Source organism: Lepisma saccharinum, chromosome 2, assembly GCF_977018435.1.
Source record: "Lepisma saccharinum chromosome 2, izLepSacc3.1, whole genome shotgun sequence".
NCBI lineage: Eukaryota > Metazoa > Arthropoda > Insecta > Zygentoma > Lepismatidae > Lepisma > Lepisma saccharinum.
The window spans coordinates 122,433,137-122,721,494 of NC_139230.1; the positions used below are offsets into that span (position 1 = coordinate 122,433,137).

Genomic DNA, 288,358 nt, shown 5'->3' on the forward strand with positions numbered 1-288,358 from the left:
ATTTTGCCTTTCGCGACATGTTCGACTAATCGTGACAATACGTTTCAACTTTTCTGCATAAATGTTGATCATCGTTTATCTTGTCCGCATCGATTAATCTTCTTATGTTTTTTTTTTTTGTTTTTTCGTCGCGTCCATCTCTTCTGTTATCACAATCGAGACTTCTAGATTATTATTTTTTCTGCCTGCAATTTTAGAAATGTAATTTTTCATGATCATCCAGCGAACGCCTGAGACATTTTGCTGAAATGTCTCAGGCGTTCGCTGGATGATCATGAAAAATTACATTTGTGATAACAGAAGAGATGGACGCGACGAAAAAACAAAAAAAAAAAACATAAGAAGATTAATCGATGCGGACAAGATAAACGATGATCAACATTTATGCAGAAAAGTTGAAACGTATTGTCACGATTAGTCGAACATGTCGCGAAAGGCAAAATAAAAAAAATAACTCCCAAGTATGATTACAAAGCGACAACGCCATCGGCAAGACATAATTACCAGAAAATAACTGCAACCGACACAGTGAGAGGGGTCTTCATATTGTAAGGCCAGTTCATCTGCTTGCTATTAAAAAAAAAAAAATGCCGAACCTTGCAGGACACCCGGGAAGCCTTGAACTGTTCTTGTTGAAACTAAGTGACACTGCTGTGAAGTAAGTCGCTCGATAGTTTTTAGTATTCAGTCACCAAGCCCGTGGTAGCCATTCTAGGTAGTTGAGTCGATATTTCACTGGAAATAATGTGTTTTCCATTGTTGAAAAAAAAAAAAACAAGCTTCCAGTTTGAATGAATAAGCTATTTCGTCCACTCCTGTTGGGTCACCTAGCAAAAAGTTGAAAACAATTTCTTGAAGAGAAAAAAAAATACTGTTTCTTGTCACCAAGCGTACGTACATGAAGAATATGCATGAGTTGATTTATTTATTTCTTCTTCTCTCTTTCCGAAGGCATACGCGCTTCTTATTCAAGAACCGGAATATTTGTGCCTTTCGAATCGAATTTAAGAAGAGAGTTCCATGACAAACATCTACTGAAGTTTTTAAGATGAGCCCGCAGAGTTTTTTGCATGTCCTCTCCCAAGTTAGTGTCTCGTACTTGTATTTTCAGTTTCCAGTATGGACAGGTTAGAAACGAGTATAGTAAATAAGAATCCCTCAGGCCTAATCCTTAATATATATAATATTGTCATTATTATCCTGCTGAAAATAATGTTATGATAGCCGTCGCCATTTCAGAGTGGCAAATGTTTAACTCTATTAATTCTTGAATTTTATTTTAGGTTAGGCATATTCAACAAATTCTTTTTTTATTACAATGCAACAATATTTTACATTTCAACGTTTTCGTAGTCGTCTAAACATTTGAGAAAACCTTTTTTTGGTTACCGAGATGATAGAAGAAGAAGAGAGAGAGTGATTGAATAATTTTGAGAACTTCTTAATATTGGACAGTGTAACCACTATGTTGTCGATGGAAACGAGGCAAGAACAACATTACCACTATGCTATCGGGGCGAACGGCATTTTTCCATTATCATTTGTGTCCACACACAAAACTTCGTGTCTGTCTGCATCCATACCTAGATCGAGAAATTCGAACCATGCCTCAGCCCCTTGTGACTTATTTAATTCTTTACACTCATCAAAATATGTGCTTAATAAAATGCCTCAATCGAACGAGCTATGGCATCCTCTGTAAGCATCCAAGCAACCACATGTATAAATTATAGTCTCCCACACATAATGCTCTTTCATGTCCAAATAGATTCGCTTCCTCCACCATCAGGGCAGTGGGAGCTCGTGTACCATGAGGGGTTGAATAAACCTAAAAAAATCGGTTGGGATGGAAAAAAAGTGGATAGAGATCTTTCTCAGATCAGGATAGGCTTGTATTTGCTGTCCTCGGGTTTAAGAAGCCTAGTTAGTTAGTTGGTTGTTTCCCCCCTGCACCATTTCAATTTTTGAATAATCACTTGTTAGTTATGAACGCACCGTTGACATCTTGTCTGATTATTTATGTGTTTGGGTTGAGGCTCCGTATTTGCTCGCAACATTTATTTTCTTCTTTTTCTTGTTATATGATTTTTACATTAGAAACGACAGATTTCCATTAACAGTATTTCATGTTATGGAAACATTTAAGTCTATACGCCATCGGGGGGTGGGATTGCAACCTACGTCATCCGACAAAAATCAGGATCGGTATTGTAACATTTAATTGCTCAGGTCATTTTTAAATATGTACAGCTATAGGTAAACATTGTAACTTGAGCCCTCAGAGTCGTAGACCGGCAAAAATACACCTCTGTTAATCGCCTCGTGTGGGGAAGAGGGACAATTGTAGTTGTTGGTGTAATGCACTTCGAAGCAGACGTGCCCCACTTTTTCAATTTCATCAAAAACAACCATTATTCATCCTCATCGTTGCCATTAGCCAAAATAGCCTCGCGTTACAATTTTCGTAGTGATCTCCGTTCGCCCCCCTTGGCTTTTCGTAGATTAACAAAAATTAACAAAAATTATAGTTGATCTGAACCCCCTTGTCCAAATAAAAAATAAGCTCCGGTCCCATCTGGAGACTGCAAAACTGATATGTATGTCTATTCAGAAAAACCCAAAAGTTTTAACATCCATGCACATTACCGTACTGTGGCTGTTGCGCCCCACACCCATGTGTAATATTTTATTTCTCTTGTTGGCTGAACGCGAAGATGCTCGAGACTGCTTTCAAAAATTATTTTCGGCCTCGCTTCACGATACAGCCGTATGCATGTAAAACTAGTATATCACACACAGGCAGAGGAGCAAAAAATAACATTTCTCTCTTTCCCTCGCTTTTGCCCATCTTCCAGTGTTCGTCTAGATAGCGTAACTAGCAAAAATATTGAAATCGGAATAAGAATTATCCATTATGGTCTCCCTCCCTTCTTTGCATGCATGTTGCGCTGACATGTAAATAAGCGCTATGCTTTAATAAAAAAACAACCATTGTACAACTGTATAGGTCCTCGTCCATCTCATGCCAGGGACTGGGTATATCTTGTGTACAGTTTATAGTGGCATCATATTCCTTCACCAGATATCAAACTCGAGAGACTTGCAAGACAGCTCAGGTTATAACTTACTACGAGGTCTGTTTTTTAAAAAATAATAATCGTCAGTCCATATGACAATGCTTGCTGTTTAACTAACAGTATTCGAATCTCTGAGGGGCCGGGGCATTCCACATTTACCTTTGCTAGAAAGCGCAGTGCAATAAATATTCTTTTTAAGTTATGCAATAATTTTGACATTATATTCATGTCCATTCCCCAAGACTAGATTTATGTACACAACCAACTCGCTCTTGCAATATATTATCTGATGCGACATTGTGAAAGGTTCTCGTATGTTCGCGAAACAGGAAATACACGTCATAGCTTCCGTGAATCGAAAGCAAGGTTACTGGGGGCACGCAAAATACCGTAAGAAGAATTATATATTCCAAATGCAGGCATCATCATTTTTCTCTTGCACAAATAGAATAATCGGGCTGAATTTCCAGTCTAAAACCACCATGTTCTGGCAGCAAGTATCAAAAACCTGTGGTAATTTTATTATATGATAGGAGGTGAGTGAAATGGTTGTTGCAAGTTATCTTTTAAACCCAGTACGTGTGTAGGAAAAACTGCGTATAAGCTGTATCACACTCTCTCTGTCTGTGTGTCAGGTGGTCGTGTCGTTCGCTAGTTGTATGTCACAGCTTAACCCGTACTAGGTAATATTTTTACATGAGGTAAGTTGGCATACTCTGGTAGGGTATATGTTTCAAGCCTCTAGCTGTAGAGCCTATTTGCAAAAAAATAAGTTTGGTAACACTACTCGTCGAAAGCAGCTCAAACAGTGTTGCTAGCTGTAGGTTAATTTTCCCCGTTATACAATTGCAAGAGGTGAGTTGCTTATAGCCTATCTGGAAGGCTTGGTGTGTGTGTGTCCATGGCTTATGTCGTAGGTTAATAAAATTTGCAATAGATCTTGTGTGTGTTGGCAACCGTCAGCCCTTACATGTGATATAGTAGCCTTACTTATTGTAAGACATAGTGTGTATGTATGAGTGGGGGAGGTTAGTTTAGTTCACGATAGATCGACCTGTCACGCTATGACCAATTTCTGCTTTTGAGTCACCTGTAAGGCTATATGTGGGTGGGTGAGGGAGCTTAGTTTAATTCACGATAGATCACATTTTAAATTTGCTCACTCTCTCTGTGTCTGTGTGTCATCAGGTGGTCGTGTCGATCGCTAGTTGTATGTCACAGATTAACCTAGGTAATATTAACTGTACTTCAAAAAATAAAATTGTGTGTATCTCATGTCGAACTAGAAACAAAAAAATCAAACATTAAGCATGCATGCAGATTAATTAAGCTGTAAATTTAAAATTTGGCCTCCCCCAAATCGCATTTCATACATACATACATGTGGAGGACCCGTGGCCCACCTCCCAAGAAGTTTGGTTAGCATGCAATAGATCAGTATGCTAGAAAATACAGAAAAAAAAGAAGAAGAAGAAGAGGAAGCATTAACACTGCACCGCCGGTTAGCATCATTAATTCTTTCTTCTTCATTTTACTGCATACTTATCATCTTAGAAGGCTACGCTGTCAACTCCTATTTGTAGGTTAGCCTCGCCTCTGAAATATCATATGGCAATTTTTTAAAAACAAAAAATTTGTAAAGCAACTAGTCAGTATTGCCAACTCCTATTTGTAGGTTAGCTTTGCCTGTAAAATATCGTATGGTGAAATTTTCTTGGGGTGGGTTGGCAACACTGAGACTCACTTAAAATTGCAGAACCCGTTGATTACCACTATTGGTAGCAAAACCTAATTTCAACTACAGAAGAATTTATAATGAGAATCTGGCACTCTTCAACAAGAAAAAAAACTAAGATCAAGTTTGATAAGCCTATTTATGTAGAGGCTGTAATATTAGAATTAGCCAAATTACATATGCTGGTGCTTTAATTACGATGTCCTTAAGCCTTTTTATGGTGATCGTGTAAAACTAATGTACATAGACATGGATAGTTTTATTCTTGATATTCAGACAGATGATGTTTATAAAAATATAGCACAGCCTGCATTGCTTGAATATTTCGATACCAGCGAATTGCCTGGCATCTGAATATTCAACCACATGGCAAAATCTGACATGAAAGCAGATAATACGCTTAAGTCTTATTTATATATATAATTTTCACGGGCGTACATTATTGTCAACAGTATCATATTTGAGCAGGTCGCTTGTCACCTAAACACTACAGCTCACAGGTCGGGAAAATCTGACATGAAAGCAGATAATACGCTTAAGTTTTATTTATATGTAATTTTCATAGACGTACAATATTGTCAACAGTATCATATTTGAGCAGGTCGCTTGTCACCTAAACACTACAGCTCACAGGTTGGCAAAATTTCACATGAAAGCAGATAATACGCTTATGTCTTATTTATATGTAATTTTCACGGGGCGTACAATATTGTTAAGAGCGTCAGTTTCCGTAGAGCTCTTTTTTCCATCTTCCCTCTATACAGTAAAGCTGTAGAAAACACAATTAGCTAACCTAGCATACAACATACTTTCCTAATTAATATGGATATTGTCACACATTCCTCTTATTGTAAATAGAAAAATTATGTACGGTAAATGTTTTGTACATTATAGGGAAAAAATGCAAAATATCCCCCAACTTTAATTCGATCCACCTCTGAATCGAATTTTTACATATTCTCACGCCGGCACATATGTTCTATTTTGCTTCTTTTACTTGCCCTTGCTTAATTAACTCTCGCTAATTAGCATTTTTTTGGAAGAAGTCAACTAGAACAACATATGGCGGTATGAGAAATATGCAAATCAAAAAATATTTTAGTAATATAAGAGCCCTAGCAATTAGTTTTGTCGACTAAGAGTACTCTTTTAAACATCTTTAGCTATCGTATTACTATGTGAAGACGTTTAAAATGTTTGGGTGTTGAAAAAGTTTGACCCTACTTTTTATTTCTATTGTTTGCTAATAGATAGCGCTAATAGTACCTCCACTCTCTCTCTCCCCTCTTCTCCTCTCCCCCCTCTTTCCCCTCCTCCTGTGGGTAGGCAACACCAACAAGCATCAAATAATAATTTCGAGCCTCAAATAATAATTCGAGCCTCGTCAGTGTTGCCAATTCCTATTTGTAAACCTTTACTTTTTTTGGTTGGGCACCACGCACTCCTGGCGGGGTTATAGAGAACAGAAATCCTAAAAACAACAATTATTATTATTTTGTTTGTTTGTGTTATAATATAAGTGTGTTTGTGCGCGCACGCGCGTGCGTGTGCCACATCGTTTCCCCGAGAGAGGTTTACAAAAATCACAATATACGAAGTTGGAAAATTACAATATAGCACAGTCGCTTATTACTGTTGCCGGCCATAAATCTCTCTCTCTCTCTTCATCTTACAGCAACGTTAACATCTCTATTTTTTTAGTTGGAAGTAAATTGCCAACACACTCTAGTTAATAATGCTACATATTATACACACACACGCACACACGCACGCGCGCGCGCGCGCGCTTGTGTTGCCATCCACCCACCCACCTCTCTCTTTTACGGCAGTACCAACTCTCCTTGTTTAGTATATGTAGGTTGGCAAAAATTGCTTTATGTACTGTAAGCCAAGCCTCAAGCAAGTTGCCAGCTCCTTGTTTTAGGTTAGGTTAGACCAAGAAAAGCTGTAGGTAAACTATCGGTTGTTTAACTCTTCCCTCTCTTTCTCTCTCTCTCCTCTCTCTTTTTTTGTAAAAAGCTATGGCAAAAACAGTAGGTTGGCAACCTTGCTTTATGCCCTGTAACACAAACCTCAAGCAAAATTGCCAGCTCCTTGCTTCAGGCTACGTTAGACCGAAAAAAAACCTTGGTGATTTTTTTCGAGTAAAATATTAGCAACACTGCAAGAAAATAAAACTTATGCCTTACGAGTAAAATCCATTAAAGCGAGCCTCAAGCAAGATTGCCAGCTCCTTGCTTGAGGCTATGTTTACCCCCAAAAAAAAACCTTGGTGATTTTTTCGAGTGAGGAGTTGGCAACACTAACAGAAAATAAGGCTCGGTGCCTTACGAGACAAGTCCATTAAGGCGAGCCTCACCGAGCCTCACTTTCGGGCGCAGTACCGGCACACTTGCACTACTTAGCCCATTCCTTGTATTCAACAGAGAATCTAGCCCATTGGTTAGTTTTGCTAGCCCATTCATTTGGGGGCCAACTTGACGCCTTGCGCCCAATTTTGAAACCTTGTAGCTCGTAAACGGTGTTAGCCCAATCAAAAATGATTGTTGTGCTATTGCGTCCATTCCATAGAGAATCCAGCCCAATAGTTTATTTTTTAAGTCCGTTCATTTTGAGGCCCTGCCGTTGAGTTGGCCCCCATTTTTTGAAACCGAATTACTCTAAAACCGTGTTAGCCCAATCAAAAATTTTTGTTAGCCCATTCCTTGTATTCAACAGAGAATCTAGCCCATTAATTAATTTTGCTAGCCCATTCATTTGGGGGGCCAACTTGATGCCACGCCCCCTTTTTTGAAGCCGAATATCTGGTGAACGGTGTTAGCCTAGTCAGAACTAATTGTTGGACCATTGCGTCTATTCCATAGAGAATCCAGCCCAATAGTTAATTTTTTAAGTCCGTTCATTTTGGGGCGCTGGCGTGAAGTTGGCCGCCATTTTTTGAAACCGGATATCTCGGAAACCGTGTTAGCCCAATCATAATTTCTTGTTAGCCCATTCCTTGTATTCAACAGAGAATCTAGCCCATTGGTTAGTTTTGCTAGCCCATTCATTTGGGGGGCTGGCGTCAAGTTGGCCCCCCATTTTTTGAATCCGAATATCTCGTAAGCGGAGTTAGCCCAATCAGAAATAATTGTTAGCCCATTTAGCCCATTAAGTGTAGATTCTGGCCCAATATTGTTTTCATCTAGCCCATTCACTTGGGGGGCCAACTTGACATACGCAGAGAAATACGAGATGAAGATTGTCTGACTTAATGCCTGGTGTTCTCGACATGGAATAATACTCGGTTCACGGTAGGTTCCTTTATTTAATGTTGTTTGGGAACGAACCTGACGGACTGGGTTGATATTTTCACTCCTTGCATTACAGTAAATTCTATATTTTACAATTAGATTAACGCTTTGAACGAGAATAAGGCTCAAGTTCCTTTCGTTTTATTGCGATCTCATCATGCTACGAATGCAATTTATACATAGGTCGATTTCGATTTACTTCTGTTATCAAACACATACTGCGGAGTTTTAGCGATAACTTACTGGGTGTTTTGTTGACACAGGTTTTCCACTTCCATATACTCCTATGTTATCCTACCGTTGACAAAAACCATTTGTTTACTATCGTCTTTTGGACGAACTTCCGCTTCTCTGTGGGTCACATCCGTGAGGTACGAAGGGGTTCTCGGCATCGGTTCACTGATTCTAGTCGTTTACATGCAGTGTTTGAATGTGTACTTTCGTCTGGCAGGGAAAATGTTCGGAGATACATGAAACCCCTACAGGCTTCACGAAACGTTTTCAAACAACTCTACAGCTTTTCAGTGGTGTGTCGACAATGGTTTCCTGCACAAATGTCGTTCTTGTCCACACCACAAAACACCAAAGGAAAAATCCAGGTGTGGGCTACAGATGTTTTTCCAGGGCCAAGAGAACATGGCTCGAAAATATGAGTTAACAACTGTGTTTAGTCTGATGTATAGTTTCGCGAACGATGAGTGCTACGAAACTGCTATTTGGGAAGCCCGAATAGGGAATATGGAATCTATAGAAAAAGGCGGGGCCGCGGTAGCAGTAGGGAAAGATAGGTTAATTACCCCAGGGGCGGAGCCCGGAATCGTTGGGCAATTTGGGTCAATATTTATGATTTTTTTGGTTTAGCCCTGAAAAAACGACTGATATATATCCATCGGTACGGGTGGGGGTGGCTGCTGAGAAATTTTCAACGTTTCCCGTCTCGAAAATTTCCTGGCTTTGTCGGGAAATTGCGAATTTTTCCCGTTCCGAATGACGTTGACAGTCTCAATTTCTTCCTTCCTGATGTTTGTTCGAACTTGGAATGGAAAACATCATCAGTTAGAAGCACCATTGTGGTGACGATGCTCTGTCAGCAGGTGTCTATTTTATTCTGTCACCCTAGTGTGTGTGTGTGTGTGTATATATATATATTTACTTTAATTTCAGGCATGAGATTGTGTGTGTGTGTGTATATACTGGGTGAGTCTTTTAAAAGAAGCCCCGTGGAAAGTGCACTCCTTGCATGTAGGCAACCTTGGTACACCGAAGAGAAGAGCGGGTTAGAGAACAGTCCAGGATATCGGTGCTAAGCATATTCGACAACATGACATGACAGGACATATCCTGGGTTGTTCTCTGCCCCGCTCTTCTCTTCGGTGAACCAGGGTTGCCTAGAAGCAAGGATCGCATTTTCCACGGGGCCTCTTTTAAAAAACTCACCCAGTATATACATATATATATATATATATATATATATATATATATATATATATTTACTTTAATTTCTGGCATGAGATTATTTCATTTTAAGATATTTGACTGGTTATTTAATTGCATGGAGAAGGTATGGCAGTTTATAATTTAAACGACTTGTTGCTCAAACCCATGGTGAGTAATTTTTTTTACTGTTAAGAGCAGGTAAAATTTCACAAATTTATAGGTTAGAGGGTTTATATATTCTTCTTTTTGATTACTTTTTAGACCATGCGATCAGCAACACGCTCCAACTGCCTTTAACCTCATGTACCCAATTTTATTGAGACTATTTATGTAGAAGAGACTGCTTGAACATTTCGATCTCAGATAATCCACAACTATTTGACAGAGTATTTTAAAGTATATTTTAGACTTATTATGTGCCAGAAGAATATTCTTTTCATTTTTTTATTGAAAGTGTATGATGGACAGCCATTTATACACTAATTGGGAGATTTAATTCTATTCACTACTTTACTATATCAGAAAATGTCTCATTTTGTTATAAATATAATATTTTATTTAACTTTTGACATTTTGTTATAACGGCAGTGTAAATTTCGTATTTGCCTATTTTATTTTCTGTCAGGTTATTCTAAAATAATAATAATAATAATTATTATTATTATTATTAAGTTCTCTATGATACCTATTTGTACTGCTATTTTATCAAACTGTGTAAGAGCATACTCATATACACACGTACATATATCTACTTTTAATTCTAGGCACGAGATTATTTTATTTTTATACATTTGACTGGTTATTTACTAGCATGGAGAAGGTAAGGCAGATTATAATTTCAATGACTTGTTGCTCAAACCCATTGCACTGTAACCAACAGCTTTCCAAATTAATTAGTGAACTTACTTAAGCTATACACTTTACTTCTCACGAGTAGTTTTTATTTTTATGTTATTTGTAATTGATTTTTCTGTACAATATTACATTTTAATTATTTTTTTGAAGGTGTCAATGTTATCAACAGAGGAATAGTGTTCTATTAGATTATTTAAAGGTCTTTAGTTTGCAGTTATTAAGACATGTTTATGATATAGATAGATTGACATAATCAATATGATTTCATTTCATTTTTGAATCTTATCAGAAGATCGTTTCGAATGTATGTGTAATACATTTTTATATATTGCACAAGGGTATGATGATATGTTTAGGGGATGGAGGATACCGCTCCCCGAATTTTCACTTTGGAGGTTATGGAATCAGTACAATGCTTCGGCCTCTTTTACTTTTTAAGGTTGTCACCACAGGTACCAAATTATTTTATGTTAGGTGAACTCTAGAGCCGCTTTATGCATAAACATGTGTGATAATTTTTCGACCTTAGATCGATCTCTCAGCAGGGTAACGAACTGTGATTTTCCACGAACGAGTCAGATGACCTACCACCAAGGCTCCTATGTGTAAAGTCAGTGGTGGAAAAATAAATTAGGATAGAGGAACAACTAAGTGGATGTTCGAGGTGATTTATTTTATTATTATTTTCACTTTGTGTCTCATTATGACGATGAGGATAAACGGAGAGAACAAGAAGAAATTGAGATCAATTGCGTAGCCACTTAGACACACGTCACAACTCAACAGAACATTATACTGTAGATTCACATCCAAAGGAATTGTCAGTTTGCACAATGTAGTCCAGAATTACTGCGAAGAAAAGAGTGCTAATATTTGCCTGCCTTTACATGTTACACTATATTCATTTAGCGCAAATAAATGAATCACTTATTGCACTAAATATCATCTGGAGCAACTTTATTGGTCATTTTATAAGGAGTTTCGGATTTCTTTGTATTGTCCATAGAGGCAATCAATTAATTGATTGAAGAGTTATTTAATTATTGTTCTTGGTCTTTTCTCTCAGTGCTGTTAATAAGGTAACTATTAGTTTATTATCAATTCAAATCTAAATTATTTAGCTGTAGATGGGAAAATTCATAAGTCCATATGTTTTCATTTGGTGATTACATTTGATTCATTGATTTTGTTTCTTTCACTTCGCTTTTCTCCCACTTTTGGCTAATCGCGAAGATGACAATGCGTGATAATATGATGACTTTTATGAAGACACACTATCAAACTCACAAACAACATTTATGCCATAGCTACGATTCAAACCAGGGGCTTGTCACGTTGTAGTGTATTGTACTAACCACTTCGCCACTGAGGTCGGCAAGGTGAACACGAAAGACCACAAAATAACGATCGCGATTCATTCAGAATTCCTTAGTTGCTTCAATACCTCTTTGTTATACCCTCCCACTGTTACCCAATGGGTTCCGAACGAAAATCACCTGGGCCAAATAAAGGTCTTTATATGGTTCATCTACATTGTTTGCGTTCAAAACGCAACGCCCACCTGTCGGCTTACATAAAGTTGTAAAGTAGTAAGTTAAAAGTTGAAGAAACACACTTCGTGTGTCGAAAAGATAATAAAAAGACTATCTTGAATAGATTAATTTGTGTTATTTGAGTAAGTTCTATAAAGTTGAAAAGTAATAAATTAAAAGTTGAAAAACCCAATTAGTGTGTCGAAAAGGCAATAAAAATCTTTCCTGAACAGAATAAATTGTGTTATTTGAGTAAACAATTTACATAAAGCTGTAAAGTAATAAGTTAAAAGTTGAAGAAACACACATCTTGTATCGAAAAGATAATAAAAATACTTTCTTGAACAGATTAAATTGTGTCATTTGAGTAAGAAAGTTCCATAAAGTTCTAAAGTAATAAGATAAAAGTTGAAGAAACACACTTCGTGTGTCCAAATTGCAATAAAGAAATATTTCTTGAACAGAATAAATTGTATTATTTGAGTAAAAATGTACATACACTTGTAAAGTATTAAGTTAAAAGTTGAAGTAACACAATTCGTGTGTCGAAAAGTTAATAAAAATTATTTCCTGAAGAGATTAAATTGTGTTATTTGAGTGAAAATGTACATAAAGTTGTAAAGTAATAAGTTAAATGTTGCAGAGACACACTTCCTGAGTCCAAAGTGAAATGAAAAGAAAATCTTTCCTGAACAGAATAAATTGTGTTGAGTAAAAAAGTTACATAAACTTGTAAAGGAATAAAATAAAAATTGAGAAACACACTTCGTGTGCCCAAAGTGTAATTAAGAATCTTTCCTGAACAGAATAGAATGTATAATTCAAGTAAAAAGTTACACTAAGTTCTAAAGTAATAAGTTAAAAATTGAAGAATCACACTTCGTGAGTCCAAAGTGAAATACAAAATCTTTCCTGAACAGAATGAAAACTATAATTTGAGTAAAAAAGTTACATTAACTTGTAAAGTAATCAAATAAAAGTTGAAAGACCACACTTCGTGTGTTGAAAATTTAATAAAACGTATTTCTTGAACATATTTAAATATGTTCCTTGAGTAAAAAGTTACATAAACTTGTAAAGTAATCAATTAAAAGTTGAAAAACCGCACTTTGTGACTTGAAAATGTAATAAAAAAGCATTTTCTGAGTAAAAAAAATTCTCAAACTTGTAAACTAATAAGTTAAAAGTTGTAAAACGCTCTTCGTGTGTGCAAAGTGAATTCAGACATCCTTCCTAAACCAAATATATTGTGTATTTGAGTAAAATTTTACATAAAATTGAAGAACACAATTCGTGTGTCCAAAGTGAAATAAAAAATCTTTCCTGAACAGAATGAAATATATAATTTGGGTAAAAAGTTACATAAACTTGTAAAATAATAAGATAAAGTTGAAAACACACTTCGTGTCTCCAAAATATAATAATAATAATAATAATAATAATGTGTTTTGACATTAAAGTGTTACAGTAACGTTAGGATTGCACTATTTGTGCATTAATATAAAACATTTTATATAAAAGCGTTAAAATAACGCTACATTTGTACTGTTTGTGTATATATGTAATAACAATAATGTCTCTTGACAAAGGCGTTAGAATAACGCTGAGTCTGTATTCTCTGTAAAAATAAACTTGTACATAATTAAAAAAAAATATTGGTTTTAATTATGAAAAATATAGTTTACTAGTTTAAATTTCCCTCATAGTGTTGAGTTCTTGATTCACATCAAGTGATGGCAAATAGTATGTCAGTTAACATCAAATGTATAGTTTATAGTGTATAGCACAAGTAATTTAACACAAATTGGTTTGGCGTAGCCCTTGACTTTCAAAAAACTAAGCAGTGTTGAATATAAAAATAACTGTGGTAGATTACAGGTTCGAATCCTAGTCTGAGAATAGGTGTATAACATTATTCATCATCTTTGTCGCGATTTGCCAAAAGTGTTGAAAAGTAATAAAGCAAAGAATCAACTTAGATCCTTTCGAGGAAATATAGAAGTTATACTTCTGGTCACATAATAGTGACGGTTTTGGTCGAAGAGTCACCGTGTTACAGAATTTAAAACAATTCCCACATTTAAACATTTGCAAGTACTTACAAGGTTCAGCATAGCCTCCATTTTCAGTTTAAGTCAATCTGGAAGGGCAGTCCAAAGATATCTGGACTCTAGTCTCATAAATAATTTTAACTTCTTTTACCCATTTCTTACTACAGTTCCTTTATAAGTTCGAAAAAAAATTAAATGCTGAGTCTTTCGTCTTCTTTCCCTACACACTATTCTTCCCCTGCTGTAAATATCCTCTCTTTCCTATTCTATACGCACAAAACACACTTTCAAGGTCATTTACCTTCCCTTGTGCACCACCGTCCCTCAGCCTTTTGTTCATTACTCTCGAGTCTCACCGCGCTCTGTATAACTGCTCCGTCCTATTGTGTCCACACAAAAACAATTTCAAGATCGTTTTACCTTCCCTCTCAACCAACAAATCTTTAATCGTCTCTTTTCGGTTACGCGTTACAACAACGCAAACTATTCAAACAGTAACAATACAGCGGCTTCCCTTCCGCAATTAAAAAACATTTTCATTAAATCTTTCTTTTGTACAGTTGAAAAACATCTTCGATATTCTTTTTCTATTATCGTTCACATTGGCGAGCTATTCACTCGGTAAGAATTACGCGCCTTACCTTTTGCGTTACAAAAACCTTTTCATTTCTTCTTCTTTTCTATTGGGTTCCCTTTCGCTTTGCAAAATTTTCTCATTAAAATTCCTTTTCTTTCGGGTTGTCTTACGCTTTGCAAAACCTTTTCATTAGATTTTCTTTTGTATCAACCAGCATTTCGATTTACAAAATCTGAACTTATTCACTCAGTAACAATACCTCGTCATCCTTCTCACATTGTAAAAATCTTTTCACTAAATTTTTTTTTGTACATTTGAAAAACAGCTGTGTCTTTTCGAGTATACCGTTTCATCTTCCAAACACCTGCCCGATCAGAGTTGCACTATTGTGAAAAAACGCCGCCGCCATTCATCATTCGGTTTCCTTTTATATAAATATACAAAAACATTACTTTAATTTACTATTAACCTTCATCCCTTTTGTTTATAACAAAAGAACATAATTTATTCACATTCCACTTCTATTCACTACATGTCAAACATGTAAAACTTGTTTACAACTTATGTGAACACCTGTGCACATACATGCACTTGTTTACAACAATAGAGGAGGGGGAGGGGAGAATACTTAGTGTAAATTTATTGTTAAGTGGGTTTAACTGAAAACTCTACTACTAGTGAACAGGCAAAATGTTCGTATATGCGGTTTTGAAAATCTCGGTCCCACACTGCCATATGAGAGACACTCATCAAAGGTAAATGTGTTTTGTGCCTTATCGCACAGAAAGATTTACGGACAATTTTTTTTGCGGATGGCACTGTAAGTTGGATTTCGTATCTCGACATGTTGGAACACTGGCGTGCTCCTCAACTAAATGAAGTTTCCCAAAACTTAATTTTTCAACAAGATGGGGCTCTGCCCCATTGGCACCGTGCTGTTTAAGGATTTCTGAATGAAGCCCTTCCTCACCGCTGGATAGGACGCATAGGAAATGAAGACCTGGCTCTTCTGCCGTGGCCCTGAGATCTCCTGATCTCACACCATGTGACTTTTTCCTGTGGGGGTATGTCAAACAAGCCGTGTACGTACCACCTCTACCACAAACTCTGAGCGACCTCTAGAACCGTATCACAGCTGCAGTGAACTCAGTTACACAAGAAATGCTTCTTCGTGTGTGGGATGAGTTCGGCTACCGCTTAGATGTTTGCCGAGCAGCAGGCGGCGACCATATTGAACATCTGTAACCTCTATGTAAGTTTGTAAACTTTAGAATTACCTCTCTCTCTTGTATGTATATTATTAATATGTAATGTATATTCAAGGAAATATACATGAATGAAAGTGTATCCATCATTTTGAATAACCCAGTATTATTGTTAATGCCGTCTGTGGATGAGACGCCTGCTGAAACAAACGGAAAATTTTAATTGAAAGACCCGGCATTATGGCATGGTGGAAAAAATATTTACGAGCAATAAAACGATATCGTGAAGAGAATCGCACATTTGTGTATGTTGAGGAAATATATATAGACAGCAATATTATTTCAAAATCATTTTGCGCGGGAGTTGATTTCTCTTCTTTGGTGAGTTTTGTATTATAATTTTATTTCTCCTCGGTTGCTACTTTTTCAAGTGCACAGAATACTTTTGTATTGCTTATTTTGTACATTATTTAGCCTCATTTTCAATGGAAATAAACTGCAACGACCTGCTTCACTATTCCTGTTCTACCGAGACTTGCCTGTGTTTTTTATGCCGGATATACTCCCACACCCTGACAGGAGAGTCGCCTACCATTACGTCACTTCACTTTCGGTGGGGATCTTTCCTTGGACGGTCAGCTGTAGTCCAGTCTGTTGCTAGTATTTTATCAATTCCTCCAGCAAGAAGAATACCGTCAGTTTTGCTCTTTCTCACTGATAGTCAATACTCGACAGGTAAACTTCTACTCAGCGTATCGCCGTTTTCCTTCGCTTCGAAGATCTCAATGAACTGGTTTTGATCACTATTTTAAGATACGCTGGGTCGTCAATATTTCAGGGTAACTTTTTCTTGTGCATCCTGAACAAAATCGCTGCTAATTAAGACTATCACGTCATGCTTAGTAAGAATATATTTGTAGCTACAAAGCTATAGTCAAAGGTAACTGTAATGGCTTTCCCTACCAAACGGCAAAAGTAACAGAAAAGTAGAAAATGTTCATCCTGTTGTCAAGGTTTGCATATTTTCCCCACATGTCCTCCTTAATATTTAACTTGGGGCTCATCGCCAGAAATTCCGGGTCAAGATACGGGAAGCTCCTGGTGGGGACCACGACGTGTGCATGAGAAATTTAGGGTTGCAAGCAATTTTTTATCCAGCACGTCGTCGAGATAATCGTTCGACGTCAGGCAACCGCACTGTAAAAATGGTGGACAGTGGTGCCAGCAGGTCAACACAACATACTGATGAACATTAAACCTCAGTGGTGTTAAAACAACAAAGATAAATGCTAATGATCAGACCCATTTTAATTGTTTAATTGTTTATAGTGCTGTGAACAGTATGGCTACTTGAATACAGCAGTATTGCATGAATACATTACATACAAATGGAGATGTAAAACACAATATTCTTGTACAGACACATGGTAACATGTAAGTAAAATGTTCTAAATACTTTAAAACTACATGAATTTACAAAATACAATTAAATATAGACATTGATACATTTCAAAATAGATAGAGAAGAGTTTTTGGTTGATCACCTATACGTGTGATGTTAGAAATTGTATTAGAACAATTATTGAAAATTTAACTTGCTATATAGTATGGGTAAAATAAGATTGGAGAAGGAAATAATTATTAGAAAGCTGATTCCTTCTAAAATACGTTCTTTAGGTCCCCCTGTACTTCCCCAGAAAAATCCCAAAAAATCCTGCGTGGGGAACACCCTTAAATTTTGAATAAACGGCCGCCATCTTGGATTTTTTTAAAAAATGCGATAACTCAGTATTGGACAAACATAGGTAGATGCTGTTGGTGCCAAACGTTTCAGTTTTGGAAGAAGGAACTTATTACTGCAAACAAAAGTGTAAAATATAGAGTTGATATAAATTTATTAACATATTATTGCATAAAACAGGTTTGAAAACATACAAAAACATCATTTTTTCAGTAAAGAATTGTAGACTTTGTTTGGAAACATTTCAAAATTAAAAATGAACACGTATACATAAACAGGTAGTGCTTGATATGTCTGAAAAATGTCCGTCTTTCATTAAACTCATCTTCGTTTCACATAATCTTCTCTGGTGGAGGCGCTGGTACGTTTGATTTCAACATGATCCTCGGTATCGCAGTTGCCTTCGATATAGTCTTCATCCTCGGAATCCAGAATATTCCGATTGAAACAGGACTCTCCCGCACATTCGCTGCACATAGTGGTGCATGTCAGCCAACTTCGCTTGCACTCACAATTTCGGGAGCAGTCTCCTTTGCACCCACAACGCACGAGATGCAGCAGGTTGTCTGGCGCCAGGGGTAAAGTGGATGTGACAGGCTTATGGTGTCCCTGTTCGATGGTCCAGCCCCAATCTTTAGCTGAAAAGACGTTACCTTTCCACGCTTGGACTTGGTTATATACTCTCAGACTATGCTGGCGGGCGGCAGCTGAAGTAGGAGGAAGGCTCGCAAGATCCATAACGTAGTTTGGAGGTTTTTAACCAACGGTCTGCGTATATTTCTTGTATCTGGTTTTGTCAAGTCCCTCTGAACGTTTACCTCCGTACAAATGGACGAAGAATTGCTCTCCTGCAGCTTCAACACAATCCTGCGACGCGTTTGGGTTGTTAAATATTTCCACAACTTTCTCTAGTTCACGGTTATTTTGCAGCTGGTTGAAGCCTGAAATTGGACCTCTTCTGTACAAAGCAGAGGTGGTGTCGCATCCCATAAAAGCGTGTAGGAAAAGTAGGTGTTTCGTGTTGTTACCAAGGCCTTCGTGTAACTCTCTTCTGCAGTAAACTTTTCTAACGGTTGTAGAATTTCCCGGAACTAACATGTACACGGCACCTTGGGGTTGCGTCAAGGCAGCAATGAGTACAAGTAGATCTGAGTCCGCGCCAACTACAACAGCTGATCGTCCTGACTCGGATTCTTTTCTTGCCGTTTCAACAACCAAAACATCCGCGTCACTAGGGGCCTGGAAAACTGGGAACTTTGCTTTCTGGAATTCTGTGCTAAGGAGTTTCAAAAAACTTCTTTTATTCTCAACGTTTGACAAGAAATTCTCTTTTGCAATTGTCACGGGGTTGGATGGAGCTACATCAACCCTCGCAGCTGATTTCCCTACAGCTCGTCGCATATGCACTGCATCTTTCGTACTTGGTTCATATCCGTCAAATACTACGATGACATTTGTTCCGTAATTTCGGTAATCTAAGTAGGCATTGCACACATCACCATACGTTGCTGGACGGGGCCAATGTACTATGTGCAAAAGATCTCCACCGTCGAGAACATAGCTTGGGTTTTCCGGCAATTCATTGCTAATCGTGCACATCATACAACTTTCTGAATGACAACAATGACTGCCAGTACCTGCTGTCTTACCTTATGGAGATGCTCTTACAGTTCAGTACCGACAGTGACAAGTTATACAGTGAAAAGCGTCTGCGGGAGCTTTTATCAGCACACTACGGCAATACTGTTCTTATGTCATCCAGCAAGAAATGTTTCGGGACTGTTGTTTCTTTTAGGCCCGTTGCATCGAAGATTTTAACGGACAAGTGGTACAGCGACAGAAAAAAAGACGCTAAGAAAAGAAGATTATTATAGACGCGACTATTACCATTCTCCAAGAAGAGATAAGATATAAAGTTTATAATCGCTCGACATATCCAACCTACGAAGAAATATCGAAAGGTGGAGAAAATCAAGTAGGTGAGATGCTCACTCATCTGCTTTCTGGTCTAATGAAACCAGTAAAAGGTCCACCTTGCAACCAGAAGGTACTGAGTGTTGCGCAATCTATCATTTCTTCGGTGCGTCCACGTTCATTTGTGTCAGCTGTGCATGTTGGAATTGGAGTGTTTCTTCATAGGCGTTTCCGATCAAAACTTCTAATTAACCTTCTGCATAATTTAGGCTGCTCTGTTTCCTACAGTGAAATCTGTAAGTATGAAACTTCAACTGAAGTTCAGAAACATGGATTTGTGCAGTTTGTCTTCGATAATGCTGATCATAACACTCGAACTGTGGATGGACATGGCACCTTTCATGTAATGGTAGGAGTGCAGTGTGTGACACGTGTTTCAGCTGTTCAGACGAGTTCTCGTGTTCCACGACCGAAGATTATACCAACGGCAACTGTTGTTGGAAAGTTTGGCTTCATCCTAATCGTCACTCACGACCGGCCCAAGAACCATGGATTGAATCGCCTGGTAATAGAAGACATCCTCTCCCTGGAATTGCGGCCGATGGATGCAGAAATCGGAACCTGATATCAATGGATTTGGATGGTGGGTCCCAAGTCAGCTGAAGAACCTCATACGGGATGGAATGGTTTCATGAAGATCGCCACAGGAAAAAGATCCTACGAAAAGTCAGCAGCGATACCCTTGCCCTTCGTCAATCTTCAACCTTCTAACCAAACCCAATTAACACCTGTCTTCGTTTCGCGGTAGAAGAATGCAGGAAGCGGCAACAAAGGTGTATTGTGACATTTGATCAGCCACTTTTCATTAAAGTCGTGGATATAGTCTATCAGGCAGACGAAACTGATGAGCTGTCCAAGGTAATCGTGAGATTATGTGGATTTCGTCTGCTTATGAGTTACATGTGTGCGGTGGGCAAAATCATGGGTGGCAGTGGTATGGAAGAAATGTGGGGTGAGGTATTTTCCAAGAATGCTGTTGTCCACATGGCTAATGGGCATGCTTATGCAAGAGCATTACGAGCTCATTCGCTGTCTCAGGCAGCTATCGCTCATTTGATTTTGGAGTGTTGTGAGGAAGGCGGACTTTTGATCAGCTCTGACGTCCAAACTCTCAGGGGAATTCACAGTGAGGTGCTAAACTTGCCCTCCTCCGCAGAATCTTTCCTATTCAAAGTCAAACCTTTACTGAGTGCTGTATCCAGTGCGATGAAGACACTTGAAGAAAGAAGTCGTACTGCTAAATTATGACTGCAATATTTGAAGCAAGTTTCTATAATGCATGACTTCGTGAGAGCGGAAAGAAGAGGCGACTGGAACCTTCATCTCTTCTCCGTTCAACGCATGTTCGTTCACCTCCATGCAGCTGGCCATATTCATTACGCTCTACCTCTACCTCCAGAATATGTCTAAACTTAGACTACTTTGTCGGATCAAGAGTTTGAACGTTTTGTCAGTCAGGGTTATTTTACAGTTCGTGGCTTGACACAAGGCCGAAATATGTCTGATAGCGTTGTAGCGCATTGGATTTGCACCATGCCAGGAAGTCTCCAGATGAAGGAAGTGGAAGCTTTCGCAGGAGTGACAGGTGAATCCTCCGACCAGCACATGTCTTAATCAAGACCGTGGCAGACTCGAGATACCAGTGATTTGAGGAAATTTTTGAAAGCCTCTAACTTGGACTCGTCAACAGGTCTTCCGACCACATTTTCAGATGGCTCGCCTGGCATACTAGAACCAACGTTTGAAAATCGTGCATCACAGTTTTTATGATATTACGCTTCGGCCGCAATCAGGTCACATTAGCTATTAATGCGATTTAGAACTATTTCCCACCCACCCTTGTCGCACCTATTTGCGCACATACTCCGAATACTTGACATTTTTTGTAATTTCCACTTGGCATATTTTTGGGTGGCGATGTGGGTGCTTGTTGCAAGCTTCCTTATCAACCGTCTCCCCGCAATAAAGACAGCACGTTTTAAAGACGAAGGGATGTAGGTCACTTCTGAGGAGGGGTTTTCTTGCATTTGTTCCTACAGGAACGTAATTTCCATGTCTGGTATAACGTTTTCTCCACTGTACATGCACTCGCACATGATTAACGCCCTCAATTTTTCCCACAATCTCATCTTTTCTCTACTGAGATTCCTCAAAGTCTGTAACCCTCTTGTCACATTGATACTGTCAATGTCCACCATCCCGCCTTCACCGCAGATAATGCACTTCTCCTCCATCTTCCATTCAGCTTTCCAACAACCGCATACGATCACTAACACCTGACTAGAAGAAAAACTATTAATAATAATGGTAATGCCGTTTTTTCTGAACATTCAATTTTTTATCAAAATTCTTATTGATTTCATTAAATTTTTACCGTAAACTGGACTTGCTTTCGAAAAGACATGTTATAATCGATTATACTACACAAACCATGCATTTTAGCGCAAAACAGCACCTCCCTATGATTGTCCATTACTGAGTTATCGCATTTTTTTAAAAATCCAAAATGGCGGCCGTTTATTCACAATTTAAGGGTGTTCCCCATGCAGGATTTTTTTGGGATTTTTCTGGGGAAGTGCAGGGGGACCTAAAGAACGCATTTCAGAAGGAATTAGCTTTCTAATAATTATTTCCGTTTCGAGCCAAATTTAGGTCTAAATGTACTATACTAATACTTAAATTAAAAGCGTTGATAAGGAAAAGAAGATACTTGTTTTTTATGCTTCATGTTCAGTAATAATAGTGCGGTTTTTCTCTAAGATTGGGGGAATTCACCTTAAAAGTGCCCAGGTGTTTCAGTAAGTAATCATACTCGCATGGCCATATTTAAGGGTGGGGAGTTCAAATGGTCAACCCCAACCCGTTCAGTAAAATTAACAGATTACCTGTTCTATTCGCTATACACCGTGACATGCTCGTAAGAATATCTTCGGACTTATTTTCTTTTAAATTAGAGGTGTATGTGACGGCATATGGATAGGAACGATCTTAATTCCACACACCAGATGGCATTTCAGACAAAATGTCTGCAATTTCCTGATAGTTTCGGTATTTCTCTGGAAAACACTCACAAAACTCCGGACATTTCGCAAATTCGAAAATGCTATATGTACTTTCTGCCCGAAGTAGCTGGTTGTGAACTTCTAGCGCAAATATTAACATTCCATCATCATAATATGGTGTGCTGCCATTCAAGAATCAAGTATTCTGCAGGCTCTAAGTTTTTGACAGTTTGAAATTTCCCAACTGTTTGATAATCCCAAAAGTAGTTAAATCATTTGCCAAAGTCTAGATCGGAATGGGAAACTTCTTTCAGATATGTCCCTATTGGACATTGTAACTGCATCTGGGTTAGATTCAGCTATTAGTTAGTACCTCTACTCTCTCTGGGTTAGGTGGGTGTGGATTTAGGAAAGAAATTTTGCCTAGAATTTGGTTTTTAAAAAATGCAGTGCAAGATAGTCAGGTAAATACTTTAACGTTCTTAAGTTGTTTGACACAAGATAAACAGAAAAGTATCAATACTAAGTAGGGTGACTTGGGAAATAGTATTCACTAATACTAATACTTTACAGGTTACCAGTAGAAGAGAAACATTTCAGCAAGTTCTTCAGTTTCTTCGGTGTGTAACCTGTGTGAAATTTGAAATATCTCCACTTATTCTATCCAAATTGTTTCCATGCAGGGCAACAATATTGTGAACACCTCAAAAGGTGGACTGCTCAGTATTGTAAACATCTAAGTATTCTAATAGAGATACCCTTAGTCCGCCCCCGTAACACATATGTTACCAAAAAAGTATGTCCCTTGTAGCCTCTGTAACACATATGTTACAAACAGCTTTAGGTACAATTATCGAGGGTTTGCCACACTTATATTTGTATATTGAGTTTGAAACACTGACAGTTCGTTCGGGAACATGTTTTACAATCGTGTTTACGAAAATTCCAATAACAAAAGTTATCCGAAGTAGATTGGTCAAATAGTGTCAGTTATAACAATTTTATGAATAATATGCAAATTGGCTAAAATTCGCTAGAGTTTTACGTTTAGCCTTATTATTCAAATTGTATTGCATCCACGAACATGAATCAAGTTTCATTCTGTTGCGGAAGGTCCATTCTTTAAAAAAAAGCAAAAGTTCCGGTTTTCTCTCCAAAGTAGCTGGAGAAGAGGGGGCAAACTCCACATTTTCATGCTTTTTTTCATTGAAATTCGAGGGATGCAGCCCCCGCCCGTAACCCCCCGCGGTTGGGGCATCCAAATTTTACATGGTTGCATGCACCAATATATTACCTGCAAAACAAAAGTTATCCGAAGTAGATTGATCCCATAGTGTCAGTTATAACAATTTTATGAATAATATGCAAATTGGCTAAAATTCGCTAGAGTTTTACGTTTTGCCTTATTATTCAAATTGTATTGCACCTACGAACATGAATCAAGTTTCATTCTGTTGCGGAAGGTCCATTCTTTAAAAAAAAGCAAAAGTTCCGGTTTTCTCTCCAAAGTAGCTGGAGAAGAGGGGGCAAACTCCACACTTTCATGCTTTTTTCATTGAAATTCGAGGGATGCAGCCCCCGCCCGTAACCCCCCCGCGGTTGGGGCATCCAAATTTTACATGGTTGCATGCACCGATGTATTACCTGCAAAGCAAAAGTTATCCGAAGTAGATTGGTCCCATAGTGCCAGAGTTATTACGATTTTACTCCATTATGTATACGAATTCAAATTTCCCGCTCAAAGCCTCGGCGACACTGGGCTTACTTTCGTCAGACCGCGCGGCGTACTAAGGGTTAAAAGAAACTAAGAGTAAGTTCTGAGAACTTTAGTGAAATTTATTCCAAAGCAGAGAAACTACTTAGAGACTATGATGAAGAAATGAAGAGACCTAGAACACCCAGCCGTCAAACCGAAGGGTGCAGAGAGCATAAAATAATTTTACAAGCAAACCTCTGTTGTCCATTTTTGGACCATTTATAGTTGACATGAACTCACGTTTCTCTGAACACAGTCATCACATTGCAAAATTGAAATAACTAATTCCAAAAATTTGAAATGCCTCTTCCTTATTCATTGCGACAGTGTGTCAAAATGTTGGATGGCCTGGTTGATATTTCTTACATTTTCAAATCTGAATGAAAAATGTGGCAAACAGTAAGTGAAAAGACATGGCCATTGTCTTCAGTACAGGCAGTAGAAAATTGTGACAAGCTCTTGTACTCGAATATGCACAAATTGTTGGTGATCTTGGTTACACTACCAGTTTCAACTTTAGCACCAGAGGTTGTTCAACTTCAACATTAAAGAGGTTGAAATAATGTCCTCGCAATTCAACGGAAGATTATTGCACTGTTAAGTGTGCATACGAATATTAAAATAGCACCGATGAAGTTAATATCAAGATTGTAGCAAGGAGGAAAATACTAATTCTGATATTGATATTCTCTTTTAAAGTGAAGCTTGGAATAGCTTTTTGAAAAGCATATTTTGCTCATTTCATATAGCAAAGTTAGAAGTACGTAGATCGATAATTTAATAAATTTGTGGCATGTGGTGGCAGATTGGATTTTGATAGCCAGATCATACCTAGGGGTGGTATACGTCCCGAATTTCCAGGGACAATCGCGGAATAGTATAATTTCTCCCGGCGCCCCGAATATTTTATTCGGGATGCACAAATGTCCTGGAATCGGATGGGAAAGAAGAAATGATTAAGACTATACTTTTCTGCATTTTATTTATATTTAAATCGCTGGACGTAATTTTGAAATGCTCATTTTACAAAACAATCTAACTCTACATTGAACCACTTCATCTCCATAAACAATAGTTATCGAGTTACAAGAAGGTACTGCAAACATCTTTGACTTCACGATGGTGCCGTCGTCTGCTAGCAGTGATGGCTTTCAGTTACGATTCTCTTCCACTGCATAGTAACCTGCTTACTATAAAGAGTCAGTGCTTTGTGTCTAACTGTTCAGTCTGTAGTTTTCAAATAAAGTTCCAACACAATGTGGGATGTAATTGACAGTTATGTTGTACATACATACAACTTTATTCCCCTTTTTATACACCTTTTCTCTCTAACAAGCTTCCGGTCAGTCGTGTCCCGGATTTTCACTTATGAAATATAAGAAGCCTAATTGTACCACAAGTTGAAGCCTCCCCTCCCAACCCTTACGTGAACTATATATACACACCCATGCATACTCGTAATAGCATTTGAAAAGTTTGATTGAGCAATTGATTTGGTGTTTTAAGTCCACTTTATGCACAGTAAGGCTAATCGGGACTGGACCTACAGTTTAAAGTGCGATCCGAACAACTTGTGCCTTCACCGGGTATCGATCCCGGGACCCCTTGATTACAAGGCGACGACGCCACCACTGCGCCATCGGGGAGGCCTTAAAAAGTTTCAATATATAATGTAGAAATTGTGATAAACCTGCAATGTATCCTTTCTATTAACTGTTTCATCTTTGAACTGCAAGCGAAATACCAAATTGGAATATTATATTTCACTATAGGTCCGACAAATGTTGTAAACATTAAAATTAGAAATTGTAAATGGTTTGATCTACTCCATCTTTTTACAATAAAGGTACATTGCTTTCTTGCTTTACATATAATGCGCTTGATATAATCTTCAAATTTCGAACGTCTGTCCAAAATAATACCCAGATCCTTCATCGATTGCACACGTTTGATGATATTATTACTGAAAAAATAATTAAAAACTATGAAGTTTTGGTTCTAGAGAACGTCAGCACAGATGATTTTAATGAATTGGTAGACAATTGGTTAGCATTTACCCAATCATGAATTGAGTTAAGATCTTGCTGCAGCTTCTCATGAGATACATTACTATAAATTTAAAACATAATTTCATGTTGTCGGCTTAAGCAAGGTATTTGTCATGGTGTATGACATATTAAATATCGTTGGGAAATATATTGAATAGTAAAGGCCCTAAAGGCGACCCTTGGGGAACATCTCTTGAAACATGACCAAGGATGCAGAAACTAAATTTAAATTTTACTCTGAAAGTTCGGTGTAACAAGAAACTCTTAAATCAGGAACAGTATAAAATAGCACACCCACAGTTTGCTAATTTGGTTAACAAAATTGAATGGTTCGCCTGTCAAAAACCTTGGAGAGTTCTAATTAGATTACATCGGTTTGTTTACTATTCGCAAAAACCTGACAAGGGTCTGAGAGTAGAGTAGTATTGATAAATTGGTATTAGTAGATCTTTCAGAAATGAAATCATGCTGAGATGAATTTAAAAAATATATTTCATGTTAAAATACAAAGATTTAAAAAAATTATCTGTTCAAATTCTTGCTAAAATATTACAGATTGAGATTGGTAAAAAATGTCAAATACTCTAATAACCCTTGCCCTTTGGAATAGGTACAATATTACTCTCTTTCCACAGTTTCCGAAAAATCCTGTCTCTAGCGACTCATTATTTATATGGCTTAATAGTGGTGTAAAGATATAGCTACAATCTTTAAAAATATAATTTAGGATTTGGTGCACACGAGAATTGCCATTAGATTTAAGTTTCTTGAAAACTTTCATATCATTCTCACTAACTCTTGGAGGTAGAATTGGTAAATTATGCCATTTAAATGGTTCAACCGAAGTATTGGCAGGCTTTCGAAAATTATTACTAAAATACTGACTGAAAGCATCAGCGATTTCATTGTCTGCAAGCTTTTTACCATTGAGGCCTAGAACGTAAGGAACCTCATTTTGTTTAGAACTAATATTTTTCCAAAACACATTCCTGTCAGAGTGATAACAACAGTTTAGATAATTAAAGTAGCTTAGTACAAGTTTGAGCAAACGTTTAATATTACGAGTAATCCATGATGAATGCTGACAGGAACGTGTACTATAAGGTGCATTATTCCCCACAGATTATAGAGCAACACTATGAAGGGACTCTACAATTTCGTTTATTTCAGATGACAGAGTAATGGATTCAATAGCATCCTGTATTTAATTATAAAGTTGAAGAAAGGTACATATTTTAAAATCATATGACTCAGATAAGGCAAGATCAGAATTAGCCTCACATGTTACATGAGTAATGCTGGCATCTAAAACAAAATGTGGATGGAACACATCAACCTTACTTATAGGTACAACACCAGTGTTAAAAAGAATTTCATAAAAAAATTTAGAACTAAATCAAGAGGTTGGATGCATTGTAAGGAATATTGTATTTCAGATTGAAATGATCACACATTTCAATCACTTTGGAAGTTTTAGAACTATATCTGGTTTGACAAATTCCGTGCTTTTAAAGTAACCAATCAATTTCACCAACGTTAAAAATCTCCCAAAATAAAATTTTTATCATGACAGTTCAAAAATCCATCGAGGTAAAATTAAATTACTACTCCATTTTATCTCCTTGTAAGGTTCTTTTGATTTTCGACCTGGCATATGCAATGAAGCTGATGTCTATGATATCCGACTGTTTTCAATTCTATCGCTAATTGAGGCGTGTACCTTCTTGGACCATTGTCTGCCTCTCTTTAATATCAGTGTTTTTGTAGTACAGGAAGTCAGTTCTGCCCGTCTCACTAATTCCACCCCATTCCATCATAGAAGCGCCTCTCATTTTATCCATTTGCTACCCAGCACGTGGCAAGAAGCATTCATCAGGGCGTCTCCGCGCAGGTACACGCACATCACATCGAGTCCATCGATCTCAACTCAACTCCCCCATGCCATAGTTGCCAACTGGTGAGGTGGCTGGAAACACTCAGATCTGCTCGATAATGCGGCTCGATCTCAAGTTCAATTCCTTCAATTTTTTTCTAAGAGCTAGAATGTTGGAGATCTCTTGTCTTACACTGACGAAATATGGAGATGATCAAATATAGGGTTTGATGCAGGGTTCTAATGCATCTAACTGCCTTGGTTCGTGTACTGACCTTCCTATCTCTCTGAAGCGACTCTACGGTCGACCAACTATTCAAGAGGCAATCAAAGTTCGAATTAGAAAGATTCCACTGTAGTACGTTTTTAAAGATGTTCTTCAGACACTAAGATACAGTGAAATTGGATAATTCTAATTACTCGGTACTTCGGACAGAAGTTTATTACCCGTGAAATCATCTTTAATGATGTGATGTTTTTCTTAATTCGAATTGGATAATTCGAACATTTTTTTGAGTCCCCTTGTAGTTCGAATTTAAAAAAACTTTGCTGTATAACTGAAATATTCTTACATATGCTTACTTTTAAAAATCAGAAATGCAAAAGACGAATCTTTAAATTGAACCTATTATTTTTAATTTCGTTTGTTTCTTCATTTCAAAATTTGTAGGATGTAAATATCATAAACCATGGCATAGGGAGAAAATACCGAAAGACGCACACATGTCGGTGATTGGATGGGAGGGGGACAGCAAACCACAATCCTGCGTATTGCTAAGGAGCTGAAGTATCAGATTTCATTCTAAAGTGCTGTACTAATTGGTTGGTGCAAACTAATCGAGCTTCACTTGTATTTACTTAATAGGTTAGAGATTTTCAATCACTTTTTATTTAATGTCTCTCATAATTTTATGTCACAGTAGAGTAGAGTAGAGAGTGTAAAAATAAAAAAAAGTGTATTGGACGAGTTCCGATTCACGTAAATAATATTACTATCGATACTGTAAACAAAATAGCAATTGGTTTCGAGGATAATTATTGCGAAACCTCTGAATGTTTCCTTAAGGGTGAAATGGTATTATTAATAAAATTGTAATGTACATTATTAGCGATAAAATTCAATACAGTCTTATATCATGGACATCAGCTTCATCGCATATGCCAGGTCGAAAATCAAAAGAACCTGTCCAGGAGGCAAAATGTAGTAGCAATTTCATGAAACCCTTATTTGGAAATAAAGACTCGAGGGGAATAATTCTCATTTTGGTGAATTTACTTAAAATCAACTACTATTATTACTATTATTAGTAGTAATAAGATGTACGTACATTTCATGATTTTAATATTTTCATATGTTATCTTGTCTTTATTCATTGGATAACTTCAAATATTGTAATTCCGAATAATACCTGTTGTAATTGTAAGATAACTTTTTACTTTGAATTATCATTCTAAAAATATAAAATATACACTTATGTATTTGCAAATACCATCCTCATTCACACAGAGTTCGAATCAGCAGTTTTTGTGCTTTTATACGTTCAGTGTGTTTCAAATGAAGCAAATATAAATGTAAAAGTGGTTTGTTTATATTGTTTCGCCTTTTCGTTTCAGGAACAAGAAGTAATGCAAAACATGGAGAAGTTCCCAACTAAGATGTTCTTCAGCGAGAACCCTAAGATAAATATGTGCCTCAGACAGCTGAAGACAACAACCAAAATCCTCTTCCTGGCCTTTTTTCTGTTCTCGGCGTACGCGATGGCAAGAGATGGCTTTCCACGCAACCCAGATGAAGACTTTGTAGATGAAGCGAACATCATTTGCTGGCAAGTAGGAAATAACGACACAGACTCCTGCGATTGTAACAGCGAGCCTTTGGGTAATTCCTACGCATCTGTTATAATTGTCTTCCTACTTGAGATAATGTTGTTTTACTTGCCTATTGCAATGATGCGCTACGTTGATGATAACACAATTTCAGGTATGATTCAAAAACTGAAAAGTTCTTCCGGTGATTCATTCAACATGCCAAAACTTGTGGGGCATTTTGTCTCAAATAAGCGTGAATGTCAGTACTTTGGGAAAATGTATTTGTATCTCTACTCTCAAAACCTGCTAGTGTCTATAAGTGCCATGCTTTTCATGAAGCTGTTATTCAGAGCATCCGCTATACTAGTCCTCGGTATTAACCAACCTCAGTTCTTCGATATGACTAACGAAGACTATGCAAATGCAGTTTATCTTTTCTTTCCAAGCTATATTACTTGCGTTGTGGGCGTTTACGGTCAGAGAATGAGAGCATCGTGCCATAGTGTGATAAATGTGTTGTGGGTCGACTTCCTCTTAATCATTTTCCTTTGGTTTTATTGTCTCATTCTGATTAACTTTACTCGCGTGGCATTTGATCTGACGCTGTGCATGTCACTATATATGCGTGAGCTGAACCTCTGCTGTAAATTTCCTGATTTAAGCGAGAAAGATGCACAAAATATGGCACATTATTTGAATTACGATGAGTATATCTATGTCGGATATGTATTCCAGAATATGCATTCCGATCTTAAAGAACCATTTGTCAAAGGACTTGCTAATGCCTTGGATGGTCGTGAAAGCACTGTTGGTGTCCATTGCAATTAAATTGATCGAGAGAAAACAGTTGTGAAGGTCTAAAAAAGCTAAAGTTATGGTGAATTCTATACACATTCCTTCGTCTCTTCCTCTCCAGTCTTCAGTTTTCTTCATTCCTGTTCATGTATGATCATCATTCTCTAAACCGATATATTATCACTGGCAACTGGTGTAAAATTGTTCATATGTAGTGACCCCACTGTTATAATGACAAATAAAATACGTGAGCATTTGTAATGTCTATTAAAAAAAGTATTCTTGCTATTCATACGTAAGATTTCATCTGATTTTATATTTTTATTATGTACATGAAATCAGAATTATGGAGATTAGAGATAGCCCCTCTCGGAAGCACACACGCAAGGAGACTTTCGTGTTTTGTCGTGCCATATAATAATGCATGAATTAGGTATTTTCGTAACATGAAAGCTCTTCATTGTGGGATGATGTCAGTGATATTTCTGTCGTTTTGTTGTTGAATTTTCGTACTACCAGTTTTAAAACGACGTCCTGTAATTACAACATGTTTACAAAGGAACTGTGATATCAGCTGGTAATCGTTTAAAATATAATTTTTATGTAGTGTAAAAAGCTATTTGCTTTTATATGCTTGCTAACATGCAGAAATTTTTATTGTGGTACTTTGATAATTGTACCTAGATTCATTTCACTAGTAATTATTTATCAGCATTGTGAAATATCAAATATTCAATATTTTTTCTGTACCTGCTTTAGTTTGTTCACTTGTTCGGTTTATGTGCTTAATGCTCAGTACTAATTATTTGGTAACAGTGTGAAAATCAAATATTCAATATTTTTGCGTGTATCTACTTTAGTTTCATGTTGAATTGTTGGACTATTAACCACGGTTTCTTACTTTCTACTTTTACCAATGTTTCGGTGACTGATTCTGTCTCCTTCATCAGGGTTGTGTATTTGCATCTAACAGTTCATCTGTCCATAGTCTCCGAACACAGGATGTGTTTGGGGAAGGCGTCAATGTGCGTGGTTCTTGTGTTAGGCGTGAAATAAACAGAGTGCATTGGAGGATTATTATTATTATCGGTGGCCGATGTTCCACCTAGTCGGATGGTCTGGGTAAGACTTATTTGTGTATGTATTGTGCCTGGAAGGATTATCTTTGCAGTGGCTCAAGTCCGCCTTCTCAGATAAGTTTGGGGTTTACACTTGAAGTGAACAACTTGTAATTCTACGTTTGATAACCGATCAATCAGGAGGCTAGGCACACTGTTTATTTCACGCCTAACACTAGAATCACGCACATTGACGCCTTCCTCAAACACACCCTGTGTTCGGGGACTTCGGACAGATGAACTGTTAAATGCAAATACACAACCCTGAGGACGGAGACAGAATCAGTTTCGAAACTTAGGTACACAATAGAAAGTAAGAAACCGCGGATAAAATCCAACAATTCAACATGAATCAATCACCACTGATCAGCTACTTCAGTTTATTCTTTAATTTTGTCAATGTTCTTAACGTTCAGTAGTAGAATAGAATAGAATAGAATAGAATATATGTTTGCTTCAGTACGAGCCTTTGCGGCTGTACACACATTTCCATACATCGGTTCAGGAGTAGCTAACTATTTGGCAGCAGTGTAAAAGATCAAATATTCAATATTTTGTGTATATCTACCTTGGTTTATTCTTGATTTCTGTCAATGTTCTTAAAGTTCAGAAGTAATTGTTTGCTATCAGTGTGAAAAATCAAATATTCTGTATCTGCTTAGTTTATTTTATAGTTCTGTCAATGTTTTTGATGCATGCAAAATAGTAGAATAATAAAATAGAGAAAAGCTTAAACTGAAGTTATTTGACTTAAAATTTATATCGTATTTTTTAATAATGTAATGGTTAAAATTGTTCGTTTAAAATACTAATATTAATTACATAATGGAGACTGATAATACAGATTTGATACTAACAGTTTCCTCAAATCAATGATTCTTTCTAAAATTTCTAGAGACCGCTTAATATACAGAGGCTAATCGGAACTTGAGCTACAATAATGAAGACTTCCGCACGTTTTTCATGCTTCATGTCATTGTATGTAGAAATGAGATTCGCGAGGACTTGGTGTACTTGTTCACAGAGTTATAAACAAAATCAGTTTGTAAATGCCATTGAAAATTTATTTTCTGATTTCTTAGTTTGATCTTTGAAACTAAACTCACATGGTACGTACTCATGCTCACCTACATCAACACTTATTTAGTTAATGAATAATTCAATCTGAAACTCAGACTAAATACCTCTGGAAATACTAATTTTGTATTTTACACTTAGGAGAAAATTGCCTTTGTTATGGAATCATACAAGTATGTCCTAAAATTTGTATTTGTAATTCTTGAGGCACCAAATAATTGATAATGGTAAAAATCAAGACGCAATACACAATGCAAGACAGATTTTCATCGGAGAATTTAAGTTGTAAAAGTGTCAGTGTTTGCCAAGATGTTCCTGACAACGGCAATTTTTCTCCTGGCTATAGCTATAACCTACTTAACTCACACATAAATTTACACAATGATGCAAGAAAGCCACAGCAAACCAAAATTTCTAAATTTCATAGACTCAAATGCAAATATTTAGGCAAAGTTCACGATTTGAAAATGTATCATGAAAAACACGAAACAAATTACTTTAAGTATTTTTTGAAAATCTTCAAGATATCTAGTGTTTAGAATTTCGAGGATATAGTTTGTTAAAAGGACCTGAGCAGACTTGATGACGAAGAGAAAGACGACTGGTGACAGGAGCTGAAGGACTAGCAGTATTCAACCTCCACACTGTACTGCGAGAAACACAGGTTTGTTATACACTTCTAAGTGCCTACTTTTCAGAATTGAATCATGAAAAGCTGAAATACCTTCGTATCAAAATTATCTACTCTCCTAATTTACTTGCCAATATATTCTTCATTGTTTGAGTTCTAGCAGAGGAGAGAACTCTCTCCTTAGCCTTCTTAGACCCGAAGGTTCATGGCTGCAGCAACACAGGCCTTCCATGTTTCCCTATCTTGAGCAAGTTCTATATACTCTTTTCCATCCCTACCGATTTCCCTTAGGTCCATCTCAACGTTGTCCCTCCATCTTCGTCTTGGCCTTCCTACAGGTCTCTTACCATCAGGTTTCCCAACAAGAATCCTGTGAACTCCTCTTTCCTCTCCCATTCGTGCCACATGGCCTGCCCACCTAAGTCTTCTTGATTTAATTATTCTAATAATATCTGGACATGAATACAAATTATGTAGTTCTAAATTATGTAACCTTCTCCACTCACCTGTCTCCCCATCCCTTTTAGGTCCAAATATTTTCCTAAGGATCTTATTTTCAAACACTCTCAATTTATGTTCCTCTTTCAATGTAAGGGACCAAGTTTCACATCCATATAATACTACAGGCAAAATTACTGTTTTGTATATTTTAACTTTTAGTTTCTTAGATATTAAACGAGAAGACAAAAGTTTATGAAGAGAGAAGTAACATGCATTTCCTGAATTAAGCCTACTTTTTATTTCCTCTTTAATATAATTTTCATTTGTTAATATTACTCCTAAGTATTTGAATTTGGAAACTGGTTCAAACGAGTTGTCATCAATAATTAGATTTTGATTATTAGCTAACACTTGGTTTCGGCCTGTAAGCATATATTTACTTTTCTCTTTGTTAACTTCCAAACCTATCTCTTTAGCAGTTTTAAGAAATATTTTAGCATTATTCTTAATTATATTCACATCATCCCCCAGTAAGTCTATACATCATCTGCATATACTAACAACTGAGTCACACCATTTAATTTTAGTCCTTCTTTAGTTTCTTTTACCTTCCTAACAGTATATTCTAAGGCAAAATTAAAGAGCAATGGAGATAATGCATCTCCTTGTTTTAACACATCATGAATTGTAAATTTGTCAGACATATTAATACCCACACGAATTTTACTTTCTGTCTCACTGGTGCATATTTTTATCATACTAACAAGCTTCTTTGGTATTCCAAACTCTACTAATATATTATATAATTTATCTCTTTTGACCGAATCATATGCTTTTTTGAAATCAATGAATAGCTGATGGACATTTTGATTATATTCCCACTTTTTTCAAGTGTCTGTCTGATGTGAAAAATTTGATCTGTAGTTGATCTGTTACGTTTAAATCCACATTGATAATCACCTATAATTTCATTAGCATATGGGGTTAGTCTTGTGAAAAGAATGTTAGATAATATTTTATATGTTGTTGAGAGTAGAGAAATTCCACGGTAATTATTGCAGTTCATTTTATCACCTTTTTTAAACACAGGAACAATTATGGATTCTTTCCACTGTTGAGGGATTTCTTCTTTATTCCATATTAAACAAATTAATTTATGAATTTGACATATTAATGCATTTCCACCATATTTAATTAACTCACCTGTTATTAAATCAATGCCAGGTGCTTTGTTATTCTTTAGCCTTTTAATAGCATCTTTAACTTCAGTCAAGTTAGGTTCTGGAACTAAAGGTTCTGCTGTGTGTACTTCATTTACTTCTGATTTATCTCCTATATGGACATTTAAAAGGTAATTAAAGTAGTTCTTCCATCTATTTAGAATATCGCTTGGGTCAGCTAAAAAATCACCGTCTTTATCTTTTATCAAGTTTACTTTAGGTTGCCACCCCTTTCTAAACTCATTTACACCTTTATATAAATCTCTGATATTTTTATTTTTGCTGTTTGTTTCAATTTCGTTAATTTTGCTTTTCAAGTAATATATTTTTTTACTTCTAAACGTGCGGTTAACTTCTCGCATTATTCTATTATAATTGTTTAGATTTGTATCATGCAGAGGAGAGAAGAATATAATTTCTGATTTGGACTTACTTTGAGGTTTATTCAGTGTGAATTGGCACAGCACTGGCTACTTTATTATTATTATTATTATTATTATTATTATTATTATTATTATTAAGTCAAACTTCCTGATTGTTGTATTTAGAAGTTGTTAGTTCCAAATATGTATTATTGGGATGCTGTCATGTTTGTTTCAACATGGCGTGCGTGTTTTTGTTTTCTCATTTCAGAAATTTTCGAAAATTGGATTAACTCATGTAAGTTCTTTTCATTCAAACTTCGTTCTTTTCATCAGAGTACTGATTACAATTTATTTGGGGACAGTGTGCAACAACAAAGAAAGCCATGAAAATAAGTTTCAAACAATAGATAAGCAGAGGACGGAGTAGAACCTCCGTATGTATATTTTTTGTTCGTACAATAACAGGGCAAATATATGGTTGCTGCATTATTGCCTTCGTTCATAAAAAATAGTAATTTGATTTGCCTTGTCATTGCAAAAAGATAAGTACAGAAGCTTCAGTATTCTTACTGAAAGTTCAACACAATTTGAGGTCTTGTCTTTTCACAAAAAGAAAAATGAAAAAGAAAAACTAAACTTGAACCTATTTTGTTAAGGAAAGATGTGAGAAAAACTTGCATGATATATGAAGGTTCGATATGCGGTTTGCGATGTATAAAGTTCTCGTAACTTTCAGTTTTTCCAAAATTTTGGAACTGATATACCTGTTGGTTGATCATGTATATTTATGTATTTTGGTACAGTATAAGTACTCTTTGTGTAACATGTTTAAAAATAAATTGTAAATTTCATGAAGAAATTATATGAAGAGAGAGAAAAGCGAGAAAATATTTTTAAAACTTTCATAACTAAACTATATATTACTTCAAAATTGGCCTCTTTAGACACTAAGGATGCAAAGCTGTTATTTAATCATCAATAATAGAAATGAAAATAGAATACTGGGATAAATTAAAGTAGTCTTACATATAGTAGGTTCTTACGCATTGGTCAACTAAATTCTGTAAGTAATGGAATTGTTCTGATGGTGGTACAAATGTCTTCATCAGATTATATTCCGGCCTTGCTACAATTCTGTAAGAACCAAAACAAAAAAATACAGCTGCATTTCTAACATTATCTTCAAAGCCATGTCTTGTAATAAAGTTTTTTGAACTGTATGCACAGAAGTGAATTGGGATTTTTGGACAAGCTATTTGTCCATGTAGTTAATTTGAATGTGCACGCAACAACATATCAAACCCGAGTTAGTCAAGTTACTGAATTTAGATGTATAACATCAACAAGAAGAGAAGAAAAATGCAGAAGTACATAAATAAAAAATAATTGAAATTAATAGAAAAATCATAGTCTGGAAGAGATTTACGCTATACAAGTTAGGTTACTTCACTGAGTATAAAATCAAAACATAATTTAAATTAAATAAAGTTTTCAGCCACTATTCTTGATGGGATCGATAGTTTCGAGTGGAATTAACCCAGAACTAAAATTTGCCACCACCAAACCAATGAACTACAAATTATACTGCACAACACGAAATTTGTCTTTTAGATGAAAATGTGTGATTCTAATGTATTTGTGCATGACAAAAACGAATCTGCAATTTGTTTCCGTGTATCACGTGTAATCGAGCCAAAAACACAAAATTTGAAAGTTACATAAGAAACTTATGGTACGTAGAATAGCCGAAAGTGTGTTTCTTCTGTGTTACAAAGAATGAATGATCCAAATTATACATTGGTATAACAGGATAAGATGTATGTAGGAAGGTTACATGAAATACTTTTGCTTCCTCTGTGAGTGGGACAGTCGGGACAGAGATAATCATTATGTCCGTAAACACTTGCGGCTACTACAGGCATCAGGAACATATCACGAGATCAAATTGGGAAGCCCCAAAACTTGGGATGCGGTAACGAGGAAGAAGCTATTTTAATATAATCAATCAATGAGAATGTATTTTTCCCCATTACACATCAACATTGGTTTGATGAGCTTCGTCAAAGCACTAGGCCGAGAAGGCCAAGCTTTCAGGTACCTCTGGACAAAATTCCCACACTTAAGTGAGGTAAAGGCTAAGGAAGGTGTGTTTGTTGGCACACAGATTGGAGCCGTTTGATTCTATACATCGACCACAAGGAAAAAAACCTTGGGACGAAAGTCCCCGCGCATCATTCCCTTCTTCCCTCCACCTCGGGCCATAAGGTAGCATGGTCCACTCTCCCCCTCCCCTACTCGCGGGGGTACGGTGCACAGGAGTCGCGGGTCTGCGTAGGTTGTTTTGCTCGTGGTTCCATTATACACTTTCTGGCCCAGCAAATGCAGCATGGCACAGCAAAAACAGCAACAAGTAGAGAGTTTTCATTCTCATAGTTTACAAGTTCTGCATTTTCAGGGATTGGATATTATCTGTCATTTCAGAGCTCTTGTGGCAAATCTTTTCTCTTCAAAATTATGTAAATGATGTATTCATATGACGACTGTTTTTTATCTCCAAAATGCAGGTTGTATTGATTATAAACATTTTAACACTAGAATGGCGAAAGATCTGATACCCCCTAGAACAGCGGAAAGGGGTCATTTTGACCCTTCGTAAGAAATGCATTTTAAAATTCTAATTACTTTAGAATGGGAACATTTTTTTAATTTATATTATTGTCTGTGCTATATGTATTATAATGAAAGTGTTTAGGTGGTTTGGGATACATTTTGATTACAAAAAATATATAATAATCAACAACTGAAAAATCCAGAATACACATTTCACCACGAGGAACTGATACTTGATGCGACATGTTCGGAGACATCCTTCCCGGTCCAAGAACTCTACCTACATGACGACATGTACACTGTGACAAGTGGGAACATGCTAAAGACAGGATGACACAGTAATCGCAATTTAGTGTTGATACTGCAGTACGCATAAATGAAATTTTACATGGATCAAATTGACCCCTCCCGCTGTTCTAAAGGTATAAAATGAAATTTCACAGAAATAAATTAAACTTGGTAGATAACAATAAACCATCTTAAAAAGGACAAAGAACTATGAAAGATCACAAAAGTTTGAGAAAAAAATTAAAATTTACGGGATAGCTATTAAAGAAACGGTCATTTCGAGTCCACCCGCTGTTCTAGTGTTAAAACACTTTTAAGAAAATAAAAGGTGTCGTTCCCAGAGGGAGCTGAATTGCCATATAAGTTGTCTTATATTATCATATACTTCGAAAGCTAAATAGAAAAGAAACAGTATTTTTATATTTTAGAAAATAATGTGTGCAAAAAGAAAACATGTGAAGTAGACAAAGGTATATTTAGAATTAAACCTTGTGTACGCGATAACCCTTTAATTAAGAAAGCTAAAAGATGTTGCAGTGGAACATATTTAGTTTCAGCTATTCCGTATGGCCAACACATATGATGGCTGCCATGATTATTTATGAAAGTTTAATACCCGACCGGATCGAATATTTATACATAGGTAATTTCAGGTACATTACCAAAAAGTCGAGAAAACAAAAATTCTTCTGAGTTTAGCAGAATTGTTGTTGCTGAGTATGTTTTTAAGTATTTTTTTGTACAGAAGAGCTAATCGAGACAGGGCCTAGAGTTTAAAGTGCGATCCAAACCACCATGTGCCTCTACCGGGTACCAAACACGGAACCCTGTGAGTACAAAGTGACAGGGAGGCCAAGTTGAGCAAAGTTATAAACTAACAATTCTGACATCAGTAGTGTATTGACACGCACCCCAACACCCTCCTAACATCTCCAAACATTTCATCACATCCCCTTATATTTTCAGAAATATTTTATAATACTTGGTGTTAAATTTTGGTTCTACCACCAAATGACCCAATCTGTAAATCTGAAATAGGGCTTGCAATATCTTTAGAATTTTTTTGATTTTAAAATTTTGGGTGCGTCAGCACTTAGGCTATTTTGCACCCGTCAGATTATACGGGGTCCAGCCCCTTATCTTTACAAAGAACAACTCGAACGTTGCATAAGTAAAATTTTAAAAGCTTAAAATGTTCTGACTTTCGTTAAAAGCTGAGGCTGTAAAGGGGCACTCAGCACACACAAGGACAAAAAACAGGACAACACACACAAAATTATACTGGCCAGAGTGCCAGTCGCCAGAGCCTCGTTCGTCTGCAAAACGCAGTCCAGGGTGTACTAACGTGATGTTGACAGTTGGGTGTACTTCGTGGAAAATCACCCCTTACACCCCACAATATCTTTAGATTTGTACAAGTTTGTAGCAACAGATGTATCTTATCGTAGTTTCTTGTTGACATTAATTTTCTTATTTTAGCAAAAATGTGTTCACACTCTTTACATAGAAAGAGTGTTACGTGTTATAGTATTTATACGCATGTCCATCGAGTTGAAAATGAGTGTAGTTTTTATGGTGAATTTAGCACTGTTCATATGAATAGTAAATCTGTGATATCATTTCACTCAATAATGGCTAAGGAGAAGAACACAATATAATTATTGCATTTTTGTTTAACATAATAGATATGTGCCTAAAGGTATTTTTGTGTATGATGTAACAAATTGCATCAAATACCAGTGATTTATCTTTGGATCTGACTGTAAAATAAAATTTCACTGGTAAAATTATACCGTAGTAAAGTATACATTTTAGCATATATTAGTTATTCACCCGAGAATTTGACTGAAATTTATAGCCCCCATCCCCACTTATTTCAGGCTGGTAACCAGACCAGAGGTGTTCATTTTGATTCCACCTTCTTCACTCCCTTACCTTCCGATCTCGCCCTTGCCCCGCCCTCTATCAACCTTATCCTCCGAGTTTCTACTCGCCCTCTCCCTCCGAGCTCGCTCTCGTCCTCACCCACCATCGCCCTTACAAGTCTTACGGAGGATGAGATCTGCCCTCACGAGGGTCGCCCTCCGGAGTGTGAACACGTCTGCTTTAAACTGCAGCTTCAAATCCGATTGGCTTATCCTAACAAACTTTAATACTTCTATCAATGTTTGTGACAATTGTTCTACATTAACATGCAATGTTAATTAATTTGCGCCTATATTGCTTAACGTGCCTAAAATGCTGCATGACATATTTTTGTTGACTTTTATGTAACTTTTCCAGTTATAGGTACCGTTAAGATACAAAATGTGTAGAACTGTCCTACCTGTTGCATTTGGAGAACAGTGATTATATCTCTATTGTGTAATTTTCGTAAAACAATGTTGTTGTTTTTCTATATTTGACTTTAAAAACACTGTTTTATGTGTATTAGAACCATCTCTCCTTTTCTAGTAGAACTAAAAATATAACAATATATATACGTATATATATATAATATAATATAATAATCCGTTGCGCAACAGCCCATGAAGGGCCTAGGCATACCTACCGACTGCCGATCTCCCTCCCACGCTTTCCTTCGTCACCTCTAAGCGTGGAGATCTTCAACCAGTATTGGAATAGTCGGGGGGTCAGCCCGACGTATCCCCAGCCGTTATATTAGGTCGTCTCGACCGGATTACGCTCACTCACTCGGAGCTCCCCAATTTCCTCACGATGGTGGGTTGCCACCGGCCCTATACGCAGGCCGAATAAATTCCGACCAGAGCCGGATTCGAACCTACGCCGTCCCGCAGCGAACGATCTCAAGACGAGTGAACGCCTTAACCCGCTCGACTACGGAGGATATATATATACACAAAAAGAACATGGTGATTGGTAATTCGACCTATTCCTGGGAAGGGGAAATACTAGAGCACATTTGCAACAAATTTGACCCTATGCACCGGGGGTCGGAAATCAATGGGTTTCGAGTTATTGCAGTTTGTAGATTTTCGTGACATATTCCGACTTGCGACCAAAAAACTATTAATTGTGAAAAAACTACAACACCCTGGGCACTTAATCGACACGTTGCTAACAGCTGACGAATGAGTGACTACTGGGAAAAAAAATCATGCTCAAAATTCCCATACCCACGGAAAAAAACAGTCATTGGAGCACACGTCATGAAGAAATTTGGGAATTATCGTTTAAATCGAAGAGTATTACTAAAAAAAATGGTAACACACTTAGCGTAAACATTACGGAAAAAACTTCCTCGTTTCATAAGGAACGAGGTTGATGATAGTACTACAAGACGTCAAGTGGATTTTTTTCTGTTTCGTTATTTTATATAGGTTTGCTACCTATATATAGTTTGAATAACTGATTAATCATTTGATGAGCAGACAAACACGAAGAAGCCAGTCCCGTGGCAAATTGGTTAGCGTAATACACTGCGAAGTCTAATGTCGGATTAGAACCTCCTGGACTAGAAAATATGGATGGGTCATTTTTGTCTTTATCCCAGATAAGCCGATGAAAAAAAATGAGTTTTTGCTCAAATTTAGATGTCATTGTAACGTTTGGATGTCAATGAACACATTTTTATGAATTATGCTGCAATACATATATCATGCTACAAGTTATGCTATGTCCTATATATAGGACGTCAGGCTCAAAAGGAGGTGAATATTGCTATATCCTATGTCCTATATATAGAACGTCAGGCTCAAAGGAGGTGAATGTTTCCATAAAGTTAATCATGAAAGCAATGGTCACCAGGCACTATAGGTTGCACAATACTTATTTACTACAGTAGACATATTACAATCACTGTTTGGAATATAAATGAAAAATGTAGTAAGATATGCACATTTGTATTTATACACTATGATTGATACATTTCGTTCTACAAATTAGTAAATATACAGACATTTGTGGTTTTGAATTTAGGCTTATTGCTACATTGGGAATAAAATTTTCACTGTAGTTTGTTTCATAGGACTTATTTTGTATGGTAGAGCACAAAGCATTTCACGTGCAGTCCTATATCACATTTCATGCATCGGTAGTAGTTTTGGCATGACACTGTCTGCATCTGGTTTGCTTATCCTGTTGAACAACCCAGTGATCAAGACGGTCATACCGTGTATCTATATTTAATCTCTGTGATGGCCTTCCCTGCGATTTTGCTGTACGTTCAGTTCTTTGCAACATATAGCAGGCAATTCTTCTCCGGAAAGTGAGGTGGTCCAGTTTTCCGTTATCATGTTTATGCAATTGCTATGCATTTTGTAATGACATGTCAAGGAAATGTGAGAAAAGGGTGAAATACCATTTCTTCCCTCTTAGTGGGATTCTATAAAGAGGAATATTTTGGTCCGCGCGATCCACACCTCCCATGTACTTATTGTATGTGTGGATAAGGTGTGGTTGCTTTACAATCACACGCTTCTTTTCTTTCTGAGAATAGCGACTTACATTGTGCAGCGGATGTACAGAGGAATAATTTGAAGCCATTGTTATCACATTATTATCATTCCACCTTGCAATCAGTATTCCTTCGTCTTCATGTTTTACGAAGTCAACAGTACCTCTGGCAGTTTTCTTGAACTCCTTTGCTGATTGCAACAAGGCGTCACGTATTCGATCATTCATAAAAGTCCCTGTAGCCCTAATACCTCTTGCTTGCAGTTCTTCAAGCAACTCAATGGATGCAAAATAATTGTCGAAAAAGAGCTGAAAGGGAAAATTTTAAAATTTGTGAAGCACATCTGCATACAGCAAGACAACGCTTTTGTCTAGATTATTGTTCTTCTGACCTTCAACTCTGTACTTTGCACCTTGATAGCGACTCATCCACACAACATATCCCTTCCTTGTTGCACCGGTCCATATTTTATAGCCATATCTGATGGGCTTTCCTTTTATAAACTGTTTGCATCCATGCTTACCAAAATATGGAACCATCGCTTCATCTACACAGTGATACTCTTCATGAGGTGCGTGATCGAAGAATCGCTTGTTGAGCTCGTCAACGAGTGGTCTCACTTTTGCAAATTTATCATTCTTATGCAAATTATCATTGTCGCACACATGAAAATTTGACATTATAAACTTGAATCTGTCACGAGATAATGCATTTCCAACTAACACGTTTTGCGTATCTTTGTTCTTTTCCCAAAACATGCGAACCCGAGGAACATCGACATACCCACTAAGAAGCAGGACACCAATGAAACACTTCATTTCCTTATCTGTAATATCACCAAGAAGATTTTTCTTTGCAGCATATTGATTAGAGTATTTCACCAGAAGCTCGAAAACGTGATAATCGAAAAAGAGTTCAAAATACTCTACTGGTGAGAGTGAATTTCAAGCAGTGCTTTTTGCCATCCATTACACAGCAGGTACTTCTAAATCAGATTGCATCCATCTTGAACTGCACGTGCTCTTCTTTCGTTTCTTCTGTCCAGTGTGATGTGTAGAGTCCGACTGATCACATTGAGATGAAGCGTGCCCAATGTCTATTTCTGCTTCTGCACGCAACTGACTCCCTGGCATATTGTCAATTACAGGTGATTCTTCCTCTCCGGAGTCTTCATCTGTTACGTCATCACATGCATTATCTGGAGGAAATAGTGTAATATCAAAAGATGGTTCTTTGACAAAACTGTCCTCATCGTCATTCAGCAACTCCAGAACTTCGTTTAGGGAGAGACCCCTGAAAATATTGAACCGTACAATACTATTATGCATGACACGGGGCTTCCCTATAGGCCTGGTGACCTACATGTAGGACACTGCTGTACTAACGTGGCAACAAAGCACTGCCACATGCAATGTGTCATTTTTCATAGGTTTGTACCTTCCTCAGTACAATAACACACTTAAAAGTACAGTAGAGCGTCGATTATCCGAACGTCGGTCAACCGAACGACCGCTTAACCGAACTGTGTACTCGCTCACTTTCAGATATCTGTAATGAAAAAAGTACGTGACTTAGCTGCTCGTAAGCGTGTAGGCTTGCTTAGACAGACCAAAATAAAGGATTTTTTTAAACGTTAATTTTGTGTACTGTGTGTATTGTTCATGCAAAATGCGTATGTAATATGTACATATTTTTGTTTAATAAACTGTACCACATACTATATATTCCTACTAAAGTTGCCTTTGTACGTTACTTTGTAATACATACTTAAAGAGATGCCTGTTTTTATGAATAAATTTACTGTACAGTACTTCTTTTTGGCAAATAAACATGTACCGTTCGATTATCCGAACAAACCAGTTTTCCGAACACCCATGTCCCCTAATTACTTCGGATAATCGACGCTCTACTGTACTTAAAATATAAAAATTCATTGAAATTATTACCTTTCAAATCCAAAACTGCTGTCTTCCATCACCGCTCAACTTACACGTGACTTCAATAATGCCAGGACTCCACACAACAACAAAGAATGACGCAAATAACGTGCAAACACAAAGAAGAGACCTTCGTGAAAAGGTAACTATCATGCCATCTATCCGTAAAGGCGGAAACTGTTTCCACAGGTGGCTACGTAAGAAAAGGCACGGTGTCCTTTATATAGGACAAGAGGCTTATCTGGGACCACTTCCATCACCTATCACATCCTTTATCATCGCGATTAACCGAAAGTGGTAGACGCGAAATAAAAATAGAACCTTTGCATGGACGTCCGAAAGAGAGGCAGGGGGGGGGGGCACGACCCACTGGAAAATGAAAGTCAACCAAAAATTATATATATCACACAATTTCACTCCAGTTCCAAAAGTATATGTTAATTATTGCATGAACATCATAACTTCAAATTAAAGCAATGTTTTTTGAGGAGACAACACTGTTATGGGGGGACATGCACCTTGTTTGCCCCCTGGAAAAAACTACCTTGCTTTACCTTCCTTTTTAGTTTGAATGAGCGTATTCCTTTTCTCGGTTTTTCCTAGAGACTATGAGTAGTTATGTACCCCCGTTGAAGTCGATAAATCAATTGATTGGAAAAGATCGATCAAAGATCAATTGATGATGTAGGTGTGTGGGCAAGCAAGTGTGTGTGTTTTGAGCGTTTTGATTGGTTGTTGGGAAAAAGTGGGCGGGGCTTAATGATATGGGTTTCCTGTTGTGAATGAGGAGCTTGATAAGTGTTTCCGGGGGGCGTTTTCGGGACTTTGATAAGATTGCGGGTTTCCTGTTGTTATTGAGGACTTGATAAGGGTTTCCGGTGTTGATGAGATATATGTATATTTTTGGGGGGCGTTTCCTGTTTGAGACCGTTGATGAGTCTGAGATTCCTGGAAATGTGTGTAACGTTTTTCTGTCTGAATAGAACATGCCCGAACATGTTTTGGGCGTAGGTTTGGATGAATTTGCAATTTCTGAGAGTCACGTGACTGTGACGTCACAAAATGGAAGTCACGTGACCAGATTATATTATTAAATATTATTATATTATTATTATGAATTGTTTTAATTTCTGTGACGCCATTTTGTTTCTTGTTACGCTATTTTGGCTTGTGACGTCATATATAAATTGGAGTACGTGTTTCCGGTGTTTGAAAACAGATGGCGTTGATGAGTCTGAAATTCTCGGATTATTATTATTATTATTATTATTATGAATTGTTTTAATTTCTGTGACGCCATTTTCTTCCTCTTAGGGGGGAGGAGGGAAAGTATTCGGGGTTTTTGTGGCTATTTTTTTTTTGGGGGGGGGCGTTTCCCGTTTTGAGACCGTTGATGAGTCTGAGATTCCTGGAAACGGGTGTAACGGTTTTCTGTCTGAATAGAACATGTCTGAACATGTTTTGGGCGTAGGTTTGGATGAATTTGCAATTTCTGGGTGGTGTAACGGTTCTGTGTGAACATGCCCGAACATGTTTTGGGCGTAGCCTTGTAGTTTTAAGTTTGTTTAACGGAAATGGTGACGTAGGAGGGAAAAGGGTATAAATAGAAAGGATGGAGGATCTTAGTATCATGTGAGGATGGATGTAAGTGGTACACGTTTGTCTGATAATGGTGTGAATTTCTACGAGATCAGCTACGAAGAGTTCTGGGAACTTGTTCGGTCTTGCGGCGATCTGGACAGCGATCGAACGGCCCTGGATCGGTTGCTGAGTTATTTCCCGTTTATGTATGTAGCGATACCTGAATCTCCCTGGTGTGGATGTCACGTGGTCAACGGCTCAGGAAAAAGAATTCACCGTCGCTGCGAGACTTTGAAGGAGATAGAAGAGAGGAAAAGAAGAGGTGACGAGATAACAGGATTTCCGAGTCACGGGTGTATCTGCGAACTACGTCGCAGGAAGGAAGAGTTGGGCGAAGCTTTGAAGAAGAGAGTGAAAGAGTGGCTTTCTTTGTTGGCAGACAGAAATTCCGTGTGGTGTTCTGGCTGTGATCGTCCATTGTTACTTAACTTAGAAGGTCATCCTTGTTTCCCTGTGGTTCCTCCCGAAGGTTTCGATTTTCGCAGACGGCTGTTCCCCGACGATCCTGAGGATATTCTGGCTGAACCTTTATCGCCGATACCGAGGACCCCGTCACCTACAGTATCTGATTTTGAGAATATTCTGGCTGAACCTTCATACCCGATACCTACAGTATCATACGAGTTTTCTTTGTTCGACATATGAGAGTGTATACTTACCATACTCGTCTGATAGCAGGCGGTCCTTTTACCACCGATTATATGTCAGTGAATGCGAGATACAAGACTTACAGAAAGTGGCCAATAGGATTACGTCAGACTGCTGAAGAATTAGTCACTGCAGGTTTTTATTATTCAGGATTCAGTGATAGGGTAATATGTTTCCATTGTGGGTACGGAGTGTGTGATTGGACATCCGAAGATTGCCCGATTCTAGAACATTACCAGGCAATACCAGCCTGTAGTTACATACAGAGTGTTGCAGCGTTACACAGTGATTCGAAAAGTTGCAAATATTGCGACAGTGTGGAAACTACTGAAAAAACATCCGATAAACAGAGTGTGGATTCTGTGCTACTCTGTAAAATATGTTTTGAAAACTCTTGCAGTGTGGTAATTCTTCCGTGTCGACATTTTGTAGCCTGTGGTCTCTGTGCCTCTCAATTGGACAAGTGTGCGATATGTCGGGGCAGTATTGATGATACATTGACAGTGTTCACCTGTTGAACAAAATGGATGCCTGTTTTTTGGACATTCAAGGTTTTCGAGGAGTCGAAGGAGAATTTGTGTGTAAAGAAGTAGGAATTTTAAAATTTCCTTTCGACAGTGCATTTGACTGTTTAGTGAAACCTCCATATGGTTTACACTTGTTGAGTGAAAAGTATCGCCGAGTGAATTACTGGCTCCGTACCAACAAACATGGTCTCGATTGGAATGATGGATGGCTACCGTACGAGAAATTAGAAGATCTTCTGTATTTAGTGCTTATGAATCAGCAAGTTTATGTTAAAGGTACGGAGAAAATGGAATGGGTGAAAACATTAGTGGGGAAAAAAGGTGAGGGTAAGATGACTGTATGCAATATCGAAGAACTTGAATGTCCAAAGTTAAGCAGTGTCAAAAACAGTTCAGAAAGTTTAAAATGTAAAGAACATGGTAAAGGTGAAAAAACCTGTGCAGTTGAAAATGTCTGGAAAATGTACACTTTTTATTGTAATAAATAAAAGAAATGTTCAAAATATACAAATGTTTTATTTATAATTGATAGTATGGATATAGAATAACACAAATGTTTTATTTACAATTGATGATATAGAAGGTTTACAATACCTGAAGGGTTATATTACAATACATAAAATAACAAAGACTGAATTACAATACATAAAAATAACAATGGTTCATTTACAATATGGAATAGATTTACAATGGATACTTTACAGCATCAAATACATAACGTAAGTTATTTACAATATCAATGTGTGTCCAAGATTGTTCTGAAGATATATTTCAATCATCAGTTCGTTGTACCAAAGTACATAAAAATAGTTCAATACATCGGGTACTTCTTTTTTTTCTGAAACCATATTCTTTTTTATACAATATACAAAAGCCTCCATTTCGGGTTGTAATTTATGATAACGTTCGTTCATTAATTTTTGCAGAGGTCTGAAAAGATTACACATAAATAAATGTAGTTCAGAGGCTGTGAAAATGAAAGCATCCGGTGAATGATGTTGATACATTGAGATGCAACGTTTCCCGAAAAAATTTACACCACTAACGGTGATATTTCCAGTAACCAAATAATTGAATCGTCGACCAGTGTCGACGTAATTCAGTAAGTCAGATTTTAAAGCACACAGTTCTCTAATCTGTTTAGAATCGATGCGTACGGGTGATCTCCCCTGTTGCGAAAACTCCCACACCAAATTGAAAGGGGATTCCTTTTCGAATCCTATGGCTACGTACTTGTTTTTTTCCTTGTTCAGAAAATATGTGTTTGCAAGATAGAGATCTAAACATGCATCTACGTCATGTAGTTTAGGACACTCGATTTTGTCTGTGGAAAAACCGATTTCCCTACGTCTCTTTATGAAATCACAGTCCGTAGTCACATCCATTCCCTCGTCAGCCGTCTCGTTCTTGATAGTAACGGTTTCTAATTTAATAGGTTGCACACGTTTGCGAGGTTTACGTTTGGAAACATCATCCTTATGGGTCATACGCGTCACAAGTTTGTCGTGTTTCTCTATTATAGAAGCCGCAGTAGGTTCCATGGTGTGTTCACTAGAACGGTCTCGATGGCACTGAGAGAAAGATACGGCAGCACACATTTTAAATAGATTTTTTCATGACGCGAGCCTGGATCGTGTGGATAGAACAACACGTTTGTTCCCCTCTGGGACACTTGGAATGTGGTAAACATTTGAAGATCTGACGAAAACGGTGCAGGATATATCCATCTTTACTGATACCTTGTGGAAATGTCTGGATGAAATCCTTGGTTGTAACGTGACGTGCTTTGTAATAAGCATACACGCAACAGTAATAACCGCATGTTGTGGCCAATACTCCCTGTAAGGGAATGCTGTTGTAAGTCCAGACCGAGGAATGACTGTTCAGGAAAGTTACGAATTCTTGATAGAAAGGATGAAATCCGTATGAATCGAAATACTCCGCCACATTGTTTTTGTCGAAATAGAAGGCCACCCAGTGTGTACCCCGGGAGTCGGACTTGTCAGTGTTTGCGATGATCAAGGCTGGCTTAGGAAACGTCCGAGGTAAAAGATCTCTCGGGTAAACACCGTAAAAAATGTTTCTGGTGGAACAGTTACGAGATAGAATCTGTCTGATCTGCGATGTGTTCATGCTGCTTATGTTTTCAATAATGTATAATAATGTGTCTGTCTTTGGTCATTTCTATGCTTCCAGGGCTGTTGTCAAGTAGTTCGGGAAACACTTGTATGTTCACAGGTTTTGAAGTTGTCACTTTCGAAGAAACACTACTATGCTTAATAGTACGGGTTATCACTTTGGTGGGTTTTTCCATCACAAGCAGTATAATGTTTACGTAAGAGCTATTTCGGTAACACTGGGAGTCAGAAACACAGGCACACATATTTATGGAAAATTCGGTCTCACTGATGGAGGATGACACTTCTATCTTTAGGTATATCTACTGCAGATTCAAATTCAGCATACAAAAGGCATGTTATATTTTCCGACAGCTGAGGAGAAAACTGCATCTCGGCTCCGATGATGCCTTGTTCCTGGAGACTGGTGTGCGTGTCGTTTCCTGAAGAGTCTGGCGTTATGTCGTAAATCAGGAAAAAGAATCCGTTCTCGAACATTTTCCGTGTGATCTGGTGTCCGTAATTGGCGTGGTGAATGCCTGTACCGGAAAATAGAGTTTGATAGGCACGTGTTATCAATCCGCTGTTTCCTCCTGTGGTGATTTGTAAAGGTTCGGAAGGTACGAGTTCTCCATTTTTCACAAGATGGAAAGAAGATAGGTTAAAACTTCTAAAGTCGAACGGATTTTTCTTACTGTCTCCGAGAAAGCTGGCGGTGGATACCATAGCAAAAAGAACAACATTCGGAAAAGGACCTTGAAAAGCATTATCGATCGAAATCTGTTGCGTTCCGGCGACGTAAGAATAAGCTTTGATGACGCTTCTGGTGAACGGATAATGAGCAGGAGCGTAAGTGAGTGCTCTGTCTATGGCCAAACTGGTGGTAGGAGTAGGAATGATGTGATTTATTTCGAGAACAGCCTTTAAAATTTTTATTCTGACTGTAGGTGATGTCTGGTCTCCCCAGATGTAAAAAGTGTCACGTGATCTAGCTAGATCGATGCGTACTTCAACACCGTTGAGCAGGTATTTAGACTGGTGGAAGAAATCTATGTGAAGTTTTCCCATAAGGTCGACCACGGCTGTCACTTCCGTAGGATTTCCGGTCGTCGGAACATACTGGAAAAATTTTTTCCTTGTGGTGAAACCTGTGTTGTCGGCAGTGATTTCATCTTGATGTTCAGGTGTGTCCAAATACCATAGGGCATTCGTGAGATGCGTGTTTGCGGCATCGCTTCCGTAATTGATAGCTGCTTCGAAGATCGCTTTATATGCGTAATTGTTATCGGCGGTTGTTACAGCAATGCCGTTGAGAGTCACTGTACATTGGGAAAAGAGTGAATGGAGAAGATAATTCACGACCCCGCAGTTTTTTGTGAGGGTATTTTCTGTTTCGGAAGCACTCATGGGACTTCCATCCTGTTTAACCATTTGCGTTTGCAGACGGAGATAGGCAGATGAAAGATCGAGAAAATCAGTTCCTGCCGCCGGTATGACAAACTGAATTATATTCTGATTATCGATGGAAGCGATAGGTTTGTAGGTGGCTGTGTACGTTTTTTCCACATTTTGCTGAATAGGTTTTTTCCGGAAGAGGTCGAACTGCGAGATCATGCACATGTTATCCGCCATCATTATCCAAAAATATCTTTCCCTGAGACCTTCTGTTTGATTTTTCTTTTACGTGTTCTCCTAGATTTTGCAGATGTTTTCCTTCGTTTTTTGGATGCTCGTTTTTTACGGATCGTAGATGTTCTAATACGGGTGGCTGAACGTTTTAACATCAACTGAGCAATTTTTGTTGCAGGTTTCGTTCTTATACCGGAACCTACCAGAGAGTCGATTTTCCGTTGTGCTTTACTTTGAAGATTTTGACCTGCTTCACGTACCCGTTGACGAACAATAGTTTTCGGAGTTTGTTGGCTTGTTGCAATGTCGGTGATAATGTTAGCTCCTGTTTTTAAAGCTTCTCTTCCGATCGTCTTTGCACCGCTCCAGAGTAGGGGTTTCACCATTCTAAACAGTCCTGCGAAAAGTGACCCTAATCCTCTCCCTTTTTGATTTCTAGTTGAACGGTAGATGGGCCCAATTCCTCCACGGATTTGGTTACTGTAATATTCGGTCTGCGAATTCATGGTGATTCATTCGCTTTTCGACAAAGACTGAGAGAAATAGCGGTCTACTGTTTTTTAAAAGGACTTTGCTTTTCTACGAAAATGTAAAACAGCGATTGTGGGTACGGATCCAGTTCTCAAAGGTAAGAAATCTCCTTTTCTATTGTACAACGCAATTTCTATTGTTTCGAAAGAGGCTTTATCCAGAGGAACGTAATGAATCGGGTCGAATGTTTGATGGGCTACGGGTACTGTGCAAGACGTATTTGTGTCCGAACACTGTTTTCGGGTAAGACGCAAGAGACGTACCATTTCTCCCCCGACCAATTGTTGTTTCACCAGATCAGAGTAAATAAATATATATGGGTTTTTATCCACAACACTATTGGACATTGCGTGCGTAGAATAAATAGATTTCAATATGTCATATCGAAATTTAGCATAGTCATCAGTTTCGTCTATGGGTGTAACGCTATTTGTTGGAGCATCGTCAGGTTCAGGCTTCGGAACCCCTATCACGGATAGATGTTTGTACACGGCCTGCTTGAAGAAAAACCTGAGATGAGTAGGAACAGCTACATTAGCAGGGTCTGTTTTCAGGAAATAAACCAGATCCTCTATCGTATATGTTGCTGCAGGAAAATAAAATGGTTGTTCGTTAATATAGAGTGTGTTATCCGTACAGATAGTAGATCCAAATGTTCCCCATTGCGGTTCCGTCAAAAAATGCCAGAATTTCTCGAGAACGGATCTCCTTATTTCCAGGTCGTCGGGGAGAGATTCGATGATGGTAGAGACTAGGGTCCTCAGCACTTGCATATGTCCGAACAGGAAGAGTTAACATTCCAGAATCAGTTTCCAAAACATTGTCGTATAGAGTTGAATAATGTAGTTCTGCCAATCCGACTTCCCACAATTCCGGAGACAGATCGATCCGTTTAGCAAGTTTTACGGTGAAATGGGTGAGTGTGTTGTCTGGAAAATATTCCTCCGATGCAGATGATAGGAGGTAAACGTAGAAATTATCATCCATTCTCGCCGAACACAGAAGACTCACTGGATCGCAGTAACGTCATATTTTGATATAAATATGTTATTTTCCCGATAACTGTTTTACGGAAGATGCCTTGATCCATGAATCGAAACTAGGCGGATATCCGAGCCAACGAACCAGGTATTCCAATTTTTTTCCTTTTCCCCGGGTGTTCAAAATTTTATCAATTTTATACTCTTCGTCAGGATCAGAATAAACTTTCTGCAGTTCATGTTTGTAAAATGTACCTTTTACAGGTTCTTCATTTAAGTCGTCTAATATGTATACAGGTACAGGTGTTCGCTGAACAAGGGAATGGATTTTGAAAAGTTCTCGTGACCACGTTTGTTCGTATCCTTTCTCAAAATGTCCTTTGACGACAGAAATTCGTACAATATCACCTACATTAAGATCTGAAGACGGTTGTGAAACATGTTTGTCAGGTTTGTTGAGACGTTTCCACACAATGTAAACGTTTGTTTCGTTGACATCTCGAGGGGCCATTCCTATGGAACTGTGGATCGCTGTATTGTAACCTTCGAGAAGTTGCGGTAAAATATCTACATAACGTCTTGTCTGTTTTGAGGTGAAATATTTCCACATCCGTTCTTTTAATGTTCTGTTGAAACGTTCCACTACACTCGCTTTCACAGGATAATTTGTTGCTGTCGAGAACTGTACATGTTCATTTTTTAAAAATTTCTGGAATGTAGAATTTGTAAATTCCGTTCCTTGGTCGGTCTGTAGTGTGACAGGTTTCCGTTTGTTTTGTTCGAAAATAGTTTTGAAAGCTTCGGTTACAGAATTGCTTGTTTTATTTTTTAGCGGTAATGCAAAGGCATATTTTGAAAATACATCGATCACTGTCAGAAGATATTTGTATCCGTCGTTATGTTTTTGAATCGATGCCATGTCGTTGAGATCAGCTTCCCAAAGCATGTCTATGTTCCATACATTGTAATGATTTCGAGGAAACCTTTTTCTTGCAGGTTTGTGGAGAGTGTAGGTTTCCTGATGCATCAGCCATTTTTTCACCGTATCGCGGGATATATTTTTATCCCGTACCGCTTTCCACAGACGATCTACAGATGAGAATGAAGCATGGTGTCGGGGATCGTAATATATTTTGGTGAGAATTTTATCGTGTTTCAACTTAGGGACTCCCATGACCGATCTCTCTGTCTACGGCTTTTTCTCAGAGGAACCAGTTTGTAAGCGTCAGGCGTTCTCAGAAAAGGTGTAGTTTTCCTGGAAACACGGACGGTCACTTTCTTCTTCTTCTTCTTCTGTCGATGAGACGGTCCAGGGCTTTCCGTTGGCGACGATGAGAAGTTCAACGTTTTCGGATCCGGAAGTGTTTTTTCCTGACGTTCGTCTATCAAATGTTGTGCCGTAGATTGGTACTCATCTATGATATTCTGTAACTGATGACGTGTATTACGGGGTAACGTCTCTGCCAGGTTCTGAGGAAAATACGTCGATTCTGGTGAAATAGTAGAAGAACCGTCGTTATCTTGAACAATGGGAATCTGTAATGGTTCTTTGGATTTTCGACTCAGCCATAAATACTCGTCCAGTTCTTTTCTGTAAAGACGCCATTTTTGATCGTCTGATATATTTTTCATTTTTAGAATATCATTCATCTTCTTATCTAGAACGGATAATTTTTGAGTTACAGACAATTCGGAACCACGAATACGTGCTAACTGTTCCGGTGAAAGGACGATCATTTTTTTGTAAGAAGATGTCATTTCTCAATGAGGAATGAGAGTACCGAGAAGACCCGATAACAAGGAGCCTAGAAGTAATGGTAGAAATCCTCCTTTCTGAACAAGAAGTTTTCTGCGTTTCTCGATGTTCACTTTCGGTTTCACAAGATTGCGTATGACCGACTTGTAAGGTGTCAGACGGCGTTTTGCAGATGGTTTAATTTTCACGTTTCCTTTTAAAACGTTCAAGCAGCATTCGCTGATGAAACGTATCGTCTTTTTCGGAGCACTTTTCAATAATGATTTACGGATTTTGGTAGGTGAATTTTTCAACACGTGCAAAAAAGGTGAATGTTTCTTGAAAGAAGTCGAATGCCTATTCCTGTTAGAACGTGAGTTGGTACGTATCTTCCTCGTTTTCCTCATCTCGATGTTTTAAACATTCCTGGGGAAGATATACAGTTGAGTAATTCTGGTTAAAAACGTCTGTCTGATAACGTAAAGGATCCGGTGTTGACTGTGAAAGATCAATATACAAATAACTGAAAGGTTGCGTCGTAGCATCTATATATACTTTTTCGAGTTCCTTCATGCGGTGAGGATGAAGTTGTCGTGCAAAAACAGTAAATTGGTTCATATCTCGTGGATTTTTAAAAATAACAAAATGCTTCACGTTCAACGAAATATCCCTGCAATTTTTTCCTTGATGAAAAAGATTCTGTGTTATGAACACCACCGAAATGTTTTTGTGATGGCTACCTTTTGTGAAAAGGTCGGCGACTTTTTCTCCCTGAGCAGCCATCATAAGATCGTCCAGGATTATGAGAGTGGGGGTTTTTCCGTTCCACGACTGCCAATCGACGATACCTTTATGATATTGCACATCTCGAAGATTTTGCGGAAGACTGTTTTCCTGATCGTAACACCATATGATTTTCTTCACGGATCCCTCGACGAGATGAACGATGGAGTCGACTATGTTTGTCACAAAGGTAGTTTTTCCACTTCCTGATGCTCCGCAAACCATCATGGTGAAAGGATGGGAAAGTTTAGGAAACATGTTTTATGCTGAAGAAACGTCTTACAGGTTCTGAAGAAAAATGAAAATCTGCCAGTCTGTAAACACATTTTATATACTGACCGTCCGAAGAAGGGTTCGAACTCTGGACCACTACATACATATTTTAGTCTGTGCAGTATCCGAAAGGAAACGATAAATGTTCATGGTCGAATCGTCGTTTCAGCAATACTGGTTGAAACAGCTTTCTTTCATTTGTACTGATAACCTGGAACTGTTTTGTTCTTCTAATTCTGAAAATATTTTCCACTATAACTTCAGGTTTCTCATTATTTATCATGTCGCACATAGTATCAAAATTAACCAATTCCGATGTGGTGGTATTCAATGTAATCCCTTTCACTTTACAGATATACCGTGATTCGGAGAATGGTTTAGTTATTTTCATGCTGTAACTTTTCGGTCCCGTTGAAACAAACTGTTCACAAACTGCATCGGGGCCGAAATCGGTCAATTCATTGGTGAGTTCTCCTAATGCGTCACCTGTCTGGGGGTGATATTCCATTTCAGGGCTATCTATGTAAATGACAGAATCTGTATCACAATAACATATTCTGTCACCCAACTTTTCGAGAAGTTCATACAATTTGAGGCGAGCATGGCATGTCGTGAAGGCTGCAATAGGAACATTTACTTTCCTGTTCAGACTGACAGCCTCTTCAACATATTTCCAGTTCACTAAAACAGTATCCTGATTGATGAACACAACTCCTCCGATCATTATATTGGGGTCAGTCATTTTATCGAGAAAATCTTTCGATTCCTTGATGATGGTTGTTTGGGAAAGATTGTCCCGTTGACAGAATTTGCCCCATAAAGAATTAAGGCAGAGTTTAGCCAGAGTACGTTTTCCTGGATTAACTTCTATACTGTTTTCTTCCAATAGAATACCCTCCCTATCAAAATATTCCTGTATGTATTTCTTCTTATCCTCATCGTTCTGACACCATGAAGGCCAACCGCTCGCTTCCTGTTTTATTTTCAAGAAGGTGTTGACATATCCTGCAAAAAGTCCTCCAGTTTGTGTGACAGGGTTGTACATGGATGTTTCATATTTCCACACTTCCGACATCGACAACACTTCGTAACCTAAACTGCAGGCTTTACGTACCTCGGCAATGACCCAAGTTCCCGAAAGTGCGCGTTGTTCATCGGAATGCTGGCATGTACCTTCACATTTCAATTTGATAGCACACTCCTTACACAATACAAACATGAGTTTTCCATGCATTTTTGTAGGCAACACAGGATGTAAAAGAGTTTTTGGCGGCAGAATAGTACATTTGATGAGGCCCTCCATGTTCAGAACCTCATTTACCGACGGAATAGAATTTCCTAGAAATATGGTAGGATGTCCGACAGGATAAGCACAATATTTGTTCACATAAGGGTACAAACTTGTGAAATCATTGTACTGCAATTTCTCATTCTCTTTGATCTTGTAGTAAGTCCTGACACTTTCAACTCTTCCTCCATATAAGGCGTCTCGTGGATTTAAAGGAATGCAGCAAACAATAGGATGTGTCGATAGATATCTATCGAGTTCAGGATCTGCTTTCAATATTTTGTTGAAATCGCATTCCCACATTGTGACGACATGGTATCCTTCCGAACGTAAAGCAGCAAGTTTACGGCATGTTGTTTCGTATCTGAAGGCTGCAGTGTTCAACATGTCACTATGTTTCTGACTGCTACTATCCTGATCGGTTTCATCTTCATCGTCATTTTTCGGATACATATCCCTGTTAATTGATATGCAGCGTTGACAACCATGCCAGTAGCATCCAAGCGCCTCATACACTGTCTGCGTCTCCTCGTGATAACCGTCCACTCTGTAACGTCCTCCTATGACATATTTTTCACGAGTACGTCCACCGTGAAGAAGTATTACATGATTCTGTTCTTCAACATAGGTTAGCCATTTCAATGCAAACTTGGACATCTGATCTGCATGATGGTAACCTCCTTTAGGAATTATCCCTATAGTATTAGCTGGCATAAATTTTCCTCTGTAAATCAGGGAACAGGCAGATGCTATTGTGATGCAATCCTTGAAAATATCTATTTTGCATATATCTAGAAAATTTTGTCTTAACTTCAAACATCCTTGTCTCAACAGGATAACATCCTTGATGCAGTATTGGAGAAGTTGGTTTTTGTTGTTGAAAGGTATATTCTTATTGCATTCAATGTCATACCAAGACATAAAACGGTGTTGATCTTCAACTGTTTTCATATATTCATATCCGTATGCAGAAGGAGGAGGCATCGGCCCTATGTAATTTCTATTCTTGTAGGTGTTCCACAAATGCGGATAATATCCTTTCTGCACAGGCAAACCAAAAAGTTTGGAAAATCCTGCAAGATTTGTCTGAACGTAGTTGAGACTGTCCACAAAATGAAGATTTTGGTATGTCATAGTAATGATTTTGGTTCCATCTAAGATGACACGAGGTTTCATTTCTCTTTCCAACATTCTCCTTAATAGAAATGTGCAATCATAACCTCGTGCATTGTGTGCACAGATGGTTATGTTGGTAAACTTATGTTGCAATTCGAGATAGGACAGAAATGTGTCTACAGGATCATCCCAGAATACAAACTCTCTTGTTCCACAGACAGAACATGGAACCGTTAAATCCTCTTTTTTGTAACATGCGTGACAGGCTGTCTGCACTACAATAAGATTCGGAACATGCAGAAAAGTTTTTTCTTTCTCAGAGTAAGGAATATCTGTATAACATTCAAAATCGTAAAATATATACAGAAATTTTGAATTCAATTTAGGTTTCGGTATAGCCATGTGACAGAAATGATTGATAGGCTTCACACAATTACATACAGTACAGTACTTCATGTTACATTTATGCACTTTTTCATATGTATTGTGAGTTAGAATAATTCTGAAACATCGGGGACATTGTTGTATTTCACTACAGACTGTACCGTTTCGGAATGGTGTAGAAACGTGATTCGTGAAGCAGTTTTCATTTTTGAAAATTCTGTGACATGTCTGGCATATTCTGCGAACCCCCTGTTCAGGTACACACGGTGGAGTTGAACGGCACATAGAACACAATTGTTTACACAGATGGTTATGAGCTTTTTGAAATATGAGTTCGTTACACCCGCGACATTCTTGTTTTGCCGCAAATGCTCCAACACGGTTCACTATCACATCATAATGCTGTCTGGTATTATCATAGAGAAGGTATATAAATTTGGAAGCGTTTTCAACCAGTCCTTCAAACAAAACATCTTTAACATCACGAAGATTGTTGTATACAATAATCTTATATTCTGGGAGAACTTGCTGAAATTTTCTCAGTTCCGGAATACCACTACCGGCACACGTATTGTCTGTCAGATCTACATCTGCTTTTCGCATCAGTTCGAAAACAGGTTTAAGAAGATTTCTGTTTCTTCTATATTGAGTATAGGACGGGTTTTTATCAGCATGGGCTTTCCCTATGACCAGCGCTTCAGCTAAACAGAGTGGTTTTTTTCTATTCGGCACACCGACGATACTTCTTTTTTGAGTGCTTAACATATAATTAGGTAAACAATATGTTCGATTACCCCCACCTCCAACAGGTATATTGACATGGTCTGCTCGTAAAATTAAGCGATCTGTAGCAGTGAAGGTTTTTGCACTTTGTAGTATTTTGTACATAATGTTCCACACCATATCACTATGCAACTGATCACATCTATGCCACCCGATGTAAATATCTTTCACAGTTGGGTCAGATATGTTAGACAAAGTTAACCCTATTTTGTCTTCATCCTTGCTGTCTTTTTTAACGTAGGTGAGAAGATTTTCAACACCTTCGCGAATCCAAGTGTGAGGATCGACATTTTCTGGCGGGTGTGAGAAACTGAATTCAACAAGTCGTCCCTTGGAACGGAATTTAGGATATTCACGTTCTTGAATGTTATGTAATATTATATTCCCTATCTGTTCACGAGACACTGAAGCACGTTTTCTTTTCTTACCTTTCCCATCTGATACAGAAACATTCAGGGATGGCTGTTCTGCTGGTGGTAAGGGGTCCGGTCTCCATGACGGTCCTGGCAAAGGCTCCGGGTGTGATCCGGATGCAGCGTTCGTAGAAGTTCCTGGTGATGTAACGTAGTCGGATGCGACGGCTATCTGCTTCTCCTTGGTGACTGGTGACGCAGGATCGGGTGTTGACGACGTGCCTGGGGACTGTTCGGGAATATCTGTCCATCCTCCTCCTGAAAGATCGGGTGCGGATGTTGTCACTGTCCGTAGTAAGTGGTCATACTCCTCGACCGAAGAGATACTTTCTCCCGCGATGATTTTCTGCGCAATAATCGCCAACACTTCCCGTAATTGTGCAAATGTTGTGTAATATCCGTCACGATATAGCACTAACAGATCGTCAGCGGATAACTGTACGTCCATGATCGTACAATGATTATTTCACGAAGACTGTCTTGTGGAGAGAACGCCGTTCTTTATATATGCAAGCATGACGCAACAGTTATCTCCGATCCTAACGGTTCTACTGGCCCTATGTAATTATCCCGGAAATGGTTAACCGTCTTCACCACATGTTTTCCTCGTAGATATCGCTATGTAACGGTTTTCATGTTTATCTGTAAACACAGGACACAGGATGTAGATAAATTCTTAACGAAGGAACGTCTGAAATGTTTATCTATCGACAAAGGAAGAAGGACGTAGATAAGGAAATAGCTCCTCCCCTAATCGATGCGGTCAAGTGGTCAAGTGTGGTCAAGCGATCAAGCGTGGTCAAGTGGTCAAGCGTGGTCAAGCGGTCAAGCGGGGTCAAGCGGTCAAGCGGGGTCAAGTGGTCAAGCGGTCAAGTGGTCAAGTGGTCAAGCGGTCAAGCGGTCAAGTGGTCAAGCGTGGTCAAGCGGTCAAGTGGTCAAGCGGTCAAGCGTGGTCAAGTGGTCAAGCGTGGTCAAGTGGTCAAGCGTGGTCAAGCGGTCAAGCGTGGTCAAGTGGTCAAGCGGTCAAGCGTGGTCAAGTGGTCAAGCGTGGTCAAGCGGTCAAGCGTGGTCAAGTGGTCAAGTGGTCAAGCGGGGTCAAGTGGTCAAGCGGTCAAGCGGTCAAGTGGTCAAGTGGTCAAGCGTGGTCAAGTGGTCAAGTGGTCAAGCGTGGTCAAGTGGTCAAGCGTGGTCAAGTGGTCAAGCGTGGTCAAGTGGTCAAGCGGTCAAGCGTGGTCAAGTGGTCAAGCGTGGTCAAGCGGTCAAGCGTGGTCAAGTGGTCAAGTGGTCAAGCGGTCAAGCGTGGTCAAGTGGTCAAGCGGTCAAGCGTGGTCAAGCGGTCAAGTGGTCAAGCGGTCAAGTGGTCAAGCGGTCAAGTGATAAAGTGATAAAGGGGTAAAGTGGTCAGGTGTTGGTAAAGTACTAGGTAACCACGGGGTCTTAATACTTGCCGGGCTTACCAGATGGCTGACAGGATGGAACAATCACCAAATTTGATATGACCGGATGTAGCAACCCACTTTTTATCTTGCACGTTCATATAATATCGTAATCAAATCCTGCAGTGTTGTTGATAATAATAGTAATAATCTATTTGAAGCAGCACAAGTTTCACTTAAATCATTCTACACTTTGCATTCATAGACTCGACAACAGAATGGTTGACAGGGAGAATGTAAGTACCATACATTGATTTTATGTTGTTTAAATAATAAGTTGTTGTGTATATATATAGTAAATTTATTTACGTTATGATGAAAGAAGTTCATACAGAAAATATACATACATACTGAATTTTTGGTCACAATATTTTGGAACACATCTCATTCTCTACAATAATTAAACAGTTTCGGTTATCCAGCAGTACCCCACAATATCTACAGTCACGGACATTTTCGACTTGCAACAACTTGGTTATACAAGTGTTACAAGCCTAAAATGTCCGTGACCGGTCAGAAAACTGAACAAACAGGTGTTAATGTATTAGTGATTGTTAGTTTATTCGTTCAGTTTTCTCTTTTTTAACATCTCCACCATCCGTTCCTCTAGCTCTTTCCCTGTTCCTCCTGTTTTCTTATTTTCTGCTCTTTCATTCCTCACACTTTTAAATAGTTCCATCAACTCGAAACAGATTCTTAACGATAAATGCGAGGGTACATATTGGACTCTCTGTATGTTTTCTACAAAATCACCAAACACTGCCGCGTTTCTTTTTTTTTCAATAATGAAGCTGAATATTTTCACCAATGTGTCCACCTTCACTTCAAAATCTTTACACGTTTCTTCTAGTCGGCGCAATAAATCTTCGGCCAACCCGTTTTCTTCGCAGAAATTGACGTAGCTGACTACATGCTTTTCTACTTGGCGTGCGTGAACTTTGCTCCACAAATTTCTTCTCTCTTCTGTTGTAGTCCCCGTCTCCTCTTTTACGTCACCATACAGTAGACTGAACCCTAGTGGAAGTGTAGTCATCTGAAAATAGACAGAAAATATATTTGTTATATATATATATATATTACACAAACTGTAATCACCGTTATATATATTAATTCACACATATTTTCAGGAACGTAACATGCAGCGAGGAGAGGCTCTGCGAAATGCTTTTCTTCAATATCAAATAGGAGTAGAAGAACAAGAGCACGCATAAACCCCTTCTTCGATTATTAATACAATACATGCTGATCGGATAACCTTGACTCTCAATCTGCATGCAAGTTTCCTCCGGCACATTTCTATCGTAATATGTCACCAAAAAGGATTCCCTGTATCTTACTGGGACGTCGAATATCAACAATTTTGAATTTGCTCTCTGAAATATTTTCCTTTTGCAGACTTTCATCTTTTTTGATCCGGAAATCGTTGCAGGGTATGCGAGACACGTTGTCCTTTCGGGAAAACGTTCTGTATAGCCGTACAGAGGATTACACTCCGCTTTCCTGCCAAAACTCTGTTTCCGTTTCCTCGACGTTTCAACCCCACCGCCGATAGTGTCTTTCCTGCCACAATTCACTTCTTCATACTGATGCTGCGCAGCATTTTTTTCTTCCCACACCTTACGAAATTGTCGTTCCGTCAGGTATTTCGGAACACTTACATACGGTTTTCCTTTCACTTCTCCTTCCCTAGGCGATTCAGACACTATCGGCGGTTGTGGTGACAGTGGAGGAGACGGCAGTGGATGGGAACCCTGTACTGCCTCAACCTCCTGCGAAGACTTCATACCGAACACCCCACTTGCAAATCCTAACAGCCACGATACTACGCCCATTTCTACTTACCTTAGGGTTCTTCACCTTCGATACCTGCTCGGATTTCAGACAGATAGCAACGACTCTGATGATCTTTCGACGGTGTTCCAATATCTGCTGCTCCTGGTGAAAAGCGACTCTGCTGATTGATTCTACAATGGAGATGGTGATTCTGGTAACAACACAATCCACTAGCCCCTTATATACCTTCCTTCCGATCTACGTTATCAATACATTCAGTGCGCATTCGTTCGCGCAGAGCGTCCAACGCCCACGTGCCTCTCCTATCTTCTTCCTGTCCTGGTACACTATACACAGTCACCTCTCCCGAGAAACCTACTCTTTTTGCTCTATTTTTTTCCTTTACATCCTGATTCTCAGACTTCTTTCTTTCCTTTTGCTCTTCCTCCATCACATGCTATCCGACAAAGACTCCTATCTCCTTTTATTCAACACCACAAGGATTCTTATCATACGCCTTCCACGATTTCTTATCTCAGCATTTCCGGACCACCGCACATAGCACTCTGCCGAAAGTTTCCTAACCCTCTCCCTTAATCACCAGACTCATTAACAGCCGGAAACCCATATCTCCAGCCCGACAAACACGCCACACATATCACTCAACTGTTCCACGAATTTCATAACAACCGGAAACCCCATATCTCCACCGCAACAAACACGCCACACTCCTTCCCGTCTTTTTCAATTAACAACCAACAAAATGATAATACCAAGCAACCAACCGTCGCCGGACTTCCTCCCTTACCACAATTTCCTCAACGCCAATCACCATCCTATCTCCCTAATTAAACGCATATTCTTATCTTATTCACCCCTCCCAATTCTCAGAATTTCAAAATCATCGACGCCACACACAACGGGCTCAAACCGCAAACTTCCCGTTGCCCGCAGACTCAACGCGGAAGTTGTGGTTGGTTATCTCTGGCATGCATAATCAGCAAAGACGTTGCATCCGTTCCGCTAATGACCAAACCCTACACAGAACTGATATGCATGTGTTGTGACCATCACTGCAGATTTTTCATTCTGCCGTAACGCCTCGACTGGTACAGTGTTGCATTGGTGGAGGGAGAGAATTTTGTACGTATATTACATCTATTTATTTCGATACAATAATAACATTTACTTGTATGTACAAACGGTTTTATTACTTCAACTCCTAGTACAGTTTTAGACGCCATCTCTCATCAAACAACGGAAACACGTATCACGATTCCCAGAATTTCAAACTCATCAACGCCATCTTTCCTCAGACACCGGAAACACGTACTCCAATTATGGTCACGTGACTTCCATTTGTGACGTCACAGTCACGTGACTCCCTGAAATTGCAAATTCATCCAAACCTACGCCCAAAACATGTTCGGGCATGTTCTATTCAGACAGAAAAACGTTACACACATTTCCAGGAATATCAGACTCATCTACGGTCTCAAACGGGAAACGCCCCCCAAAAATAGACACCCATCTCATCAACAACCGGAAACCCTTATCAAGTCCTCATTAACAACAGGAAACCCGCAATCTTATCAAAGTCCCGAAAACGCCCCCCACAATCTCCTCATTCACAACAGGAAACCCATATCATTAAGCCCCGCCCACTTTTTCCCAACAACCAATCAAAACGCTCAAAACACACACACTTGCTTGCCCACACACCTACATCATCAATTGATCTTTGATCGATCTTTTCCAATCAATTGATTTATCGACTTCAACGGGGGTACATAACTACTCTATGTAAGGCACTGCGGATTCCAAGGGCGAACTCAACAAACGTACATTGTGAGGGAAATGCGTTTCAAGTTGTCAGGCACAGTTCGAGCTCCACAAAAACTTGGTAACAGTAGATTGGAATGTTTCATGCGTGATTTTCAAAGTTTTTTATGGAGTTCGCACTGTGCCTGGCAACTTGAAGAAACGCATTTCCCTCACAATGCACTTTGTTGAGTTCGCCCTTTGTATCCGCAACGCCTCATATTTTCAATTACTTTGAAGCATTTTGTACCATTTTTTAGTTTTATAAGCAACTGCATTAATTATACATATGATAGAATGATCTTAAACATGAAACTCATTGTTTCTTCCAATGATTAACTGTTTTCTTTGCCTTTCATTAAGCATGGTCACTCAGCCGCTATCTTTGTTGTGAGCCTAGATTAAGTGTGATTGGAGCTTATCCTCTATGCTTTCTTCATACAGCATGACAGTGGGCTACATGTTTGACATCTTAACACAACTTCTTTCAAACATTGCTCATGAAATTTCACCTATCGTCCTACGGGAATCAGGGGAACGTAACTACAAAAATGCGGTTTTCAGTTTTGTTTAAAAAAATTCTCTGAAGAGTATTTGGAAAAAATTGACATTTTCCACTTCTAATTCTTATCTGTAAGGAGGAGTCACGCTAAAAGAATCATATTCCTAAGAATACATTATTTCCTCTCCTATACATTTGATAAATTGGAGTTAAGTCCCTCTGGTTCTCACAGACGCTATCAGCCCCTATTTTCTAAAATTTGGCACTTTAGGTATTACGCCAGATGTGTCATTTAGGTATGATACATTCTTATTATATGCCTGTGGAGATTCGAACAGTGTTCTAGGCTTGCGAACCAGGCTATATCGGCGTTAGCGTCCAAAGTTTGGAGCGCGTACATTGCTCTAAGCAGGATGCTCTCTACTTTATGATGGGAGCAATGTATGCGCTCGAAACATTGGACGCTAACGCTGATTTAAGCTGGCTCGCAAGTCGAGAACACTTTGCCAGGAAAGCTACACTTTTTTACCCATGAAGATTATTGTCCGTGACCTGCAAGCTAGGTTCTTGCAACAAACTGCCTCGAGAAAATTATATGTGTGACTTTTCTGTTTCTCAGACCAGGTGTGACTACCTACAAATTATGTGAAACAATAACATAAACAATTTTCCGACCGATTTCCAAGGCTCGTTCCAACGTCCACCCTATCTACAAACTACCACTTCGATCACTGCATGCACGAGTGAGTAGTGGTATTCACGTGTCTTCCCTGTAATGCAAAACCACAATTTGCTCCACAGCATGCTAAGATATTCGAAAGCAATACTTGTGTGTTAATCTAAATGTTGCCCTGTTCATTCATCTATACAGTATTTACTACTTCCAAATTTGTGTGCCTGTCTTGAGCTTTCATTCTCGTGGCTGCTGCCATATTGTGTAGATGAACGAAAAACACACTCAATATACCAAAATTGCTTGTATGTAGACATCAGACGATAATTACCTACATCCTACAATTACCATCTGAATATGAGAAAGCACTTGCATTCTAGACGGGTTCGATTTCTAGTAGAGGCACAGTGGTTAGAATTCCACTTTAAACTGTAGCTCCACTCCCAATTAGCCTATCTGTGCATACAAGTGAACTTGAAACAAGACAAACTTTCATTCTAACCTCAGTCACTTGTGGGAGCTGCTTAGAAGTGGTAGTGTGGATTTCGGTTCTTGCTTTTGCTTTTAACAGATAGATACATTTTGAATAATTGTGAAATCAAAGTAATCGATTACACTAGGGAACAAATGAAATATGTTTTTTTTTTTTTTTTTGCCTCCAGAGCGAAATAAGTTGCCTCTTATGGAAACAAGTGTGCTGAATTCAAAAATAACATAAAAAGTGCTCTAACACGCAAGATTTTATTTTTACAGGTAGATTTAAGTATACATGGAAATATGCGTAACAAATGTACAGAGCCATGAATTGCACATCATGTAAGTACATGTAAATAATATAAAGTATCATTTTATAAGGAAATTAGTAATCAGCCACTAGTCAAAAGTAATTAGCTTGCTACAGACAAGGAAATTTGAACAATACAAAAGCATACGTTCATTTGAGAATAGGTAAAAAATGTCAACCTTTCAATCAACGTCTCTTATATTCAGTGCTACTTTCTCGTTTCGTATTCCAACAGTAATCCCCTAACATGGCTGGGTTCCATCATCCTTGGTAACGACGTTCCATGTCGGAAATGTCCTGATGGAACCTTTCCCCCTGTTTATCACTTACATCACCTAAATTCTGTGGAAAATGTTCAACTAGAACTAGAAATTCATAGTTCTCTTCTTTTTTGTTTCCCAGGAATCCATTCACCACAGCTTTGAAGAAACGCCACGCTGCCAGCTTTGATTAAAAAATTTTGTCTTTCAGGAGTTTTGTAATTTGTGGCCCCACAAAAATACTTTCCTTGAATTTTGCTTGTTGTCTAGTTCTAGAAAAGGTCTTGGAGGTAAAGAAATCCACAGCCATATTTATTCAAGGCTTTCACGAAGTTCTTCATCAATCCTAATTTAATATGTAGTGATTGATTGATTGATTTATTAGCATCCATTCAACTTTACAAAAGTTTGGAATTGTCACATTGTACATGTACATTTAGAATACAATATATAAAATTATAGGCATAATATAATATAAAATACAATAGATAGTGGTGGGAGAAGAATCTTCTTTGGATCAACAAGCGCCACATATTTCACATTTTTTCTCCAATTTGGTATTCATCCCTCATTCCCCAATCTTTAACTACCAAATGGCGACTTGTGTTGCGACTGTCCCACAGGCACAAAAAGCAGCAATGTTTCGTAAAACCTCCCTGTAATCCTGTGAGCAAGGCAATAACCTTGAGATCAGCATAGATTTCCCATTTATATTTATTATAATTTACAGCTGCTAACAAAGCAGACATTGTTTCGTATGTTTCCTTCGTATTTAGAGCATGGAATAAAGGAATTGATGGTAAAACATTGCCATTATGCAGCAATACAGCTTTCATACTTAATTTTGTGCAGTCTTTGAACAGTCTCCAATCGGGTACTGAATGTCGAACACCGATCTCATTCATTAAGGAAACTATATCTACACAGAAGCACATATTTTCTTTCATTGTGAAATACTTGGAAAACTGTTCGTGACGGTTTCGATAAAATTAAAATTTTTGTGTCTTTCGCAAGGAGTTTCCACTGCTGAAGTCTTGAACCAAGAATCTCTGGCTCTTTTTTTCCCAAATTCAAATCGCGTATTAGATCACTTAGCTCATCCTGCATAATGAGGTGTACACCATCTTGTTCGTCACAATTGATGTTGACGGCTCGTCTGCGTATCTTCATCTGGTGCTTGCACAACCTATGTGCGTGGGGTTTTTGGAACTGGTAGTTCCTCGATGTGGTGTACCGGTCTCTTATATATAAATTTACTTAACAACTTTTCGAATGAAGTAATTCTTTCCCTTTCTTTACCAGGTAAACATCTAGCCTTATTTTCCAATGTTCGTATACCTTATACCTTAAATTTTATTTTATTAAAAATTGATATTATGAAAAATTTTTACGTGTAGAAGAATTTTGAGGATTAGTTTCGCTTACTACACTACAAAACACATTAGAAACAGTCATTACTTTCACGGGGGCAGAAATCATGTTCCCTAGTGTTATTTTACTTTGCTACCGAATGACAAAGTTATAATGGAATTGTGTTATCTCCATTACAGAACAACTACCTAATCTCATTCAATTCCAGTGTTATATCTGGTAGATAGATATATCAGCCTTTGCAATGATATAAACTTTCAGTGCAATGGCGACAAAGGTCCAATAACTATAATGTCAAACTTTAAAGGTTTCCTGACAAAATGAAAAATGAACAGATCATTTACATTCTCAATGGACATGTTGAAAAAAGGACTAATTTTCAATTATTTTTATTTCTTTTTTAGCGTAGGTAAAAGGATGTAGCTAAAAATGAGTAAATAAAAATTATTACGTGGCAGAGTGGTTATCACAGCGCGCTACGACGCCAGGGGTCCCGGTTTCGAATCCCGACCTGCGCATGAGTGTTCTCTGTGAGTGTCCCTTCATCGGTTTCACCATTTCGTCGCTCATACTCATCATCGCTTTCTGAACCGCCAGATTACCATTTCGGATGTACAGCACGTGGCGTAGCGTTTCGTCCGAATTCCAGGAACAGGCAGTTTACGGTTACTTGACCGAGTAGCGTTTCGTCCGAGGGCTACCATCCTAATAGTGTTAAATATAAGCACACTGCTTGCTAAACACTCTTAAATGCTCCATCCAAGAAAATATTTTTTTGTTGTTTTAATATTTATTTCCCTCTGGAACTTGCAAATCTCACCTTCACAGTTGTCAGATAGTAAGAAAGCGTTGCCATCTGCCATGACTAAAATTTCTGATCCAAGTTCATGTCCTCTCGACGATTTGATTTGATTTGATTTGTTGTTTTAAGTCCACTTTATGCACAGTAAGGCTAATCGGGACTGGGCTTACGGTTTAAAGTGGGATCCGAACCACTTGTACCTAAACCGGGTATCGAACCCGGGACCCCTCTCTCGACGATTTGGCTGAGTCTGCACTCCCTGCGCTACACTCCGCTGTCTATGCAATGTAGTTTTAAAAGTTGTAAACCGAGGTATCCTAGTCACCAATTCCACCGCTGCCACCGGTTAGTCAAGGTGTGACTCATCATCAGCCAGGCTCGGACGAAACGCAACTCATTAAACCGTCGCGGACGAACTGTAGCATTTTTCAAGGAATTTCGCTTTCGGACGAACTGCAACTCGGACGAAACGCTACTGAACGGTACAGCAGTCCCAATGCCTGCTCCAAGTTGCACAGCTGCTTTCGGAGCCCTTGGTTTGGGAAGGGGGTGGGGTGAGGAAAGGGTCTTGATTTTTCATACTGAAGCTCGTTCATTTCGTTCTCCTATTTCTCTTGGTTGAATTTTCTGAGATACGGAATCTACCTCATTTCCCTTTTCATCACGTTAAATTGCGTCACCCACGGTACGCTTACATGTACTTAACATTTTCAATTTCCCTGTACCCTTTGGTTAGGTACGGTAAAAATAAATAGCTGGCGTTCGTCAAAAGTTGTATTTTTGTTTTTGTTACCCATTTTTCTCGTACTTCAGTCAGGGAGCAATGCAGCTGATGAAGTCAGGAAGTAGCATGAATTGTTCCTTCCCCGCACTGTAGTTGACCGGTAAAAAAAAACTATGTATAGCCTCGTTTCTATTACCACAAATTTTCCGCGCAACATGACGCGCGGCATGCGACGCTCCATGTGCCAAGCATTTGTTGAAATGGAAACTGTCTGCAACATGCCGCGGCGCAAGTGCCGGGGACAAAATTGCCCCAAACAATTAAGACGCACAACATGTGAAGCGGACAATGGAAACAGCCCGCAGCAAGTTCCTGGGGCACGGGCATACGCACTAGAGTAGAAACAGACGACGCGACTAAAATCTGTGGTCCAACAAGATTTAATAACAATGCAAAATCACTTGCAGTCATTCTTACAAAGTTTTCGTATCCACTTTGAAGAGTAAGTCTCTCATCAACGAGTTTTTTTTTTCGCTAGAAAACTTCTAATCCACAATCTAGGTCGTTTTCGCCTCTTTTTTTAAAAAAAGTTCATGATACGCACCTGCCATAACCACAAAACCCTCCATAGCTGTATTGTTCATCTTTACACAAGTTAAATCGCCACCAAATTATTACAGTACAAGAGAAGAAACACTAACGATTAGCCAAAAGTGGCAGTAAACCAAAGTTAAATATAACAAATCAAAATCAAACATTACTTAGCATGACAAGAATGAATAGGTTATTTTGAAGCTGCTGTTATTAAAAGCAAATTGTATGTAGCTTTCCTAGACAGAAGTTTCAAACACAGAAACTGATTGATTAGATAAGGGCTGTCGATTCCTACTCGAGCAGAAAATCTATATGTTTCCATTTATTACTTACAATAATAGCAGACTGATTTCCCGCTAAATCAATGAAAACTTGCATTCACAGTTACAAATTGACTTGTTGAATGACCTTAACTACATATTTCTCTCACTCCAATTCTGATTAATCGAACAGCACACCACAACGTGGGTTATTAAATATTTCCAACTTACTCTCGAGTTCCTCAACTAAAAATAAATTGACTGCGAGACATAAACTCCTCTGCGATAACTATATACCACGTTATATGCAAAGTATACGTAAGTTGAAATTCCATCATAATAATTTGAATTCTTCAAGTAGTAGTTACAAATATAATTTTTCATACATATTTTCTTAGCAAAATATGAAGTTTCTCACTTCACAAGGATAACATATACATAGTATACATAGTATATAGTTTTTAGTTCGAGCTAGTCGTAGGCCTAATATGAATATAAACGTCACTTCATTACTTAGTTAAAAAAAGTGCCAGGCAATCAAAATTCGAGGGTATGCCTGAAATTATTTGTTGTATCTCATGTATCAAGGGGGTTTCTTAAGTAAAATGAAGGACACATACTACATGCTTTGGTCAATTCAGAGTAGTATTATTAGAAACGTAATTATACTGCATGTTGCAACTGAAACCGTAGCCTCGAAGGTCCACTCATACACTCGGGTACCAAACATTTCAAGTTTGAGTAGACACCTCGGCATGGGTGTTTTTTTTTGTAAGCATCCCTTCATAGATTTAATATGATCATCAATCATCTTCATCGTCGCGATTATCTACAAGTGGCACAAAAGCGATATAAAACAAGAATAATAACTAAAAGTATAACAAACAAAAGAGGATAAAATGATGAACTGAGTTAATGATAGGAAGTTTTATAAAATTACTGTTTCTTGAAGAATCCTGTCCTTTGTTACGATTGTATTTCTGTCACACGTTGCTCAATGTCCACGTCGACTGTCGTTCTTGCGTTCTTGAAAATTACTTTCATGTCTGCCTATGCTCTTCTTTCAAACGTGGTAGGCGGGCGCTCTGTCTGTTTCTACACCAAAAAGTTTAATGCACCTCCTGGCCAAGAAGACAAGAATTACTGAAAGTAATTTTCAAAATTGTAAGCAGATGAGGGTCCTTGTAAATGATAAAATATACTGTCCTTTTATTCGCTAAGTTTTGAGAATCACTTTCCATACAATTCTTGACTTCTTGAGAGTCCAATGGCCCTGTCTAGCTACAGAACAGTTGCACAAACGCGGTTTCGTTTGTTTGGTACAACAATTCCATCTAACATTTCGTTTCTACGTATTTTCTACTTGCTAAAAGTGCCTTTCATATCGCTCCAGGGCGTTGTCTACTCGGATGCTTCGTGACCGAAGGTCACGTGTACAAAGTTTGAGGATTCACATTTTCCGATTTTGGGTGGTGCTGCTGTTATGAGCAAACACAAGGGAAAAAAACCTTGGACAAAAAGTCCCTGCACAGCTTTCCCTTCTACCCTTCAGCTCGGCCCATAAGGAAGCACGGTCAACTCTCCCCCTCCCCTCCACGCGGTAGTACGGTGCACAGGAGTCGCGGGTCTGCGCAGGTTTCTTTCCTTGTGGATCAGTTAGTATTACCCAGAAACAAACTTACTTAGCAAGTCCGAATTATAATTGTTATAAATAATTTGAATAATAATAATACATTTTTTGAGATAAATTAAGGTAAAGTTCCCCGAGTATAGAGCACAGTGCCATGAATGCACATATAGGGGATGTTAGGATAGGGCCTCAAACATTCTCGATCTCAGGCATTTTGGAGGTGATGCGATCAGCACCACGATCCAGCCGGCTTTACCAACCAAGAATGCCCACAGATACCCATTGATTTTAGGCTGAGCGAGCCAGAGCGCCTCTTTTCAAGGCCGGAAATATTCCGACCTTAGATTACCCACCCCGGGAATCGAACCCGGGTCTCGCGCGTGGTAGTCAGACGCCTTATTGACTTTTCTCTTTTAAAGGAATGCCCGTAAGCGGTAGTATCCCCCGTCATTCACATTTTTATCAACTTTTACCCACATCCATTTCGTATTACGGACAAACACCAACTTCTAGTGGCAATTGTCAATGTGTTCTGCTTGGTTGCATACATATTCAAGGAATCCGGTTATCGAGGACTCGTAGCCTCGAAACATATAATCAATTTATGCAAGTTGTACAGTAACTGACAGTTATGTGTTGTAACGATCTCGTTGACTTTCATTGGGATGGTTACAGCCCAGAAATGTTCGCGACTCTACGTGTATGTATTGTTTATCTCTGAAGAGTCGAGACGAGAACAAGAGAGGATTTACAACTCGGGGCGAAACCAAGAGACTGCCAAGTTTCGCCTTTTTGTCATCTCCAAGAAATACAAACAAAATGGACAAGGGAAAGTAGTTGGCAATTTTTCTTTATTCCAAGAGGGAAAGTCAAGTGACCACATTTGACCCTCTGACCCATGACCGCAGCCATTTCGCTGACTGGATTAACAAAGTCTGGATATCTATATCCATGGAAAGCATATATGATGTTGAGCCAGGTGTCACAAGGTAAGGCGATAACAGTTATCTTTCTTTAAGAAACGAAGAAGAAAAACATGTTCTCTTAACTTCACACATGGTCAACAAGGTGCAGTGTTTCTCCAGTGTTTGATCTAAATTTTCAGTTTTTGTTCCTGTGTGAGAGAAAAGCCATTTCTTCTCTAATTCTACTTTTATTGGTGTTGGTCCTCCACGAAAATGGTACCTAAGGGTCTCTTTCATAATATGTTGTGTTGTTATGGTGATGATCTGAAAGAAAACATTCCCCGTATCTTCTTTGTTCTTGGCAGAGTTAGAAAGGTTACTCCGAAAAATAACGCAGTAGCCTTACTTTCTTTGTTTGCTTGCTTAATGTCTACATTTACAATTGTATATACACACAGTGGAGAGGAACGTAAGTCCACTCCATTTTGATGCATTTATTGGTTTATTTTACTTCGCTTTTCAACCACTTTTGACTAATCGCAAAGATGAGGATGAGTGATAAAATTGATGAAGGGACACTCAAAGAACACCCATGACCAGGCCGGAATTCGAACCCAGGATCCCTGACGTCACTACGCACGGAGTATGCTCTTGAGTCTGTTTCTTCAGATTTGATTGTCAGATTATGAATAGGTAGGCTGCATCTGCTGTGCATGAACTTACGTTTTAGTGTGTTTTTTGTTTAACTTTATGTCTATTATTTTGGAGACTCGAGAAAAGACCGAGACAAGAACATAAAGTACAAGGAGAGTACTTGGACACAGTTGCATGAATGTAAACATAATTTATATGCTTCATTATCCGTTCGAAAAAATCAAATCCTAAGAAGCATTTTAAAAGGGAGATTAATAAATCGTTAAAGATGCAGCACACACACACTCACACAGTGACGGGGGGCGGGAGGGCATAGACAAAAAAGAGCGAAGTGAGGAGAGAAAGAGAACCAAGTCGGAAAGGAGAAGAGTGATATTGGGAGAGGAACAGATAGAGAGGAAGAGAGACGGAAATGTACTAAGGGGGAAATGGACAACATTAGAGGGTATTTTGTCCAGAGCAATCAAGTAGAATCATTTAGTAATCAAGTACAATAATTTTGTTTCAGAATGTTTGAATAATTAATTCGGTGTACAATTCGACGAATGTTTCCATTTGCTCAAACTATTTGTTTTTGTTTCTTTCCTTACGGACACTATAAGATATGCAATTCAGAGATAAGATTTATTTCAAAGCACTAACTTTCCACTCAATTAAGGCATGCTACATGTGAAAAGTATGCAATTATTTTGAAACTAATTTAGATAACATATCCTTGATTATTATTACCATTCACTCTAAGTTATTAATTTTATTATTTTCTTTAAGAAGCAATAAGAAACTTTCATCAATTGGAATTAAAAAATACCTAAGGTGTTTGTTATAATCCAACAGAAAGTATTTTGTCAAAGAAGGAATGTGATGGCTAGGGTTCGGAAGTTGATTAAGAATCCTATTTTTTTGCCGAGCCTTCAAAACAATGCAAAGTTTCATATCAGTCCTCCTTCAGCTAGAACCAGAGAACATTGCTTTTATTTTGCATTTTCTGGCCTTCTTTGTCTCTCAGTATCTTTTGCCAATTTTGTTGAATTTTTCTTCATTTTTAAGACTATTTCAACTCACTGACACAAATGAAATCTGGATTTGTTCTTTAGCAATCTAAAGTATTACCCCCAGGCAAGGGAATGTCTGTGGTATTACCTAAACATAGTTTGTCCTAAAGTAACCGAAAGATGCAATCCTCGCAGCAAGGAAGTAACCCTAACCAAACAAATAATTGTCATAAAAAACAAAATGAGTGAAGAATATGAAAAATTTAGGATGATGAAAAACACAAATCACCAGGAAAAAAACAAAAATCTGAAAAACTGTACAAATAATTCATTAAAGATCAGAAATCAAACACACTGAAAAATGAAATTGTAAGAACAGAAACTAAACAAAAGTAATATGGAACATAGCGAATACTCAACGCAATAATAGGAACTATGATGAACAAAACATAGAGGTCATAAAGGATGAAAATCAAATAACTAAACCAGATATGTAACTTGTTCACTTAACATTTTGTAAACTCAACAAACTCGGATGTAGATAATGGTAAACATGAACATACACACAAAACTTTCACATTTAAAATCATGTTAAATACCATGTACATATTAGAAACAAACATCAAAAAGTTGTAAGAAGCCTACAAAATAAGAAATCTCATGGACCAGACGAATGGTCATCAGAACTTGTAAAATCTAGATGTGAATACATAGTGAAACCCTTGCTCTATGCAGTTAATGCAGTATTAAATAGCGGAACATTTTCCAAAGTTCTTAAAAATAGTATAGTTAGTCCCATATACAAGAAAGGGGAAAATACCAACATAGAAAATTATAGACATCAACATTTTCAAAAATAATACAAAAAATAATATCAAATAACACCGTAAACTTCTGTAACAAATATAATATCATAAACCGATTTCATCATGAATTTCAAAAAGGTAAATCAATAAATATAGCCTTATCACAGATAATTGAATACATATCTCACACCTTAGTGATACATGAAGTGGCAAACACAGTTTACCTTGACCTTTCCAAAGCATTTGACATTTTAAATCATAATATGTTAATGAAGAAACTGAATGATATAGGAATAAGGATGACAGCTTACGATCTAATAAAAATCATACTTACAAGACAGATATCAATAAAGCCAAATACGTTTTAATATACATAGTACAGTCACTAACTATAAAACAGAAAATAGAAAATTGTCAAGGGTAGTACCCCAAGGATCAATCCTGGGGCCATTGCTTTTTATATTGTACATTAACGACATACCACAATACACAAATGCAAAGATTATCACTTATGAAGATGATACAACAGTAATACCCAGAGGTAAAGATATAAATTAACTAGAAATCATAACTTTTATCATGATCCATCAGCTAACACAATACTTTAAAATCCATGGAATAATAATATGTAGTAATAAGATTAAATTTATGGTATTTAACAAAAGCAAAAACACTGACTTCAATACACACAAAAAATGGCATTGACGGAACACACATAGAACCTGAAAGTGCAGTGAAATTGTTGGGGTTCACATTAGATAGAAGATTATCATATGATGAACAGATCAACAATTTTTATATTGTACATTAACAACATACCACAATACACAAATTCAAAGATTATCACTTATGCACACATTTAGAGAGAGAGAGAGAGAGAGAGAGAGAGAGAGAGATTACAAAATTTTTCAAATAGTTATGTGTTCCGCAAATTAACAGTGTTTTCAAATTTCCATTAATTTTCATATACCAGCGACATTGAGAAGTTATGATAATTCTATGTTTAGAAAATAATATATTTTTAAATTAAATGTTACATATTAGCAATTATTATTACAATAAGAAAGATGTCTAAATGTGAGTTAACGCAAAAAATAATAAAAGGACATTTTAAAATCACGACTGGAGTTCGAAGGAAGTTGGGACAAGGATTAAAGGTAATGAACTGTTCTGTCTTAATCAGTGAATCTGATGTCTGGTAGCCTTTCATCAGTGGTTATAAGAGTAAAACTACACAATATTGCACATTTCAGACTTCTGTTAGCCTTCGTCGATGTATTTTCATAGGTTTTTAAAGGTTCACATTTAAATATTTCATGGTTCGAAGGGGAGGCATGGCCCCCATGCCCCCTTCCCTGGGTACGGGGCTGGTTTGAGATATGCTAGCAATGGAATTTAAATTCACGAAACAACAAGGGAGGAGAAAATAAGTTTATTTATTTATTTGTCTTTATTCGGTAGACCCTTGGTGAAAGAGTATGGAAACCATTAATTTCAGAGATTGTTACATTTCTATTATTTACCAAAAATGTTACCTTGTATTCATTACATATATACATATTCACACACATTAACATTAGAACTAGGAACATTTTTAGGACTGCAGATTTATAGCATTGCAATATTTTGTGGATTCTGCTATACACAATGAAATAGGCAAGCAAATTATGAAAATGATATGGAAAAATATAAGTAATAATATGTATAGATAAAGCCATAATTGGATACATTCTGACTACAGGTTTACAGTCGCAGAATTTTGTGAAAAATTTGCAAAATTAAATAGGTGTGTTTACATAATAAACATGTATGTGTTTACATAATAAACATATATGTGTTTACATAATAAACATATATGTGTTTACATAATAAACATATATGTGTTTACATAATAAACATATATGTGTTTACATAATAAACATATATGTTTAACATAACAAAAAATGTGCAAGGAAAATAGCTATTTACAATGTTTTACTTGACAGATTCACCTAAGTAATAGGTGAATTTTCTTTGCACATTTTTTAATACTCAAGAAATATATGAAAATGCGGATTCCAATATGTAATAAAAATTGAATGATAGAGATTGAGAAATATGTTGGTAACTGTTCTGAATCTATTGCATTATTAACAGGAGTGGTGTGGAAGGTTTGGGAGTGTTTTGGACCAAGATGTTCTCTTGAGGTTGGGGGGTCGATGATAGACGACCCCAGGTTTATCCTGAAAGATGTCCCTGGTGTCAGGATCACTGTGCAGGATTTGGAAGAGGGAGTGGAGGGTATGTCTGATTTTCGTGATGTGGGGATTGTATTGGGTGATCAGAGCTGTTGGATTGGTCTTGAGTTGTTTGGTGCTGTTGTGGGAGGTGGCTCTTGTGATTTGTTTGTTGGTGAGGGTGGAGGGGTAGCCAGGGTTGGTTAGGGCTTGGTGCAGGTGTAGGTTGTAGTTTTGGGGAGATGAGGGAGGGGGATGAGTTGAGGCGTTGACCTCTGAGAGCTAGGGAAAATGGGATGGCTTTTTTGGTGTGATAGGGGGTGTGAGCTGGAGTAGTGGAGATACTGGAGGTGGTTGGTTTGTTTGATGTGTATGGAAGTTACCAAGTGGTCTCCCGCAATGTGGATGTCCACATCTAGGAAGGTCACTTGGTCTTTGGAGTGGAACCAGGTGAATTTTTGGGTAGTAAAGTTGTTCAATTGGTTTAGGAATGTAGTGAGGGAGGGTTCACCATGTGTCCAGAGGAGGAAAATGTCATCTATGAATCTTAGCCAGAGGAGTGGTGTCAGTTGTTGGGAGTCAAGGAATTCCTGTTCCAGCCTGCCCATAAACATTTTCAGTTCTGGACCCTCCCTCAAAAAGTCCTGGGTGCAGGCCTGTCTCAAACATTTAAATTTCCGTGATTTTTAAGTGAAATGTTTGGCAATGTTGTGTTGGTCAAGACATCATTTGTACCACTCATTATGACCACAGGATCCTTTGCACCCAGCACTTTTGCATCTTAAACTATTTTTTTTTTTGTTTTGTGTGTGTGTGACATCTTCATTCCTTCCACTTGGTTTCAAAATAGCACTCCAGAGCATGTTTGGTGTACTTTCATTTATTTGTTGAGCTAGATTAACCCCATGACTCTCTGCATATGTGACAATGTTCCTTATTTGGTTACTTTCTTTGTGTTTCACAGGCTTCGATAAGTTGTTACACTTTTTTACTGCGTACCTTCTTTGCGGCAGATTTGTTCATTGCTAGAAAATCTTTTTTATTGTTGGAGTTTTTTCATCTGCAATGTATTGTAACACAGAAAACTGATTTTTGTGTTCTGGTATTGCACTTGGGAAATATTGTTCACAGTAAGTTCCTTTCTGCAGACAGGGTTTTTAAATCACTTTAAACGAGATTTGACTAAATTACTCCATCTTCCTTGATGAGCACTCTTGGGTGAAGAAACCTGAGTCAAATCACGTTTGATGCAATTCAAAAACCCCGTCCGTGTAACGGAACTTACTGTGAATCATATTTCCCACTTTCAATATTAAAACACAAAAATCAGTTTGCTATTATCCAGATTTCGTGACTTCTCACTCAAATATGTCAGTTACGAATATCTTGAGTTTGAGGCAGATTTCTGCAAACAATTCATTTAGTGTAGATTTACTGTTATTCACAATAATTGTTAGCATTTTGGTATAAGTCATCAGAATGATGTATTTTTGTGTATTAACTACCTTGAAAGAATTTGAGTTCCTTTATATACCTGGGAGAGGGGAGTAATGGCAGCCACATTCACCTCCACAAAGAGTCGAGGTTGAGAACATATGTGTCTTACTTCCATGTCTCCCCCTCATATGCCTTCACAGCATGTTGCAATGAGCAGGAGTTAGCTTTATCTTCTCTTCTTTTTTATTTCGGGCTAAAATGTATCACATTTTTTTTCAAACTTGATAACTGTTATTTCAGATGGAGTTCACAACAGAAATGGCCATGGCACAGATGTCTGGCCAACCTCGGCAACAGCAGAAACCAAAACAAAGGCCAACAAGGCAGAGGGGAGCGTATTACTGAAGAGGGAACTGGGCCTATTCAGTGCAGTGAATCTTATTGTTGGAGTTATGATTGGTAAGTATATAATTCTCATTTTCTAGAACTCAAATGTTCATGTGCTAAGAATCAAATGCACGTTATCTTTCTTCACATCTACTTCATAGTTACATGTACGAGGGAAGTTCAACAATTATTGTCCCTAACATAGAAGGAATGATCCAAAACAAGTGAAATGTTTTATGTGTCGTATATAACTCTTTGAATGATTACACACAAAATTTCAGCCATGTAGGATCTATAATGTTAATGTTATGTTATGTTTTTCAGGACAAGTTGAGCCCTGACTGAGAAAATCGAAAAATCGGAACTGAGAGCCATCATAAAGTACTGCTGTTCAGAGAAAAATTTGGCCTAAAAGAAACCCGGGAAACTTTCTTGGTAGATGTGTGACTGCAGATGAAACCTGGGTACACCATTATAACTCTGAATCAAAACAACAGAGCATGCAGTGGTGGCAGCATGATTCTCTGCCCCCCCCCCCCAAGAAATTCAAGACAATGCAATCAGCTGGCAACCTTATGGTCACCATTTTTTGGGATTCCAAGGGAGTATTGTTCATTGACTACCTCCAGCACCAAAAGACGATCACAGGTGACTATTATTCGCAATTGATTACAAAAGTGAGGGATGCAATCAAGGAGAAACGCAGAGGGATGTGTTACAGGAAAGTGCTGCTGCTGCAAGACAATGTTCCAGCCCACAGAAGTCATCTAACAGCCGCCGATGTTTCTGGATTTGAACTAATTGAGCACCCTCCCTACTTTCCAGTTCTTGCCCTGAGTGACTTTCATTTGTTCCCAAGGCTGAAGCAGTATTTAATGACGGCTGTCACTTCCGATTTTTCCATTTTCTCAGTCAGGGCTCACCTTGTCCTGAAAAACATAACATTAACATTATAGACCCTACATGGCTGAAATTTTGTGTGTAATCATTCAAAGAGTTATACATGACACACAAAAAAATTCAGTTGTTTCAGATCATTCCTTCTATATTAGGGACAATAATTGTTGAACTCCCATTATATAATAAGGATGTCATACATGCGTTGCAAACAATTAACTCCACCTAAAATTTATTCCATCTAGTACTAGTTGGGTCCATTGGACCCAGGTGGGTATTTCTACACATTTTGTTAACAAAATATTTTTGACTTGGACCAAAATCAATTTCTTGCAATTATTAATCCCTTTTTAGTACACTAAAATAAAATTGAAATGATTTTTCCATTCAGACGGAAACTGCTTTGTTAAATTGTATCATGTATGTTTTGTACAAAATATAAAAGAACAATGAGTTTTTTATATTTTTGTGCAAATATATTCTTTCAGTTAAAAGTCTATTTGCTCACTTTACGAAACACTTTTTAGTACAAGAAATTAAAATTGCAATGACAATATTTTCTTTCAGAGAAGAAAGAAGTATGTTACACATTACTATGTGTGTTTTATTGCAACAAACTAAATTACAGTAACTTTCAAAATTGGAATCAGAACTTAGTTTGAGGCAGATTCCCATTTACTAAACATATCTCAGTACAGGAAACCAACATTGGAACACGTTTCAGGCTTAACCCAAGTATTTTTCACACACATCCTTTCTGTGCTCAGAACAATTATTAATTTTGCATTTGCTGCAAGCAGAGGCCATCGGGAGATGCAGCGATGACAAAGCAAAATGATAAGAATATTGCTTTTTAAATATTTTAGAGAAGAAGTAAAAAAATAAGTCAGAATATTCAACTATTAGTGTAAAATTTGTCAGGTGACACCATGAAACAGACAGAAATATGCAAGGAATGAGCTAAGTTTAGCACATCGAAATGAGAGGTAAGTTCTACCTCCCGTGGCCAACCACCCCGCTACATTTCCTGTTCAGTGCAATGGTGTCAGGCAGCACAAGTCATCCCAGAAAATGTGCGAATCCAAGGTCCTTCAACTACTGGTTTCGTCCGCTCTTGAAGGTCTGGTTGTAAGATATCTTTTTTTCGGCAGGGTTTCTGTGACGTCATCAGGATGAAACTTCTCAGTGTCTGCTATTTCCAGCAATGTAAAGCATGCAATGCTCTTGATTTTAAGATAAAACACACACACTGAAGATCGTCGCAACACAACTTACAGAGAATACATGAAAGTAATGGTGCATAGAAAAATTAACCAAGCAAAAGCATAAATTTACCCACGGTTAGTGCTGGAACGAACTAAAATAAGAGCAGCTCTGGATGCATTGTATTTCATTCATAGTATTTCTCCTTTAAATTTATTGGATCTTAAGGTTCAACTATCGATTTCGAAAAAACGTTATTGCTTTACAAAACACGTAGTACTTCCTGTTGCTGTTTTGCTGTACTGCTAATGTTTTTTACTGTTTTTAGTAGTCCAACTGTTTCTACTATTTTCAGTAGATGAACTGTACTGCTAATGGTTTCTACTGTTTTTGGTAGTCCAACTGTTTCCTCTATCTTGTTGAACTGTACCCTTAATATTTTCAGTAATATAATTGTACAACTAACATATTTTATTGTGTTCAGTATATTGCTGTCTGAAAACAGTTCTCTTGTCAGTAATGAAAATTTTCTTATCTATACAACTGAAAATGCAAGGTAAAAATCATATAAACAAATAAAATAATTGTATGGTAAAGCATGTTGAACTTGCTACTTAGGAATGTGTTCACACAACAAAGAAATCAAATAAAGTAAACACATTTTTAAGTGTGTAGCTTCATTGTGTTTAACGCACTTGTAGAAAATTGAAAAACATACTCCTTTATACATAAGTTGACATTGTTCTTCCTATATTCACACGAAAACAGCAAAAAAATAGTTTAAATGAAGACCTGACCCTCAAAGCTTGCAAATTAAAACAACCAAACACTGTTTATTACGTTGATGAAAAATTGGATCCTTTCTGCAATTGCATTACACAGATATAATAATAACCATGAAATTTCCATGCTGAAAAAAAATGATATGATTTTGTATTCGAACTGCTTGCTGCTTTAAGGTTGAGTTATTTCTTAAGAAACAATTGTAGAAACTTATTCATTAAGATATATCTGCCTTCAGTAGTATTAATTAGAAAAACAGTAGAAATTCAGTTCATGTACTGTCTTTTCCAATTCACTTCAAAATCACTGAAAATATGGTGTCAAGAATTAATTTGTCTACTCTTGGAGTCAATAAGTAATTATATAATAAATTGTAGCAAGTACTATGCATTATTATTCACATTGTTTCTTCAGTACAGTAACCCTACTGCATAGTACAGTATTCCTTCTGTAGAGTACAGTAGATCTACAATAGAATTTCAGTACATTTCACAGTACACAGTAGAAATTCAAAAACAGTAGAATTTGTCTACTGAAGACAGTAGAAATTTCCAGCAGGGTGATCAAGATTTTTTTTTAAGTGAGAGACATATTTACTCAGACAGACCCTTTTTTCTAGCACATCTTACCTTCACACTAAAATATTCAAAAATATCAGGAAAAATGTATTAGGCTAACTAAGTTTAGTCTTCCTTATTTCACGATCACATACTCTGTAGATGAAAACGGATTTGGCCATCCCTACTTCACACATCATGTGCGAGCACTGCTATCATCATTATCAATGTAGGAATTATTTGGTGTAATACCATGTAATTCGGATTTTAAATCATATTCGTAATATTATAGTAAAAATGTTAGCAACCTGAAATATAGTATAATCGATAGGATTTGGTCTCCCAAATTTTCAGAACTTCTCATCAGAGGGAAACTGAGAATATTTCATTTTCTTGAGATGGTGTGGACATGCGTTTACAGCACCCTGATACTAGAATGTGAATCCCAACATAACGCATGGCCTTGACCTTTACATTTGAGAAAAATCACCCCCCCCCCTCCCTTCCCTGCACTGTTGAAAGATTGACCCTGATGTTTGGCAAGTCTTGCAATGACTACGTAAAAATGTCATGCTTTGCCACTGGCTGCAAGTGGTTCTTGTCTTGAAATGTTTATTTGATGGGCAGATCCTGCATTGAGCTTTCTTTTTAGATTGTTCCTCCTCAGCAGGCTGTTTGCTTTCTTGCGGACTTTCTTCTTCATTGTTTGTCAGTTGTTTTCCAAGTAAAAATCAAGAAGTTCCAGCGTTGTGTTTTCTTATTCCTGTCTCCCTTTGGCAATGAGCAGCAGACAATACAGGCAATGAAGCATGTTGTGTAAAACTACCATAGAACATCTTCTTGTCATTTGTCTTGTGCTGTAACCATGGGTCATTTGGTCCATAGTATCAACGCATGACTTCGTTGTGTTGTAATAGAGATGTGTTTCACTCTCTGTTGTAGTCTCCACCTCAGGTTGATCGTGCAATCTTTGAGGAATAGCTGATTTTTGGGCACAAATCACCCCTTGATAAAAATAAAAGACAATGTACCATTACATGTAGACATGTATGAAAACTACATAAATCACTGCAAAAGTACTAATAGTCAAACTCCAATTGTAATAATATAACTACAAGTGCACAGCGCAAGTTAGTCTATGAAGTATATATTGAACTAGAGATAATGGTATTCTGCCCGAAATACATACACGGGACCAATGGACCCAGTTGGGACTCAAAGCTATATTTTTCTTTAGGTACCAAAAACTTTAAAAATATTTATACAAATATGTAATACAAATAAGCACAATATGGAAACCGTCATGAAATGACAATATTTCGTAATGAATAGTTTGGGTATGATCATCGATCAAAAATGTGTACAGGTCTGGTCTGGATTCCCAGAGTTAATTATGTTGTTTATTGCTTTTCACACAATAAGGGCTTTTGTGGAACCTTTTCTAGTCCCCTTTAGTCCAAATGTTCTAATAAATCTTTATCACTTCTCCTACACAAGGAAAGATGTATTTACCACATCTAAGAAACTTATACTGTTTGATGTCTAAATTGTGTGTGTGTGTATCAGAGGCATATATTCTTGGCTATCTAGGCTATCTGCAAAGCCCAGACTCAATGAATAAAATACAGAAAAAAATATATATCAGAAAATGTTCATAAAATTGTTCATTTCAATAAGAAGATGGGCCGATTTCTTAAAGGAGTTGGAAACATTCCCTGCTTTATTTGAATTCGCGAGACAGCAGGCAAGGCAACTCCACGGGGGTGACAGGCAGGCTTGAGGGCAAACCAATTTTTCCCAGCATGTAATTTCTCCAGGATTGGAGAATTGTAAAGCAAAACTGTTACAGGAGAGAGAACAAGGTTGCATATGGGGTGGGGGGAACCCTCTGAACTTCCTCAACAGTCTGGGTCAATGTTCCAAACCAATTTTTCCCAGCACGTAATTTTCCCAGGAATTTTGAAGCCAAATTATCGCAGGCAAAGGGAAAATGTGTCATATGGCAGGACAAGAACATCATTGAACACTTGCAGAGGAATTGAAAAAGAGGTCGTTGACCTTCAAACAACTAGAGATACAGTGGGGAGTAGAAAATTGTTGGCTGAGCCAAAATGGTTTATGAGTGCATCTAAAAATTACCAAAATGACAAGGACCAGTTCTAGTCTAGATCGCGTCGAGTGGTCTTGGTGCATGGAATTTATTTAGAGGCAACGTATGAATACAGTAGTGAGTGGATTGTATTTTCATGAATGATATGTGCTGTGTTGTGTAGTGAACTGAAATGAATGACATAATTAACAAGCTGTGTATTTGGCTTACAAATGATGATAAGCTCCAAATCGTTGTGAATTTTTCTTGTATTTCCACTTTATGAACAGATAGTCTAATGGCGATCGGACCTATAGTTAAAGTGGTATCTAAACCACCATGTATCGAACCTGGGACCCCTTAGTTTCAAGGCAATGACATTACCACTGCACCAACAAGGAGTATCCAAACTTATAATCGTGAAAATAGGTAGGTTGAAAGTTTATTTTTATACTTGTATATAGGCCTACGTAATATTTCACAATATGGGCCTCTTATTTATGCAAATAATAATGAAATTCTTGAAATTCTTTCCTTACTGACAGTGTACATTTCCATGATTTATTTATGAGGTATATATTTTTAATGAGAAAATCACTTCACTTCAACCCACCACCCCAAATGAGTTAAAAATAACAACACCCCCACCAGCAAATGTTTGTCCTATCGAACACTCTGATATGGTGTGATAGCCCAGGTTCTTAACCCAGTATATGCCATTGGTATGTATGGTCATAGTGGTGTGTTAAATGAAAGATTATATTTTCATATTTCTCCATATTTTGCAGGTTCTGGCATTTTTGTGTCTCCAACAAGTGCACTCCAGCGATCAGGATCTGTTGCACTTTGTCTCATAGTTTGGTGTGTGTGTGGAGGAATTTCACTCTTAGGTACGAGCAGAACAGACTTTGGAAAGTGACTATATTATACATAACATATAACTTGTAGGATGTATTGCATGGGTGATCTTCAAGCATTCTTTACTTGTGACCATCTAAAATTAACAATAGTCTTCATTAATTTCCTTGATAAATTTAATATGTTTCAATATGAAAATACAGGAGAAGGAAATTCAAAGCAAATGCCGTACTTGAGAAATAATGGAAAAAGAAGACATATATATCAAGATTAAAATTGTATTTCTGACTTTTTAGAAAACTACATTTTTTCATTACTTGTTTCCTGTATGTAAATGTAAGTGTGTTACTGTGAAAAATTCTCATTTCAAAAAAGTAACTGGTTACAGTCACTCAAGAAATGAATTGTTACTTGTAACTGCATTACAAGTAAATTATTTCCAAACAAGGTTTGAAAAGTATAAATTGACAAGAGTGGAGGGTCCACTGGATGATTGTCACAGATTTGTGTGAGCCACATCTTCAAATAAAACATGTATTCTGATGCTGACATTGTTATTACAGGTTCCAGTAACACTAGTCACTACGTCTACACTTTCATTTATTGTTATCATTTTACATTTTTACAGAGTATACCAGACTGATATTGAGTTGGCTGTGGCTATTTTGACCTATTCCTGATTCACACTGTGAAATCCATACAAATTACATAAATATTCTTGCTTTAACAGTTTTTAAGTAAGCCACATGCAAGGACCCAAAATTGCTAATCCCTCACTGACCTTTCCCTGCTGCGAGCTGGAGAGAAAGAGATCTGTGTATCTGTGTTCAAGAGGGGAGAAAACTTAGCTTTACACTGATGGGATTATTATTTTACTTCTTCTCTTATGAATATCAAACTTATGATGGTGTTGAAAAACACATTAATGGAACAGGGCAGGTTGAAGATTTCGTTTGTGTTAGGAAAGTAGAAATTTCCATTCGATTAGCTCTAACTTGGAGTTGAAATTGTTTGTCCACAAGGAATACATGGGAAGTCTATAAATAATTATTTGTTATATTAGCCCAAGTAACCAAAGTGGTTGAAACAATGTTGGGCCAACTGTACTGAAAATGGTTGGCAAAACAAAAGACTATACAGTTGGACAACATTAATTTTGGCTGCTTTTCTAACATTAGTTCAACGTGTGGTGTTTATGTTCATATGTTTTTTATGTTGGGCCAACGTATAGTTTTCTGTTGGAAAAACCTACTGATAACTAAATTATAGATAGGTTTGTGTTCTGATATATACTGTGAGGCCAAACTGTAACACAAATTATATGTGTAAAATAAAATAAAAGTACACAGCACTCTCTCAATCAAATGATATTGTTTTCAAGGTACCTTCAAGTGGTAGCACAAAAAACTTTCTTGAGTTTACTTAGTTTTATACTTTTCATGATATTTAGTCTGCATATAACATTGTGCAACCACCTTGACAAGGATAACTGTAACAATATTCTTGTTCTGCTACAGCGAAACAGACAATCAATAAGAAATTCCCAACACATCTTTCATCCATGGGGACTGACAAAGGACTGGTGAGTGTCTATAAGTTAAGAATAGCCTCTGCTTTCATTAAAGGAATATTATATTTTCAGTATGTACTGTGACTGAAATACTAGAAAAGAAACAATGTTACATGTCACTTATTTTACACTCTAGTTTTAGCAGCATACTCTCCAAGTAACCAAAAGTGGTTGGCCCAACATTGAGCCAACCGTACTGAAAATGGTTGACCAACTGCTGGCCCAATGCAAAAACATAACATTGGCCAATGGTAATTTTGGCAGTGGTTCCAATGTTGGGCCAACATGTGGTTTTTACATATGGCTTTACTATGTTGGCCCAATGTATGGTTTTACATTGGCCCAAAGTACTAAAAACTAAAGAGTGGATGGATTTGTTTTCTGATATATACATAATTTATGGTGAGGCCAAATGTAAACAATAGTTTAAGATATTTACGAAATTAAAAATAATACACAGCACTTTCGCAGTCACATGGTATCATTGTTTTCAAAGCACCATACTTTCAAGTGGTAGCACAAAAACCTTCTTACTTATTTTTCTATCTTTCATGGAATTTAGTCTGCACATAACATTGCTTAATCACTTCACAATAATACCTGTAAGAATGTTCTGGCTCACTACAGCAAATGAAACAAATAATAAGCAATTCCCAAGACATCTTTCATGCATGGTGGCTGACAAAGAACTGGTGAGTGACTCCCAGTCAAAAATAGCTTCTACTTTCATTAAGAATATATTATATTTCCAGTGTGTACTGTGACTGAAATATTCGAAAAGAAACACTGTTACATGTCACTTATTTTACACTCTAGAATTTTCAGCATTCTCTTGAAAGTTGTCTTAGCATTAAAAAGTTGTTTATAAAACTGATGTTGGTTCACGTTTCCATGGTTGGGCAAATGTTGGCAACCACTGTTGGCCCAACATAATATCAACGTCAATTTGCCAACCAACATAAAGCCAACCTTTCCCACGTCAAAAGTGGCGTTGGCCCAACGGTAGTGGTTACTTGGGTCATGAAAGTTGTCTTTACATGAGAAAGTAGTTTTTAAACCTGATTTTGACTCTCTTTCCATGGTTTGGCAAACATTCACAAAAATTGTTGACCCAACATAAGACAAACTTGAATTTGTATTTAAATTTAAACTTTTCTCACATAAAAATTGCATTTGGCCAAACGGTTGTGCTCACTTAGGTTCTAGCTTATTAATAAATTTTAAAAACTGCTTCCACTTGTTACATGAGGAGAAATTTATATTCTCTTGTGCTATTTTTTTCAGTAACAGTTCCCATTCCAATGATATTGAAATAAATGAATACTTATTGTGAAATTGTCACTCTTTGGAAGTATCCAATGATTTGCTAACTCCGTCTTACAGTAGATATGAATGAAAGTGAAACTGCACATTCAATAAAGAAAACTTCACAGGTACTTCTTTGTGTTCTTAGGTGCCTTAGCATTTGCCGAGCTAGGAACATTTGTGCCAAAATCAGGAGCAGAATATGCTTATTTCCAAGAATCATTTGGACATCTGCACAGATTCTGGGGGCCGCTTCCTAGTTTCATCTGTTCATGGATATATGTCATTGTGCTTAGACCAGCAGAAGTAGCAGTCATCACCCTTACATTTGCAGAATACGTCTGCCAACCATTTTTTTATTGCCATCAATCTTTAGAGCCTAGCATGGAAGTTTTGCTGAAAAGAATGATCACCATATTAGTCTTGGGTAAGTAATTCCATGCTCATAAGATAAACTTGTGTTTAAATTAAGACTGAATTGTTACTACCAGAGTCAAAATTGGAAATTTCTAGCTGGGACAATGCTTGTTCTAGTTTGGAGATAGGTGTAGAATGCTTTATGATTTCTTCTTGAACTGGGAGTGTAACATCCCCCGCCCCACTTTGAGCACTGGTTACAACTTTGATTGAATGGACAAGTGCCATATTAATCAACAGGATGACTAGCACCAGTGATGCCGAGTATGAAGATTTTCTGGACAGAGGGTGTGCAAATGAAAAGTGTGTGTTGGGGGGAGGGGGTTAGTCAACAAATGAGTTAATGTGACTTGCCTCACATACACATATTCTATTGCTTCTAGTATGCAATTTTCAAGTTGTTAATATAATATGTTGTTACACATTTACTAGGGGAATGTGACGAGTATATTAACTCCCAGTACTTTCCCATTCATTTGGAATAAGATTTTTCAGTGTTCGAAATTAGACCTATATTTAAGCATTATTTGACTGGATTTTGGAAACGAGAAAGTAACTTAGTAGCAGTTAACATGACTGAACAGTTACTCAATTCTCGATAACAAATTATTTATAATGTTTCATGCATAAATTGCAAATCGGTTGTTATTTTTCAGTGCCATCAAAAAATGTACAATAATTTTCATTAAATTGTTATTATTCACAATTTTTTAATATAAAAGATATCAATATAGTAAATTTCAAAGTAACTTAATGTGCTTGAAATTCAATACATATTACAACTTTTTTTTCCAAGTCACTAAACACAGAGTTGTGATATGGCAAATATGATGATTGTTGAAAGAGTAATATTCTAAAATAAGCATATTTAATGGAGAATGCGAAGATTTTTTTTTACATACAAATGCTTGAAGAAAAGTAATTGTAAAAGTAACAATATCATTACAAGTTTTATTTCAAAAAGTAACTTAGTTACAGTTATCTGAAAAAAATAACTGGCATTGCAAGTAACTTGTTACTTCCAAACAATGCATCAGTCACCACAAAGTGACTCAAAATATAGTATATTTGGAAAACTTGGATTTCTGCAATTTTGAGGACCATGCAACATCGAATAAAATTAATACAATCTGAATTTATTTAAAATATTCCTTTATTCTTAAATTGGAATGTATTTTCGAAGGTGCAACCTTCTGGTTAGTATGGTTCAACTTTAAATCGAAATAGAAAAGGAAATAAAGAAAAAAATCTACACTGAATGTTGTGACGTTTTTCTGCGCGGATCGTAATAAACGGTATTACGTTAAAGTACCGCGTAGAAAAGCCTCACATTTCCTCCTCAAATCGTCGGTACACCTTGCGTCTGTGTTGTTGTATGTTGGTTGAGCGACTGACCGCTAGAGGTCTCCACTGGCCTTTTTTAGTGCTGCGATTACGAGCGAGGAAGCTCGGCAGTCCTGATTCAGCTGGCAGTCCCAAACCAACGACCGTGCCTTGAAGTAGACGGGAGAGACGACGTGTGTTCAGAGAGGAACAGTGGCTCGCCGGACGAGACTTATCTATCTACCGTCAGTTACACGTTGTAGTATTGGACTCTACTTTTTCTACTCGGACTACTATGAAAACTGGCTCATTTTATTGTACCGCTTGGCAGTAAAGAGGTAGAAAAACTGCATTTTTTTGGGGAAGGAGTGAATGCAGTGAGCGGACTTCACTTTGACGTTTGGACAGCTTACTCGACGTTTTCTTCAGTGCACGATTCATTGCTAGTACCATGGAGTTACAAATGGGACTTGACGATGAAGCAAGATTGAGTGGCAGCACACGGGATTGTGTACGAGTGTGAAGACTACCAAGGGAAGACACCATATCCATATTTGACTCCATACTAAAGAAGTTCAATAGGTCAGCGAGGACGAGTTTTCCCCGACTGTTGAGGTATGTACTTTTCAACCCACCTTTTTGCATAGGTGACAGTGAAGTGTGCGAGATAGATGTACGTCTTTCTGAACCGAGTTATGAGTTTAAATATTGGAAAGAAGGAGTGACAAATGTCATACAACTCAAATGATGGACAGAATAACGATGCATTACTGGTCAAATGAGTCTTCGTTGCGATTTATCTTGTGGAAAGTAAAAGCGGCTTTCAATCTTTAATTTTTTGTAAGCAAGGCAGGTCCTAGCGGAATTTAATAAAGTATCACAGGGAATGGGGAAATACAATTAAAATAATTGTTGGTTGGCACAAGGAATGATAAAAATAATCTCTCGTATATGTTCATAAAACAAAAAAAAAGGGAGAAAAAGGAATGCGAGCACCAAAAGTAAAAAGGGGGGAAATTTGTTACAAAGGAAATGTGTAGGATTCACATACTGTTAAAGATTGACCTTGTAAATTTAAATGTTGCGAATGCATGCGTGTTCTGATGATTGTCTTCTTCTTTTTTTTTTTTGCTCCCTTGCTGTTTAATGTATAGACCTTCGTAGTAAAAATAATTGTTGAATCTTTTGAAACATTATTGTGAGAATTAAATGGGAGAAATTGTTAATATTGTTCAATGTACATGTTTGTTGATTGAAATGCTAATCGATCTACGTTGCGGGGTTAGCATAATAAACTTTGACTAAGTGTCTCAAACTAAATATTGCAGTATATGTTGACCTTTTTTTCCAAAGAAAGAAAAATTGCCTTTTTTGTATTACAAGCTGGTCGAACTGTATTGTAATAAATTGTTCGGAGACGGAGTTGTGGTTATATTCACTCGTTGATTTAGAGTTAATTTTCCCAGAAATTCTTGAATGTATTTTTGCATTGAATGTATGTTTCAATATATCCCGTTTATCCGGATTGCATACCACGTTAAATTAGGTTCTCGTTAGAGACTGAGGTCACAGTGCTAAACACTTGTCATTAACCTCATAAAACCGTGACTTTTGTAACTGATTGGTTTTTCCTTTTTTTTAGCGTACGTATAATAAATTGGTCCACGGACTATTCCCGCATCTTCCTAAATTTTGATTGTTGTCCTTACGTACGCAACCATCACGTTACAATGTACACTTGCAAATATTAATCACGTGAGAATTTTTTTAACTCCAGATTTCTTGGATGGCATGCAGTTGTGTCCATGAAATTTTAGAACATCTTATAAATAGAAAAGAGAGGTAGAACGGATAACTTTAATTGCAATTTGTTATTTAGCATAACTTTTCTATATATGTAGGTTAATAGTGACAAAATAATGAATTACGCTCATGTGAAAATGTGATTCGTGCACTCAACATATGTGGTTGCAGACACAGCCCTGCTTTTGCATCATGTCAAGAAGGCACAACGTGTGTGTGAAGGTAGCATCACATGTATTCTCAATTTCATCCATAATAGATGCATGAAGTGTGGTCAGCACCATGCACCAGGCACTTTTAATGCATATTGTTGCCCCCAGGTATCCATTGATGGAGCCTGCATATGCAGGAATATCCTTGCAAATATCAACACTTCACGATCACCCACTCCAGAATATAACATGGGTCTCATGCACTGCAGACAACACATTACAATTCATTAAGCAGATGAGCTAACAGTAAGTAATAAGAGCTGTCTACTCCACTACAGCACTACATATGATGATTAAATCGAAATAGAAAAAGAAAGAAAGTAAAAAAAAATCTACACTGAATCTACACTTGCAGTTTGGCCACACTGTTGTCCTGTGTTTTCCCTTTTGATGGATTCTTTCTCTCCATTTCAGGGAACACTTCCAATCTTGCTGCTGGATTTAAAGGGACGAGTTTTGAACTAGAGATATAGCACTTGCAATCTACAGTGGTCATTGGGCTTACGATGGATGGCAAGTTACAACATTGGATGACCTCAATTTACAAAGCAAGATAAACACACACTTTCTGATACATAATATGCATTACTGTAGTTAATTTAAAGTAACATTATAGCATTCCTTATTTTAGAAAATTGATTTTGCTTGTTCAAAAAAGAAAAGGGTAAAGGGCAGGGGGGGGGCAATTTAGAGTAAAGTAAATTCTTTATAAGAGTTTAATATATTTATATCAAATGTACTCTAAACTTTTTTATCACATTTTAGATCAACTGTTACTGTTGTCACTGAAGAAATAAAACAGCCTGAAGTGTAAGTTTTCTTTTATATCTTATTAATTTTACATAAATACGATTTATTTGAAATATTTAATAGCAGCAGAGGCAAAAGTGATAATTGATGTTATATTAGAAAAGTGCTCCCTGTGCTTTGCACCATGCCATGAAGGCATATTGGGGTGTGGAATTAGGGCCCCACACTTTCTTGATCACAGCTGAAGGTGGGGGTGATGTGATCAGCACCATGCCCCTGGCCGCCTTTACCCCCCCCCCTTTTCGGAGTTTCCTCCAGGTACCAACTTTATAAGATGCTGGGTGTGCGCCGGGGCCGCTTGAACAGGTGGAAAAAATCCCAGTTCTCCCCCGCCGGAGATCGAATCCAGGTCTCTTGCATGGTAGTCAGATGACTGAGCTACTGCGGCTCAGTATTAAGAAAAGTACATATTAGAAAATACACCAATTAAATACAGAAGAAAAAGCAGTTAAAAAAAAGAATCCTTGAGTTAAATGGCTGAAGTAAATAAATATAGATATTTAGTCTGAGCTGATACCACTTACAACCAACATTGAGTTGTATCCCCCCCTCTTCCAATTAATGTCATATCCACCACTGAGCATTCTTCTAATTACAAACTACATATTAGAAGTTTTACAAAAACAAGTTTGAGACATTTTAAGTTGATCTTTTTCCACATGGTTGATCTTTTCCCACATGTGCCATAATCTTCAAAACTGTATACTTGATAAACCAAAATATGTCATGCATCAAACAGTTCATTAAGTGATCACAATCACATTTCTTGAAGTGCTGATGCAATGAATAGGACTGCAAAGCAGACTAGTAGAGTAAATTATATAGGAAAGAAATGTACTTTTGACACTGCTACTACCACCCTTATGTCAATAATAGGCCTCACTGCAAGAGAACCTAAACCATTTCGAGGCATACTGATTCCTGGCAATACTGACATCCAGTACACTCCAGTACAGCAAGGCCAGCAGTGCTGGCCCACAGCATTACAGTTACAAAATTACTTCTTTAACTTTTAGTTGTTCATTATTTCTTCCCTGTTACATCAACAGAATCAACCTGCCGTAGGCCTGTAATGTTCGTCCTTTTCCAATATGGGACCATCCACACCCTCTCGTGGCTTGTTGACAAAACATCTGCTCGGCGACTGTGACACATCACTTTGGCCTGCTTTGTAGCCAATGCCAGCAAGAATCCCCAAGAGAACCAGGCGACCTTGAATCAGCGAATAGGAGACTGTTTTATGTGGAGGGAAACCTCGTATTCCAATCGATAAGGGATGGAAGAAAGTCAGGGTGCCATCAGTAAAGTAGACTGATGTCCTCAGTGTTGCGAACTGTACGATTAAGTGTCCACACCAGCATTGTAGCATATCAACCAAGCAAGTTACAATTTTAATATTTTTAAATAAACCATAAAGTTTCAAAGCACACGAGAAACACAAAAATATGATTGCTGACATGAGTTTGACATATTCTATGTGTATATAAACGTTTCAGAGCATTCAGTCTATTAAGACATCACGTCCATAGACACATCCGCCAAATAAGTTCATAACACTGGTCGCGGTCACGTTTTTTTCCAAGTGCCTTGCGAGGTTAAAAGTTTCTCGGGCATGCTAATTTCTATTTGTTTTGTTTGTTTTTGTGGGAAGTTAGAGTGGTTATGTCAAAACCAAAAGCTTAAAAAACTTTAGTACTGCCATTGTTTACTATTTTCTACGGAATGAACTATGGTGCCAAAATAGTTCTGTGAATATTACAATATGCGAAAATCGTAAAAAGTGATTCAATCATCTGTGTTCGTGTTTTGCATTAAATTCGTTTGACAACAGGCCAAATGAGGTTCGAACAACTGTGCCAGGACATTCACCTTTCCCTTTCAAATACTCTGTGATTGAAGACCATCTTAAAGTACCAAAGACTTGTTAAGGAAACAGAATCAGGTAGAGTGCTCATATTTCAGTATGAGATATCATGTAGAAGCAATGGATTCTTGGTTTTCTTAACCTTAACCAGCCCTCTTAGCAGAATGGTTAGCACATTGCGCTACAATGCTAGGAGTCCCAGGTTCGATTCCCTCCACGAGCATGGATGTTTGTGAGTGTCTATTCATCAATTTTATCATCTCATCACTCATCCCCATCTTCACAAATTAGCCAAAAGTGGCACAAAAAGCCAAGTAAAATAGAGCAACTAAATTAATCTTAACTTTTCAGGATCTGCTTCCCCAACAACAAAAATCACCGCACGCCACTACTGACATCAGACCTTAGATCTCACTAGATAAATCCATAATTAAGTGAAGAAGGAAACAATATAGTTTCCAGAATAATTGTGAATTTTGTTCTGTAGTTATTCCATTTTAACTACACCGGGTGGTGAATGGTATCAGGTGGCAAATTCTGGATTTGAAATCCATCAGATTTAGATCAGACTGCACATGCCTAATTTAAACCAATAATGACATATCTGCCCACTTCTACCTAGCTTTAGATAATCAGTAGGCCATGTTAAACATAAACATGTAAGTCTAATTTTTAATTTTTCATCTTTTTCAGAAACATCCTTAGAAGCATACTGATTGGAGTTCCTCTTGTGTCACTGGTATATGTTATGATGAACATGGCTTACATGGCTGTGCTCACTGTGCCAGAGATGGTACAAGCACCAGCTGTTGCTGTGTTAAGAATGGGCTATCTTTTAAATCTTCAATTTCATCTTGGAGATAATAAGTTCATAATAAACTGCTTCTTTTGTTAATATACACTGACTTTTCTTTGGTTTTTCATGCTGTAAAATTTGTTGGATTTGGTTTTTTTTACTTTCTGCTACTTTAGATTTTTTGTAAAGATGAGGATGAGTGATGGATAACATAAAATTGATGAAGGGACACTCACAAGAAATATCCATTTTCAGACTGGGATTCGAACCCTAGACAACCCTTCATCATTGTGCACTATGCTAATCACTCTGCCACAGAAGTCTGCTCATGCTGTACAGCTTGGATCTCTACTCTGTAATGTGTGCAAATAGCCTACATACTGATCCATTCATAAATTCACTGTTGGCGAAAGCAGTGAGAGATAATTTTTCCTGCAATAATATTGCCAGTATGACATAGAATACTCACACTTGAAAATACACTTTTTCAGTAAATTCTGCCAGAAATTAAGTGAGGGCTGTTGAAGGAAAGAGGAAAGCAACTAGTGTTTGTGTGTGAAGATGTGCTAATAATATAAATAATTATGTATAAGAAAAAAATTTGCATTTGTCCTTGAAGCAGAGAAAAGTTAAATTTTCTTATAATGCATTCAACATGTTGATTGATTGATTGATTTGCTGTTTTAAGTCCACTTTATGCACAGTAAGGCTAATCAGGATTGGACCTACAGTTTAAAGTGGGATCCAAACCACTATGTGCCTCCACAAGGTGAAACATGTTGAACAATTATAGGGTTTTATAATAGATATGTATGTACCACAAATGTTACAGAAAATTTTGCAGATGTTGGGAAATTCCCGAACTCCCAAGAAAATATCAGTTAGTTTGTGTACAAAAATTATATTTATTACCTATTATTTTTCAGTTGTTTGGAGACAAAATATTTGGTGCTGTGAACTTTATCATTCCTCTTGGAGTAGCATTGTCAACATTTGGTTGTGCTCTAGGAATTCAGTTCAGTGTAACCAGGTATGGTAATCGAAATACTACATAAGAAAATCTGATAGCCTTCTTTTAAAAGTTTCTGTGTTTCTGAACCAAAATAAACTTACAACTGCAATGATATGTTACTTTGTATTGATCAATTTATTTTATTTCACTTTTCTGCTAATTTTGGAGAATCACCAAGAATAGAATTAATAGTAATAGACAATAAGAAACTCACATGGACAAGTGTTCGGAAACTTACTTTCGAAAAAAAAAATGAGTTACAGTTATTTGTTTCAAAAAGTAACAGAGTTAAGTTATTCATTTAAAAAGTATTTAAAGTACAGTTAACTGTAGTTTAAAATGAACTAATTAACTTTGACAGTTACTTTCTGCTGGAATGTTCTTTTTATTCATTGCGAAAATCATCATGAGCTTCTGTTTTTGCTCTTCTGCATAAATACTTCAAAAATTATTTGTCGTGCACTAGCCTTTCCTTTTATATGTTCAACAGTGCCAAGGAAGAAAATCTGTCTTACCTCATGGTTGATCTTAGAATGTTGTGATTTGTTTCATTGTAGACACTGTACAAGGTTCAGCATCTTGTGCAGGTTAGGGAATATTCTCTTGTGTAAGTATCTACGTCAATTGTAAATGAGCACCAACCCAGGGTCCAATTTTTGATTTTATAGATGTTTGCCAACAGGTCTCCATAATATTTAGTAATTGGTGTCCATTAATTTAAACCTTGCATGCATATCTTATTTTTTACCTATGCATGTTTATAATTGAACGTTATTGTATAATAGCTAATTTTTATATAAACTGGGACAGAAATCGACACCATCTTAGGTTTCATTTCTTCAGATTGTAATCCAGCACTGTCTGTTGGAAAATCAGAAATACATAGGAATGAACAGGAACCTATCAGTTTCTCCAACATAAATGTTGATGAGCAGCAATGTATCTAAGAGAAATTGCTTAACGATATAATGCATATTGTATATGTAAGTATAGAGCACTAAACTTAACTGAACTGTGTTGAAGATAAAAGGTAAAAAAGGTAAAGTACTCCCCTGTGCATAGCACCATGCCATGAAGGCGTATAGGGGGTGTGGGAGTAACGCCCCACACTTTCTTGATCCGGTCGTGAGTGGGGGTGATGTGATCAGCATCACGCCCCTGACCGCCTTTACCCCCCAGGGTTTCCCCCAGGTACCCATGTTATTCGACGCTGGGTGGGCGCCAGGGCCGCTTCCACCGTTAGAAAAGTTCCCGGATTTGAACTGTGTTGAAGATGTAAGTATTATGACGTTTTTGGATCTTAAGAAAATGTGCAGTGAATAATGAACTTTAAAAAGATCAAAGATCAATTATTTACATGCGTGAGTACGATTTGTGGATCAAAACCACGTTTCAGAGGTCAAGACTGCCTCCTTCATCAGGTTAATGCATATTCTTAGGCACCAAACATGGTGTCATGTTAAGAAAGTGTTAGTTGAGGATACAGGTTAAAGGTTGTGGTAAAATAGCACTTATTGAAGAACCCACATTGTAGCTATAAAAACCGTCATTCTGTCCACACAAATCTAAAACCGTGCATATCACAACCTAAAACCTCATAAAAGAAACGTCCAAAGCAGCTGTTAGAAGCCACCCGGCCAGTGCTTGGGAGAAGCAAATGTGCAGCGTTTGCTCAACACGGAGAAGAAAGGAAACTTCCCATCCTTAGTTTTCCCCTCATGAGACCCATGCATCACCAGTCCAAGGAGAACTCGATTTCCGCCTCAGCGGCCCTCCTGACCTCGAACGTAACATGGAAACGAAACTTGGCGTCATTATTCACAGCTTTATCCCATTTTTTTGAAAAATGCAATCCATCCATCTTCCAAATTGCCATCATCTCTATTAAGTTTATTCCAATTATCCGTGCATATATAGGCTGTTTCATAAACATTCCTATTCAATTTGTTGTTCACTTTCCAGAAAACCTCCCTTGTTGTGATCTTTACTAAATTAGGAAAACAAAACACTAGAATCGGCTTTACCAGGCAAAACCTAGTTGACGGGAAGACTAATTTTCTAGACCTATGCATTACAGTTGGCAGGCGACTTATATCTCCAAAAGAAATCTGAACATTCTAATAGGATAAAGTCCAATGGTTACCTTAAATTTTTTCACCGAGCTGAAAGACTGTGTAATGACGAAAAAGAAAAAGAAAAAGAAAAAGAAGAAGCATGGATAAAGAGGGTGGGTATAAAAAATGGGTATACAATACTGGATATAGAAAAGGCAGCCAAGAAAGCAAGGAAAATAATAAGGAGGGAATGCCCTTATAGCGTTTAAGAGAAAGAGGGAGATGAAACTGGGGTAGGAAAGTACGGAAATGAAACCCATTTTGTCGAAATCCCCTATTGTAAAGGTGTCTCTGAAAGAATTGAAAAAAACAATGCGATGGTATGGTGTAAAATGTGGGACGAAAGCCCCTTGGAGCATTGAAAAGCATTTCATCAGATATAAAAGGGGGGGGGGGTTAATCGGCAAGATAACCCGGAAGGGCAAAAGGGAGTTTAAAGGATTGGATGCAAATGTGGAAAGGAATACGTCGGACAGACGGAAAGGAGCATGTGCATCAGGTGGGGTGAACACGACAAGGATATAAAGGAGGGGATACCCAAAACAGGACTATCAGAGCACATATTAGGTAGCGGGCTTAAGATTACAACAAGGGAAGTTATCAGGAAAGCAAACAACAAATTGGATAGGAATGTATATGAAACAGCCTATATATGCATGGATAATTGGAATAAACTTAATAGAGACAACGGCAATTTGGAAGACAGATCGATTGCATTTTTCAAAAAATGGGATAAAGCTGTGAATAATGATGCCAAGTTTTGTTTCAATGTTACATCCGAGGTCAGGAGGGCCGCTGAGGTGGAAATCGAGTTCTTCTTGGACTGGTGACGTATAGGTTTCATGATGGGGAAATTAGGAGGGGAAGTTTCCTTCCTTCTCCGTGTTGGGCATAGGATGCAAATTCACTTCTCCCAAGCACTGGCCAGGTGGCTTCTAACAGCTGCTTCAGACATTTCTTTTATGAGGATTTAGATTGTGATATGCGCGGTTTTAGATTTGTGTGTGGACAGAATGATGGTTTTATAGCTACAATGTGGGTTCTTCAATAAGTGTTTTTTTTTTTTTTTTTACCGTAAACTTTAACCTGTATCCTCATCTAACACTTTCTTAACGTGACACCATGTTTGGTGCCTAAGAATACGCATTAACCTGATGAAGGAGGCAGTCTTGACGTCTGAAACATTGTTTTGATCGACAAATCATACTAAATAGGTCATCATAGTTTTAATAGTTGCCAAAAATTACTGATTGAAATTTGTATCTTCACAAAAAAAAGTTCATGGTCACTTTATGATCAAAACAACTGATTGGGACTGTTCTTATAGTTTGAAGTGAGATTGGACACCCCCACCAGAAATCTAGTCTGGGACCTGTTGATTGATTGATGATTTAGTTTATTTTACTTCACATTTTGTGCCTCTTGGCTAATTTGCGAAGATGGGGATGAGTTATGAAATGATAAAATTGATGAATGAACATTCACAAACAACCAAGCCCGAGTGGGATTTGAACCTGGGACCCTTGGCATCACAGCGCAATGTGTTAACCACTCGGCCACAGGGTCCAGCAGGGACCTGTTGAATATAAGACTATAGGGATAGAAATTTCAATATATCTGAAGCCCATTACTGTGTACATAATTTCATAATTCATTTTTGTTTGGAAACTGATCAAGTGAATGAATTCAATATTGATACTTCAATGTTGTATACATGATTTTGTTTGCTAATGCTTTTACAAATGTATTATGCTACCAACTTGAGAATACACGCTGAAACCTAAAATTATTTTCAACAAAAAATACCACCTCTTATGATGTTACATAGGACAGTGTACATGTCACTAGTTACTTTCAAACTGGGGTGTAAGGGGTGACCTTCCACATAGTACACCCAAATGTCAACCTCACTTCCACCTTAGTACACCCTGGACTGAAGACTAATGAGGCTCTGGCGACTGGCCCCATGGTCAGTATAATTTTGTTTGTATTGTCCTGTTTTTTTTTTTTTTGTCCTTATGTATGCTGAGTGCCCCTTTACAGCCTCAGCTTTTAACGAAAGTCAGAACATTTTAATATTTTATGATTTTAGTTGCACCGATAGAGTTGTTATTTGTAATGATAAGGGGCTGGACCCCATATAATGTGACGGGTGCAAAATAGCCTTAGTGCTGACGCACCCACAATTTTAAATTCAAATTCAAATTGCTTTCAAACACTGACATGGAGAGCACACAACACAAATCCTACAGAGGATTATAGTGGCTGAGAGTCCAGCCACTAGAGCCTTGTTAGTCTGAAAAGTACAGTCCAGGGTACTACATGGAAGGGAGGTTGACACTTGAGGACTTCCTGATAAAGTCTCTATGACGGTAAACCAGGTGTTATGTCATATAGAAGATTCGAAGATGTATATTTTAGACACTGTTCAACCTACTGTGATTTAGGAAAATGTAGAATACCACAAAATTTATTAATTTCTCACATTTCGGTATTTTTCAACTTGAAATGTACAAGATAATAAGTTCATTGATGGAGGAAGGGTAAATAAATGAGATTTGTAAATGTATTTATTCGAATAGAATATTTCTATCTAAAAATGCCATGATGAATATACAGGGTGTTTCCAGGCTGATGATACAAACTTTCAGGGATGATGGAGAAGGGCACATGTATCAATTTGAGATAAGGAACCCTGGTCCGGAAACGACTTAGTTGAAAGTTATAAGCGAAAATCGGTGTATGAAGATGTAATACTTTCATTACCTGCACAAGTTTCACAAGACTGGCCATGTCTGAGACGTACACATCATGCCATCTGCAGTGCAGTAGTGAAGTGTCCTGTCCCCACCCCTCATGATTGTGTATGAGACAGTCTTGTGCATGAGGCAACTGTAGTAGACTGAAGAGGATCTACTGGCAAGAATTCTCGCTGTCTGTGACATTGTTCAAACGATCCTGGGGGTGTTCCAAGAGGGAACGCCAGAACTTTGTGCGATGATGTCATGCCTGCAGTGAAGCTGGGGGACACCACTTTGATCAACTGTTGTGAATAAAGCAGCTTGTGAAACTTGTGCAGGTAATTAAAGTATTACATCTTCATACACCAATTTTCACTTATAACTTTTGACTAAGTCATTTCCGGATCAGGGTTCCTCATCTAAAATTGATACATGTGCCCTTCTCCATCATCTCTGAAAGTTTGTATCATCAGCCTGGAAACATCCTGTATAAAGGTAAAACATGTAACATTGCACAGTACATAAAACAAATGCAATTTTTGAGGTTTGTGATGAAATTGTAAAAGTGTTGTCAAATGCTTCAGTAAACATCTGATTTAACATAAAATCAATAACATAATAACTTACATATTAATTATTCAATATTATGGATAATCCTGCTCAAATCTGTTTATTACAACTTCAAAAATGGAGTGATTTTTCAGTCACTGTGCTGACTTGTTGAGGTCAGTATGATGTATGTATACTGTGCCATTGAGAACCAATTCCTACAAAACTGAAAAAACCTACAATTTTGTCAGAATTGAGCACACCTGCTGCAAAATTACCTTCTTTCTACATGACAATGCTCATTCCCATGTGGCTGCTTTGCAGTGGTATCAATTTTGTTCCAAAACTGGTGGGGCAAGATGGTGAAAGAAGAGGGCAAGGACAGGCACTTTTCCTTGGTAGATAAGGTTTAGCATAGTGCAGGAGCAAAAGTGACAAAAAGTGGAGTGCAGCTGCCGCAATTCTTCCCATAAATGCAGCCACTGCTGCTATAGTAAGCATTTTTGTGCTGAAATGGAATCGTGAGATCCTTGATAACCAGTTTTATTCACATGACTTGTTTTGGAAGCTTTGGCACAGACAAGAGATGTCAGTCCATGCATTCTAACTGTGAAATATTACATTGCTGATGGGGACTGATGCCTGTGCCAGATAATATGTGGGCCTTCACTAGTTGCTTTTTGTTGCATACTGATCAATAATTATGACATGATCTCATATATCACTAACATTCAAACCTGTGTGACACGGATGCAGGCTCAATACAGTTAAGACCGCTTATCCAAAACCATGAATAAAGAGTTGCGAAATTACTGGTCTCATAACAAGCATACTTGAGCCATTATCCACAAACAGCCCCACATCACTGTTCATGTAATGGATGCAATTGGCAACTTAATTCATCATATGTGCATGTGCCATTACCCAGCTATTTCATTATTATTCAATTATGGTAAAGTTTTAATTTGACTTAATAAACTAACATGGAAATATTATTGCAGATTATGTTTTGTAGCTGCCAGGGAATGACACATGATCGAGGCTTTCTCTTACGTTCACGTGAGGTGGTTAACACCTGCTCCAGCTGTTATACTGCAGGTAAATATTCATTTGGATTTATGAAAAGAAATTAAAGAAAAATATATATTTGAAGTAAATTGAAATTTACATTGATACCAATAAAAACTGATATTGATAATTAACAGTGTGACAAGCACTTCATGATTAACAAAATAATTAACTCAGCTTTGTAATTAATGAATGTAAGTTTTCTCGCATTACAAATTGATCCAGAGGTATTCTCCCAAAAATTGTAATCAAGAAGAATGTAAGCTCTGATCACTGTGTGTTATCTTACATCCAGAAAGACTTGCCTATGTTTCTTGGTATAATCAACACCACCCTCAATTCCCAAATGATGTGTAAATAATTTGTGTTCATTGTCATTGTACTGCAACAACCAGACATGGTGTTTTCTCTTGTTCTGTTTCTTTGAGTGACAGTGGTGGGGGATCCGGTGCAAGACCCAAGTAGCGAGGAAAATTATATATTTGTGGCACTCAATCTGGAGAACTGACAGCCCATAAAGTGTACATTAATCTGTTCCTAACCTAATTTTTAATTTGAGAAATATAACACATGACTCAAATTCTTTGTACACATTTAAATGTTTGATAATTTCTGTATAATTTAAGTGTATTAAAAATTGTGACACCCGTTCCTTTACATGGTATCCTCTAAAATTCCTGGAAATGATGGAAGGAAGTGAAAATCTTATTGCAAGTGTTGTTACCACTCCTACAGAAATTGTATAGAAAACATAATGGGTACTAGCTCATGGTTATCAGGTTGGCCTGGGTGGGTCCAGCCCAGTTTTCAAACATGTTTTTATTTTCTTTAGACAAGTCCACCTCGATAAACCCAACAAAGATACAGTCAAAAAGTGTTGTTGTTTTGTTTTTTTTTCAGAAAATGTTGTAAATTATTGCTTTAAATACTTGTGAAGTTCTACAATTGTCAATTTTTTTTGGAAAACTCAGGATTACCAGATCGCTGTAAGGGAAATGTAGGACATGCTGTCCCAAAATGTAGGACATTAAGTCAAAATGTAGGACACAAAACATTCTCAATAAATAATACATATTTCTATAGAACACGTTAGAAAGTAGTTGAAAAATTACACTTTTCAGTTTTAAAAAATGAATTTTAATGCCTTTTTAAATGCAAAATTTCAAAACTTGCAATCATATTAATCAATGCACCTCTTACTACTTCTCAGAGGAGACATTTTTTACCAAAATTTCAGGTTTTGTCAAACTATATTTATGTTAGAGTGGACAGTCAAACTCTTTGAAATTATAGGGACCAGTACCCAACATTTTACAGACTTTACGAAAAAACGTTTTCTCTCCTGAGTCTGTTGTGCTGATAGTAATGAAAGTACTCTCTCAACATTTGAATTATGACCTGTAATGACAAACAAATATTCAGCAATTACCGTAATTTGAAATGGTTCCAGAAGTTTGATTTTGGGTAGTTTTTAGTTCAATAACAGGGTGTCTACCAAAATAATACATCCAGAAATCTTGACTTTTTCTAAACCTTTTTTTCCATTTCTCTTAACATTTATTTATTCGACCCCTACTTAGGTAAGGTTGAAAATTAGTAATTAAGAAAATAAATATTTTTTTAATAAACCCCTACCAAAGGGCCAGTTAAGATGGAAACTGAAGCTGAATTTAAGAAGAGAATTAGATTTTCTTTCTCGTATTAATGCATCCTGAACTGTGTTTGGCAGACAAGCGAGTCTGTGGCATCTGGACTCACAGCCAGTATAATCTTATGTGAGGCTTGTGTTGGTTGTCCCTATATATATGTGACTGTCCCTTCATCCATCTTGTCTTACCACCATTCATCCTCATCTTCGCGTTTAGCCAAAGAGAGAGAAAAAAGTGAAGTAAAATAAACTAAATCAACCAATCAATAGGAAAAATTATTGACCACAAGAATGATTTATTGCCTTTTTATTGACTTCTTGACCTACTTGTTGATTTCTTTACTTCTTCTTGACTTCCATGACTTTCTTGACTGACAGACACCCTGAATACCTTTGTTCTCTATACCTCTGCTTTACAATCAAATTATATTGAATATTGTTCCATCAGTATAAACCCTAAGGCAAGAAATTCTGCTCAGGCATTGAACAGCGACATTATCAGAAAGTGGTCCCAAAACGTTTTCATTAATTGCTTTCATTTTCCCGTTTGTTTAATAGCAGCAGAAACTTTTTCTCTTCTTGCGCAATGACTGAATCAAAATAAATTTTACTATTGAGTTTGAAAGCTCAGTCCATAGACTTGTAACTTGCATCATTTTTTTCTGTTACGTATTTTTCTAATTAATATTATGTGACGTTCAAAATGTAGGACGTTTATGATATTTTTCAAATTCCTCCCAGACGCCGGACATAAGGCTAAAATATAGGACATATCTGGGAAAAACCAGATGTCTGGTAACCCTAGGAAAACTTGAAAGGAAAGGCTTAGCAGAGTTTACAATACTAAAAGTAATGAATCTAGTACAAGTCACAGTGGGTTTTTCAGGCTGCTTTACTCAAATCATGCTAAATGAACTATTAAAAAAAAAAGTAATAACACTCGTCGACATGGGTTCTGATGTTTGGAAACTAATTGTGGTTTCTGAAACTTCATTTGATGCTGATTTCAGAAGTGATTTCACCCTCAGTTATTTAGAAATCTTCATTGTTGTATAAATCGTAATTTCTGCCCAGAAATTAAAAGTTAATAATATTCCCGATAGATGGCAGTGCACCTCTTATTACATTATATGATTAAAAAAATTGATGAAAACGCCTAGTAACAATGAATGATTCAATAAATTTGTTTCTAAGTTTTGATATTCGATACCAACTAATGCAAATAGTACAGTTTTTTATTGGCCGCGGTGGCTCAGTCGGTAACGCGTCTGACTACCATGCTCAAGGTCCCGGGTCCGATCCCCGGCCGGTTCAAATCCGGGAACTTTTCTAACGGTGGAAGCGGCCCCGGCGCCTACCCAGCGTCGAATAACATGGGTACCTGGGGGAAACCCTGGGGGGTAAAGGCGGTCAGGGGCGTGATGCTGATCACATCACCCCCATTCACGACCGGATCAAGAAAGTGTGGGGCGTTACCCCCACACCCCCTATACGCCTTCATGGCGTGGTGCTATGCACAGGGGAACACTTTACCTTTTTTTTTTTACAGTTTTTAATTTATTTACTGTGTATAAGGTTATGTGATCCGAAAACCTTAGTTAAGTGTATTGTAGATATTATATATGTAAATAGCAGTAGGGAATGCAAAATATTTGATAAAGTTTTCGTCATTGTCGATAGTTCGTGCTGTGTTGTGTCGAGAGACAATGTCGTCGTCGTCCAGAAAGTGTTTGAACTCACCCCATGTATTCTGTTACATTTGTGGAAGATATATAGTGAAGAGGCAAAGACAACGTATCACCACATTTGTGAGGTCTGCTTATCACGAATATTTTGGTGTTAAAGTAAGTGATCAGGACAAAAACTGGGCCCCGCATGAAGTTTGCAAAACATGTGTGGAAGCTTTGCGATTGTGGAAGTGTGGCAAGAGGAAAGCATTGCCATTTGGAATACCAATGGTATGGCGGGAACCAAAAAATCACATTGATGACTGCTATTTCTGTGCTATAGATGTTAGCGGTTTCAGTGCTAAGAACAAGAGCAATGTGAGCTATCCCAACAACATACAATCGGCCATTAGGCCCGTGCCTCATGGGCCAGATGTACCTGTACCACGTACGAGTAATGATAATTGCAGCACTTCAAGTGACACTGAAGTTGAACGTGCACACTATGATGACAGTGATGATTTCTGTCCTGGTACAAGTACAGGCACTCCGCAACCTTTCACACAACATGAACTGAATGATCTCATAAGAGACCTAAATTTACCAAAGGAGAGTGCCCAACTTCTTGGTTCCTGACTGAGTAAGAAAAACCTGTTGTCTCCAGGAACACATTTCTCATGGTACAGGCATCAGGAGACAGAGCTACTCCCATACTTTACTGAAGACGAAAACCTTGTTTATTGTAACAACATAAGGAAAGTCATAGAATTGTATGGTATTTCTTACAATGTAAGTGAATGGAAACTTTTCATTGATGCATCGCAGACTAGTCTGAAGGGTGTTCTGTTAAATAACTGTAATGTGTTCCCATCGATTCCAGTTGCATATTCTGTGTCACTTAAGGAAACTTATGAAACTTTGAGGTTCATGCTACTGAAAGTGAAATATGAAGAACATGGTTGGTCTGTCTGTGGAGATTTCAAAGTGATAGCTTTGTTGTTGGGTCTCCAGGCTGGGAACACAAAATTCCACTGCTTCTTGTGCGAATGGGACAGTCGGGACAGGGAGAATCATTGGAAAGTGAAAACATGGCGAAGTAGAGAATCTCTCTTTCCAGGGAAGAAGAATGTGACACAACGGCAATTAATTCAGTCTAAAATACTGCTTCCTCCATTGCATATTAAGTTAGGGATAATGAAACAGTTTGTGAAAGCGTTAGACAAAGACAGCGAATGCTTTAAATACATTGCAAGGAAATTTCCATCCGTCACTGAGGGTAAGCTCAAAGAGGGTATTTTTGTTGGCCCTCAGATACGGAAACTGATGTTGGATGCAGATTTTGAAGAAATAATGACTGCTACGGAAAGGGATGCCTGGGTAAGTTTCAAAATGGTGGTTGCCCATTTTCTGTGCAACGAAAAACACGTTAACTATGAACATTTTGTGAAAAATCTGCTAACGAATTTATGTAAACTTGGTTGTAAAATGAGCCTCAAATTGCATTTCCTTAACTCACATCTAGATTTCTTTCCGAGTAATCTCGGACACTTCAGCAAGGAGTACGGGGAAAGATTTCACAACGACATAGCAGAGATGGAACGGAGATACCAGGGACGATGGAATGTTTCCATGATGGCAGATTTTTGTTGGATGTTAAAAAGAGATGTTCCTACTTCGGGTGTCGGGGAAGGCAGAAAGTCAAAAAGAATGAAGTTTGATCCTGAGTCTCAGTAATTCGAAATTCACTATGTTATATCTCTTTCTAGACATGTGTAAATGAAAATGTACATGAATATAGTATATAATATAGATTTTACAATCTCAATATATGTCCCACTGATTACTATATATTTGCAAAAATTATTTATTCTATGTGTCTGTAATATGATTATATAAACCCCAAATGATCCCAATAATACCATAATAGACCCCTATATGCTATTCAGTTTTCACGATTTGTGAAAAATTGTGATGTGATGGAGCAAAACGGTTTTCAAATTTGAATTCAGCATGAAAAATCCTTTCAGAGTCACCTATTCATTTCAAAACATCGTTCAACTTTTGAAAAAATGTCGACCAGTGTAATTATATATCCAAGAAACAGAAGAGAAAATGTATCAGCGTTTTTTAGATAAAGTATTTGCATTTATTGATGCAGCATAGATGAACAAAGCTTCTAACTTTGAAATGTGGTAGCACTTTGGTTATCAGTCACTTACTTATGTGGGGAAAATAATAGTGGAACATCATTGATTCATCTGTGATGATCAATTGATACAGCCCCTGGCCAAATTATTAGACGCACCTCCAAGTTTTAGGCAAAATTTTAAGGATATGTTGTTATCTCATCTAAATTTTTTGTTATTCTCTATTTTTTTGTTTTTTATTTTATTACATGAAATATTACATTGATTGCATGTGAACCTTAACAAGAAACAACAATTACTTGATACATTAATAATTACAAATATAATGTCTTCCTGTGTTTCTTGAATATTAGCTATACAATACATATGACTGGAAGTCAATTTTAATATTTGGTTGAGCTGCCTTTGGCCTTTATCAGTGCTTGGATTCGTCTTGGCATACTATCAATGCATGCTTGTACTGTCTCTTTCATATGAGGATGGTGATTCCACACTCGAATTATTTTTTTTCAATTAGGCCAATTCTCGTCGTAATTGTTTGCTTTGCCACATCTTTTCTCAGTAGGTACTAAACATTTTCAATTGGGTTCATTTCTCTAGAGTTTCCTGGCCAGGGCAAAAGAGGGACATTTTCACTCTGTAGAAACTGTTTTATTGATTTTGCAGTATAGCATGAGGCTCCATCCTGCATGAATACGAACGGTTCTCCATTTGGGAACCATTCTCTTACTTGAGGTTGCAACTTTTTTCTAAGCACTTCCCTATACTGTTCTTCAATCATGGTTCCTTAAACCAAATACAGACGTCCTTTACCTTTGCCACTAACGACTGACCAAATCATAAATTTTATCGGATGTTTGACAGGCTGCCCAACACAATCAGGATTGTATTTTTCACCTGGACGTCTTCTCACAAACTGAGATTTATTCCCCAAGATTTCAAACGTGCACTTGCCACTAAAGCAAATAAATCTACAAAAGTTCAAATCTTTTTCTTTGTGAGTTTTTGCTCAATGAAAACATTTACGAATTTTAATTTTGGCTTCTTATCATGTCTGAGTGCCTTCAGGTTCATATCAGAGAGCCTACGCCTTACTGTTCTTTCAGATGCCCGAACACCACTCTATTTAAGTTTATCTTTAAGTTCCTTTGTACTCGCAAATATATTCATGAGGCAAATGTTCTTCAAACAGCGTAAGGATCTTGGAGCAAAAATTATTTTACGCACACATCTGTCCTTCCTTTGTGGCTCACACTGTCCACCATATTCAATTTTCTTCTTTATTTGATTCACAGATACTTCAGACACGTCAGATCTTCGAGAAATCTCTCGATTAGAGAACATTTTAGTATTTATTAGTGTCTTAATTTCAGCAATCTTTCTCGGTGTCAAGTTACTTTTTTTACCCATGACTCCCTAATGTTAATAATTAAATTAAAAAAACTATACTGGCAGTGTACAAAAAGAAAATCACTGCAAAATTTAGCACAAATACGATTCACTATTCGCAAGATGTCCTCCTCTCAACTCAGCTTGAATTGAACTGCGGCATGTTTGTTCAATAACAAAGATGTTTGGTGTTGGTGGTATTGTTTGTAATAACAGTACCTCCTCTTTTCATATTGTTCATTACAATAATCAAAGTTCAGCCACAAAGAACCCTATTGCAAAATTTTTAATTGGAAAACTAAGCGAACTGTTAAAAGTGTCCTCTGTGTCGAATTACATTACTTTGTATTATTATTACTATTAATATTGTTGTTATCAATGTTGTGCAAGATAGTGCTTTGTACATATTACTCGTATTTGCCAGGGTTCAAATAATGTTCATGAAACTTTTCAGATAACCAATGATCAATTTTGTATAATTTTCCCCTTCAAAACTCTTATTTAAAAAAAATTGTGGTGCGTCTAATAATATGGCCAGGGGCTGTATTAGGGTGCATCAAATGAAAATGGAACAGTGGATATATTGGGTTATACAGAAGGTTGTTCGCTTTATATCCGACCATTTTTGAAGGGTACTCACCTTAAGAGATACCATGCCGCCACCACCATACATGTTCTATTGGACCCCCAGCATTGTGGACTATCGCCCAGAATCGCAGTTTCCATTGCAGCAAGCTTCGGCGCAGGACAGGCATGGGAATTCTGTCCCACTCCTCCCTGCAAGCTTTCCATAGACCATCCAGGGTGCGTGGCCGGTGATGTTGAAGACATCGTTTCAACAGTCCAAATACGCAAAAATCCATTGGACTGGCATCTGTGCTTATCACAGGAATGTCTTCAAACGGAATGACACGAATTCCTAATTCCTCTGCCATTTCCTGATAAAAACGTAGTGATGTTCTGGCGGTATGACTTGAAGCCTTGTCCATATGGATCATCACCTGGTCCGCATCCATTCCATACAATTGTGGGATGTCTCTCCGATAGATAGGTTGCAGAATGGAGTCTTGGAAGTATCTGGCATTCACCTTCACGTTTTTGTCCACCTTGAGTATCATCAACTTACCCTCATATCTGAATCCCGTCACAACCATAAAGCCACAAGGGAAACTTTCCCTGCACTGACGAGCAAAGTTGCTGCGCCCCTTGCCGTCAATGTCACGGTATGTGATCGCCCGAATGTGACCACCAGCAGTGAGATGGACATATGATTCATCCATTGTGACAACTTTCTTCCATTTGGAACCCGCCATGTACTTTCATACAGTTCCCTGCAGTTCTTCTTAGGTTCAGCAATGTGACGCGGAAGAAGGTGGTGTACACCGGCCTTCCACACACACTTCAACCTGAGGTGCTTGTGAATTGTTTTGTTCACAGTTGATGGTGCGAGGTGAAATCTATGGTCCATATCACATTGAGTCAGGGGATTTTCTTGGCACACCAATCGACGGATCCCCCTTAGCACCACGGGTGACACTTTGCTTGCAGCTCTTCTCCTGGTGGTTTTCATGGGTGAATGTTTCGCAAGGAGAGCCTGTTGTGTGTAACAGGGTACAATAGCTTTCGCAGTAGTCACCCCGAGTGTTAACCCATTCTCCCGACACTGTTTCACAATGCGTACATATGAAAACTTAGCATGAAAAAGGGCCATTAGGTAACTCTCCCAATACCGGTTGATTTTCGGCGCCATTTGATAACATTCACATGAGCACATGATATGCGATATGCGTAGGCAGTCATGCAGCAGTATCGTCCAAGAAGTCGAGCATGCAGTCAGTCACTCGGTGCTTTACCTGCGGGGGTGGAATGTTTGCAGAGTAGTGGAAAAGTGATGCTGATATTATTTTTCGATCATGAAGGATTCCTTCTCCTTTAGTTCCTGGACCATGGGCAAATGGTACCCTCCATTGTTTGCGTGTAGCAATCAAGGCCAAATGGCCCTGCCTGTTGTCCTCTGGAGTGGTTTTGCTGCATGACAATGCACGGCCACATCAGGCCCGTAGCTAGAATTGATCGCCAGGAAGGGGCTCATGGGTTATCAGGAGGGGCTTTGTAAACCAATTCCATTTTTCAAAAATTTAAAAGTATCAAATGAAGGTAAATTATGTGTGGGGGGAAAGGGATAATTACATTACATAAAACTTATAAATATCACACAATTATTATATCTTTCTACATATTTTAAAATATATCTTGCAGTGTTAATTGACTGGTAATGAAATCATCCCTTACACACTCCATACTGCTTTAGATGATACAGATATTTATATCACACAAAAAATGCACAATATTCAATCACAGTACATCCCATCCTCGGTCAAAGCAATGAAACTCCCCTTCCTTCCCAAAACTCGGGAGCTGTTGACCTTTGATGCAGATGCGAAGGAAATTTCCATGATGACAGTCACAGATTTCTGTATAAATGGAGGCTGCAACAGGGGCAGTGAATGTACAGATAAATAAGCTCCCCTATAAAAGAACTTACAAAGTCTAGATAATCTTCTAAATACTTGCAGCTGCTTATACTTCAGCTCATAAACAAGATGAGCGAATACTACTGTTCATGTTCTGTTCATTTATGCTTAAAGTTGTGAGCTGTCTACATTTTCACTCTTCACTGCAAACAAATTATACAAAATAGTTTTACCTAATATCAAGAGAGGCTGATGGCAGTTGAAGGGGGGGTGCCCCCCCCCTGGCCATTGCCTGGCTGTGAGCCTGGGCCACATACGTCAACTGTTACAAAGAACATGTTAGCGACGTTTGGGTGGACAGTGTTGGAACATCCACCATATAGCCCTGATTTATCGCCATGCGACTTCCATATCTTTGGTCAATTGAAAAAGGCATTGCAGGGTCATCTCTTCCACTCAGACAATGAAGTCATGGACAATGTTCGCAACTGGTTCTATGAGCTGGGTATTCACCACTTGGTGAAACATTGGTACAAGTGCTTGTGTAACTTCGGATATTACATTTGAAATAAAGCTTGTTGGTTTCATTCTGTGGCCCCTGTTTCGTTTTCATTTCATCCACCCTCATAGAATAAATGTTTGCATGTTTAAAGCATTCCAAGGGAGAATTGAGTATACTCTATTGAATGGCATAATTAAATCAGGACACTCTTTAAATTATTTTTTTAAAATTTCTCATCATAATGGGATGCAGGATAAATCTTATTTATGTCTGGTTAGAAGCTTTTGAATTGAAATTTTTACAGTTTAAAGATAACTTTAAGGATTGGTCTCACATTGTATTTGAGAAAAATTGGTTACCACGTTTAAAGATGGTGGATGACAGACCGATTTAACATGTCTTGCAAGAGCTTTAAAATATGCTCATATTTTACTAGGTTACATTTTCATAGATTATGAAACACAAGTCTCAGCAATGTTACAGGATCACTTCACCTTTAAGTTTGTAATAATAACTCTGTAACATAGTGTGTGTTTTAGGAAGGGTGGTGGTAAGTCACAAATTTTGAGAGCACAATATATGCAGTAACTTAAGAGGTTTTTAGCTGTAATCAATCACAACTAGTCACACCTCGGGAATGATTTTGTTTTTAATTTGCATTTGTTCAAAGCATTTCAAGATTGTGGGTGAAAAATTAATTTCTCATGTGCTGAGGTAGATTCCAAGTTCTGATGACACTTTCAAATCCCTGTCTAAACTGCATTTCTTGAGATTAAGAAAAGAGACTTTTTAAGAATTTTAGGGGATCACTTAACCCTAGAAAGCTAACGTATCGTAAAACCTATGATCCAAGATGACCATATTTCGTCGAATGCCCCTTAGCGGGTGGGCAATGGATTCGACCGCTCAGTTCCGCTCACCACGTTGCCTTTTGTGTCGGTTTATGGCAGACTCAGTTGTCAACCAGCCACCTGTATAGTTGTTTTCAGAACGCACTCGTACGTTTTATAACACGTTATCTTCTCTGCCTGGATTTCTGCTGCAAACATTTTTGCAACTTTTAATTTTTCTCATTATTGTGTATCGTTTGTGAAGTTTTTAGTGGGGGTTATGTTTTGATTAAACTAAAGTTCAAATTATTTATGAGCACCAAGAATGAATCCGCAAAACCAGCCACACACAATCTGTGGAATTTGTCCATCAACAAAGAGGAGGATGACATCAACAACAAGGCCGATCTGTGGGAAGCATTGGGGAAAATGCTATGTGCACAACAGTGATGAACTATAAAACAGTTTTTTTGTAACCAAAATGTTTGTGAAGGTGTATTCTAACAAGTCATGTTCATTAAAATTCATTTTCTTAAAAACCTATTGGTTGTCATAGCTTTTTTAACCCTCTCATAAATTTTACGATACATTAGCTTTAATGAAACTTTTCATACACGTTCTAGGGTTAGGCTATATTATATATTGACAATAAATGTTTTGAAATATTGTGCATGTTCGGCAACAATTGGGGACCAATTTGGGGGTCACTAATGTCTTGACCATGGGAATTGCCATATTCATAGCAGCCAGATATTTTGGAGGATGGATAAGGTATTCCATTTGGACAAAATCAGCCAGACAATGGCAGACTTATAATTTTGCATGCTTAATACATGGAGGAAGTATTTATTCTTGAAACATCCAGAAAAATAATGAGAAGACACAAGCATGAAAAAATTGTAAACAAACTGTATTGAAACAGACTTAAACCTTGAGTTTGTACAGTATTTTTGGATATTTAATGACCTATGGCAGCTTATAAGGAAATGAAATAAATGAGATAAAAATGTGTTTGTAGCTGTAGCATAATTCATCCCAACATGGGCACAACACTGCATTCACAAAACAATTTGTTTCATAAAATGAAGTTCAGAATGGAATATTCACTAAAAATATGCTCCATCTTGAAAAGCTCAAATTTGAGTATCATTGCAGTGTGAAGAAAGTAACAAACCTGATTGGAAAACATAAAGTTTCACTGTAAAAAAGTTAGTTATTGCTTTTTTCTGTGAAGATAGGTTTCGGCCCTAGTCAAGTTGATTTGTTATGTTACTGTGTTATTTGGTAATGTGTTTACTCAAAATTGTGTTATGTTCATAAATGATGATGCATCCAAGTACAACACCTATACATGCACACATGTATTTCTCTTGTTAAAATAAAATTTTATTAGTCCTCACCTATAATAAGGTGCCAGTACGGAGTACAATTGTGTTCTGCCAAAAAAAAGCACTAGTTATAACATATTTTGTACTCCCCTCCCGTAGTCTGATTGTTGGATACACTGTATCTGCCTCCAAAGAATAGAATTCCCTTCCAACATCTCTAACATCCATCCAGTGTCATAAGCAGTTTATAAATAAACTAAAAAATCATATACTAGCAAGGCAGCTAAGCACATAATCACGAGCAACTTTTCTGTTATAAATATATAGGTATGTATCCATCGTAATAATTGGCAACTCTGTTCATGTAACTTGTTATAAATATTAACCTTCTCAATTTCATAATTTTTGTTTTGTCTTTTCAATTTATTAGTATTATTATTATTGCAATTGTTGTTTCAGTCATTGTTCCAGCTGACTTTACACATGTATATGTACTAAAGATGAAAGCAATGAACATTAGATATCTATGTCCATTAGTTTATACATATAATCCTTTTTTTCTTTCTTATTTTTATTCAATTTGTATTTTCCTATTCAATGTTCATCCATTATAATTGTAATCAGGGTATGTTCATATATTCCATTTGTACTTTACTTTTACTTTACTTTGTATTAATCATCCAGACAAGGGTTTGTTGTAAGAGCTGCCCTCGAGGATGAAACACGCCCACTCTCATAAAGACAATTTTATTAATATTATTATTATTAGCAGCAAGTACCAGTTCTATGCATGTTTTAGGGAATGAAAAGACAGTATGCTGCTTCAAAGTGCAACATATTTAATCTGTTAGATGAAGAAAAGGACACAGTTGTGGGGGGCAGATAAAGTAGAGTGCTCAGCAAAACTAAAAAAAATACTTTCAGCAATAGCAGTAGACACGCTGCTGTAATGAAATACTTCTGGGAGGGAATGCACCATTGGCTTTGGTTGGGGGGTGGGGGGTTTAGATCTATTGAATATTTTTAACAACTTTTACAATAATGTTCAAGTATATTGTTACTGGTATCAGCAGAAATTGGTAAGTGGTATCACTTTGCTCATATACAAAAATGAGTGAGTCATTGCTTCACATTTATGAAAGTAAATTTGTAGGTTAAATGTAAGCATGATGAGGCACATGGTGTGGCCAACAGAAAATAATAGCATGTTGTTATTTTTTGTAGAAATTGGTTAGCAATGATTTTTGAGCTTTTGTGGTGATAAAAATCTAATTTTTCTTTTCAGGGATTCCTAAAACTGATTCTGATATTATCAGGAAACATAGGCATGCTAATTGACTTTGCCAGTTTCCTCATATGGATCTTCTATGGAATGGCCATGGTATCCTTGATTATTATGAGAAGGACAAAGAAAGATGTCAAGAGACCATACAAAGTAAGTTCTGTGTTTACTACAAAACACTAGAAAAATACAATTTTACATGTGGGAAATTGTTTTTAATGAAATGACAACGATTTTCTGATTTTTTAGTAAATGCATGTATTTGGGACAATGAGAGCTGGTTTACACTGATAAACAAGTTTGAACACATGTCAAAATGGAGTGAAGAAATATAAAAAAGGGCTCCAGTACATGAAGACCTTTACATTCCAAGTAAAGATAATATGGTCTCTAAAAATGTGTTGTTTTCCTACTTTTCCTATTGAGTTGCCCATCAGCTTCTCTGATCAGTCCCCAGATGTAATCGCCTAGCATCTGCTCATTATACTGTCCCTGGTACCTTCTTTCAAACAATTGTAAGTCCTGATGGAACCTTCCGCCCTGTTCCTCTGAGTATGCACCCATATGGGATTTGAAGACATCTAGATGTGAGTGGAGTACATGCACCTTTAGAGACATTCTGAATCCCATTGCTTTGCAGTTATTCAGAAGACCCTGTACAACATCTCTGTAATTTTCCACCCTGTGATTACCCAGGAAACCATTCACTATGTCTCTGAAGCTATTCCAGGCATTTCTTTCAACAGGTCGAAGCTTTCTGATGAAGTCGTCAGCGTTAAGAAGTTTCTTCACTTGAGGGCCCACAAAAATTCCACCCTAGCCTCGGATAGTTTGGGAAAACAGTCTGGAGGTATTTGAAAGCTTCCACATTTGTATGTAATATTTTTTTCACAAATTGCTTGATGAGACCAACCTTAATATGCAGGGGAGGCATTAGGATATTTTCCTGCTTGAGAAGGGGTTCCCACTTCATGTTTTTCTGTCCAATCTCTAACTCCATCCTTAATGGCCACTCAACAGTCTCAAAATGTCTACCTGTATGCCTGCTATCCAAAAGGCAGAGAAAACAAGGATACTTTGTGTTTCCCCCTTGTAAGCCCATCAAAAATGCAATAATTTTAAAGTCACCGATTACCTCCCACTGATGTTCAGCATAGCTTACCACTTGCAGAAGATGTTGAACACTGGAGTAATCTTCCTTTAGATGAGTCGACTGAGCGATTGGAATTGATGGCCACTCATTTCCATTGTGAAGGAGGACAGCTTTAAGACTCCTGCAGGAGCTGTCAATGAAGAGCCGCCATTCCCTTGGGTTATATTCAAACCCTATTTCTTTGAAAAGGTCATCCACACTGTGGCAATAGCATATTGTTTCTGTGAGAGTGAAGTATTGTGAGAAAGCTATCTTGGGTAGCTTGCAGGATATCTTGCAGGTTTGATCCAGTAGGTTCCACTGCTTTAATCTCAATGTTAAAATTTCTGCATTGGATTTTGTTAGTTTTATACCCCGCGACAGGTTAAGTTTACAGCAGGTTTTATGTATTAAACCGAGCAAGAACGATGCTCAGCATCTCCCGTGCGAGTTTTGCCTCAACCCCCGAACCGTTCTTATCACAGACATTGAGAAAATCGGCAGTATTCAGCGTAACTATATTCTGCGCGCACATTTGGGTCTACATGGGTGAAAAATTGCTGCAAACTTAACTTGTCACGGGGCTTAGACCCCTGATTAAGTCATTTAACTCAGTTTGTGTGGGGAAGTGAGGTGTATCATTTGCATCCCCTGAGAGGCCTTCTTTGTGGTAGATGGCGGTATCCGATTTAATACTGGTATCTACACGTTCATCCCATACTGGGGGACGAGGAGGAACAGGAAGCTCCTCACCGTGTGGAATGGGACGAAGAGATGATGGCAGGTTAGGATATTCAAAAACACAGGTTTTCTTACCCCTCTTGTGATGGGACAAGTCTACAACACAGAAATAGCAGTTGGATAGGTGATCCGTAGGTTCTCACCAAATTCTAGGTATGCCAAATTTCATTTTCCTATTTTCTCCTCTATACCAGGCTTCGAGAGTGGATCTACAGCACCCGCACACAACATGTGGTTTTTGTCTTGGTCTCCCACAGACATACCGAAATAAGATTTGAATGCTGAGCAGAAGTTGTTGTCCTCCTTTATCCTATGCTTTAGTGCCTTTGAACTAAGGCTAAGGAAGATGCCACACACATAGCAAAAACTGTCTGTATCATGCTCACAATGACGGGAAGATGCCATCCTTACTTACTGTGACCCTGCAAAACATTAACAAAACAGATTTTAGAATACTAGGTTGCACAGTTTTATCTTATCATGAATTTTCCTATGCTTAATTCATGTTAACCAATACATTTCATATAATTGACCACCATTACCAGAAAAATAATTACATGAAGGTAGCAATACCACATATATATTAGTTTTGACCTAATTTATCATAAACAAAAAAATTCACTTAAACAAAAAAAAAAAAATTGTTACATGGTGTAATAAGCCCTATTTCACTGCTACTGTTGCAGAATGGTATTACAATTTCACTCTTCAGTTCATACAAAAGAATAAAGTGATTATAATTAATGGGATGTTATTATTTCTTGTGACAATGAAGATAATTGTCTTTAATTTTCCAAAAATTAACTTTTAAAGGCAGTTTTATTTTTAAATCTTTTGGATTCCTTTGGAAAAGAGATTATTTTTAGAACTAAATTGAAAACTACATAACATTTATAACTCTGCAAATTTCTATGAGGAAAGTCAGTAAGTGGGTTAGGAATGACTATAACCACAAATTTGAACATCTCGAAGAGAATGGACATTTCCACTTTGACATGAAAAACGTTTTAAATGCATTATGGATAATTACACAAAAATGAGTTGTGCAATCTATCTTGGTGACATTTGTTTTGGTTCTCAAGAAACATCCTTTCAAACACAGTAGAAATTCACCTCCTGCATCACTGATTTGAAAATGTCCTCTGATTGGCCTGAAGTCATCACTTAGAAATGCGTAAACTTGGAATGGTCCATGAAAGCAACAGCAACAAGTCATTAGTTGCTGTGTAAAACAAGTATCTTATAACTTCGAGTGCAGAAATGGGTGCTCCATTTCTTGGAGATGAATTATACCCCAACAGTATACAGTATTTACTTTAATTCAGCCACTCGGTAGAGGGTTTTCCCATTAGGCTGACAATGCAAAACTGGTAACAGTCAATGGTTGAACATGTGGACAGCTTTGTTCATTGCCAATACATAGATGGGCTCTGACTGGCAAGAACTTACTGTTACAAGAATGTCTTTTATGGGAATACAATTATTTTCGTCATAATATTTTCTTCGCAAATTTTAAAATAACAATACGTTTAGAACTTTCTGGTTTATACTCCAATTTCTGCAATATAAGAGGTGATATGGTATGAAAAGGTACATGGAGTTTTTAATTTCCTGCAGTAAAAGACAGTTTTCTTCAGTTAATATATATATATATATTGCAAATTTATGTATTTATCCTAATTTTATGTCGCGAAAAGCTTGGTTTAACCACAACGATGAGAACGCATGGTTAATTTAGAATATATCTTCTCTAACGTCACTTTTCTTCCCACTTTTGGCTAATCACGACAATGAAGACGAATGACTACAAGCAGTATTCGAAGTCGGGGTGCAGGAGAATCTCCCCCCCCCCCCACACACCTTGCCATCACCACCAATCTGCCCACGATAAGAGACAAAATTTTGGTCTGTCCCATTTCCTTTTATGGGATGAGATGTGAAATGTCTCATCTCGTGAGTAACACTAACGTTAACAATATATAAACATCCCCAAGCTGTCCCCAAAGTCTTGAACAAACATCCCCCAATGTCGAGAGTCAAACCTGGAACATGCAACTTCCTCAGATAAATCATGAATTGTGTGTACAATTATTACACCAGTTCATTCGTCGTAATTCTGAATCTGTGGATTGGTTTGCATATACAGGGAGTCCGGCTTAGACCTTTAACATTACAAAAGACCATAATTTTGCAGAGAAATCCAATTTTATTACCAAAATTTACATTTTGGTAGAAAAACTCATGCATTTTTTTGTCCCAGCACCAGCACTTCACACAACCTCGATATAACCCCCCTCCTGTGGCACGGCAGATGTCGAACCAATATTCGAATTACGTCCAGGTATTCACTAGCATTTGAGGGGTCACGTTGTTCATCGCCTGACGAATTCTGTTACGCGGATCTTACAAGTTCTCGACGTGCATACTGTAGACTTGATCCTTGATGAACCCTCAGAAGAAAAAGTCTAGGGGGGAAAGATCCGGCGAGCGCAGAGGCCAAGTAAGTGGTTTACAACCTCTTCCTATCCATCTTCTAGGAAAATGCTCATCGAGAAATTCTCGTACAATGATAGCAAAATGTGCTGGGGCTCCGTCTTGTTGGAGAATGGTTTCTGGAGGAATCTGAGGCACAACGTAATGCTGAAGAATATCTAAATAATTCGTTCCTCTCACTGTTTCTTCAGCAAAGAAGAACGGGTTTATTATCTTCTATTTCATTAAACAACACCACACATTAACTTTTGGCGAGTCTCTCATAATTTCACGAAACTCATGAGGATTGTCACTTCTCCAAATACGGCAATTTTGTGTGTTAACTTTGCCACACGTATGGAATGCAGCTTCATTAGAAAAGCACACCTTGTCCAGAAAAGGATTCTTGTTCTCAATTTCGGTTAAAATTTTGCCCGAAAACGTCTGTCTTTTAGGCTTATCATCAGGATCAATTCCTTGATGTAACTGGATCTTGTACGCCTGTAGACGTAACCTTTTGTGCACAATGTCATGGATTGTTGAGCTCTAAACTCACACGTGTTATTAATTTTCTTGGACTTCTTGTGAATGCAGTGTGAATCACTTCAATATTTTCTCTTACATTTTCCTCTTCGCGTACTTCACGGCCACTGACACAACATTTCCAGTTTCTCTTAGTTGTTTATCCCACTTAGCATACTCAAATAGGCAGGAACATTGTCGTGACGTTGAAGATTGAATTCACGCCGAAAAGCACGTTCAACAAGCTTCACAGATTTAGTTTCTGCCAGTGAAAGAATGCAGAACACTTTCTGCTGAACCGTCAACTCCACCATCTTGTAATTTATGAGTTACACAAACATGTGCGTCACGTCAACTCAAAGTACTGGTGATTCTCACAAATGGCCACAGTTGCCAATCCCATACAAACAATAAGTTTCATTCGAAATTGAATGTAACTAAAGTTATACTGTTTTGTAATGTTAAAGGTCTAAGCCGGACACCCTGTATAAGTAGGATAATATCCAGTTTTCGAGGGCTCGTAGTGTTGAAATGAGGAATCAAACCAAGAAAGTCATTAAGAAAAGTTTTGTTTCTTTATAATCTCCATGCACTGTGAAACAGTGGTGGCTGGCTCATGGTTTGGGTCTATGGGTGCGCGCCTTGGCCTCGCATCCAGAAGAAGTGTTTATATTCCCACTCAATTAATTATTCCTGCCCGGTTCTGCTAATCGCATTTGCAGTCCAAGTTATGACGCACCTTTCCCTGATAATGAGACTATAGCAGAGTTATATTTCATGAATTTTTTTAAAAAATAAGGTTTATTACAAAATCAAAATACCCTAGTATTTTTTTTTTAATCGATCATGAGAGAAGATGTGTTTTTTGGTCTCTTTTGTGACCTGTAGAAAATTCAGCATTCGACGACCTGACAAAATCACTCGCAACGCTATACCGATAAACTGCTATGATTTGTAAAGGATAATAATATTGCCAGAATTTTGTGTAATTGCCGTGTTTTAATAATGTATATTATATTTCTTCATTGTAAATATGTGCCATCAGAAACCCAAGTTTAATGCCATATAAACATTTCATCATACACTTAAGTTAATTACCATTTTTAATGTACTTATTCACTTTAGTCATTGTAATGAGGATCCTTGAAACCCTAATGAAGTTCAACTAGTTCTTGCCAGCACCTTTACAAAAATTATCTCAAATCAGTGACATAACAGTACAAGTTACAGATTCTCGTATGCACTGAATAAAGAATTGGATTGACTGTTCTGTGACAAAAACACAAGATTAAACTCTGATTATTTGAATTTTTTGTTGAACTTCCAAATACAAGTCAGAGCATCTAAATGCACCAATTCCTACAACCCTTAGGTCACACGGTCATGTGCCCCTCCACCAATTATGTATTTAAAAATAACAATTTACACTTGTTTGCAACGCTTGTATTTTATTCCCTTTGCTGCACGTAGTTTTCATTGGAGCGAAGATGGCTACAATGAGTTGGATGAAACTTGGCAACATAGCAAGGGTCACATTCTGTCTGTGTACTTCCTGCCTTGCTGCTTTAACATCATTGCTAAGTTCTGAGCTGCGGGAAAGGTCATAATATCGCTGAGACCCAACACTTGGGGAACTGTTTTTCGGTTTTCCACTGGATGGTGGCTGGGTTCATTTACCATATCTTACCAAACAAAAGTGATGGGAGGGAACTTTGGAAGAAGGAAGTAGAACCGTGGGACATCTGTTGTCTAGGTTCGATGTGCTTTGAAAAGTTTGTGTAAGATGTTGTGATTTAGTGAGTTCTTTACTGAAGTGTTACCGTGAGCGTGAAAATAAAGAGAAATGAATCAGGTGAGATACTTAAAAAGTAAAATTTTAAATAATCAAGACCGATTGTTGGACATAGAATTAGGCACGCCAAGACCAGAGCTTTGCCTAAATCAAGTGTTCAAAGATAAAAACAGAACACAACAGAAACTTTAATAAAAGTATGTACGAAAATTGGGTATGGATGTGGGGTTGTCCTCCAGCTAATTCCCTTTTTTGTTTTCCTTGCATTTTATTCAAAGGAGAAGACATATGGACTAAAAGTTGGGTAATAGTTGAATTGTTGTTTTAAGTCCACATTATGCACAGTAAGGCTAATCGGGACTGAACCTACAGTTTAAAGTGGGATCCGAACCACTATGGTCATCCACCGGGTGTCGAACATGGGACCCCTTGATTACAAGGTGACCTCTCTCTATCCTCTCTCTCTTTCTCTGCACACCCATCCCCTCCTTCCTCCAGCCAGAGGGAGGGGTGCAGGACCCCTTACCCCCTGCAAAGGCAGCGACGACTTTGACATTGATATGACATTCTTAAGGAAAACAGATATCAAAGTGCAACTTGATGATCATTGTAGAGTTTTAAGACATAATGAGCTTGTATACAAAAAAATATATATTTTGTCATGTACTATCGTTGCGATTAAATTTTGTGAGGAATTTGAAAGTGCTCTGTGTGGTCATGACAAAACAGAGGACTCATTAATTGCACCGGTACCCTCGATTATGTTTTGAAAGACTATTTAGAAAGTCGTTCAAGTGTCTTCAAAGGTACATGAAAGATAATTCAAAATGAACTTTTAGCTATGATTTTGTCTGTTTGCAGGAAGCATATTTTATCATATTTAGCCCATTATTTGATTGTGCCCTACCTCTTGCAAACCTCATGAACCACCACTGGTATCAACGTATTCCACTCATCTCATCTGGACTTGCATGGTTGAATATGCTCATCACTACAAACCACGTCCTTTCCCCTTCCATTAATGCCCTCCCCTCATTCGGATTTCAATGCTTTGCTCAGAACCGCATGAGGCACAGCATGAGGTAAGGGAGATCAAAATTTTCCTTGCTGAGAAAATAATCCCTTCATTCTCAATGATGCATGGGTTGTTCACGACTCCGTCACATGGTAAGGCGTGGAAAGATTTCAACAGTACATGACGAAGAGGGAGCAGCGCATGTCTGTAGCTACTATGTCACAATTCTTTGTGCGAAGCGAGTCTGAAAGCCCTTGATCCAAGCTATAAGAGCCTTTCTGCTTCCTCTACCCACCATCGAACACGGTGCCATTTCGATGTGCTGCTGTGTGCATGCCCATTCGACACAAGTTACCAGATAGAAGAGCTGACATAAGGAAGTAAATGAAAGGTAATGCAGCCTGGGAACATTTGCTGTTTGAAGAAATGGCTTTCAATGAATAAATATAATAAAAATCAATTACATTACACATTTATTTTGGTATGCACGTGCGAGTGCGTGAATAGGCAGCAGCCGCTACTGCTGCGAAAACCCTTTGTATGATAACTCTTTGTATATGTTGTTAATTCTATATTTTTCGAGACTTCAGACGAGAATGAGAATTGCCCTCCGAAACCGAGATGGAAGTTTATAAATCGAGATGAAACTGTCACGAGACAGACATTTACAACTTTCAACAAAACCAAAACCAAGATTGCCATGTCTCATCTCGATAGGATTGATAAGATTGTGAACCAATCAATTAATGTGTTTGGGGTCAAGAGATGTAGCAGCTTGTTTTCACAGTACAAAATTCAAAATGTATTGTACCATTTCAGTATGGGATATAATGTTATACACATTATTTCCTTGTAATATTTATACTTAAACTAAGTATTGATTTGCACTGTGCATCTGATGTAATCTTCTCAGTGTAGTTTCTCTTATCTGCACAAGAATATTTGATCATAATTTGTGCAACAAAAATTAAACACACACTGAAATTGCTTTATGGAATATATAAATAAAGTGATGAATGTTAAAATTCATATCTTACACTACATAAGTTATGGTAAATTTTGATAAATATAATTTTAAAATATATTTTGAAAATTTGGTCAGTAACAAATTTTACGAGCAATATTTTTCTCATGACCTGAGAACATGCATGCAACAGAACCCTTACATCTATCTTGCATGTGAGCAGTAGGGATATTTAATAGAAGTATGATCATTACAAAGCATAGCTTTCCCTTCCAGTAACGCTCTTCTTCCATTATTTAAATCTGTACAGATTTGTAAAACTGCTACACACGTTGGGTCTCTGTGGCTAAACCAGTAAACTGGATTTGAAGCAGAGGAAACACGAGCTTTCTCTAAGTAGTGACGTATAAACATGGCATGTTTACAGAGCAGCGCTAGCCTTGTAACTTTGGAAGTCTCGTTTTTGACTTAAACTTACGCGAGAACTTGCAGAAGCCATTTTTCCAGGCTGTAGCTCTTAAGATTGCAGTAAAAAAAATTGAGTGGAAATGTCCATTTATCTACCCAATTGTCTATCATATTTGTTTGCAGGAAGTCATTTTTCAAATAAAAAACACAGTTTTTATACTCAGATGGGCATGAGCAACTTATCTACAAGTTGTGTTGTACTACCATGTACTGACGCCTTTCAAAACATCTGACGTAAGCAGCCTCATAACTGTGACTTTTCCTTGTGTGTGTGTGTGTGTGGGTGTGTGTGTGGGTGTGGGTGTGTGTGTGTGTGTGTGTGTGTGTGTGTGTGTGTATGAATATGTCTGAATTTTATCCTTATTCTAGGTTCCTATAGTAATTCCAATTTTTATCATGATGGTGGCAGTATTCCTGACACTTGTTCCTATTGTCACAGATCCAAAAATAGAATATCTATTTGCGATTGCATTCATAGTTGCTGGAATTTTAGTCTACATACCTCTCATATACTATGAGAAGAAGCCAAAATGGATGGGTAAGAAAATTATAATTAGCAAATTTAATGCTATTTTAATAATAAAAATTAGTATTAGTAGATCAGCATTAATAATAATTATTATCAACTAGGTTGTGCGAATATTTTGTGTTTGTAATATGTAAGGTTACTTCTGAAAAAGACACTGAGAACTTTAAGACTGAAGTGACCAGGAACATGAAACTGCACATATCTCATTAAGCATTTTGCTCCAGTACAAAAGATTGCATTTATTCTGAAGGTTGGTGGCAAGTGTTGTTGTCAGTCACATCAGTCTGAAACCTCCCTTGGAAGCTTAAACAATTAATCATGTTTATTATCTCTAGCAGGTCACTAACTAATTAGCTATTGAAATTCACAAGTATTGGGAAAGCATTCCATACACTTTATGTACCTTAGATCTTGCAGAAAAATAATAAATTTAACTCACTCCACATCTATAAGTGTTATTATTATTGTATCATGAAGATTATTTGAGTGTCAAGAAAAACTTTAGTATCATATTTGTTCTGTATTTTAGTTACGTTGCATTCCTTTGGCAGCTGTGTTAATCATGACATGAGGGTGAATGATAACTTAATGAATCATCAACCATCATGATATGATTTGAAATTTATGTAATTTTTCATTCAAAGGCAAAATAGAAAATTTAGTCACTAGGCCCAATTTATTCACGGTTTTGTGTGGTAAAAGTTAAGGAGCATCTCACATCTTTTGTCAAAGCCAGATTTTGTGAGCTATCTGGCATGTATGTACACCTTGACAGCAATTAGCCTTGCACTTGGCTCCACCACCTTATCAAACTGATTAATTCGGCATTCTTCTACATGTTTGCCTCATATTTCCTCTAACCCCAAGATAAAATTCACTTTAGAGAAAGAAAAAAATGGCTACCTCAACTTCTGACTCAATCAAGACTAGTTCATCAATTGTGTGTCCATGAACTGGACTCGGGACCCCAGTATATACCCAAGGAAGAGTGTCACTCAACTTTTGCAGGAGATCATTATATGAGAGATGGTCTCCAAGATTGGCCTGAGTACCAGATACTCCCCTGCATCTCCACCACGTATCATTCTACAGAATGATGGGGATCAGAACCAGTCACTTCCACAATTAATCAATGGGTGATGTAACTTATTCATCCTTCATCCTCAATGATGAGAGCACTTGTCATTAACATGACAAGTTAAACGCTTGGCAGTGCGAAAGGCACAACTAAAACTAAACAGCTTAACAATTAGAAAAGACAATGGTCACTCATTGGGTTTTATGAACCTTTGAACATGAATCATGGCTGGGTTAGGATAATTACCCGTCTATCTGAAGAATGAAGATACATTCGAAGAATATAATAAACTAAGTCTTCTGTAGGCTTCGTTGCAGGTTGACCAGGACTCGCCTCACTTTCCCTCAACTCCTTTCTCTAAGCTCCTCTCTCTCCTCAATCCAAATCAAAAGTGAGTCCCTTCTCAGTCTGCCTCTCCTCTATATCACCCAGGCCATGGAGACCTTCCTCCATGCCGAATTGTGATTTTTACTACCTCTATTGCAAACAGCTGACTCCATAGGCTGATGGAACTTCCTATATCCTGAATACATCAGGAAGTTTGCAAAGCACAACACTGTGCATTATTTACATACCACAGAGGTTGAGACAACTGAGATAAACAAGTGAATGCCCTGGTCAACATGAAGCATCAGAGAGGCTTTAAATAAAATATAATCTTATGGATTGATACGATATAGAGGCTGACAGTTCCATCACCCATGATGCACACATGTGACCAAGAACCCAAACCCAAATTGACTTAATTCTTCACTTCACAACATCAGGCAGAATGTCAAAGGCACTAAAAAATATTATGTAATGCCCTAAATCCAGGTTAAATTTCAAATTAAGTCTCAAATTTTGAAATGATGTCTCAGAACGTGGAATCAAATAGCTTATTATTTCTTTTTAAACAACCAGCATTTTAAAAACTACTGAAGTAATGAAAAAGTTAATTTGAGTCAATGAGGAAAGAGTTGTAACAAAAGTGTTTAAGAACAACATATTTATGTAAGCTATTTACCATACACTTTCCATTGCATCACTTTCAGACAATTTCACACACTTCATGCAAGTGCTGATGGAAGTAGTGCCTCCAGAGAATGGTACAGACTGAAACTAGGAACATCTCTTCAATCACATAAGACTGACAAACCTTCCTCAAAACCAACGTTCACCATTATTAAGTTAAAATGCCTTTGAAGTTACAATAAGGTAACTAGAATGTAAAAAAATATTAGTATTGTTATAAAATATATTTTAATGTACATTAATGAACATGTGTTTAGCGCCCTTCTTCTTTTAAGAAATTCTCTGTGCAATATACAAGAAAGCAGATGAGCATAAACTAGTTTCCATAATTTTTACATCTTTGTAACAAAATTACATGATAAATGTATTTACTGTTGTCATGTGTTATTTCCTCTAACATAAAAGATGGAAGTGTAACGTGGATATGATCCTGAAAGCAAATAGCAAGGATGTTAAGGCTGAATTAATCTTGCCTGGGACAGGGACAGGAAAAAGGTTTGTACTGCTGTAACAATTTATTTTGTATTTGGGAATGCCAGAAAGTGAACCGGACAAGAATGCTAATTGGTAAAAAATCACAAATTTAAAAGAAAGAGACAAGCTAATCGAAGATTAATTCACCAAGCCAAAAACAACATTAAACTTTCTGCTGCACAGTGAAAGCTGTCATTTTAGTCCATGTGTGTGGTCATGTGGTGCACGCACACCATACTTAGCACTTATTTTATTTTTTGTCAGGACTGATAAAACTTGGAGAGTTCCTTCACAGAAGAAATTATAATCATTATTCTACAATTATTGATTTAGGAGATATTATCAATCTTCTGAAAATTCTGTCACTAACATATTTTATTGTCTTCAGTATATTCCTTTGTGAAAACAGTACTCTTATCATTAATGAAAAATTTCTTATCTATGTATAGGTACAACTGAAAAGAATATGGGAAAAAATAGATAAATAAATGTATGGTAAATCATGTGGAATTTGCTACTTAGGAATTCTTTCATACAACAAAAAATATCAAATATATTGAACACCTGTGTAAGTGTGTAGTTTCATTGTGGTTAACACACTTGAAGAAAAATGAAAAACATGCTGTTTTAGACATAAATTGACATACTCTTGTCCCTATATTCACACAAATAGAGCAAAAAATTAGTTCAAAACAAGACCTGGCTCTCAATGCTTGAAAATCCAACAAACAAACACTGTCGACTAAGTTGATAAAATGATTGCTCATTTCTGCAATTGCATTACATGCACATAATATTAACAATGGAAATTCCATGCTAAAAGAAACAACTTAAATGAACATGTATTCAAAGGACTACCTGCTTTAATATTGAATTATTTCTTAAGAAAGAGTTCTACTAACTTATTCATTAATGTATACCTGACTTCAGGAATATTCATTACAAAAACAGTAGAAATTCAGTTGTTTTTCAAATGCACTTTATAAATCATTGAAAATATATTGTCAACAATTATACTATCTATTCCTGGAGACAATAAAATTGTTTTATAACGTATTGTAGCAAGTATTTTGCATTATTATTCACATTGTTTTTTATCAGTACAGTATCACTACTGTTGAAGTACAGTAGCTGTACAGAAGACCTACAATTGTTTTTCAGTAGATTTCATATTACACATTAGAAAGCATTTTAAAACAGTCAAATTTGTCTACTGCAAACAGTAGAAAATATCAGCAGGGACAATTGTTTTGTATAGTTTGCTTGAATGTTTGTGTGTTCATTCACCTTTCATTCACTCTCTCTCTCCCCCTTGACAATGTAGTGAGACAGTTTACTTTAAGTTATATGTGCAGTAGTTTCAATTCCCATTAAGTTTAAGTTACTCTCTCTGTCTCTGTCTCTCTCTCTCTCTCTCTCTCTCCTCCTTGACAATGTAGTGAGACAGTTTACTTTAAGTTATGTGTGCAGTAGTTTCAATTCCCATTTAGGTTTAAGTTACTCTCTCTCTCTCTCTCTCTCTCTCTATCTATCTATCTATCTATCTATCTATCTATCTCTCTCTGTCTCTCTCTCTCTCTCCTTGACAATGTAGTGAGAAAGTTTACTTTAAATTATGTGATTATATGTGCAGTAGTTTCAATTCCCATTTAGGTTTAAGTTACACACTCTCTCACTCTCTCTCTCTCTCTCTCTCTCTCTCTCTATCTATCTATCCATCTATCTATCTATCTCTCTCTGTCTCTCTCTCTCTCTCCTTGACAATGTAGTGAGAAAGTTTACTTTAAATTATGTGATTATGTGTGCAGTAGTTTCAATTCCCATTTAGGTTTAAGTTACACACACTCTCTCACTCTCTCTCTCTCTCTCTCTCTCTCTCTCTCTCTCTCTCTCTCTCTCCCTCTCTCTCTTTATCTAAAAAAAAACAACTGTGCATAGGATTCCGCATAGTATACACAACAATACCCGAGAACAATTCGCGTTACCCCATCTGAAGTTTTAATAAACTTTCCTGCTTGAACCTAGCTCGGGCAACCCGCTTAACATTACACATTGCAACTCCGAACACAGCTCGGGTAACACACTTGTAACTCAATTTATAAAATCGAAACACCCACTTAAGGGGTTAAAGCTAATGACTCTCGAAAAATGCCATATTCTGTCATGTATTTATGCAGCCAACATGGAACACAAATTCAATTTTGCCATTAGCGCATTTCTTTTCTGTTGCATACTTAGAAAACTATCAGTGGCAACCATGAATATTTGCTGCATGGCTGCATCAGTACAGGGTAGAAAATATGTTTTGATTACCTGTAGCAATAAAATATACTGTCAATGTTAGTTGGTGCTTTACAGCAACACTCTCTGTGTGTTTGCATAAGGGAGGGGGCTAACAAGTTTTTGGTACTTGTACCTCATCTCCAGAGTCTGTGGAGCAATGCCACATATAATGGCAGAGAAGAGTGGGTGCTGATGCAAAGAGTTGTGAGCTGCAGTCATATTGTCACCTCCATGCAATCCCATTTCCCTCACACATCCATTGGTCGAGGACACTACTTGCAGAGGTGACCTGTTTTATTTTGCTTCCTCCAGAAACACCTGGAAGAGAGTATACAACTGGATACTTCTGCTTCAGTCCTATGTTTCAGACTGTTTCCAGATCGTTCATCAAGAAACTCAACCAAACTTTCTTATTAAGACTGAGCAAATGTCAATACCCTGACAGATTCCCACCAACATATGCTTGAAAATTGTAACAACTGAAAGTAGTTCAAAATATTTGTAATTTTAATATGTAAGTTTTCCATTGAAGCAATATGTCAGAGTTTTGCTTCAAAACGTTCATAGTTTCACATAAGCATTTAATCATAACAATTAATTTTTCACAACAAAAATTGTTGTGTGTCATTTTTGCAAAGTAAGTGACACACCAGAATTGTGGAAAGGAGTGGCTGGTAAAAGCATTCCAACCAACACCTTCCAAATGCCACTGTATTGGTATCGGCTCTTTGATTAAGATAAACCTTGTTCATTTTTTAATTTATCGGATCCCTGAGAAAGAATCAAGAAATAGATCCAAAATGTTGGACTGAAGCAGAAGCATCCACCTGGAAGTACATTTACATTTTTTTAAAAAAAATTACCTACACTAGTTATGCAAGCATTGAAGAAAGGGACAAGATGGAGATGATACAATAACACAAACCCACAAACCCACAAACTGGTTATGGGTGCAGGTGCCTGTAATAATTGATGTACTACCAGGAAGAGAGGTTAATTTTTGATTTACCCTTACAAGGAGAAAAGAAGAGCAGAGTTTATGGAATGTAGAACAATAGTGAACGAAAATAGTGACAGGCAATTTGTATTCATGTATCTTGGAACTTTAATGTACAAACTGTATGTGGTACTTCTGCTACCCAAGCATGAAATTTGCATCCAAAATAGTTGTAACCAACCACCATACAATTGAGGTGAGAGTCTTGGACCCAAAATGCCATTCCTCTCTTCTTCTGAAATGGTAGAAATAGTGTACTAGACAATGCAGCTGAGGGGTGTCTAGTTGGCTGATGATGCAGTCACTTCAGTAGTCAACACAAAGGCTTGAAGGGCAATCTTCACAAAGTTCCTGGTGCCTATTATGAACTCTTCTTCACAGGAATCACACTGAAGGAAAGGAAAAATATATTAAATATGCACTTGAAATTCACACATGTAGTATTAAATCTCACTCGAAACTAGCCCCGGAAATTTCCATTTCTTGTTGTTAATATTGCAAGGATTTTGTTGACATTTGTACAGAATGTGAGTTAGTCCATGAGAAAGAAAGTAGAGGAGGCAACACTAAGCTCCGTAGCCGTGAAGGAAGGAAGTTGGCAACACATGCAGAGATGGTTGGGCAATAATGCTTTCCCAGGCAAAGTGATTTCACAAGGACTATGGCCACCAAGGTCACCAGATTTGTCCCCCACCTGACTTTTCTCTCTGGGGTCATTTTAAAGAGTCTGTCTACATGAACAAACGATGCACACTGAATGAGTTATGGGAGAACATCCAGCACTAGATCCAGGCGGGGACACCACAGGTTCTGGCAGGCACCTTCAGAAACATGCAACATCGTGTTCAGTTTGGAAGCTCAGGGAGGACATTTCCAGCACCTCATGTGACAACCTCATTTCTGATACATACAGGTTAGCCATGTAATTATTTTGTTTTATTTCGTCTTGTATATTTTCATTTCAACCAACAATTTTCTGGGCTACCTTCGAGAGAGACACCTGTTATAACAAACTGTTACATTCTCTTGGAATCATGTAAAATTTCTTTATTTATACTACAAAATGCTAGAAATTAGAAATAGTCCACCATGGTTTTAATTGGTTGGTTGATTTAGTGTTTTAAGTCCACTTTATGCCCAGTAAGGCTAATCAGGACTAGACCTACAGTTTAAAGTGGAATCCGAACCACTATGTGCCTCCACCTGGTATCAAACCTGGGACCCCTACCATGGATTTAATGTGTGAAACGTTATTGCCTTGGAGAATCTGCATATTGTTTTCTATCTTCAATAATCCAGACAACATGAATTATACCCTAGGGCCATGTGCACATGGTCAATAAGACAATGAGATGGTGTGCTGGTAATAGAGGATACAGCTAACAGAGAACACTGTGTTTTTTAAAGCAGCCAGTAAGCAAGGAACTTTTATGTGATTGCTCTTCACTGTTTGTAATATAAGCAGGGATAGACATATGCAGAGTGCTTGGTCACCATGGAACCTGAATTTTCAAATCTAGTTCTATTTTTTTAAATTCAAGGTCACTTGTGGAAATCTCCACATATAAGAAAAAATATCAAGTGCGGCATAAGATATTCATGTTACTGTGTTTTCTGCCATGTGTATCACTAAATCAGAATAATAAGCCTGCAGTATCACTAAATTAGAATTATAAACCTGCAGTTGTTAGCCAAATTTTAAAATCTTCAGCAATATTATAATTGTATAGTTATTATTGCTGTTACTGATAGAGCCATCTTTAGGATCACTGCTCTTGCTCAAGAATTAATTGCTTATAATCTATTGTTAATTAATAAATGTTTTAAGATTATGTTTCAAAGTGTGCAGCTTTTGAGGGAAGGGGTGGGGAAACTGAATCATGTGAAAAAGGGGCTAGTGCCTGAATTAATTTTAGTTTTGGCTACATCTGTAAGAGTGTCATATAAATCCACATATGATTATATATATTACACAGGCCTGCGAAATTGAAGTTGTTGAAAAATACAAGATACGTGTCCGCTGAGTTTTATGTTATTGGGTGTGCTGATTTCGAAAATGACCTCCATTTTCTTCCATCACGTCAGGATTTTTTGTACAGTTGATATCGATATTTTTGCTAAAATCCTATGTGAAAAGGAATTTTCGCGAACAAGTTTGCATGCACTATCTGGCAACAGTGGTTTTGATCCATTTAATTCTATGTAAAATCGATGCTTGGTGATACAAATTGATTTATTACCAATTGATTTTATTTTTTATAGGTTTAAATGGAAGAAAACCACTGTTGCCAGAACGCACGAGCCGCCTCTGGTCGAGAGAAAAACACAAAGTTCCCTTGCGTTTACACTTTTAACATCCCATTATGGTGAAGTTTCTAGAAAAAAAGCACCAACGTATTATGTTCATTTGTGTTTATTAAGGTAACGTACATAAAATAGGCGATTGACCACGAGGAGCAATGTATGTGTACATGAACGTTTGACACAAATTGTAAACTGAACAAACAACAAAATCAAACACAAAGTTTATATTTACGTACGTAGCCTTTTGCCTTTGAAACTTCTTTTTGACGTTCTTCTTTTATGTGCAATCTCAGGCCTCTCTCGTGTTAACATCCAAAGTAGTCGGCGAGCATGTTCTTGTCCCATCGTCCTTGATATTTGCGCTCCATATCTTTAATATCTTGGTGGAACCTTTCACCCTGTTCTTCGCTGACTGCTCCTAAATTTTCGGGGCAATAGTCCACATGTGAGTGAAGGAAATGTAGTTTGACACTCATGGAGCAACCCAACGCTTGAAATTTGTCCAGCATATTCATAAAAATTGCTTTATAGTCAGGATCCTTGTAATTCCCCAGAAATTTACTGACCACATCTTTGAAGGCAACCCAAGCTTCTTTCTCCTTTGTTGTCATGCTAGTCTCAAAGTCTTTATCCTTCATGAGCTTCCGGATATCTGGACCAACAAAGATTCCCTCTGTCAACTTGGCTGCGGATAAACCTGGAAACTTTTTGCACAGGTATTTGAAACAATCGCCATCTTTTGGAATAGCCGTGACAAATTGCTTCATTGCACCTAATTTGATATGCAACGGGGGTAAACGGGGGTAACAATATGTTTTTTGGGTCAAGTAAGCTGTTCCGAATCACATTCTTGGTGCCTGGTTCAAGATTTTGTCTTTTTGCCCATTCTTTCTTGACCCAATGTTGAGTCTTTCCACGGCTGTCCCACTCACAAATGAAACATGGGAACTTTGTATATCCACCTTGTTGACCAAGAAACAAGGAGATAACTTTCAAATCACCGCAAATGGTCCAACCGTAGGAAGATATTCCACGCCGAAACAACATATTTATGGTAAATGTTCATACAAATCCACGTACAATTAATTTTTTCAAGAAAACGTGACGTGATAGACATTTTTCTTTATTTTTTTTTAACTCAGCACCACAAAATACATAAAGTTCACCTATCATTTCCCTTGTATTTTTTTCATCGCAGGCCTGTGTTACTGAAGAATGAATTTGCATAATTCTTTTGTGCATTTGAAGTTATGTAAGGGCTTATTTTTGTTGGCTTTAATAATGTTTATTTGTTTGTAGTTCATATCACCTTTGTTATTATTTGTTAATGTTCCCTGAAGATGTTGATAAAGTTGGCCTCTGCAACTTTCTAGTTCTATCATGCACTTCATTTTTTTGAACTTGGTAACTCACCCAAGTTTTTGATCAACCTTGTTATATAATCCAATATTTATAGAGTGCCAATCCTGTCCCTCATTCACCAGCATAAAAGTTCTCCATGAAGGAAGTCTCGGCAAAAATGACCCATTCCGACCCCTTCCCTCCCCCATGAAATTGTCTCAAAACACCGAGAAAATTTAAAATCACCAATTTACCTGCTTTCTAATGGTGAAAATGCCCTTTTTATATGTCCCTAACAACATAAAATAATTAAATTCAAAATTGACATAACTTCTTTAAATGTTATTATAATGCCAAACAATATTACAAATATTTAATTTTAATACCCAAAATAACAACAAATCTCTTCCAGATGTATCAATTATTTTGACTGGCACTGAATAGTGTATGTTCGGATGTTACAAAGCAAGATTAGAGAATGTGAACAGTCAGATTCAACTGGAGTGACACATGGTGTCTTTCTGTTAGGAAAAGAAAATATGAAAAATTGACACAGTACAAAACAATTGTCATCATTAACAAAACATTATTAACATGATTTTCATCAATTTTAACACTAACATTTTTAGGGTGGTGCTTTTTTTCCTGCTTTAATTCAGAAGTTTTAGTACATTCCAACATTCTTGTTATCCTCAAGATCACCATCGACACACAAGATTGATTTCCTATTTAGCAAACGTGCATCAGACATGAATGACATCTTTATAGGAAAATTCCATCTATCTGAAGTAATTAAAAGTGGTTGGCAGAATAATGGGCCAACATTACTAAAAATGGTTGGCCAGATGTAAGAACATATCAGTGGGCGATGGTAATTTTGCCCGTGGTTCCAACGTTGGCTCAACGTGTGGTTTTGATGTTGGTATAGATAGGTTTGTGTTCTAATATGTATATAATTTATTGTGATGCCAAATATATACTCTTGCAAAAATTATTTGTGTAAAATAAAAAATATACATAGCACTTTCTCATTCTTGTTTTCAAGGTACCTTCAAGTGGTAGCACAAAAAAGTTTCAAAAGTTTACTTAGTTTTCCACCTTTCATGGAATTTAATCTGTACATAACGTTTTTTTATTTTACATACAGTATGTAACATTGTTATTCGTACACATGGATTTTCAAAGAAATGCTTTAATATCTGAAACGAAATACACTCTTTTGAAATTGTTTCTTTACAATTCAATAACTAATATCATTAGGAACATACAATCGTACCCAAATTCTGTATAACCAATGACAATAATAAATTAAATGAAACTGAAAGAGAAACATGCCATTTTTTGTACTTTTCTATTCGTACACTTAATAATATAGAAGAAAAAGGTATATTCAGAGCAAATTGACTGACAGTTCTAATACTTTGATGTGTATCCTTTGGCTTTAATTACTGCTTGACATCTGTTCTTCGTAGAATTAAGCAGTTTCCGATATGTTTCAGAGCTTATTTTATTCCACTCGGCTTGCACAACAGTTTTCAACTCTTGTTTGGACTTGATGCCTGCTTTATGGACTCGCCTCTTCAAAATTGCCCATAAATGCTCAATGGGATTTAAGTCTGGACTTTGAGCTGGTGTTTGTAATAGTTTGGGCACATTCCATATTAGCCAATTCATGTTAACTCACGCCTTATGCTTACTGTCATTATCTTGTTGGAATCTGTAGATAGGCGGCATGTTCATTTTTTGGGCACTGCTTTACATTATTCTTCAATATTTCCAAATAGACATATGCATCCATGATAACATCAATAAAATGGATGGTACCAACACGTTTGGACGACATACAGCCATAAATCATTAATGACCCACCACCGTGTTTAACTGTTGGAACTGTGTTAATGTGATCATTGTCTTTATATGATTTTCTCCAGACCCTATTTATCCCATCTGACCCATATATATTAATGTTGGACTCGTCTGACCATATGAGACTACCCCAAAGTTCCTGGTCCTTGTGGATGTGCTCTTTCGTGGATGAAAGTCTATTCCTGTGATTCACCTTATACACATACGGCCTCTTTCGTGGTATTCTGCCATGATACCCATGCTTCCACAAGGCACGTCGGACAGTTTGATCGGGCATCATCCTGCCAGCAACATTTTCTACTAACGGTCATAACTGAGGAACACTTAGTCGGGGGTTTTCTCGCACTCTTTTTAAAATAAAGCGTTCATCACGTTTATTCAACCGTCTCTCTTTTGGTTTTCTCGGCACATTCTGTGTTGAACCTTCCTCTCTAAATTTGTTTACTATGTATTGAACTGTGGAGTGTGATTTATTGACTGTTTGTCCAATTTTTCTTAACAAATAACCTCTAAGGGCCAAATTTATAATAGCATCCTTCAGATGAACTACGTTCCTTCACCTTGCCCATTTCAAACACGCTGATAGATAGACGATAGGCCTACAACAATACCTATGCCAGCATTCCGCTTGACGGGAAACACGCCTGCATGTTCAAACTTGTTACGAAGTTGCAAACTGCACGAAATCGCCCGAATAGCGGTGGCGCTGTATGCCAGGAAGATTGAAACTCATGCCCGTACGAATAACAGCATGTTTTTCTCTTTTCACATGAATTTTATGCTCTGTTTATACACTTTGAACATACATTTTTATTGACATTTGTTGGTGAAACCTTCATTAATATTAATTTCCATTTACATATGAAAATGATTATATTTACTAGTAGATATGACATTTTTTCCTCGGAAATTCTATGTGTACGAATAACAATGTTACATACTGTATATGGATCATGAACCACCTTCAAAAATGCCTTTAACAATGTCCTTTTTCTGCTGCAGCTAAACAGACAAACAATAAGCAATTTGCAGCACAGAGATATCTTTCATCCATTGCAGCTAACAAAGGACTCATGAGAGACTACAAGATAAAAATAGCTTCTACTTTCATAAACAATATAATTTATTTCCAGTATGTGCTTTGACTGAAATATTTGAAAAGAAACACTGTTACGGGTGACACTTCAGCAATGGCAAACTCCAAGTTTTCAGTTTCTATTCCTTGTTAAGAGTGATCCCATTGGTTCTGTCACCTAGCACCTATTACGGACAATGTGTTAAGCTTCTTGCATCGCCATGGTTCTGTTAGAGATAGAAGCTAGATGGCAAAAACTGTTTTTGTCCATTTTACTTGTAATGTAGACGGTGTGTTTAGATCGAGGTAAGTTAAGAATGTTATATTATTTTCTTATGTAATTTACTGTTGTAGACTGTACATTTATTTTGACAATTTTAAATCACACTGGTATGTTAGTAAATTAAATACAGTGCGCATGGCGATAATGAAAATAACATGCTGCAGAAAGGGTAATGGCGAACAGATGTTCAGCATTACCCTGACCAGTTCATCTATATTTTTATCATTTTATTTTCAACAAACGCAACAAATAAATCAGAATCATAGCATCTTGCGTCTATATTAAACTTGTGAGAACTGGACCCATGAAGCTTGCATTTCATGGAAAACAAGTTCAAAAGCATATTTGTTAGTCTTACCATACCTCCGAGATTAGCCCGGACAGTCCTGTTTTTTTTAGTGGTGTCTGGGGTGATGTCCAGGATTGCAAAATGTCCGAGGTTTTGAGAATATGAACATGAAAATAGCTACCAGTATTGAATATTCACAACCAGAATTTATGACCGGCAAGGATCGATCGATTATAAGGATTGATTATACCTTTTCTTTCTTCAAGGTATTGACTTCCAAGCCTGGAACATCTGCTCCAGTTGAGAGAGTATTTTCAATTATGGGGAATATTTGGTCTCCAGAAAGAAGTAGACTTCTAGTATCCAATGTTAAACATCTGCTGAATGTTAAAATTAATTCAGAACTTTCGTGTTGTGAATTTTATGATTTTATAAAAACAAACAAGCCACTTCTGAAAAGAGTCATGTCTAGTGAAAAGTACAACTGAGTCAACTTAACAGATAATGCTACCTCGAACAGAGGGTCTTCCTAAACATTAGAAAATTATCCAATTATACATTTGCAAATTAATTGATTGATTTTTGAAAATAATGTTAATATTTTTTCTTGTACAATTTATAGTTTAATGTTCCAATAAAATGTTAAGACTTTTAAGTAATTTCAATTTATTTTTGTAAAGAATAACTGAAATTCAGCAGTAACTAGTTGATAACGAATATGTCCTGGGTTGGACCCAAAAAATATGGTAAGCCTAATATTTGTGTAACTTTTGCTCATAGAAATGACAAGTACAAACTTTGTCTAACAATTTTATGGTTTGAGACATTTTATGTGTAATGTTCCATTTGAATATGCAATATGATTATAAATTTTGATAAAAGATTCTTGAAAACAGGATCTACAATCTTCATTTTTTTATTTCATACATGTCACAGTTATTTTTCATAAGAGGTAAAGGCGAACACAGTGTTCGACATTACCCCAAAATTCAGGGCAATGACGAACATAACAGATGTGCCCTTTTCATAGTTTTTTGTGTGCAGAAAAAGTTCGGGAGCACTGTTCCTGTCTTAATTTGTAAGAAAAGGTATCAAGGTCTCTTTAGAATCCACGAAGTTCAAAATATACTTCAAAATAAGTAAGTAATTCAACCTCGAAGCTTAAGTGTTCGGCAATACCCCGTTCTCCCCTATATGTCACTTATTTTACACTCTAGAATTTACAGTATTCAAACTTGTCTTAACAGGAGAAAGTAGTTTCTAAAACTGATTTTGACTCATTTTTGCAAGGTTTGGAAATGTTGGCAACAACCATTGGCCCAAGGTAAGACCAACCAACATGAATTTGCCAACCAATATAAACCCAAACTTTCCCACATAAAAACTGCAATTGGCCCAGTCGTTGTGATTACTTGGCAAGTGGCAGGTATAAAATAGTATAACACACTTCACCACACATCAAACAATTTACTGACACACACAAGAGACTGAAATGAAAAGAAAACAGTAAATAACATATATAACACTGCATAACCTTAATGAATTCAAGTAATAAACTGAATTATTGCATTATTGTATTCCTTTTTACAAATGTATCACTGGAATCCTGTATTGTGTGATGTTTTATGCACCCATGGATATGGGTCAAAAGGAATAAATTATTTATTTATTCTTTCAAAGGCAATGTTTGTCATTGGATCACCAGTGGTGGTGATCCCAAAGTTCAGGATAGGTTCAGATCATACAATGCCTGTTATTCTACCCATTGTTAAAATTGTAATATTTTTAAGATATGAATTTTTTAAATAATGGATTTGAAAACTGTGCCACTTTTCCATTATAATGTAAAGAACTTCACTTTCATATTCTGCACACACACACATACAGACACACACACAAAATAATCCTGTGTGAAACTTAATATAAAACATTAATGGGTTCTTCTTCTCTTTGATCTCTCAGCAGCAATTGACTGAGCTTGGCCATACTTACTAATTTCTATTAGAACTATTTTCTTTTTAAATTTTTCTCTTGGCATAATATATGCATTGTCAGAAGAAGGAAGGAACATCCATATAACTGACACTGATAGTTTGGGGGCAGGTGCGAATGACAGTTTTGATTGTTCACTCACAAGATAGGGCAAAGTTACAGCATTGCATATAATTTTAAAAATTGGGGTTCAGGGGCACTTTCACATGGAATATATACCTATATGTATATATAGTGTGTGTGGGGGGATTCTTTTGGATTTGTAAATATGGGTAATAAACAGGGGGGTAAAATATATTTGTTTGGTTTTTCTTTCACTTATCATTCCTTTAATAAATCCACATAGTTTATGTATTTAGTGGTAATAATCAGGTAAAAAGGTATGTATTCTTGTCTTGTGGGAGATAAAGCATGAGAGCTTTTCTGCACAGTGCTGGAGATGTAAAAGCAAGTATCTTTATTTGTTTTATATTACTAGCAGCGATTCTCTAATTTTCTTGTTACTATAAAAAGCACTCATAGAAACTAATTCCATTTTCTTTTAAAACATCTATCACCACCTTGCTTGTTTTATGTTTACTTTTCCTTTATGCATTGAGGCTAATCGAGACATAACTTTAGAATTTTACATGGAATGGAAACCTAGAATGTAGCCTCCATTGGAGGAGTCGAACCTGCAACCTCCTTTGTTTACAGAGCGGCACTGTTGCTTGTTTTACCTTCTCTTTATGCATTAAAGCTAATCGGTACTGGGCCTACATGGCAAAACAAGAGAATCGGCATCTTATTTATACATTACATGGCTTACTGGCTAGTGTGGTATTTAAGAAATTTCCAGAGGGCGGGAAATACTACTGACTGTCTATAGACAGCATGATTGGTTGGTTGGTTGATTTAGTGTTTCAAGTCCACTTTATGCACATTAAGGCTAATTGGGACTGGACCTACAGTTTAAAGTGGGATCCGAACCACTATGTGCCTCCACCGGGTATCGAACCCGGGACCCCTTGATTACAAGACGACGATGCTACCACTGCATCCCTATAGACAGCATGAGATAATGCTTATATATATATATATATATATATATATATATATATATATATCATATACAGGGTGCTCGGAAATTCTCCTTAAACACTCCTAGGGCTAGTTGAAGGGACTGAGTAGACAATATTTGGAATAGGAATCCATGTCCAGAAATGTACCTTTTCCATGCTACAACCATGACAATGTGTTGGATGTACCTGCGTTAGTATGCAAACTAGGTAGACAGTACATGACGTCAGAAGATCACCTGATGACCTAAAGTGTAATCATTTATTACAACCATGTCAAATGAGGTGTTAAGTAAAATACAGAATTGAATGAGATGTGACTCAGTACATAATACAAACAAATGTATTTGGTAACAATGCCAAGGGGGGAAAAAACCATACTATTCATTGATCACAATAACACTTGTGTCGACAGTGGAACTTAGCAATTTGTTTCTGTCTTCTGCACTGTCTACGGCACTGCTCAACTACAACAGTGGCTGGATGTGATGACCACCAATGTCGTTGCACACCCCAGCTGGAATTTTATATTGGTTCCAATTGAAATTCCAATTGGATTGAATTGGTTTAAATCTGTTTCAATTGGAATGAATTGGATTCTATCGGATGCCTATCGGAATGTATTGGTTTCAATCAGAATCTCAATTGGTGAATTGTATCCAATTGTAAGTTTGTATATATTGCAGAATAAATATGTTATAAATTAATACATTGACCCAAAGCATAGGTAGTTGAATTCTTGACACCACAATTTCCTGTGATTTAGGAGTTCATTGGAAACACATTACATTTAAACTGAAATTCTTCTGAATTCTAATGCATACTACTGAAGTCAGATTTATCTTAATAAATACCCAAGAAGAACCAACTCAACCTTAAAGCAGCTAGTAGTTGGAAATTGGAATATAAATGTTCATAGTAGTTCCTATTTTTTTGCAATATGGAATTTCCATGGTTATTCTTGTATGTATGTAATGCAATTGGAAAAATGAGCAATCTTTTGATCAGCTAAGGCCATCTCCACAGTGTTTTGTTTGTTTATCACTTCTTCAAGTGTTGTGGGTCAGATTCTTTGTTTAACCTAATTTGTTGCTGTTTTCGCAAGTATAAAGGAAGAACAAGATGTCAATGTATGACTGAAGCAGCATGTTTTTGGATTTTCTATAAATATGTTAAACACAATTAAGCTACAAAGTTAAAAATGTGTTCATATACTTGAAAAATTTTTGTATGTGAAAGTTTTCCAAGTTAGAAATTCCACATGCTTTACCACAGATTTACTTTAGTTGTTTTATATGATTTCTCCATTGCATTTACAGATGTATAGATAAGAATTTTTCATTAACAATATATTGAAAACAATAAAATACTTTCCAAAATAAAAAACAATTCATTACAATTGACCAATCGGTTAAGATGACTCCGAACGCCATGTGTAAAATGAGGAGGTGCGCCATCGTCGTGAAACCACAGTTTCTGACGGACGTTCAATGGCACAGCATCCAAAAACAGGGATGACGTAACGTGCCATCAGGTGATCCTCTGACGTCATGTACTGCCTACCCGGTTGCATACGAACACAGGCACATCCAACATATTGTCATGGTTTTAGCACCGAAATGTTACGTTTCCAGACATGGGTTCCTATTCAAAATATTGTCTACTCAGTCCCCTCTACTAGCCCTAGGAGTTTGTAAGGGGAATTTCCGAGCACCATATATATACAGGGTGTTTCGTAAGTTCGTTTACAACGCTTGGGAGGTGATTGTACGAGTGAAAATAAGGTGGAAAGTTCATGTAACGTAATTCCGGAAACGGCTTTGTTGCTGAGTTATTGACGTTTGAAAACGTGAGAAAATGATTTTCCGAATTGAATAATGGCAAAACGGGTGGAGAGAATCGTCGGTTTTGGGCGGTCCACTAATAAATTGGCTACGGTCTTGTCAAAAAAATCACGCGGCAATGTTGTGCAATGTCGGTGCAAGGGATTCCCCACAGGACGCGAACGAAGATGTTGACGAGAGTGGGGTGGGTGTGCGTTCTGCGTAAGCTGGTATCGACGAAAATTGGCATGTGTTGAATGGCACCAAAAAACAAACAAAGAAAATTTCCTGACCGAAGGGCACCATGACGTAAGAACGAAAAAAATGAACTGTCAAAGGTTGCATACCCTGAAGGGCAGATGGGTGTCCGTGTGATCTGACGTTAAGTACCACATTTCCCGCTAGGGGCGCCAACAGTGTAGGTTTCCTCATGAAGGGGCGCACGTGTCTGTGCCATTCGTACTTCAGGTGCTGTGCCTGGAGCAGGTTGTTAAAAATTCACGGTTGAATGGAAAGACGTGAGGTTCTTGGACAGTAGTGTTGGGCAAACATCTGACCTAGCAGTGTTACGTGTTAATTCTTAGCCACAGCCCATCGTGTTCTGTGAAGTGTACTAGTGTTAACGGCCATAAACACTTGTAGCCCGGTGTAAGGGATGGCTGCATACACGTCCCAAGAGCTGGCGGACATGCATCTGATTTATGGGGAGGCTGGAGGTAATAGCCGTGCTGCAAGGCGTCTGTATGGGGCACGTTTTCCAAATAGGATGTTACCATCGCACACCTTATTTCAAACTGTAGATACTCGATTTCGGGAAACAGGATCAGTGTTGCCACCTCGTCGAGAAGTTGGACGACTGCGAAGTGTGCGAACACGACGGTTTGTGGAAGATGTGCTAACTGCAGTGATGGATCATCCAGGCACCAGTACGCGTGCACTAGCGAACGAAACACCTCCCATGTGAATGTGTGGCGAGTCCTGGCAGAAGAAGGGGATGCACCCGTACAAATTAAAGAAAGTGCTTGACTTTTTACCTCGGGACTTCGGCCCACGTGAAGACTTTTGCCAATGGTTTGTTCATCAAATTGAAACTATCACCAATTTTCAGAATACGGTACTATGGACTGATGAGGCTATCTTCACGAAAACTGGTGTGTTCAATAGTAAAAACAGTCATGTGTGGGAACATGAAAATCCACATGCACTGCTAGTGGCACATCATCAGCACAGATTTGCAGTGAATGTGTAGTGTGGGATACTGCATGACCATTTGATTGGACCGTACATTCTCCCTGTTCGCCTATGTGGACCCACTGATCAATCAGTGAGGTTTTGCCTGAACTACTAGAGGACGAGCCCTTGGCACTGAGACAAATACTGTGGTTTCAACATGACGGTACACCCCCACATTTCGATCGGAATGTGCGCCATTTCCTCAATACAGTATTCCACAACCAGTGCATTGGCAGGGGAGGGCCTGTGCCATGGCCACCTCGATCGCCTGATATTACGCCCCTGGATTTCTTCCTCTGGGGAGAGATGAAACGCCTCGTTTACGAAACACCTGTCGTGTCAGCCGAGGACCTTGTTGCCCGTATCAATGTAACTGCAGCATCGATAGCTGAAACGCCGGATTTGTTGGGTCGCACTAGACAATCCTTGATTCGCCGTTGTCGCCTCTGCTTGGAAGTACATTTTGGACACTTTGAAAACTGTCTGTGATGAGGTTCCCTTCACATCTCCATTAAGCATACTGTGTGCCCTTCAGGGTATGCTACCTATGACAGTTCATTTTTTTCGTTTTTACGTCATGGTGCCCTTCGGTCAGGAAATTTTCTTTGTTTTTTGGTGCCATTCAACACATGCCAATTTTCGTCGATACCAGCTCACGCAGAACGCACACCCACCCCACTCTCGTCAACATCTTCCTTCGCGTCCTTTGGGGAATCCCTTGCACCGAAATGGTAGTTATTAATACGTTGCCAAGTAAACTAAGAGTGCATTTTTTATCACCACTTGTAAATTTAGACCCACCCGTTACTTACATGTGATTGTTATTTGGGAAAAACTTTTTTTTTCAACGAATCACTTATTTGTTAGCTATCAGAAAACGCTGAAATATGTGCCATACAATGAGCAGTTTTTTTCTCAATTCATCTTTTTATGTGGAAAATTGTCATTTTTTTAAAAAAAAACAATAGAAATTCGGTTATCTCGAAAACTACTAATTTCCGGACGGTGTATCATATGGTCAAATTTATTGCAAATTGTCTCTACTTTAACCCCTTTCAGGGAATACATCTAATTATGAATCACCCTGTATATATATACATATATATACAGGGTGACTGGTACATGTGTATGTGTATGTACGTTTATGGCCGCTCAAGGAGAGGGCTTGGGGGGGGGGGGGTATCTCGACAATTTTAAATTGTACAATCCACACTTCGTTTTATGTATAAAAAAAAGCTTTGACCAAAGCATATTTTTAATAATTCCTGAAAAATTGCCGATATAGATTTGTATCTTGACAGAAAGATAAGGCCAAGTCCACTTTATGATCAGAAACAGCTAATCGGGACTTGGTCTACAGTTTTTAAAGCCAGATTTTGACACCCACCCCCAGAAGTCTCGTCTGGGACCTAACTTTTGGGGATCTGAATCGAACTTGGGGCATAACTTTTGGTGGGGGGCATAATGAAAAAGTTTTGTACCCCATAATACAACCTTACTGACAATGAAGTACGACGAGTCACAAATATAGGAGTGTGTTGTGAAAGAAGGAGAACACATGCATATGCTGAACATATTTTATTCAGCATGCTACATGGAACAAAGGAAAACATAAATTTCCGCTGCAACGCAGCAATGTATGGTGTCCACACAAAATAAAACATTTTCGTCCATCTACACGTGACATTGAAGTTCGACCACTGTTAGAGGAGATCCTGTTTACCATGGTGTGACGCCGCCCCGTCGGCGAATAACTGTGGCAATGCGTCGGGGCATGCTGCGGACGAGTCGTTCAAGGTATTCCACATCGATGCGGTGCCATTCCTCCTGCAGGCAGGCGATAAGAGCAGCCACTGTCGTGGGTCCCCTCTGTTGCACACGTCGCTTAAGAACACGCCACACATTCTCAATGGGCGAGAGGTCGGGACTCGATGGTGGCAATGGCAGAGTTCGCACGTGATGGCGAGTCAACCATTCTCTTGTCAGCCGTGCTGTATGAGGCCTGACATTGTCGTGTTGAAAGATGAGACGCCGCCTGTGGAACAGGTGCCTTCGCACTGTGGGAAGATGCCGCTCCAGTATGCGTGTATAGGCGTGTGCATTCACAATGCCCTCACAGACGTGCAGTGGGCCAACCCCAGATGCCGTCATGCATCCCCATACCATCACTGACGCAGGTTTTTATACCCGACGTGCATAACATTTTGCTTCATTCTGTTCCTCCTTCCGACAAATGACTGTTTTCCGTATTTTCCCGTACACAACATTGAAAATGGATTCGTCCATCCACAAAACCCTGTTCCACGGCCCAAATGTCCATCCCCGGTACATTCGTGCCCACCGTAGTCGATTGCCTTTGTTCAACATGGAAAGGAAGGGTTTACGTTTCGCCTTGTACACTCGGTAACCGCATGGCTGTAGGTAACGGTGAATGGTTCTGGTTGACACTTCAATGTGAAAGCGTTCTCGAGTCCACAGTCGTAATTCGGCCACAGAAACATGATTGTTGGTCTGGATATAGCGCCTAAATATCCATAGGTCACGCACGCTCAGCAGGCGTTTTTGACCGGGGGCCTTACCTGGTTCTGTAGTACCCTATTTTGGTGGTGTTTGATGATGCAGTGGACGGTTGACTTGGGTAAGTTCAGTTGGCGCCCTATTTCCCGTTCACTGAGTCCATCCCGTTGCAACTCCACCACTCTTCTCCTCACGGTGTTGTCAATAGGTTTGCCCCTGGCCATGGTGATGATGCACTGCGGTTCCTCGGTGCACAGCACGCGCTTATATACGGAGGACTCCCTTATCGTGTCCGTGATCACTGCTTCCGTGTAATGCGCCACTATCTGGAATTTCCGTATGGATCTGGTGCCTGGTCGAAGTTCAATGTCACGCGTATAATTCCCCGTTTTCGTTCTTTACGTGACCTTGGGTGCAACATGCTGGGATCACGATTCTTGCCTGCTCACACGCCTCCTCTTACACACATGCGTCACTTCTGAGGGTCACCCATTCCACCGCCTATGCCTCTGTGCATTTAATCACGTATTCCTTTCTGGTCGAACTTCATTGTCACCAAGGTTGTAAAAATAACGCCAAAGATAACTTTGTTAAATTACGGTTACATTTGCAAAATCATAAAAATTACTCATCAACTTGCTTCTCAGGTCCTAGGAGCTTAACACAAGTTACATTAGCTTGTTAATTCTGAAAATTTGTTAGGCAGGCAAGTGTCCCAGCCAAGTTACGCCTAATTAGTCTGGAGCTCCTTGAATACAAGACAATATGGATTACCACTACTATATATATAATGTCCATCATTGTGTATTTAATTTCATGATCAATTGTTGTTACGGAACTGATCAAGAGAATGAATTCAATATCGATTCTCCTGTACTTTTAATTATGATATTCTATAAATGTGTTTAACGTGCTGCAAAATTACAAAACTATCAACTTGGCAATGCATGCTGAAACCGAAAAATATTTCCAACAACATTCCAACTCGCCCATGTGTTTTAATTCAGTGATGTTGAAAGATTTTGATTAGATATTTCATCACTAGATACATCAAGCCATGGCCATTTGTTGATTTTTTTTTATGGGCAACCAACAATCAAAAGGAACTCACCGCTCCTGTCTTCTTGTGAAGATGCACTTCAAATGTTCAGAACAAATTCTTTGATCAACACAGCCTTCACCGCCGCCAGCTTTATCAGATTTCGATCATTTTGAAGGCAAATTCCTGATATTGCAAAGTCTGGAACTCGTAATGCTCACTTTTTTCACTAACATTCTAGTTTAACAAAGAAGTCTATTGTTCCACTCATACAAATACAGGTGTTCTGTTACGACAAGTTCTAGTCACGTGACAACTCATTTGTAATTTCCACATTCAATTTTGAATTTTCCTGCCAAATTCCGTGGACAAAGGAAAGGGAAGAAGGGAGGTAGTCTTCAACCCTGGCTACTTGTTTGACAGTTCCTTGAATATAGCAGCGATTTAAGCCACATCTCCGTTCGCCAAATGGAGATTCCAGTTGTCTGACAGAAAATGTTGCAATTAAATGGCGAAGTGGGAAAAAGTAACTTAATTGCCAATAATTCTAGTTTCCTCCCCAAATATCATCCCCCCAGGGATAAAATTTATCAAGCAGGGAGGGGGACACAAGTATCCAGAGGGGGAATTCCCCCCATCCCCCCTACAAATACCACACTGCTTACTGGTAAAGTCTTTGCATTGTAATCAAAGATGTTTCGGGTTCGATACCCAGTGAAGGCATATAGTGGTTCGGATCCCCTAAAAACTGTAGGACCAGTCCCGATTAGCGTATCTGTACCTAAAAGTTGACTTTAAAACAACAAATGAAACTTTGTGCATATCGGTTACTCGGGACTGAGATAAGAACGCCAACCATAGGTCCAGTTGGAATCGAATCCTCGTCCCCTTGGTTACAAAACACCAAAGTCAGCCATCTTGTTTTGCTTTTTTGGATTTCTATTTGTGTATCAAGGCTACTCTGAAATGGTAACGCACTTTTTTTTTTTTAAAAAAAATCAATTTTATTGTGCAATTTGGAAATATTAGGAATCGAACTCGGAACCTCTTGAATACAAAACACCAGTGTCAGCCATCTTGCTTTTTGAATATCTCTTTGTGAATAATGACTAATTGGGACTATATTTAAAAGTTCATTTGAATATCCATTATTTGTCAACATTGGGAATCGAATCCGGAACCGCTTCATTAAAATATCAGCTTTACCCAATTTATTTTTAAATTATTATCTATTTCGCGGGAGAAACACCGCGCCGCCGCTGCACGCAAAACGCGGCAATACCATACGATACTGACTCTCCCAGGAATCGAACCCTCAACACCCTTGTTTACAGAGCAAAAACCTTAGCTCCTAGGGTTTAGGGTACGGCACCTTCAGTGCCACTTAAAATCAGGTTCCTTTATGTCTTTGCAAGTTTCACGCTGGATGCGCGCGCATATCCTTCACACACATACGCACGTGTTAGGTTAGCACACACCAATGAACAACGTCACAGGTCAACTACCCCCTCCTCCTTCCAAATCACCAGGGGGCTCTTCGACGGATGTCTTTAAGGTCAACAGCCACGGCAAATTTCTGCTGAGTTATTGATATATCCACTCATACACGGCTGTCGTCAAGGTCATTGGATGTAACATAACATCAGATGTGTCAGATTTCTGCTGACTCAGAGGAATATACGCCGGCCTTTCTATTACGCCACTGCTCCAAGGAATTCCCCATCTATGCACATTTTACGTTTTGCTGAGTACAGGAGCCTCGAGATGACGCGTTCTAAATAGTCTGATCTGAAGCAATTTATAAAGTCAAAACCCAAATATTAACTGGAAGTTGTTATATGTTCGTTTCGTATTTACATATGGAACAGAACGTTTCCAGATATTTAATGAATACAGAAGGTTGTTTCACGTCCATGGTAACAAAGTTAGAACCCACCTCACCTTAAGAAAAACCGTGACGCCACGAGCGGTGGTGCTCCACGTGATACCCCTGTCTTGCAGCAATGGCCATGCAGCGGAGTTTCCATTGGAGGAGACTGCATTGAAGAACACATTGGTCCAAACGATCATATTCCTCCTGACAAGTTTTCCAAAGACCCTCAATTGTGCGGGGCCGTTTGCTTCCCAAGGCTCGTTTCAACAACGGAAACCCACAAAAATCCATGGATGAGGCATCGGGGGATTTCACAGGGATGTCTATAAATGGGATTGCATGAATGCCCGTTTCACGTGCCATCCGATCCATGTATGCCTGCGTGGACATTGCCGTATGACTGGAAGCCTTGTGCAGGTGGATGACAACAAGAGATCTGTCGCTGCCATAGAGAGAAAGAATATCATATCTGTAAAGTGGTTCCAACATATTCGTCTGGTAATAGGCTGCATTTATTTTAGCCTTTTTTTCCACTCTGCGCAGTGGACATTTGCCGTTATGGCAGTAACCACCAACAACCATGAACCCGCGTGGAAAACGTTCAGCACATTCACGTATCCACTCAGATCGACCTCTTGCATCACGTGGACCATAGTAGATGGCCCTTTTTTACCACATCCCGACAGATACACCCATGCTTCATCCAGGGACACCACATACTTCCCGCGGTTCCCTGCCAGATGGTGTTCGTAGAGCTTCCGACCGTTGGTCTTCCTCTCCTCGACATGTGAGGCACGCAACTTATGAACTTGAGCCTTGTGCTTCCGCACAAGTTGTAAATCTTGGGCTATGATGCAAATTACAGTTGCAGGGAAACATTGCAATGCCTGTGCAATCACTCTTTGCGTTGCTGGTTCCAGCAACAGGTACGGTGCAAGCTTTATGGCGATTCAACACTGCATTGATGCCCTTCTTTGACAAATGGAATGCTTTTATGTGGGTGGCACTGTTTAATTATCTGGCTATAACTATAACCAACGTCGGAAAGGGTACAGATGTACCCCTCCCAAAAGACTGGAATTTTTGGTGCCATATAAACACTCACTCACACACCAACCATCGTCTTTGCAAGTCAACACACAGTACTTTCGTCCTACTGGCTCTGGCTGGTCTGTGCTGTGCCTACGTGCTGCTCCCTGGTGATCGAAATCGTTACCATCAACGTGAAACAACCTTCTGTATTATTAATAAATAAAATATTTACACACTGGACTTTTATTTCAATGTGTATTGACCACACATAATTTAAATAATATTTGGCATTTTTAAACAAGTAATTGCTCCAAATACAGATAATTGTAAATTCTGTAAATATTTAATAGAGAGTACATAATTTAGTAATGTAAGCCAAAAAAAACTAAGGTAACTTAGAATGCATGAAAGGTTTATTCTTTTCTATGAATTCAGGTTCTAATGGTTTTATTAAGAGAGGTAGCCTAGAATTTCCTTGAAAATATGCACTATGGATTTGGAATAGTAAATTCCAATTTGTTGCTTGATATAATTAATGTGAATATAAAAATTCATATAGAATTAAATTTGAACTCACCTTGTTTATGAATTATTAATTTCTATTGTATAATTTGATTCAAATCGAACTCGAAATTAAAGTTATAATTATGCTTGTCAGTGTCACACAATATTTTAAGTTAAAAAATATACATTTGAGAATACAGCATATTTATATTTTAATATTTAATACTGGTAACTTTCATTTCTCGAAGGAATAGCTTTTTGTATTTAAGGATTTCTTAATTCAAAAGTTTGATTTTCAGTTTTCTTTTTTAATTAGAACACGGCTCTTACTTTAGAATCCATATTTTTCTGCAATCTCATTATATAATCCATATTCTTCTAGGCTGTAGCACTGCTGCATCACAATAGATTTCGAGCTTTGTCTTCTTACCCATCATAGCTTTCACCATCACCATATTCACCACTGCGGCTTCCACCATCACCGCTTCCACCGCCATCACTTCCACCATTTCCACTTCCATCTTTGCTGCTTCCATCAGTTTCACCATCACTACCATTTTCTTCGCTGTTCCTTCCATCATTATTTGTTTCCTGGTCGTTGTCCTTGCCTTCATCACCATCTGTGGCTCTTCCATGTTTAATGCTTCCATCTTTGTCTTCCACTTCATCCTTGCCAGTTTCCTCATTGCGTACCTCATTATCTGACTGAAAACAGTAGAGAAAGACGATTAGCATTGAAAATAATCTTGGTCAGCTGAGAATATACAGCTCCTTCCCAACATAAATCACACAAATTATAAATAATCGCATGTGGTTTAGTGTATTATAGTTAATATTTGTATGACAATACTCAATTTGGCACATAGTAGCTACCTATATAAAATATACTATCTTATATAAATAAGAGCCCACATTCAGGATAACGCAGGAAGAGATGTTATAATTTCCATATAACGTTTGGCGACCACTGAAGTATTTACATGATGTCTTATTTTTTAAAAGTGGAGACCCAAGTTGAAAATCGATGGCGAAAGACTCATTGTGTGGTTTTATACTATCTCAAATTTTATGGCCAAAAATAGTTAAAAACTGCCTAGATCAAATTTTACCTGCACCCAGAGAGTTATAGTTACTCTGTGTGTAAATTTAGCCAGCCTTAGTGTTTCTTCCAGTCTTCACTCTGAAAATTGATTAACTTGAACATGGATTAGGATATTGTATAGATAAATAATAACAATAACAACCCGTGGCTCTACAGAACGTAAGGGCCTTGGCCTATCTCTCGACTGCCAGTCTCCTTCCCACAGTCCTACCTAGAGGTGTGGAGTGCTTCAACCGGTAATAGGGTGACATGGGGTCAGCACGTAAAACTCTCAGCCGTTATTGAAGATTTTTATGACTGGGTTACGCTACTCACTCGTAGCTCCCAATTTACTCATGATGGTGGGTTCCCACCGTTCCTATACACAGACCGAACAGCCAGAGACTGAACCCAGGCGGACTCGAACCTCTTGCCATCCCGCAGTCGGAGCCCAAAGCACAGAGCCTTAGACCAAACATCCAAGGAGGAGGACATATTGTTAGATACATTGTGAAAATTCCATACTGAGCTACACAGCACATTTCTTGAAGTAAGAATGCGTTCTACTTATGTTAGTATGATCAGCAATACATAAGCGAACTTAGATCATCGTAACGGATAAATAAGGGTATAAACTCAAATGTTATATTGAAGAGATTTATTCCAGCATTCTGAAATTTGAGAACCTTACACTACCTTTATTTTCTATACATACATACACTTGCATCAATTCAGCTGGAATTGCACATGAAATTATATTTGTCATTAATCAGAAGTTCCTCCTTTTCATTTAATCAGATATGATTCATCTTCTTCATAAGACACTTGTAAATTATATAGAAAGTACACAAAAAGTAATTTGGGATCCTTGGGAAATCTTGCACAATGAGGTCTGTTGAACAATTTCAAATTTAATGCCTCCTCCTCCCGCTTACAACTCAATCACTGAAGTGGCCAGAGTTACGTCTTGGAAAACATAGGGTATGAAGTTGACATAAGTGTAATAGTGACGCGGCATCTAATTCTCCAGCCTAGATAGTCAGAAAAACATCAGCGATGGGACAGGTCTGACTGTGACCACGTATCACCGAACGAAGAGCCACTCGCTGCCCATCAAAGTGCTAACTGTTGAGTAACTCTCAATTCCTCGTGATCATGATTACTAGTAGAAGATAAGTGATATGTGTGTAAGTGGATAAAAAAGGTTATTTAATTAGTTAGTTAGTTCTTCAGAAAACATAAGCTTTAAAATAGTTGTTCTCGTACTTACTGCCACGTCATTAGACCCCTCGCTATCACATTGTTCAAACCAGAATGAGATTAAGATGACCAAGAACCATATAAGGAGGAGAATTGTAATGTTATCCAGTGCATTACTGAAGAATCGATTCATATCATTCATCTTGACGTCACTGTCGTTCAAGCCTGAAATCCCAGAAGGAAATTAAATTTAAAATCATCATAAAATAAATTAGCAAAAAAAAAAAAAAAAAAAAAAAAGAAAACACAAGTTTCCTGTGAATGTTCAGAAGCTTAAATAAGTAAATAGAAGAAGGGTCCATAAAGGGCATCGTGCATCATCTGAAGTCAGGGACGTCGGAACCCAGTGTCAAGCTGTTGATTGATTGATTGATTGATTGATTTGTTGTTTTAAGTCCACTTTATGCACAGTAAGGCTAATCGGGACTGGACCTACAGTTTAAAGTGGGATCCGAACCACTTGTGTCTCCACCGGGTATCGAACCCGGGACCCCTTGATTACAAGGCGACGACGCTAGCACTGCGCCATCGGGAGGCCCTAAGAGTGTCAAGCTGTTTCCCAATCATCGCCCAGGAGAGGCATAGCCCCTTCCCCCTCCAGTCGTGCCCTGAAAGTTAAGAAATATATTGGTTTCCATAAAAATTTTGAAAGAAGCTTCTTGTACAACTTGTTTCTACTAACATCAAGAAGTACGATACTAAAACTGGTAACAGTTCCCGAGTTCCTGTCATGGACGGCTAAATGAGGAGCAGAAGGGAGATGCCAGTCAGTGGTGTGCCGTAGACTGTAAGTCGTGCATGAGCCCTCCTCATGGGGTATAAAGAGTGACTAGAGAGTGACTAGTAATGTGACCGAAGCGACACATGTGCGCCACCACCAGACTAAGGCGTCATGATGCATGCTATTGAGAAAACGACCCAGTCTGAGCGACACGTGCAGTTTGCGGTGCCACTTTGAAACGAAATGTTGCATTATTTCTGAAGGCTGGTTTCCAAGTGACTGGTGTTGCTTCTGTCTGAAAACACTTTTAGTCTGCATCTAGATAGTGATGTCGGAACTCAAGGAGCAGAAACCACGAAGTACATACAATCGATGTTGGACATTGTCGCCGTCGTCGCCCCTCCCAGTAGTATTCTGAAAAACTAAGAAGAGGCTTTTCTCACCTCTCAATGGTTACAAAAAATGTAGGACACATACACAAATTACACTCACCAGCCCCACCTTCGCCCATTATGCTTCAGAGTATAAATAAATCTTCAATAAATGTAAGAGTGGGAGATGATTCCCTCTTCCCTTGTTTTGACGTCTAAATTTAAGTTATCTGCTGCCCCGTGGTGCGTAAAACTAACACTGTTAACATAGTGGTGAAGTACTTCAGAGAAGAAAAGAATGTCTCATCCCCCCGCCCCCAGCGAAAGAAGGCCTTTGATTTGATCATGGTCACAAGCAGATCTGTAAATTTATTTATTTATTTATTTATTTACCAGAGAATTCCAGGTACAGCTTTGGCCATTTTACATTGGAATGTAATAACAATGGAAGTAACAATAAATAATAATAACATAAACTAAAATACCTACTTCTTTTGCTAAATACTTCACGTTTGTGCATACATAAGTACACATGAGATAAAGTGGATTACATGTTGTTACTCAGTAGCTTTTTAAAATGTGACTGGTTTTCAAAAATATCAACTTGGTTTGGTAGATTGTTGTATTAGCCTGGTAGTCTGTGGAAGAGAGAACGCTGTATTAGGCTTAATCTGGGTTTCTGATATGTGAAAAGCTGAGTGCTCCTTGTGGTACGGGACGGTACTCGAAAGTGAATATATTGAAGAAGGCGATCACTTCTTATGTTCCCATTGGTTATTTTATGGAGGAAAATATGGACTGAAAGTATGTGTCTATCATGAGGGGTATGGATATTTAGCATTTTCAGAAGGATGGACTTTTGTAAATGTTTTGTGGATGGAATTCGGTGGCGAACAATGGCCAGGAAGAAGTTTAGAACAGAATTTAGTCTATCAAATTTTGAGGGTCATGCCAAAGACCAGATCGGAGAACAGTATTCAAGTTTAGGTGAAACAAAAGATTTGTAAAAAGTGCCGAAAGCAGACAGGTTGTTTATTTCAGTAAAAAAATAGAGGAGACCCAGTATACGAATGGGACCCTTAGTGACTGCGGAGATGTGGTCAGAAAACGAGAGTTTCTCATCAAATATGACGCCTAAGTCCTTCTGTGCGGCAATCCTTTGAACGCAATTATTTTCTATGAAATATTGCGTATTAAATGTATTTTTCTTTAAGGAGAAGCAGGTTCAATTGAGAATACCTGCAAGATATATTCAGCAAGGAGTAAGCAAGAGATTTTATTTCCGAACCAGCAGTGTGAGACCCGACAACTACAGGTGGAGAGGCGATCGAAGGAGTATCAGAGGGAACTGACGGTAAGAGGCAAATGTCGTGGTTTTCTGCGAGACCCTATAAATTACAAGGGAAAAAAATCAAAACACATTTCTTGCTCGCAGCGCTCGCAATACAATATACTTTCACAGGAAGACATAAAATTTAAAGTTAGTCCTAGGAAAGAGCAAATATATTTGTTCATGAATATGTGGTATGCACAATACTGGGTAATAATTAATGTAATACTGTGTGCATCACAAATTTTATAATGGGCGATATTTGCACTTTCTTCAAATAGAGGTCACAACGAATTTTATGGAAACGATTTCATTTTGCGGACAAGGCCCGTCAATGGAATTTTTATTGGGCGAAGTGTTTTCGTGTTTCATTACAGCTTTGAATCCGATTTGAAATAGAAATTGTTGGGTGAGTGTTTGTTCCAACATTCCACACCCGGAAGGTGTGCCAGGTTTGATTAATATCAAAATATTTCTATTAGGTAAAGTCCGCGCGTTCATTATATCCCCAGCGGTTAACAAAGGGAGCGGTGCTCTTTGTTAAAAGAAACACCCAAGCGGGCGGTTTTCTCTTGAAGAAACTGGAGTAGGAAAGCGATGTTGCCAAATTGAAGGAAAGGGTAAAGAAAGGGTAAAGAAAAAGAAAGAGAAACAAACAAATTAAAGAATATGTAAAGAGAAAAGAAATACAGATAAAGATTAAAAAGGGCAATATTAATAAAGATAGGAAAGAGGCATATTATAAACCCTCATATTTACACTGAATACCCCTAACTTTTCTACTCGAAAAATATATTATTCAGAATATACATATATAGTTAACTTACCTTCACTCATCGTCATCATCATCGCTGTCTCCCACGTGAATCACGAATCTCTCCTGGTTGCTATCCGTGTCGTGGTTAATATATTTTCTCTCAATTTTGATGGTGTGTTGAATACAGGACAACCAAAACTGAGCATCAATTGTCTCTGTTCCATCACGCAACAGCTGGCATACACTGGCACTTAGAGTAGGAGATACATTGTTTTTCCTCACATATGATTTTAACTTGGCCCACGCCAGTTCTATGGGATTAAACATGCAATGGTAGGGAGGGAGTCGCAACACTTCATGTCCACGTGAGTCGGCAAGCTCATCCACTACGTACTTTTTAGTAATGTTTGCCGATTTAATTATTTATAATAAAAGGGCTTTATAGGAACAGGTTTCGGTAGTGTAACGTCGTGCCTCTCCATGAAGGAAATAATATCCTGCAGTTTTGTCTTCATAGTAGGGATTTTCACTAGCAACCTCGAGTGGTAACTTGAATTATCGCAAATTATGATACACTTCTTATCACTTGGCAAATTTGGCAGCAGATTATTGGTAAACCAATTTTCAAACACTTGTCCGGTCATTTCGTCGTGACTATCAGCTTTACAATCTCCAATGTTCTTAGCTGAAAGATACAAACAATTTGGGACCCACCCCTCGCTGCTCCCAGCATGGAGCACCATGATGCGTTTTCGTCGTGCTGACGGCGACTTCAAAATACAGTTGCAAGTACCGTCGTCCCACCCTTTTTTGACGACGTCGTGAGTGTCGAACCAAGTTTCATCTAAATAAACACTCTGGCAGCCTTCTGATCTCAACTTGTTGAGTTTGTGAAGGTAACGATACCGCCAAGCAACAATTCTTGTCGACTCCATTATTGCATTTCTTTTCTTCAGCTGACGAAAAGAAAAACCAAGTTTCTTCAGAAGCTCTCGAAGCGTCGTTTGTTTGTAAGGGAAGTCTGATATTAGTTTCAGTTGCGTTAATAATTCACAGACACTTGGTGCGCGTCCTTTAGAAAAAAAAAATGGTAAATCTCTCTCCTAACAAAATCGCAAACAAACTCGTCCACTTTATGAAATGTTTTATTTTTATTACCAGGCTTCTTTGGTGTAACTGGGCCTCTTTCTGTGATCTTTCGCACTGTTTTCCTGTCTAATTTCAAAATATTTGCTGCCTCCGATATTGGTCCTCTTCCTGAATTATTCCTGGAGACATATTCGTGCACACTGCATACAAATTCTTGAGCTTGTTTGTTCAGAATTTTCTATCTTTTCCTCAGAACTCTGGAACTACTGCTGGAGGTCACTTTCGTCAGTTAAATTCTCCTGCGCAACAACGTTTGCTAAAGGAACCTGGTTTGCAACCCACGGTCTCCACATGCTAATAACAAAACCAAAATCTAATATAAAAACTAAAAGCACAACACTATAACAAAGCAACAACACAGCACCATAACACAACACAACACAACTAGTTAAGAAAATCAACCATGCACGTGGTTATGTCGCAAAAATAACGAGAGGCTCACGTACCCGCCTGCTCCGCCTTGCAACTACAAGAAATGTAAAGAAAGTGTGGCAACAACGTCTGAGTGCACGCGCTTGTTGGCTATTGTTTCCAGTGTTAAGTTTTATGAAAGGGTTGCCGATGGGGATATAATGAACGCGCGGACTATAGGGTATTCATTTACATTGAGTAGTTAGTCGTGCGATTCGACATATTTTGATAGAAATGTTATTACTTTCTAAATTTTGTTTATAAGTTGATTATATATGAAAAGGAATTTTATTGGTTTTGGTTATATATTTAGTATATGTAAATTAGTTTGTTATAGATTATTAGTACAGTGTTGGGATTTATTAAATATATGAAATATTGATTTTTATTATAGGAGATGTTAATAATCGTACCTTTTGTATCAGGGAGGATTAAATTTTAATTGAACATTCTGTTTTCTCGAAAGGTGAGGAGCTAGTAGGGTTGATTTTAAGATAAAAGTGTTATATTTTTCTGTTAAAATTATTATTTGTAATAAAATGTTATTCGACTTATCTTATATCTAGTTATTGGGGAATTATATTTAATATAGTTTTTTTATATTATTATTTTAATATTTTTATATTAATTTATATTATAATATTAATGTTTAGTTATGACTTGGGGGATGTGCTTCTGGTTAATATATTGGTTATAACTTTATAATAAACTATTATATTTATTAGTTTGGAGATTGTTAATTTTTGTAATTTTGTTATAATTTATTTGGAATTTTATTAAAAATTTAGTTCAGTTTTACTTGTTTACCTAATTATATATTTTAATTAATTTTATTTGGAAATTATGATTCTATTAGTATATTTATTTAATTAATTAGAGGAATTAGGCAATATTTATTCTCGCCTGTTTATCAAAAACATCTTTTCATGGTTTTATATGAAGTATAACCTCCCCAATGACGCTTGTTTAATGGCCGCGGTATTTTGACAGTGCGAAGGTAGATTAATCATTAGTCTTTTAATTGGGGTCTAGAATGAATGGTTGGACGAGGAATAGACTGTCTTTAGTTAATTAATATATACTTTTACTTTAAAGTGAAAAGGCTTTATTCTTTTAAGGGGACATTAGACCCTATAGATCTTTATATTGTTTTAATAATATTTTGGTTAGTATTATAACTATATATATTATTAAATAATATTTTGTTGGGGTGATGGGAAGATAATATTTAAGTCTTTTTTATTTAATGTTCAATAATTTTTGTTATTTGGATCCATTTTTAGTGATTTAAAGAATAAGTTACCTTAGGGATAACAGCGTAATCTTTCTTGAGAGATCATATCGACAGGAGGGGTTGCAACCTCGATGTTGGATTAAGATATCATTTGGGTGTAGCATTTCAAATTTGATGGTCTGTTCGACCTTTAATTTCTTACATGATCTGAGTTCAAACCGGCGTGAGCCAGGTTGGTTTCTATCTCTTAATATTTAAAGTGTTTTAGTACGAAAGGACCAAATATTTATATTATATATAATATGTATTGATTAATAATAATTATTATTATGGCAGAGAAGTGCATTGAATTTAGAATTCAAAAATGAAGATAAATTTCTTTTTATAGTAGATGATACTAGACTTATTTATTGGAGTTATTTCTTTTATTATTTTGGTTGTGTGTATTCTAATTAGAGTTGCCTTTTTTACTTTGTTTGAGCGTAGGATTTTAGGCTATATCCAAATTCGTAGGGGCCTAATAGGGTTGGAATTTGTGGTATTTTTCAACCTTTTGCTGATGCAGTTAGGCTATTTACTAAGGAGCAAACACTACCTACTTTGAGAAATTATTATCCTTATTACATATCTCCAGTTTTTAGTTTATTTTTATCTTTATTTGTTTGAGTTGTTTTTCCCTACCATACTTTATTATTTAATTTTTATTTGGGGTCTTTTTCTTTTTATGTTGTATAAGAATAGGGGTGTACAGAGTAATATCTGCTAGGTGATCGTCTAATTCTAATTGGTGGTCTTCGATCAGTTGCTCAAACTATTTCTTATGAGGTTAGATTGGTCTTAATTTTATTGTCTTTTATTTTTTTAATTGGTGGTTATAATTTACTTTTATTTAATATTTTTCAGCATTATTTATGATTTATTTTTATTGCTTTCCCACTGGCCCTAACTTGATTAAGTTCTTGTTTAGCTGAGACTAACCGAACTCCCTTTGATTTTGCTGAGGGGGAGTCTGAACTTGTTTCTGGGTTTAATGTTGAGTATAGTGCTGGTGGATTTGCTTTAATTTTTATGTCTGAGTATGCTAGCATTTTATTTATAAGTGTTTTATTTAGAATTTTATTGTTGGGGGGTACCATTTTTCTTATTTTTTTTACTTAAGGATTATTTTTTTAGGATTTATTTATATTTGAATTCGAGGGACATTACCACGATTTGGTTATGATAAACTTATATATTTGGCTTGGAGGAGTTTTCTTCCGGTTTCTTTAAATTATTATTTTTTTGTTGGTTTTAGGGGTTTAATTATATCAATTTATATTTAATTGCATAATAGTTAGAATGTAGAGACTTCTAGAATATTTACATTCTATTTTATGTTTTCAAGACATATACTTAAAGTTTCAGTCAAGAAGCCATTTTTTTAAAATTTTATCTCATAGTAGTAGTGTTGTAGGGGATATAATGAAGTATATAAAATATGTAATTGTTAATACCTGTCCAGTAGTAATATATGCGGTCTCTACAGGTCGGGCTCCAATTCAAGTTAACAGAATAAATGTTGCAAATATTAATCAAAATAATACTTGATTTAAGGGGTAAAATTGTAATCCACGAAAATTTCTTTTATGATGTATTGGTATAATGAATAAAATTATGATGGATAATACCAGTGCTACTATTCCTCCTAGCTTATTTGGAATTGATCGTAGAATGGCATATGCGAATAGAAAGTACCATTCTGGTTGAATATGTACTGGAGTTACTAGGGGATTTGCTGGGGTAAAGTTTTCTGGGTCTCCTAGGGTTGTAGGAAATATTAATGAGAGTTGTATTAATATTAAGATTATAAATATAAAACCTAATATGTCTTTTATGGAGAAGTACGGATGGAACGAGATTTTGTCCATATTGCTGTTAATAGAGAGTGGGTTATTAGATCCGGTTTGATGTAAAAAAAAAAGTAGGTAAATTATGGATATTGCTCTTAAGATAAATGGTAGTAAAAAATGAAAGGCGAAGAATCGGGTTAGTGTGGCACTATCTACTGCGAAACCACCCCAAATGCATTGAACTAATATAGTTCCTAAATATGGGATTGCTGAGAGCAAGTTAGTAATTACTGTGGCACCTAGAATGATATTTGACCCCATGGTAGTACATATCCAACAAATGCTGTTGCTATTGTTGTTAATATAATTATAACTCCAATAGATCATGTATGAATATACAAATAGGATCCATAATATATTCCTATACCAACATGTGTATATATACAAATAAAGAATATGGAGGCTTCATTAGCATGAATAGTTCGTAATATTCATCCATAGTTTACATCTCGGCAGATGTGTATTACTCTAGAAAAGGCTAAATCTGTTCTTGAAATATAATGTATTTGCAAAAAAAGACCTGTTAAGATTTGAATTGAAAGACGTATACCAATGAGTGAGTCAAAATTTCATCAGTAGGAAATATTTAGCGGAGCTGGCAAGTCTACTAATGCATTGTTTGCTAGTTTAAGTATGGACTGATAAGTTCGTGCTGGCTTTGTCATTTGTAATTATTTAATTATTTTTAGAGGTCCATGTGAAAGTCTAGTAATTTTTACAATTGTAATTAATGTAATAAATAGATAGACTACTGTTATAGTAGTTATTATTATAATGGATTCATTGTATAACTTTATTACTGGCAGTGGGGCTGTATTTCTTCAGGTTGTATATGTATCTATATTTTGTAGTGTTGAGGGTGTTAATAATGGGTCTATTATTATTAACATGAATAAACATAATAATATTAGGGCTACACTTATAATTATTATTTTTGTTCTTATTTTGAATATTTCATTTGGTGTAAGTCTTGTTGTATAAATAAATAGAACCAATATTCCTCCTAAAAATACTAGGAATAATACATAGGAAAGTCATGTGGACTTTAGAAATATTGATATTGTTAGGCATGCAGTAATAGTTTGTATAATTAGTATAATCCCCATAGATAGTGGATGTTTTATTTGTAATATTATTAGCGCTATTAATAGCATAATAATAATTAGTATTAATTGGATTTTAATGTCAAGGGGTAGTTTAATGAAAATATTGGCTTTGGGAGCTTTTGATGATATAATTATATCCTCCTTGATATTTATAGAATTATTAATTATGTATTATTTATATTAATTATTTTATTTATTAGATTTTCATGTTTTATTTCTCAACGTAGGCATTTATTAGTATTTCTATTAAGACTTGAATTTATTGTGTTATCCTTATATTTATATATAACTTATTGTTTTGTTAATAATCAAGAAGAATCTTATTTTTGCCTATTATTTATTTCATTTTGTGTATGTGAGGGGGCCCTTGGCTTGTCTGTTATAGTATCAGTTACACGTACTCATGGTAATGATTATTTTAATTCTTTTCTATTATTAAAGTGTTAAAATATATTTTTTATTTTATATTTTTAATCCTTTTGAGATTTAATAGTTCTTTATGGATAGTGGTTCAAGTTTCTATTATTTTTGGTTGTTTTTTGTTTTTATCAATAATGTGGCTTGGTATTGGGGTGTGGGGGGCTAGTTATTTTATTGGGTTGGATGTAATATCTTATTGTTTAATTTTACTTAGTATTTGAATTTTTTTTGTAATAATAGTGGCTAGAAACGGTATTATATCTATTTGTTTTTATCCTTGTAGATTTATATTTTTGTTAATTGTTTTATTATTATTGTTAATATTAACTTTTATAAGAACATTTTCTTTTAATTTTATTTGTTTTTTGACTGATCATTGGTTCTTACTTTATTTTTAATTTTAGGATGGGGGTATCAACCAGAACGAGTACAGGCAGGGGTATATTTACTTTTTTATACATTACTTGCTTCTTTACCTCTTTTGGTTGGTATTTTTATACTAAATTATAGGGTAGGGGATTTATATATACACTGCTGTTTGTAAAAATTGCAACACCAAGAAGGAAACGTATGATTGAAATGAAATTTATACCACAGATTAGGTACATGCCAATACACAAATGATTAGGGTTACAGACCTGTATATGATCTCTGACCTTGAGAATTCAGTATGGTGTGAAGCCCCCACATGCTGCAAACAGAGCCTCTACACGTCGTGGCATGGAATCAAGGACGGCCTGGATATGTTCCTGGGGAATCTCCCTCCACGCGGTTTTTATGCGAGTTCACAAAGCATCAACATTGGTTGCTGGAGGACCATGACGAACAAGTTGCCGACCAACCGTATCCCGGACATGTTCGATGGGCGACATGTCAGACGAACGTGCAGGCCAGTGAAGCAGTGGTAACTGTCGTTCTTCGAAGACGGCTTGCACATTCCTCGCCACATGTAGCCGGGCACTGACCTGCTGGAATATGGCATGTGGAGTTGCCTGAAGGAGGGGCAGTGCCTCGGGCTCTAAAACTTCCCTGATGTAGCGGGTGCTGTTCAGATTGCCTTCAACACGTAGGACGGGAGATGGCATGTTGTGTCCAATGGCGCCCCAAACCATCACACTTGGTGTTCGTCCGCTATGCCGCTCAACAATGCAGGTTGCCAGATTGCGTTCACCACGGTAGCATCTAACACCTATGCGGCCATCACTGTAGGACAGGTTTAAGCGGGACTCGTCCGAAAACACTACATTTTGCTACTTAGCATGCCAGCGACGGCATTCACGTGCCCATTGCAGTCTGAGGCGTTTGTAGTTTCTGGACAATGGAAGCCGACGCAATGCCATGCGTGCCACCAGCCCAACCCGCAGCAGACATCGTCGTATAGTCGACGCAGACAGGTCCACAACCGTTGTAGTGCTCCAGCGTCGAGCCAACACTGTGGACGAAGCTGTACGGTCAGTTACAGCCATGCGGACAAGATGGCGATCATCCCGTGCTGTGGTCAAATTGCGTGGTCCAGTACCTGGTCGTCGCTGTGTACAACCCTCTTCTATCCACTGGCTCTACACACGCATCACTGCCGTAGCAGCATACCCTGTACGAGCCAAAATGTCTCGGTATGACAAACCCGCTTCCCGGAGACCGCTCATTCTGCCCCGTTCGAACACACTCACATGCTGATATTGCACCCTTTGACGTCGACGAGGCATACCGGCACTTGCTTTCACGTTTCCACTTCGTTTGACGTCTCTTCACTGACTGAGCTTGGCGTAACACTGACCTTTCCGGTCACACAAGAGAGGGCGTTGCTGGGCCTACATGCACGCCATCTCTCTGCAATCCTAATCACTTATTGCTGGTACACTGTTCTACACATCCTCCGAGTTTGGATTCATTTGGGCCATTAGTTCTGGGTGTTGCAATTTTCACAAACAGCAGTGTACATATGTTTAGATATATATTAATATTGATATAAATTATTTTATTTGATATATTAGAATGGTGTTTGCTTTTTTAGTAAAAATACCTATATTTTTGGTTCATTTGTGATTACCTAGGGCTCACGTAGAGGCTCCGGTTAGTGGCTCTATAATTTTGGCTGGAGTTTTACTAAAGCTTGGTGGATATGGTATTTTGCGAATTATTTCTTGTATTGAGGGATTAGCCATTAAATATAATATTTTTTGATTTGGTATTAGAATTGTTGGTATTTGTATAATTAGTCTTGTTTGTATGCGTCAAATTGATTTAAAGGCCTTGGTTGCATATTCATCTGTAGCACACATAGGTCTTGTTTTAATAGGAATTATAACAATAGGGACGTGGGGCATGAATGGTGGGCTTACTTTAATAGTAGCACATGGTCTTTGTTCATCTGGTATATTTTGTTTAGTATATATTACTTATGAGCGATTAGGTAGTCGTAGTATATTAATTAATAGGGGAATAATTAATTATATTCCTAGACTATCTTTATGATGATTTATACAGGGTGTCCCACGAACGGCGCAACTGGGAATTAAGAGTGGCGTTACTTTGTAACCGAAACCTGTACATACATAAGTCATACACCAAATGTTAGCCCTGTCCAAGTAGATATTTTTAAACATAGAAACAACAAACGGGGTGCAGTGTTGTTCATGCAGTGTTGCCAAATATAAGTGAAAGTGTAAATTTATTTTTCCACAAAGCATGGAAAATTGCATGTCAAACATTCGTACGGGAATTTGGACGTCAATTTCCACCTTGGGTAGTTGGACTATTTCGCCATCTATAGTTCAGAGAAGAAAACCTATCCTTTTCGCGTATAGCCAATCCTGAAATGCCTCGTAAAGACGTGCCGGTCCAAATAGGTGTTTTAAAACAATTATGAGGTACAGTGGCAACACTGTTGATGTTTGAAGGCAACAAAAGGTGTGTTTAGTGATGGTCTATGACATGGAAATACTGGAAACAGGAAAAAAAGAAAATGAAAATATTATATATTAGGACTATTGACTATGGATGGAGTGAGTTGATAGGTGGACAGGTGGTATATGAATATATAAGGAGTGGTTCTTTAAATATTCAATTATTCTAATTATTTTAATATTTATTTTATATTTTCATTTTTAATAGTAATTTTATTAATAATTTATGTGTGTTTATATAGCTTATAATAAAGCATAATATTGAAGTTATTAGGAAGGATAAATTAGTTCTGTAAACATTTCTTGGATTTATTTAGAATCCAGCTTTATCATGAAAAGATAATGTAATTTTATACTAAAGAAATAGTATAAGAGTATTAATGGAATTTCACCACTAAAGATGGAAGTTAGCAGCCTCCCCTTAATATGATACCCCTTAACTGAGGAGTTAATCCTAATTTTATTATTAACATTAATATGCCGCCTTCCTTTGGCTTCAGTTAAATAAGCAAGGGTAATCTATACCAATTTATTCAGGTCGAAGCTGATTGCTTTTGCTTCATGCTCAATAAAGTAAATTGAATTATTCAATAGTTTTTGAATGCAACTCAAATGTTATTAACTATTACTCCAGCATGCTCATTCTAGTGATCCTTGGGTTCATTCATGATATAAACCTAAAAGTAAGATTACTAGAAATAAGAATCTCACACATAATCAATATATTAATTTTGAATTAGTAATAATAACTGTTATTGGTAGTAGTAACACAATTTCTACTGCAATTAGGAAGAATTTTATGGAAAATGGAATTCGTGCTGAGGATTTTGGGTCAAATCCACACTCAAATGGTGATCTTTTTTCTCGGTCTGTAATAGTTTTTTTTATAGTAGTGTTTATAATACTATTACAATTGAGGTAATTATTATAATAATTAATGAGATACTTATAATTATATTAATTATTTACTTTATTTTATTATAATCTTATTAATTGGAAGTTAAGTGTACTTTAAATATACTAAGTAAATGATATCTACCTCATCAATAAATTGAAATACGTATAAAGGAATAATCATACTACGTCTATGAAGTGTCAATATCATGCTGCTGCTTCAAATCCAAAGTGATGTGTTGGTGAAAAGTGGCATAAGATATGTCGAGTTAAGCATACTCCTAGAAATGTTGATCCGATAATAACATGTAGTCCATGAAATCCTGTTGCCATAAAGAATTTGGACCTATATACTGCATCAGCAATAGTAAATGGGGATTCATAATATTCGTATGCCTGAAGAATAGTAAAGTATACTCCTAATATTAATGTTAGTTTAAGTGCTTGAGTTGTATGTGAATATTTTTTTTCTAATAAACTATGATGGGCTCATGTTACTGTTACTCCTGAGGCTAGTAGAATTGCTGTATTTAATAAAGGTACTTGTATTGGATTAAATGGGGTAATTCCCTTTGGTGGTCATAGTATTCCTAGTTCAATTGTTGGGGATAAACTTCTATGGAAAAACGCTCAAAAGAATGACACGAAAAATAATACTTCTGAAATAACTTCAACTTCCCATCGTTGTCCTATTATAACTTGATTTGTGTGTAATCCTTGATATGTTCCTTCTCGTGAAATGTCTCGTCATCATTGAATTATTGTAAGGAGTATAGTTGTTATTCCCATTAATAATAGTGTTATATTTTCTTGGTGAAATCATCTAATTATACCTGTTGTTAATATTATTGCTCTAATGGCTCCTGTTGCTGGTCACGGGCTCTGATCTACTAGGTGATATGGGTGGTTTTGATTTGTTGACATTAGTTATTTTGATTCTCTGGAATAAATAGCGATTAATAATGCAAATACATAAGATTGAATAAATGCTACGGCTGTCTCTAAAATAATTAATCTAATTTGTGCTAAAATTAATATTGAAAGTCCAATAATTTCTAATATTGTTCCTGTATTTCCAATTATTGATATTATTAGGTGTCCAACTATTATATTTGCTGCTAATCGTACTGATAGAGTTATTGGACGAATTAAATTTCTAATTATTTCAATACCTACTATAATTGGTATTAATAGTGCTGGTACACCCTCCGGCACGAGGTGTGCTAACATATGTTTTGTATTATTAATTCACCCAAATAGTGTAAATGATAATCATATTGGCAGGGCTAGGGTTAGGGTGAAAACTAGGTGGCTTGATCTAGTAAATACATAGGGGAGTAATCCTATTGAATTATTAAATAAAATTATTGAAAATATACTAATAAATATTAGAGTTCTTCCTTGGTGACTGATTAGTCCTAAAAATGTTTTGAATTCTTCATGTAATTTTACTATTATTATGTTATATAATATAGAGGTCCGTGACTGTATTAATCAAAATGGAGTTGGAATCATTATTAATCCTAGGAATGTTCTTATTCAATTTAGTGATAAATTTATAATTGATGATGTTGGGTCAAATGACGAAAATAATCTTGTTATCATTTTCAGTATTTAATTTTTGGTTTATTTACTATTTTAAAATTGTTATTATTTAATAATTTATTATAATTATAGTAGTTAACAATTATAAATAGAAAATAAATTGACATAAATGTAAAAAAATCAGTTTAATGGATATATTTGTGGGATGAAAAAGTATCCATAAGGATAATTTAGGTTTGACACTCCTATGTTATTGTAATATAATTAAGCCTTGTTTCCATATTAAAACCAATAAGTTGCTGACCAAGGCAGTTTATTAAGATAAAAACACTTAACACGTAACGTTTCGACCCTGTATCAGGGTCTTCCTCAGACGAAGAACTAAACTAAAATGATGAAATATAGTATACACACAAAGATTACATACACATAGCAGGGTCACAAGCCACACAACAACAAATCAAGTTGACAGTCCTTATCTAGGAAGATTTCTCCAAAGGAATTAAACATATCACCTCCTGACAGTTGTTGACTAATAGGTCTACTACACTGACAGGTGATTGGCAGGTCAAGATTAGCAAGAGTCTAGAACCACCTGCTTACCACTCCCCCACCCCTCCTGCCTTTTTGGTTATGGATGAATACCTCCTCCTCTGGTCTTCTTCTTTTCTCTTCTTTCTTCCTTCTTCATACTTCTTTTTTTCTTTTTTCTTCATTCCTTTTCTTCATCCTTTCAACTTTCTCTAACACACTCTTCCATTCCTTGTTTATCTTGAGTCCTCCATTCCAATTCATGATGTCTTCTCCTTTCTTTTCTATTTCTTTGGCCTCCTTCCATTTTCTCACTAGTTCTCTCTTCTCTTTTCCTATTCGCCTAGCCGAATCCCATTCAACTTCATGTCCTGTTTCTCTAGTGTGTTTGAATATGGCATTCCTGTCTCTCTTCAATCTCACATCATCCATGTGTTGCTTTAACCTGTCTTTAAGTCTCTTCTTCGTTTCCCCTATATATACACTTTCACATCCTCTGAACTTCACCTCGTAGATAACCCCTTCCTCTTCTTCCTCTCTCTTTTCTTCCTTCTTCTTCCTCAGCACTTTGCAAAGTGGGTATAAGAACTTACAGGAAGGGAGGACGCACTATTTTAAGTATAGCCAGCAAGAAGAAGGAAGAAAAGAGAGAGGAAGAAGATGAAGGGGTTATCTACGAGGTGAAGTGCAGAGGATGTGAAAGTGTATACAGGGTGATTCTAAAGGTATAGTACAAACGAAAACCACAGATACCTCCCGTGAAATAGAGACCAAAGTTCCCTTTCCACTTTGCCGAGAGATGCCTCCGTGAGGAGCTAGACAAAGCCGAAAACGTGTGAAAATGAACTTCACACCTCTCTACAGCCAGTACCAGTGAAGATAGAAATGCGGAACAAACGAAGTCAAAAGGAACACCAAAGTCGCCCATCCGAAAAACACTAGGCGGCAGCTGCGCAACGCATGCGCATGGGGTTCCACAAAGGAAATAGGAGTGTCCCGCAAGACAAGTGAAGGGAAGGGGTAACGATCGACAACGGTTGGGACAAAAGAAGCAATGAAGCATGAAGTAACAATTGCACAGCGGGAAACAAACACATGCAGCGCGTGGGGAGTCCCCAAACACAGTGGGAAGACACCGCAGCAAGAACAAAGCACGGTTCAACAAAAGAGAAAGAGGACCGGACGGGGAATGGTACCTGTCAAGGAGACAACAAATGCGGGACGAGGGATTCCCCGTAGCAGCACCGAAGGGATGTCACACAGAGGTCGTGCGCCAGCAGGACAAATACAGCAAATACGGGCACACGAGGTTTATTGCCACGCAAAGGTGCACTTACAGATAGGAATAGTACGTAGTACGTAGTCGTACCCCGGACTGACGTTGTTACAAAAGTTGCTCAAATTGACGACCACCACATTCAATGCATGCATTGCAGCGTCGCTGGAAATTCTGGCGAACCCTATCAAAAATCCCTGGCATGGTACACACCTCGGCCGATGCTGCAAGTATCCGCGCTACCAATGTTTCCTTGTCAGGCACCGGGGTCTCGTAGACGAGTGTTTTCACATGGCCCCACAAGAAGAAATCCATTGGTGTGAGGTCAGGCGAACTTGCGGGCCAGGGGACGGGGTCCTCTCTGCCGATCCAGCGCTGTGGGTAGGTACGGTGCAAAAGGGTTCGCACTGTGCCATCAAAATGTGCAGGCGCTCCATCTAATTGAAACCACATACGATGTCGCACGTTGAGGGGTACATCTTCTAGCAGCTCTGGAAGGACTGATGCAAGAAAGGTGCGATAGAGGCAGCCATTTAAACGTGGTGGCAGTAGGTATGGACCGATAATCTGTTCATCGATGACACTTGCCCAGATATTCACTGCAAACTGGGTCTGATGGTGCACCTCGACTGCTGCATGTGGATTTTCATAATCCCACACATGGCTGTTTCGGCAATTGAAGATGCCCTCACGGGTGAATGTTGCCTCGTCCGTGAAAAGCACATGGCGCAAAAAACGGGGATCGTCGGTACAAAACTGCAACAGTCGTTGACAGAATTCCGCACGTCGTGGGTAATCCCCCAGCCTGCAACGCGTGAACTCGCTGTAGATGATAGGGATACAGCAGATCATCAAGAATAACACGCCACACTGTCGACTGTGATACTCCCACTGCACGTACAATGCTACGCGTGCTAGTGGACGGTGTGTCGTCCACGCGAGCAAGTACGTCATCCTCGACCGCCGCGGTGCGCACATGTCTTGGGTGACCGACATGATGGCCTGCACGTAACACATCCGATTCACCAAGGGTACGGTGCACGTTCGAAAACAACCTGCTGTCGGGTTGTCGCCTCTCCGGATACCGTCCGCGATAAAGGCGTGCAGCTGCTCGGCCATTGCCATCTGCAAGGCCGTAGACAAAATGCATGTCCCTCAGTTCTACAAATGTGTAGCGTTCCATGGTACGGTGAGGATAGTGCCAATTATGGAATACTGTACTGCATTGCACAGGTGGCACACACACACACACTCGTCACAACGGCTTCGAAACAACGTACTCAATTGTCGTACGTCAAGCACACCACCACCGCACCGGCTCTTTCACTGACACGCTCCCCGACGCTGCACTTCCAATCAGCCCACACGTCCGCACGGCGCTGTGGTACAATCAGCTGACGTTCCTGAGCCACCCGTGCCTGTGCTCTTCACTACCTGACCACTGCCGTCAGGTGGGGCCATGTACTCTGGGGCCTTGTCATCGTGGAACACATGTAGCGTCCTTCATTCTTGCCCCATTCACCACAACACGTACTTCGTCCGTCTTGCTCGAGCCGACGGGGAGCACTACGTACGATCGTGTGGTGTTTGTGTACACCAATGTGGGGTAACCCAGCAGTTGAACAGACGTGCATACCCCCACGTAGCTTCATTACACGATTGTCCCACGCAGTTTATCTGTCCAGCCTTGTTCGGCCCGGTCTCACACCCACGCGGCAGTGTGCGGCTGCGGTGGTGTGAGGCCACGCTTGGTTTCGGAGCAGAAGGCTGCGGCCGAGGAGGGACTCGAGTTGTTCGGCTGGGGTTGCGCTCGGAAGCAAGCAGCCGCGTCAGGTCTTGGAACGGTGGACCTGGTGATCGGGATGGAAACATTCCGACCTCGTCCATTAGTGTCGTCCACCGTACGGAGTGGTGGGGTCCGTACGACACTCCAGCAGCCTTTCGCCTGCTCCCACCCAGCGATGTGCCTCCGGCTTCATTTCTAAGAGGCTGATTGGGCCCCATCACGACGTTTGTTACAACGTCAGTACGGGGTACGTGGTCCTATCTGTACGTGCACCTTTCATTAGCAATAACCTCCTGTGCCCCTAGTTGCTGTGTTTGTCCTGCTTGCGCACGACCTCTGTGTGACATCCCCTCGGTGCTGCTACGGGGAATCCCTCGTCCCGCATTTGTTGTCTCCTTGGCAGGTACCATTCCCCGTCCGGTCCTCTTTCTCTTTTGTTGCACCGTGCTTTGTTCTTGCTGCGGTGTCTCCCCACTGTGTTTTGGGGACTCCCCTTGCGCTGCAGCGCCAGCGCCGCCATTTCTGCCCCGAACCATGTACGCGTCTGTTGCCTGTCGAGTGTCACGGACCACTTTGCTTGCATTCTCGGTGTGTTTTTACATCCTACGTCGTCCTCCCGTGGTTCTGCAACCCCGCACTACTTTTCTCGACTGCACTGCTTCAGTCATGGTGTTTGTTTCCCGCTGTGCAATTGTTACTTCATGCTTCATAGCTTCTTTTCTCCCTACCGTTGTCGATCGCTACCCTTTCCCTTCACTTGTCTTGCGGGACACTCCTATTTCCTTTGTGGAACCCCATGTGCATGCGTTGCGCAGCTGCCGCCTAGTGTTTTTCGGATGGGCGACTTTGGTGTTCCTTTTGACTTCATTTGTTCCGCCTTTCTATCTTCACTGGTACTGGCTGTACAGAGGTGTGAAGTTCATTTTCACATGTTTTCGGCGTTGTCTAGCTCCTCACGGAGGCATCTCTCGGCAAAGTGGAAAGGGAACTTTGGTCTCTATTTCACGGGAGGTATCTGTGGTTTTCGTTTGTACTATACCTTTAGAATCACCCTGTATATAGGGGAAACGAAGAAGAGACTTAAAGACAGGTTAAAGCAACACATGGATGATGTGAGATTGAAGATAGACAGGAATGCCATATTCAAACACACTAGAGAAACAGGACATGAAGTTGAATGGGATTCGGCTAGGCGAATAGGAAAAGAGAAGAGAGAACTAGTGAGAAAATGGAAGGAGGCCAAAGAAATAGAAAAGAAAGGAGAAGACATCATGAATTGGAATGGAGGACTCAAGATAAACAAGGAATGGAAGAGTGTGTTAGAGAAAGTTGAAAGGATGAAGATAAGGAATGAAGAAAAAAGAAAAAAGAATTATGAAGAAGGAAGAAAGAAGAGAAAAGAAGAAGACCAGAGGAGGAGGTATTCATCCATAACCAAAAAGGCAGGAGGGGTGGGGGAGTGGTAAGCAGTTGGTTCTAGACTCTTGCTAATCTTGACCTGCCAATCACCTGTCAGTGTAGTAGACCCATTAGTCAACAACTGTCAGGAGGTGATATGTTTAATTCCTTTGGAGAAATCTTCCTAGATAAGGACTGTCAACTTGATTTGTTGTTGTGTGGCTTGTGACCCTGCTATGTGTATGTAATCTTTCTGTGTATAGTATATTTCATCATTTTAGTTTAGTTCTTCGTCTGAGGAAGACCCTGATACAGGGTCGAAACGTTACGTGTTAAGTGTTTTTATCTTAATAAACTGCCTTGGTCAGCAACTTATTGGTTTTCCTATGTTATGTATTAACTAACTCTTTTTCATTAGAAGTAGTTGTTATATTACTATTTTGTGGTTTAAGAGACCATTACTTACTTTTCAGTCATCTAATGATTCTTGTATAATTTTTATTAATCAATTAATAAAAGATTTGTGTGTTGTAGTTTCAATAACAATTTGTATAAATCTATGATTAGACCCGCAAATTTCTGAACATTGTCCAAAAAAATAGACCAATTGACTAATATTTACTCCTGCTTGGTTAAGCCGCCCTGGAGTAGCATCTATTTTAATTCCTATGGATGGCATGACTCATGAATGTAATACATCTGCAGATGTAGATAGTACTCGGATATCTATATTAATCGGTAATACTGTTCGGTTATCTACATCTAATAATCGAAATGAACTTAATATTATTTCATTTGTCGGGGTTATATATGACTCAAATTCTGCTTTTATAAAATCGGAGTATTCATAGCTTCAGTACCATTGATGCCCAATAGTTTTTAGGGTTAGTGAAGGTTGATTAATTTCATCTAATAAGTATAATAAACGTAATGATGGTAGAGCAATAAAAACTAGAGTAATTTCTGGTATAATGTTCATATTGTTTCTAGCACTTGTCCTTCTAAAAGCATTCGGTTTGTGAATTTATTATTAAGTAATGATGTTATTAAATATCCTACTAATACTGTAATTATAATTAAAATTAATATTGTGTGGTCATGGAAGAATATTATTTGTTCTATTAGTGGGGAGGATCTATCTTGTAGTCCTATTTGATTACAGGTTGCCACTTTTAAGGAAGTATTTGAAGCTTAAATTCAATGCACTTCTCTGCCACCTTAAAAATTAGTTGTTAATAAGTAGTATTCTGAGTATGTATGCTCGGAAGGAGGGGATATTTGATATCATTCAATTGACGATGCTTGTTGTAGGTTGAATAGTGTTGGTCGAGCACTTGTTATACCCTCTCAGGTAATAAAAATTATAATAATTACTGCTGTAAATGATAAGATTGATCCTAATCTTGAGACAATATTTCATATTGTGCGCGGGGGCTCACCGCTTTGCTGACTGCCCGGAAAGGACCGGGCCACAACCCCAAGATGCGTGAACTGCAATCAACAGCACTACGCCAGCTACAGAGGCTGTCCGCTCTTCAAAAAGATAAAAGCAGAGAGGAAAACCCAATCTGACCAGAGACGCCGAGCTCCTACCCGGCCAATTCGACAGGAAGTCCCAGTGACGTCAGTCGCCACGGCTCCAAGACCAGCACCACTGCCGCGACCGGCCAATCAGTGGCCGCCACCAAGCAGGAGAGGCCCCAGCACTCCGGCACCTCGACCAGCTACCAGCCCAGCTGCCCCAAAACATTCGACAAGTCCTCAAGCGACCCTCCTGGACCTACTTCAGCAATTAGCTCAACCGGACATACTGACAGGGCTGATTACCCTACTTCAAGGCCTGCAGCAGATTCGGCAAGCGCCGGACCGTTCGTCTCGACATCGGGTTATTACCGATCTAGTCGACACCCTGGTGCCGTAAGGTACCACGTAATGTCCTGTGACGTCCTTTTGTATGTATGTTTGGGTTTTTTTGGGAACATTAGCATATCACACCTCTTGGGACAGTTGCAGAGGGTAATTGTACATTATGACTGTAACCCCTTTATTATTGTAAATAAAATTAGCGACACCTGTTAATGAGTCACATGAACAAGATGCAGGTTACTTACACTGCTGATGTCCTGACCCACTTAGGGTCATAAAAAAAAATGATTACCAGGTGTAGTTAGAGATTGGTTAATTCATCAAAATCTCCAGACTAACAATTGCCTATTTTGGTGGAGCAGGAAAAGTTTTTATAATATGTGAAGAGAAACTGTGACGTTACAAACATGAGTTTTTCCTGTTACGCATATGTATTATATACAAAAATGGCTTGGCAAGATTGCTAATACCTTACCATGCAAAATAACCATATTTTAAATATGCATTGTTATATTCGTAAATTACACAGGCAGCAAGGTAATGTTGCAAAAAAGTTGTGGCATTGTTAACCCCTGACATACCTAACGTTGCTACATAATATTCAGTATATGTTGTGATAACGTTGTCAACCAACGTTGCAGCAACATTGAAAAAAATGACCCTTAAAAGTTGACACAACGTTTTCACAACGTTGTATCAGCATACATTCAACGTTGTAACAACGTTAGGTATGTTAGGGGCTAACGTTGTGGTAACATTACCTTGTTGACTGGGTTGCTTCTCCTTACCCTTCAAATATATTAATATTTTAAATGAAGTATTTACTTCATTTAAAACAATTTATGTATTTTAATGTTTTTTTCCTAAATATTTATAAATTTACACCAAAAAGGTACGGAGAAAATTTGTAATATTGGTTCACAGAAATGAGAAGGGGAGGGGTTACCATTCCTTCTTTGCCAACGCCTTAAGTTCAGGGTCAGGAGACGCCACTGGTTTATAACCAACAGGATGTTTGTTTAACTAGTGAACCTCTGTTACTGTGTGATATTTAATATAATATTGATTTTTTTTTACCAAACTTTGACTTTATGTCAAACATTTTCCCAGCTTACCCTTATTTTTACCAAAATAACACGATTTAAACGTGTTTTTTGTCAAGTTTTGTTTGGTTATTTTCCAAGTTTAGGTTTTTTCACTCAAATAACACATTTAGGAAAGATCTTTTGGACGCACAAAGTGTGTTTTGTCAAGTTCTGCTCTTTTATTTTCCAAGTTTATGCTTATTTTTTACTCAAATAACACAATTTCATCTATTCAGGCAACATTTTTTTACATTTTGGTCTGGCAAAGATATTTTTACAATTTTTAACATATTATTTTACAAGTTTATACCTATTTTTACTCAAATAACACAATTCAATTTGTTCAGGAAATACTTTTAGTTACATTTTCGACACACAAAGTATGTTTTGTCGAGTTTTGTCTATTTATTTTACAAGTTTAGGCTTATTATTACTCAAATAACACAATTTAATCCATTCAGAAAGGATCTTTTATTATATTTTGGATGCACAAAGAGATGTTTTCAACTTTTTTACTGTTTTTTTTTTGCAGGGTTTGTATTAATTTTTATTTATTTTGTTTTGTATCAGACATATATTAACCAATTTTTAACTTAGAGTTTGGTTTTTTATGTAAATCTTTTCTAACACTAAAGAGAAAGTACTTTTAGCTAAAATTTAAGCCACAGAATATATTATAATTATTAGGCTTTATTGATTTCCACTATGTTACTTTCGGTTTTGTATTTCTATATTCATTTAGGGCAGGTTACGCCTCCTACGTAGGAAAGTTTGTTTATTTTAGAGTTTGCTGAGTATTTTGTTACTGTTATACTAGGTAAAGTTTTCTAAACATACGAGGTTGGGGTCCATATTTTTTTCTTTTTCTGTTTTGGAGATGATAAGCACCACTCTCCATCTGCTTTTTATCTCATGTACCCAATATTATTTTGAGGCTTCTAGAGCCTATTTATGCAGGAGAGAGGGCTTGAAAATTTCGATCTCAGATAACCCACAACTATCTGTCAGAGTATTTTAAAGGATATTTTATACTTATTATGTGCCACTAGAATATCACTGCTTGCCTAATTTTTGATGTCTGTAACGCTGTTATTGTATTTTTAGCTAAGGCTCACTAAGTAAAGTACACGAAATATTTAACATTTCGACTATTTGCCCTTATACGAGGCCAAACTATTACTGTAACTAAAATAATTATGTGTTTATAAAGAGTGAAATTCCTCTACCGAGGGATCCATAGCTGAGTGCTTAGCAACATTGTTTTTTTTCTCTTTTAAATATAACCATTTATCAATATATTGACAATTCACAGGACAAGACGAAGTTCATAGACGACTGACTATATGGACCATAGGTCCACTTGCTAAACTTTTCTTTCTATGCTAGAAGAATAATTTAGCCTTATAGCCTTTTTCAAGGTATTTTTCAAGTATTACTGGTTTTTTGGGTGCATCAACATTTTGGTTATTTCCATTTGGTTTATTATACGAGGCTACAATCACTATCTGAGAACTAAAATCATCTGATTGAAGCTAAAAGCTTAGGCTGTAACTAGGGACTTAGCATGTATATCGACAATTTATAGGACAACACGAACCTTACAGAGGATTGTAGGTGACGTAGGACCACACGCCAGAGCCTTATTAGTCTGTAAGAAGCACTTACAGCTAATGTTACAAGGAAATAAAGTTGATTTTTTACTGTTTCACAAGAAGGCTATCCTTTACACACCCAATATTTGCTTTTTCAAGTAACTATATGTAACAGATGCACACAGGCTTACACTAAGTAGATTTTGATTTATACTATATCAGGTGCTAAGTGTAGCAAGAAATATGATTGTCTATATTTCTGAGAAATTACGCAAAAGCAGATTACCCGATTCAAGTATTTCAAAAGCAGAATTTTCTAAGTATGTATATTTTTTATTGATTGCTTTGTTAAACAGATCAAACAGAAATACGGCGAAATTCACTAAATGTAGTTCTATAATATAGGTGATTGCATGAAAATAACTAGGTCAATGGGTGACCAACAGTGAGCTGAATGTATATATAGAGGGTTGCTCTCTATTATTCTCACCTTCGCTGGATTGGCGAAGGAACGCATTTGTGGGCGGTAGAACCTGAACGGGCTCCACCAGGGCATCGAAACTCGAAGCAGATGTCTTGGCGAATGAACCCAAGTAGGGTCATAGGGGCTAGGACCAGTTTGGTTATTGCTTCTTATATAAGGAACCAATTTGGCCCACTCCCAAAATTAACCTAGATTGCTTATAACTTATGAAATTTGAAGTCTGCATAAGATCCGATGACAAAATTTAAAAATTGTAAACGCCCAGACAGGGACTCGAACCCTGGACAGATAGGTTAAAAGCTTAACGCTATACCAACTAAGCTATCTGGGCACAAGGTATTATTTTTCTTGAAAAGTTAGTTATGTTAAGAAATGTATTGAAACACTTGAGAATACTCTTGGTCTGGATCGACAGAGAAGGAGACAACATTCCCAAATTTTTACAGACTGGGTGTATTTTACCACTATAGAGGCCTTTACTATATGTACTTCGAAACACTAGAGTTCAGCTAGCTCTCAAAATTGGTAAAGATTGTGTTTGGTGAGCTTAACAAGTTTGGTTTGGTTTGATTTGGTGTTTTAAGTCCACTTTATGCACAGTAAGGCTAATCGGGACTGGACCTACAGTTTATAGTGGGATCCGAACCACTTGTGCCTCCACCAGGTATCGAACCCGGGACCCCTTGATTACAAGGCGGCGACGCTACCACTGCGCCATGGGGGAGGCCCGACTTAACAAGTTACACTTATATCCAGTTACGGACAAAGAAAGCTAAAACTCTCAGTGAACGCACGAACTACTAGCCTAGTTTTAGTAACAGTACTAGTATTTAATTCACAAAATTAGGTAAAAAAAACAGTATTTTTAAAAAAATATTGCTACTGCCTTCTAATTTTATGTTTTTTAAAAATGTTATTTACAAGGTTTTAAGCTCTATACTTCATAAGTGATGAATTAAATGTGTAATATAACAACTGGTTTACACGGTTTAGCATCTTTTAAATAACAAAAGAAGGAATTATTGGTTTAGTACTTTTACTACTTTTTATTTATTTAAGAAAACAATTCTACAGTTTAACTTAATTTTTAACAAATTGTTACTAATTTATATATCAAAGTTATGTTATTTAGAGTGTATGAAGGCGTATAAAGTTAATATTTGTACCTTTTAGTGCAACTAACAATTATATTATACACACCAAAGATAATATTTACAGGTAAATTACTTGAATCGGAGAACAATATTTTATAGTACTTGAATTATTTAGCCCTAGTCAGTACTTTAATGTTTCCCCCTTCCCTTATTTTATTATTTTATTACTGGGATGTAAGTAATAAAAGGTACTAGCGAGAGGTTGTGTAACAAGGCTCAGACCATTATATGTTCGGAGTGACGCCTCCGTCCTCCAGGTACATACCTGCGCTCTGTCTTCCTCGATGTTTACACACCAAAACCAAAACCAAAACTGATCACGAAATTTCCTTCCGATCTTCTCATATCGGTTCGGTTGCTTCGCTATACAAATTAGAATACCTGTTGATTCATATCCGTCTGTCAGGCTGGTACCTTTCCACGGAAGAGGCAAGTAAAGGAATTTGTAAGGTCTGCATTCCAAACCGACGAGAACAGTCTGTCTCCGTAATGTTTCGTTTCAAGTACACCTTCTAATTTTTACCTACAAGTCAACATTAATGCATCAGAAAGTTTTCTTAATTTTCTATTACGCATGCTATTTTGTGCTTAAAATGTATTTCTAAGGCAAACTGGTTTAATTTTCTGCTTATAATGCAAAGCTGACACAGTTTTCGCACAATGCAATGTACATTTGTTATATTCACTATTTACAATCCAAATAATATGCTTATTTAATGCATAACTAACTAACTCTCTAGCCTTCTTAAACCCGAAGGTTCATGGCTGCAGCAAAACATGCCTTTCATCTGTCCCTGTCCTGAGCAAGATCTATATGCTCCTTTCTATCCCTACCAATTTCCTTTAGGTCCATCTCTACATTATCCCTCCATCTTTGTTTTGGTCTTCCTATTGGTCTCTTACCATCAGGTTTCCCAACAAGAATCCTGTAAACTCTTCTTTCCTCTCCCATTTGTACCACATGACCTATCCACCTAAGTCTTCTTGATTTAATCATTCTAATAATATCTGGACATGAATACAAATTATGTAGTTCTAAATTATGTAACCTTCACCACTCATCTGTCTCCTCATCCCTTTTAGGCCCAAATATTTTCCTAATAATCTTATTTTTAAATACTCTCAATTTACGTTCCTCTTTCAATGTAAGTGAGCAAGTTTATTTACTGTATTTAACTTCTATTTTTTGTAATTAACAAACAAATCTAACTACTATGATATGTTAAAAAGCTTATAGTTACTATATCTTTTTCTATCAGCTTAATTTCAAATTAATATTATTAGGTATAGTCTTTGATTTTTAACTATATTGCTGTTTTTATCAAATTATCTAAGCGTACACACAGACAAACACATGCGTACACACTTTTACGTACAGAGATATGCCTTTTTTCAATATTTTATTACAAAGATTGCACTTTTTTTGCTATTCAAGCAAGGGTAGGAAAGGTAGGATTTCTGAGAATTTGTTGCAGGTTTTTGTTGTCCAAGTACAGATGAGAACTGAGCTGGGAGACTGTTTTTGAGCCTTTTCATGAGAGTTACATGTTAACTGTATGCCAATTGAGCACTATTGACTGTGCATGCTTCTAAGTTTTGCTGTTATTTTACATCAACTCTGTGAGACTGTAGAGAGTTTTCCCTTTTCAAGTAGTTTTTTTTTATTGATTGTATTTGTATATGTTTTTGGGAGTTAGCAGTTTTATGTTATGAGGCAGTTTGTTGTAGAATATTTTTATCTGATTGTTTTGAGATATTGAGTGTCTGCTGTTCTACTTGTAATTATCTTTCCTTCTTGTGTAGTGTATTTGACTATATTTTGCCCAAGTTCGTAGTATTTAGAATAATTGTTATTGAATTGTAGATGTAGGTAGTAATAATCCTTTGCAAGATGCCCTATACTTTAGTCTGAACATTATTCTTAGTGTTCTCTTTTGAAGCCTTAGTATTCTGGTAGTATTATTAATGTAGAGGTAAATTAGGCTGTAATGTAGGCATTTTTCTGATAAATTACACTCACTTAGTTGATGAGCAGGTAGAAGTTGCATGATGGTTTACTGCTGATGATGCTAATTTGCTCTTCTTCGTATGATGTAGCTTACTTGAGTAATTGGAATTTGTACTGAAAATAGGATTGCTTGTCTATCTAATTTCTATGTTGTTGAGTTTGTCCATAAGCAAGCCATGTTTTTACTCTATCCTATGCCTTGGAAGGATCTAGATATATTGTGTTTGCAGGTTTATGTTTCTCTAAGGTTTCAGCTATGTAGTTTTTTAACTGTGCTATGGGTGTGACTATTGATTTCTCTTTCTGTATGCCATGTTGGTGTCTGTTTATTTTTTTTGCTGCTTGAATCTGAGTTAGGTTGTTTGCTTTTTTATATATCTTTATTAGTTTGTTTGTTCAGTATTTTTTTATTTTCTTTACATTGTACATTGCAAAAGTCAAAGTATTAAAATTCAATATTTTAAAGTTAAAGTTTTAAAAGTACAATGTTCTAAAATTTAAAGTTATTATAGTATATTTTTGTTAATAGAAGTTTTTATACTAGGGTATTTTTTGTTGATAAATTAAATATGTTAGTTAAGGTAAAATTAAAGTAATTAAAATTTAAAAAATAGTGGAATTATTATAAAATATCATTCAAAATATCAATAAAGTTAAACCATCGGAAATACTGAACAAAAAATACTGAACGATCATTTCAGGATTGTCTCCCAGTTAGTGTTGCCCACGGGACGAGACGGGACAGGCTTTTAAAAATTCGAGACGAGACGAGATTGACCATGTGTCATAAGACAAACGACTATTTTCGAGACGAGACAGCATTTCTACGAGACTCCACGAGACGAGACAGGCCAAAGTCTCGTCTCGTGGGCAACACTACTCCCAGTTGTATTTTTGTGAAACTGCGAATCAATTTTTGAAAATGTGTTACAAGTTTTGGTTTCTGAACTTCCATTATTCCAACAATCCAGAAGTTTCGGGGGGGGGGGGTTGGACCCTAACCCCCCTCTAAATACGGCCATGGGAAGTAATGTGTATATATATCAATGGAAATTTAAACTGGATTATTCGCAATGAGGCGAGGGGGGATGCCACTTGCATCTCCTTGGGAAAATTAAAGAAAATATTTACTTCTTCAATACTTTCGAGCATTCAATTTTGCTGTACAACGGGGCAACCTGCATCCAGTAGTCTATGCATACATGCCCTGTGGATCTCCGTGATGACCAGGGCCCGGATTTTGATGACATTTCATATTTTTTCCCCTTACATAGTATGCATTGCTCTTAAGTATTAAAATCCTGAATACCAATCTCTGGTTATAAAAAGATGTAAATTTTATTGTGATTTTTATTTGTCATACTTTTGATTTTTAAAGTTTCAGGTATTTTTTTTTTACGTTTTTTTTATTACATTACGTTCTACTCACTAATTTTCAGTCAGGAGCTGACATTTATTGCTTTGATGTCGGTAACAATGAAACAAGAATTATATCGTCACGTGATTGTTGGAAAAAGGCAACATGCCGCTCGAAAATGCACATGTTGAAAGTTAGTGTCTTCGCTACTTATTGTCACGGCACGCTCTTGATTCGTTATTTTGACTGCCACACTTTCAAGTAAGAAGAAATCCACGCTACTTTTACTGCAGCTAAGTGTATCCGTGAAGGAGAATAAATCGTCAAATTTTCGCAGTGAAGCTCTAATTTCTGCGAACATCACATTTTGGACAGTGAACAATGCTAAATTTAAGAGCTTTCTGGAACTGCATTTTGGACGTCCTATCCCGGACGAATGAACTCTTCGGAAAAACTACCTGTTGCAATGATACAACGATAACATTTACCAGACACGGGGGAAAATGCATGTATCCATCGACGAAAAAATGACATAGAAAATCATTACGTGGCTAACGTTGTCATTGGTACTTTGGAGATCGACGGACTAGGTGAAATGTTTCTGATCACGATTCAAGTATTAGAAACTGCTAATTACTCCACAATTTGTATATTTCTGAACAGTGCATTTTTTTCTTATGGTATCAGATGTGACGACATCATCTTTTTGTGAATCACGCAGCGCCATACATTGTGAAAGCCTTATTACCCGAAAATGGTGCACATTACTTGCTTAGTATACACTATGCATAGGAAGTAAGAACTATGCCGTACTAACTGTCATACCCCGAAATAAAGGCAAGATTTTTTAGTCATTCTTAGGTCATTTTTCATATTTTAGGTAATTTTATAGATATTTTTTCAGATATTCTTAGGTCATCAAAATCCGGAACCTGATGATGACAATATCACCTTCATTTGGTTGAAATACAGTGGACTCCTTTTAATTCGAACTCCAAGAAGGGGACAAGAAAAAAGTTCGAATTAACAAAAACATGTATCATTAAAGATCATTTCAAGGGAAATAAACTTACGTTGGAATTGCCGAGTAATTCGAAGTATTCAAGTTCGAATTTAAATGAGTTCAGTGTTTCTGAAATATACCTCGACTCCTCTCCAGGAAACGAAATGGCACATTCACCGTACAGTTCGGACATGGAGCAACACTTTGTTCTGGGAGAACTTTTAGGATTTGAGAACAATAGCAAATTACAAGTAGAACCAGGTGTTAGGCACATAGGTAAATTTATACCAAAATTCTTAGCTATTGAGACGTTGAATATTAACTGTAAGATTGCCAAAGGTATGATTATCAAAGCAGAATAAAATTCGATTGGCAGTCACAAGGAGACAGGTATCATTGCTACATTTAAAACGAATTCGGAATTTATGGAACCTATCGTCTATTCCCCAATCCCACCAGTCTATTTCCCTGTTTCTATTGATAAAGTTATTTGCATAGAAATAACAATTACAAATGAGAAAAATGAAATCATCGATTTTGCAGGTGCTAATAACACTGCGATAATAGAAATTAATATTTAAAATATATAAATAAATACCAAGATGGAAAATATCGAGAGTTATGAATTACAGCCTTTCCTTCCAAACAGGAGGACATTTGCAAATTTGAATCAGCCCAATAAAGAGATACAGTATGACGTCACGATGGAGGATGGATTTATTCATCCACATAGACCTGATCTGTATATAAAATTTGATATTGTAAAACAAAGAAATGGTGAAGAATATCCCCTCCCTGGGGCTAATATAAAACTTATAGATAATTTTGTTCCATTCTTATTTTCTCAAATTGAAGTCAGAAAGCATGGTAGTCATTGACAGGATTGATTGTCCTGGAATTACATCCGCTACGGTGGGGACACTGAAACTGTCCAAATCAGAGAGTGCATATTATAAAGTTGGTGGGTTCGAAGCTGGAACAAAAATTCAAGCAAAAAGTCAGTAGTATCAATAATACTTGGGAGCAATTAATCATCCTTTTAATTGACATTAACGGGTTTTTAATTAAGTATCGAGGGGTGACGCTATTGTTAATTAATCAAGCGCCACGTGTCGGAGGTGGAGGAGGAGATGAGTCATTGATGACTCATGCACACGAGTGAGTTTGAAATTAATGGTTTTCCATTAGTGCACAAAATATACTATTATGTATTCCGTTTTTACCCTAACCTAACCCTATTGTTGTATTTTATATAACCGTTTCTGCCGGATATGAGTCACAGATGATTTATACAGACGTTGGAGTTTGGAATTAATGGTTCTTCCATTAATGCACAAAAGATACTATTATGTATTCCGTTTTTACCCTAACCTAACCCTATTGTTGTATTTTATACAGGGTGATTCTAAAGGTATAGTACAAACGAAAACTACAGATACCTCCCATGAAATAGAGACGAAACTTCCCCTTCCACTTTGCCGAGAGATGCCTCCGAGAGGAGCTAGACAACGCCGAAAACATGTGAAAATGAACTTCACACCTCTGTACAGCCAGTACCAGTGAAGATAGAAAGGCGGAACAAATGAAGTCAAAAGGAACACCAAAGTCGCCCATCCGAAAAACACTAGGCGGCAGCTGCGCAACGCATGCGCATGGGGTTCCACAAAGGAAATAGGAGTGTCCCGCAAGACAAGTGAAGGGAAAGGGTAGCGATCGACAACGGTAGGGAGAAAAGAAGCTATGAAGCATGAAGTAACAATTGCACAGCGGGAAACAAACACCATGACTGAAGCAGTGCAGTCGAGAAAAGTAGTGCGGGGTTGCAGAACCACGGGAGGACGACGTAGGATGTAAAAACACACCGAGAATGCAAGCAAAGTGGTCCGTGACACTCGACAGGCAACAGACGCGTACATGGTTCGGGGCAGAAATGGCGGCGCTGGCGCTGCAGCGCAAGGGGAGTCCCCAAAACACAGTGGGGAGACACCGCAGCAAGAACAAAGCACGGTGCAACAAAAGAGAAAGAGGACCGGACGGGGAATGGTACCTGCCAAGGAGACAACAAATGCGGGACGAGGGATTCCCCGTAGCAGCACCGAGGGGATGTCACACAGAGGTCGTGCGCCAGCAGGACAAACACAGCAACTAGGGGCACAGGAGGTTATTGCTAATGAAAGGTGCACGTACAGATAGGACCACGTACCCCGTACTGACGTTGTAACAAACGTCGTGATGGGGCCCAATCAGCCCCTTACAAATGAAGCCGGAGGCACATCGCTGGGTGGGAGCAGGCGAAAGGCTGCTGGAGTGTCGTACGGACCCCACCACTCCGTACGGTGGACGACACTAATGGACGAGGTCGGAATGTTTCCATCCCCATCACCAGGTCCACCGTTCCAAGACCTGACGCGGCTGCTTGCTTCCGAGCGCAACCCCAGCCGAACAACTCGAGTCCCTCCTCGGCCGCACCCTTCAGCTCCGAAACCAAGCGTGGCCTCATACCACCGCAGCCGCACACTGCCGCGTGGGTGTGAGACCGGGCCGAGCAAGGCTGGACAGATAAACTGCGTGGGACAATCGTGTAATGAAGCTACGTGGGGGTATGCACGTCTGTTCAACTGCTGGGTTACCCCACATTGGTGTACACAAACACCACACGATCGTACGTAGTGCTCCCCGTCGGCTCGAGCAAGACGGACGAAGTACGTGTTGTGGGTGAATGGGGCAAGAATGAAGAACGCTACATGTGTTCCACGATGACAAGGCCCCAGAGTACATGGCCCCACCTGACGGCAGTGGTCAGGTAGTGAAGAGCACAGGCACGGGTGGCTCAGGAATGTCAGCTGATTGTACCACAGCGCCGTGCGGACGTGTGGGCTGATTGGAAGTGCAGCGTCAGGGAGCGTGTCAGTGAAAGAGCCGGTGCGGTGGTGGTGTGCATGACGTACGACAATTGAGTACGTTGTTTCGAAGCCGTTGTGACCAGTGTGTGTGTGTGCCACCTGTGCAATGCAGTACAGTATTCCATAATTGGCACTATCCTCAACGTACCATGGAACGCTACACATTTGTAGAACTGAGGGACATGCATTTTGTCTACGGCCTTGCAGATGGCAATGGCCGAGCAGCTGCACGCCTTTATCGCGGACGGTATCCGGAGAGGCGACAACCCGACAGCAGGTTGTTTTCGAACGTGAACCTTACCCTTGGTGAATCGGGTGTGTTACGTGCAGGCCATCATGTCGGTCACCCAAGACATGTACGCACCGCGGCGGTCGAGGATGACGTACTTGCTCGCGTGGACGACACACCGTCCACTAGCACCCGTAGCATTGTACGTGCAGTGGGAGTATCACAGTCGACAGTGTGGCGTGTCCTTCATGATGATCTGCTGTATCCCTATCATCCACAGCGAGTCCACGCGTTGCAGGTTGGGGATTACCCACGACGTGTGGAATTCTGTCAACGTCTGTTGCAGTTTTGTACCGACGATCCCCGTTTTTTGCGCCATGTGCTTTTCACGGACGAGGCAACATTCACCCGTTAGGGCATCTTCAATTGCCGAAACAGCCATGTGTGGGATTATGAAAATCCACATGCAGCAGTCGAGGTGCACCATCAGACCCAGTTTGCAGTGAATATCTGGGCAGGTAACATCGATGAACAGATTATCGGTCCATACCTACTGCCACCACGTTTAAATGGCTGCCTCTATCGCACCTTTCTTGCATCAGTCCTTCCAGAGCTGCTAGAAGATGTACCCCTCAACGTGCCACATCGTATGTGGTTTCAATTGGATGGAGCGCCTGCACATTTTGATGGCACAGTGCTAACCCTTTTGCACCGTACCTACCCACAGCGCTGGATCGCCAGAGAGGGCCCCGTCCCCTGATCCGCCCGTTCGCCTGACCTCACACCAATGGATTTCTTCTTTTGGGGCCATGTGAAAACACTCGTCTACGAGACCCCGGTGCCTGACAAGGAAACATTGGTAGCGCGGATACTTGCAGCATCGGCCGAGGTGTGTACCATGCCAGGGATTTTTGATAGGGTTCGCCAGAATTTCCTGCGACGCTGCAATGCATGCATTGAATGTGGTGGTCGTCAATTTGAGCAACTTTTGTAACAACGTCAGTCCGGGGTACGACTACGTACTACGTACTATTCCCATCTGTAAGTGCACCTTTGCGTGGCAATAAACCTCCTGTGCCCGTATTTGCTGTATTTGTCCTGCTGGCGCACGACCTCTGTGTGACATCCCCTCGGTGCTGCTACGGGGAATCCCTCGTCCCGCATTTGTTGTCTCCTTGACAGGTACCATTCCCCGTCCGGTCCTCTTTCTCTTTTGTTGAACCGTGCTTTGTTCTTGCTGCGGTGTCTCCCCACTGTGTTTGGGGACTCCCCACGCGCTGCATGCGTTTGTTTCCCGCTGTGCAATTGTTACTTCATGCTTCATTGCTTCTTTTGTCCCTACCGTTGTCGATCGCTACCCTTTCCCTTCACTTGTCTTGCGGGACACTCCTATTTCCTTTGTGGAACCCCATGCGCATGCGTTGCGCAGCTGCCGCCTAGTGTTTTTCGGATGGGCGACTTTGGTGTTCCTTTTGACTTCGTTTGTTCCGCCTTTCTATCTTCACTGGTACTGGCTGTACAGAGGTGTGAAGTTCATTTTCACACGTTTTCGGCGTTGTCTAGCTCCTCACGGAGGCATCTCTCGGCAAAGTGGAAGGGGAAATTTGGTCTCTATTTCACGGGAGGTATCTGTGGTTTTCGTTTGTACTATACCTTTAGAATCACCCTGTATATGCGTTTCTGCCGGATATGAGTCATGAGTGCTTTATGCACACGTGGGAGTTTGGAATTAATGGTTTTCCATTAATGTACAAATGACACTATTGTGGAGTTCATTTTTACTCTAACCTAACTCTATTGTTGTACTTTATATATGCGTTACAGTCGGATATGAGTCATGGGTGCCTTATGCACACTTGGGAGTGGAGGTAGAGGTATATTAGTTCGTCAAAATATTTATCTTTCTGATTAACTATATACAAAAAGGAAAGATACTTACTACCATTACAGCTGCCACTCAATATCACAATAGACCATGTAAAATATTCTACAACAATCTGCTTCATAACATAAAAAGCTGCTAAGTTCCCAAAAAGTATCCAGTCAATGAAAGAAAACTGCTTGAAAAGGGAGAACTCTCTACAGTCTCACAGAATTATGGAAAATAACAGCAAAACTTGGAAGCATACACACTCAATAATGCTCAATATGCATACACTTCACATGCAATCCCATGCAAAAGCCACATAGCAGACTCTCATCTGAATTTGGACACCAAAAAACAGCACTTTGGGATTACTAATACTCATAAATACTACATTGCCTGCCCTTGTTTGAATAGCGTCGAGGCAAACTTCTTAGGAAATTATTGAAAAAGTCAGTTGTATATTCGTATAAATGTGTAAATGTGTGTGTGGCGTGCGTGCGTTTGTATAAAAGAGAATATCTGTGTTTTTACCAGAGTGTGGTCTTACATAAATTGATGAAAACAGCAATATAGATCCTGATAGAATAGGAAATAGTAAAAAATAAGGTTTTTAACATGCCAAAGTAATTAGTTTAGTTTGTTAATTATAAAAAACATAAGTTAATTACAAGAAATATAAATGAAATGCGCTAAGTAAGTACAATTGTTTGGTTTGAAGCTAGTGACTATATCGAATTTGAGCAAAAGTTTGCATTATAACCAGTAAATTAAACAACGTTTGCCTTAGAATAGCACAAAATAGCATACTTATTAGATTAATAACAAACTTTCTGATGCAGTAAAGTATTGACTAGGGCTGAATGATTCAATTACTGTAAAATATTAGTCTCAGATTGAAGTAAATAACATGTAAACAATACCTTTTGTTTGTAAAATAGGATTGTTAATTCTTCTGATAGCAGAAATATCAACTTGTACATAGTAAATATGAGAGTTTTAGCAATATTTGTCCTGAAATGGATATAAGTGTAACTTGTTAAGCGTGCCAAATACAAAATATTTAAGAAACAGTACAGTATAACCTCAATTTTGAAAGCTAACAGTACTCTAGTGTTTCTACATAGGCGTCTGTAGTGGTAAAATACATCCAGTCCTTAAGATTTTTTGGCCATCCATTCATTCTCAGCGTCGCGATTAGTCACAAAAGCAAAAAGCGAAATCTTGTGGTTGTTATAATTTCTACTTTTCATGCAATCACCTACACTATAGTATTATGTTTAGTGAATTTTGTCGTCTTCCTGATTGGTCTGTTAAAGTTAGTAATCAATAAAAATATACTTACATAGAAAAAATCCTGATATAGTTGGATTCTCAAAAGTATGTACAATCAGTGTTCTTGCTACATTTAGCACCTAATATAGTATAAATTGAAGTCTAGTTAGTGTTGGGCTGTAAAATGTTCTGGTACATGTAGTTACTTGAAATAGCAAATATTGGCTGTGTAACTGGTAAAGCACTCAAAAAAATCAACTTCGTTTCCTCGTAGTAACTCCCTGAAAGTGCTTCTTGCACGCTAATAAGGCTCTGGCGTGTGTTCCTATGCCTCCTACTAACCTCTGTAAAATTCATATTGACCAGTGATTAACCATTCAACATGCTGTAGAGCCTAAGCTTTAAGCTTCAGTCAGTGGAATTTAGTTCTCAGGGATATATAGTGATTGTAGAATAAAAAATAGAAGCCTCGAATAATGCAGCATAACAGATACAAATAACCCCTGGTATTAATCAAACACTCAAAAAAGTCAATAGTTCTTGAAACGTGCCCCGAATAAAAGACTATAAGGGTAAATAGCATGGTAAGAAAAGTTTGGCAGGTGGACTTAAGAGCCACGTAGTCATCTGCTAACATCGACTTGTCCTGTGATTTGTCATTATATTGTTAAATTGTTATATTTAAGGGATGAAAGAAACAATATTAATAAACATTCAGTTATAGTACTCTTGGTAAAGGTGTTTCAGTCCTTAGAGACATAATAATTTTTGTTACAGTAAAAGTTTGGCCTCTTATAAGTGCAAAAAAAAGTACAAATATTAAACGTTTCATACAGTTTATCTAGTAAGCAAAAGCAAAAATACAATAACTGCGCAACATACTTAAAAATTAAGCAAGCCGTGATATTCTAGTGGCCCATAATAAGTCTAAACTATACTCGAAAATACTCTGACATAAGGTTGACGGTTATCTGAGATCGAAATTTTCAAGCTTTCTCTCATGCATAAAGTGGCTCTAGGAATCACTAAGCCTCAATAAAATGAAATATGCAGTAAAAGCACTTGGAGAGTAGTGGTGATCACATCATATGAAAAACATGCAAGAACAAGAATATATGGAACCCTACTCATATATTTAGGAAACTTTACCTACCCTAACAGTAAAAAAATACCGAGGAAACTCTAAAATAAAAAAACTTTCCTACGAAGCAAACCAAAAATACCGTAGTGGAAAGCAATAAACCCTAACAACAACAACAAGATTCATCAACTACATCAAAACAAAAACAATAATAATAATAATAATAATAATAATAGTAATAATAAAGTTTCTGGGTACAGTTTTACTTAAAAGTACTTCTTCCTTAGTGGTTAGAGAATTTTTTTAAATAAAGAACAAAACTCAAAGTTAAGAATTAAAAAATATAAGATACAAAAGGCAATAAATAGAAAAATTAATAAAAGAAGTTGAAAAAATTATCTTTGCAAGTCTAAACTGGAATAAACACTCCTGCCAGAATAGATGAAATTGTGATATTAGAATAAAAAATGGAAAAAAACCTTTTAAAATAGCAAGTTAAAAGTTGAAAAAATGTCTTTGTGAGTCCGAAATTTAATAAAAAATGATGCCTGAATAGATGAAATTGTGATATTAGAGTAAAAAAATAAACCTAAACTTCAGCTAAAGTTGAAGAAACACAGTTTGTGTGTCTAAATTGCCATGCAAACTCTTACTTGAATCGTTCAAATAGCGTTTTCTGAGTAAAAATACACAAAAAATGCGAAATATTGGCCCTAACAGTAAAAACATCTGGTCAGTTTTCCGTGAATCCTGATGTTTATAAGCCAATAATCAAAGGGTCCGTGGTTCGCAACCTAGAAATAAGGGCAAATAGTGGATCGCATCCACTTTAATCTGTAGATACTGGAACTGATTGTTCCTAGTTCAGCCAAATTTCTTACGCCTTAGGTCAAATAGTCTTTGCAATGTTACAAAAGGCGGAAGAAAAAAGAACGCGTAAATTACTTCCACAAAATAAAATTGGGAACCTCAAAGAAAATCAATACACGCGTGTAAAAAAAAATTGGCGGCACCTGCCTACCGTTCAGCTCCCGTAAGGGGGACATAACAATAGAGTCGTTTCTCCCCTCACGCGTCAATGAACGCTCGCGGTTTGGGGTGACGATGAATGCAACCAAGTAACAGGTTCTTGCAGTAAGCGTATTCTTCCCTTTTTTAAGAGCAATTATTATTAATAACATGCATTCTGCCCGTGTACTTCGTTTTCATATAGGCTACATCGTTCAATTTCTTCGTCTTTAAAAAGAACATAGGCTAACGCCATATATTGTGTTCTAATATCTTCTACCTCCGATCGATCGCATCGGCACCGGTTGAATTCGGGTAAATCCAGATCCTATAGCTAATATAATCCACCACCATCGCCACATGACGTCATCGACGCCTGGAAACCTTGCCTGACGCCATCAAATGGCTTGTACATTAATGGAAAAACCATTAACTTCAAGTACCCCGACTGTATAAATCACCCGTGACTCATATCCGGCTGAAACACATATATAAAGTACAACAATAGTGTTACAATAGTCCGAAAACGAACTCCATAATAGTGTATTTTGTACATTAATGGAAAAACCATTAAATACAAACTCCCAAGTGTGCATAAGGCACCCATGACTCATATCCGACTGTAACGCATATATAAAGTACAACAATAGAGTTAGGTTAGGGTAAAAATGAACTCCACAATAGTGTCTTTTGTACATTAATGGAAAACCATTAATTCCAAACTCACATATGTGCATAAAGCACTCATGACTCATATCCGGCAGAAACGTATATATAAAATACAACAATAGGGTTAGGTTAGGGTAAAAACGGAATACATAATAGTATCTTTTGTGCATTAATGGAAGAACCATTAATTCCAAACTCCAACGTCTGTATAAATCATCTGTGACTCATATCCGGCAGAAACGGTTATATAAAATACAACAATAGGGTTAGGTTAGGGTAAAAACGGAATACAAAATAGTATATTTTGTGCACTAATGGAAAACCATTAATTTCAAACTCACACGTGTGCATAAGTCATCAATGACTCATCTCCTCCTCCACCTCCGACACGTGGCGCTTGATTAATTAACAATAGCGTCACCCCTCGATACTGAATTAAAAACCCCTTAAAGGTCAATTAAAAGGATGATTAATTGCTCCCAAGTATTATTGATACTTCTAAAGTCACACAGTACTGTTCCCCATGAGATTGCTATTTGAATTTTTCTCTGATTATAAAGAAATTATGTGGAAAGGTGGTTTGAGTGTCATATTTCGCAGAGCACCCAATGACCATAATGCTTTCATGAGATACAAAACTTTGAATGCAGATGGAACAGCTAATGAGGCTAGTTTACCCGAAACTGCGAAATGTGTGATCCAGTCTATGGAGTTGCGAATGCCTATAGTTGAATATGAATCGAATTATGCTCTCAAATACAAAGCCAACATTTTGAAAAATCCTTAAATTTCGATACAGTTTTATACTTATCAATGCATTCAGAGGTCAATGGAAGGTAAATTGTTGGAATTTGATCTTACTAATCAGTTCCAATCTTTGCAATATGACATGCCAGAGTTTGTAGCTGTTTCAAACAGGTAGAGATGACAATCAGGAAAAGGATAGCAGCCAGTTTGATAATTGTAAAGTTAAAAATGTGTATCTGAAGAATGGCAGAAATGAAGTATTTCCTCGTGAAAATTGCAATTTAAATATTAGAGAACAAGATTATTTGAAGTTATATGAAGCTTATAGTGTTTTTAAACGAGTAACTGAAGGAAACATAGACATGTATTATAATGCAGATGAGTTCATAGTTCACAGACCAATGTTTTTAATCCATGCATCAAAAAGAAAATTGGTAGTTATAAATGATCGAACTAATATTAAATTAGTATGTGAATTTCATGAAACTCTACCTGAAAATACAATATGCAGTGCAATTTTAATTGTGGAGAAATCATATATTTATGATGTAAGAATTGAAAGAGTGATAGAAAAATTTTAATAGAAGAGAATAATATATAAAAAATTAGACTACGTGTAAATTTTTTTTGTTATTTTCAAAATTTTGCTTTGATGTTAGGTTTATTTTTTTCACATGTGTTGACTGCAATTATTATTAACTTCTAATCTAATGTGGCCCCAAGGCAAAGTATGAATTCCACACTCGAGGATACACCACTTGTTGTCGTGTGGATCCAGGACTACTTTTTTTATTTTATTCGTTGTAATCTCCTGGTTTGAGCTTTGTATTCCATTATCCTCGCGAAGTATCCTCGACTGTGAAGAAAGGCAATCAATATAATCCTGGAATGTTAGTTTGTTTTCCACGGTATCTTTGCACGTTTCTTTTGCTTTCTTCGTGACGCTGCTCTCTGTTCTGAATGTATACATCTTCGAACGCAAACCAGCGAACTCAACAATAATATCACCGTTACATTCATATTATAATTTGCCGAAAACCTTCTTGTTGTGGGAAGGAATTCCAAATCTGTTAGGTTGAGGATAGGAAGAAGTGTCGAAATACCCAAGCATGGAAGGATGTTTAAGATCTTCGTTGAGGTTAGATGTTTGTATGTCATAAATAAAACTATCAGTGTCTATGTACAAAATTGACAGCTTATCATTATAGAAGGGTTTCATAATATTATAATGAAATTCGAACATGTACAGTTTCGACAAGTCGAGAACTGTTGCACCAACGTAAATAGGTTTTCTGAATTTTAACTATTTTATATCTAGATTAAAAAGTGTTAAATTCTAGTTGTAAATTTTTCGCGATTTGAATCTAGGATTAGATACCAATTTTCTACATTTATTGTTATCTGAAACCAATTTTATGTCTATATGCTTTCTGACGTTCTCCATCGTTTTTCCATAAACGGCATGATTCATTAGTTTATAAAAATCTTTTTCTAATTCTGAAATGGCAGCTGTTCTGTGTCTCGTGTTGGTCTCAATATAAGATTTTAACCATGGAGAGTGTTTAAACTTGAGACTTCTTCTCACATTTACTACCTGAACATCCTTCCGAATCAAAAACTGGTGATTCTTGTAGTGGACGACATATCTCTCTTTTTTCTCCAGAGTTAACATAAGCTTGCTTTGATTAGAATCAGGTGGACATTTAATTTCTGGAGCCGGAGGTAAATCGGAAAAAATATCATGCAAATTATTTGGAAATTCAATATCCACCTCAGTGAACAAATCAAATTCACGATCGTCAAAATAATAATATCAATTGAAATGGGATCTATCCACTCGAATCCTCCGTATGGACGTTTTTGTATCATTGCGAATCCGTACAGATTGTTTACGTCAGCGTAAAATATGTAATTCGAAGGTCGATTTGCATCGTATTGATTCTCAGACATGTGAATGTTGTTTGCCTCTGCGTATCTCTGCGAGCATTGCACCATCCCCCACGTATCCCTCTGTCTATAAAAAGTAACATGTCCACGTCCGATCCTGGTCTGGAGCAATATAGCAGACTACGCCAAACCAGGAAGACTGTAGAAGTATGCTGGATCTAATTTATAAATATTTATTGTTGTTTTCCTGAATACCTGAAAAACATCAGCAGGTATTGTTATGTCTAATTTGAGATATGAATCGTGATAATCGCCGAGAGTATTGCATCTGAATTCCTCCCATATTAATTTCGCATGTTCGTATTCTTCATTCGTAATTCCGTTTTTTTTTCAGTTGACTGAAGAATTCTTTTTGAGGTGGGAGAGTGTCATCATCAAATTTAGATTCATCGAATACATATTCGTAAGGATAAATGCCTTTACGTTTAATCAGTTCTACGTGTATGTTGGGAAAACTAGCTTTTGTAATTTTAAATTGTTCGTCAGTAAGTTTACTCGTTAAAGCATCGAGACTTGCTGATAGGAATCTAAAAGAATCTAGAAACCTCATCTCTAGGATTTCATTCGTTCCTGGAATATTAACTTTTTTACTTATCGAAATATAATGTTCTTCGTTTTGAGCAAGAATATCTATTTTTTGCATATCGTATCCAAGATTCCTAATTAAAAAATGGAAGTCGTAATTGAATCCATTGTGAAAAAATATTGGTACGAATTTAGGCTTCTGGATTTTGAGGTTGCATATGTTACAGATTCCACTAATGTAGTTTCCGGTGAAATGATTATGGTGAAATACTTTCCGATTCTCATCCGTAAAATGTTGATCACACATCGGGCACGTTTCAAAGTTATTGTAAGATTGAAGTTTATCAGAATGATAATGGAAGCATTGATTTCGATTAGCATAAGAAGCTGCCAATGTTCTCAACCTCCCCCACCATCTTTTTAAAAAAGAGTTCAATAACATTTGGTCCGCGATATATATATGGTTTATCTGTCCTATCTCGCCAAACAACAACATATCCAAAACTATTTGGATCATGAAGCTGGTACTGTGTTATGGAAGAAAATTCGGGATCTGGATCGCAATAAGACAATGGTTTGTGAAAAGCCTCAAAGTCTGCAATGATAATAGCCGGATGTTCCAACAAGGCCTTGTGCATTTTAAATTCTTCGAATTCATTTGCTTTGGGCATCAACATGCGAGCCGGTCTGTTGACTCCACAGTAGACTTTATGTTCAGCAAGTTTTTGTTTAGATTTTTGAAATATTGGTAATTACGTCGGTCAAGATCGTCGAATACGGTTACACATCTTGGACAAACTTCGATGTGTGCATGAAACTTGGTTGTTTGGCTTCTGACCAAGCGGGAGAGTGAACGAATTAGCATGTAATGATGAACATCATCGTTAGCAATGAGAAGCACATTGATTTCCACGGCTTCGTCAACAACAATATTAGTTATCCTAACGGGATGTACAAAATGCTTAACTGAAGTATGCGAATATACATTTATAGCTAATCGTTTTCCTTCTCCATTTCGTACCCTGTCTTCAAATTTTGTTATGTTAGAAATAGCAACAGGGTATTCGATGCTTGTCATAGAATATTCAATCTCATCAATATATTTCTTATAGTGACTAACCCGTTCCGGATTATCTATCCAATGAACCGGGTGAAGTGCTGCTAAAATGCACCACATAAAACACTTATTGTCAGTGTTATGAATATTCAGCACGGCTGTCCGGTTGATGCAATGCAAATGTTCATGTGTTTACTTAAATTAGCAATGCTAATTATTTTTCCACATTGAGTACAAGGCTTAGTAGGTAACGAACGATTTATTGTTGAACCTGTTTCGCTACATCTTGCCCTATGCTTGCTAATATTAATTTTGGAGATTAATTTCCCACAAATAACACATTCAATGAAATTGGTAGATGACATTTTTTTTAATATGCTTTTCTAGAGAAAACGCAATTCGAAAAAAATAAGTAAATAACAATAAGACGCACAATCGACTCAAAATTCAATGAGATAATTACAATATTTGATAGAATGTAACTTAAAAATACAATAGTTATATTTATAATAGAATTCTTCAGCTCAGGTATTTATATATAAATTTTCTCGGGAAAATACAAAAAAACGCACAATGAAGTCAAAATTCAATCTATGTGAAAAAACCACTTAAATCACCTTCAAAATAAAATAAATATTTGTACTAAGTATAAAAAAATAATAATTACGACAAAATTTTTAGCTACGTTATTTATATAGAATTTTTCCGAAGAAAACAAATAACATCCAAGCACATCAAAACTAAATCTGATCAAAATTACTATAAAAAAACACTTGAAATAATAATCTTGAAATAATAAATAGTATGTAGCTTTAAAATAAGTTAAAAAACTTAGCTTTTATCAAAAAATAAGGAGCACTGCAACAACACCTTCGTACTTTTCAACCACTCTCACAATACAGACTAATCTGTAATGCGAAAACTCTTTAAATAGCCTAAGCGCAAAACCATGTTAAAAAACAGAAGACACCACGTCAGATACAAGTCATCATAATATTACGTAATAACCTGTTTGCATAAACAAGATGCAACAAGTTACCATCTGTGCCATTGTAATGTTGCGTAATGTTATGTAATAACATGTTGCATAAGCATGATGCAATAGTTTACCCTTATAAAAATACAATAAAAGCAGATTAATATGGGGCGATAACAATATTATGTAATATTACGTAATTTAACTCGTAAGAAATTATGACACTCGAATCAAGTACGAGATGAAAAATCACAGAGTTGCAATAGTATAAAATCAACAAAAACATCGTCAAAATAGGTTTTCCACTGTGGTTATATTAATAAAAACAATAGACCTCGACACTCGTACCAAGTACGAGGTAAAAAATCACAGATTTGCAATAGTATAAAATCGACAAAAACATCATCAAAATTGGTTTACCATTGTGCTTAAATTAATAAAAATAATAGGCCTCGTACCAAGTATGACTTTGAACGTATACAATTATACTACTCAAAGGTTTTTAAGAACTCTGAACAAAATAGAGGCAAGTTAAATGTGCGGTAAGTTAATGTTCGACGCTCGAAGACCACTAGTGTTTTTGTACTCAGACTCCAACTAGTAGTGAGGTAGATGCCAATGCTGTTATCAATCAAGGTTACGAAAGTCGGCATGGAAACAATCTTCGAGGTCGATATTTCAAGAATTTTAGGCGAACCTCTAATAATTATGGACATCATGCAAATTTTACTGCACGAAACAATTATAATAGCTTCAGATCTAGAAACGGAGGACATTCCGAAATAATTACAGGCAAAATAATTCTCGTTCACCTACAGGACAATTTAATGATGAAAATTTGCTCAATTAATCGCGATTCTATTACATGAATGAAAATCGCAGTGCTAATAATAATACAATACCATATCAGCGTTTTCCTGCAAATTCAAATTCATTAAATTCTTAACCTGAAGCAGCAAGTTTGGTATCACAAATTAATTCTGATTCTACAAGAATGGCAAATCGTGAACAAATTACTTCGCGAATAGATCAAGTACAAGGATCGATACAGCAACAAATTCCTAATTCTGCATGTTTAAATTAGTTGCGCAGAAGGAAGTGCCTCAGTCCCTCTGCTGTCCTGTTAAAAGTCAACGTTCAATTGATGATAGTGTTAGTGAAGAAGATCATATTAATGTTGTAAATAATGCGAGTTCATCTTTCAAACCGTTTGAAATAAACTTTCTGTTAGAATGGTTCGACGATAAAACCGACTGGACTTTTAATGAGGATGGTGTTCCTATTCCTGTAACGGAAGTTCCAATCATACATGGACTCATATGTAAATTACCTATTACTTGTATAATAGACTCTGGATATCAAGCAAATGTTTTAAATTACGAAGTTTGGTGCAAAATAACGTCATTGATTGGTAATCTTAGATTAGACAAGGTTGAAGATATCAGATTGTCTGGATTTGTTGGAAGTAAAAGGTGCAAGATTGCTGGTTGCAAAACGACAAGCCTTCAAATTGATGATGAATATTTTCCTATGGAATTCTTTATTTTAAAGGAACTTAACGCTGATGTTATTTTGGAAGTTCCATTCTTACGAAAGTATAAGGCTATAGTAGATCTCAGGTCACAGCACATACGTTTAGTAAGTTTTTCAGGTAAGGAAATTTGTGCTTCATTAAATAATGAAGATTCTAATTTGTTACACTTTAAATGTGATGAATATTGTAGCTCTACGATTAAGAATGAACCTCAATCCAAAGCAAAGAAATTGAAGTCTTGTGGATTGTTAAATTATGTGCCTGTATCAGATATTGCATACATGCCTTCTAAGAGCGATATTTACAATAACGTTTTTGAAATTAACGACATAAATGAAGTACAAAAACAAGATTTACTTTCACTTTTATGGAAGTATCATAACCAATTTTCCGATAGACCAAGACAAGGAAATGTAGAGGTATATAAGATACAATTGGACACAGAAATACCTGTATCTACTGCACCATATCCCATTCCGATTTCTAGAAGAAAACCTTTGGAAGAAGAACTCGCCAAATGGGAAAGTTGGGGCATAATTTACCAGAAATCTTCGCCATATTTAAATCCTTTGCACATAGTCCCGAAACAAGGGGGTCTGTGGAGGCCAGTTGTGGATTTTAGGAATTTGAATAAGCATGTTATTAGTCAGCAAGTTAGAGTGGAACCAATCAATGAAATGTTGCAACGCTTTTTGGGAGCGCAGTATTTTTCTTCTATTGACTTATCTTGTGGATATTTTCAGATCCCGTTAAGCCCGGATTCATATATTTATACTGCTTTCTCATATCGTGGAAGGCAGTATCTCTTTCGATATTCTCCTTTTCATATTAAATCTGCAGTTTCTGTTTTCCAAGACAGAATGAATAAGATATTCACAAGGGAATTTAATTATTATGTTGTTTGCTACTTGGATGACCTCTTGATCTTCAGTAAAACTTGGCAGGAACATTTACGGCATATAGAAGCTGTTATTCAGAGACTCAAGCAGGCTAATATGTCAATTAAGTTTTCGAAGTGCAAATTTTCATGTAAGGAAATTTCTTTTCTTGGCCATATAGTTTCTGGAAGCCAAATTAAAGTTGATCCAAGCAAGAATTCTGAAATAATAAATTTTCCGACACCTAATAACAACAGACCTCTTCGTAAATTCCTTGGTTTGGTCAACTGGAGACGAAAATTTATAAATAAATTTGTAGAAACTGCTCAGCCACTTTGTGAACTTCTGAAATCTGATGTTCCTTGAATATGGAAGGAATTGCATTTAAATGCATTTGAGAAGTTACGTGAGTTAGTTATATCTCCCGAGGGTTTAGCGCAACCTGATTTTTCAAAACCTTTCAACATAAACGTAGATGGCTCGAAGAAGGGGATCGGTGCGGTTTTATGGCAAAATGGCGACACTTCAGGAGAGGATCTCAAGATTATACAATATGCCAGCACAGTTCTTCGCGGTAATGAGGTGACTTACAGTACGCGCGAGATCGAATGTTTCGCAATTCTTTTTGCTTTTGAAAAAATTTATATATATGTTGCTGGAACCAAAGTTCATTTGTATACTGATCACAAATCATTATCATGGCTGGAGTCTGCGAAGTCATTAAATCAGAGACTAAACAGATGGTCCTTAAAACTACAAGGATTTGATTATTCCGTGCATCATATACCTGGAACTTGTAACCAAGCTGCAGATACTCTTACTAGGTATCCTGATTTATCTACAGGCGTTCCTCTCATCAATGAATTATACATTAATTATTTGAATCTAGATATTGTTGATGAGGACACAGTTGACTTTTGGAAGGAGAGTCAAAGTCTGTATCAATGCTGTTCTGAAATTATATGGCATTTAAAGGAAGGCAATACTCCGAAAGGATCCAAAGAGATTTACACATTCCATGACGGTCTTCTATTTCTGAAGCACTTTCCAAACGATAAGTGGAAACTGGTAGTTCCAAGGGAGTTGGTACCTAAAATTTTACATCGACTTCACGATAAGCAAGGACATTTTGGATATTTTAAGGTTCATAATAAATGCAAAGATTGTTTTTATTGGCCAAAAATGAAAGATACTATTAAGGAATATCTCAGAAACTGCTTAACATGTGCAAAGACTAAGCAGGCAGTCTTGAAAATTGATAAAGAATTTTGCATGTACATACTACAACCCCTCACAGTATGCTTTCTATAGACCTTATTGAACCTTTACCGAAATCACAAGGTTATACCTTTATTATAACAATAGTGGACGTTATGTCGAAATTTATAATGGCCTTCCCTTTGAGAAAAGCTACAACCAAGGAAATTATAAATAAGTTCCAACTGCAATATTTTATCACTATCCACTTTCTAAAGTAATTTTGTCTGACAATGGATCTCAATTTCGATCAGCTGAGTGGAAGAGTTTTGTAGAATCGAATGAAATAAAACATGTTACAACATCAGTGTATTCACCTTTTGCCAACCTAATTGAGCGATACAATAAGGAAATAATCAGGCTACTAAGACTGTACACAAAGGATAATCATCAGCAGTGGTTTAAACACTTAAGTGTAATTATTGGACTTTTAAACAGTTCGGTATCTGAGGTTACAGGATTTACACCGAATGAATTGTTTCTTCATGATAATGTCAAGAATACAGTATTTCAAATTTAATTGGCCATCTGAACTGGAGAAGGTGACGTGGCAAAATAAATGTCTAATGGCAAAAACCAGAATGAAGAAAAGGGCTATAACCAAAACGAAGAAAGAGGATGGAAGGAGTATCACAATCACAGTCAACGATATTGTTCTTGTTAAAACCCACGAGAAGAGCAGCTTCCTTAATAAGAAAATTCACAAATTTCTGGATTTATGGTTAGGTCCTTACTTAGTTAAAAATGTTAAGAACAATCATGTGGAACTTATGTCTCTAGATGGGAAGAAATCTGTAAATCAGCAAAATTTGTCTAATGTAAAGAAGTTTAATTGTTCAGCCGACAGGAAAACAGAGTTGCTTAAATTTGCCTAAATAATTCTTGAATGTAGTTAGGTTAAGGTAACTACGGACACTTCTACAATGAAAAATGTTGGATATTTGCATAGTCAATAATATTGTTTATTCATTTAATGTACTGAATGCATGCAACTAAAACAAAATGAAGAATATGTCAGTCAAGTTTGATTCACGGAGATCATAGTGAACTGAAATAATATTGTTTAAAAAAATATAATTTATGTTGTAATTTAAAAATGCAATGTTCACAAGTTTGTAACTAAATGTAAAATTCTCGATATTTACTGAACTTAAATAAGTCGAAAATTTTCACCCGGAAGGGGTGCGTATTGTGACTGACCCAAAGATGTTCATTTATTTCATTTATTATTTATTGTTTAATTTTGTGTTTAACATGCATTATGATATTTATGTTGTTATCAATTACTATTTTGTTATGTTCCAAAACGTTGTTGAATTATTAAGATGTGTAATTAATTATTGATAATGTGAAATTGCGATGTATAAATTTCTATACATATTTTGAGCATATCAACGAGAAACAAAAGACAGTAGATCAATAAGTGATAAAATATATGGACATTTTAAATAGTGACGTCCGAGTTTAATTGAATTTATCAAAATCCTAATTGCTATTTCGTAAAGTGAATACTATGATCCTTCGTTGAAGTTCAAGTAAAAGGCTTGCTTCAAGTTACATTCAAAGTACATTGATGTTATTGTCATTAGTATAATAAAGAGAGAGAGGCGTACCTGGCGAGTCATAGATGGGGGCGAATATTTTGTGGGGGATAGTCATATTTAATATTTTCCTAAATATTAGTTATATCTCAAATATCTTTTTCAAGAAATATTCAACATGTTACCAGGGTTTATTGTCTGTTTGGTTGTAAGTGACAGGAGAGTGTAAATACCATTGTTTTCTTGAATCGCTATCGAACATATAAATTAGTAGTTAGGCTCACATCTGGCCGGAGATCATATATGACAGATGAAAATTTCATTAACTCCAAACGTATGGCTTTATCCTGCAATTGGGAAGTGGAAATGGGGAATATTTTGCAGGTTTGTAAGTGATCAAGGTTCTTTGATTTTGGTAGAAAAATGTATCCTCTACACGCGCGCACTTCTCTGTTCGTAATTTGGCCATCGGTTTGTACGTACATGTTCAGAGTTCCTCCCTAGTTACACGACATGTTCTACAGTCGGATGTCATTCGCCTAATCAATACGAATATATTTTTTCCGGCCTTCGGAGTGGTAAGGATAAGGCACTACGAGACCAGGATGTCCTAGGTTATAACCTTGGACAGACATGAATGTATCTTCAAAACAAATCAAACGGAAAACGAATTTAAAAGAATGGAAGCCCTTGAAGGGCCTTGGTCTATCTCCCGACTGCCAGTCTCTCTCCAACAATCCTACCTGGAAGTGTGGAGATCTTCAACCGGTAATGGGGTGACGGAGTCAGCACGTCGAACCCTCAGCCGTTATAAGAGATTTCCCAAACCGGGTTACGCTACTCACTCGTAGCTCTCCGATTTCCTCACTATGGTGGGTACCCACCGGTCCTATACACAGGCCGAGAACCCAGAAATTGAACCCAAGCGGACTATAACCCATGGCGTCCTGCAGTGAGAGTCTAAAGCACAGCTCCTTAGACCGCACGGCCACGGAGGAGGACTGTTTGAAATTTTAGGCTCTTTTCTTTTCCACAAACTTAAGAAGGTAATGACTAATTGATTTAGTTTATTTTACGCTAAATAAAGAAATCAAATCAAAATTAGTTATTTACATTGGGTTGCATTATAATCCATTATTTACTTTATTTACATGTAATTTTAAAATGTCCTTAATAATTACAAATTTAGCCACATATTAATTTTAATAATTCCAGCGGTTAAATTGGTTTCTTTGGGTGTTGTTTAAGTCTACTTCTTTATGCTGAGAGACTAATCGGGACTGGACCTACAGGTTAAAGTTGGATCCGAATCACCATGTGCTTCAAACGGGAATCCAAACCGAACCCCTCGTTTACAAGGGACGACGTTACCACTACAACATTGGGGAACCCTACATGTTAATTGCTTGATATTTTTTTAAAAATTTCTCTTCATAAAACGCACGTAATCGGGAAATATTTAGTGCTATCTTTTTCTGTTTTTAAAAATATATTAACAGCCATTAGAAGACCTCAGTTATATTTAAGAAAAAGAGGGAGGAGTTCTTGTCGAGACTTTTTTGGGGCTACTTATGAGAAAAGGATCGTTGGGAATAAGACTGATTGATTGATTGCTTTGGAATATTGTCTTCGCCTTTCTGCCACTTTTGGCTAATCACGAAGATTATGACGAGTGATGATATGGTGAAATTGATGAAGAGACACTCCTATTAACACCTATTCTCAGGCGGCCAGTAATCAACATTCCTCCACGTAAGTCAGCAGTGAGGATCAAGAGTTTGACATGCATGTCTTACATTTCGATGAACACGTGCGTGTCCCTCTGTCCCCTACCCCAACCCGTCGCGCACACACAACATACCACCCTCAGGCATTCACACATATCATATCACGGCGAGGACATCGATATCGCTCTCAAGTATAGCAACCGTATTGACTTGCTCCTTATTACAGGTCATCGAATGTAAGAAAACGGAATGAAAAAGAAAAGTTTATTTTTCATTTTCTCTCGATATCCAGGAGTGCCCGCGTCAAGGACGTGCACCTTACAGTAGTGCGACAAGGAAGTGTGTCTGTTGCTCCAATCAGTGTTGGTTGTCTTGAGACCTTAACCAGTGGCGATTTCTCTGGGTGTGTAAGTCGTGTGTCAACGGCCAAAGGACAATGAAATAAAGAAGAAAGTATCTGTACTTTTATAAATTACAATTTTGAGCGTTTTTCTTCAATTGTCAGTCTCGAGAGCCCGGTAGTCTTCGAACGCGGCGCAGCACGCAGTGGTTGTCAGGCAGGCAGATCGGCCCCGCACTGCCAAGGCGTTGGAGAGGAAATACAACGTTTTACCACTGCCAAAACATAGGATGACCGCGCATGCGCACCCTGCCACCCACCACGATGGTTAGCTTCTCAAGGCGTTGTATTTGTTTCCAACGCTTTGGCTTTCATTCATCCCGCGTTCCGCGTTGTTTTGCTCGTGATTGTTGTGCATTATTTTTTAAACGTGTGGTGTGAAGTGATGTGATTATTTTAAGATGGAGAATAGTGAATGTGTTGTGCAAAAATATTTAAATAATTCATTTTCTTCGCTTTCGTATTCAGAGAAGAAACAAGTGATTGACAATGGTCGACCATGTCCGAATCTCACGATGTCAACGTGTGGTAAGGGAAAAAGTGGAGCTGGAAAAGGTTTTGAGAGACATTTTCGAAAAGAACTCTATGAAATTTGAGACTGGCTTTGCGGGTGTGATGTGTTTGAATAAATTTTACTTTTGGACATGTTTATTATTCTAGACTGAAAAAGGTGTTGGGAATTATCAAGGGTATGCGGATTTGAATCATCTCAATACTGCAGTGAGAAAACACAGCGAGTCTGAATTGCATCTTTATAGTTTCTTTAAATTTAGTAGTTTTGTTGCCACCCCTACTAGAATTGACGTTCTTTTGGATACTCAACGAAAAGCTGAAATAGAGCTACACAATGAAAAAGTAAAAGAGAACAGGGAAATATTAAAGAGGTTGATTAACGCCGTCTGCTATTTAGCAAAGCAAGAACTGCCATTCCGAAGCCATGAGGAAAATGCAGCCTCTCTAAATAAGGGCAATTACATGGAATTCCTTATTGCAAGTGCCGAGTTCGATCCCTCATTAAAAGACCATGTATGAAATTCTACAGTTTTTCGCGGTACTTCGGCAGGCATTCAAAATGATTTAATAAATTCAGTTTCGGATGTTCTGAGAGATGAAATCTACAATGAAATTCAAAACACAGACTTTGTGACTATCATGGTCGATGAAACATCAGACATTAGCAAAAAATCTCAGGTGTCAACAGTGTTGTTTTTTTTTTCGGCCTCACAGAAAAAAGTCATTGAAAGATTTCTTGGATTTCATGACATGAGCGCCGATGAAACTGCAGGAGCTCTTTTTAGTCACGTGACTGAAATAATGGATAAATATAAGTGTGGGGATAAATTAATTGCCCAGACATACGATGGATATTGTGTAATTAGTGGTCATTTGAATGGCCTTCAAAGTAAAGTTTTGGAAAATTATCCGAAAGCTTTTTTTATGCATTGTTATGTTCATGTCATGAACTTGGTGCTGCAACAATTGTTAGAATGTAACAAAGAGCTTAAGGTGTTATTTTGTGGTCTTAAATCACTTAAACCTCATTCTCCAAAGAGGTTACACGAACTTTCTGCTTTCATGTCCAGAAAGATCCCGTCATTAGCTCCTACCAAATGAAATTTTACCTCTAGGTTAGTGTGGACAGTCAATGACAACAGAGAAGCACTGCTTAAGTTTTTTGAGCATGTTAATGAAAGTGGAGACTTCGATCATTTGACTGCAATGACTCCAAGAGGATTTTCTAGCTTCCTGAAGGATTTCGAAAATATATTTTTAAAAAAGGCTTTATCCAACTTGCTTGCCTTTTCAGACGTATTATTCAGTATATTGCAGTCTAAAAATGTTGATATTTTGTACTGCAGTAATAAAATAACTGAATTTCAACAACAGCTGAAAAAGAAAAGTGAGAATTTCGAAACACTATGGAATTCTATAACTGGTGCAGTAGAAGAGGAAGAGATTGTTGAAATGAAAAGGAGGCGACTGAACAACGAATCACAGAAAGACCACTGCCGGAGGCTTTACTTTGAAATCATTGATAATATCAGCAACCAGATAACAATTAGATTCGCATCATTTGAAAAATTGCAATATTTTGATTTACTAAATCCCACAAAATGGGGCTACTTGAATAAAAGAGAAAACTTTCCTCACCATCTCGTACATAAATTGCAGGAAATTTATGGCAGTGTGTTTAATTTAACCAAACTGCAGAAGAATGAACTTTATGTTTGGTATGCTTCCACTGAAAGATCAGAGAAAACACCAATTGAGATTGTAAATTATCTACTGGACACGAATCTTGTGGGTGAGTTTACAGAAATGTATAAATTAGCAATGTTGATCGCAACAATTCCTTCCACCACGTCATCTGTCGAGAGATCGTTCACATCACTGAAGAGGATCCACACATTCTGCCGCTCTACTCAAACTGAGAACCGGATGACGAATTTAAGTCTTATCTCCATCCAGAAAGAATTACTTTCTAAGCTGCGAGAAGGGGATAAATCGAAATTTTATGAGGCGGTGATCAGCGAATTTCTCTCTAAAGAAAGAAGAATAGACTGGAATCCAAGTAACTATAAGTAATGAGCAGTTGATTTTTCAAAATTTACTTTTTGGAAGGATAAATGAAGGGTAAGGGGAAAAACCGGAAATGTGCATTTTAGCGATTTTTCAATGAACGGGTCATTCTTAAGTCCGCGGTGTTTTTTGAGGGGTGATAGGTAGGAGTTCCACCAACCCCTCTGGTTGCAAACTCGTGCTTTAAAAATTAATTGTATGGCGAAGTATTGAACATAGTATATTAATTTTCTCCTTACCCTTCAAATATATTAATACTTTAAATGAAGTATTTACTTCATTTAAAATAATTTATGTAATTTAATGTTTTTCTAAATATTTATAAAATTACACCAAAAAGGTACGGAGAAAATTTGTAATATTGGTTCACAGAAATGAGAGGGGGAGGGGTTAACATTCCTTCTTTGCCAACGCCTGAAGTTCAGGGTCAGGAGACGCCACTGACCTTAACCGCTGCTTTTCGTTTACCAGAGGCTCGGTTTGGCCGTGAGAGGGTAAAGAAGTACTTGAGGAGCCCAGAGTACTATAGAAAACCTACTTAAAGTACGTGTGTGAAAACGGAGCAAAGTAGCACCATTTATAAATCTCATGCGCGATGTGGTTTACGGAGGTTGGAGTTCGTATTCAATGTAGTGGTAATCCACTGCAGTTGGCAACACTACAGATTCTACGTTAAGCAACTACGTCAAGCCGTGGGAGTGACATACATTTGATTGCAAGAACACACTCAGGATCAGGGGTGTCCACAAGGGGGACTATGCTCTTCCATCTAAATTTGGGGGGGGGGATTTTTTTCCCTTTCAAATAACATACAATTCAACATTTACATACGAGTATATTTCTAAAATATATCTAAAAATTTTACACCTTAAATGCACTATATTTAATCCATTAGATGAAGGAACGAAAGTACTTAGGGGCAGGGGTGCTCACAGGTGGGTTTGTGGATGTCCGTTAGGTCAACCCAATTTAGGAGGGGATTTTTATGATGGAAATTTGACGCGAACAATATAGCATTGGACAAAAGTTACCATTGCTGCTATTTAAATAGCAATTTGTCAACTTCCAAGGGAATTGTAAAGGGTAATATGTATTATCGGGAGGGGATGGAGGTAAATATCCAACTCTTACATATTGACACGTGGATTCTGGGGAAGTGACATTAAACGTTTGGGGGGGACAATATCCAACTCTTGAATATCAGTGCTAAATCTTAGATTTGAGAGGGTATGTATGTTAGTTGGGGGGATTGAGCGTTAAATTGAGGGGATATCCAATTCTTGTATATTATTATTGTCTCGACTGTTTCGAAAATTCTGGTGACTGAGAATTATTTGATCTGGAGGAGGCAACATCCACTCTTCAACATAAACAGTAAGTCTAAAATTGGCGCGGAAATCTTGGTGGGAGGATTAAGTATTAAATTTAAGGGGGAGATAAAGCTCTTGATAAAGTGTTAAATCTTAGATTGTCAATGGATTTCTGTAGTGGGGGAGGGTTCGAATATTATATTTAGCGATATAGTATCCACACGATTTTGGCGCCGAACGAAAAGAGAAGCTGGATAAGAATAAATACCGTAGGTTCATAAGAAAGCATTGACATCCCATGAAATTAATATTCTTGAAAGACTTCAAAGAAATGGATATAAAAATGTTCTTGCTCGCTTCGCTCGCAGCTTTATGTTGCGAAGTAAAGTTTTATACTATAGTTGCATTACAAGACATGAACTACATTCTCGATGTGGATTCATAACATCAATTCTTAAAATATAATGCTTATAGTGTTGGTATTCTGCTCAATTTAAATCAGGTGTATCATTTGAATGACGTACTTCTATTAGCCGTATTATTGTAGTATTGATTCCTTGTATGCTGTAATAATTGTACTAAGTGTACCTTGCAGGTTACCCGATAAAACAGAAAAATAAAATAAAATAACATCAAATTCCATAGCATTTCTAACATCTTGTCTCAGGACATTTTCTCTTTAACAAGTGACATCTGCACTGAAGATAGAATCCACGTAATTATTGCTATGGATTGCTACAATAATTATATTTACCCCAAGCAGAGGGCGAGAATTCCTTGATGGAGGAACCGTATTAAATTCTCGCCATTAGCTTAGGGATTTCTAGCTAAGGTTCTGTAATGTCTCGTGAAACATTAATTGAATCGGTCACACGTTATTTGTTATTTGGTTTGCCCAAGTTGAATTTTCTATCTTAAGATGTATAACAATTTCTGTTAAATACTCAAAATGTGGGTTTAATAAATCTCATAAATCTTATTCTCCATTCACAAACACTGTTTAAATGCATATTTATATAATTTAACTTATTACACTTAACCAATCAATGTGTCATCTTTCCGTTATTTCGAAACCTGAACTATTAAAAATATATGGACAGTTTAACATAGTATTGAATTCAAATAAACAAATTATTACTTATTCATCCAAACTATTGTGGGGGGGGGGGTTATGAGGAACGATTTTGGGGAGGTAATGTATCCACAGTCTTGGGGTGATGTTCGATTAAAGGTTATTAAAAGTAGGTTGCGTTCCAGCTTGGTTGATTCATTATTGTCAAGTTTACTTGTTTTGTGTAGTGAGAGTGGCATTCTTGCACAAATTCCAAATGAAGAAATAAAAGATAAATTAGCAAGGTCCAGTATTCAGAGAAAGAAGCTTCTTTTAAGATCTTTATACTAAAGTTTGTTTTAGAATCTATGATGTCTTGTAAATAAACATTAATTTGAAAACACACAAACGTTCTACTTCTGATATTCTTTTTCAATGAGTAATCAAAAAACAAAGCAAAACGAGTAATATGGCTTGCCATTCACGTGATACTCTGAGAACTTAAGATTTCTTATATCGTCATAAAAAGTGTACTGTGTAAGCTGTGGTTCAATATAGCCTATACGATCAATTGGTTTCTTTCAACAAAATATTAAGTTTTTAGTTCTTGCTAGGAAAACACTTGTACATGTTTTAATGAATGAACACAAGAAATAAATAGTACAGTCAATACATATCTTTACTAAAATTTATGTAATTATAATTGAGGAATAAAAGTGGTAAACATTGTAAGTGCCAAAAGCGAAAGTGTTGGGAAATCGCATCGTTCCGCACATCAGCCCGTAAGAACGTTCACACTAGTGAACTCTTTACACGCCGTTTGAACTACTTAGAGGATTACCAGCCACATTTCACGTTTACCACATTATAAAGCATGGCACATTTTACAGTTTAAGGGGTAAAACGGTGTTTGAATTATTGTGGCACTTACAGCGTTTACCAATTTTAGTCTTCAATTACCTATTGTATTTCCAAATGTGCAGTAGGCTATATTTTCTCTTAACAGAATTCGCACATTGTTATTTCATATAAATTTAAGCAGATTAGAAATGATAATGCATTCTATGACGTTAAATATGTTAGAGTTATATTTATATCAATACCATGTAGTTTGATGTGGATGTGGCAATTCATCTATCCCCTTATTAATGGTAAACCTTGCTCATACTAGACGCAAAACAGATCATCGAGTGCCCACTAAAAGACGAAGAAAAGGAATAACTCAGGACGGGGAGTATCAAGTGAAGTGTTCATTAAAACTATATATTCGGAAACACTGTCCTAATTAAATACTTTATGGGGATTATGACATGAACTTGGGGGGAGGGGGTTCATTGGCTTTTAGGGGAGTTGTGCCATTGGTTTTGGGGGGATGAGCACCCCTGCTCAGGCTTGTTAGGTATCTCAGTAGTTCGGGTACCTGGCGGGTTTAGAATGCCTGTCAGGAGGGTGTTGGGCAGGTAGCATGACATTTTAGGAACTATTTCTAGTGCAGGCCTCCGGCCATTGTTGACCCACAACTGTTTCCAAAATCGATTTTATATATATATGTATATAAGCGACACTATCTGTTGAATTTCTGGAATTATATAATATTTCAGGAGCACAGAGAGAACATTGCGAGCCCCCTAAACATCGTGCCCCCCACTCCGCAGTGCGGGGCGGTCACTACGCCACTGAATTAAGAACTTCATTAACAAATTTGACCTGAAAGAATGTGGCAAAAATTATTATAAATCCTGATTGCCTCCGAAATTCGTTTTCCCTCCGACATCCGTTTCGCTTTCGAAATCCGCTATGCCTCCGAAATCTACCTTGCTTTCAAAATCCTAATTGCCTCCGAAATGCGTTTTCCTTCTAAATCCGCTTTGTCTACGAAATCCGTTTTCCATCAAAAATTCCGGTTTGTCCATGAAGTCAGTTGTGCTTCCGAAATCCGTTCTGCCTCCGAGCTCTGCTTTTCTTCCCAAATTCGTTTCCCCTAAGAATTAAGAATACCCGTATTGCCTCCAAAATCCATTTTTCCTCCGAAATCCATTTTGCATCCAAAACCTGTTTTGCCTCCGAAATCCGTTTTCCCTCAGAAATTCGTTTTCACTCCAAAATTTGGATTCTCTTCGAAATTCGGTCCCCTCCGAAATCCAAGTTGTCTCTGAAATCCGGAAAATAAATTTTCTGAATCTGGATTTTAAGTTTTTCGGAATCCGGACGCTTTTGTCCATTCCTAGTACAGATACATACGCCATATCAGAGGGTGACAAACGAGCGGGCACTCTTAAGTCTGTTCATCGTCGCACCTCAGCAAGCAATATAATTTTTGTAATTACAGGCAATCACACCCCAATATTCAATTTACAATGTTATATTGAAGTGTATAATAGATTTGATAAAACGCCTTCTTACACATTTCTGGTTACATCCACTCTCACAAATTATCACATACGTAGGTGAAAGAGCACAACATAAAAAATCACACAAAATAAAATACCTCTGAAAAAAAGTGCCGTTAATTGATAAGTTGAATTGTGTAAGACACGAGACAAATAAGAATTAAATAAACCAATCACATATACTTACCTTTAGAGTCCATTCCGCCTGCTTTGCACGTAGAGAATGAAGAGCTGCATCCGCCACCTCTGTCGCACGTCTTGCCTGCACGAAGCTAAACCAAGATAAGCTTATTCCACCACACAACAACAAACAATAACATGGAATGGCACATACGTCACGAGGTAGATTCCTTCTCGAGCCTTCCGCACATTGTTTATTCTCATATTGCGATATCAGTAGAATGCTACGTTGTTACAAATGAGAATATTGATAACGATGAAAAATGAACATCAAAGCCAAAACATTCTGCATGCCCAAACAAAATCATATCGTCGTTGTTTATAATGTTACTTTCTTCATAAACAATGGGGCAGAAATAAAATATTCGACGGGGAAATTATTTTCAAAAGAATAAACGCATGCAAATATAGGTTCACCTCTTAAAAATATGCCCAAATGCAGGGCGATTATACATTTGTGAATAAACAGGCATTATTGCATAAAATATACCATATTATGTACTGATACACAATAGAACATAGAATCAGTTTTTACGAAACGGAACGCTATATTACAATTAATAATAGTTAATATTACAATATTTACAAAACAAAATAATGTAAAATACATTGGACAAAGGTCTTTTGAAGTTTTCTTACATTTTTAAAATGTAAACAGGTGGAAATCGTGAATGGTAGTTAGCTCGCCCAAGCGGGATTTTTAAAATTCAATGTGCAATACGCATCCTCAATAACTTTGTATCAGTAATGTTTATTAAAAGCATTAATTTGAGCTAATAGTTAATAGGTTCTTGCGTCGAACTTCTGTGCTCGAACAGTTAAGTGTGTGGCATTTAAATTTTACTGAGTTAAAGATCAAATATGAAGTTAGTTATGTCGCGCAGCCTTTTTTTAAATATATTATTTATTACGTAGTTTTCCTGATCTCAATTTCGTAAAATTCACTTGCTCGCCAATTGTATGTAATAACTTAAATCAACATTTTAAAGCGCAAGAAAGCTTCAACTGTTCTTCTACAGCAAAGAAATGAAACTGATCTTACATAATTTTCTTTAGAATGTCTGTAGTTTGTCGACGTACAGAGCAATGTATGTAAATTTTAACTTCGACTTTTCTAAGCTGGTCGCGCTAGCCGTTTCCCCCTCTGTACCGCTTGCGCTCAACCCCGCCCCCCCTCCACACTCCTCCACGGCCCTTTTTTCTTTCACAATCGGCCAGTTTTCCAAGAAAACCGCATGCTGAGAGCTAGGAAAAGAAAAAAGAATGCAGGGAAAGGTTTTGGGGGAGAATCAATGGTTTGGGCGATGCTTGTAAACAGTTCTTCACTACGCTATATTCTAATACTAAATCACGATGGGGTTGTAGTGCAATGACAACAGCGAAGAACGGGGGATTTCCCCAGTATATTGTTCACAAATGGGAAGGGCTAGTTGCACAGACTCAAGTACACCTTTACAAAAGGTTTGCCTGCAAAAGAAAAATTGTGCCAAATTATAACTTTTTTTTGTGAGAACACGAAAGTCCATTACCAAGGGATTTTCTTAGGGGGAAGGTGACTTTACTCAAAGTTTTTAGGTAAATATTGTGTAAATTCTATCTGGGGGTGGATTATCAACCAGCCACGCAAATGAATGACTTTTTAGCTGTCGATCATAAATATGTTCAATGAACGTTCATTGTCAGTTTGAGATATTTCTGAGGGTCAATGGTAAAAAATACTTGATGATCTGTTATGGAAATAGTGCTATTTTTAAACATTTTGAACGTCCGTTCAACTTAATTTCGAATTTGGCTCCTTTCAGGATTTGTAAGTAGGGGGATAAAATATATTCACTTAATACTTTAATGCGTTATTTTATCACCAATAACATATATATATATATATATATATAAATATATATATATATATATATATATATATATATATATATATATATTACAGTCAGACCCAAAGAAGTCACAACATAAGATAGTTCTGTGTCATCATATACAAAAATACTTTTAGGCATAGGTCTTATGTAAAATAAAATACATTAATTATATGTTGTTTTTTCTTTTCCAAAGACATTATTTAGTTGAATAATATGACAGACGTACTATTGAAAATGACCATACAAAACACACCATAAAAATTTCATTCACTTTCAACTTTCTTGGGCCGGCCACCGTGGGGGAGTGGTTAGCACATCGCGCTACGACGCCAGGGGTCCCAGGTTCGAATTCCGGCTTGGCCACGGATGTTTGTGAGTGTCCATTCATCAATTTCATCATATCATCACTTATTCCCTTCTTCGCAAATTGGCCAAAAGTGGCACAAAAAGCGAAGTAAAATAAAGCAAATCAATCAACTTTCTGGATATACGACAAATAACACTATTTCTGTATAAGGAATTTTAGACGTGCTCAGATCCTCCGATTATGGGGAGCAAGGGCCTTGATAAGAGTTCAGCTGACGAAATAAAGCCTTCATTCCATCTCGCTGTTTTTATTACATTGATGGGAACAAAACAGGGTCGTGTGTGTCCCGACGCACCTAAAATCACTTTATTAGATGAATTTCAACTTCAGTGGCACCATTGTTCTCTGCTGGCGCTTTATTTTCCATCTCTGCCGTTCAAAGACTATTGTACGTATAAACGTGGTTTAGTACCGCAAATTCAAAAGAACTACACATAATTTATTCATGTGCAATATATGGGCAATTTATTCTTCAGACACATACAGATAATACAACTAAAGAATAAAATATGTGGAGGTATTAATAAGAAATTTGCTAGTGGGAGAGTCCAATTACATAGGAAGTAATACACTACCCTTTCCTTACGTAGTTACTTGGAACTTTCGTAGGTTTGAAAATAGTATTTACTTTTATTTCTATAAAAGCATAATGTTGTTTAAGAACTGTTATTAGATTCTTCTGCACTAAATTTCTAAGTGAGGCTATTAAGGGGCAACTTCTCCCTTCCCCCCCATTTACTCACCGTATGCAAAGAGTGTGAATACTTTTCTGCTGAAATGGGAAAATGAACCACAGCAAGAAACTAATAAAATACGTCTGTTTTTATGAACAGCTGCAGAATTATCTACAAACTTGTTGAAATTCACAGTTTTGCTAGCTTGTACTCATTGGACGAAATACATACAGCCAGGGACGAAGCTACAAGGAGGTTAGGGGGGATGAAACCCCAACAACATATCTAAGCTCCCTGTAGCCCCCAAATTTTTATAGTACGGTAGACGCCTTTCGATCGAAAATTAAAGAAGTACAAGCTATCTTACGTAATATTTTCCATTATAAAACATCCCTTAGGGCAAGGCCATTGCAATGTTCAAGTTGTGACTGTCATCTTTTTATAACATTCACAATTAAGTTGTATTAATGATAAAAATCTTTGATAAGAAGAAAGACATTTCATTATCACTGTTACTGTTCTAATTATGTATTATGGGATATAGTGTAATATATACCAATTCGTAAGTAGATTTCTGTATTTTCTTTCATAAAACAAATAATATATTTTTACTAGTTGCTAATACAAAACTAACAGCAACAATTATGGCGACCTTCAGCCAGGATTCGTGAATATATAGTGTGGAAGTTATCTTCTGGTTACTTTAAATAATGGATCGGAAACAACATTCTTACAACTTAAGAACGGGAGTTTTCTTAAGATCCGATGTCGTCGATAGTTTCAGGGAAAATGAAACTATTGAAGAAAATGCTGACCCAATGAAGAATATTATTTGTTGCAGTATCATTGAAGCAGATTCTCGTCTTGTGAAGTGCAATAGCTGTAATAAATGGGAACATTTGGAGTGCAGAGGTTTGACTGTAATGCACTGGGTAATATTTAGTTCTTCAAATGAAAGCTATTTTTGTAAATCTTGTAAACCAGATTTTGATCCTTTTTTGTTAAAATCTTATACAAGTACAGTGAATCCAAACTTGGACAAGATTATTGCTGCATTTCAAGTTACGGTTACCCAAAGTTTGCAGCAAAATAATGAAAATCTTCAAGAAAAGTTGCAACAGAACATTCGCTGTGAATTGCAACAAAATAATGAAATGTTGCAAAAGGAGTTGCAAAAGGATATGCAACAAAATAATGAAATGTTAAAAAAGGAGTTGCAAAAGGATTTGCAAAAGGATATGCAACAAAATAATGAAATGTTACAAAAGGAGTTGCAAAAGGATATGCAACAAAATAATGAAATGTTACAAAAGGAGTTGCAAAAGGATATGCAACAAAATAATGAAATATTACAAAGGGAATTACAACAAAATAATGAAAATCTGGAAGAGAAGTTTCAAGCCATTCGAAATGAATTACAGCAGCATAATGTTAGGTTTAACGGCCGGCTTGATCATATTGAACATTCGTTACAAGATGTTGCCCAAACTTGTCAAAATGTTAGCAGTGAGTTGAGGTGTAAATTGGATGAAGGTATTAGTACAATGCATGTCGAAGTTTCAGTTATTCAAGAACAAATGAAGAGTCATGACGGAAAGTTGGCAAGGTTGGAAGTCTGCAATGAGGAAATTATGGAGAAATTTACTCAACATGAGGTTAGGTTTGAAACATTAAATGCGGAATTAGATAGAATGAAGGTAGCTCTGAAACCTTGGTAAATGACCTTAGAGATAGGGTTATTTCTTTGGAGCAAGGCAATGCCATCAGCAACAGTGTTGCTAACGAAACTTTCAATGGAAGACGAGAACTGAGCGAAGAGGATGGAAATAGTAAACAAACTGAGCATGTGGCTTGTCAAACAAATAATGCAAACTCAAATCGAAGGTCACGAAATGTTAAATTTCGGGCTAGTGACAAACGTGGTGTTGGTTCTTCGGGTTATGATTCATCTGATATTGATGTACCTGTAATTACTAAACGTAAATCAGGTCAGAACGCTACTTCTTTTGGAACCGATTTTACCTATAGGCTTTCCAATACATCTTATTTGTGGGATCCTCCATCACGTAACGAATCACCTGCTCATTTCACTACACATCCGTTGGCCACTTCACACTTTCGGAGAATGCATATAGAGTGCATTACAATGAACCCTCTTCTACTAACCATTATGGTTATGGAAGTCCTCTGAATGCCAGTTTTCATAATGAAACTCAGTGTTGTACAACAAAAGCTTATTCAAATGATCCAATTTCACAAATGTATTTTCAGCATACACCTTCATGTGAGAAGCCATTATATACTGTAGCTGGTAATACAAATGCTACAACTTCAATGAGTCCGATGTTTTGTAATCAAAATTACATTCCCAGAAATGACATTTTGAATGATCCAATTCACATTGCTTCTAAGAATTCTGAGTCTCCAAATTTTGAATCAAACCACTTTTGTAAACCTGCGCGTGCAGAATGTAATACAAATATTTCTGCAAGAAACCAATTTGGCGAATGCCCGGGTAAAGTTATTCGTGTAAATGAGCTAAGCCAGTTACCACGTTTTGGAGGTGACGTCTCGAAACAATCAGCTAGGGAGTTTATAGACCAGCTGACAACAATGTTAAATTTGATTGGTGTATCTTCTCAATATCGCCTGCAAGTTATTCACAAATGTTTCTACAATACTGCAGCGTATTGGTCCAATAGTGAAAGACGGAATTTCTCATCATATGATGATTTTGTGTGCAAGTTTCTTGAACAATTTGCTTCGAATGATTTGTTAGAAAGCCAACTGGCAGTTTTGCGTTCTCGTAAATACAACACATCTTCTGGTTTATCATTAGAAGCGTACGCATTGAAGGTATATTCATCATATTGCAACCTTGTAGAAAAGCCTAAACAAGCTGAGATAATAAGAGTAATTCTGAAGCAATTGCCAGAAACAGTTTCTAAGAATGTGGGTTGTCACGAAATTTCCAACCTTAAACAATTAACACAAAAACTCAGGACAATAGACTTATATTCTAGTGATAAAACCAAATCTTTATCACTACCTGGTGATTATATAAGTGGGGAGTACAACTCGAATAGGTTCGAAAAATCTAGGCATTTTGTAAGGCAACTGTCTATGGAAAATAAGTCACGCAGTGATTCATCTACCCAAACAGTAGCTTCAGAGAGATTTATGGGCCAACCAGCTGCTAGGAATCCCAGAAACAACTATAGGCAATCTGGAGCTAACCAAGAGAACTATAGGCGACAAGGTAACGATCGAAGTTTGTACTTTCATAATAACAATCGAAGAACAAACACTGAAAGGAACGCTAGTAATGGCAATAATACAGATGCATCTAGATACAACAGGAATAGAAGATTTCAAAGTCCGACCAATACAGAATTGCGAGGTGACTCCATTAACACTAACTCAGAGATTTCAGCAAGGAACAATGGAAATTTCCGAAATGGAATGAATTGCAATGACATTAGTTTAAATCAAGAATGTTCCTCAGTAACTAATGTTACTAGTGGGAGCCCTCCGAGAACATTAAACAACTAAGGCGGGGAAATGCGCTCCAATTCGCCCTGCCAAAGGATGACCACATGGAGCTTACTTGTAATTATGATCCTTACCTTTTGCATGTTAAGTCTTGTCTCGGTGACTTTAATAGAGTTAAATATTTAGGCGTTGATAAAGAAGATGTTTTACCTGTTGCATTTTTGCTGGAGTGGTTTGATTCAGAGCCTGAGTGGACTGTTACAGATAAAGGAACTCCTACACCTTTACTTGAAGCACCAGAAATACAGGGAAGAATTTGTGACTTGTTTCTTAATTGTTTAATTGACACTGGTAGTCAATGTAATTTGTTGGATTACAAGGTTTGGATCACTCTAAGTTCTTTATTGCCAAGTACCGTGCGTCCATTTCGATCTGCAGCCGAGAGATCGGGAGAAGCGTGGCGGGCGGCGCTGACGGAGATGCCGACATTTGCGGCCTGAAATGCCCGCTTATTTTTATGGACATATGCAGACATTTATATAAATATTGCAAAACGAGCACTAACCTGTGTTATAAGAGTATGGTTTTAATTTTAGTAGCTTAGTGACTGTATGTGCCGATGATTTTGACACGCCCACCTCTTGTGAAACACGGCGTAGAGGTTTGTTTGGAGAACGTTCTAACGCTGCACCAATATCATCGAGTTTTGCTTCGGTTAGAATCCGTCGTTTTTGCTTAGGTGTTTTAAAATTTAACGATACAGTTTCTCGTAATTTAAGGACAAGATGTCTAACCGTATCTCTGTGTGGAGTTGAAACGCCTGGGAATTTCTGTACAAATTACCTACACACGTCTCGACACGAGTTTGTTTTCACGTACGTGTCATACATAAAAATTCTTTGTTCTTACGTGAATCTTGCGGCTGGCATTCCAATCGTCTCACTGACACGTCACACATACACACTACAATAACACAAACAACTAACTGCAAGTAACCAAGAATAACACTCTTGCGCACAGTACGAAATTAACACGCTCTTGGTTTACATTGCTCGCCACTATATTTACAACTCTGTCTTCATCTAGTCGCGAAGGAACAAAAAACTCGAGCTCGGATATTTCGGATTGCAAGGAAGCTCACGAAAACCATTCACTTTTATCGGTTTCGTCTGCAGTGTAATCCTGATACAGTGTTGCACATTCGAAACCTCCAAACGATTCCCATGGCCACAAAACTCTTTCAAGGATATAAACTTAAACAGGACGTTACTGGTCAAAACTATGATTAAAATGCTTTATTATCTGTGGCTCTTAACATCGTTTCTACAGCGTATTTATTTGTGTATATAAGAGCAGAACTTAAATGAATTACAGAAGAACTTTTGCGTGTTATAACACAGGTTAGTGCTCGTTTTGCAATATTTATATAAATGTCTGCATATGTCTATAAAAATAAGCGGGCATTACAGGTCGCAAATGTCGGCATCTCCGTCAGCGCCGCCCGCCACGCTTCTCCCGATCTCTCGGCTGCAGATCGAAATGGACGCACGGTATAAAGCTGGAACCAATAGAAGGAATTCAGTTGGCTTGTTTCGCTGGTGAGCAACGTATAAAAGTTGTAGGTTTTAAATATGTCATTATGCAGTTGGGAGATGAATTTTTCCACATGGGTTTATATGTAGTTAAACAATTACATGCCGATTTGATCTTGGGAGCACCATTTTTGTGGCAGTACAAGGCTATAATTAATTATCAAATGTCTACTGTTGAACTAATTCATTCAAGTGGTAAGGAAGTATCAGCTCCTTTTGTTCGGAATTCCACAAATAATACTTGCTCGCAAAATTCCGTAATTGAATCTCGTAAAACTTTGACATTTGAATCTTCTCATGTTAATGATTCTGTTTATCTGGCTTCTGAAGAAGATATCCATAAGAAAGTTTATGGCAACGAATATTGTGAAGTTGGAGTTGCTGATAATTTATTTAATTTATTACTGAATTATTAAGATGTGTTTTCGGACAAACCAAAGGCAGCCAAGGTGGAATCTTATGACATAGAGCTTGATACGAATGAACCTATAGTGGCATCTACATACCCTATTCCATTCGCTAGGCGAGATGATATGGAGAAAGAATTAAAGAAATGGAAAACGTGGGGAGTAATTCATGAAAGTACGTCTCCATACCGGAACCCTCTCCACATAGTTCCAAAGGCAGGTGAATTGTGGCATCCTGTTGTTGATTTTACGAAGCTGAATGAACTTGTAATTTCACCCATGACACAGGTTGAACCTATATCTGAACTTTTGCCTAGGTTAAGAGGCGCAAAATTCTTTTCGACGATTGACCTAACTTGTGGAGATTTTCAAATACCACTGACACCTAGATCTTATAAGTTCACATCTTTCTCATATCGTGGTATTTTAATGGAATTTCATTTTTTTGCCTTTTGGTATTAAGAGTGCTGTTAGTGTTTTTGTCGACAGAATGCATAAAGTGTTTGGCAATGATACCAGTTCATTTCTTATAGTGTATGTGGATGATATTCTTATATTTTCATCATCACTGGAAAGTCATTTAAAACATTTGGACTACGTGTTGAAAACTTTGAGAGAAGTAAATATGTCCATCAAATTATCGAAGTGCACATTTTGTAAAACTGAAGTGAAGTTTCTTGGTCACATAGTATCAGGTGAAACCATCGCTGTAGATCCAGAAAGAAATCTAGCAATAACTAAATATCCTACTCCAACAAATAGAAAAGCGTTAAGAAAATTTTTAGGAATGGTAAATTGGAGGAGAAAATTTGTGGATACGTTTGCAATGATTGCGGCTCCTTTATACGTTTTACTTAGAACGAATAAGAAATGGGAATGGAATGAAGCACATCTCCAGGCATTTAAACATCTGAAGGAATTGGCTTTGTCTCCGGAGATGTTAGCTCAACCTAACTTGAACAACACTTTCCATGTAAATATTGATGGCAGTAAAATAGGAATCGGTGGAGTCTTATGGCAATATTCTGACGATGGTGAAACTTTGATTATCCAGTATGCGAGCAGAGTTTTACGAGGTTCAGAATTAACATATTCTGTTCATGAAATAGAATGTGTTGCCATCCTTTTTTCCGTGGAAAAATTTTCAATATATCTATTGGGCAGACCATTTGTAATACACTGTGACCATCAATCACTTTCTTGGTTAAATTCAGCAAGATCGTTAAATCCAAGGCTTAACAGATGGGCTTTGAAATTGCAAAATTATAATTATACAATTCAGCATGTTAGTGGTTCTGCAAATACGGCCGCGGACGCGTTAAGTAGATATCCAATTAAGTCACAAAACAATTTGTTTCCTTCCACTTTACATGTAAACTGCACAGATATTAGTTTACTTGAAGGAGAATACTTTCTATATTGGATGAAACTACAACAAAACGATGAATTATGTCAACGTATAATTTCTATGTTAGGCAAGGGTGATGACCATTTCGAATAAGGGAATATTTAAACTACATAAAAATATATTGTTTTTTAGATCTATCAACTCGAATCATTGGAGAGTTTTTGTACCTGAAGCAGCTGTCAAGAAAGTTTTGTATGAACAACATGATTTGGCTGGCCATTTTGGGTTTTCTAAGCTTTATAAGAAGTGTTCTAAATTCTATTTCTGGCCTAAGATGAGAGGAAGTGTCAAGTCATATTTAAGTGATTGTGTGGAATGTGCAAGGATGAAACAAAAAACAGAACATATTACCAAAGAGGAGCTTCACGTGATTTCTTACAAATTACATCAGTTCTTATCTTTAGACTTGATTGGTCCATTGCCATTATCTCAAGGATATCAACATATTCTGACTATTGTAGAATTAACCAGCAAATATGTTATGGCTTATCCTCTTAGGAAGGCAAGAACTCGAGAAATTATCAACAGAATTAACTTAGGTTATTTCCATCATTATCCTATGTGTACAATTATGTTAACGGATAATGGATCACAATTTAAATCCGGTGAATGGGAAATTTTTTTGAAGTCAATTGGTGTAAAGCATATTCTCACTTCATCATATTCGCCTCATGCGAATCCAATTGAGAGATATAATAAAGAGATCATTCGTTTGCTTAGACTCTTTTGTAAAACCAACCACAGATCTTGGTGCAAAGTTTTAACAAATGTTATAAAATTACTAAATTACTCATATAACGAGGTTGTTGGTTTCACTCCGGCTGAAATTTTTCTACAGGAGGAAGTTCGAGATAAAATAACTTCTGTTATTGACTGGCCAGAAGAGATGAACGAATTGTCTTGGACAGCTAAATATATTCAGTTAATTGAAACAACTAAACGTTCAAAATCTAGAAAGAAGACTCATTCAAACACAGAAACCCCTACAATTGTTCAAGGTGATTTGGTTAAGGTTAGGAATCATGCAAGAAGTTCTGCCTTGAACAAAACTATCCATAAATTTTATGACTTATATGTGGGGCCATTTTTGGTGGAGGAAGTAAAGAACAATTTCGTGAACTTGGTGTCTTTAGATGGACAACAGATAAAGTGTAGACACAATTTACAAAATATCAAACCCTTCCCCTGTTCATTGGAGAAGAAACACGAGTTGTTGTTGAATGTTAACAAATAGGTGCGCAAGGGTAACAACGTCGTTTCGAATTGATTGTCATTCTTTGAAAGATTTGTTATAGTATTAAATGTTGTTTTGAATGTTGAATATTTTAAAGTTATGTAACAGATCGATGTGTATATTTAAGATCTTGTATCTTTTTAAGCCACCAAAGTATGATGGCTATATTTTCTTCACCCCAGGAGGGGAGGTTATTGTGACTGTCATCTTTTTATAACATTCACAATTAAGTTGTATTAATGATAAAAATCTTTGATAAGAAGAAAGACATTTCATTATCACTGTTACTGTTCTAATTATGTATTATGGGATATAGTGTAATATATACCAATTCGTAAGTAGATTTCTGTATTTTCTTTCATAAAACAAATAATATATTTTTACTAGTTGCTAATACAAAACTAACAGCAACAAAGTACATTTCCTGTTTTTATAAGATCGCAAGATTATTACAACGTGTTGTACGTAAAATCGTGGTTGGAGGTGGCAGCTGCAGATCTGCATGGATCAACAACGGACATTGATTATTTAATACGTACTAAGTAATTGTTAAATCACAAGTCTCCAAACTTGCCAAAAAAAAAAATACAGATACTCTGCTGCCTATCTGGTAGGTGGATGTGTTCAGTGGCTGTGGGATTGCTGTTTGGTTGTTGGAGAGTGAAACGATGATAATACGATGCCTACGAAGTTAAATGATAACAATTATTATCCTATGTAAATCATGTCACTATTTTTGGAACGAGTGTTAAAAATTAATTTTTATAAGTTGGAGGATGTTACCAATTGTATTGTGAAGGTAACACTGAGAGAACAAACATATTTTCAGTGCAAATTCACCTACACTAGGAGACAAAAGCATTGACTATCAATATCATTGACATAAATCAATGGATACAGTTGCAGCTCTCGCACTGGGCAGATGTGATTAGTAGTGAAAATAACTACCAATAGTTTTATATATGTTTCACATCTGATTCTTCTCCATGGAATAGAAATTGGCCACTCGGCATAAATTATTTTCCAACGTCATAAATAATAATTTATTAACAAGAAGACCTAGGCTTACAAGGAATAAAACTGCCCAAGCTTGCTGATTTTTGCACTAAATTGCAATGTTTAGTTGCACAAAGGCTAATCGGGACAAAACCTACAGCCTATAGTGGAATCCGAGCCACTTAATTAAATGTCCCTAACCGTGGATCGAACTCGTGACCCGTCGATTACAAAGCATCATTATTACCGCTAACCGAGGCGGGAAGGTTCACTTATAATCTTTCTAATTATTAACATTTAAGAGTTACGTAGTTTCTTTAGTCTTTTAATTCCTTAATGTCGTATTTTTGCCTCTCGGATGTTTTCAATAACGATGTAACAATGAAAGGATTGAGAAAACATCGCTGACAATTATGTTCATTGCAAATACTCGAATGAGAAACTACAATCAGAAAGGCCGGCCCCCGTGGCGGAGTGATTCAGTTCTTTTTCACATGCATGCTCGGATCCGGAGAGATAGTTCGCAACTATGAATAAGAGGAGTGTACAGTTAACAGAATCAAGCATATCTGGAAACTAGTAAGCTGCGTGAAAACTGACATACGTGTATTTCAGGATAACTATGATAGATATGAACAAGAAACTGTATTAGCCTTATCTGCGGATGTTTGAAAAGTCCTGTAGTAAATTCACAAATTCGTCGTTCCGGTTCAATATGAGTAATATGCATTGGCTGTAAATAGTTTTAATTGTATCAAAAATGCTAAAAGTACACATTTTACTAACTACACGACTTTCCCAATGATTCCAAATGGCTAACTTGGATTGATATTCATGTGCATTAGCACTGGCCTCCGTGATGAAGTGGTTAGCACATCCGGGAGTTCGAATCCCGGCATGGATGCTCTTTGTGAGTGTCCGTTCATCAGTTTCATCATACAATTCATCCTCAGGCGGAGCACAAAGCATGACGCCTTAGGTTGTAAGACACGATTTTATTACGTTAAGAAAAGAAAGAACATCAAAATCATCTCACTTAGGATAATCCACCAACTGCACAAAACACAAAAGAATGTCTTCCGCCTGTTCTGCACATGTGTCGCAACAGGGTGAATAGCTATGCACTACTACAAAACATCGTCATTATTTCCCTAGTTTACAGCACCATACAGGAGAGATATCCTGCTACTCGATGTTATAAACTATTCCATATATGTTGGTCAGAGGCGTGCGCACGGGCGGGGGGGATTGCCCCCTAATCACGGACGTTCGCAGATTTTTCCACAAAGGGACAAGAAAGGTATTTTTTTCATGGGACATATTACCCCGATACTAGTGCTGTCCCCTCAAAAAACACCACTTGATTTGAAATTATCGCATTCCTGCGTCCCCATTACATAATAATTAATGTAAATTACTATGACTGAAATATAATTATACTTGTGAAATATATACTTTTAGGTTGACCTTCGTTTTCAAGGTGTGGTCATCCTTGCCCCCCTTCCAGACGTTCCATGCCACTATATTATTATACTGTCACTTAGAAATTTAGTGGAGAGCAATATTGTCGCTGTTATTAAACAATATTATACTCTAAAAGGCAATGGCGCAACCACAATGGGACAGGGGGGCATTGCTTATGCCTTTTTCCAACCTTGGACGGAAATCATTGAATTAAAAGAAAGCAAGACTAGCAGAATCTACTAGTAGCAGGACAAAAGGATACTCAAGACGGAATTAGTTTTCACGTCCATCTTGCATTATTTCTTCCAGACGGTCTTCCAGACGGTCAGGTCACTTGCAGGGGGTTGCAGAGGGACAATTGTCCCCTCGACTTTAAATTTTATACAAATAAAAATACATTTCGTAAAATTTTCTTTCTCGCTTCGCTCGGGGTACCTGCTTTTCTTGCAGTCTTGTCAACTTCCGAGCCGTAGTTAGGAAGTAGCGGGAATTGGCCCTGGGCGCCGAACAATCTGATTGAGAAAAATTGTAAAAGAGAATGCCATGCCGTCCCATGACTTTTTTTGCGCCCTATTAAATGAATACTGTTTTCAACTTTCAAAAATTTGGATCGAAAAATTTTCTGCCTCGCTTCGCTCGCAGTTTCTTTTCTCCAATACATTGTAAATTACCAGAAAGAAACTAAGAACGAATAAGTAATTCAGACAGTTGTTGCTATAACAGTTTGGTTTGGAGGAAAACGAGCGCTCACATTTCAGAGACAATCTATATAATTTTTGCTGTTGGTTTGTTAAGGGGCGGATGAATAGATTACGTAATGTATTTAAATAATATGTTAATACCTAGGTATATATGTATAGATAATATACACACTCGCGAACACACACATATATATATATATATATCACATCAATGCAAAAAACTAAAACAGTGAGATAAAATGAGGTTTTTCTTTGCCGATCTGACTTAATTTTCAAAGTTTTTGCCCCCCCCCCTTCTCAGAGGTTCTGCGCACGCCTATGATGTTGGTACCTTCTTCTAATAATAAAAACAAGTTAAAATAACAGTAATATTAAATTAATAATATTAAAATATTAATTAATATTGTTATCATATGAATGGGAAAAGATGGCATAAGAATAGGAATATAACAGCACGTATTCATTATCTAGCTCATGAATAGTTAAGATCGCTTCAATTTGTATAAAAACAACTGACCTGGCAAGGTGATTGTGAAAAAGATAAGGAATTGAATATTTATTGAATAACGAAAAAGGATGTTAGATCCATTTGACGAAAAGTAAAGCTCTTAATTTAATATTTAAGCATATTACTTAGGTAGTGGTATGTATAAATCTTCTTTCATACAGTCATCCAAAGTTGTATGACCCCAATGTAATCCTTCCCTTACAATAAGTTTGACGGAAATACACCTCTCTCGATTATACGACAGATGCTAAACAAAACAAGCATATTTACATAATTTAATTTTAGTACTTCGTAAGTCTCTCGTGGAAGATTCGGACTCCCTGGACACCCCGCCTCCCCTAAATAGTCCTTGGCTCTATTACATGTAAGTTGTATTGCGATGTTCGTCAAATGTGTGTTTTTCTTCTTTCAGACACTCGGAAAAAGTGTTGTCCTGTCACAGAAACCCTCTCGGCTCGGAGTTATAAACGTGCGGCCTCAAAAGAAAGGTCTGTTATGGTCAGAGCCTGACCTTCCACGCGGGGGGGGGGGGGTGAGTAGCGGACAGGGAACCTTGTCTTCTGTTTCTTTCGACAGAGCAACCCTCCCAACAGTAAAGTCTCAAACGGTCTACCATGCAATGGATTTGCGTTCGAAGGGGGAAATGGAATCAATATTGGTAAGACTAGGAAGAAAATTTGACATCTGTCCGGTGCTTTTTTCGAGTGACGCTGATACGGGCTCTTAAGTACCTGGAAACCCGGGAAACTGCCCGATGCGTATCCCTCTAAAAGGCGCCAAACCAAGGTGTCATCCTTGAGAGCAAAGGTACTTTTTTATTAGGGTCATTTGTTCAAAGACGGCCAGTTTGTAAAGACGGCCTACCTGCAACGTTTTGTTGTGCAGCGTCGCACGTGACGAAATTTGGAGCTAACGATGCCTGTTCCAACATGCAGTGAGGCTTTCTGAAATGGGGTGTCATAAGCGCCGTGTTGTTTAAATGAAGCATCCAGCTGCATACTCGTAAATACAAAGGTAAGTGATAAACGTATAACGATCAAAATGGCTGATATAACTCTCTGCTTAATGAAAAACTCTAGATAAACAAGCGAATCTGTAGTTGTACAAAAGTCAGGTTTATAGGTGTGTTAGATGAGGTGTGGAGCATACAACGCTGCTTCCTGGTTTGAATTACATAACGTACAAGCTTCTCGTTTGTTGTTTTCGCTGCATGATACGCGTTGGGGTAAGGCGGCCCCTTCTGTGCATTAGCCATGTGGGGTAAGACGGTCCCCACTAATATTGTTATGCTAGTGGAATATGTCGTGAATTTAGATTAATAAATATGTGTCTTCCAATGATATGTAGTACAAGAGTTACAAGGCTCGCCTCCTTCATGAATGCACAGAACATAACCAGGTAATTAGCTGTCATTAGATTGTTTAGGCGGGAGCATGCACTGGCGACCACAAACAAAATTGTCCAAATTAGTGTAAGTCGTACTTTTGTATTGTGTGAACTTTATTTTTGCTGTAAGCAACAAAAGTGCCAGTGTAGACGTGGCTGTTTCCGGGTTCTCGAGCACAGGTCTATACCCTGTACACCACATTACTTCAACATCGCTGATACTACTGACAGACCTAGGGCTACTACAGACGATGTCACAGCCTCATCCACAGGTGCAACCACTCCATCCAGTGGTCCCAACGCCGATGTTGGCCTTGTTCAATCTCGAGTCAGATCTAGGGCTAACTCACATGTCTCAACCTCCACCTTCGAGCCCATGCCTTCAACATCTCGTGGGACCATGAATGGAAATGCAAGCATGGTGCGGTTTGCAGACATAATGAAGGTACCACGTCTTGATACTGCTGGGCACAAGAAGAAACGCAGATGTTCATCTTCTGAACAGTTAACTTCCCTTGAATACATAGAGAAAGCAAAAGGGAGACATGAACAGTCAAAAAAGGAACGTACTCAGGCGCAAAAGAGTTGCGCAGATCGAGGGAAAGGAATATCAATGAAACGTAGTAAAAACCATTGTTCTAAGTGTGGCGGTTATTATTACAATGCAAGTGATGGGAAGGATTGGTTCAAGTGTAACGATTGATTGCTAGGGTTGGTTCCATGAAGACTGTTTTGGGCGAGATAGAGTCCAGGTTGGAATATGTGCTGTTTGTGGTGATAGTGATGGTTTATAGTGGGGTACATGGAATATGGAATGCTGACGGGTTTTTTTCACTTGTTTATTACATTTAATGTAAGTTTTCATATATCGGAGTACCATTTAAGGGGGGCCATCTTTGCACAGCCAACTTTTTAACGGTGGGCCGACTTTGACACATGTTTGTAAAAACGGCCTACTTTACACTACCTGCAATTTTGATTTATTGTGCAGACAGGATGTTTGGTTAGTGGATATTACCTGTATTTTCTGATAACCTAAATAACAATAGTGTTAATAAAAAAAATGCTTTTTCTTCAAAATTAATATTTTCTTGTTATTAAGGGAAAAAGTCCTTAGGGGTGCCGTCTTTGAACAAATGACCCTATATAAGGGTGGTTATTCATTTTTAAAAACAGTTGAATTTGTGGAGACAAGCAATAATTGAAGTTACTGCTAACTAACTAACTAACTCTCTAGCCTTCTTAAACCCGAAGGTTCGTGGCTGCAGCAACACAGGCCTTCCATCTGTCCCTATCATGAGCAAGATTTATATACTCTTTTCCATCAATACCGATTTCCTTTAGGTTGTCCCTCTATCTTCCTACAGGTCTCTTACCATCAGGTTTCCCAACAAGAAACAAATTATGTAGTTCGAAATTATGTAATCTTCTCCACTCACCTGTCTCCTCATCCCTTTTAGGTCCAAAGATTTTCCTAAGGATCTTATTTTCAAATACTCTCAATTTATGTTCCTCTTTCAATGTAAGGGACCAAGTTTCACACCCATATAATACTACAGGCAAAATTACTGTTTTGTATATATTAACTTTCAGTTTCTTAGATATTAAACGAGAAGACAAAATTTTATGAAGAGAGAAGTAACATGCATTTCCTGAATTAAGCCTGCTTTTTATTTCCTCTTCAATATCATTTTCACTTGTTAGTATTACTCCTAAGTACTTGAATTTTGAAACTGGTTCAAACGAGTTGTTATCAATAATTAGATTTTGATTATTACCTAACACTTGGTATCGGCCTGTAAGCATATATTTAGCTTTGTCTTTGTTAACTTCCAAACCTATCTCTTTAGCAGTTTTGAAAAATATTTTAGCGTTATTCTTAATTGTATTTATATCATTACCCAGTAAGTCTACATCATCTGCATATGCTAACAACTGAGTCATACCATTTAATTTTAGTCCTTCTTTAGTTTCTTTTACCTTCCTAACAGCATATTCTAAGGCAAAATTGAAGAGCAATGGAGATAATGCATCTCCTTGTTTTAACCCATCATGAATTGTAAATTTGTCAGACTTATTAATACCCACACGAATTTTACATTCTGTCTCACTGGTGCATACTTTTATCATACTAACAAGCTTCTTAGTTATTCCAAACTCTACTAATCTATTATATAATTTATCTCTCTTGACCGAATCATATGCTTTTTTGAAATCAATGAATAGCTGATGGACATTTTGATTATATTCCCATTTTCTTTTCAAGTGTCTGTCTGATGTGAAACATTTGATCTGTAGTTGATCTGTTACGTTTAAATCCACATTGATAATCACCTATAATTTCATTAGCATATGGGGTTAGTCTTGTTAAAAGAATGTTAGATAATATTTTATATGTTGTTGAGAGTAGAGAAATTCCGCAGTAATTATTGCAGTTCATTTTATAACCTTTCTTAAACACAGGAACAATTATGGATTCTTTCCACTGTTGAGGGATTTCTTCTTTATTCCATATTAAACAAATTAATTTATGAATTTGACATATTAATGAATTTCCACCATATTTAATTAACTCAGCTGGTATTAAATCTATGCCAGGTGCTTTGTTATTCTTTAGCCTTTTAATAGCATCTTTAACTTCAGTCAAGTTAGGTACTGGAACTAAAGGTTCTGCTGTGTGTACTTCATTTACTTCTGATTTATCTCCTACATGAATATTTGAAAGGTCATTAAAGTAGTTCTTCCATCTATTTAGAATATCGCTTGCGTCATCTAGAAAATCACCGTCTTTATATTTTATCAAGTTTACTTTAGGTTGCCACCCCTCTCTAAATTCATTTACACCTTTATATAACTCTCTGATATTTTTGGTTTTGCTGTTTGTTTCAATTTCGTTAATTTTGCTTTTCAAGTAATCTCTTTTTTTATTTCTAAACATGCGGTTAACTTCTCGCTTTATTCTATTATAATTGTTTAGATTTGTATCATCAGTTATATTTAACCACCTAAGTCTAGCCTGATTTCTTATTTCTATTAGATTATGACATTCATTATCAAACCATGGCTTACTTTTTCTTGGTTTATGGTATCCTATACTTTCTTTAGCGGCTGATTCTATTGCATTACGTATGTGCTCCCAATTCTTATTTACGTCTGTTTCATTTATATTTTCATCATCATTTAAATCCTGCAAAACATCAAATCTATTGGACAGTTTAATTTGGTAATCTTTCTTAATTCTTTCATCAGCAAATTTTCCTGTATTAAATTTTAGAACTTTTAGATTTTGTTGCTTATGATTTTTTTTGCGTTACATGGAAGAACGTATTAACCCATTTCTATCTCCAACAACACCCCGCAAGACACACATACACTTTTGTGATAGTTTTTTGTAACTTTCAAATGCTCATACAATGCATTTCTATGTAAACTAACAACATTTCCAAATAAAAAAAGAAAGGAAAAAAAGGTACTCATCAAACGAACGAAAAAAAAACACTCTTTCCCATTCCTTTCTATATTTTTGATCATACGACTCCCATTTCTGGTTTAAATCCCCACGGTCATCTTTTTTCCTTTCGGGAGTTTCACAGTTACTTATTTTGCTCCTACTCATTTTTCGATATTGTTCCCAAGATATTTCACAAACAAATTTTTAAAAAAAGCAGGAAAGAAACACTCGCAGATACACTCAAACACACGCTCAAAAATACACTGAAAGACGGACGCAAGAAGAATTAAAATCATACCCAGGAGCATCGCTTTTTTGCTGGGAGGGGGCTTCAGATGCCGGCCGGCCGGCCGAACCGAACCGAACACAAGCTGAAGACAATGATGGTCAAAATTTGCCGACAAAGGAGGGCGGCACATGCGCTTTCTTTATCAATCCAAGTTTCTACTAAACATTCCTCGCAAAAATACAGGCACCGCAAATGGCAAACCCCTTGTGTCGGTGCTGAGAAAGGACAAACTTTTGAGGGTGGGCCGCCCCAACCCTCCTCTTCGATTTTATGGCAGGAAGATGCGGAAGAGATGAAAGGCGTTGGTGAGGGACGGGATCCCTGGGCCAGTTTACTCTCTTTTGTTGGAAACATGTGCAGTTACTTTTATTTTTACTTCTTCAGAGCATTTTCCTTTGAGTTCAATATCTACCGACGGTTGCAGATTATGCTAGATTTCGCTGTTATGTCAAACACAGGGTGCTAGGTGCAAAAGAAGGTTAAATTATGCTAGGTTTAGCACCATTATACATTTCATAAAACTGGTTGAAACTTAGGTCTAGGAAATAAATTAAATCCCCTATGCTGACGTCGGCACTGAAATCTTGAACGAGAGTTACACACTAAAACTAAATTAATTCTTGTGAGTCAAGTTGGTAATATAAACAGGGAAAGTAACAACTGCAGAATACCCCTTATGAAAGATGTAAATCGCCATGCTCTTAGAAGTAAAAAACCTCATTATTCGATATTTCATTACCTCCAGTTGGGGGTGGGGAGTGGAGTGCCTGAATGGGGACTGGTGGCCGTTCCCTGCCCCTGTGGCGACTTTGCTGATGGCAGATGGAAAGTAGCCAGCGAAACAGAACGGCCCCCTAAGCACTTCATGTTGAAAATGCAATCGCCCCCGCCCTTCCTCTTAGGAGGGGCTGATTGTCCTGAGCAAGATAGACAATGCGCTAGGGATGGATGCATACAAATCTTCCTACCTAGCGGGCTGCTTCATAAAAATATCTTAATCGGAAGGGTTCTTTTCCCCTCCGCGTGTTTCCCTTTCCACTTCGAGCTCTGATCTAGTGTGTATAGGTGATATTTTTTCTGTCAAATAACATACTAAGGACGTCAATACTCTGTAAGAACGAGATCACGCTAGCGGACAGGATGAAATCCCTGAGATTATCCTTTTGCTTAATTTATGCAAAAGTTGCTTATCGTCATAGGCTTAACATGTAGAGGGCAAGGGATCACTCACCTTATCAAAATTTTCACCTTTATTAAAATTTACACGCTATTTATTTGTAGTAAAAAAGGCAATGAACGATGCTATTCACCATTTCTTTTGCGGGGGGGCCTCGACAGACCCATTCAGCAATGAATAGTTGCGAATGAAGGGTTATCATACGTCAAATCAGACCTCACTGCACCAGTGGCGTACGCAAGAGGGGGTTACGGAGTTTAAACCCCCCCTTGACCTTGTGAAATGTTATGAAAAATGCTGTGGAAAAAAATAATTAAATGGCTAACTTACCACAGTCAAAGATCTAGGACAATACTATTACTACTACTACTACTACTACTACTAATAATAATAATAATAATAATAATTTGAATAATTTTTTCCATGCAGCACGGAGAAAAGCACAGCATTCCAAACACATGCGTCTTTCAGAGAGAAAGCCTTTAAAATTAACAAGTATTCTTGAAAACAAAATATGAGGGCAACTATGATTTAAAAGAGAAAACTTGTTTTGTATCTCAGTTGCAACAATGTTCAATACACTGGCGTACGCAGGATTTTTTTTGGGGGGGGATGGGCTGGAATAGTAAATGTGGATAGCACATGCCTTCGTTTTGGAGGGCAGGATGCATAATAAAATATCTCGTATTATTCGAGCTTTTCAGTCTATTAAAATTGTATTCAAAGACAAAAATGGTAATCGGGACTCACTTTAAAAGAGGTTTCGCATTTGCACATTTTGATTTTTTAAAGTTCTTAACGGATTTTTATTTGAAAATTCTGATTTCTCAATTTCTGTAGGGGCTGTAACCTCATCAGCCACCCCTCTACGTAAGCCAGTGTTCAATGAACATGTATTTTTTTTGTGTGAACAATGAGAAAGAAAGTTCTTGGTTCGTTGTAAGCGACTAATGTATAGACAAAGGCTAGGTGGACAAGAACAGTCACTAGTCCGCCTTCCCATTGTTTACCGCAGCATGTTTGAATGTCTGTCTTTTAAAATGTCTCACCTTGCTGACTAGACAATTGAGGGGTCTAGTGAGAGAGGGAGCTATGCCACAAATCTTGAAAATTTTATTTTTTGCCATTTTCAGTCTTCTCCTACCATCTGTCATCTATCATGTGAACTACAACCATGTGGCATAGCTCCCGCTTGTTCTGCAGCAGATTTTCTGAGTTCTTGAATACGTCCTCATCAGCATTTTGAGTGAGAGAAGGAGCTATGCCACTTACTGATTGTGTCTGCAATAGGAGTGGCAGAGGTTGTGTTGCAGTAACCGGTGCAAGATTTAATATCAGCCATGAAGTTAAAAGATCTCATGGCAATAATGCCTTATATTCCTCCAGTTTTTCATGGTGTTTACCAAAAACTAAAATCCACAGAAACAATGGACAGTGAAGATCCTCCAGAAGACATATGAAGTTGTCTTTATGTAGATCATATGTAACCCTGTGAACATGATTTACACTCAGGCAAAAGTATTTAAGCCTTGTTCAAAGTATTTGATGTGCTAGATTGATTTTTTCACAACAATATACCATACATGTTCATAATAAATGGTATTTATATTGAAATTCATATTTTTCTTTTGAATAATTTACGTACCTAACAATATTTTCAGCAAAAAAAATTACCCTTTGTTATACAAATTATGACTCAATTAACATTATTGACCTGTAAATATAAAGTAGATACTATTTATGTTAAACTTTATCTTTGTATTCTTTGGTAGTCCGAAAAGTCATTATCGAAATATTGTTATTTGATGTTGCTCGATTTTTTTTTGTTCGTTGGAGTTTCAAGATATCATCTCTTTCCTGTTACTTATCACTTTTAAAGGAGGGGGGCAAGTGCTCCTCTGTACCCTGCTATATCTGCCAATGAAACATAATATATTAAAAATTTGCCCCCTCTAGGATTCACTTCTACCCCGCCCCCTCCCCCCTACTAAAAATTCCTGGCTACGGGCCTGAGTCCAGTTTATTATGTGACAGGTTGTTGACCTTCTTTCGCTGAGAGTCTTGCATGTTTTGTATGGTTCGGCCATGGGTTCGGCGCGGAATGTTCTCCACTCTCCTCCCCTCTACCTTTCACCAGTCACAGGTGCCCGTACGTCATTGATGAGGGAAGCGGTTCCAAAAATAAACACACCACAGTTAATAGGAGGGGAGTTTGGCGAAGCTGAACAAGTCGCACTTTCTGCTGAACTTTGCGATGTTCTCCGAGTCTCTAATCTTAACCACGTTTCCGTTGTGTAGGGCAAGTATATTTCTATCGGTTGTATATACTCGTTCGAATCACTTCACACTTTTCACCCTCACTTTCACCGATTGCCATGAAAAACAAGGTTCAGGCGACGGTCGTACTGCTCCAGGGAATTCAGATCCTTCCACACTTGCTTCACCTGCTTGTCTAGCTCGGAGATTTTCCTCTCGAGATCGTTCTTTACTTCTTGAATGGCATACTCCACGGCAGTTTTGATTACAGTGGTCAGCGCTGGTTTCATTTCTTTCAACACTGCTAGGGTTACCAGATCGGTAGGACATTGAGTCAAAATGTAGGACACAAAATATTCGCAATAAATAATACATATTTCTATAGAACACGTTAGAGAGTAATTTAAAATCGACATTTTTAAGTTAGAAAAAAAGATTTCTTAATGAATTCTTTAATTCAAAATTTAGAAACTTGTGATGATACTAAACAATGCACCTGTTTTAACTCAGAGGAGCCAATTTTTCCCAAAATTTCAGGTTTAGTTAAAATATATTTATGAGAAATTATATGGACCAGTACCAAACTTCTTACAGACTTTATGAAAAAAAATTCTCTCGTGAGTCCGTTGTGCCGATGGTAATGAAAGTAATCTCTCAACCTTTGCATTATAACCTGTAATGGCAAACAAATATTCAGCTATTGACGTCAGGGGTGCCCCCCCCCAAGGTCCATGACGGGCTCCCCCCAGAAGGTAGAACATTTGCCCCCCCTCCCGTGTATGCCGAATTAATTACTCAAATTATTTTGTCAGACAAAATTTGCGGAAAAATATAATACCAAAGATATATGCGTAACTTTCATGTACAACATATGTTTTACACTACAACATGGAGAAAATAAGAAAATAACACTAAATTGTGTACGTATTCAAAGCTTATTCAATACAAATATACATCACATATTATTTAAATACATAACATTACAGAAAACAAGTACATTGCGAGCGAAGCGAGCAAGAAAACTTTTAGATCCAATTTTTGCAATTGAAAACAATATTGATTTAATAAAGCGAAAATAATTTCACTGGACGCCATGGCATTCTCTTTTTTTGCAACTTTTTTCTAGATCATTCGGCGCCCATGGCCGACTTCTAGCTACAGCTCTGAACTTGGCGAAAACGAGAAAAGCAGATAATGCGAGCGAAGCAAGCAAGAAAATTTTACAAAATATATTTTCATTTGCATACAATTTGAAATCGAAGGGGTTAATTGCTCCTCTGTGCCCCACTGCAGGTGCCCTTGGCCATCAACGTTTGTCCCGGCCTCTCTGATGGCGCAGTAGTAGCGTCGTCGCCTTTTAATCAAGGAGTCCCGGGTTCGATACCCCGTGGAGGCACAAGTGGTTTGGATCCCACTTTAAACTGTAGGTCGAGTCCCGATTAGCCTTACTGTGCATAAAGTGGACTTAAAACAACAAATCAATCAATCAATCAACGTTTGTCCCCCTTCCCCCCTAGAAATTACTTCCGTCAAAGTTGGGGGGGCAATGACCCCCTGCCCCCCTGTGGTTGTGTCACTGTATAATACAGACATATTTAAGCAATATATATTTACTTTAGGCTCACTGCCATTGTTAGTCAACCTTATTCTGCACAGTTTGTCTGCTCGACAAACCTTGTATTAATGCGAATACCACACCCTCCCCCTTCCATCCAAACCGATTCTATAGGCATAAGAGGTGGGGTTTCATTTCAGCCCTATCGCCGCGATCACCCACAGGTGATCCATAATAACCAAAATTAAAAATCAATAAGAAGTCAATCAAACGATACGACCCCCCTTTTTTGTGTGCAGAGATATAGAATTGGTATAAAATTCTGTCCCCCACAAAAATTCCCATGACGCAGGCGCATCACGAACCCCAGCTGTGGTCACCCATGATTGCCGTAATTGAAATGGTTCCAGAAATTTCATCTTGGGTAGTTTTTAGTTGAATAAAAGGGTGTCTACCAAAATAACAAATCCAAAATTCTTGAGTTTTTCAGGACTTTTTATTTATATTTTTTTTCGTTTTTCTTTATCTAAGTAGTAGTCAAATAAATAAAGGTTAAGTTGGAAATTAGTAATTAAGAAACTATTTAATAAAGAAATCCTACCAAAAGGCCGGTTAAAATGAAAACCGCAGCAGTATACAACAAGATATTTAGACCTGTTTTATCTATTAATGCATACTGGACGCATTTGGCAGACTAGCGAGGCTCTGGCGTCTGAACTCACAGCCAGTATAATCTTATGTGTGGCTCGTGTTGTCGTCCCAATATGTTTGTGATTGCCCCTTGATCCATCTTATCTTAATACCATTCATCCTCATCTTCGCAATTAGCCAAAGGGGCAGAAAAGTGAAGTAAAATAAATAATCAGTCATTGGGATAGCAATAATTCTTGACCACAAGTATAATTTATTGACTTCTTGACCTACTTTCTTGACTTTCACGACTTTCTTGACTGGTAGACACCCTAAATAACTCTGTTATCTATACCTCTGCTTTACAATCAAAATAATGAATAAGAATGGGAAACACCTTGTTTCATCAGTATAAACCCTAAGGCAAGAAATTACCCTCAGGCATTGAACGGTCCCATCATCAGAATGTGGCCCCAAAAGTTTTGTTCATTAATTGCTTCCGTTTTTCAATTTGTGCTATAGCAGGACAATATTTTCTTTTCTTTTTCGGCAATGACTGAATCAAAATGAATGTTACTATTGAGTTCGGGAGCGCAGTCCATAGACTTGTAACTTGCAGGATTTACCTTTGTTAAACTGAAACACGTATTTTCCTAATTAATATATTGTGACGCTTAAAATGTAGGACATTTATGACATTTTTCAAATTCCTCCCGGACGCCGGACAGAAGGCTAAAATGTAGGACATGTCCGGGAAACACCGGACGCCTGGTAACCCTAAACACTGCATCACTTGCAAATGCCAGGGCGATCCGTTCCGAACTGCTGGTTGGGTTCCTTCGCTTTGGCTGTGGAGACGGGAATTTTCAATCCGTTGCCACTCAGCTTTCTTGATTCTCATTTTTCGGGCAATATTGCTCGTAACAATTAAAAAATGTACGACAAAGTAAGTTCTTTTGCTGCAGTATTCCCTCCTCGTCTTACATGCCGTTCACAGCGGGCGACTCAAGACGTAAAGAGCCTACAAAATTTCCTTCTGTGCAAATTAATATGAAATATTAATGATGACACTGAAATCCAAATTATTGATAGTAGTATTGATGTGCGCCAAGGCCGGTTGCTATTTAATATTCGCAATTAATTTGCACGTACTTATAACTAATTTGCACGGGTTTTAATTAATTTGCACGTACTTAGAACTAATTTGCACGTATTTAGAATACTTTACATTTATGTATTTGCATGTTTATAACTTTTATGAGTATATAATTATTTATTTTATGAAAAATATGTATATAGAAGGTAATTAGAGGTACTAAACGCTATGCATATGGTTTTATATTCATTACTGCAAAGTATGTAATGTATAAAATGTTAATAATTAATGTTTATAATATTGAAAATAAGAGTTTATGGTTTATGAACCGCTATGAAAGGTGTTAATGGTACGAAAGAAGACGGTCCCGGTACTCGAACCCGCGATATGCAACGGTAATAAATGGTTAGGCCTATAGTGTACAACGTATGTAATGTATGTAATAATTTCATTATGTTATGAAAGACGATGGTACGAGTTGCCAGGCAGGAGACGGTGAACTCCGCTCTGAGGGTAGAGGAGAAAGGAATTTGGGAGATGTGCGGTCAAGGTCAAATGACGTCAGAACGCTAGAACAAAGAAAGAACCTGATTTACCAATCAGAGAACGCGTCGGTAAGTCTTCAGAACCGGTTTTTCCAAGGTTAACTAGTACGCAAGAACAGGGGAAAGGTATGCAATACTGTAGGGCAGGGGAGGGATTGAACCAGACAACAAAGGATGTCTGAGAATGCGCGATGTAGGTCAAATCTCTGAAGCTATGCGTCGCTTGTAGAACCGGTTTCCGCCGCCAATTAATATTCCGCTCAGGTTTGCCTCCAGGGCATTGAATGCTGTACCTCGGGGATTAGGCTAGAGCGCTTGCATGTCAGAACAGGTTTCTGGATAAGTAGGCCAAGATTACCGAGAATACAAGAAAAAAGGATTTTGGGATACACAATTAGATTGGAGCGAGAATTTATTTTAAACAAGGAGAACGAAGCGTAAGGGTTTTATATCTGTACTAGGAAGAAGGGAGAGAGTAGTGTAATTGGCTATATAACCATTTCGATAAAGTATGAACCCCCCTCAGGCAGATTTGGCTACACTTAAAACTAGCTCAACATGCCCATATGAGCTTTTTGCTCAAGTGTGGTACTCTGTCTAATCCAAGATTTTTGTAAAAATGCCCTCGGGAATTTCCCGGGAAAGTATGACCCCCCCTCAGATTGATTTGGCTACACTTACAAAAGCTGCATCTGTGAGATTGTTGTCCATAAGCTTGTTAAAAATAAGCCCCTCTTGATATTGTTTTTGGCTACACTTAAAACTAGACCAAACGTATTAACACACCCACACCCACCCACACAGAAACACCCCCACACACACACACCCACACAAGTAGTATAATTGATGCTATAATGAGCGCACTTATAGCGTAGAAAAGAAGAGGTCATTTGATTAAACAGCCCGATTTGCCCACACTTAAAATTATGCCAAGATGCCCTTATTCCCCATTTCTTCAAGTGTGATATGCTCTTAATTCTAAGAATTTTGAATCCTAGTGTACAAAAGAAGAGTTCATATGCCCCGATTTGCCCACACTTAAAATTATGTCAAGTACCCATATGATTTTATTGTTTATAGTGTGTTATTCTGTCAAAATCCCAAGAATCTTGAATTCTAGTGTAGAAATGAAGAACTCCCCTCAGACAGATTTGCCCATGTGTGTAAAAGCTACATCTCTCAGTTTGTTGTCCATAAACTTGTCAAAAATATGCCCCTCTTGATATTTTTTTGGCTACACTTAAAACTAAGCCAAGATACACACACACACACACACACCTACACCCCCCCCCACACACACACACACACAAAGCACATTGTTGAACCCAACTGATATTTTTTATTAAGTATAGAGTTTTGATTTGAACCCCAAGAAATTTTATATAAATACCAAAGCCAAAAATATTCACACACATACACACACACACACACACACTAAATATACAAAACACACTGCTGAACCCAACTCATATTTTTTTATTAAGCACAGAATTTTGATTTGAACCCCAAGAAATTTTATATAATAAACAACAACAAAAATGCCAAATCAAAAATATTGTAATCAATGCAATGAGAATATATCCAGCCCCAATTGGGTTAAGCACCAAAAGAATTGTAATCCAGATAAAAGCAGAATTCTCACAAAAATATGCCCAAAATGCCATAGAAAATATAACATGAAATATTTCTCTTATACTTGTTCTGCACAGTCATCAACATTTCCAAACAAAATTGATTGGAAATATTTGTGTGATTGCCCTGTTTAACTTAGATTGCAAGGCCATATTTTGTAATTTTCTAGACCAGGAGCTAGACCCTGTGCACCAGAAACAGGCCATAAAATGCCTCTCCACAAATTATGTGAGCATCATGGAGCACACAATACATTTTACAATTTTGAGAATCTCAATTTAAATTCAGGAACAAGAGATTTGGATTTGATGTATCTGGAAATATCTCTTTTTTTTTCAAAAAATGTTTGCATCTTGAATCAACCTGCAAACAATATTACATGTTAGGCTGGGCTATCTCAACAGCAGAGGCATGCAGCTTAGTGGTTTCCCGCACTCACACTCTGTAAATATATTCCATGATTTTATTATCCTATTAAAGCACCCAATGCTGCAATTTTTAAATTTTTGCTGAAGAAGATACATGATTATCTCAGTCATGTTCAACATCTGAGAATTGTATGCATCAAAATATTGCAGGTGATGATTGAAATCTGCACCACTATACAACATCCCACTGTCTGTTGTGACAAATTCTGACCTATGGAACCTGTCCAGATGCATCAGCAAAAATCTGAAATGTTTCCAGTTTGAGCTCTGATTGGGAAGGATCTCAAAATCATAGAATCTCCCCATACTTGCATGATTTGAAAACCATCCGCCATAATAGGAAAAATCAATATAATAATAAAAAACAACAAACTGTCCCACAATTCTCCTGCAAGAATTATCCTTGTGGCACTCAAAGTCAGTGATGTATCTCAAGTTTAGATATTTGAAGCTTTGTGTGCTGTGCAGTGCCCAGTGGAACTCTGTCTTATTGTTGATTGAAAATATTGAGAATCTAATTTTGAAATCAGGAATAAGAGATTCAGACCTAATATATTTTGCAACATTTCTTCTATCAAAAAATGACATGTAGCTATTACTCCAAGAATATGTGAATATTGCTCCTACCCAAAAAACTGTGCACAAGACCCAAACTGAACAATCCCTGTTGTGGAAATTGGTACTCACAACAAAATCCAACCCAGAATATATGAATCCTGTGTTTGTAGTTATAAACTCAAATATGTCAAAATAACATATAACAATATTATGATTGAGTTTGAAGTCTGATCAAAGGGCATATATAAATTGTACATGCATTTGTGAACCAAGTAATTGTTCCTGAAGCCCAACAATTCTCTTATGTGTTAATTCAACCTTTCCCAAATATCCCAGATTCAGGAATCATACAATTCTGGCATATCTATTATCATAGATTTATCAACATGACTACTGTATATTCTTAATTTTAATAGCATCTGGAATTTTATCATAATCTACATATATACTCTGCTCATCCATGTTGAAATTGCCGGGTGTGCAGGGCTTATTGTAGAGGCCTGGATCCTTGAATTTCTTACCCTGTTGCATGTTGCTTGGGGGCTGATCGATCTCAACAGGTTCTATGTTGAAACTGCCGGGTGTGCAGGGCTTATTGTACAGGCCGGGATCCTTTAATTTCATATCATGTTGCATGTTGCTTGCAGGTTGATAGATCTCAACAGGTTCTATGTTGAAACTGCCGGGTGTGCAGGGCTTATTGTACAGGACGGGATCCTTGGATCTTCTACCCTGTTGCATGTTGCTTGCAGGTTGAATTCATGTCCACTGTCAAGCAACCACCTGAACTCTGTTTCCTTCCTAACTGCAAACAGATCACATTCCCGACAAGTCAGAAAAAAAAAACAAGCCTGAAATCACACAGCAGTGAATCTGATTTTATGTATTTTGAGATGTTCCTCCTGTCAAAAAAACATTCCTATATTAACTGCTCTATAGATATGTTAAGATTTGAAGGTTGCAGAAAATTGCACCTCAAAGGTTCAAAATATCTTAAATCATGAAATTTTATCTTCTGGCTCAGCAGATACAGAATAATCTTATTTGCATTGATAACACTTGTGATGTATTTTCCTCCCCTAACAAAATCCACACCAGAAAACACCAAGCCTGTATCTGTAGTTACAAATTCAAAATCATTATAAGATTTCAAATGAATATCACAATTTAAATGTTTCCAGTTCTCAGATATGTTAAATGGGATATTAAAACAATACAGTGCTTCAAAATATTTTGTTGTGAACCAGTAATTTTTTCTGTAACAATCATAAAAACCTACAAATAGCCCAACAATTCTCCTGTGCAGCAGATAAATGTATTGTTCCTTCCTGCCCAACAATCCCAGATGCATGCATCCAAATTCACGGCCACAGTCAAGCACCCACCTGAATTCTGTCTCATTTCTAACAGCAAACACATCATATTCACATAAATTGGAACATACAAGCTTGAACCTATCTACAAGTGATTCTGATTTTACATATTGTGACAAGTTCCTTCTGTCAAAAAACATAGTGCAATCAGTGCTGTGTGTCATCCCTCTAGGACAATGACACATTCAAAAATGCAATGCTGTAATTTTTTAAGGGCATGTTCAACACTATGCCTGAGGATATTGTTCCTCTGCTGCTGATAATCTCTGTTTATTTCCAAATCCCACTGCCGGGGATACATGTTTGATTGTTTGCATTGCGGGATTGATTCCCACTGTACCAACCTATGTATGTATTATTGGGAGTTTAGATAATTGTTTCCCGCACCTGCATGTTTCACTCCAAGAGGTTTTGTCTAGGCACAGTGCAAGGCACTTACTGCTGCAATTTCTGAATTTTTGCCTCAGAAAATACAGAACAAGCTCATTCAGGCATTTGTGCTTTAAATACCCAACAAGATCCGGGTGGAAATCATCTGCACTGAACAAGTGCCCATCATCTGTGGTCACAAATTCAATATTCCCATTAAACAGATTGGGATTGGAAATTATTCTGTTCAAAAATTTAAAATGCACCCAATTTAAGCTCTGATCAGCCATGAGCTCTAAATCATAATCTTCATACCCATCACAACAATTGCTGTACCAACATTCATCAAACAATTTCAACCTGCAGAAATAATAATAGCTCCCAGTGTGGTGATGCACAAACAATCCACAAATTCTCTTAAACTTGTTGTACATAAATTTTTCAAACTTGCTGATGCTCTTCAGTGACAAGTATTGAAAATTCTTGTCACTATCAAGCACCCAGTGCATTTCAGTCTCATTCTGAACTGTAAACAGGTCATACTCGGACAGGTTCAGGAACCTAAGCCTAAAATCCCCGACAAGTGATTTAGATTTAAAGTATTTTGAAATTGATCTCCTGTCAAAAAAATTCTGCATTATGACAGGCACAATGGCAGTGTGAACAATTCCCTGCCGCATTGGCATGTATTTTGTATGTTGTGTGCTTCAAGTGACAGGCATATGCATTCATGCTCACAGTTTTTAAATTTTTGCCTAAACATAAACATGAGAATTTCATTGAAGTTTGTATGTTTTAAAAATTTGCTCATGCCTGGCTTAAAATCTTCAGGTAGGTATAAATTGCCCTCATCTGTAGTGACATATTCAAGAGGATTCAGGTCCACATAAACTCTGTTTGAGATTTTATAATGGACCCAGTTTAGACTCTGCGGCATAATTATGTCCATTCTGTGCACAAAACAATTCTTATTGCAATTGTTGTACCAGTAATCAGCATATATTGCAAATCCACAATGCCAATAATAACACTCTACAGAATAATGCACAAAAAATCCAACAATTCTTTTGCATGTATTGAACATGGATATTTCAAATCTTGTCAGGGATTTCAGGGACAGGTAGTGAAAAGCAAAATCACTTGAAAGCACCCACTGCATCTCAGTTTTATTCTGCACAGAGAACAGGTCATGCTCAGAGAGTCCAGAGAACCTATGCCTGAAATCCCCAACAAGTGATTCTGATTTTATATATTTGTAAATAGATCTTCTGTCAAAAAATTCCATACTTTTGATTCAATCCTCTCTCCCACTGCTCTGCTTTCCCTGCTGTTTCTGCCAGAATTGTATGATTCCTGAATCTGGGATATTTGGGAAAGGTTGAATTAACACATAAGATAATTGTTGGGCTTCAGGAACAATTACTTGGTTCACAAATGCATGTACAATTTATATATGCCCTTTGATCAGACTTCAAACTCAATCATAATATTGTTATATGTTATTTTGACATATTTGAGTTTATAACTACAAACACAGGATTCATATATTCTGGGTTGGATTTTGTTGTGAGTACCAATTTCCACAACAGGGATTGTTCAGTTTGGGTCTTGTGCACAGTTTTTTGGGTAGGAGCAATATTCACATATTCTTGGAGTAATAGCTACATGTCATTTTTTGATAGAAGAAATGTTGCAAAATATATTAGGTCTGAATCTCTTATTCCTGATTTCAAAATTAGATTCTCAATATTTTCAATCAACAATAAGACAGAGTTCCACTGGGCACTGCACGGCACACAAAGCTTCAAATATCTAAACTTGAGATACATCACTGATTTTGAGTGCCACAAGGATAATTCTTGCAGGAGAATTGTGGGACAGTTTGTTGTTTTTTATTATTATATTGATTTTTCCTATTATGGCGGATGGTTTTCAAATCATGCAAGTATGGGGAGATTCTATGATTTTGAGATCCTTCCCAATCAGAGCTCAAACTGGAAACATTTCAGATTTTTGCTGATGCATCTGGACAGGTTCCATAGGTCAGAATTTGTCACAACAGACAGTGGGATGTTGTATAGTGGTGCAGATTTCAATCATCACCTGCAATATTTTGATGCATACAATTCTCAGATGTTGAACATGACTGAGATAATCATGTATCTTCTTCAGCAAAAATTTAAAAATTGCAGCATTGGGTGCTTTAATAGGATAATAAAATCATGGAATATATTTACAGAGTGTGAGTGCGGGAAACCACTAAGCTGCATGCCTCTGCTGTTGAGATAGCCCAGCCTAACATGTAATATTGTTTGCAGGTTGATTCAAGATGCAAACATTTTTTGAAAAAAAAGAGATATTTCCAGATACATCAAATCCAAATCTCTTGTTCCTGAATTTAAATTGAGATTCTCAAAATTGTAAAATGTATTGTGTGCTCCATGATGCTCACATAATTTGTGGAGAGGCATTTTATGGCCTGTTTCTGGTGCACAGGGTCTAGCTCCTGGTCTAGAAAATTACAAAATATGGCCTTGCAATCTAAGTTAAACAGGGCAATCACACAAATATTTCCAATCAATTTTGTTTGGAAATGTTGATGACTGTGCAGAACAAGTATAAGAGAAATATTTCATGTTATATTTTCTATGGCATTTTGGGCATATTTTTGTGAGAATTCTGCTTTTATCTGGATTACAATTCTTTTGGTGCTTAACCCAATTGGGGCTGGATATATTCTCATTGCATTGATTACAATATTTTTGATTTGGCATTTTTGTTGTTGTTTATTATATAAAATTTCTTGGGGTCCAAATCAAAATTCTATGCTTAATAAAAAAATATCAGTTGGGTTCAGCAGTGTGTTTTGTATATTTAGTGTGTGTGTGTGTGTGTGTATGTGTGTGAATATTTTTGGCTTTGGTATTTATATAAAATTTCTTGGGGTTCAAATCAAAACTCTATACTTAATAAAAAATATCAGTTGGGTTCAACAATGTGCTTTGTGTGTGTGTGTGTGTGTGTGTGTGTGTGTGTGGGTGGGTGGGTGTGTAGGTGTGTGTGTGTGTGTGTATCTTGGCTTAGTTTTAAGTGTAGCCAAAAAAAATATCAAGAGGGGCATATTTTTGACAAGTTTATGGACAACAAACTGAGAGATGTAGCTTTTACACACATGGGCAAATCTGTCTGAGGGGAGTTCTTCATTTCTACACTAGAATTCAAGATTCTTAGGATTTTGACAGAATAACACATTATAAACAATAAAATCATATGGGTACTTGACATAATTTTAAGTGTGGGCAAATCGGGGCATATGAACTCTTCTTTTGTACACTAGGATTCAAAATTCTTAGAATTAAGAGCATATCACACTTGAAGAAATGGGGAATAAGGGCATCTTGGCATAATTTTAAGTGTGGGCAAATCGGGCTGTTTAATCAAATGACCTCTTCTTTTCTACGCTATAAGTGCGCTCATTATAGCATCAATTATACTACTTGTGTGGGTGTGTGTGTGTGTGTGTGTGTGTGTGTGTGTGTGTGTGGGTGTGTGTGGGTGGGTGTGTGTGTGTGTGTGTGTGTGTGTGTGTGGGTGGGTGGGTGTGGGTGGGTGTGGGTGTGTGTGTGTGTGTGTGTGTGGGTGTGTGTGTGTGGGTGGGTGTGGGTGTGTTAATACGTTTGGTCTAGTTTTAAGTGTAGCCAAAAACAATATCAAGAGGGGCTTATTTTTAACAAGCTTATGGACAACAATCTCACAGATGCAGCTTTTGTAAGTGTAGCCAAATCAATCTGGGGGGGGGGGTCATACTTTCCCGGGAAATTCCCGAGGGCATTTTTACAAAAATCTTGGATTAGACAGAGTACCACACTTGAGCAAAAAGCTCATATGGGCATGTTGAGCTAGTTTTAAGTGTAGCCAAATCTGCCTGAGGGGGGTTCATACTTTATCGAAATGGTTATATAGCCAATTACACTACTGGAGAGCTATCAGGGACTGGGCCTACAGTTTTTCACTATTTGCTTTTATCACGGGATATCGAACCTACGACCTATTGATTATTGATTTAGTTATTAAATTTATGTTACTGTGTTGTATTTAATATAATATTGAGTTTATTTTTTTTTACCAAACTTTGACTTTATATGAAACATTTTACAAGTTTATCCTTATTTTTTCTCAAATAACACAATTTCATCTATTCAGGCAACATTTTTTATTATATTTTCAACACACAAACTGTGTTCTTCAATTTTTAATTGTTTACTTTTCAATTTTTGGACACACAAAGTGTATTTTGTACACCTTTAAATTATTATTTTACCAAAATAACGCAATTTCATCTATTCAGGAAAGACTTTTAGTTACATTTTCGACACACAAAGTGTGTGTTCTCAACTTCTATCTGTTTATTTCACAAGTTTAGCCTTATTATTACTCAAATAACACAATTTAATCTGTTCAGGAAAGATTTTTAGTTACATTTTCGACACACAAAGTGTGTGTTCTCAACTTTTATCTGTTTATTTCACAAGTTTAGCCTAATATTTACTCAAATAACACGATTTGAACGTGTTTTTTTATTACATTTTGGACACACACGCACTCACACACACACACACACACGCACGCACACACACACACACACAGAGAGAGAGAGAGAGAGAGAGAGAGAGAGAGATTTTTTCCAAGCTTACAGGATTATTCTCTAGTTTACTCAAATAACACAATTTAGATGTGGTTTGAATTAAATTTTGTACACATGAAGTGTGTTTCGTCAAGTTTTACCTTTTATTTTACAAGTTTTGGCTTAATATTACTCAAATAACACAATTTAATACAGTCAGGAAGGATTTGTTATTATATTTTTGATGCACAAAGAGATGTTTTCACCTTTTTTACTGATTTTTTCCAGGGTATGTATTAATTTTTATTTATTTTGCTTTGTATTATACATACATTTACAAATTTTTAACTTCGAGTTTAGTATTTATTTAAATCTTTTCAAAAACACTAAAGATAAAGTACATAAACCATAAACTCTTATTTTCAATATTATAAACATTAATTATTAACATTTTATACATTACATACTTTGCAGTAATGAATATAAAACCATATGCATAGCGTTTAGTACCTCTAATTACCTTCTATATACATATTTTTCATAAAATAAATAATTATATATTCATAAAAGTTATAAACATGCAAATACATAAATGTAAAGTATTCTAAATACGTGCAAATTAGTTCTCAAGAACGTGCAAATTAATTAAAACCCGTGCAAATTAGTTATAAGTACGTGCAAATTAATTGCGAATATTAAATAGCAACCGGCCTTGGCGCACATCAATACTACTAACATCTGCTTTGGCAACCATAAACATAGAACAAGAAATTTCAACGTCATTAAATGTTTATCGTGTCATAGACTCGTTTGCCATACAAACGAAGCGACGTCATTCTTTGATAGTTCCAAGAATGTAACTTCCGGTAATGTTCTCGGTCTCAAGATTAGCAATTGCTACGTAAGTAAGCACTAACACAAATGTGTCAACAGTCCACAGCTGCGACTCCTGTATATAGTTTAAAACTGTGTTTTCAAGCTTCGTTGTACTGATTTTTGCATGTCTCAGCAGAGAGGAATTTTCAAAAAACATCTCTCCTCTGAAAGTGCTAAGCAGATTTCGTAAATTCTGAAAAATGAATATGTGTAAGATTTCATCTGTAGGTTTGTTTGTTTGATTTGTTGTCTTCACTTTATGCACAGAAAGGCTAATCGGGACTGGACCTACAGTTTAAAGTGGGATCCGAACCACTGTGCCATTATCTCCACCGGATATCGAACCCGGGACCCCTTGATTACAAGGCGACGACCTCACCACTACACCATCGGCGAGGCCCTTTCACCTGTAGGTTTGGAAGAATCCTCATGATGGTTGCATTTGTAGCTGTGTTGAAAATAAATGAAGTAGTTTTGTCTTTCCGGAAACTTAATATCAAATATCTTGACAGACAATAATGCAATCCGCAGGAGGATTCTCCAGAATAGCTAAATAGGAAAAATCCTGCACAGAATAATTTATCAGATGTCAACGAAATCAGCTTAGCACTTCCACAGTAGTTTCGATAAAAAAGAAGAAGTTGTCATTGAGACAGGCAGAAAGTAAAATACATTAAGAAAACTGTAATAGTTTAATAGTAGTACTTTCATAAATTGATTTGCTTCCTGAAAATTCTTGAACTATAATGTTTATTTGACCTCCAGTATTCACATATATATTATATACACTTCATAGTAGTTTTATATACCAATGCACTATATATGTAGCAATATTATAATGTAATATAATGTACATATAAAACATTATATATATATACAGGGTGATTCTAAAGGTATAGTACAAACGAAAACCACAGATACCTCCCATGAAATAGAGACGAAAGTTCCCCTTCCACTTTGCCGAGAGATGCCTCGGTGAGGAGCTAGACAACGCCGAAAACGTGTGAAAATGAACTTCACACCTCTGTACAGCTAGTACCAGTGAAGATAGAAAGGCGGAACAAACGAAGTCAAAAGGAACACCAAAGTCGCCCATCCGAAAAACACTAGGCGGCAGCTGCGCAACGCATGCGCATGGGGTTCCACAAAGGAAATAGGAGTGTTCCGCAAGACAAGTGAAGGGAAAGGGTAGCGATCGACAACGGTAGGGACAAAAGAAGCAATGAAGCATGAAGTAACAATTGCACAGCGGGAAACAAACACATGCAGCGCGTGGGGAGTCCCCAAACACAGTGGGGAGACACCGCAGCAAGAACAAAGCACGGTTCAACAAAAGAGAAAGAGGACCGGACGGGGAATGGTACCTGTCAAGGAGACAACAAATGCGGGACGAGGGATTCCCCGTAGCAGCACCGAGGGGATGTCACACAGAGGTCGTGCGCCAGCAGGACAAACACAGCAACTACGGGCACAGGAGGTTCATTGCCACGCAAAGGTGCACTTACAGATAGGAATAGTACGTAGTACGTAGTCGTACCCCAGACTGACGTTGTTACAAAAGTTGCTCAAATTGACGACCACCACATTCAATGCATGCATTGCAGCGTCGCAGGAAATTCTGGCGAACCCTATCAAAAATCCCTGGCATGGTACACACCTCGGCCGATGCTGCAAGTATCCGCGCTACCAATGTTTCCTTGTCAGGCACCGGGGTCTCGTAGACGAGTGTTTTCACATGGGCCCACAAGAAGAAATCCATTGGTGTGAGGTCAGGCGAACGGGCGGGCCAGGGGACGGGGCCCTCTCTGCCGATCCAGCGCTGTGGGTAGGTACGGTGCAAAAGGGTTCGCACTGTGCCATCAAAATGTGCAGGCGCTCCATCTAATTGAAACCACAACGATGCCGCACGTTGAGGGGTACATCTTCTAGCAGCTCTGGAAGGACTGCTGCAAGAAAGGTGCGATAGTGGCGGCCATTTAAACGTGGTGGCAGCAGGTATGGACCGATAATCTGTTCATCGATGATACCTGCCCAGATATTCACTGCAAACTGGGTCTGATGGTGCACCTCGACTGCTGCATGTGGATTTTCATAATCCCACACATGGCTGTTTCGGCAATTGAAGATGCCCTCACGGGTGAATGTTGCCTCGTCCGTGAAAAGCACATGGCGCAAAAAACGGGGATCGTCGGTACAAAACTGCAACAGTCGTTGACAGAATTCCGCACGTCGTGGGTAATCCCCAGCCTGCAACGCGTGGACTCGCTGTGGATGATAGGGATACAGCAGATCATCATGAAGGACACGCCACACTGTCGACTGTGATACTCCCACTGCACGTGCAATGCTACGGGTGCTAATGGACGGTGTGTCGTCCACGCGAGCAAGTACGTCCTCCTCGACCGCCGCGGTGCGCACATGTCTTGGGTGACCGACATGATGGCCTGCACGTAACACACCCGATTCACCAAGGGCCACAGTGCACGTTCGAAAACAACCTGCTGTCGGGTTGTCGCCTCTCCGGATACCGTCCGCGATAAAGGCGTGCAGCTGCTCGGCCATTGCCATCTCCAAGGCATTAGACAAAATGCATGTTCCTCAGTTCTTCAAATGTGTAGCGTTCCATGGTACGGTGAGGATAGTGCCAATTATGGAATACTGTACTGCAGTGCACAGGTGGCACACACACACACACTGGTCACAACGACTTCGAAACAACGTACTCAATTGTCGTACGTCAAGCACACCACCACCGCACCGGCTCTTTCACTGACACGCTCCCTGACGCTGCACTTCCAATCAGCCCACACGTCCGCACGGCGCTGTGGTACAATCAGCTGACGTTCCTGGGCCACCCGTGCCTGTGCTCTTCACTACCTAACCACTGCCGTCAGGTGGGGCCATGTACTCTGGGGCCTTGTCATCGTGAAACACATGTAGCGTCCTTCATTCTTGCCCCATTCACCCACAACACGTACTTCGTCCGTCTTGCTTGCTACGTACGATCGTGTGGTGTTTGTGTACACCAATGTGGGGTAACCCAGCAGTTGAACAGATGTGCATACCCCCACGTAGCTTCATTACACGATTGTCCCGCGCAGTTTATCTGTCCAGCCTTGCTCGGCCCGGTCTCACACCCACGCGGCAGTGTGCGGCTGCGGTGGTGTGAGGCCACGCTTGGTTTCGGAGCGGAAGGCTGCGACCGAGGAGGGACTCGAGTTGTTCGGCTGGGGTTGCGCTCGGAAGCAAGCAGCTGCGTCAGGTCTGGGAACGGTGGACCTGGTGATCGGGATGGAAACATTCCGACCTCGTCCATTAGTGTCGTCCACCGTACGGAGTGGTGGGGTCCGTGCGACACTCCAGCAGCCTTTCGCCCGCTCCCACCCAGCGATGTGCCTCCGGCTTCATTTCTAAGAGGCTGATTGGGCCCCATCACGACGTTTGTTACATCGTCAGTACGGGGTACGCGGTCTTATCTGTACGTGCACCTTTCATTAGCAATAACCTCCTGTGCCCGTAGTTGCTGTGTTTGTCCTGCTGGCGCACGACCTCTGTGCGACATCCCCTCGGTGCTGCTACGGGGAATCCCTCGTCCCGCATTTGTTGTCTCCTTGGCAGGTACCATTCCCCGTCCGGTCCTCTTTCTCTTTTGTTGCACCGTGCTTTGTTCTTGCTTCGGTGTCTCCCCACTGTGTTTTGGGGACTCCCCTTGCGCTGCACCGCCAGCGCCGCCATTTCTGCCCCGAACCATGTACGCGTCTGTTGCCTGTCGAGTGTCACGGACCACTTTGCTTGCATTCTCGGTGTGTTTTTACATCCTACGTCGTCCTCCCGTGGTTCTGCAACCCCGCACTACTTTTCTCGACTGCACTGCTTCAGTCATGGTGTTTGTTTCCCGCTGTGCAATTGTTACTTCATGCTTCATAGCTTCTTTTCTCCCTACCGTTGTCGATCGCTACCCTTTCCCTTCACTTGTCTTGCGGAACACTCCTATTTCCTTTGTGGAACCCCATGCGCATGCGTTGCGCAGCTGCCGCCTAGTGTTTTTCGGATGGGCGACTTTGGTGTTCCTTTTGACTTCGTTTGTTCCGTCTTTCTATCTTCACTGGTACTGGCTGTACAGAGGTGTGAAGTTCATTTTCACACGTTTTCGGCGTTGTCTAACTCCTCACGGAGGCATCTCTCGGCAAAGTGGAAGGGGAACTTTCGTCTCTATTTCATGGGAGGTATCTGTGGTTTTCGTTTGTACTATACCTTTAGAATCACCCTGTATATATATATATATATATATATATATATATATATATATATATATATATATATATATGTGTGTGTGTGTGTGTGTGTGTGTGTGTGTGTGTGTGTGTGTGTGTGTGTGTGTGTGTGTGTGTGTGTGTGTGTGTGTGGGGGGGGGGTGCAACACACAGAGTTGTTTAACTTTACTGTCTGGTAATATTTGCATAGGAACAAATTTCAGATTTGGCCCCCCCGAACTGATCAACCTAGCTACGTCCCTGAGTGGAAGAGAGGATAGCGACTGCAGTTACCAGCCTTCGCAGCTGCGTGTAATGCTTCCCTCTGCCCACTCGATTTCCCCTCCCCCTTCTCTGCCGCTATGCGTGGCCTTGCTGCACAAATTCCGGGGATAGAGTGTAGACATACTTGCGTTGTGTAGTTTCTTGGATTGGCATTGGGGTATATCTCGCCGAATAGAAAAGTCTGCATCAACACTACGCTGATGTTATAACGTCCTCACGTTCCATCTCCAATACATGTAAATTCAACCATTCTGGACATTCACTAGGAATATAACTCTACTCGTCAAACTAACTTAATTTGGTAATCTAGAACGAGTAATGCAGTTTTGTTCTAGCTCAAGAGGAAGAGCACAGTAATGCCGTTGTTAATGGGAGATCAAAGTAGGATCAGCCCCAATCATTGTTCATTTGATTTTTGTTATTCAGCGTCGCTTTTCTGCTACTTTGGGCTAACCACGATGATGAGGATGAGTGATGGTACGGTGAAATTGATGAAGGGACGCTCACAAAGAACAAACCTTGCTCAGGCCGGTATTCGTACCCGTGAACCCCGTCGTCGGATCGGGCTGTGCTAACCACTCCAGAACGGAGTTTGGCTCCCAATCATTCAAACTGCGATGTTTTCCGGTCGTTACTACCTTCCTCTCTTTGGACATTGCGATGATGGCAAGATAACTACAGGGTTAGCAGTGGTGACAAGGATATTGATTGGCGTCACGAGGAAATGAAGATATAATTACAGAGAGGGTACAGGCAGCCGGAATGTATGGTGTCATCTTCCATGAAACCACTGTTGTGTCCCATGTTTAACGGTTGTTTTTCTACACATTGAACTGCGGTACAGAGTGTCCATAAATTAAGTATCTTTTTGTTGAGTGATTTTACTTGCAATGTTTTTCATATTACATGTTTGTTACAAGTTACTCTCAACATATGCACTATTCACATCACGACACACATCCCATCTGTCGGCAGTGGCGCGAATGACGTTCTGGAGCATTACCTGTGTTAGGCGGCAGCAGCTTGTGTAAGGCGGTTTCGGAGCTACTTATTTTATGGACACCGTGTATAATTCAAATTTAAATGTGAGAGTGAGCGAGGCCTGATCCTTCGTCGGTCGCGCTCGTGCAGTGGAGAACCTCTTGTCATCTGATTCATGAGTAACAGTGAGCTTCCTTCCTGTGATGTCATGATTCAAGGAATGCTTACAGTTTATTCCTTCTTTCCCTCTCCTTCCCTGCTGCAATGCAGTTCAAAGGATGGCGAAATATAGGGTGTCTTCCCTTACAGCATTCTTTACCTCTCAACGCAAGCGACTCTCCTTCACTTGCTCTGCTGCATACTGTCCTTGAGGTGCAGTGTTTGAGATTTTCTGTTAAGAACACCTTTTGCACAGATAGGCCAATCGGGACTGAAACTACAGTTTAACGTGGAATCCGAAGCACTATGTGCTTCTACCGGTGCATCGGAATGCTCGCACCACAGGGAGAGTTCGCATTGAAGGCGAGATACTGAGACCTGATTTAAAAGTTGTGCAGTGCACTTGAATATTAGCGTAATAGATTCTTCTGAAGATTGGGGATGAAACATCTTACTCAAACACGCAGGTAACTTCGAAGTCAGGACTAGGAACAATATTGTTTCAGTGGTTGTTGCTGACGACTAGCAACAACCAACAACTTGTAGTTCCGGGAACAGTGATGGGCACCGTCGTTATTTTTCTGCAACGATGTCAATTCTGCAATTGTTACACTCTCTTTGATCCGATTTCGAGACTTTCTCATTAATTTTTCAGTAAATATCTGAATTTTTCTGCAATGTTTTTCTCTTATTCAGTCGAAACAAGACCTCGACTACTTAGTCGAAAAAAGTTGTCCACTACTATTTCAACTAAAATTACTCAAAGTAGTCGTTCGACTGATATTAGAAAAAGTACTCATTTGATCAATATTAGTCGTTTGAATACTATCTGCGCCAAAAATATCGAGACCTCAGTGTACGTGCTTGAAGAGTTATACTTCATGGGAGGAAAAAGCCAGATGTACCGAATTCGAACCCCTGTTGAGGCATGCAGTTTTCTTCTAGCCCAAGGAGAAGAGCACACTGTTTCAGTGTTGTCCCAACATCCAATTCTTCCTCATCGTCGCGATTAACGCAAGAAGTAGAAAAACATCGCAAAATAACCGAAATAAGGTACAGATCTTAAGTTGAATACTCGGGAGCAGACAAGGAAAATTTTCCTACGGTCTTAAAACAATTTCAATTCTTTACTTATTAGTGCCAATGCGTTTCAATTCCAGGTTGAGTTAAAGAACGTAATGCATACGACTAATCTTAGAAGGATTGTAGTTTATGGGTAACGTATTCTCGAGTTCTCACAGACAACCTTGGAAGCTGACGCGCGGGTTGGAATGTTAGGGTGTTACGTCAGCGAACGTGTCGTTACAGTTGGGAAGTGAGCGACTTCTTTGTTCTCTTTCTTGTTGACAACGTCGTTTCCTGCCTTTCGAACGCCAATGTGTTGAACTGGTCTTCCGTTGGGGAGGAAGGGAGGGGGTATTATTGCATACTTTCCGTGCAGCACCGCCTGTAGCTGGCACAAGGTGCTGGAGGTATTTCAGAACTGATAACAGAACATAAATAAGCTAATTGTTCCGTTTCCTGTGAAATCGCGATATTCACCAAGTGAACTAATCATGAACATAAAACTTGCTGCTTGGACTTTGAGTCATAAACAAATTTCTCAATGTAGATGATGCATATCTTAATGTACTCGTAATTTACAGGTCTTTTTTTCTAGTCTTCGTGATGAAGTGGTTAGAGTAACGCGCTGCGAAGTCAGAAGTTTCGGGTTCAAACCAGGGCTGCATCTGCCAACCGGGACACCGGGCATAATCCTGGTGCGCCCTTTCCTCTCGGCTCCCTTCCGAGATAACAAATTCTGTGCCTTTTTTCTACTCATCACAATCGGTCACAGAAATTTATTTCGGCGGGGAGGGGGGACAGAACCAAGTGTCTCAGACATAATAATAAAATTATTAACGTTTAGATTACACCCATACAGCACAAATATCTCAGGGATATCCATTGGATATCCACAATGTTCAGATCAGATCCATGGATATTATGGATATCCATTGGATGTCCATTAGATATCCATTTCTGGATATCCAATTCTGAATATCCATTGGACGTCTGTAGGATAGCCAGAACTAGACATCTAAAACTCGATAAATTCTTGATATCTAATACACAGCCTAAACGTGTGTAGAACTGGTTTTAAGAAACATTGTCCAATCCCGAATATCCAGTACGTCGCCAGATGTCTTCCAAAACTGAATATCCAAAACACATCCAATTCTGGATATTCAAAACTTCTCCAGATCTTGTCCAAAACTGGATATCCAAAATACATATAATTCTGTATATCTAATACATGTCTAGTACTGATCCAGAACTTGTGAACATAAATAGCATATGTTTCGAATAGTAGAAAATGGTAGGGGTGTGCAGGATCCCGAAAAGTCGGGACCTGGAACGGGAAAAAAATTATCCGTCCCGATCCCGACTTTTCGGGATCCCGAGCAGTCGGGTAAAATACCGAATGGTTATTTTTAAAAGTCGTTAATTCTCGACGTTTTCTGCATTGTAAATGTCTGGAACTTATCGAAAATTGTTCGCTTTTTTTTACCAGAAATGCGAAAACAATCACTTAAAGTGATAATGACGTGTGGAATTTGAGATTTCCAAAGCTTCGGAAAATTGCGAATTTTTTCCGTCCCGACCCAAAAAATTCTGTCCTGCACACCCCTAGAAAGTGGTCATAGTATTCCCGTTGTGCATACTATTTTATACTTTATCTTGGAATTGAAACAATAATTACATTGAAGCATTAGCGTTTATAAACTTATTTACTTGTTATATTTAGTGCTTTAATATTTTTCTTCTTAGAATCAGAAAATTTCGATTTAGTCTTATTAAACGGAACAATACAATCGAAACTAAAATCGAGTAAATCCTACTTAGCTCAACCGGGAAAACCCGTTCCTTATATATACTTAGCATAGACAGTAGCTATGCACATCATTTTCAGTTCGTGTGTTTTACGCCTGAGGCCTGAGTGAATCAGAAGCTTGTCACTGTTTTCCTTGTTGGTGAGCATTTTGTTATTTGCTATTATTAGCGATTGAAACCTTTTAAAATCTTTGAATCAGAAATGCTACAATACACTGCATACAAGAATCGGACCAATGCTCGCTTATAGCATCACAAATCTTAAAGGAATATTCCCAGATAGCACACAAGCTTGCGGAAAGCTTACGATAGCAAGCTTGATATGACAAGCTGGACGCAAGCTTGAAGTAATTATGTGGTACTTAGCATGGGTGGGTACATTTGTAAAAAAAATATATAACATTAGACACACCCATTTAATATAACAATAGAGATACTCAGTAGACATAAACAATAATGACAAAATGAAATAAAACCGAAATACAGTGTTATGAAGTGAAATGTGGATACATTATGATGTTGATGTTACCCACAGTCGCTAGATATCACTGGCAAAATGTATAAAAGAAACTTACGTTTTCGTAACACAAATAATGGTATGTTTTGATTATAAATTTAATGAAAAATTGTGTTTTAACACCCTTCGAAAGATGTGTAAACATTAAGCTACAAGGATGAGAAGAAAATGTAATGCAGTGAATAAAAGTGAATCTCCCATGACCAACCCATCTGATTCATGACTATATAATCAGGAGCTATGTATGGTGAAGAAGCATTCTCATCTTTCGAATCCACGTACGTGCACTGCAGAAATGACAGGCACGAGGCCGTAGTACCTCGTCCATTCAGCCCGGTAGAGAGGAGACACGCCCGATCCTGGAAATCCCCGGCTATGGACAAGGGGAAACCAAGGAAGAGAGTCCGCAAGAGACGACCTAGAAAAGAAGTAGATGATGAGGACTCTACCATTAGCGAGTACGACAGCGACTGCCAGACCGCGTCGCAGCCTAGCAGTCAGACACGGGGACAAAAGGCCGTTCCCGCAACATCAGAGACGACACGCAGGCCTCCTGCATCTCCATATACAACACGACAAGCAGCACGATAGCAAGCCAAATAACTGAACTCGTCGGCCTCAAGGTGGATTTCAAATTCACCAAAGGTTGTTGCAGAGCATACGCATCCGACCAAAAGGATTTCATGGTTATACGCGAATTCCTACAGACTCACAACATTGGACATGCATACGGCTCATCAGCAGCGGCAAAGATCTTCTTCTTCTTTTCCCTTATGCCCACTTAGGCGTCGGGTCCTTTCAGCCACTTCTTGAAAGAAGTTCTATCCTGTGCCAGTCTTTTCACTTCGTCCGGTGTCTTCCCTCTCTTCTGTGCCAGTCCATAAATGTACTGGTTCCAGTTCAACCTGGGTCGTCCCCTTCCTCTCTTTCCTTCTGGTCGGGCCTCAAATATTTGTTTCGGTTTACGCTCTTCCTCCATCCTAATAAGATGTCCCAGCCAGCCTAATTCCCTCTTCTCGATGATTTCAATCAGTGGTTCCTGATTCAGGCATTCTCTTCTTATTGTTGTGTTTCGTATCATATCTCTCCTTGTCTTTCCTACAGTTTTTCTTAAGAATTTCATTTCTGTAGCAGTAAGTCTGCTCTCCAATTTAGTTTGCATTATCCAGCTTTCTGATCCATATAATAGCGTGGGGAGATAGACTGTTTTATATATTTTCATTTTTGTTTCTTTACTAATCTCCTTTTTACCTATAATGGTGTTACTAATATTATAGTACAGATTATTTGCTTTCTGAATTCTGTGATTAATTTCAGAGTCCATTTTCCCGTCTGCAGTTAGTATGGTTCCTAAATATTCAAACTGTTCTACTTGTTCCAAGGTCTTATTATTCCAATGAATGTGCATCCTTGCTGGTTCTTGTTTAGTGAAGTGCATGACTTTCGTCTTGCTAACATTGATTTCCATTTTTCGTTCTTTGAATGCTCGGCCCCACTCTAGGACAGCATTTTGTAGGCTGTTGCTATCTTTTGCTAGGATAACAATATCATCAGCGTATACTAATGTTTGTACCCATACCGGTTTCATCTTATAATTTCCAATTTTGCATTTTCTTGTTCTTCTTTTGCATTGCTTTATAATTTGATCCATGAATAATATGAAAAGAAGAGGACTAAGTCCATCACCTTGTTTTACTCCTTTTCCCATATTAAATTCCTTGGAGGATTGTCCATTTATTCTAACCGTTCCTTTAACGTTCTTATATAGACTTTGAATTATTCTAGTCAGTTTTGACGTTACTTGGAACTGATGAAGGGCCTTCCATATTTGTCCTCTTGGTACTCTGTCGAAGGCAGACTTTAAGTCAATAAAAGCTGTAAATATTTCCCCTCCTCTGCTTAATATCTTCTCTATTGCGTTCCTCAGGGAGAAGATTAGATCTTGAGTTTGACGATGAGGCCTGAAACCTGCTTGTTCTTCTTCCAATTTATCTTCCACTTGTTGCCTTAATCTTTTTTCTATAATGTGTGAATATAGTTTCTGGGCCACTGGCGCTAAGCATATTGCTCTATAGTTTGAGCAATCGAGGGTACTTCCTTTTTTATGTATAGGAATTATTACATTCTGTTCCCAATCTTTTGGTATTTTCTCTGTTGCCCATATTAGTCTGTATAAATCCCATATCCATTTTACTATTTCCTTTCCTCCATATTTTATTAATTTGGGATGTATATTATCCCAACCGGGTGCTTTACCAGTTTTTAAAGATTTAATTGCCTCTTGTACTTCTTTTAGTTGGATTTCTTCCTCAGCTTCCACGTTCTCATTTTCTTCCCTCATGAGTCTTTCCTCATACAATTCCTCTTCTTCTCTAAAGGTTTCCGCATAATATTCATTCCACGTATCTAAAATTTCCTTCATATTGGTTTTCACCTCGTTATTCTTGTTTTTGATATTCCTTATTTTCTTTCCTCGTTTTCCTTTCAGATTTTTCAGCACATGCCAAAATTTTCTTGGATTATTTTTATGATTTTCTTCTATTTCCTTTCCAAATTGTTCCCAGGTTTCCTTCTTCGCTGTTCTCACTATCCGTTTTGCTGTATCTCTTGCCTGTATATAAGCTTCTTTGTCCTCCATTCTTTTGGTCTTTAAGTATTTTAGCCATGCTTTCTTTTTAATTGAAACTTTTTCTTTCACATTATCGCTCCACCATCTTGTCTGCTTCTTTTTATTTGTTATCTTTACTATTCCACATATTTCTGTTGCAACTTCATTGAGGCTTTCTTTCATTACTTTCCATTTATTTTCCACATTCCATTCTTGTCCATGGTTTTGTTCTTTTTCTCTAAGTTTTTCTTTCAGTTTCCTCTGAAACTCCTTTCTTTTATTTTGGGTTTCTAATGTTGATATTTTAAGTTTAGTAAGGTTTATCTTAATTGGTGAAGGTAGTGGTTTGAATCGGGTCGTCATTACTAGTAGTCTATGTTGAGTACTGAGCTCGGCGCTGCGAAAAACTCTTACATCCATTACATCATAATGGGTGTTTTTTGTATATACGCAGTAATCTATTGTGCTTTGTGCTCCTCTGCTAATTGCTTCAAAGGTAATTTGATGTATTCTTTTATGCGGGAAGAAGGAGTTTCCGATGCGGAGCTCGTTATCAATACAGAACTCCAACATTTTATCTCCATTGCTGTTTCGGGTCTTTTCAGCACCATACCTTCCCAAACTTCCATGTCCTCGTCTAATTTCATTTCCCACTCTAGCATTCCAATCTCCCATTATAATAACGTTTTCCGTTACATTTCTAGCCTCATCTAATATTTGTTGGAGGGAGTTGTAATATAGTTCTTTTTCTAGTTCATCTTTATCCTCTGTAGGAGCGTATACTTGTATAATGGTAATCCTACGGTTTAATTCCAATTCCAAATTCAGTCTTATTATCCTAGAGTTAACTGCTTTCCAGTCAGTTACTCTAGTGTTCAGTCTTTCGCTAACAATAATTCCCACACCTTCTTTTGCTCTACTCCTTCTTTCTACTCCTGAATACCTGAGAACATATCCTTTTTCCATGTCAACCTCTCCTGATCCTTTCTTTTTTACTTCACTAATTCCTAATATTTCTAATTTGTATTTCTCCATTTCCTTTACAATCTCCACTTCCTTTCCTGAGAGGGAGGTGATGTTCCAGGTTCCAAATCTCATAGTCCGTTTTACCTTGCATTGTCGTCGTTGTTTACTCTGTTCGGCTTCTATTCCTGTGTTTCTCTGAATATGTATTATTTCACTTCATGTGGGTTATTAGCCCTACGATGAAGCTAGGGCAGTGGGAGGAGTGCTCCCTTTAAGCCTCTGCCCTTGCTTGGTTTTCTTTCTGGGTTTGCTCCCATAGCCTTCGGGTCAAAACCCTTACCACAAGGCAGTGGGGTTGTATCTCTTCCGCCTCTTAGGATGTTGGGACTCTACAGTCTTTTCCATCTCTAGAGCCGTTGGCCGGTTTTCTGTTAGGGTTCCTTCCCTTAGCCTTTGGGGATCCCTCCCCTCCCTACAAGGCAGTAGATCAAAGTGGTAATACGACACCTCCCGGTGGATCGTTCCCCCGCGAAAGTCCAAGAGTATTTGATAAACGACCTTGGGTATACCATTCATAGTTTCAGCCGACTCACTGCTCCCATTCGACGTCAGGAACAGACCAACCCAGTGGTCCATGATTCCAGTGGCCACATTCAGACCAGGCGACCATTACCCCTCTTAATGGTCGTCCTACCTAAAACACCGCAGTCTCAACGAATTTATTCGCTTGAGTTCATCGGTCAGTTTAGAATCCGAGTGGAAAAATACCGCTCGATGCAAATACTCCAATGCCACGCGTGCCAGAGGGTCGAGCACGGCCAGCGGCATTGTTTCGCTACGCCCCGCTGTGTCAAGTGCGCGGAGGCTCACCGATTTGCTGACTGCCCGGAAAAGGACCGGGCCACACCACCAAGATGCGTTAATTGCGCCCAGCAGCATTATGCTAGCTACAGAGGCTGCCCGCTCTTCAAAAAAATAAAAGCAGAGAGGAAAACCCCATCTGACATCAGACGCCGAGCTCCAACCCGGCCAATTCGACAGGAGGTACCGGTGACGTCACCCGCCACGGCTCCAAGACCATCACCACTGCAGAGACCGGCCAATCAGCGGCCACCACCTAGCAAGAGAGGCCCCAGCACTCCGGCACCTAGACCGGCTACTCGCCCCGCAGTTCCAAAAAATCCGACCAGCCCTCAAGCGACCCTCCTGGACCTAGCACAACCGGACATCCTGACAGGGCTCATAACCCTACTTCAAGGATTGCAGGAGATTCGGCAGGCACCGGACCGTTCGTCTCGACATCGGGTTATCACCCATCTAGTCGACGCCCTGGTGCCTTAAAGTACCATGTATTGTCCTGTGTTGTACTTTTGTGTTTTTTCCTGTTTGGGTCTTTTTTGGGAACATTGTATGACTAACCCTCTTGCGACAGTTGCAGAGGGCAATGTAATTGTTGATTGTAAAACTTCAAATTTGTGTTAATAAATTAAAATCACGATGCCTGTAAATGACTAGTGACAACAAGATGCAGGTCCCCTTAATAGATGACGTCCTGACCGACTATGGTAAAAAAAGAAAAAAAAATTGGTGAAGAAGGACGGAGAACAATCATTCCCAAGGTGGATACCTCACGGTATACAACTAAGCCTCGGTCACTCACCGCTCACGCACGCGCCCGCGATGTCTTCGATTGATCGGAACAGCGATAGGTCCAGATCGCGGCACTCCAGCCGCGGAAACAAATCCAACCAGTCGTCAGACACTGAAAGTACCTCAGGACGAGCCACTAACGGCCGCTCTACAAGAACGCATCCACAAGGATTCGTCCGAACATCAGATTGGGCCGCCACGGATCCAGAAATCCAAGATGCACAGCTTCAAGACCTGGAATCGAGATCTGCCTATCAGCTCTTCATTGATGAACAACCCAAGGGACCACATTGCCTGTGTGCACTTCCACCGCAGCAGCAGCGATAAACTGTCATATCTAAGAGCAACTCCACCAAGCGGGACAAGCTCTAAGAGAATCCACTTGCGTCTTCTTTCCAACGGAAGGATCTCACAGGCGAATCAACTCGGCCTAACAAGAGAACTCGGCCGGAATACGACGCTGAAGGCTACCAGTTAGTGCAGCATAAACATGCTGGGAAAGTTGCTCCAGTCTTACCTCCGGCTTTCAACGTCACTACTTCGAACATCTACGAAGGACTATCCAATTCCACCATCCAAGCCCCTGAGAAGGACAATCTTGATGATGACAACATGCAGGTTGAAGTAGACAACCTGGATCCACCGCCCGCGACCCCTGTGTTTCGGGTTCCTCCCATCTTTGTCTACAACCAGGCAGAAGCTAACAGATTCGTTGTAGATGCTGTTGCTCGCACCGGCATACACCCGCAACGTGTTCGCTTCACCATGAACAATATTCGCATTCACTGTCGCGGTAAAACAGACTTTGACAAACTTACTGCTTATATCCGGGAAAAACAAATCGAATTTGCAATTGCCCCTCAATGGCAAAATCGGCCGCTAAAAGTGGTGATTTACAATCTACCCATTGATTACCGCTGTGAGGAGATTGTGAAGTCCCTTCGTGAACAGAACTATGACGTTGAATCTGTAAAGCAGATGTTAAAGTACGACACCAAGACAAACTCCCGGAAGCGAATGCCGCTATTTCTAGCCTCCCTCCACAGGGGACCGAACTCATCGAGTGTATACAAAGTCCAGTTCATCTCGTACTATCATGTGCAAATCGAAGCTTACCAACAACCATCAATCATACAATGCTACCACTGCCAACGGCTCTGTCACACCGCAACTTCCTGTAACGCCACCCCCCGTTGTGTGAAGTGCGCGATGAATCACCCAAATCCGGATTCCCTAAAAAAGATCGTCGACGACCCGCAAAGTGCGTCAACTGTGAAGGAGACCATCCTGCCAACTTCTGTGGCTGCAAAGTTTTCACAGATATGGAGCAATATCGACAGAGAAACCGCCAACCCACACCTTCTCAACCTAACCCAAGCACCTCGACCTCTGCTACAGCTCGTCCTGATCAGATTCCTGCTGCACCTATCTCCAGATCGCAGCCGCAATCATACGCAGGGAGGGCCCAAGCTGCGTTACGAGGGCAAACCAACAGACGACGACAAGAAGAAGCTGCCTCCAACCAAGATTTCACTTCCTTCCTTGACACAATGTCAAAATGGAACCTCTCCAAAATCTGGACACATATTAAGAGGGGTTTGCAAAAACTTAGTCAGGCTTCTACTGGTATGAATATGATCACGGCAGTCATCCAAACATTGATCGAAATGCAAGAAGATGGCTGCTTTCAATAGACAATCGTACCTTACTCAAATGAACCTGCTCATCTTCAACGCTGACGGGATAAGAAACCAAACTCAGGAATTTAGCCAATTACTTAACTCCAAGAATATCTGCAGCACTGATTAATGAAACACACCTCAAGCCTCATCTGGATTGGAGACTCCCTCATTATAGAATTTTTCGCCTTGATCGCCAAGGACAACAGAAAGGTGGACTGATGATACTTCTGCACAAGGGCATTCCAGTCGTGCAAATTGCCACCCCAGTGATGACATCTCTTGAAGTCCTGGCAATACAACTCAAAACCAAGACCTCCTACCTCATCCTTGTCGCAGCCTACCGTTCACCGCGGGTGTCCTTTAACGAAGATGACATCTTGCACCTAGAGACCCTTGGACAATACGTCGTGATAGGGGGAGACATCAACGCCAAACACACCTCCTGGAACAGCAGAGTGGCCAACCCAGCTGGAAATAGACTTTATGATCTTCTTCCGCAAACGGAGTTTAACATCAGCGCACCGCTTGACCCCACCTTCTACCCAAGAGGGCGAGGTCAGCCAGACGTAGCTATTAGATGTCGTCCTCACTAAAGGAGTCGGTTACAGCACCACACCCTACGTGGAATCAGATCTCCTTTCCGACCATCTGCCAGTCTTTGCTTCCATCCCACAGGGAGTCTATTGCCAGTGATTCTGTCCCCTGCAGGAACATATCACTGACTGGAACAACTTCCGTCGTGAAACACATCACCAACTCGATCTCAGTACTCCACTGCGATCCCCTCGGCAGATCGACATGGCTATCTTACACTTTTCCCACGTACTGGTAGACGCCTGGAAGAGAAACACCCGCACGAAGCCTGACCTTGTGGCCACGACAGCTTCCCCGGTGCTCTTCATCCTGTTGAAATTAACACGATGGGCGCGCCGAAGATGGCAGAGAACTCATATTTGCCACACTATGCGGAATGGACCCTCATAGGAAGGCATCTTCACCAATTCCTTCTTCGGGATCGTGTTGCAAGATGGGACAACAAACTTCGAAACCTTTCATCAATGGATCCTTCCTTTTGGAAGCTGACGCGATCGCTGATCAACAAGGATAAAGCGCCTCTTTCCACAATAACTACACAACATGGTTCTGTCCTTGATCCTCAGGAACAGGCCGAATTGATGGCTGACCACTTCGCCCAGAGTTTCACCCCCAACAGTGACTTACGGGATGCCTCAACAACACGTTTGGTAATTGAGGGACTACACTCCCTAAAACGCATGCCACTCGGTCTCGACTAGGGATGGCCAGATCCGGATCCTGGCGGATCCGAAATCCGGATCCTAAAATTTTTCGGATCCGTACCCGGATCCAGAACTTTCGGATGGAGATCCAGAAAGTACTGGATCCGGATCCGTTTTGCCATCCCACATGCGCTTCTTTGGAAAGTAAGAATGTTTTTATAACATATTGTTACCTTCTAATATATATATATATATATATATATATATATATATATATATATATATATATATATATATAAAATATACATAGAGTGTGTGCGCGCGTGCGCGATTTGTAATTAATTAATACACTTACAAGGGAGGTCTATGTCTCCCCCTCCGATTTCCATGAAACTTGGCAGGTGTATGGAGGGGCCCAAAGGAAGAAATACGTGTTTTTGTGTTTCATCTAAAAAAAAACTGTTTTAGGGGGCAAAACCCCCCTCTAAGGTCAAGATGATGACAAATTGACGCGGGGATCTGACCCCTGTGTGCCACTCCGATATCCATGAAATTTGGCAGGTGCATGGAGAGGCCCAAAGGAAGAAGTACGTGTTTTTGTGTTTCATCTAAAAAACTGTTTTAGGGGGAACCCCCCCCCCCCCTCAAATGTCAAGATGAGGAGAAATTGAAGTGGGGATCCGACAGCGAAACCACGTAAATATGGCATAGAAAGAAACAGGGGGCATAGGGCCTCTCTATACACCTGCAACATTTCATGGAAATCGGAGGGGAACACAGGGGTCAGATCCCCACTTCAATTTGTCCTCATCTTGACATTTGAGGGGAAGTTGCCCCTACAACAGATTTTTAGCCGAAACAAAAAGAAACACTTATTTTTTCCATTGGGCCCCTCTATAAATCTGCCAAGTTTCATATAAATCGGAGGGGTACACAGTAGTGAATGCCCACTTAAATTTGTCCTCATCTTGACATTTGAGGGGGGTTGCCCCCTAAAACAGTTTTTTAGCTGAAACAAAAAAAAAACACGTATTTCTTTCTTTGGGCCCGTTTATACACACACCTGCCAAGTATCATGGAAATCGTAGGGGGAAACAGGGTCAGATCCTCACTTCAATTTGTCCTCATCTTGGCATTTGAGGGGGTTTTGCCCCCCTAAAACCGTTTTTCTAGCTGAAACAAAAAACACGTATTTCTTCCATTGGGCCCCACTATACACCTGCCAAGTTTCATGGAAATCGGAGGGGGACACTTAGATAACCTCCCTTGTTAGTCTTACACTTTGTAATTATATAACACTGCATATATTATAATGTTTTATTTTAATTTGTAAAACTGTAACTGTAGAAAAATTGTATAATTTTTGTATAACATTTATATCTTGTTATGTGTGTTAAAGGTTTCATCCTGGAATGGAATGTCTCACATTTATGTGTGTTTCCATTTCCAATACATTCGAATGAATACATATTCGTTTCAATGGCATTTACAAAATCACCTCTGACATTTTATGTTAAACAAGTAAGATTATTTTTGTGCACGAGTGTGTTAGCCGATGCGTAGCAAAGTAGTTTAGGAACAACACTTGAAAAAATTTATTGTAGAACTAACTAATGAAAAATTTCTTTGTAATCGAAGATCATAATACCTTTTAAGGTGTGGTAATATTATAATGGGATTGAGATTTAAAACTCTCGGATCCGGATCCGGATCCAGAACCGAAACTCTCGGATCCTGATCCGGATCCGGATTTTTCGGATCCGGGTCCGTTTGGCCATCCCTAGTCTCGACGTGCCTCATGTCACCCCACGAGAAGTGTATGTAACGACTCGACTGCTGAAATCCCGCTCGGCCCCAGGCATCGATCGTGTTCCTGCAGAAGCGCTGAAACATCTGACAAGAAAAGGCTACGTGTTCTTAGCCAAACTTTTCGCACACATGCCTCGCCTTGGTTACTTCCCACGAGATCGGAAACTAGCAAAGGTAATCGCTATCCCTAAACCGGGTAAAAACCCGCAAGAACTCAACAATCAGCCTGCTGACCCATGTAGGGAAGACGTTCGAACGAGTACTTCGAACCAGACTGGCACACTTTTGTGACCTTCATCACTTGATACCTGACCACCAATTTGGCTTCCGGTTACATCACGGTACAACGGAACAACTGTTACGTGTGGTAGATACAGTGGCGGTCAAATTCGTCCGCAGACAGAAAGTATTAGGACTCTTCATGGACGTGCAAAAGGCCTTTGACAGTGTGTGGCTCCACGGGCTTTTGTACAAACTCCACCGAATGCATATTCCGACCACATACTGTCAGACCTTGTCCAGTTTCCTCTTCGGGAGAAGTTTTGTAACCACTATTAACGGCCACCAGTCGTCTTCACGCCCTATCCTGGCCGGCGTTCCGCAAGGTGCAGTGCTTTCTCCTCTTCTGTTTGCACTCTATGCAGCTGACATTCCAACACCTGAAACAGGCATGCTAGCCACGTATGCCGATGATACGGCAGTATTTGTCTGGGACAAACGTCTCGAAAACTGCGAAGACAAACTGAAGAAGTACACCACCCGTTTTGAGAAATGGGCCACAAAATGGAAGATCAGGATAAACCCGAAGAAGAGTTTTGTTACGGTCATCGGCTTGGGCCCCGTACCAGAACGAGCTCGAGTCACCCTCTTCAGACGCCGAGTGCCTCATCGTGACCAAGTGAAATATCTGGGTGTCCTCCTGGACCGACGACTGAAATTTGAACCTCACACAGATGCGGCCTCCAAGCGCGCACGCATGCGTCTTGGCTACCTACCTCCATTGCTACGTGCGCACACCCTTCCTTTTGCCACACGCCTCCATGTGTTCACTTCGATGGTTCGCCCTATTCTACTCTATGCCAGTCAGGTATGGACCCAGATGGCACGGACCCATCACAAAAAGATCCAGATTGTACAGAACAGAGCGCTACGCATGATTGGGTCCTACCCCATGGACACCCGTATCACCCAGATTCATGATGATCTGCAATATCCAATGATAGATGAGACGCTCCAAATCGCCAAACAACGCATATGGGCCAACGTTCGAGCCCACACCAATCCACTGCTAAACTCCATCGGGACACTCCGTCCCCGACGGCGTAAGGTACCTCTACCACGACCATGACAAAGTGAAACACACTCAGATTCCAGGGAACCTAAGTAATCTCTTCATATGGTTTTTAACAAATGTATATTATGTGCACCTGTGCTTGTATTCAAATTTCGTGTAAATTTTCATGACAATCCTTGTATATCTTGAAAGTATTGTTTGTAGTTAGTTGTATATGTTGGGCACATACCCACGACCTGTCTCCTGCGACAGTAGCAGGAAACACTAATATAATTGTAATTATTAATGTTCCTGTACACATTTACTATGTAAACAACCCACATCCTAGTTCAATAAACAATATGCTGGACATGAAAAGTCCTGACTTTGGGGGAAAAAAATGGTGAAGAAGACTTTTGAGATACAGAGTATTTTAACTCTGTCATGCTTTATCGGCATGCATTACTGTGAACGGTGTAGCACACGCATCGGGAGGCTTTGCACGCTCAGGGCATTCAGGGTCAATCAGAGGCACGTAGAGGCGATGTAGGAATCTCTGCCTAGCATTTCAATTTTTTGGGCTTTCTACACGTGCGGTGGAGTCTTGGGCACCGCCTAAAAATAATCCTCCAAGGCAACGTTTTTGCTCTGCAGTGGTTTACATTCGAACTGGTCTCTATAAGAGATAAGAGGGCATTGAATGTTCTTTCTTGTCCCACCCCTCGGAGTGGTGACATAGAAACGCAGGTTCCTAGACCTCTCTTATAACGTCTAAGAACTATTGCAATGTCAGCCAGACATAGGAACCTTCCCTTTAGAGGGATGGAGTACCTCAAAGCCAGTTCAGCAGGCAAAATGACACAGTTTACACGTTTCACTTACAGACCAGAGAATTTTCAGGTCCCTTTGAGAAAACAAGGCGTTGCATCATCGCAACCTACACCCACCACAGTCCTCACATTCGGGGAATCTTCCAACCAACCTTCAGCAAAATTTACACTTGTTGGCCGGCCTCGCCGCCAAAGATCACTTAGGGACTTGGACAGTCTCGTCCAACTATATGAAGGGAGACATCCAAAAAACTACAAAACAACATGCAGTTATCACCTGAGGCCCCAACTTCAAATACATTTGCGCCCCTGGCACAAGATCCCTCAGGTGACATGGAGATCCCCCAAGAAGAAGTAACCCAACCACCTCAAACAACTCAACCTAAGAAAGTTCCACGACCTCCACCTATTTCCTTGTTCGGAATTAAGGACACTTACGCCTTCACCTCTACTTTCAGGAAGACCCTTAGTCAACCTCCTCACTCACAGCACAACAGAGAGAAGGTCGCCTTCCAAATATCAACCAGGGCAGATTATGATAAAATAATTGCATTTTGCGACCAGACCAAACGAGAATGTGCCACAGGCATCGTTCGCAGTGAACGGCCTGTGAAGGTGGTAATACGAAAATTACCCATTGATACCTGTCTGGGCGACCTGGAGCAGGATCTGAAAGACAAGAACTATACACCTATATCAGTTCACCAAATGTCTCGCAGCAAGAAGGGCTCAAATGAACGAGTGTTGTGATTACCTGATTGCCAAAATTGGAAGGAATTAGAAATGAAATTAACCAAATCAATCAATTTCTCATTTCTTCCAAGTTTGCTAATCGCGAAGATGAAGATCAGTAATGATGAGATGAAATTGACGAAAGGACACTCACAAAGGCAGGGATTCGTACTCAGGACCCTGGCGTCGTAGCACGCTGTGCTTACCAATCCACCACGGAGGCCGGCAGTTAAAGCTGGATCCGAACAACTACGTGACTCGGCCGGCTATCGAATCCCGAGCCACTTCATAAGTCGAACACGTTACCATTACGCCAGCGGGCTGGCGATCATTGTCATAGAAGTCTCACTTCCACACCAGTCAAAGCTGAAGAAATAAAGTTAGAGGTTCTTGCGTGTTGTAAAGAGTTGAAAAAGTATATTCGAGAGTTACCCTTTAATGAAATTGGACAAAATTGGTTTTTGAACTGCACCACAATGTGAAACGATTTTTGAAAATTTGAAAAAGTGCAAAAACACCATCACGTATTCATTCATTAAGAAAAAGCTTTATATGTTTGATCGATTCTGAAGGTTGTCTTCCTTTTACGTAGACCAAAATGTTAGATGAGGTTGAAAATACACGTATCTGATACTTCGAAGGAGAAACAAGAAGTATAGTACAGTAGTAACAAAATATATTTCTTGAAACTGTTCAGATTGGGATTAGACTCCACTGCCTGTAGCGATGCAATTTGGTGATGAGAATATGAACTGGAATATGTTTGATGAAAACTTGTCCGTCTGAGAGTGGCATCATCAGGCATGTTGATTGGAGAGGACTCGTTAGATTATTTATTTCTTATCAAGAAATTGCACGTTCGGTTACTGACAACGTGTTCGAGGACTTTGGAGAGAGCAGGGAGAATACTGATCGGCAGGTGGTCACTAAGACTGACAACTTTTTTTCGTCTTTGGTAGGGGTCGAACTTTCGCCAGTTTCCAAATCGAGGGAATATGCCTACGGATAAATGTTTGTTATGGGAACAATAGTGTATGGGAGAATTTTCTTAATCATTAAGTGTGGATATGATTTTGAAACATTTGGAATCTCAATGTGTATACAACTGGAACCTCGAAACAAGAAAGCAAATTAAATGCATTCTTTCAATACGTGAATAGATCTGTAAAGAAGGCAATAAGTGTCACTTTTTTTGCTTAGAGAATTTTAGCTTTAGTTATCAAAAGGTAGACTCACACACTTTTCTAGCAAGACTTCCGAAACTGTCAATAATGTTGTTCCTCGCACTTGAGTGGATCTATTATAGTAAAATAATTACAATAATTACAATAATTCTCTGAAGTTTAGTCCAAACTTTATTAATACAAAGTTTGGACTACAGTTTTTCATAGTATGTCATTTCATGTCTGTTTTACACAACATTTTGGACATTCCTGAAAACAAGAAAATATCCTTAAATACAGTGTCCAAGCTCAATGACTCCGTATAGTACCGTCGTCACGCTAAGTACAGTACAAATCTTTCTTATCTCTTCCTCTAGCATTCTATTCGTAGAAGAGTCAAATTCAAAGATAATTTTATCCGAATTGTCTACCACCATATGCATCCATTTCGTTTTGTGCAATGTGAGGTTAAAAAATTCAAACAATCCTGCCAGTAAAGAGCAGGCAACCTCCCTAAGAACGCGAGTATAAAAAAAACTTCAGTTACATCTCAAAGAGTTGTAAATGAAAACAGAATAAAAATAGCGTTAGACAATTAGGGTTCACATATCTATGAAATGTATCTGTACGTACATTAGAATATTGTAGATATCAGAATCACGTTTCCTGAAAATACATTAACCTCATAATCATTTAATGGTGCTTATTAAGCTCTAAAAAAGAGAAATAAAGGAAACAAAATACATATGTACTGATGGTGTGAAGCTCATACGAAAGGAAATGTAATGTGTAAATTAAACACACTTACGTTTCTCTTGATTTGAAATTCAATAATTTTCATAGGCAAAAATATTAACATTTTGTGTAGAAAATACACAAAGTACTAATCATGTTAAACCGTAAGTAGTGTCATTATCATTAAACTGGAAAAAACAAAAAACATGCGAGCTAATATTTTGCAAACTATTGTTAAAAAAATTTCCAAACTTCAGCTATAAAGACTATAAAAATAGTTTAAGTTGCAATCCAGAATGTTTTATTTTTACTAGAAGAAAATTTACTGAAATAATTATATTTTCATTAACACACTCAACAAACATTTGCATAGTAGGTTCACATATACAGAATCAGAAACACAATAATGTATATTTACATATATTTTTTTATTTGCTTTAATCAAACTGTTCAAATATTTTACAGAGCCGTTTACCAGAGAAAGCCTTTCTATAAAAAGCATATCTACATGCATGGTGCCAAAAAAACATACAAGCAATTTTAAGCGTGTTTTTTTAAAGATAAAACAAACTATTTATATATAAAAAATCTGATTTAAATAATAAAAACATCACAAATGATTTTTGAAATACAAGGACAGAAAAGTCCTGACAGCGAAAAAGAAAATACAGCGCAGTCGTCAGTCAGTGTTGGCACGTCGGCGACTCATGGTCAAGCTCTGCCCCCTTAAATAGCCCAGTCTAGTTAGCACACGGGTGCTCAAGTAAAAACTTCTGCAGTGAGGATTACTTGTAGAATATATGTACTCCTTGTACGGCCTGCCGGTAGATTATACGCGTTGTATCTGGCTCAACCTCGTGCAGCGTGGACTACCTGTAGAACGAATGCGCATTGTATTAGTTTAAGGTTAGATGGTGATTTTTTTTACTGTTGGGAGACGGCCTACTAGTAGAAAGGAAACAAAGGGTACCCTTCGGCCTACAAGTAGATTTACACATCTCGCTACAGGCGAAGTGGAAGTGGCTTCCTCTTTTGGCCTACTCTGGCAGAACGGAAATGAGAGATAGTAATATCCCTCGGCCTACCAGGTTGTCTACATTATGTTAAATATGTCGGTCACCGTTTATTAGTATTCTATAAAAGGCAAAAAAGCAGTTCATGAAATATTGCAGTTAGTTGATATTATTTTAATAATAAATGAGGGGTAAAAGTTAAGTAATCTATTAAGATTACAAGTTTGTAGTAAATTCATATTATTTTTAGTATTATTATATTGTTGGTAGGAAGAAATATTAAATGTTCCGTGAGTCGCGAACTAATGCCATATTGTTTCCATAAGCCAACACTGTTGCTTTCCCGAATACAAACAAATGATTATCAAAAATTTAATTATGCTGAGATCTTCAGGAAGAACGAAGTGCAGTGAAGTTATATAAGAAGAAATAGTGAATTCCTTCTGTGTGTGTAAATATATACAAATACCCTAGTGTACTAAACTTGTTAAGTCGACAACTATATACATTGTGCGTACACCCGAACCAGGAGTGTCATGTCTCCGGCGTGTATACAGTTAGCGTGAGAAGTTGTAAGTTAAACTATTTGGCGTCCGGCTTGAGTGATCGCTCAGTGAAGATAGACAATTGAATTAGTGTGCCAGGGACGCGCGCGTTGCATCCCCCTATTTCGTTCGCATAGTGAAGGATGTAGCAGATATTTGGCGCGCCCTATATGCATTTGCACCTGTTCTTTTCTTGCCCATCTGGGGACATAGCAGATTATTGGCGTCCAAAATGTGGGGCGTTGTGTAGTTATTATGCGAGGACAAAGAATGCCGAAATTAGTAACTTATAAGCAATAATGAAGCAATGTGCACCTATGATTGAAGAATGATGAAATATGGTCATTTCATTTCGCACACGGTGCACTGTTTACAGAAATATCTGATAAGAGTAAGAGGAGAGGATAGAACGTTACACTGAATCATAATTTGTTAGAAATCATGTCACCTTTTGGCTAATCGGGAAGATGAAGGGTCATTCACAAAGAAAATCCATGCCCAGGTCGGGATTGGATCCCCTTGGCGTTGCAGTCCCGTATGCTAACCACTCCGCCAAAGAAGTCGTCTCGTAATTCAGTAATACTTGTGTCTAGTTATCAATACTTGCATCAAGCCAGGTAACAATGTACAAATGAAGAACACGAAATTAGTCTGCACTGTAAGTGCCTAGGAAAATGGGACAAAGGGAATGAATGCTAAATAGGCTCGTCATAGAAAAGACAGAGTATAGCCGATTGGACGAAATATAAGTCACATAATATCCTCAAGCTGAAGGAGAAGTTATATAGTATAATAATCTGCGCCTGGTAAATCGAATATATCAACTGTAATCCACACAAACATATATATGGATGTACAGTGTCTCTCAAAAGTTTTAGGACAACGACATTTTAAACTAGCCAACCCAATTTACACAAGGCGTTGGTGGTTCGCGTGTAAAGTTAGGCTCAATTTCAGGGTTGCCACACGCACAATAGATATTTATGAAATACGCGAAAGAAATAAAAACATATATTATTGTATAAAATTATAAAAATATCACTATTATATCGCAAATGACAAAATTCTTTCTGAAAGAAAAAATAATAGGTTTCTAGTATTTCATCGCTGATGAGTCTACAGAAAGAAAAAGAGGTAAGAAGAAACGAAAGGTGATAAAAGAGAGGAGAACAGATAAATGGGAAGAGGAAAAGTAAATGCGGGAAGAAAATAGACGACAGAAGTGGATAGGAGAAAGGAAAAAGATTCTAGGAGAGATGAAGAAAATGGAGCAAGAAGAGATACGAGGAGAAAAACGAGATCAGAGAAGAGGAGGGGAGGAGAGAGGAGAGGAGGAGACAAAAAGAGGGGAGTGGAGGGTAGAAGAAAAGAGAGAAAAAGAGAAGAACGATAAGAGAAGTACAGTGGAGTCAAAAATCTAAGACAGGAGAGGAGATAAGAGGCGTGGAGAAGAGTGGGATGGAGAAAAGAAGCGACAACAGTAGGGAAGGTGATATGAGATAAAAGGATAGGAGAAGGAGGGGAGAAAATAACAGAAGGGACTTTAGGCGAGAGGAGAGAAGAGGTAGTTGCAGAAAATATCATCTCGGCGTCAAGAATTGATACACTGATCAAATTATCGACATGAAATATTCAATAACATTTTGAAATGTATTGCAGAATGTATTAGATCAGTGCGATATGCCTTTTGGCTGAGTTCAGAGCAAAATAAAATCTTCCACGTAAGATCTTTGATTTTACCTGCGATGATATCACTAAAAACGTCAATGTAATTTTATAATTTATTAGAATTATGCAATTTTTCTCCACTTCTCGGTTCGTTGAAATGGAGATTTTGTAATTTAATATTTCCCCTCCCCCATCGTTAATTCCAAACTGAATCATTCAAGTTCACACAGTGTGAACAATGAACACAATGGGATATGTCTAAGACTTACGAAAATTTTCTGCCACCGAAAGGGTTTGAACCTACGACCGTCAGGTTGACAATCCTTAACGATAACCATTACACTACAAGCTGCGCTCCTGAAAGCAGGTAGAAGGAGCTGACCAACGTAAAATGTAGATGTAACTCTCCTCCTACATGTAATGTGCAAAGAATACTCGTTTGTAACAAAGAAAACGAAGGTAGTACGAATAGGTGGAAACATTTTATGGAGAATTGCACATGATGAAAACTTTTCAGTCGATATTTGAGGAGGTATCCTTGCATTGAACTCGAGTGGGAAAATGGGTAAAATTAGTATGTCCTGAATTTCCACAAATATAAATAGTTATTTCATTAATATTTTTCAATGTCTTTGAAGCAGTACACAATTATTGTTAGAGTGTCATAATTCACGATCTTATACATGAAAATATCCCTTTGAACGTGTGTCAATTCATTTTTATATATATATATATATTCCAGATGGAGAACAATGTAGCCAGTGTGCACTGCTATTACAAATAAATGCTAGAATGCTCTTGATTAATAGAAGGATAATTGAAAAAAAAGGGAACACCTAGTGAGGAGGATAGAACCTGGAACCGCTAGCAGCCCAATCGAGAACACTAACCACTACACAACGCCTTTACCTTCCGTAAAACAACAATTTTTAAGTATTCTGTCCCTCCAATATTGTAAATGTCGTTGGGTATACATGTAGTTGAACTTTTACTTTAGTGTTGAATTGCCTTCTTGTAGTATAGCAGTTATCTTTGAGAAATAATTTTCGAAGTGATGAGAATATTGGTATTTGTGAAAATGAGAGCTATTTCTTCTAACTTGTTATTGTGATTAGACATTTTTATTGGAAAATAGCTGGAGGCTTGGACATTCCAGGATGATGTTCTCTTCCTGCGATACTGCAACATACAAAATGCTAGTTTACTGACGCAAGTCTTGTGTCCAGAACAGTATTTACTCTTGCGTAAGGTAACACAAAAAAATTACAAATTATTCGTTCCCTAACCGATGTCATATTGCAACCAACAGCCAGGCAATATTTACACCGTTTGCGATACCGGCAGTCATACGAAAAATAAAACAAAGCTAATTTCCCTCTTTTCCTAAAACTTCGCAACTACCTGACCTGGCATTAGTGCGGCGGGGGGGGGGGGGGGTAAAAACATCCACCTATCTTACCACCACGAGCTTCAAGTAAGAATTGGCAATGAATGGTTTATTTTCCACAGCGTTAACTAAGCAGTTACACGCCTTCATAGATACGTTTGGGTCCAGCATTAACTTACCCATGCCTTTGATCTTGCCATCTGCTTCCCAGGAGGGTGGGGTTTTATCCAGTGTTTCTAGGAAAATCTATGTAACCTCTTGTGCTGGTCTCCCAATCTGTCACAAGGAAAGGTGAACGAACTTTTAAAAAGGACAAATGTTGAGACGAGCTGTTCCCTTTGTCCATTCTTCTAGCCACTGAAAATCTTTGATATCGGGTGATATCGGTAAAAGAAAATCAACCGATATTCACCGATACCGATGTATCGGTATCGGTATCGGTATCGACTCAGCCCTAATATATATGCCAGTTGATTTTTAATTTCACGTAAACGAAAAAAAAGGGCACTTTCATACGTGCTATGCTGGTAAAGATCGACCACAAGGAAAATAACCTTGGGATGAAAAATCCATGCCTAGCTTTCCCTTCTTCCCTCCACCTCGGGCCATAAGGAAGCATGGTCCACTCTCCCCCTCCCCTTCTCGCGGGAGTATGGTGCACAGGAGTCGGGAGTCTGCGCAGGTTGTTTTGCTCGTGGTTTCACCATAGTTTGAGGATTCGGCAGGTTGAAAATTATACTTTTGAAACATTGATTGATTGATTGATTGATTTGGTGTTTTAAGTCCACTTTATGCACAGTAAGGCTAAGACTGGACCTACAGTTTAAAGTGGGATCCGAACCACTATGTGCCTCCACCGGGTATCGAACCCGGGGCCCCTTGATTACAAGGCGACGACGCAACCACTGCGCCATCGGTGAGGCTATACTTTTGAAACACTTTTAAATATTTCAGTGGGTTTATTTACCGACGAAGAAGTGCTGTCTCAAGGGCCTGCTCTCTCATGCCGTGGATCCCATTCTTTTCACTTTACTGCCAGAATCCACTGAGTTTTCGTATCGGGTCTGTCGCTAAAAGATGCACAGATACTTGAGAAATTTGACGCCTTTTCTGTAAGATATTACCATTACGTCTTTAATGTCCATTTTACTTTTTCAAAACCGGAGCTAACATCCGGTGAATTGCCACCATAACGGTTGAGGGTTCGACAATTTTTCGTTAGAGGAATAACTTGCATTTTCACAACTACCAATATTCTCATCACTTCGAAAATTTTTTCTCGACGATAACTGCTATACTACAAGAAAGAAATTCAACACTAAAGTAAAAGTTCAACTACATGTATGCCCAACGACATTTACAATATTGGAGACACAGAACACTTAAAAATTGTTGTTTTACGGAAGATAAAGGCGTGGTGTAGTGGTTAGAGTTCTCGATTGGGCTGGTAGCGGTTCCAGGTTCTATATTTATATATATATATATAAATGAATTGACACACGATCAAAGGGATATTTTCATGTCTAAGATCGTGAATTATGACACTCTAACGATAATTGTGTACTGCTTCAAAGACATTGACAAATATTAATGCATTAACTATTTATATTTGTGGCAATTCAGGACATACTAATTTTACCCATTTTCAATGTTCAATGCAAGTATACCTCCTCAAATATCGACTGAAAAGTTTTCATCATGTGCAATTCTCCATAAAATGTTTCCACCTATTCGTACTACCTTCGTTTTCTTTGTTACAAACGAGTATTCTTTGCACATTACATGTAGGAGGAGAGTTACATCTACATTTTACGTTGGTCAGCTCCTTCTACCTGCTTTCAGGAGCGCAGCTTGTAGTGTAATGGTTATCGTTAAGGATTGTCAACCTGACGGTCGTAGGTTCAAACCCTTTCGGTGGCAGAAAATTTTCGTAAGTCTTAGACATATCCCATTGTGTTCATTGTTCACACTGTGTGAACTTGAATGATTCAGTTTGGAATTAACGATGGGGGAGGGGAAATATTAAATTACAAAATCTCCATTTCAACGAACCGAGAAGTGGAGAAAAATTGCATAATTCTAATAAATTATAAAATTACATTGACGTTTTTAGTGATATCATCGCAGGTAAAATCAAAGATCTTACGTGGAAGATTTTATTTTGCTCTGAACTCAGCCAAAAGGCATATCGCACGGATCTAATACATTCTCCAATACATTTCAAAATGTTATTGAATGTTTCATGTCGATAATTTGATCAGTGCATCAATTCTTGACGCCGAGATGATATTTTCTGCAACTACCTCTTCTCTCCTCTCGTCTCCAGTCCCTTCTGTTCTTCTCTTCTCCTTCTTCTCTTCCCTCCTTCTCCTCTGATTTTATCTCATATCGCCTTCCCTACTTTTCTCGCATCTTGCCTCTATCCCACTCTTCTCCACTCCTCTTATCTCCTCTCCTGTTTTAGATTTTCGACTCCACTGCATTCGTCTTTTCGTTCCTATCTTTTTCTCTCTTTTACTCTACTCTGCACTCTCCTCTTCTCGTCTTCTCTCCTCCTCTTCTCTCGTTTTCCACCTCTCCTCGCATCTTTGTTCCATTCTTCTCATCTCTCCTCGAATCTTTTTCCTTTCTTCTCACTACTATTTCTCTCCTCGTCTATACTCTCTTTCTTCTCACCTCTACTTTTCATCTTCCCCTTTTGCTTTCTCTGTCTCCTCTCCTTTGTCAGCTTTCATTTCCTCTCACCTCTTTTCCTTTCTGTAGACTCATTAGCGATGCAATACTAGAAAACCTATTTTGTCTTTCATAAAGAATTTTGTCATTTGCCATGTAATAGCGACATTTTTATAATTTTATACAATAATATTTGTTTCTATTTCTCTCGCGTATTTCATAAATATCTGTTGTGCATATGTCAACCCTGAAATTGTTCCTAACTCTACACGCAAACCACCAACGCCTTGTGTAAATTGGGTTGCCTAATTTAAAATGTCGTTGTCTTAAAACTTTTGAGAGACACTGTACAACTTTCCTCAATTAGCTTCAAATTTCTGGCGCTATTTCCCCTAGACGGAGATTTCTTTCCGTGCAGTCTTACTGTCTGCCCCACCACTCGTGTGGATGATCAAGAGATTTCCTGACTTCAAGAGATTTCCTGACTTCAAGATGCCGCGCATGCACCCTCAGCTTTGCCGCACACCTGCAACATGTTAGTCTACAAATTTCCGTCGAGTGAAGTAACCCCTTTACTTGCAGCCATTGTAACGGTTGCCGGGCCTGTGCCCAAGCACTGCCGTTAGGGGTATGTAGATCAGACGTCTGGGCTCGAGCTGTAAAGGAATACATTAATATTATGGTAGAGTCTTAATACTAAATAGGAGAACCTGTAAGGTGTAGACATAATTAGGGCATAAGTAATGATTAACAATAACAAGGTTTATTATAGATAACAGATGCGGCTGATATATGCAGAATATCCCAACCTACGTGTTAAGGGAAGGGAGCTGAAATGAAAGAAGGGTAGATTAGCGATACTTAGTAATCTTGAAGTGAAGTTCCTTGTCCATCTTCTAAGTGCCTGAAGACAGCCTGTACTTGGCTGGGTGGATAGCCATCTTGGGTCGGAGACTGGACAGCGCCTCCGGCCGTTCCTCTGATCTGTTGGTCGACTACCACACCTCTAGTCTTCTGACTAGAGCTTATATACTACGGGTGTGGCCGAAACAACCTTAGTCAGGGTTATTTCTGTTGCCTCGTGTCGTTGTCAGGAAGTGTAGAAGGTCAGGGAGGCATGGACAGAGGTCTGACTGTAATTGCCTCGCGTCATCGGTCGTTCGCATGTGGTGTCCTCACATGTGGGGTTCTCCGCACGTGGAGTAACTGATCGTATCTGGTTCCTAGAAACCTTCTCAGTAACCGCAGCTTTCCTGTTGTAGCTGACCTTACTTCACTGAAGGGTAGCAAGTACATGTGGACTGAAGACAGGCAAGATAAGATCGATCCACAGCGCCTTGAATGCTTCCTGTTGAAAACCGCACCCAAATCCAAGTTTACAGAAAGTCATGAACGTACAGAAACTTGCACGTTACACCATTGTCCGTAACTACACAATATAACTAGCTCATTCCCTGGACCTGGACGTGTTTTTGCGCTCCACTACATGAGATGGTTCTCGCTGTTCCTACTGTGCAGTAGCTTTGATTGGATGATTGATTGATTTGGTGTTTTAAGTCAACATTATGCACAGTAACGCTAATCGGGACTGGACCTACAGTTAATAGTGGGATCCAAACCAGTATGTGCCTCCACCGGGTATCGAACCCGAGACCCCTGGATTACAAGACGACGACGCTACCACTGCGCCATCGGGGAGGCCCACTATCCAGTATCTGAACGGGCGATTGCGAAATTCTGATTTTTTGCGGGGAATGAATCTGCTTGACCTTGAGGAAGGGGAAGAATCGTCCTTTTTCTTCGGGATCAGCTATTATACGGTGACGGACTCGTATTCGGGAGTTCATAGATTGTATTTCTCTGCCGACCATTTTGACTTAAATTTTTCTTAATATTTCTTAGTAATTTAGGGGGAATGTTGTGATGGTAACTTTAATGAAAGCGATGAATCTTGCCTCCCAATTCCTCATCAGTTCGCATAGTTTTTTTCTCTTCAGTTCAAGGTTAATCTATTGCGCAAAGGAGCACTGTTAAATTAAATTAAGGGACCATTACACATCAAGTTCTATTTACATAGCGGTTTGGGCCCATTTTAAACTGATTAGCCTATCTGTACACAAAGTGGATCTAAAACTCAAACTTGTTTGCAAATACGTATTGAGTTTTTTTTGTTCCTTCTCAGGCACATATAAACTGGACCTACAGTTTCAAGTGGGCTTACAACCACTATGTGCCTCCATCGGGTATCGAACCCGGGACTTCTTGATTACACGGCGACAACGATACTAAAATGCGAACGACGAGGGAGCGAGCGGGTCCGGTAAATATTTGACACACAAATGGTAAAATGGGAAAGGTAGTTTCCTAGTTTAATACATCCTGCAACATACGCAACCAACTTTACAACCATGTTGTTTGGGTTTCATGAAAGTAAGGCGTTCATAGTTGCTCGTCTCTGACGACAATCTCTTCTCAAGTTGGGGATGATTGTTGGACATTTTCACCAAAAACAATGATTGTTTGAGTTGGTGTTTTAAGTCCACTGTATGCACAGTATGGCTAATCGGGACTGAACTAACAGTTTAAAGTAAGATCCGAACCACTATGTGCCTTCACCGGGAATCGAGCACAGGACCCCTTGGTTACAAGGCGGCGACGCTACCACTGCGCCATCGGGGAGGCCCAGTGAAAGAAGAAGAACTGTGGAATGGTACATTTCGGTTGATTGATTTGCTTGATTTTACTTCGGAAGCATACAGAAGCGCCGATATGCGATCGGAAGTATTGTGGTAGAGAGAGAATAAGCGACCGCGCATTCCGCACCACACACACTAATGCACCATCATTTTTAAATGCAGAGCCTTCTCAATGATGTCGCATCGGTCCCGAACAAATACCGACACTAATCATAGATTCAAAATATCGCGTTTTCCTGCGCCACCTTGTAATTTATCAATTCCTGCACAAAGATGAAAGTACCGTCCGTTTTGTCGTATCTCACTGATAGTCAATACTAGGCAGGTAAATTTCTACTAAGCGCATCTCCGTTTTCATTCGCTTTGAAGACCTCAATGCGCTAGTTTTTATCACAATTTCCAGCTATGCTGGGTCATCAATATTTCGTGGCAAGCTTTGTTTGTGCAGCCTGACAAAACTCGCTGCTACTTACGACTATCGCGTCATGCTTAAAGAATATATTTGTAGCTACAAAGCTACAGTCAAAGTTAACTGTAATTGTTTATCCAATAGAATACAAATATAATTTTGTTAATTTATCTTTCTCCTTCTTCCCCTACCAAACGTGAAACGTTACAAAATCACAGAAAAGTTAAAAATGTTCATCCCACAGATCTAGTCCTGTCGTCAAGGTTTGCATGGTGTTTTCCTCACATGATGTTCTCCTTAATATTTAACTTGGGTTTCATCGGGTGACATTCCGGGCCAAGACACGGGAAGCTCCTGGTGGGGACTGCGAAGTGTTGCCGGGCATTGTCGTGCATGAGAAACTTAGGGTAGCAAACAATTTTTTTCCAGCACATCGTCGAGATAATCGTTCGACGTCAGGCAGCCATACTGTAAAAATTGTGGTAATGCAAAGCAGACAGTGGTCTCAGGATGTCCACACCACATACTGATCAGCATTTAACCTCAGTGGTGTTAAAACAACAAAGATAAAAGGTTATGATCAGACCCATTTTAATTGTTTAATTGTTCAATTGTTTATATTGCTGTAAACAGCATGGATACCTTAATACAGTATTTTTCATGAATACATTACATACAAATGGATATATAAAACACAAGATATTTGTACAGACACATGGTAACATGTAAGTAAAATATTTTATAAACATACCCAAAAACTACATGAATTTACAAAATACAATTAAATATAGACATTGATACATTTCAAAATAGACAGAGAAGAGTTATTTGTTGATTACCTTTACGTGTGATGTCAAATGGAAATAAAACACATATTGAAAATTTAACTTGCTATACTTGAATTAGAAGTGTTGATAAGGAAAATAAGATAGTTGTTTCTTTGTGCTTCATGTCCAGTAATAATAATGCAGTATTTCCTCTAAGATTTACGAAATTCACCTTAAAGGAGTCGAAGTGTTTCAGTAAGTTATCATACCCGTAATATTATTTAAAAAGTTTGAATTTATAATATAGAAATGTGACAAACCTGTTCTGTATCTTTTCCATTAATTGTTTCATCTTTGAAATACAAACGAAATACCAAATTAGAATATTATATTCCACTATAGGTCTGACAAATGTTGTAAACATTAAAATTGTTTAATTTACTCCATTTTTTAAAAAAAAATAAAGGTACAGTGCATTCTTGCTTTACATTTAATGTGGTTCATATAATCTTCAAATTTCAAACGTCTGTCCAAAATAATACCAAGATCCTTCATGGATTGCACATGTTTGATGACATAATTACTGATAAAATAATTGAAATGTATGAAGTTTTCGTTCCTAGAGAACGTCAGCACAGATTATTTTAATGAATTGATAGACAATAAGTTAGCACTTATCCAATCATGAACTGAGTTAAGATCCTGCTGCTCTAACTTCTCATGAGATGTATTACTATCAATTTGTAAATATACGAGGTCGCCGACGTAAGCAAGATATTTGTCATGGTTTATGACATAGTCAATATCGTTGAGAAATATATCGACACTTACCAGGGGTGGAAAAACTAGATTTTAATTTTATTCTGAAACTTCGGTGTGACAAGAAACTTTTAAACCAGGAAAAGTATAAAGGAGCATACCCATGGTTTCCCGATTTGGTTAACATAATTGAATGGTTAATACTGTCGAAAGCTTTGGAGAGGTCCAAGTAGATTACATCGGTTTGTTTACTATTGGCGAAAGACCACCTAAGGTCTGAGAATAGAGTAGTATTGATAATTTTGTATTAGTTCATCTTCCAGAAATAAAACCATGCTGAGATGAACTTAAAATACATTTCATTTTAAAATACAAAGAATTAAAAATTAGCTGTTCAAATATGCTGCTAGAACATTACAGATCGAGATTGGTCTAAAATTACAAACACTGTAATCACCCTTGCTCCTTGGAATAGGTACAATAGCACTCTCTTTCCACAGTTGGGGGAAAACCCTCTCTATAGCGACTTTTTGTATATATGACTTAATAGTGGTGCAAAGATATAGCTACAACCATTAAAAACATATTTTTGGATTTGGTGCACACCAGAGTTACCATTAAGTTTAAGTTCCTTGTAAACTTTCATAATATCATTCTCACTAACTTTAGGAGGCAGAATTGGTAAATGATGCCATTCAGATGGTTCAATGGAAGCATTGGCAACCACCAGTGCGTAGTTAGAGATCGATCTGTTAATTGAACTCTCCAGCCAGTAGTGTAATTGGGCCGGTTCTAAGTCGTACTTGGTACGAGCCCTTTTTTCCTTCTTTTTTTATCAATTGAATATCAGTTTTTGACATATTTTGACAATTTTTTGTCGATGTTTTAGCGTTTAGCGATGTTTTAGTGAAATTTCCCTTTTTTCCCACCTCGTACTTGGTACGAATGCCACGATCTTAGGTGATATAACTTAACCTATCCTTTTTTCTTACGACTTTTTTTTTACGATCTTCAGTGATATAACTTAACCTATCATTTTTTTTATTTGCGCAAAATTTCCCTTTCTGGACCATTCTTTCACCTAAGCAAATGACATAATAGAATAATAATTACTTGTGGTAGTAAACTTAGTAGATTTTTTTTTTAGTATGTGGCAAATTTTTTTTCACGAATATTTTAAAACTGCTCTGTGACCCTCTCGTTCTTCACGTCGTACGCGAAGGACTTCTCTGCGATCAGGATGACGCTGCACACGGTATCCTCGGGCAACGGACTGTTGAACTCGCAGACGATCTTG

At 38.0% G+C, this 288,358-nt stretch overlaps 2 protein-coding genes and 1 pseudogene across 2 annotated transcripts; 1 reads left to right on the plus strand and 2 right to left on the minus strand.

Annotated features, from left to right (window-relative positions):
• The first annotated feature begins 73,240 nt into the window (after nt 1-73,240).
• LOC145983620 (b(0,+)-type amino acid transporter 1-like) lies at nt 73,241-128,789 on the plus strand. Its single transcript, XM_083116682.1, is given in 13 exon segments — nt 73,241-73,331; nt 79,653-79,811; nt 86,057-86,158; nt 89,150-89,428; nt 93,171-93,212; nt 93,215-93,281; nt 93,534-93,566; nt 96,124-96,244; nt 97,153-97,256; nt 103,644-103,740; nt 116,981-117,130; nt 126,453-126,621; nt 128,725-128,789. Coding segments are annotated over 13 exon segments (1,479 nt in total).
• A 24,251-nt stretch (nt 128,790-153,040) lies between these two features.
• Nucleotides 153,041-214,477, minus strand: LOC145984484 (uncharacterized). The gene is made up of 3 exons (XM_083118141.1): nt 214,438-214,477; nt 155,039-155,193; nt 153,041-153,392 (listed from the first exon to the last, which is right to left on the minus strand). The coding sequence occupies exons 1-3, from the start codon at nt 214,448-214,450 to the stop codon at nt 153,114-153,116; spliced, it is 447 nt and encodes a 148-aa protein (XP_082974267.1). The 5' UTR covers nt 214,451-214,477; the 3' UTR covers nt 153,041-153,113.
• Nucleotides 169,144-169,821, minus strand: LOC145984322 (ATP synthase subunit a pseudogene; annotated as a pseudogene).
• Nucleotides 214,478-288,358: the final 73,881 nt, after the last annotated feature.

Excerpts from the sequence above, each read along its gene's own strand:
- LOC145984484 (XM_083118141.1), bottom strand. Across the intron at positions 153,393-155,038 it reads AGGGGTCTAATGACGTGGCA|TCAGATAATGAGGTACGCAA; the intron begins GTAAGTACGAGA and ends TACTGTTTTCAG.